This window comes from Trematomus bernacchii, unplaced genomic scaffold, assembly GCF_902827165.1.
Source record: "Trematomus bernacchii unplaced genomic scaffold, fTreBer1.1, whole genome shotgun sequence".
Lineage (NCBI taxonomy): Eukaryota > Metazoa > Chordata > Actinopteri > Perciformes > Nototheniidae > Trematomus > Trematomus bernacchii.
The window spans coordinates 7,714,716-7,958,931 of record NW_022987705.1 but is presented as its reverse complement, the minus strand read 5'-3'; the positions used below and the strand labels follow the sequence as shown (position 1 = coordinate 7,958,931).

Sequence of the window (244,216 nt, the reverse complement as noted above, 5' to 3'; positions counted from 1 at the left end):
AACGTTTGATAGTGTTGTCACGGGAATTTGTTTTGGTTTCATTGAAGTTTGGTCCAATGAGCATATGACTCAGAAAGCGAATATGTTGCCATGGCAATTCCTATGGCAGATGAGTGGACGTTTGAGTCTGACAAGCTGACACACACACGCACGCACGCACGCACACACACACACACACACACACACACACACACACACACACACACACACACACACACACACACACACACACACACACACACACACACACACACACACACACACACTCTCTCTCACACTCTCACTCTTTCCTCCTGGACCCTCATCCATGTTTGTTTGCTGTAACCTCTCTGCCGGCCCCCTCCCTGATTCACTCTTTCTCCTTTACCTCACCTTCTCCTTTCCACTCTTCTTCCTCACCTCTTCCTCTCCATGACCTGCCTTTCACCTTAAATCTACATAAAGTCTGTAGCTGCTCGTGCCTCCCACCTCTCTCCTGCCCTCCCTCGCCTCACTATCCCTGCACAACCCTTCCATCCTCTCGTCCCAAAGCTCCACAGTGACGTCTCATTTACTTTAATCTAATTTGATGTTATTTAATTTAGAGAGCCGTGGCTTGTGATGGCGCAGCCCGGATCCTGCATTGTTGTGTGTGTGTTTGTGTGTGTGTGTGCCTGTTTGTGTACAATCACGCGCTTGTACGTGCTTTTACAGGTCTGCAGGGTGCACACACACACGCAGATGTGCCCTTCGGCAAATCCGAAATGTTTGATTTTTGCCGCCTGAGTATGTGTCAGAGAAAACAAACTAACTCAGAATCATGCCAAGATGGTCATTATTTATTTACTCTGCTGACTAGGAGTTAGGGGATGGTATGAAGAGCTGCATTGAAAGGACCATGAGGGATAACGTTCAGATAACCATTGTGGGAAAGAAATGAAAGCTGCAAGATGAGAAATAGATGAGAAGAGGAAGAGGAGTGACCTTGGGGAGGCCAGATAAACAGACGTATTGTGATTTATATGACTTCATGCATTATTGACAAGAGAATTATTAACTGCAGGGAATGGGCTTCACTTACAATAATCTCCAGACTGTTTTGACACGCTGCTATGAAGACAAAAGTGTATTGCACATTTAAATTCAACCCAAGCGATAAGCTATAGAGGACAAAGCCTAAAGTCTGAGATAAAGTGCAACCATCTCCGAGCAGGGTTTCTGTGACATGCATCTGCAGAAAGATAATGCCTCGCCAAAGACACACTTTATCAATTTTGTTTAACATGTAGCTCCTGTCATATGAGATTATCCCTGTCAAATGAAATACAGAAGTTTAAATTGATTGGAAAAAAAACGTTTTCTTTAACATACTGTTCTACATATGATTGGAAAAGCATATTAGTAAAGTACAATGTCAAATGCAGGTAACTACCAAAAATGGCAATTGGTAAAATGGCCACTGCAGCATGGGATCTTTTGGCTTGGATTTCTGTTCTTGATATGATTCAGAATATCAATATTAAATGTTTTTGTGCATCGTTGAGTTGCTTTAAACATTTCTTTATCGAAATACATTCAAGAAACCAACGATAATTTGTTAAATTGATACGTTTTACTGTAAAATGTGTTACATTTCCTGCTTTTTCCGTTTACTGGGCAGTGTTTTTTAGGTCAAAAATCACCTTTTTTTCGCTGTGTTGGCCGAGTTGTTCTTCACTTGGTAAGTCGTAAAGTTTTGAGCTCAGATTAAAGTGAAATCCTATATATTGTATCACTCAGCAGAAGTGATATAGCAACATTTCCCTATAATGGATTGAAATGAATGTAATTGTGTTTTAATTTAACCTAATTTGCGTCTGAACCAGCGTGTGTGGGTTATTATTGCGTGTTCCTGTGTGTGTCTATGGAAGTGAGTCTGCACTTTTGTGTGCATGGTTCAGATGAGTGTCCCCAGAGTGATTTTTTTAATTAAGCCCACTTGTTCACATACTCATAATTCTGCTCAGACAGAGCCGGGCTACTCTGCTGCACTCTCAACTCTGTCTCATCTCATTGGTTCAGTATCCATTTTACCTTTAGCTTTCGTCTCCTGCTGTGGGCTTATGTTTACCTGGGGTGTGAATTAAATCGTGTTCAGATGTGAGCCTTAACTGTCTTTCCATACCTGTTGAACACAAAAATACACAAAGATTCAGCCACACTCACTCAAAAATGTGTCAGGTGCAATGTTGTTATTAGTTTGCTGACTCTGACCACGTACTCTCTCTCTTGTGTGTGTGTGTGTGTGTGTGTGTGTGTGTGTGTGTGTGTGTGTGTGTGTGTGTGTGTGTGTGTGGTGTGTGTGTGTGTGTGTGTGTGTGGTGTGTGTGTGTGTGTGTGTGTGTGTGTGTGTGTGTGTGTGTGTGTGTGTGTGTGTGTGTGTGTGTGTGTGTGTGTGTGTGTGTGTGTGTGTGTGTGTGTGTTGGCTGATCCAACCTCAAACCATTTAGAAACAGACAGGATCAGAAGGCTGAAGTTGGGCGTCTGCAGGGATGATGGACTGGCAGCTGCATGGCTCCTCAGAGGGGAAAGCGGACTAGATCAGCTTAAACCCACCAAGGTGTGAGATTTATTCATGCTGTGTGTGTATGTTTGCCAGGTTTCCGCTGATATGGGATTTTTTTAAGGCTGATTCTTGATATTTCTGGATTGAAGGTCCCTATAGATGATATTTTCGACATAAAGCATTTCCAAGCCAGATAGATAAGATTTCTATCTTTCGCATCCTTTTTTTTTCTTGGGTGGAAAAAGCTTCTAAAATTGCATTTAAACCACAATGTTGCACTTAAACTTCCCCTGGAACCCCATTAAAAATGTAATTGTTCCAGTGTTTAGCGGCTCTTGTTGAATGCCGTGGGAGACTGTGGGATCATTTGAGCTTTAATTCACCAAAACATTACTTCATAATTAAATAAGGATTAGTTCTGTACGAAGAATGGATCTGTGGAGAAGTCATGTTCACAATGAACAACACTGACTGACTGACAAGCAGGAGGATAACACTGAGATATATTTTATAAGGTTTGTGTGTATGTTTTGTCTGCATGCGCGTATGTGTGTATTTCTGAGTGTATACATCTATTTAAGGGAGATGATGAGTCACCCAGTAATCTCCAAATGGAAGCAGTGTTACATTTTGAGAAAACATCCATCATGTGTGCAGCAGGTCAGCGGTGTAGTCACAGTGCACCGCTAACCCGTTAGCACTTCTACCCGCCTCTCGCCGTGCCTGTCACTACCCCGGAGATGGCAGTAATTCCTAATTTTATGGTCTGTGGACAGCAAGGGCTACAAACTATTTAAAGTTGCTGTGGCTAATGTCATTACAGGCTGTCAAACATACTCTGCTTTAGTTATTTAGCTGACAGTTTACAAACACTGAGCAGGTGAAGCTTCGGTGACTTTCTTAAAGGCACTCTCTGTGACCTAGATGCATGCTAAAGCATATACTAATTCACACAGGTCTTATAGAAATTGCTCTCTTATGTGACCATGCAATCTAAAATTGCTCTATTTTTGAGTGGTGCTGATGGACACAATTTTACCCATAATTCAATCTGCAGTGGAGCTGCATACAGCAAATGTTTTTTGCAGTGGAGCTGCATACAGCAAATGTTGGTTGATGGTGGGATAGTTCTGATATCTACATTTACTATATCGTTTTTATATTATTCCATTTTCTATATTATATGAAATGGGGACAACTGACTGACAGAATAAGGTAACCTCCGTAAAAACAACAGTCTTGGTTTTATCCAGGTATCCTCCTCAGTAGTGTATTATATTTAGTCACCTTCAGACTCTCATATCTGAGTCATTAAAACACAGATAAAATACAGTCATATCTTTAATCCAGTTTTGTTTGCAAGTGCAATATTAATATTAGTATTAACTGAAATATCTGTTCAACATTCATTAGGTTTGCTACTGTTGATTCAGCCTTTCACTATTGTTGCTCTTGTTTTAGCGTACCAAAAAAGTCCCATTTTTCACACCAATCCATACTCATAATTATTTAAGTACCGTAACACATTTATGTTTATTTTTGGAATATGTAGTGCCTCAACACCTCACTCCCCAACCATGGACACTCTCTGCCTCCGGCTTAAGCCTAAGTGCCCGAAGCAAAACTATATATATATATATATATATATATTATTTTCTCTACTCACTCAGTCCACATTTTTCACAACCTAATGTCAGTCATGTTTAAGAGGTCTCTTAGTGTCCATTATCTTGTTTAATGTTTGTGTGCCACATCTGCCAGCAGTTGCTTCTGCAGACATTCTGTTCTGAAAAGGTCTGGATGTAAAATACAGTCAGTGTTGCATTATTTATGAGATGTTGCAGACGTAACCTCCCTGGGGGGAACTTTAAGTTTTACCTCCAGCTCCTGAATATATTGTATATTTACTTGGACATGCATTTATCTGTGTGTGTTTGGAAGCGGGATTTTATAAGTGCACATGATGGCCGAGCTTATGTTTGTCTGGATGACCTTTGCGGTGAAAAGTTGCGACTGAATTTGAAATGTATGTCAGGTCCAGATTTTACCTGTTTAGAATTGATGTCTGTGTCTCTCTGGTCATTCACCAAGCCTTTGCTAATTGGTGGTTGCTCACAAATGCACTATATCACACTTACCCGCTGATTGATTTACCATACCGCCCTGTTACCAATCCCAGGTACACAGGTGAATTTAAATGAACCTCCTTAGGGTTTCTTTAATTAATTTCCGATGATGTCTACGGCGCAAAACTCTGGCTGACAGGAAGCAGTTTTTTCTGCTTAGAAGGTCATCGTAGCTGCTGGACTTGGACAAAACATGGCAGGGATGTTGAGTGGAATGGATAATGGCAATATTTAAATGCAAATGAGGGGAGATTTGGAGAGATGTTGAATGTATTATACAGCAGGGTTGTGATCTGAAACCATAATCTCCTTTCTCATGTTGCCGGCGCTGCCAGGTTCCCACTTCATGCGGGAGCAGGAAACAAGATCAAGGTAGCTGCAACTTTACAAAGCAGACAGACTTTATATAAGAAGTATTTGAAGTACCAGGAGTGTACGTACAGAAGAGGTCTGTGTGTTCTTTCACGTTACTCTGCAGCATAAAGACAGAAAGGTGCAGTTCATTTTCCATTATTTCTAGTTCGAGCTTAATCATTATAAAACTCAACTAAAATCATAAACTTTAACGCCCTTCAAGAAATTACTTTAATTTAGATAAATACTGCAGTATGAAAGAGGCTCTTAAAGCAGCACATTATCGTCCGCTTTCACTGTCATGGAGAAAATAAATGGGTAAATCTGAACGGGAACTTTGAAATGCTAATGTTCTTGTTCAGCAGGCCGCTGTAGTGTGACCTCAAAAGAGACTCTTTCAGTCTATAAATTCAACCTTGCCAATTCTTCTTTTTTGATCAGCCTATGCCTAGTTTTTAAATCTTATTTTCTTCTTTTTGCTGATTTACTAAGTAGATTTGACCTGATTTAAGTCTTGAGGTTATCGCCTATGCACAAGATTCAAAATAAGCCCTTTTAAGACTTTTTACTGCATGTAGATCCCTTATATTACTTGAAACTCTCCACTGTCAACAATCTGATTTAAAAAAAAAGTGTAAAGTCTATCACTTCAGGGTATGCTTTAGTCATGGTCCCATTTAGTGATTACATCCTGCCGAAGGCTATAAGAGCACACTGTATCTCTATTAGTGAGCAATAAGTGGTCTGACAGAGCAAACATTACTGGAAGAAATAGGGCGGCCACTTTTGATTGGCGACATGACGCCTGTATTGATTTGCTGTGAGGTCAGAGTCCATGTTGGCGTGTCCCTGTGGTTCTATTTGATGGTGTAGACTTCCTCTCATGACTCCGCTCTTTGTATTTGTGAAGCCTGAGGTTTTGCCAATTGTCAATCCTCTCAGGTCACTTAGCAGGATACAGCAGTGAAAGTAAAATCCATGTCATACTCAGGGTGAAGTGTATTAGTCTGACAGCAGGGAACTGCTACACAGCTCAAAGTAGGTCCAGTTTTTGAATTCAATGAAGAGGTTTGAATTGATGGAAACTGACGGAGGAACTGTAATTATGTTATTTTGTAAGTATGTGAGTGTGAATGTATTCCAAATGTCCCATATTTGCTGGATAATGAACCAACTCACCCTCTACCTGAACTAAATTGGATTTCTTAACACCTGAGAAAATTGAGCCTAACTCACCATGAGATTTAAATTATCTGGCTGGAAATCCGCCACACAGCTGTGTCCTGTTTGGACAGCAGATGGACTCCCGTAACATTGCAGGAAATAGCAAAAAAAAGCACCTGCATGGGACCCAGTATTTAGATTGAACATTATAGTTTTAAATTACATTAGAGTATTCACCATTTTATATTTACTTTTACTTATACACTGAATTGTAATGTGTATAAGGGTCTTGTGAATGATGATCTTTAGCCTTTACAGTTACCAGATATCAACCCATATTAACACCTTTAAGTGACGCTTGTTCCATCATATTGGAATAATGACGCTCCTTTCAGTTGAGTTTAAAAAGACATGTTTCCTCTTACCTGTAGTGTTATTTATTACTTAAGATTGTTTTGTTTTGAGTTAAGTGTTGGAAAATGAACAGGCCCTTTTTTTCTATTATGATGTCACATGTAGTTTTGTGTTTTCACATCAACTATAATGGAAATAAGTAATTGACTTTTGTGTAGTTGTGTGGCATTCAATGTCTTACATTATTACAATGTCAACATTTTTTAGATTTCCTCTAAATTGTCCATCAATTAATGGTCAGGAGCTTTGGGCTGTTACAAAGTTAGTAAGTGAACATAAAGTGTTATTGTTGGGGTGGAGTTCATAATAATGAAATAAGGCTTCATCAATCCGCCAAGGAGGCGTGTGGCGGAGTTGGTTGTGCGTTGGTGTTCGGATCAGGGGGTCACAGGTTCAAACCCCACTGCAGTCAGCATGTCGTTGGGTGTTTCTCAATCGCGAGTAAAGCTGCTGCAGAGCCACTATTTCAAGCATACTACGTCATCGAGTGCCGCCGAAGTACTGTTCCTATCTCCAGCATACTTGGAAATCTACCGAGCCCGGCGTACTCCGTTTGGAGAAATATCGAGGCTGCACATGAGTAGATTCCGCTGTCTTAAAATCCCCACAATGCTTTGCGCACGGACCAATTTCCAATATCTGTGGCGGAAAATGTAAGGCGGGGCCTCTCATATGACGCACACCTGCACACTTGCTAGCCTGTTCCACTCTTTGTTTTCCAAATGTCAGGAAGTATTCTTGACTCGCTTCTGAAGCAAGATGCTCGGCAGACATGTGCTACCAAGCAAGCGTACTCGCGATTGAGAAATGGCCGTTGTGTCCCTGGGCAAGACACTTTACCCCAAATTGCTCCTGTGGGGATTGCCCACAGTATTGAGTATGTAAGTCGCTTTGGATAAAAGCGTCTAACAAGTAACATGTAATGTAATGTAATCAATCCTTAATGACATTTGTGTAGCTATACATGGATTTATTATATAATTAGTGATGATGTATGAAAAGGAAATAGCCTCTAACACTCTCTCAATTTAATCCTGGTTCCTTTGAACAAATGAATACAAAGTCGCAAAGAGTCGCAGTCATGCAGATTAGCTTGTCTGTAAATGCTGACATGAGGCGCTTCACTTCACCTTCATTCGTCCTGCCTCTGCTGGAGGAAGCTCTTCAGCACCATGGACAGAGCCAAAAACCAGCACCACAGATAAGCCTGTGTTCAGAGAAACTTCACCTCTTTAACATGATTTATATGAGAATTAAATTGTAAAAATGAATGACTTTGTGTTTCAGATTGGCCTAATTTCCCTATGAACCTAGAGAACATCCATTCAAACCTTTTTTTAAACTCATTAGATGTGCTGCAAAAGCACCAGAGTGAAACCTCCATATTTGTGTTATCTCCACTCTCACTGAAGCCTCTTCTCCCAGTGACTAACAGCAGTCTCTGGCCCATCACCCTATGGCAACACTATTGCAATAGGCAGAAGGGAGATAGAGGCTGGTTTAAGAAGTTGATATAACCACTTTTTTATTAAAACAGTGCAGCAGTGCAGTGCTGGAGACACCGTTTTCAATCTTGAGGCTATCACTGCAATTGAGCTGCTGCGGTCCCACTGGCAGGGGGGAAATAGAGGAGCCACACAGGCTATTACATAATTAGAATAGGGGATGTAGGCTAAATGGCATAGTGGTGGGGTTTTTCTAATCAGAGGCAGCGAGTGAAACACACAGACAGTCAGCACTGGAGATAACTGGAGGGGGAGGATGGTAAAAAAAGAAAACAATTGCGGGGTTTGGGAGGAGTAAAGTGCCTTTTATGTTGACGCTATGGCCTACAAAGAAGAAGATTTAGGATGGGTGGGTGGTTGGGGGGGAAAGAGGAGAAGGGGGGGGGGTGTAAGACACACACTGCATCATTTAAGTACTGCAGCTGATGTCATTTCCTAAGAACCATAATTGGTCATCAATGACAAAAAGCTGTGAAAAAAGGTTTAAATGAAAACACATACACACGGCCTCAGGGAAATGTTGGAGTTTACCGATCTATTGGAACCTTAATTGCTCGGACATCGACTCCCACCCTCCCTCGCCCTTTTTGGACTTTCTCTCTCTCTCTCTCTCTCTCCCGCTCTCTCCCGCTCTCTTTATCACTCTCTCTCTCTCTCTCTCTCTCTCTCTCTCTCTCTCTCTCTCTCTCTCTCTCTCTCTCTCTCTCTCTCTCTCTCACCCTCTCTCCCGCTCTCTTTATCACTCTCTCTCTCTCTCTTCCTGACTCTCCCTCTCACACCTGATCGCCACAGCGTCGCATATTCCCAGCTCACCTACACAGTCGCACCTCTGCTGCCGCGGCCCCTGTGGCCCCTCCCTTACCGGACTACATGTGTTAAGTCTGTCACCGGGATACATGCCACGGGAGATCCCTTCCCATCACTCCGCAGGTTTGACGATCTAACTGTTGACTGGTCTTCCTCCGGTTTTGATTTGACAGTTAATTAAATCGTGATTCTTTATTTTGGAATCCTTGTATAATAGTCCATCGGCAGCAGCAGCAGCAGCTCCGCTTGTCAGACCCAGACCCGTGGGCGTTCTGGGTGGCGTCCGTCTGGGCGAGCTGATAGGACGAGGATTTGGCTCTCTACCTACCAACTGCTTCATCCCAAATTCACAATATATGGCGATGAGAAGTGAGATGTAGAAAACGAATTGGAGGCCGTTCATGAGGGTCTGGGCTTCAGCTAAAATGGACTAAATCTCCAACATCACCACCATCCACCTCCTTCTCCTCATCTAACCAGTTGATATTTTTGGGAGAATAACTATCTGTAAAGTGGGGAGCACATGACACGCTGGTGAATCCCCGAGGCAGGTCCCACTCACAGACTGAATGAGTCCATCTTTGGCTGTCGGACGGACTCCTCAAGAGCACAGGACGGATGCAAACAGACTAAACACATATTTCCAAAGACCCTCAGCGTCTCCGCCAGCGGTGCTCTAACCGAGCGGGGGGGATCTCACACCGGGTGGAAGAGTCGTTTCACAGACAGGTACGCTTCACTTCACCGCTCTTTCGTGTGCCACCCCAGGGTGCATGTGTTAAAAGGTGATCAAGGTGATTACTGCCACTGACCGCCCATGCGTCGGTGCCGTTGATGGCAGCAGAGCCGCGCACGAGGCGACTGCACCTGTTGTGATCAGTGGAAATGTGTCTGTGTAAATAGACCTGTAGTGTTGACAGGCTCGATGAGCTGTGCTTTTGTAATGGCTGACAACGCAATGATGTCTGTGTCTATTTGCATTCAGTATCCTTCTATTGCAACTGCTACTGAAAACCTCTTTCCAGCTGTTTGCGTGCGTCGCGTCAGTGCGCGCTGTGTGGGTTTGATCGGTATGATTAGGTGATTATAGGTCCATCGCACACGCGGTACAACTGTAATTATAGTGTAATTGTCTGAACACGCAGTGGGAAGTAAAGCACTCCATCATATACATCATGCTTTATCAGCCGCTCCGCTGTTCACTCACATTGCTTCTGATAAATGGGGACAGGCTGCAGTCTAAAGCCCAATAGTATTCAGGTTCAATGCCATATGCTTTAAAACTCCAGAGTCATAAAGCGTGATGGTCAAATCTGTCACCTGCCTCACATTCATCACTATCTACCCTGGGGGACCCGCCTGTGGAGGATGTCACAGTATACATGCGTGGCATTATAGACGGTGTGTGTGCGAGCATTTTGGAGGGTAGCGCGCATGAGTGTTATTTTTATTTTATTTTTTTACTCAGACACCCAATTCTCGGTGCAGTGAGTGTAACATGTAGCTGTGAGTTTGTGTGAGTCCAGCTGCGCTCACTCTGCTGCAGATGCGCACAGTGTGGCAGACCATCGTGGGGGTCCAACTCTTTTCATGTGGGACTCTTTTAACATCCAAGCGTCGTGTCAGACCACCTGGCAGAAAACCCAGGGGTGCACAAGCCTCTTAACTTGGCTGGTGGTGGGTCAGAGAGTATTGGATGAGGTTGACCTATTGGAGAGATGGCTGGGGGACAAGATTGGCAGCCCCCCCCCCCCCTGTCTTTGCCCAAGGTGACTTCAGGAGGACAATGTGACATTGAGCAGTGACATTGAGCAGTGACATATGAGAGGCATAGACATTTGATTTCCATTGATTGTTTTTTAAAATTATTTATTCATCTATAAAATCTAATAAGAAGCCATTTTATTCTTGGTTGCCTGTTGATTTAACACATGTCTTTCTTTGATGTGTAAATGTGTCTGCTTTATCCATTTTGTGTGGCTTTGTGGTCTATTTGACAAAGCACAGAGTTGCATCCTTTATCCAACACTGTTGCTTCACTTGATCATCGGTGGTCTCGTTATATTTGGCAAGCGGCATCAGCCTTTTTCCCAAACTGTAGGAGACATGAGACGTTGTAGTGGCTTGAAGTGAAGAGAGAATAATTTGTTGATTTATCTTGAAGTCCTCCTGGCGGGCTAACACATCCCATTCACATCACAGTCAGTGGATGAAGTTAAATCACACAGTTTTGCATGTTTTGAATTAGTGGCTGCTGCAACTTGGTTTTTTTTATCTGCAGGATTCATTTAATAATGTTGTCTTGTCTGGGCTGCCTGCTTGTGATGGAAGCTCTCTCCATGTGCTTGTGGGGGAAAAACACTGTTGTGACCTCTCAGCTTTTTTCTGCCATTCTGCTAATGCATTCCTCTCCATGGGGACAGAGGGAGGTGAGGAAAAAACATGGTTCTCCTTTCTACATATTCCCAGTTTTTGGCTCAATCTCTTTTGCTCCTTTTTCCCTTCATCTGAGCGCCTTCCCTCCAATCTGAGCTTAAATTCGTTCCGATCACCACGCTGTAGACTTGAAACTGAGCTCCCTGGGGTGCAGATGACCCCACAGTTAAAAAACCGACAGCAAGCCCGCTTTCATTTGCTCCTTTCATCCCCTCTGCACCCCCCTTTCCCATCATTTTTTCTCACCTGTCTGTCTGTTTATCTGTCTTTCTGCCACTCCTCTTCCTGCTCTCAGCCAGGCGATGAGGCTTATCAGATGGAGGTTTTCTGCTAAAGATTGTCCTTGCCAGCTCTCATGCCCGTCTCTGTGACAACAGTCCGTGTTTTCAGGAGTAGAAAATAACGCAATCCAAAAATATATGAGTGAAAAATAGGGATTGAATGAGAGAGAGAGAGAGGTAGAAAAACAACTGAGAATCTGTGAGTGAGTTTGATGCATGTGTATGCGCTGCTGCTTTTTGCCACGAGTGAGTGGGTGTTTCTGTCAGTGGAGCAATTGTTAGAGCAGATGGACTGTTAAAATACATTCTCATATTAATTTCACATCATATGTCTTATTCATTTGTCCCCTGATTAAATAATTACTGGGTTCCTCTTAAACTTGAGCAGTTGAAGAATTTAGGGATTTCAGCTGGCTGTGGCGTATTTAACAGCCATTAATTGTTTTTCATTTTTCATTGTGACTTTTTTTTAATCTTGTGATCATTTCTGTAGTAATTTCCATATGAACTTGTAGTGCACGACAGATCACTTTGTCCCAGTGACAGACTTCTTACTTCACAATGTAAATACACACCACTCTCTTCACAGCTAAAGTGGAGGAATCAGATGTAGATACACTCTTTAACTTGTTTAACAGCCATGCATGCACTAATGTGCCCATAGGAAACGTGCAATTATCAATTAACAATTTCTGCAGAAACACACTCCAAAATAAACCTATTATATGTTTGGTTACATGTAAGTTAACAACATTCATAATGCACCATCTGCGCCAAATCTAACATCTCATTTGCTATCGGTGTGATTTAGCCTCTGGGATCAACAAATTATATTTTGTGCACCCCAGTGAAGCCTATGGATGTCTGGGGCAAGAGCTTCTCTTCTGTGCATCGGACATTGTTTACAGCCCGGTTAGCAACTTCAAAGTGAGTTAAAGTTTAGAGTCGTTTATCGCTAATCTCAATAAACAGATATTTGGATTGGATGTTGATCAGTTGATAGAGCCGGTCTTCATTTTATGAGAAGGACACTAAACCCCAGGGTGCTCCATGGCAGATCCTCGGGTGTATACATGTGTAGTGGATGTCTGTGTGAATGAGAGGCAAATAGTTTAAATATATCTGCAGTTACCGTATCTGCATTTACACTAAAACAACTTTCTTTTTATTCGCTTTTTTGACAGCTTTTGTCGCTTTTGCTGTACCCGATGGTTTCCCAGATTATTTTTTGCCCAATGCAGATGTATCCACACAGACGCTTGACCTAGATTCAACAAAAGTCCGATCAAATGTCATTGTTCAATATTACTCGGACTACAAACTGACACCAGAACGCTTCTCAAAAAAGATTTACCATTGCCTACATGTACATGCTATTATCTAAAGCGATATACAAATATTCCCAGCATGTTTTGTGTACTGACATCTGATGGCATAATCAGTCAACACTAAATACAAACTACAACTAATGTTAAAGGGGACCTATCATGCAAAATGCACTTTTGTACGTCTTTTACACATGAATATGTGTCCCCGGTTTTCCTCCATACCCAAATCTCTAAAAAAGGGGCTGCAACGGATCTGATAAAAACTGATCCAGATTTGAACACTGTCCTGACGTCAGGACAGTGGCGCTACGGCTATTGGGCCAACTCCACCAATCAGGAGGAGACAGCCACGGCCATTGCCATTCGAAAGCGCTGGAGACGCTGTAGTACATATGCCAGGCCTCTAGATGGTGCTGTTCTCACAGAATCAGCCCTTGCAAAAACAGGGCTAAAAAATGTCAAATTGAGCAAAATGAGGCATGGCTAAAATGCATGATCTGTTTGGTATTTTGAAAAAAAAAAAGTATAAATATGCCTTATATAGGTATGGTCCTACACTATATTATTCAAATATAGCATGATAGGTCCACTTTAAGTCAATTATGATGCAGCAGCTCTTAAAAGAAACACATCAATTTTTAAGACTTTTACACGAGCACTTCTAGGAAGCAGGGTTCGTTATAAACAGATGTTCCTTGTGTTTTTTTAACACACCGGCATTGGTGATTGTGGATCACTGGAAAGATTAACAAAGATGTTTTTGATGAGTTTTATATTGTTTCTTTCAAGTTTAATGAAGTGTGCACAATATGGTAATATACTGTAATGTTAATGCTGTTAATGGAGTCTAATGGGGTGGCTTTTAATAGAGCATATAAATAGTATGTTTTTGTACATTCGCAAATTATAAAAATAGTCCAAACCCCTTTTTTTATTTTAAATAATTATGGATGCATCACATATCATCATGCCAGAAATGTGTCTAAATTAGCGTTTCCACCCAGGTGTCGTCTTTTACTGCTGACATGAGCCAGAGCCGATAAATACCTGTGACTACTGCAGAGTCATTTGTCCCCCTGAATGAATGTCGAATGTGACCTTTACCGCTAAACTCAAAAGAGTGATGTTAGTGGGTGTCAGTGGGATTTTGTCCATGTTGAGACCCTCTAATCTGCAGGTGGAGAGTAAAGTAGAACTAGGAAAAGGATATATTTCCTGAGAGCTCACCATATGTGCACGTACACACCTTCCTGCAAACACACTGTGTCTGCTTTCTCTCTCTCTGCTGTCTCATGTGGCGTCCTCTACAGATCCCCAGAGCGGACTGACACCTTTCCCGCAGCTCTTAACCTTTTACATTGTCTTTGTCTTTACGCTCAGTCTTTGTCCGCTTCTCCCCCTTGGCTCTGATTCAAAAGATCCACAAAGGATATGAGTCTCAACTAATGGAGAGGAGAGGAGAGGAGAGGAGAAAGGAAAGGAGAAAGGAAAGGAAAGGAAAGGATAGGATAGGATAGGATAGGAGTTGTTTTTGCTTTGACCATATTTCCTGTGATAGAGACATCCCAACTTCTTCCTATCTCCATCTCTATCTCCCCTGTCTGGCAGCAGCATGCTCACAAAATACTCTCGGGATCTCTATCTCTTCCCATCTCTCTCGCTCTCTCACCGCGACAGTTCAGCATGTTCTATGGGCAGGAATATTGCATGAAGCATATCGCCAGTGTCAAAATATTACACAAGGAAAGCCCTCAGAGGGGCAACTCTCATGAATCAAAGCCGAGCCTCGCACTGATCGCAGGACAGCAGTGGCCGTGGCTGATTGATGCCCTGTCAAGCCCTGATGTCCCCTGTGAGCTGTTGGGTGGCAGTGGGGATTGTCTGACGGGACAAGAAGTCAAGAGATCTTACGAGGGGGGCTACGAGGACACGATAGCGAGTGACAGGACTTTAGTGCTTTTCCTGAACAAAGAACAAGCCGGAAAGAGACAGCGAGCGAATGATCGCTGGATAATACAGAGTTGCTGATGGTATTTACAAGAACAATAGCGGTGGATTTTTTTTGTGTGACACTGTTGAATTATAATGTGATTACATAACTTGTCACTATGATTCTGCCATGAGGAGACAGTGGTTTCTTCCAGAAGTGAGCATTAGCAGAGTGGAAGGAACACAGGAGAACATCAAAGTCAAAGTTTATTTATACAGCCCAACATCACAAAACACGTTTGTCTCAGTGGGCTTCACAGATTAACACACACAGATGACAGTGTTAATAGATACATTAAATTGCAAGAAAATAATAAAAACACAAGATAGAACGTGAAATACAATTAAATAGATACAAATACAATTAGATAAAATACAACAAAAACACAATAAAAATACAATAAAAACATTCAATGAAATACCATAAAATGTAGGACTCTGGGTAATCTAGAAACCAGATTTAACAATATGCTTTTTTTTGTAAAGGAAAGTCTTCGGCACAATCTTAAAAAATGTGGACACTGTCTGCCTCCCTAATAAAAGGGCTCACAACTGTGCTGGTAGTCAGGATTTACATCGAGGGTACACACACACTGATACTTAAATCCCTCTTACCTGTTGATTTTGTCCTTATACACACATGTGCCAAGTTTATTCAGACTGTGTGTGTGTGTGTGTGTGTGTGTGTGTGTGTGTGTGTGTGTGTGTGTGTGTGTGTGTGTGTGTGTGTGTGTGTGTGTGTGTGTGTGTGTGTGTGTGTGTGTGTGTGTGTGTGTGTGTGTGTGTGTGTGTGTGTGTGTGTGTGTGTGTGTGTGTGTGTGTGTGTGTGTGTGTGTGTGTGTGTGTGTGTGTGTGTGTGTGTGTGTGTGTGTGTGTGTGTGTGTGTGTGTGTGTGTGTGTGTGTGTGTGTGTGTGTGTGTGTTCCGCAGGGAGAAGATGCCATTCCACCATGTGCGGGCGGGCCTGCTCTATCCAGACAACTACCTGAGCAGCTCCCTGACGGAGGGCAACGAAGCCTTCCAGCTCAACAGCATCTCCACCGAGGAGCTGGGAGGTGAGTGGTCTCGCAGAGAGAGGGTGGGAGGTGGTGGGGGTGCGGAGCAAAGTGTGAGGTACTAGCAATTAATGTTTCACTGCTGGAACAATGCAGTTACAACGCCTCAATTCTCCCGGGGAATGGCTTTTCCATTTAGCCCCTTTGTCATAGCTTGACTGGATGCATTGGTTTCCAATTACTGTGATTATGAAATTAAAGCAGTCACAGGACTCAGAATGAAAGGGAATAAAATATAGACAGCCTGACGAACGACACCAATGTATTGATGTTGGTTTTCTAATTCAAGTTTTCAGTTAATCTTAGAAAAATTGGTGCCATCAGCTCTCACAAAAGCAAGCGTTGTAAATAATTAGAACATAAACTAATACAAAAGTAAAACTGCCCTTTGACAATTTGAGCGAAATCCACCTGTTGTGTTTCTCAACAACCGAAAATCAAAAATCAAAACACAAGTTTGTCAATTTACATTAAAAGCACCTAGACTTAGGTTAGGAGTGATGTTTTTGGTTAGAATGTGGCTCAATGCTTGAATGAATTTATTTAGTAATATTGAGTGTAATACGGCCAAAGAGTTTTCTTAAGAACACCCTTGGGATTCAAGGTAATTTAATACTGCTTTAATTTGTGTAGCTCTAGTCATTGGTTGTATCAGCAATGATAACATTGTACTCACCAAATGATTCCCGAAATGTAAGAATGCTTAAAAAAAGGACATGAAAGGTTAAATTATCTTAATTGACTTGTAAGAAAAGATGTAATCAAGGTTATCCAAATGTTTTCGTTGCAGAAATCAAAAGTGGATAATAAAAAGCGTGTTAAGTGAGTGCACCAATGACCACAGGCTGAAGGATCCTGGAGGATAATGAACGTCTTTACATGCACCTTTAAACTGCACCAAGTGCATATTTTTCTAACATGAACGAAACAGCTAATCTTGACACAGAGCTAGGACAGAGAGTGTGTCTCTGACTGCAGCTGTTTGTTTATACATATGGCGTATTGTAGTTGGCTCGAATGCGCTTTGGTAAGAAGCACTTTGTAGCATAAATCTTTTAATCCAGTGTCCCTTGTGCACAACTCAACTCAACCCAGTTCACTAAAACTGTTGCTTTGTTTGCTGAAAGCAGTACAGTGACTGAATCGTCTCACCATCATTAGACCGGTTGGCCTCTGTCTGGATTTGGTCGTCAAGAACAGCTAGGAGGACAAAAAAGTTTGGACCTATTGAGATGTGATATATATATATAATGTGTACACTTAGAGTCCAGACATCATGCTGAGGCATTATCTAAGCCCTGTCAGCCGCAGATCTAATGCAACCAATTGGCTTGTTTGATGTGGACAAAATATCTTTGGTGTTTGCTGCCAGCATCTGAAAACTCTTAATCCCACTTCAGAGAGCTGCTGAAGGTTCTTCTATCTGTTAGTGCAGAAAGAAGGCCAGTTAATCACTCCGGTGTGAGATTGCAGCTTTCCTTTTCTCTGGTTTTGAGGCATTTCATCAATCACAGAGAGAACATGTACTGTCCTGGAGGGTTGAATTCATAATACACAGCCACACACAGGCAGGGCTGCATGCTCATACAAATACACACACACACACACACACACACACACACACACACACACACACACACACACACACACACACACGCACACGCACACGCACACAGGCATTGTACGGTAATACATCAAGGACCAGCTCATTTGTACCCTATTGGAAATGTACTCTTCACTGTTGAGCTGCATACAAATTCACTTTGTTTTGGGAGGCTGCATGCTTGCCCGCATTCCCCAATCCCTCGCCTCTGATTCTCACTTTATTTAGTGAGCGAGAAAGTAAGGCAGTGGCTCGGCACTCCAGTCTAGTTATCAGCCGCTGGGGATATTTGCAGGCTTATAAGGGAGCTGCGAGTGAACTTTGGCTCTGACGCAGCTGACAGAGCAAAGACATTTATAGTAGACCGATCCGAGACAGACGTATTACACATACAGAGAAAAGAGCAGCTTGTCAATACAAGAATATGAATGACACACAGCCTGAGAGAGACGGAGAAAATTACTTCATGCAAATGTTGTTGTTATAAGTTGGAAAAAGGATACATCTCAGGGACATTTGTATTTAATATTTCACCTGGTAGACTCAGAGTGAATGCTTTTGTTTACTTCAGTGGAATAACTAACACAAGTGTGATTCTTGTGAAATTATGATCATCCTGGTCAAAGTTACAGAGGGGGTTGCCAGATCCGGCAGCCATAACACCGACTCTGCCAGATTTAGAAGCACCCCTTTCATTTTTCACCTGACAGGCTCAGAGTGAATTGCTTTTGTTTGCTTGAACTCCAGTGGAATAACTAACACAAGTGTACTTTTGGTGAGATTATGATCATCCTGGCCAAAGTTACAGGGGGGGTGCCATAACACTAGCTCGAAAGTAGACTAGAAAGCCCCCTCTTCTCCGTTGCATTTCTCCTGTAAAGATCTGCAGAAATGCCGAATGCCAGCTGCAATGACAAACTCTTACGTCTCTGAAGTGTCTGTCTCGGCTGTCTTTTGTCAAGTCGATCAATTGGATCACCTCCGCTCGGATAGTGCCGACAGATTGGCAGGTAATTAGTCAGATATTGACCAGGGTATTTTCTAAGGAAGTCCTCAGAGGTTTCAACAAGTCTGCTGCCTCGTGAGCTGGGTGCGTTTACTTGCAATTTCAAGTTAGAAGGAAGCATTTTATGTGGGAGGAGACAGTCGGAAATGCTCTTGGCATCGCTGGTGGAGATTGTGCTGTGTGGAAGGATTGGTACAGTCCCCTTAGGGTTTGTAAAATACAATAAGTATATCAAGATGTAAAAGAGACAAGGAAGAGACAGGTGGAGGAGGAGGGAGTGCGTGACTCTCACCTTCATTTGCCTGTGAGAAAGCTTGCAGCACATCCAGTTAATGGGAAAGCCTGTTATCAGCACCAGGGAAGCACCTTTCAGCACCGTCCACACACCTGCTCAAATCTGTTAATCATTCATTTCATCTACACACACTGTCTAATGGCTCCCTGTAACAGTGTGTAAGTCTATGAGCTGTTTCCGTTGTCACAACTCCAACAAGTCCTCAAAACTAAACAGCCAGTATAGGCTAGGTTTTTTGACTTGACACATATCAGGATTTTCTGATGCGATGCCCTTATTGTCGGTGAGTCAATCGAACCCCTTGTTCAGATTCATGAAATGGACCCGTTTAACTTGCAAGAGGACTTTTAATCCGTGGTTGTTATAAGATATTGATTATGAATCACTTCAGGGTTAGGGAAAGATTTCGGGGTTGATTAAAAGAAACCAAAAAGCAGATCAGAGGTAAGAGATGCAAAGTGCCAAAGTCACACAGCCAGCCCGACCTCCTCCCTAAGAGGTTTTACGTTGCTATGACAACATTACACTATTTCTGCCTTCACACAACCGCAAGAACTCCTTGCCAGAAAACATAAAAATAACATATGTCGTGTTTTTGTCAAGTGTTTGGACAAAGGAACATGTTCAGTCTTGTTCACAACCGCAGTGTTACAGCAGTATGGACAAGGAAATAATCTACTGCTGTGATGAGTCCCAATGTTTAAACACAAAACATTAACAAAACAAAGGTTATGTCAAATGTATATTCACTTCTTACCCCACCTCCCAACCCAGAAACCCTCACATCATTCAGCACCACACGACAAACACATTCAAGTTGACATACAAACTAAACGTATCCACCAGAATGTATCAAAGCATTGCATAAAAGGCACTTTATAGGTATTTCTTAAGAGATATAGTAGATCTCATGTAATACTCATAGGATGTACCGTGATATGTTGTGTATTTTGTCGTGCAGAGATCCGTGAAGCCTTTCGTATTTTGGACCGTGATGGGAATGGTTTCATCTCCAAACAGGAACTGGGCATGGCCATGCGCTCCCTGGGTTACATGCCCAGCGAAGTGGAGCTGGCCATCATCATGCAGAGACTGGACATGGATGGTGAGCCACTACATAAGGTCACACACTTGGGTGCATGCATGCAGACACACACACAGAGTTGACCTTTTCATGAAGTTGCTTTCAGGAATCTGCACGTGTGTGTATCAGTTGTTGTCTCTGAATTAAAATACGAAGAAGAATTGAAAGCAAGCTGTATGAATATCTGAGTGAACTGTGCAGTAAATAATACAAATAACTGTTAAAGATGCCAAAAACACTTCACTAAATGTTTATTTTACTTTCTTTAGGCTAAATGAACATTCGAGTTACAGCCACCTTAACAATGTTTTTGCTAAATTGTCTCTAAATTGCCTCGCAGATGGTGAACTGTCGAAAATAAATTACCCTGGAGACAATAAAGAGCGAATCTGTCTGCTCCTTCTCCTTAAACTCCGGCCCTCATTGTAAATCCGTAGACGATTGCAATTAATCCTAAGCAGTCCCTGAATCACAAACAAGCCAGTCAATCTTTCCTCTGGTTCTTATCTGCCTGCTCTTGATTCCACAGCATGCGGTAAATATCAAAGGTCAGAGCTAAAAGCTTTTTTGCTTTTGCCTCCATGAGTGTTACGAGCCTCTGAGAGCAGCGCTGCCATTTGTTCTGAGGGGAGACAGTATCTCCGCTCCCCTGACTTCTATCATCTCCACGTCGCCTCTAATAAGTCACTGAAAGCGGTCGCGGCCACATTTCATTTCAGAATGTCAATTATCATCAGGTGTTAGACAACCTGCACGCTCCTTCAGATGATTAATGTAATGTCATTAAATCCCAGCTTCGGTTATTTGAATCCACTGATCTCTGGCATTATATTTATATCTTTCCCTCAGGCTTTAGGCAAAGTAGTCTTTAAATACAAGATTATATTATGCTAATTAAAAGCTACATTTTTAGAAACTGCAGTTATGTTTTATAACAGAGAACTGATGCCTGCTTGGTGCTAATAATATTCTGTAATACAAGACAATGCTTTATTTCAAAGGTCGGCAATTTCCTAGTAATTTGCAAGAAGTTCGCTGAAAATAAATGTGTAATTTGAAACTTATCGTCGGGTAAAAATGAAATCTTCCTTGAGCTATCCATCAATCCATTCACACTGAAATAATTGAAACTTAACTACCCTTAAATGTTGAATTGCCTGTTGACAGATTTCACATTTGTGCTTGTTCGGCTCGCCTGCAGAGCACTGACTTAATACTTCCAAGGTTACGCAGCAATTAATTAGAATTCATTCATTACAAGAGTGTCACTTTAATATTGTCTCTATGTACCCAGTAATTAGCACTAAATCCCATTATTCAGAAATTACAGACCCATTAAATAAAGTGTTCTCCTACTTCCAGCAGCATGGAGACTTAAGCATCTTATTCCCTTCAATATGCGGCCTATTATAAAAAACAACAAATACAACATTAGAGAATTTTTTTACGGGTGATAATATCAATATTGTCTATATATATGTATAAAACTATTCATGCAGTGACTCTGTTAGTTATAGAACATGATATCGGGGAGATGTTCTCTGAGTATTAATGCTGTGGGACGCTGGCTGTTGATTGCTATCTCCAACATGATGCACCGGTAGAATTCGTAATGCAAACCCTCTCAAGCTGTGTCCCTTGAATTTAAAATGGCGAAATGTTCCCTGAATTGTCACATCAATGCAAGAACTATCCCACAATGGCTTGCACGCACTTGCACAGGTGCACACACCTTATTCAAAAGGTGAATGAGTGCTGATGTGGCATGGGTGTTTGTCACGGATGAGGGAACATCCATCTGTTGATCTATCTCAGGGAGATTTTCTTTGTTTCTGCAAGCGAATGAACTTCCGAACCAAAATGCATTATTCAGCTCCTGTCTACCAGCTTTCCTGACTGTGTATCTGATTGTCTATTCTCTGTGGTGTGTGTGGTGTGTGTGTGTGTGTGTGTGTGTGTGTGTGTGTGTTGTGTGTGTGTGGTGTGTGTGTGTGTGTGTGTGTGTGTGTGTGTGTGTGTGTGTGTGGGTGTGGGTGCAGGGGATGGCCAAGTGGACTTTGAGGAGTTCATGACGATACTGGGGCCCAAACTGCTGTCTTCTGACAACAGAGAAGGGTTCCTGGGCACCACCATCGACAACATCTTCTGGCAGGTGACAGACAAGACCTCCTCTTTCCTTCTGATGCTTGAATCTGCTTCTCATCACTATCCATCCTCATTACTTATCACTACTTATCACTACTCTTCCTCACCTCTCACTGTGTTTTTCAGCCGTCAGATAGAGTCTCACATCCTTAAGAATAAGCCATTCTTTATGCAGAGGCTCTGCACACACCTACTTAAGTGTACCACACACACACCACACACACACACACACACACACACACACACACACACACCACACACACACACACACACACACACACACACACACACACACACACACACACACACACACACACACACACACACACACACACACACACACACAGAGGCCCCACACTCGCTTCTTTAGAGACTTTCTTGCTTATGACTCAGGGCCTTGAAGGAAAAGAGACCTGCTGAGAATTAAGTATTTTCTTTATTTTTTTCTTTTCTTTATGTGAGTATGTTTTTGCGGTGATATCATTCCCAGTGTTGCAGAGGGTATTACCATACTCATTATTTGGAAAGTCTGAGCTTGTGTGCTTTCAAGTGTCCAAACTGGGCCCACTGGTGATTAAGGCTGCAGCTCATCTGCATACTTTTGAACGTGCTTGCTTTGTTTTTAGACATTTTTACGTGAGGAAAATGTGCTGCTCTCAGAATGCTTTTTTTGCAGGTAACACATGAGACAATAATGAAAAGTGCAGGTGTAGGAGCGGGGGGGGGGGGGGGGGGGGGGGCGGGGGGGCAGTGTGAAACCGATGTTGAAGCAGGCCATCAAATCTCAGGAAGCTGTTCTTTTTGCTTTTCTTGAGTCAAATGAAAGGAGAAACATTAAGAGGGTGACTCACTGAAATGAGGAGCTGTGCGTGTTTCAGGTTACAAACACACACTGGGCCACATTTACATAAACGTGCTTTATTCTTGATTTCATTGTGCAATCACTTGAGATGATATGGCTAAAAAAAACAAGGCTCTTTGCCATTCATACATCGGGATATTCTGAATTAAACATCAAAATCATTTAATTTTTAAAATGTGGGGAATGGAACGCTTCAATGAGACACATTGAAGGATGGAGCAAGACACACGAGTGTGGCTGAAAGAGAGAAGAGGATATACTGTAGAGAGGCAAGCTGGACAATACACCGTATGTGGAAGTGGAGGGGGGGTGATGGTTGTGCCCCACATAAGGATGCAGGAATATAAAAGGAAACCACAAAGGAGGAGAGTGGGAGAAAATGAAACGAGAGGTACGAGAGCCTGTGATTCATGAAGGTCGCAGACAGTGTTCGTCTCAGGGATGATTTAAAATGTTCACCTCTCACAAAGAGAAAGAAAGACTCAAAGAAAACAGGAAAAAGGGGAAATCAAAATTTGAGACGGAAGAGAGAAGCAGGAGAAATGAAAGCAGAGTGCAAAAGAATATAGGAAGAGAAAGGAGGAGGGGGGGGGATGCAATGGTGGGAGGAAGTTTGTCTCTGGGGACAGTGAGAGCGTTTTGTGTGTGTGTGTCTTGTGTGTGTTTGTGTGTCTGTTTATATTACACAGACCTCAGAGGGAGACAGGGAAAGTTATTGTATTGAAAAGAGAAAGAGGCACATCACAGTGGGCCATAATGACTCAGTTGAGCATGTGCGCATATTATCTCTGCACAGTGAGATGTTTCATGATTCTTCAAGGTGACCGGAGTCGGCGCGTTTTGTGTATGATTGCATTGTGTGTGCGAATGTGTTGAATACCTTTTTGTTCGTGCACGTGATCCTGCTCCTGTGAGTTAAATGTTTTCCACTGGAGCATGGTCTGAGTAAAAGCTCGAGGAAATTTGGATATCTGCTTTGAAAAAGTCCTGACTCAATTTGTATCCTTTCTGCTGACAGTCCGTAAATTAGATTTGGAATAGGGAGGGAAGCACCCAGTCTTCCATTGCTAATTAAGATACAGTCCCTAAAGATGTAAAAACCAAAACAAGCTTAAGCTATCACAACAATGTTTAAAGTCTATGCATTATTTTAGCACGGAGAGAGTGCAGGATAGATGTCTGCAGAATATTCTAAAAACCTAAAATACTTGACCCAGAAAAATATATTTTATAAATAAATTACTCACCAAAAAAGTATTTTTCTTACACATGCCTTAGAAGCAAACATAGAAAAATAACATAGCAAAGTCTTGATTATTCAAGTTTAAAGTCCTGCAGTGTTTGGTTAGCTAGATGTTTGATTTTATGCAACTACATGTTTAAAAATGTGATCAATATTTTGGGACATAAGCTTGAGATACAAGATTGATACGGTCTCAAGTCTGTACAGCAAATATTAAGCTTCCACCAGCAGCTTTAGTTAGACTGGAAACAGGTGTAATCTATCTAACAATAACACAACAGTCCACCCACCAACACCTCTAAAAGATCTCAACCATTCACCTTGAATTTTTCCAAGACACCCTGTAATGTTCAGTAACACCATTACTCTACTTCCACCTTTGTGAAAAAGACAGAAAAGTAATTTATTGTAAGACAGAAAGAGGTCACTTCCTAAAAAAAAAAGTAATTTTAATCACTTGAAAAACCTACTCTGTCATTTATTTTGGGTGAGTCTCTCCAGGCAGCTAATGATGTCCATTTATTTCCACAGTGTGAAATTCAAATGTCAGACTGTGAAACTTTTGAAACACCCAATCTGGACTCATTTGTGTCAAAAGTCACATTAAAAGTGATAAGTAAAAGTAATATACACTTTTTACTATTGTATTGAAGTTTTGTCTGTCAACCACCTGTTATTGTTAATGAAAACAGAGACTGACCAGCAGGATAAAGGAGAGAGAACCAAGTGACAGACTTATAGCTGCCATCTGCGTCTGTTGAGACCGGCTGCAGTGTTCATACTGATGCCAAATTAAAAATGTTACATAATTACTGCCATTTTATGGATGGTTTTATGGTTTTATCCAGTGCGCTACTGTGATTGTAATTATTTTACGGCTACATGCTAAAACATAATTTTGAATACACTGGTTTGTCTGGGAATTTTGGTCTATTTTGCTTCCATCACTTGTCATAAGATCACTTATTTCAGACAAGTGGAAGGAAAACATCAAAAATTCACATACATTTGTTTTGCTTAATTTATTTAGGTTTGTAGATAATGATAGAAATTAGCATTTAAACAAGTTAAGTGCTTTCCGAGTGATATCTATTAGGTAAATAGTTAACCCTATTCCTCTGCATGATATATATGGAATTTCACACTATACATGCCTATCCTTAAAGGTCTTCTCGCAGAATATGTTATTTCTCAGCACTCAGCTTAGCACTTATTTAATAAATAAAATGCCTAATATGCAAATTTGAACTTGCAATTTTAGAAAACTTGTTATAAAAAAGTGTTTATGTCAGTCATCAGCTCGGGACGTTTAATGGTGACATCTAGTTAAAATGTTGACCCCATTCACTTGTATTCTTTCCTCTACATTGGTGTTGAACAAAGGATTATGACAGGCTTTTTTGTGTCAGCACCTTCACTGGGGAATATTTTGCTTCAGACTGCATTTCATAAAATTCAATTGTGACATATTTGTCTTCTGTGGATTTAGTTCATCCATGATTCATCTGTGGTTGGCTGCTCTTTTTGTAACAAAAAAAGAAGTATCTTACCTGCAATTTTACACTAAAAAGTGTCCTCTTTATGTTTTAGTTTGCAATTGTGTGCACACAGTGTTGAGAACATATGTGCATCTTGGTATAGTCTTGTTAAATCACTTACGTACAAAGTGGGACAGAAACTTCCCTTGAACTTGGAGTCTCCACCTAACCCTGACGGCACTGCTGCTAGACAGAAGAATAGGACAGAACAAGTACAGAATAAAATAAACAATGCTTGCAGGTTGTCACTCTGGGTGACTTTTAAGAGAAGGGTCAGAAGACAAAGCAGGTGGACGACTGACAGAAAGCTTGTTCTGTCCGAGGGCAGGATTAGAAGAGAGGGGCGACGTCTGAGCACCTGTTCTTCTGATTGATGTGTCCTCGCTCCGTCACCGGTCACTGGGCACGACCCCTTGCTGTTTTCATGTCAAACACGAACATACCCAGACACAACTCAATAATTGAGTTTATTCATTGAAAGACAAAATACTCAAGACAGTCAAACTTTGGAATATTTACATCCCCTGCTCTGTGTGTGTGTGTGTGTGTGTGTGTGTGTGTGTGTGTGTGTGTGTGTGTGTGTGTGTGTGTGTGTGTGTGTGTGTGTGTGTGTGTGCTGTGTGGTGTCGTGTGTGTGTTGTTGTGTGTGTTGCTGTGTGTTTTCGTGTCGTGTGTGTGCTGTGTTAGCTGTGGTGTTTTGTGGTGTCTGTGTGTGTGGTGTGTGTAGGTGTAGTGTAGTGAGGTGTGGTGTCGTGTGTAGATGTGTGTGTTTGTGTGTTCGTGTGTGTGTGTGTGTGTGTGTGATGTATGTGTGTGTGTGTTTGCTGTAGGTGTGTGTTGTTGTGTGTGTACCGTTAAGTGACAGGAGGCGACGATCACTGTCACCTGGTTGCTAACAGGAAGAGGCGTGGGCTTTTCCCGCCCCTGCAGACAGACTGACAGGGAACATTGAAAATGCTCCTTGAGCTTGTCATTTTCTCTGTCCTGCGGCTGCAGTCTGAAAAGATGTGGCTCCATTCCCTTAAGGAGAGGACCTTTTGCAAGAAGGAGAGCCACACATGGGTCAGACGTCCGTTGAAACTCTAACTGTAAACGGCCATCTGTGTTTTATGATTGACCATAACAACCTATAATAATGATCACATAAACAGACCCTACTGAAAAGGTAGGGTTTCGAAGATAGATCTGAGATGAAGTCGCTCTGATAGCCCATAGACAACAGCTTGTTCTCTAACTCTCGTTTTTTGGATTGTGTTTTTTTATCTGAAGCCAACAATTTATGATGCCATAATTTAGAATCTTCTTCTTTGTGCGAGACCACCCATCTGTCTTTAACTTCTCCTGTCACTGTTGCCTGTTTGATATTCTAAAAGCCACCGAGTGAAACCAAACCTTTTCAAAAAGAAAGAAAATGTCATTTCACTTCGACCTTAGCTCCCAGATAGAGTATGAACATTTGAGAGGGTGAAGAGTAAATGTTAGGGACATAATGATTTATTGCATGAAATAAATCATTCTCGTGTGTGTGTGTGTGTGTGTGTGTGTGTGTGTGTGTGTGTGTGTGTGTGTGTGTGTGTGTGTGTGTGTGTGTGTGTGTGTGTGTGTGTGTGTGTGTGTGTGTGTGTGGTGTGTGTGTGTGTGTGTGTGTGTGTGTGTGTGTGTGTGTGTGTGTGTGTGTGTGTGTGTGTGTGTGTGTGTGTGTGTGTGTGTGTGTGTGTGTGTGTGTGTGTGTGCGTGTGTCTCTTCATGTTTGCCTGTTGATAGATGATATCATACCTCTAAAAGATTGCATTATATTGTGGTTATGTTCCACTGATTGCTTTGTTGCCGTGTTGTAATCTGACGGCAGAGAACATCCAAAAATAGAGCTGGGTTTAATTTGAATTTTTGTAAAACAAAAGGATGTCTGGGTTGTGTTACCAAACCCAAAATGAGGTCCTCTACAAAACCATGTTCAAATATTTGTCCCAATTATGCTTTAAATCATTATCAAAGGACGATCTTTTTTGCTGAGCATTAGACATCAAAAACATCGGATCCACTGTCACATCTGTTATTTAAATATAAACCATGAGACAGCTGGAAGCATCATGACTGTTGTCAAATGTAGAAACTCTTGCACCGAAGTCTCTCTAATAAGCATGTTATCTGGTTTGTTTTTTACTTATCTTAGTTGTGTAAACTGTTGGACGGTGCTGTGACTTGCTAGAGTCTCCGCTAGTTGCCTGGCAACCTAATAGGGACAACTTGACTCTAGAAAGTCACTGCTCATTTAAAAACAAAAGAAGTGATCTTTCTTTATTCTGGTTGGCAGATTTGTGTTACATTGAGAAGGAGCCAGGCCCCTGTTTCCAGCCTGAAGCAAATGTTACATATTTAAAGAACAGAAATGAGAGCGGTATCGATCTTCAAAGTAGTAGCAACATTTCTCCAATGTCAAACTCAGAGGTTCGAAACCACACCCTACTTGCAGTATAGATGTTATCCATCTCACTGTTCCACTACTTCTTTCATCTCAATTTTCTCTGACTTCACTTTACTTTCCTTTTTTTCCATCCTACAGTATGTCCCTTTCATTTTTCTCGAGAAATATACCCCCTATCTTCTTCCTCTTTGCCTCGCCTGCCTCAGTATGTCCATCTGTTGTGCTAAACCAAGCGACTGATTGTATTTGTGGCTGTCTGTGAGGTAAATAACCTCGACCTGGATGATAGTGGGTTTCAGGAGGGGGTGTGCAAGTGTGTGTATGTATTATAGAGAGGATCTGTGGGGGCAGGAAGGACGTGATGTTTAGGAAGGGCAGACAGGGAATGGGACAGAGGCTAAGATTCAGACTTTGAGCCCATTAATCATTGTAAACACAAACATGCACACACAACTGAGAAAACAACCACCTACAAGGACGTTAGTATGCTGGTATTTCCATTGTAATTGATACATCCATTAAACCAATTGCGCTTGCATCCCCCTTTATCAGAGCACACACAGGTTGCATACTGATTCTAGCACCCACAAATAGAACCAGTGATGCATAGGCAAACATGCTGCCAATACATTACAACACACACCATCCCTTCTTATAACGTGTACATACAAATAAACACATTTAAAAGCAATCCATGCATGCCATCATTTCATGCAGCTTGTACATTTCACACCTCAGTCGTATCTTCTATATTTATCTGCCCTCATATAGCCAGTTTGTGGGTGACAGTGTCTGCATTGATTGTCTTGTGCCCCTGCAGTTTGACATGCAGCAGCTGTCTCTGGATGAGCTGAAGCAGGTGCTGTTCCACGCCTTCAGGGACCACCTGACAATGAAGGACATCGAGAACATCATCATCACCGAGGAGGAAGGCCTCAACGAAAGCTCAGGGAACTGCCCTGAGTACGAGGGAGGTGAGGAAGCTGCTCTCTTGGAAACGTTGCTGTTATTAATACCTGTACTGTTGCTGCAAAGTCTTTTGTAATTCACTTGATGGGCTATTTTAGAAAGTTATGTTGAGTATATATGAGTTAATGTATCTATGACCAAAATATTCTCCATAAACGTAATCTGTGTTTAATGCCTGTAACTCAGGCAGTTACAGCGATTATCCAGCTCTATATTGGACGATGACTCAGCATGAGTTGTAGCAGCGTCACACAGATGCTATGGAAGCAATGCCTATTTATTTATTCATTCATTAACTTTGTGGATTGCTCATGTTAGTACTACTGGTTTTTAAATGTGCTTGGATGTGACTGTCTGTCTGTTGTCTGTGTTGTTTTAGGTCATAATGGATTCCTTGTCTTTTATCTCCAAACCAAATCTACCTACGTTTACAAATAAATGATCTGAACTTAATCCGTTCGTTTAAAGGTGGGGTAGGTAAGTTTGAGAAACCGGCTCGAGATACACTTTTTGTTATATTCCATGGAATGCTCTTAACATCCCGATAGCAATGAATATCTTAAGTGCTTTGACAAAAAATCCATTAAAAAATGTCATCTGTGGAAGCCGTAGTACTGTAAAAAGTACGACCAATCATTTTAGCCGGCCCGGCTAAAAGAACTGGATGGCCTACCTGCCTGTCAGCCTTCCATCTGTGCACAAACTTATCTCGTGCCCTCATTGGTCATGTGCGCGTTCGTGTGTGTTGGAGGAGGGGCTCTGTAAGGAAGTGGCAGATTTTTTCCGGCTGTGTATTTTCAAATTCTAGCACACTCGAGCTGGTTTCTCCAAAATGACCTACCCCACCTTTAAGTTCAACATTTTTGGAATAGCAATGTTTGTGTTTTCGCCAAAGTTAGCATAGCTTAGCATAAGTAAACAGGGTTGAACTAGCCTGTTTCCAGAACTCCAATTAATACCCACAATTCAAATTTCTTGAGCCTTTCCTATTGGTCTTGTGAGAGTAATTGACGGCCGTTTCAGCTGTTTATAAGAGATAATAAACCAATAAGCTTCGAGTATTTTTTTCATATAGCTAGCTAGTTGCTACCTAGCTACATCAATAAAAAGTGACAGATCTTGAGTGAATTATTTTCATTTTGTGGAAAAACATTATGTTTACTCAAAGCAACTGTTCAAAGGCTAAAACGTATGACTCACTACAATTGACATCCATGGGAATCCAAGATATATCACTCAATACTTATTGATTAACAAACATGCTTTTAAATGACTTTCTTGGCCTTACACCGAAAGATTCAAGGGAAAATTCCTCATTTCTGCTCTACCAAAATCATTACCCACCACAGATGTTTTATTTGTACCGAGGAGATCCTGAGGGCAAGGTCATGAATGCTGACGTATATTCAGGAAAACAGATGTGATATTTAAATGATGACATCTATTCATCTCGAGGTCATGCATTCATTTCTTTATTTTTCAAAGCCAAGAAGAGGACGGGTTTTTTAAATCTGAGTGCCCAACACAGAAGGCATTTTAGTTGAGAAATACTTTCAGACCAAGTTATGTTGCTTTAGGGAGATGAGAAGGAAGACAAAAAGGAAGTCTGACCTCTTCTTAGTTATGGTGCAGAACTATAAATTTGCCTTACTTCTGTGAACCATCCACAAGTCAGACTAGCACAAAGGTAAAGACAGATCAAACACGCTGTAAAACTGTGAAAGTCTTAATGAATCTATTGGGTACTGGCCTACAGTCTGGGGGAGGCCTAAAAGGAGACAGCTGGGAGGACATGGAGAAACTTAGCAGAGGGAGTAGGGACAGTGAAGGAGGAGATAAGAGGCTAAAAAAGGGATCAGGGAAGTGCTGGTTTGGCAGCCTCTTTCAAAAAGTCTTTGGGTGTTTAGGGAAGGAGTTAGGAAGAGGAAACGTTTGAAGAATTAAAAGAGATAAAGAGGTAAAAAGAGCCTCTCCTGAAGAGAACAGCTGTTTTACTTTCAATGAACCATCTTCCCATATCCTCAACTTCCCTCTTTCATGCGTCCTTCCCATCTTCTTCCTGTCCGTCGGGACTTCAACGCCTTGCACAGTCCCTCTTAGATCCTCGACTCAGAGCTCTGAATTGATTTATTGATGCAGTGTGTGATTCTAACGAACTAAGACAAGGGAGCTAAGAGAGGAGACTTTTGGTTGTTGCCTTTGCTGCAAGGCCTGTTGGAGGACACATCGGACTCTGCTCTTTTTTCCATCTCCTGAGATTATGTCTTTAGGGGAAAACTGTCTTTCAGCCCACAGAACAACCTTAAAGTTTGATGTTACTCCTCTTGTCTTTGTTTTTGCTGCATCATAGGGAGTATTAGATTGAGTTTGTGCCTCAAATCAAATCACTTGATAATGTTGGTCACATATAAAGTGTGAGAGAGAGTGGTATCAATCTTGAAGTGCATTGCCAAAAATGTCAACCAATCACGCATTATATATTTATTTTGTATAATTATTTTGAAGTCAATAAACCTGTTGATAAGTTAACCAATCATCATCAAACGAGAGGCCAACACTTGAGCTTCACAATCCAAAACTCTAAACCTGTCCCTCATTTCTTTTGTCTTCTTCACAGTCCATCCCAAGAAGAAGAATCGGCAGACGTGTGTCAGGAAGAGCCTGATCTGCGCCTTCGCCATGGCTTTCATTATCAGTGTCATGCTCATCGCAGCCAATCAGATGCTGCGGAACGGCATGGAGTAACCAATTGCACTGTGAGCATGGCAAGTGGACAGAACAGCCACGACCTCACATCTCGTCTTTGCAGCCAAAGCAGGACCAGCTACAACCCGAGCACTTCTCTAAACAATCAGTTGAGGTTTTTTTAGGTTAATTTGAACTTAGAAGTAGTAAATGTGAGTGAGGTGACGAGAAATATAAATTTGTTTTGCATTGAAGATGTCACCATGTATAGTTACTGGACTTACTGGTCACAAAGAACTGAAACAATTATGTTTTTATAAAAAAAAACGTGAGAATAAATAGAGGGTGTTATTTTGACAGAGACCACTCTTTAAACTTGATTTTCTAATTACCAGAAAAAGTTTATCAGGTGCTTTGAGCCATTCCTAATTTAAAAATAACAGTGGTTATTATGAACAACTGCATATTTACCTTAGAGAAGTAGCTGAATGTGAGTGAATGAGAGCACTGAATGTCAGGCACTGTATTTAAATGTATTGTAAATCCATCACATCTCAAATAGTCATGTTTAAACATCATCGACCAACTCAGTCCACTAAATGTCGGGGCATATGAAGTCTTTGTGTAAGGAGCACAACTCAATACTCAGTGAGGGGAAACTTGGGAATCATCTCTTTGTCTGTAGGTGTGTCAAAGATAGTAACTAATGTATCACAAAATATATTTGGTCTATACTAGAGCACATGGATTTAAAGCAAAAAGCAGAGTAGGTGTCAAAAGGTCTCTTTTTGCCTTAATTCTGTGCTTCAGATGGACCAAATATCTGAAGTCTCTCCTGATAAATTAACTTCCTACTCTGAGAGACAGTCCAAAAATGTATTTCTCAAGGGGGTTTGAAGCGGTTAACCTCTACCTTCACTAGACAGTACATAATAAGCTCAGGCCGTCTGAGAGGAAAATATATGAAGGTTTGTGATAATTAGTAGGAACAGATATAAATTCCCATGTTTTCAGTTATGCGTTGGTAAAAAAATCCTTCACCTCAACATCTCCTTGTAATAAGACCCAACTGTGGTAATTATAAACTGCACAAAAAGCATGCCAGTATGTACACTGCCATATCAAACATTTGTCTAGCTCCCATGAATCTCTCTGTATATATAGTAGTAATTATCTTGTGTAATGTAGTGTTTGTTCACAACAGCAGAATGTATGAAGGGTGGAAACTAGTGAGATAAATCAGGGATATACAGTTGAGCTGTGACACGCTGGAAGTACAGCAGCAGTTTCTTTTTGGAAAAGGTTGCATTCTAGTGGTTTAAATGAGAACTGCAGCTAAACACTTGAACTACCATGTTTACAAGGTGTTCAGAAGTGAAGAACAACGCCACTGAATTTGAGCTTAGATATTTGTTGTGTCGATGTCACATTTTGGTCTGATTTGGTTCACTGTTTCTTAAATGCAAAACCAAGTGTTTCCCCAAGAACCCAAATTGTGTTGTCGCACCAGCACACTGGCTGATGCAGGACCTTGGTTAGTTTCTGGAGTCATAGCTATGGTTTATGGTTCAGACCATCGACCTGATAGCACTACCATTTTAAAGAGCTTACTGGAGTCAGGGGGTTTGACAAGAACAGACAGTCATGCTCGTCTTTATAATGGAGCCCCCCGAGGATGAAAATCCCAGTGACTCCACAGATTACGTTTGAGGATTTTCTTTTTTCTTTCGGTGTAGAGCTCTGCGTTACAGAAATGTCATTGTTAATCAACTGTTAGAATAGTATCATACCAGTAATGATGTCCATTATTCTGTTGTCCAAGCAGAAGATTTAGATCAAATAGTCATTTCAAAACAAGACTACGACTGAGATTAAGTTATTTTAAAGGTCACCTATTATGCAAAATCCACTTTTTCATGTCTCTTCTACATCAACATGTGTCCCCTCTGTGTAAAGAGATTCTGAAAGTTTCAGGAAAAAAGATTCGCTCACTTTTTCTCCTGATCCATTTATATAAAAACCTGTCTGAAAATGAGCTGATCAGATTTTGGCCACTTTATGATGTCATAACGATTTGTTGGCTTGTGTAACCATTAGCCAATAACCAACCAAGGTGACACCCGCCCACCTTATCACCTGAATCTCCTCCTAGAGCACCATTGTGTTCTTTTCAACCAAATATCTCTCAGAGGGGCGTGGGGAGTGGCTCCTTATTTTCATCTAAAGTAACAGACAGAGAATCAGCACTTTTGAAACAGAGCTGAAACAGAGGGGATTATGGGATGCTGCAATGCATGATCTGTTTGGTGTTTCGAGCCAAACACTCCAGAGACATGTTTGTATATATCTGAGACCTATAATATATTGATGAAAAACAGTATAATAGGGGACCTTTAAAGTCATTATCCGCGTCAAAACAGTAAACCTAATGTCTATTATTTCAAAATTCCATACATTTTTGGTATTAACAGATAACATATTTTCATTTATATTGTGACTTATTATGTGTGAATTATTTAAACCAAATTGCCCAGCCCTATAGTGATGATCTTTGTCGTACATTTGTTGGTGATCATTTGTTGCAACATAATGTGCCATAACGGCGACATCCTGTTTGTGGATTCCTGAATTGCTCGGTGCTCCCCTTGGATCTTGAGGCAATTATATGTTTTGTTGTGTGCTGAAAACAATACCAGATATTTCCATCACCTTACGTGCAGCCATGTGAGTTTGCTGTCCAGGAAATAAAGGGAAGAGGGCTTTCTCTTAAAAAAAAAATTGCTTTGTAAGATCAAGTATCACAGCAAAAGTGTATTATACTGTAAATCAGTATGCATGTTGTTGTTTAGATTTTCATGTCTTTTTGAAAGACTGTGGAATCAGTTTAATCTTTCTTTGTGGTGGCATAGCCTTGGTTTAAATGTAGGTATGTATGTCCTACTTTCACATATTTGACTGTCCAGTTTATACTGTTATAGCCATTTTTTCTAGTTTCTACCAGCTATCAATCAAATCAGAGTGCAGGAGAGGGCATTTTCATAAATATGCAAAAACAAGGTCACATCTTCATCATCTGTTTCACGTCGTATAGGGTATAGAGCCTGTAGGCCTCACTGTGGATGGTTAAAATTGACATTGAATAAAATATAATGTGTGTTTTAGATTTTTATTAAATGTTCTCACTGCCTCATAGTCCTGTGAAAACTGCTGTATAATGTATGCTACACTTATCCTTGTGAGTCAGTCTTTGATATTCTCGGCACATTGAAATCTGACCAATGGACCATGTTCTCACTGTTGGCTATTAGCATCACGGTCCTTTTGAAACCAGCATAGACCACTCTATCTTAACAAAGTCCACGTCCATTCAGACATCCTTTCATGGTTTGGTAATGGGCACTCAACACAAACCTTTTATCAACACTTTTAAAGTTTACATTATTATACTGTACATCTGGGAATCAAATCATGATGTTCATGTTTTTCAGAGTTGCTTTTAAGATTTGTTTTTACCAACACATGTTTTTACCTTGTAGATTGTATAGAGATAAAACTAAACACAGATATGTAAACCTTGGCATGCTGCTTAGAAAAGGAGAAAGGAAACAGCAATAGTCGCCAACTGAGTGGATATTTAAAAATGCAAATAACAAGTTTAATATGTCTAATCTAAAAAAAATATATATCCATATATGTTTATGCAATAAAACCTTGTTTTGATAGAAATATAAGTCATCTGTGTTTACTTCAAGACCAACAACATACACATAAAATCATATATTTAGTTACTTAATGAACTGGTGAGCAGGATCATTTTCTCTGACTGTGACACTGACTACAAAGCAGGCTTGTTGCTTTACTTGTCATTTGTTATCATCCTCTGTGTCATTTCAAATACTAATCGTAAAAATAGAACACAGCATGGTTCATCCAGAGCGCCCTTTACTGCAGGTAGCAGAGCGTGCATAAAAGAGCCACGAGTCAGAAGAGCAACCTTTACAAGTGCAGAAAGCTCACTGCTCTGACATCCCCTTCACACATCACACATGCGGGTCATGTAGCGCTACAAACACAAGTGCTTTGAGTGAACTAACCTTGGCGGATGTGACATGCCATGCACACAAAGGTGACCCTTCCTCCATTGAGATGTGCATTTTAAAACTCGGTTTAGCCGGAGGCAGTACGTGAGGAGAGAGGTGAAATAACACCTTTGTCAACATGTGACAGAGAGGAGCGTCCTGTGGAGCGGTGCTGGCATCTGCACTCACTGTAAATCATGATAATTAGGTAGCATAGGTCAAACACAATAGAGAACAGCCTCATAATAGATGCTCTCAAACCCCATTAACCACCAGATAATGAACCATAACATGCCATTAAGTGGACCAACAATACATTACTCTAAGTGCAAAAGCCCAGGCAGGCATAAACATCTTGTCTTATTTGAAAAAACATAAATCTGGTTTCATATTTGTGGATTCATTTAGGGGTTTGACTTTGTACAGTACATTATCTGTCTATACTGCTTTTATCTAATTATTATATAATTACATCAGGAATGCAGTTATCAGGAGAGTCATTGATGACATCAGTGATTAGTTTCAAGTTATCCTGCAGAAAGGGGCACCTGTGAAAAGTCACTGTGATGGTCACTAAATGAAAAAGAAGACGACAATTCAATAAAGATGTCACACGAATACTTAAATGCATACAAATCATTTAATATTAGGTATTCATTGCATGACTGTTGATCTAACACATTCAGTTGATCTAACACATCCACTGCAGAGACAGCATGACATGGTACTTCTCCCAGCACACAGCAAACTGATCAAAATCATATTTAAAAAAACTACCTTAACAGATTAATCTGCGTACACTCTCATGTAAGTTGGTGTTGGATCCTTCATACGCAACACTGAATCTGATTTACAGGGGGGGAAATTATTTATCCTGGTAACACTGCTTATAAATTGTTTGAGTGGGATATGACTAACAAATACCTTAAAAAACACAAAAAAATGCTTGTTTCCAAAAGCTATAAAAAGGATAAAGGCACAAGTGTAACAATGTAACAAAGTCTTACAAAACACAACACTCACTTGATGACTTTATTCTACTTAACTGCAAAACCCTCCTGCCTTCTGAGTTGCGTTGTGTCTTCTGATGGCAAGTTTCTAACAATAAATAACAGCTAAGAGGACGTAAAGCCTCACAAAGATTAGTCTTTGTACAGTTTTCATACTTTTATGTCTTCTTGCCCCTGTTAAGGCAAACTATCATTCTATTAAAGTTTTGAGTGTAGCTGATGGATCTTGGAGGATTCAAGTAGTGTTTCCTAAAACATGTAAGAGAGAGGATGGATTGATCATTTGAAGTCATTGTAACCTGTTCCATGTAAAGACTTTGGGAAAATCGCCTGGAAATATGAAAGTCAAAGTTGATGGGAGGGATAAATTAGATAAGTTGCTGGTACTTTTTTATTCGGGACAGAGGTAGGAGAACGATGGTAAACAGATGGGACGATAGGAAGGGAGAAATAAGAAAAGTGAAGCTCAGAACTCTGTGTGGAGGTGGCTGTAGTCCCGGCTGCCCGTGGGGATCTCGCTGGGCTTCATGAAGACGCCCTCCATGGCCTTCCACAGGCTGTGCTGGCTGGGGTCTGCCATGGCGTGAACTTCCCTCTGACCGTTGATCGGCCGCCCGTACTGCTCCCCCGTCACTGACAGAAATGCATCGGTGGGTTTGTGACGGAAGCGGACGGCCTCCTCTCGCTTCCACACAGATCCCCCACACTGAACCGTCCACTCGTCCAGGTGGTCCCCCCTCCCCGTCGTCCCCAAACGCACTCACCTCCTGTGGACGGGTGAGAGAAACATTATTTGAAAAGGAAAATAAGAGAAGGTAATGTACCTTGTTTTGTGATAGCTTTTTGGGTCCGTTTTACTATCTCTCCACTTTCCAGACATAAGTGGTGTAGGATAAATATATATCGATGTCATGTTAATAATCCAGCGCTTCTTAAATAATGTTCTGTTCTAATTGTGTCTCCCTCGCCTAAAGCCAACATTTTCTTAATGTGTACACCTTGTACAGTTATGTTCACAGACTTTTTCTCCACCTACACACTTTTTGAGTGTATTTTAATACAGCCATAGATAATAAATGTGTTTATAATCTTTTACCTTGCTTTAATTGTCTCCTGCTGCTGAACTGAAACCATCAGCTGACTTCAATTGTGTACAGTATGAACAATGTTTGACTTAGAGTCTATGTATGAACTAAGTATGCCATGCCATTTTAGTATTGTGTGTTATTGTTAGACATTTTGATACTGTTCATAACAATCTAAATCTTCCTTTTAAAAAACTGAAAATATACAGGTCTGTGCAGTATAAAAATGTCTAACAATAACAAACATTTCTCAAATGGCACGGTACACATCTTCCAAGCCTGTAACACTTTGGCTTGACAGTGTTTTTACACTTCCTTAATTTTGGAGAGGTTTTTTCAGGCTCGCGGCTGTTTTCCCACAGAGTTTGGTGCGTTTCCTGAAGTGTAAAAGCTGCTGTCAGCTCAAATTAACCTCAACATTTTTTCTAGGGTTCCCTAAATGTGACCATTTTGCAACAGACTTTGTGTTAGTAATGCAATGAGCTGCAGTGAGTGGCTTTAACTTTGCATGATACTAATACATTCTAAATGTTTTAGTATTATATTAACATTTACACAAAAATCTTGAATAAGGCTCTACTACATTTTGGACATTGACATAAATGCGCCAATCTCTGCAGGTTGCTATGTCATGATGCTTCATATAAAACTAACCCTCGACCCTTTCCCCATATACTTTTCACCCCACCCACCTGGTTGGAGGACAGCGGGGAGGCGAAGTAGTGGCTGTGCAGGTTACGGCCTGTGTTGACATGGGTGAGACGGATATCTTGCCCACACTTGACCGGGGTGCCCCGATGGCACAAGGTGTCCAATGTCCCACGGACACTCCAGTAGCTGTTACTGTCCTCTATCGTCATCACCCCTGTTACAGACTGCTGCCCGCTACCTGTCTCACACACACAGAAGAGCACACGGTGAGCAGAGATACTCCAACCAGATACAGAACCAGGGATGTTGAAAGAAACAGCAAATGTGATTTATTAAGGAAAATCAAGACTGTCGAAAAATACAACTACTAATTTTATTTGCGGTGTGAAGGTTAGTTTAACCCCCACCAAGTTGAAATGATGATTGTTGCTTTAGGTCTGACTTTGAAACCAAGGACTCATGTTGGCAGCAGGTTGGCAGCAGATCAAGTGGTTCACTTTGAGGGCTTTAGCCTAGAATAACAACTATTTATTTGAAGAAATAAGATTGACGTTTGACAACCACCTTAGATTTGTAATATACATTTCTGTGTATACTTGGGCTAATTTGTTACTAGGCTTTAAAGAAAAGGGTGTGGTTTTCATAAAGGAAATCCAAACGCTGATCTTGTTCATATACTGTTTTTAGTCACCAGTTAATAGGTAATCATTTAATAGTGCTTTTATGTATCCAATCTTTTATATAGTATGTGCCACAGTTGGAATTGACACGTAATAGAGTTAACATAAATGATATATCAAATGAATGCTGTTAACCTTTGTATGAAGAAATAGGTATTTTCTCATTTCCTTTCAACAAAACAATATAATGACAAATGGTAAACAAATAAAATAATGTTTACATCATTATCCATGTAAGATTAGCAGATACGAAAAAGATGACATGATAATAACAGGTAAAAATGGGGTCTTTATCTCCCTTGATGTATCTTTGTGAATTTTAGGTAAATAAATGTGTTAACTATGCATTAAAGAGGTTTTAGGTTACACATCCTTTATATAAACACTGTGTGACTGTGAATAATACATAATGGGGTCAACATGAATAAGCTATGACACATTGAGAGTTAACCTTTGTACACATCAGTAATTTCCAATTTTCTTTAAACATTCGCTTTGATTACATAGCAGGGCAATAGTAGATTATGTCAAAGTAGAGAAACACAATGTTTATTAATGCTTAACAATCCCAGTAAAAAACTCACCGGAGCCGTAGCGTACGTCGTGCGAGTGAAGTCTCACATTGTGCTTTACATTTAACAGTTTAATGACAGATCCGCATGTTAAAAAACTCAGCTCAGTGCCGAGGGACGGTCCAAATATACAGCATAGATATAATAAAAAGGTTGGTAAAGTGTGTCGAGAAACAGCACAATCTAAAATACCCATTCCAACAAAAAAAGATCCCGAGCAAAATGCCGCTGATGCCTCTGAGGGAGATTTGTATTATTTTACGCTACGTCAGTGAAGAGGCAGTATGGCAGGAAGAGGCTCGAGGACAGCGCCCCTAGCGGCTGGGAGGAGTCACTGCTAATACCTTACTATGATTTTTGTACTTATTTTTTGTTTAATTGGTATTAATGAGCAATATATTGATGATGATGATGATGATGATGATGATGATGATGATGATGATGATGATGATGATGATGATGATGATGATGATGATGATGATGATGATGATGATATAAATAAATATAAATTTGTATAACACTTTTCATACACCAGGTGCAGCTCAAGGTGCTTTGACAACCACTTTTTATATAGTATTTTATTTTATTGTAGTTAGTGTCCATTATGTATTTGTTGTGTTAATATTGTATTTATTTCTAATGTGTTACAATAGTCTTTAATATAGTTTTTTAAATAGTTTTTACAATAGTATTATTTGTTGGTTCTTTCTTGTAAAAAACCTTACTGTTCTTCCTGTGTCTTTGTATGCATAATTTACAGCAAAGCAAATTCCTTCCATGTGTTAACCGACTGGGTAATAAAACCGCTTCTGATTCTGAATTTAAAACAAATTAAAACTACAAATAAGAAATTCCCCTTCAGGTCCTATCTTTTTTGCATACAGTATAAACGCATAATATAACAATTCAAGGGACACAAGGAGGTAAAATAGGTTTTATAACAACAATAAAATAAAAAATGATCCCTCTTGGTAAAATAAAGGAAGACATAAGACAAAATGAATAAATAAAATAAAATAAAATAAAATGAATAAGTAAATAAAACAATATTTATAAACTAATAATAATAAAATGAATACATAAATAATAACGCACAGTTTACATCATTTTTTTACATGGCTGGTTTATACAATACAAGTACAATTTGATGTGTAGTCTTTATAAGTTATTTAGCCTTGTGTAGAATCAAAGCGACCCAGCAGGGGGCGTCTCGTTTTCAGCGAACAGGATGGAAGTCCCCTCACTGCATACCGGAATTGCCTTTCACGCCGCTCGTTGTCGGCCATTTTTTACAAGTACAAGCTCCCCGACACACAAAACATAACACACTCCCGTTATAACTGTAAATATTATCGGAGTACACCACCGCAGTGAGACGTGTAAGTCCAGTTTCTCCGTGGTAATGTTGATCTTTACATTGTGCTGCCTAGCTAACAGTGGTTAACTAGCTAACGGGGATGCAGTTGGCTGTTGTTGTCGTTCCGGCTAATGCTAGGCTAACGTACTGATGTGCTAAAGCATAAACTAACGTTAGACTGCGAAGTTGGCTGAGATGGGCCTTGGTTAATTCCTACAGCGCGGAAATCGTCTCGGTTGCTGTTTTACTGTCAGTTTATATTTTGATACATACACTATGGTTTCAACTTGTGCTAGCTAACAGTACTTGGTAAAAGGTTGCACGCAAGCTAACATGCATCGTTAGCATCTGTGTTAGCCTAGTTGGTGGGTGCTAGCTCATAGGGATAATACCGTTAGCTAACGACATTAAACATCATTTCCAATACCAGATGAATGTTTGACGACCGACCGCTCATCAGATGGCTAAGATTCGGTTGCATTAGCTACAATCAGATTGAAAGAAAGGGGCTCATGTGCCTGGTTAGTGGTCTCCGTGGGAGTTCAGTGTGTGCGCAATGCGACATTGTTAGGTCTAGGGTTTCTTAAGGTCGCCAACTTAATGTAGTTTTCTTGTTACTGACTAACATTATGACAATGAGTTTAAAACCATAATCAGGTCAATTAGAAATACGAAAATAGAGTGTTAATTGACTGTAAATTGGTTTAACGTTGTTTGTCAATAACACCTCAAACATGTTTGCAAAACCCAATAATCCCGGGCTTTTTTGTATAGATGTTTACATAAATAAATCGCATATTCAGAAAACAATATAAAGTTTATGTGACACAAAACACAGATTATACATGGAACAGACGCGTATTGTTGATCTCTTCAGTACATATAAACTACCATGCCCTTCATTTCAAATTCTGAAGGAGATACTAAAAATACAAAAAGGTGTAAGGATGAATTTGGTCACATCGAAACAATTAGGGCATTTTATCATTTGGTGTAATATTGCAGCTTTTATATCTTGCGTTTATTATATTTTTTATGTAATTGTGTAATGAAGAGCTGGAAGAACCTGTTGAACAATGTAAATGCAATACTGTCAGACAGTGTGAAATACGATTTTTGTTCAATCTTGTAGCAGAAATGAAATGATATGGGTTGAATTCACAATTGCAGCATAACGCATGAAGGCGTGATGTTTGAGTTGTGTTGGTGTGGCTTTTGTATTTGTGTCTGTCTAGTCTCGAAGAACAAATCCTTGGATGAAGCTGAGAACATTTTCTAACAGCCTTTCTTGTACTGCTTCCAGGAACAGCCGTCATGTCCGACTTTATTGTCAGCGAGGCTGAGGAGTCAGAGGAGGAGGAGGAGGAGTTAGAAGAGAAAGACTTAAAACCTAAAAAGACCCAGCGGTTTGTGGAGGAAGATGGTAAGAATGAAATTGCATAGTTCTTGGCATGTGTTTGAGGGGGGTTGAATGATTTGTTGACCACTTATGTCTGATTACTTAACAGACGAGGAAGAAGAAGAGAACACAGAGGACCAGGATGAACGAGGAAATTTACGCGGACTCATTGATGATGCAGAAGAGGAGGAGGAGCCGGTGGCACCAGCACCTGCAAGTGCAGCGGGGAGTGACTCAGAAGAAGAAGTAGTAGGGAGGCATCGACGGAAAAAGCGCAGTAAGTGCATTCAATATTTGAAAGAGATCCAGCCATGATACAGTGTGTTGTTGCATGTTGTGGTTAGTTTCAGGAAGTCACCAAGGGACAAGCTGTATTGGATCTCTTCCCATTATTCTATGCATATTGACATTCTGCCCATTCCTATACCACCCTTCATAGCTCTTCTGCCTTTCTCTGTCCAGTTTTGATGGGTCACACAGTGAGGAAATCCTAAAAAATGTAAATAAAAAATATGACCATGTGTGATGCATATTCACTGAGGTCTTTTACTCAAGGTGTCAACATAACATTGTCTGTTTACCAGAGAGCCTTTATCATTTGATTTCTCCAACTGTGAAATGCCAATCATTTTGGAGACACAAACCCAGTTCTGAATTGATTTTTGGATCGGGTCATTATTGTAATTTATTGTTTTTGTCTGGCAGAAATGTTACCAATTACCTCATATCAGTATCTCGACAGGAATGTCAGCAGTGATATCCCAATATAATAGAGAAGTCATTGATTACGGTGTAAATACCAGATTTATGGCCATTCTGTAATACTGCAATTACATATAGTTAGTGTTATTAACAAGTTCTGGATATTACCTTTTTACTGGACTTTGCTGAACAGTAAATCAAATCAAGTTTTATTTATATAGCACATTTTAAAAACGATTTTTGTTCTAGCCAAAGTGCTGTACATGCAATAAAAACACTTTACTGCGATAGCAAACAGAAGACAATAAATTACAACAGCAAAAATCAAACACAGGGAAATATCAGGAGTCGTGCTCCGCTCTGACTAGAAGGCCAGGGAGAAGAAGTGAGTCTTTAGTGGCGATTTAAAAGCCCCTAGGGTCTGGGCCGACCTCACATGGAGGGGCAGAGTGTTCCAGAGCCTGGGGCCAGCTGCTGCGAAGGCTCGGTGACCGACAGTAAAGTTTAAAGAAAGATTATACTTGTATTATAAAAACGAGCCATGTAAAAATGGAGATAAGCTGTCACTTGTGGCTTCATGGTTGCAGCGTAAAGGATATGTATATATATATATATATATATATAAACCCAATGATTTATATTTGCAGATCGTGAAGACGACTACCTGGATGACGATGATTTGGACCTGATTGAGGAAAACTTGGGTGTTAAAGTGAAAAGAAGGGTAAGAATCTCATCACTTTTTTCTCCACAGTAATAGTGTAAAGTTAAAGCTAGCAGTGCTGATGCTCTACCTGTCTGGTTTAACAGAAGAAGAAATACGACCGTGTAAAAACACTCGATGATGATGAAGACGATGACGACGAGAAGGACTTGATCGCGGATGAGATCTTTCATGGAGATGCCGAGGGCGATCTGGAGGAAGGGGAGGCCGTCGATGAGCCCCTCCACCAAGCAGATGACGAGGAAGAAGGAGAAGACGAGGAGTCAGGTAGGCCAGGAATTTTAGATCGGTCTTTAAATAACTAAAGAGCAGAGAAATAATAGTTACGTCAACTGAGTCGCACACTTGGTCTCTAAATATTGTGCTGTATAATTGATTTGTTTTCTAAATGTGTTCTACAGATATAGACGATTTTATTGTGGATGATGACGGCCAACCCATCACCAAAAAGAGGGGCAAGAAGTTCTCAGGATACACAGATGCGTGAGTGTCAAAGATTATGCAACAAATCTATCATTAAAAAGGTTTATCATTTGTGGGGCAATACGCTCCATTGCTATATTTCTATATCTGGTAGAGTCTAAATTGCATTATCATTTTTCACATAAACAATATTATTATTTTTGGTAACAACAATACCATAAGCACATAATGTCTACTTTAAGTGAAACACATAATCACCCCACTGCGCTGCCCTTCCTGCCACAGAGCCCTCCAGGAGGCCCAGGAAATCTTCGGCGGAGACTTTGACTTCGCTGAATTTGACGCAGACGCATACGACCAGGGTGAGGAGGAGGAGGAGGACCAGGATGAAGAAGCTTGGGACCGACCCAAGAAGCAGACAAAGAGGAGGCAAGGCAGGAAGAGCATCTTTGAGATCTACGAGCCCAGCGAGCTGGAAAGTAGTCACATGACCGACCAAGACAACGAGATCCGTAACACAGACATGCCGGAGAGGTTCCAGGTTTGTGTGTTTGTCGTCAGTGATGCTAACAGTGTTGTTGATGCTAACACTGTTGTTGATGCTAACACTGTTGTTGATGCTAACACTGTTGTTGATGCTAACACTGTTGTTGATGCTAACAGTGTTGTTGATGCTAACAGTGTTGTTGATGCTAACAGTGTTGTTGATGCTAACACTGTTGTTGATGCTAACACTGTTGTTGATGCTAACACTGTTGTTGATGCTAACACTGTTGTTGATGCTAACACTGTTGTTGATGCTAACACTGTTGTTGATGCTAACACTGTGGTTGATGCTAACAGTGTGGTTGATGCTAACAGTGTGGTTGATGCTAACACTGTTGTTGATGCTAACACTGTTGTTGATGCTAACAGTGTTGTTGATGCTAACACTGTTGTTGATGCTAACACTGTGGTTGATGCTAACACTGTGGTTGATGCTAACACTGTGGTTGATGCTAACAGTGTTGTTGATGCTAACAGTGTTGATGCTCTGTTGTAACGATCTCATCTGGACCATAATGGATCATAGTGACTGCTTTCTCAGGTTTATTCATAATTAAGGCTTGTGGTCTTATTTATACCGTGTTTTCCTGATGTTTGTCATGTGCCTGTTGTCCTGACTCTCTTCTCCTTCTTATAGTTGCGATCCATCCCTGTTAAACCCGCTGAGGATGATGAGCTGGAAGAGGAAGCAGAGTGGATCTTCAGACACGGATTCTCCACTCTAACTATCTCCATGCAGGTATGCCCTTTGCCTCCACACTCACAAAATATGCACACAGAATAGAAAAAGATTGGATTTCCACTCATGATACCGTGTTAGATTCCCCTTTAGCACGATACACCATTATATTTTCCTTGCCTCTACATCTCATTAAAAAAGGTTCTGTTTTTTTGTGCCCTGAATAGGAGAGCACAGATTATCTGGACAGGGGGACGACTACAAACTTCAGCAGGAAGGGCCCCAGCACAATTGCCAAGATCAAAGAGGCCCTCAACTTCATGAGGAATCAACAATTTGAGGTACAGTGAGCCATCATTTGGTTTAACATTTCTCTAAAAAACAATAACATAAGTATTTTGAGAAAGAATGCCAAATACAAATTGTTTTCTTTTTTCCAGGTCCCATTCATAGCTTTCTACAGGAAAGAATATGTGGAGCCAGAACTAAACATAAACGACCTGTGGAAGGTTTGGCAGTGGGATGAAAAGGTACAGTTTAATCATTGCTTATGGAAAGACATTGTTGGGAGTAAGGATGAAAGGGTGGATATTCTGTGTGCTCAGCCAATCTTTATCCAGGGTGTCCGCGGGGTCTTAAAAAGTATGAAAAGTTGATAAAAATCTATTTAGCGAAAATGAAGGCTATTCAAAAGTATTAAACGGCATTTTCCAAGTTTGCGTCCAAATGGTTGGAAGATAAGGAGGAAGGACAATCAATACTGTATATAGTAAATGTGAGGTAAATTGTGTCGCCAATGTAACCGGTTAAAACTAGAAGTGGTGATGAGGTCTTAAAATGTATGGAAAGGGTCTTAAAAAAGGTCTTAAAAGGTATTACATTTGACTTCAGGATTCCTGCATATACCCTGTTATCAATGCTCTGCACTTCTGGTTTCTTCACTTCTACATTTTCCTCCACCAGTGGACTCAGCTGAAGAACCGGAAGCAGAACTTGACCCGTCTGTTCCAGAAGATGCAGGCCTACCAGTTTGAGCAGATCTCAGCTGACCCTGACAAACCTTTGGCTGACGGCGTCCGTCCTTTGGACACCTCCGACCTGGAGAGGTACGCCCTGATGGTTGATGCTCAGAAAGATAATCTCTTATGCATTCTATTTCTTTGTGACTGCACTAATCTATGAATATTAGCAGGAAATTCAAGTGATGGAGTTTATACTGTGATCAACAATAAAGAGCCTTTTCTGTCGCAATCAAACCTAATTTATCCTTTCTATAGATTGAAAGATGTGCAGACTCTTGAAGAGCTGGGGGATGTTTACAACCACTTTCTGCTCTACTACGGCCGAGACATCCCCAAGATGCAGAACACTGTAAAGACCAGTAAGAAGAGGCTCAAGAAGATCAAAGAAGTGAACGAAGATGGTAAGATGGACGCCTCTGAATTTACTAAATGATTTGAAATTGTTCAGTTCTATGGTGTGTTTGCCCTGTTGTTCCAATGTTCTTAATGACTGATTATAATTGTCCGCCTCCTCAGGTGAAGAAGAGGAATTGGAGGTAGAAGAAGAAGAAGAAGAACAGAAAGGACCTGACCTCAAGCTGGCGTCTCGTAGAGATATGTACAGCATCTGTCAGAGCGTAGGACTTGGTTAGTCTCCTTTTTTTACCTACCATATATACTGTGTATTAGGGCTGTGCAATTAATCGTATTTTAATCTCGATTACGATTTTGGCTTGCAACGATTACGAAAACAACGTAATCGAAATAAAACGATTATTATTTTTATTTAAATTTAAAAAAATGTAATTGTTTTTTTTAAATTATTTTTAAATTGTTTTTTCAGTTGAATTATACTTAAAGTTCAGGGTAATCAACTGTTAAAAACATACTGTTCACATTTTTCAATAAATGGATGTTTTCAAAGTAAATGGATAATCGTTTTTAATAATCGTGATATCAATTATTGACCAAAAATAATCGTGATTATGATTTTTGCCATAATCGCACAGCCCTACTGTGTATAATAGACGTGTCTTGGTATAGCGGCATTCCCGATATTGATAATTTGAAGTAACTCATTTTTCTGTTTCTTCCTTACTGCAGATGGCTTGGCTAAAAAGTTTGGGTTAACTCCAGAGCAGTTTGGAGAGAATTTGCGTGACAGTTACCAGCGTCACGAGACGGAGCAGTTCCCGGCCGAGCCCGTGGAGCTGGCCAAAGACTACGTGTGCAGTCAGTTCAGCTCTCCTGAGGCCGTGCTGGAAGGAACCAGGTACATGGTGGCCATGCAGATCGCCCGTGAACCTCTGGTCAGACATGTCCTCCGACAGACCTTTCAAGAGAGGGCCAAGATCAACATCAAGCCCACAAAGAAGGGGAAAAAGGTTTGGACACACTTAATCTCACGGATGTTACCATCTAACAGAAATGATTCTGACTCTTAACCTGCCTTGCCCTTTGCTTTCTTCCTCTAGGAGATAGACGAGGCTCATTTTGCCTACTCCTTCAAGTATCTTAAGAACAAGGCTGTAAAAGAGCTGAATGGGGATCAGTTCTTGAAGATGGGCCTGGCAGAGGAAGAGGGGCTGCTTACCATTAATATCTGCATTGACCTTTTAGGAGTCAAAGGGTAAGCACAGTGACAAAACTGAGAAATATCTGCATGTTTTGCAAAGGTTCGCCTACTCAATTCAGATATTTGTTAATACATGATTACAGGCTACAAGGATTAAGGAGGATCCCCACTCAAATGTTGTCAGTTTTTAGCCAGATGGAAGAAATTATAAATAACCAAACATCCCTAGGTCTTATAGCTCTTATCGGTTCTCTTTTTCATTCACATTCCGTCGCCTTAGGATATTTACAAAGCACAGGATCTGATGTGATGAACCGTCTGCTTTTCCAGCGCCTGTAAAGCTTGTCTGTTGAATGAAAGTAGAGTTGATAAGTAGGATAGGTCCCTGGAGTTTTTGTTTATTTTTAAGCTGCAGCTTATGTTTGTCTCCTTGTCAGTAGAGCAAGCATGGGGCTTTGGAATTATGACTCCAGCGATATTAAGGCGCTGCTTCTGACTGCGTCTTCCCTCTGCTTATCCTCAGCTTCGCCGGGGAGCAGACTTACTTTGACGAGATCAAACAGTTCTACTACAGAGATGAGTTCAGTCACCAGGTGCAGGAGTGGAACAGGCAGCGAACTCTTGCCATAGAGAGATCCCTCACTCAGTTCCTCTACCCTCAGATGGCCAAGGAGCTCAAGAGCAAACTGATCACTGAGGCCAAGGAGAGCATTGTCCGGGTAATGCCTCACTATATCTGTCACATTGTATCAGTATTGTATAAATATATATGAAATTATAGAGCAACATTGTTTAAAAATGTATGTTTGATGAGTGTGTTTTTATGAACCCTCTGTGTTTCTCCTCACAGTCCTGCTGCCGTCGGTTGTACAACTGGCTGAAAGTGGCTCCTTACCGACCAGATCAGCAGGTTGAGGAAGACGATGATCTGATGGATGAGAGTCAGGGCAAAGGCATTCGGGTGCTGGGAGTAGCATATGCGCCCAGCCGGTATTTACCCTACAGTATTTTCTGCATTCACAGTATATATTTGTCAGTTGCTACCCTTTTTGGTATGAAAGTGAAGGTTATCTCTCTGGGCTCCGGATAGTCGGTAGTAATCAGCAGCAAATATTCGGCCCGCGCGCGGGGGGGGGTGTGTAGTAATTAGCAGCAAACCGCTTCAACGCGTGTATTTCGGTTTATTCACGGCATTCATTTTGTTATTCTACAGTATTGTGGTTTTATAGTTATTTGTTAATGTATCTAACCCAATTTGTGTTCTTTGAAATTGAAAAGGATATCGCATTGTGTTTGTTACTTTCGTTGCAGTTGTATATGTCTTAAGTGTAATTTGGCTTGGCTTCCTATTTTGTATGGACATGCTTTTATTTTTGAAGGAGAGTTAGCGCTGTTGACAGGAAGTTGTTGTTGCTATGGAAACAACGTGACGGAGATTAACGGAGAAAAAGTCTTATCTACATATAAAGACGGAGAAAGTAAACGATAACGTTTATGGTTAAGTGTTGGCACCCCCCGAAGAGGCACAAGCTCTTACGTTGATATTGGAGTTTTCAATAAATTCAATTTGGCAGCCGAATAGGCCTATCCGAATAACGAAATTGAAACCCGAATAGTACTCCAACGAACGAATATTCGGGTACTGCGCACTTACTCAAGGGGCTCAGTCATAAGTTAGTGAAAGTGAGTAAGTGTGCAGGCTTTACACAGTCTAAACGGATACAATGACTTACTTTAAATGAACAACAAAGCAATGTTTACTGCATTTAAGACACACTTATTTGACAAAACAGTTTCTGACTTACCCACTTTGCTCCAACAGAGACACACCAGTGTTCTGTGCGCTGATCAACGGGGAAGGGGAGGTGGCCGACTTCCTGCGTCTGCCCTACTTCATGAAGAGGAGGAACGCCTTTAGGGAGGATGAGAGAGAGAAGAAGGTACCAGCTGAGAACAGTTAATAGTCAACAGTTGCTTTTGTTAAGGGATGCATCTTTGAGATGATCTCTCACATGTGTGTGTTATCTTCAGGCCCACGACATCGAAACTCTCAAAAAGTTTCTATCTGGGAAGAAACCTCATGTCGTGGCTGTCGCTGGGGAAAACAGGTGACATTAGTTTGGTTTTTTGAATGCGCTGAAAAGCTACATGTAAACAACATTTCCAAGTTATAATTGAGTTGCGGTTGTAACACTAAAAACCTGCCTTGTGTCGCAGAGATGCTCAAATGATCATGGAGGACATCAAGAGGGCCATCAGCGAGCTGGAACAAGAGTCCTCTGTCCCCGCTGTGGGAGTGGAGCTCGTTGACAATGAGTTGGCCACGCTGTACATGAACAGCAAGAAGTCTGAGGTAAACACTCAACACCTCACTGTAGTGTCTTTATTACACACTGGCTCAGAAACATGAGGTTTCACGCTTCACTATGGCGAGTAACCACAGCAAGTTCACACTAACTGGTGGATTGAAGACATGGCCCGAAGCTCCCTCTGCCGCTCACCTCGTCCTGGTCCTCTGCTTTCTCTCTGTGCAGGTTGACTTTAGGGATTACCCCCCCTTGCTGCGACAGGCTGTGTCAATAGCCAGGAAGATCCAGGACCCCCTGATAGAGTACGCTCAGGTTTGCAGCACTGATGATGATATTCTCTGCCTCAAACTCCACCCACTGCAGGTGAGACTGGCATCGATGAAATGGTGGTTATTATGTGTGCTATTATATCTATCTATATATTGTGCTTTGTATTTAGTTGTTATTGTTTCTTCCAAAAGTGTTCCAGCCATAATCACACCATTTCCTTCTTAACAGTCTAGTTTAAATATATCAGTGTGTGTTACTATTTTAAGAAAAATGGAATTGTGATGTTTGCCTTGTTCGTCTTTTGTTTGCTTTCTGGACATTTGGTAATAGGTCATGACAGTTTATTTTGTTTGTATTTGTATCAATAAATATAAGATCAAAAGATGTACTACTGAGCAAGCTACCTGGAACTTTTACCAAGATAAAGTGATGAACACATTAAAGCATAAATAATTATAATACAATAATATAACATAATATTATTCTGAAATTGCCAATGAGAACATTTTGTGTGTTTTAATGATTATACTCGCTCTTATACTACTATAACAATGCAGGACTTCCTTTAAACAGAGTATCTCTACACTGTGGTTTGAGTGTTTTCACTAAAGTCAAATATATGAGTACTTCCTCAACTACTGCCCATTCTCCAAACTCTAGAACAGGGGTGTCAAACTCAATTTCATCGTGGGCCACATTAGCATTATGGTTACACTCAAAGGGCCGGTTGTAACTATATAAATATACATATATAAATAAAATAATAATATATATGAAATAATGTATTATATTATATTATTGCCTGTGCATTGGATTTGTATTGGATAGGGTAATAACTTCGTAATTAACTACGTCTGAAAGCAGAAGTCTAGGGCAAATAATTGCAAGTCTCTTCAGTGCGCATGTCACAAAATGAGATGCATTGTGGGACATATAGTTTATGGGCAACATGCTTCTGTAAGATAAGATAAGATAAGATGGATCTTTATTAATCCCCGTGGGGAAATGCAGTAGTTTAACAGCAACAGGGTAAGATTGAAAAACAGGACAGCACAGATTCACACAGATTAATAAAATTAAGGATAAATCAAAGATAAACAAATAAAAATAAGAAATAACTATAAAATAAGAAATTAATTCAAATGAACATATATATATAGATATACTGTAAAGTAGCATGTAACCGTATAATAAACGTATTATATTCTTTCCAAGCTCTTGCGGGCCACATAAAATGAAGTCGCGGGCCGGATTTGGCCCCCGGGCCTTGAGTTTGACACCCCTGCTCTAGAACATCAGCAACATCTATTAAAACCAGATGCTGTAAACATACGGTTTGATTCTACAGATACTTACAAAGCCACTTTCTGAAACTGTATTTTTCTGTCTTTCTTTCTCAGGAACAAGTGGTGAAGGAAGATTTGCTCTGTGCTCTTTACTTTGAATTCATTAACCGTGTGAATGAGGTCGGAGTGGATGTGAACAAGTGCATCGCCCACCCTCACACCCAGAGCCTGGTGCAGTTTGTCTGTGGTCTGGGGCCGAGGAAGGGCTCCCAGCTGCTGAAGGTACGTCTTTGTGATGCTCTCATTCATTGTGTCGTATATATTAATGTACAGCGCCTTTTCCGCTAACCTGATCATCTTCATGGTCCTTGTATTTTTGCAGATTCTGAAGCAGAACAACACTCGTCTGGAAAACCGAACCCAGCTGGTCACAATGAGTCACATGGGACCCAAGGTGTTCATCAACTGTGCTGGTTTCATCAAGATCGACACGGCGTCGCTCGGAGACAGGTTGGCTTCTTTTTCAGGAGTCTTTTACACGCTCAGACTGATTATTATACCGATATCGGAAAAGGCTGTGAATGATCTACCTATGAGCCCGTTGTGAGGTTGTTCTAAATCATTTCTTCTATCAAACTTTCCACAGTACGGACTCCTACATCGAGGTCCTGGATGGGTCTCGTGTTCACCCTGAGACGTACGAGTGGGCTCGTAAGATGGCCGTGGACGCGCTCGAGTACGATGAATCGGCAGAAGATGCCAACCCAGCCGGAGCTCTGGAGGAGATCTTGGAAAACCCAGAACGTCTCAAAGATCTGGACCTGGACGCCTTCGCTGAAGAGCTTGAGAGACAGGTCAGTGTGGCTTTTACCCCGTCAATATTAAGTTATAAATAAAAAAGAAACAAGATGAAAGCTTCACACAAATAAATAATAACAGCTGTATACATGTAATCACTATGTATGCCTTTCACCTACACAAATATATGACATCATTCTTTTTTCTTTGTTTTTGCCCCTGTAGGGTTATGGCAACAAGGGCATTACTCTGTATGATATCCGTGCAGAGCTGAGCTGCAGGTACAAAGATCTGAGAGTCGCCTACAGGGTCCCCAACACTGAGGAGGTCTTCAACCTGCTCACCAAGGACACCCCAGAGACCTTTTATATTGGTAATACACACCACACTGAAACCCATTTATATCATGAATTAAATGTCACCAAAGATGAAAAAGACATTATATTCCTAACTATAAACACTCAGGCGAAGAACTCAGTGCCTAACACAGGACTTTTATAAAAGGAGTGATGTTGCTATGATACCAGTGGCTGTAGAATTGCAGCTCTGTCGGCCTGTGGTTGATGTTTTGCCTCCTTTTTCTTTCAGGTAAGCTGATCACCAGTATAGTAACTGGTATTGCTCACCGGCGGCCTCAGGGAGAGAGCTACGACCAGGCCATCAGAAACGACTCCACCGGGCTGTGGCAGTGTCCTTTCTGCCAGCAGGACAACTTCCCCGAACTCAGCGAGGTACCAGGCACAGGAGTGTTTCTTCTTTTGAGCAGTTAATGTTACAAACAGTCTGGCATCTAAACATCATCTTGTTATGTCCCCGCTTCAGGTTTGGAATCACTTTGATAGTGGTTCGTGTCCAGGTCAGGCCATCGGGGTGCGGTCCAGATTAGATAACGGCGTCCAGGGGTTCATTCCCACCAAGTTCCTCAGTGACAAAACGGTCAAACACCCCGAGGAGAGGGTCAAGGTGAGGCGTTGTTGGTTGTTGTTATTTGGTGTGCTTTGCTAATGCTTCAAACTATATTTCCGTATTCTTTTAAATAAATTCCCCCCAAGAAAATGTATATATTGCTTATGAGCCGCTTTCACACCAAGTACTTTGCCGTACTTAGTTCCCAGCACTTAGTACCCCAGCACTTAGTACCCCAGCACTTAGTACCCCCATGGAACTAAGAGCCGGTCGCGTTCACACCGGAATAAGTCCCTGAGGGAGGATTAGGCAAATGAAGCCGCTGACGTCACTTCTTCTTCTTCTTCTGCTTTGGGTTTACTGGCAGGCCGCAAACAACTTCACAGCGTATACTGCCACCCGAAGTCCCCGGCCGGAAGTCCCCGGAGTTGGGGACTGGCTTCAGTAGAAGCTGCTGGGACTCCCAGCAGCTTCTACTGAAGCCTTCCGAGTAAATCGCCAGAACACCGACACCTCCTCATCTCCACCGCTCATGTTTTTTTTGTGTTGCCATAAGTTAGTCTCTCTGCGTTGGTGCGCGGGGCTAATGCTAATGCTAATAATGCTAATGCCAGCAAATACAATGGCGGCTTCAAAAAACTTTTCCGAGTTTTACGGGGCGTGGTTTGCAATCCACCCAGCCAATCAGAAATTGGAACTTTTTTCTCCCCAGGAAAGTACCTGCTCTCTAGCAGGGACTGAAAAGGGGGGAAAAGTTCTCACGAACTAAGTTCTCTTTTTGGTGTGAACGCAAAATCCCAGGAACTATCGGAACTAAATGGGAAAAGTACTCCGGTGTGAAAGCGCCTATAGTTATCAGTTGGTGCCTGGCTATTTCTGTCCTTCCTGTATTGTTTCCATCTATCGTCGCACATATATAAAACTGAATGGCTCCTCTTCCCTTCTCCTCCTTCAGGTGGGTATGACGGTTCACTGCCGCATCATGAAAATCGACATTGAGAAATTCAGCGTGGACCTCACATGCCGCACCTCGGATCTGATGGACAAGGCCAATGAGTGGAAGCTTCCCAAGGACAGCTACTATGACTTTGACAAAGAGACTGAAGACCAAAAACAGGAAGAGGACCTCAAAAAGAAACAACAGCGAACACGTGAGTATAATAACAGAAGTAGTCAAAGTTGTTTGAATCAAAACAGCTAATAAAACAAACATTTACATCCACACCTCTCCCCTTATACGATTTTGCTTTTCCTCTGTCTCTGCAGCATATATAAAGCGCGTGATCGCCCATCCAAACTTCCACAATATCAGTTTCAACCAAGCGGAGAAAATGATGGAGACCCTGGACCAAGGAGACCTGATCATCAGACCCAGCAGCAAGGGAGAGAACCACCTCACTGTCACCTGGAAGGTAGGAAACACATCGAGAGGAACAGAAAAGGTGTCGGGGAAAACAACATGATCCGGGCTGACTCTGTGTGATGGTTTTTTGTTTTAGGTGGCTGATGGCATCTACCAGCATGTGGATGTGAGGGAAGAAGGCAAAGAGAACGCATTCAGCTTGGGACACACTCTCTGGATCAACTCTGAGGTAAGAGCTTTTCTCCTGTCATTTTTATAGCCTTCTCTTGTGCTTCATAATTAAACCTTATACACTGCGGGACATATATGTTGTTGTGGTTGCTGCATGTTTCTTTAAAGTATATTGCATTCTCTACAGGAGTTTGAAGATCTGGATGAAATCAGTGCTCGGTTCATTCAACCAATGGCGTCATTTGCCCGAGATCTCCTGGGGCATAAGTACTTTCAGGAATTGGGGAGCAAGGATGTATGTTATATACTGATTTACTTTGATATCATTTAAACTGTTCATAACATGAACAACTCAATTTAGTTTGCGTGTTATTGCCACCAGTTGCACCTCTTATATCTTCTTTTCTCTTTTTCTCTCTCTCCAATAGAAAATGGAGGAGTTGTTGGTCAAGACAAAGAGGGAGAAGCCTACTTTTATTCCATACTTTCTATCGGTATGTAAAGAGCTCCCGGGGAAATTCATCCTGGGCTACCAGCCTCGAGGAAAACCAAGGTGAGCAGATTATACTATATTTAGGTTTTCTGATTATACCCTGTATGAAGCCATGACAAGAGCATGTTGAATCAACAAGCTGTACTGATTTCAACATTATCCATTTTTTTTAAATAACGTATTTGGATGTCGCTTCCTTTTTCTCAAAGCAGCATAACCCGACAATAACATCAAAGAAATTATAAATGATATCTCAATAATACATATCAATAATATCTCAACAGATAGGTCCATAACTACTACATAAGCTCCCACTTGCACATCTAAATCTTTAATAAAGGGTTCCTAAACAGTATGAAAAGGCATAGAGTTTGCACTTTTTTCAAGGTCTGGATAAGTATAAAAATAATTGTGTTTGAAGACTAATGATCTGATTTTGTTCTCTAAATATAAAATTCTGGAAAAAGATGATGAAGCAAGCAGTGTATTTTTTTAATGCCGTTTTGAAATGTTATGTTGTTGAAAGCAAGGCAAGGGAGTATGGCGTGCGACATGTTTTTAAAAGATACTACTTTGATTAACAACAAGGTTTCCATACTAGGAGAACTAAAGGTCAACATGCTATCTGTTCCTCCTGTCCAGGGTTGAGTATGTGACCATCACCCCGGATGGCTTCCGGTACCGCTCGCAGGTTTTCCCCACAGTGAACGGGTTATTCCGCTGGTTTAAGGACCATTACCAAGAGCCTGTGCCAGGTATGGAAGCACTCCTCCTAATGTGTATTGTACCACAAATAAAGGATGTAGTTGGTTCCTATCTAACGTTTTCTTCTCCATCAAAGGCGTCACTCCCAGCAACAGCAGCAGAACAAGGACTCCTGCGTCCCTGAACGCCACCCCAGCAAATATCAACATCGCAGGTGAGTCCCGCTCTTCTCCACACACACACAGATATTCAGCATGAGTGGAGTTGTAGGACATTTTACCATCTCCTAATTGATTCCCTTCTCCCTAGACTTGACGCGAGCTGTCAACTCCCTCCCACGCAACATGACCTCTCAGATGTTCAATGCCATCGCCGCGGTTACAGGCCAGAACCAGAACCCCAACACCACCCCCGCTCAGTGGGGCTCCAGCCAGTACGGATACGGTGGCAGCACAGGGGGAGGAGGGGGGAGCTCCTCTGCGTACCATGTGAGTGCAGCTGCTAATATTCAACTACTGTGGAAGCAAACAAGCTGTTTCAGGGATTGTAATGGTATCCAGGGTCACACGATAATACAAAGTTCTTCTCTTGTTCAATTCTTTATAAACGCTAGGTGCCTACATGATACAAAATGTGGATACATAAGGACTTGCTGTTATGGTTAAGGGAGGATTAGTACAAATACATTTCAGAAAACACCAAACCATCTGTTAAATACCATTTTCTTTATTTTGATTTGATTTATTTAGAACGTGTAAAACAATAATACAAATAATAATAATAATGAACTGAAACAAGAGAATTATGATACTGTACAAACTTAAGCAGTGTCAAATGGATAAGCAAAAATATAATTGACTTACAAATTCTATATAATCAAATGATCTACCTAATTACATAATCCGAAAAGGGGTGGGAAGGAGTTTACACTTATTTAATCCCAACCCTTCTCCCCAAAACTAAATTATTAACATTTTCTTCTTTTTATCTTTATTTTTGTATTTTGTATTACATCTAATTACCTGATTCAAATCAATATGAGCAAGTTAAATACCAATATAATGTTTGAGAAAGCATTTGAAACTTCAACTGAATTTACATGACATGTTTTCCTAATACTGATTTCTAAAAGAAATCTTGAAATAAATAAAATGCATTTGTAACCCACACACTGCACATATTTTATATTTGATTGCATTCTATTTCACTGTGAATTACTGCTTTATACTATTTTATATTTTACTATATTTTGTCTTGTTTTTTTGTAAATTATTATGGTGTTCTTAAAATAGTTCGCTATCTGTGTTTTTAAAAAATATATATGTATGCACCACGACTCCAAGTCAAATTCCTCGTACGTGTCAACCTACCTGGTAATAAACCAGTTTCTGATTCTGATTCCCGCTCTCTCTCCTCTGCAGGTGTTTGCTACCCCTCAGCAGCCCATAGCGACGCCCCTGATGACGCCCAGCTACTCGTACACCACCCCCAGCCAGCAGGCTCTGGGCACGCCGCAGTACACCAGCACCACCCCCCAGTCCTCACACTCCCACGGGAGCCATCCACACGGGAGCCACGTGTCACAACCAAGCCACCAAAGCAGTCAACACGGCAACCCGTCCAGCACACCGACATCCTCCACCTCATCCAGAGGACGCACGCCACAGCAGCAGCAGCCGCCGCCGCCAAAGTGAGTAGAGGGGGAACAGGTGTGAGGGATGACAAAAAAAACAGACAATCGAAATATAAGAATGTTTATTTAAGAGAAGATAAGATAGGACTTTATTTATCCCGAAGGAAATTGTTGTGCCAGAGTTACAAAAATATAATAAACACAGGAGCATGATAATGAAACTGTACTCTAACAGTGCACAGAGCAATTCAATAACTACAAGACACATAGACGGTCAAATCATTAATGTAAAAACAACTTTATTTATTTATGTATTTGTTTATTCCACACATAGAAATACATATACACTTATACTGGTTGTTTTTTTTAAATCTTATTTTACCTGCCTCTGACACTAGATGGTGCTAGACCTTTATTCTGATTGATTTTAAGGCTAAGCAGCAGCCTCGCTCTCTGTCTTTTACTAAAACCCCTCCCTCTCTCTCCTCTCCCCTCCCTCTCGCAGGCCCAGCGGCAGCAACGCCTCCGCAGTGGACTGGGGCAAGATGGCGGAGCAGTGGCTGAAGGAGAAAGAGGCGGAGGGGCGGAAGAAGACCCCGAGGATGACGCCCCGCCCGTCCCCCAGCCCCATGATCGAGAGCACGCCCATGTCCATCGCCGGAGACGCCACACCCCTGCTGGACGAAATGGACCGATAGGACACGGAGGGGGGCGTCGCTACCCCCCCCCCCCCCCCCCCCCCTGCCCAACTCCATCCTTTGTACTGCTTCTTCATCTGGATAACCCTCAAACTGTTCAGCCCTGTCCATTCATCAGTCACCTCTCCCCCTCCTCATATTGTAGATGTAGTTTGTAAAGTCTGCCATCATGGTTAATCTCAACTCCTTCCTCCTCCTCCCCCTCCCCCATCTCCTCCCAGATGTTCCCCTCCTTACCTCCAGCCGTCTCCTCTGGCTGCTTAGTATTCTGTACAGTCAGAGTAACACTGTATACGTTACGCATAAAGTCAGTACAATGGCAAAAAAAAGAAACTTGAAATATCAGACAGCAGTTACACATAGGATATGGACCTACACAGACAATGTCACACAAGCTGCCCTACCTTCTTTACTTCAGCGATTGCTTTTAGTTTAATCTATGAATGGTTTTGACAGAGGCGCACAGTCTCATCTTCAAAAACCCACTTTCCCTCTATAAGTGGTTAGTGGATTTTTGCGAGCAGTTGCCAAAAGAGAGCTTTGCCAAGCCAATCAGGACATTTAATTTTTGTATGGAATGCGTCACAATGAATAAAAACAGTTTTTTTTCTGTTTGAATCTCAAGCCTCCGCTCTTCACATCTGTTAAAACAACCACACCTGTGACCACAAACACACATACACGTAGAATGTGAGTGTTGAGGCTGATTTAAAAATCTAAATCAAGGAGAAACCCTCATGTCCCCTGAGTTTATCTCTAACATGAAATACTGCTAGTTGTCTGTCTCCACCACATGCTGTATTCTGATCAACTGCCTATGTGTTTGGCTCCTGTAGATAGCCTCTATTGTATTGTTGACGCCTATTGACACTAACAACATGCACCTTTGGAGGTAACAGTGGTTGTTGAGAGGACTTCTATGTGAGAAAGTGAAGAAACAGTCATTTATTAAACAATTGATTTTTAGTAACAAGTGGAAGTCAGTATCATGTCTGTGTCAGAGCGTCATTTCTTTAAGTTGGCTCCAATTTGAATCCCTTGGGTTTTTAATGTTTAGTGAGTATTTCACGTGTGACACTGGGGTTTGAAGTGTGCCACCACCACAGGATGTGATACATTTCTGCTGTAATTCACTCCCAGCAGTAAAATTAAGTTGCGTCAGTGGATGAAATGTCTCTCAGCGTATTGGCTACCATCACACTGACTTGCCACTGCGTGTATATCTTTCTGTGTATAATAACACACGCAGCTATTTCAGTAAAAGGAATATATTGTCGTAAAAAAAAAACATTGAATCTCTCGTGGTCGTCGTGCGCAAGTTTTTCTCTGCATCCTCTTGACTTATGCATTTTAATGTCTTCTTGCCTCTGCCACAGTACAAACAGGCAGCGCTGGTATTCAATGGTGTGCTTCATATTGCTGTGTGCCGAGTATAAAGATCCCAGAATATGCATTTTGTTTGAAGTAATTATGGTTTTTGAGTACTTTTTGTACGTCTCCCGCCAGATTAAGATACTGCATCTTTCTCAGCGAGGCTGTGATTGGTTCCTGGCGGTAGTTCGTTAGAGAGGAGGAATGATGTCTTTGGCACTGCTGATGACCTTTTCTACCTGTGATCCCTTTAATAAAAGTGTTCATATTAAACCCTGAGTCTTGCCTATGCTACTTTCGGGAAAACACTTAGTCTGGTCATGTGATGTACATCTGTGTGTGTGTGGAAATGTGATTAGCTGGGAACAGAATGTGACACATTTTCCAAAACATTACCATTCGTTCGGCTATTTAGCTTTTCTACTTGAACAAAAAGACAAAACGGTGATAGAACCAATTTATTTACAAGTCATAATCCATGAGCTGTAATTAAAGACTGTCTGTTTCCAGATAAGAACAAATGCAGTCTGACAAAACTGAGCGAGCAAATCAATTATCTTCAGATGCAACTTCCTGTTTGCTTGCATTTATGAAAACAATCCCTCCATTTTCAAGATCATGAGAACCCTTATGTCAGAGGAGAGAGATGCGTTGTGGGTATGACTGCGGTCATGTGTGCTGGCGCAGGCTTCACATTAGCAACACAGACACATGACGGCGAGGAAACAAAATAAATGCACTCGAGTCTGGCACTGACATTCTCTCCAAAAAACATGTGGCCTGGTAAGGAGACACGTGTTTATAAAAGCAAGTGCAGTTAAACAAAAGAAGAGTAATCTTCAACAAGCATATTACAAAGCTTTCAAATGTGTAACTCCATCCAGCAGTACAAACATTCCTGAGAGGACTTCTTGTTGTCTTAACTTAGAAATCATTATATACAACCTCCTCTCAGGCCATCTGAGAGCAACACAAATACACGTTTTAGTTATTTCATCACTTTATATAAGGCGGTCTGTTCATTATATCCACAGTGTGCATGGTGAGTCCATATTTCAGTCTGATTTCCCCCTCCTCTGTGCCGTCATGTGTTGCTGTGTGCTCAGTACAGTGTATCCAGGCGGCCATTTTCTGATCAGCAGCAGTTGGATTTCCTCTTGGTTGGTGTCCGATCGGCCTCTGTGCCGTCTGTGAGTCCTGGGAGGAACACACATTCAAATTAAACAATTGATTTGGCTTGAAAGGGAACAATGTGAGATACAGCAGAAAGGGTTTGAATGATAGAGCTGTATAATACTGTACCAACAATGAATTCTAGAAACATAAAAGCCACACTGGTGCATTTAGGAGTATTGGGATACTTATTTTCACTATATTTCTGATGAAGTAGGTCACAAGATGATAAAAGGGATTAGAATGAAAGAATAGAAGTGTCTTTCTCTTGACTTTGTTCCCTTTGATCTAGGGATGTCCCGATCAGCTTTTTTTGCTCCCGATCCGATTCCGATCATTTGATTTTGACAATCTGCCGATACCGATTTTTCCCGATCCGATCTTTATGCAATGCATTAAGAGAAAAAAAAGGTAACAGATAACGGCTGGTCATCCAACGCGATGAATTCAGCTATCTTGGCTGTTATTTTTTTTGGCCTTTTCACTGTTCTGGGGTAGTTTCTCTTTCCTTTTAAAAGTCTCTGAAAATGTCGGTTGTTTCAGTGCCGTTACCTGAGTGGCCGCTGTGTACTCGTCGTGTTGTTGTTGGTGTTTGTATTAGATTGGTCGTGTTGAACGTAGCTCTGTTCTTTCCACCACGCGGAACCTCCGCCTTGCAAACATTGCATATGGCTGTTACACTGCCTTCGCTTTCAATTTTATAATACTTCCAAACTCTCTGTCCCGACTCCCGAGGCACCAGCTGAACGTAGCCTCTTGTTAGCTTATTAGACACTGCGCCCTGCCCACTCTGTTGCCAGATTTGAGAGAAATAAGCAACCAGGTCTATGAAAACAAGCCCAAAAGAAGCAACACATACATGATGTTGTGTAATTTTAAACCAAAACTAAGGCCTCAGGATGACTTTAAGACGTGAACATGGTCATTTTTGTTTTGTAACATTAAATAAAAAAATAAAAAGTTATAAAAAAAAAAAAAAAAAAATCCCGATCCCCGATTTTTTTCTCCCGATTCCGATCTTTTGAAAATCACGTGATCGGCTCCGATCCCCGATCACGTGATCGGATCGGGACATCTCTACTTTGATCTAAAGGCACATTTCATTAGGTTTCAGTAATAGTATGTGTAAAATATCTAAGAAGAAACATCCTTTTGTGGCTCAACTGCTGATAAGAGGGCACATGTAGTCATTTCATTACAAGCAGCACTCTCAGAAAGAACACAGTCTTCACAAGTGAGCCTCTGTTTCATGCAAACGATACACATTCCTGTCCCTGTTCACGCTGTTTCACTGACTGACAGTGTGAGGAACAGGAGGGAAAAATAAAACTGCTAGCAAGTGAACGTGGATGTCAACGACGTAAAGTTTGAAATATTTCAGCTTTGCAGTTTCTTCCTGAGAAAGGCATTTGACATTGTTTTAACCTCAAAGAAACACCCAATGTGAGTTGGTAGGAAGCACTGAATGAAAACAGAACTTTTTTTTTTTTTCAAAACAAACGCAGCTCACCTTTAACTTTACGAGTTTACAAACAAAACAAATTTGGCGGACACTTATTACTAAATTGATATTAATCTGCAGCTGGAAATAGCCCCAATAAATCCATGAACTACTGCTTTTTGAGTAGCCTCAAATGTAATACTCAATTTGTAGAAATACTGTATGCGTATGATTTTTTTTTTAATCAATTAACATCTACAAAACAAATGTGTATATGTAGATGGGGTAAGACATGGTTGGTTATGTTTTTATCATAGATTTGTTGTCTTAACATCTAAGAGGCACAGATGCCTGAGCAATGCCGGCAGTGGCTCAGTCAGTAGGGGCTTGGACTGGGAGCCGTAGGGTCGCTGGTTCAAGTCCCCGAACAGACTTAAAATATGGAGTGTGGACTTGCTACTTGGAGAGGTCCCAGTTCACCTCCTAGGCCCTGCCGTGGTGCCCTTGAGCAAGGCACCGGACAACCCCCTCACTCCCATTGCTCCCCGGGCGCTGTACAATAGCTGCCCACTGCTCCTACTAGACCCCTGGTACTAGGATGGGTTAAATGCAGAGAACAAATGTCTCTGGCCGTTTCTCAATGTCGAGTATACCTGCTGCAGAGCCACTATTTCAAGTATACTACGTCATCGAGTGGCGCCGAATGCTGGGCATTTAACATGCATTTAAACAGTCCTTCGGCCACTCGATGACGTAGTATACTTGAAATAGTGGCTCTGCAGCAGGCTTACTCGACATTGAGAAACCGCCACTATACTTGGTGTGAAAAGTACTTGGTGTGAACGCCCCTATGTGTGTGCTGTGTGCTCTGCATGTGTGACCATTAAAGAGGGTTTCATCCCTCCAATTCTATTCTATATAATAGAATCTATAATAATTGGGGAACTAGTTTGTAATTGAATAAAATAAAAAGTTGTTAGTATGATGCTGGCTTATTAATAATGAGACTTGATTGAGTAAACTGACTTACTGATAATGTCACCGTCGTTTCTCGCACCACTTTTCTCGAGCTCAGACAACACGTTAGCCTCGAAAGTCAGAGAGGCCACACGGAAGAAGAAATTCATGACACCATCTCCTGAGACGATGAAGAGACGGGGAAAGAGTTTAGTGAGAGAGAAAGACAGAAAATGAAAGCATGAAGGGATGAAGGGATGGAGGGGTGACAGATTATGGGATGTGTGACTGAATCCCACCTGACTTGGCAGACACAGCCCAGTACTCGGCTTTGATTTCCTCAGAGAGTCTGATGGCTTCCTGCTCAATCTGAGACAACTGTTCAGGAGACTGAGTAGAGAGAGACAGAGAGGAGGCAATGTAACAGGGAACAATAGACTGAAGGCACTATAGAATCAGGTTGATAATCTGCTTACATATTCAGAGCTAAACTGATGAGTTGATTCGATGGTTCGTCAATCAACAGAAACGTATTTGGCTGATTTTGATAGGAGTTGACAAAATGCCAAATCTTTAATTTATATTATAGGAAAAATCACACCAGCCATTAAAATAACATTAAAACATACCATTAACAAATCTTCAAATTTGTATTTCATTGTTGCCGTTTTTGTTGTTGTTGGCAATCCACTTATTAATTAACAGTCTTGTTTTTGGAATACTTGCACCCACACTAAGGTCCTTCTTGGTGCCGACAAGGAACAGTAAAACACTGGAGGGGTCATTTTCCTTCATGGCGTCCTCCAGCCACTGCCTGCACACACAAACACACACACATACACACTTGTGATTCAGCCTCAACTTGTATTTTAATGGTACAATAATTTGATCATTATTTCTTACCTGGCATGTGCTAAAGAGCTGACACTGCTCAAGTCAAACACCACTATAATGGCTGGAGAGACAAGCAGTACAAACAATGAAAAGGTGTTTGTGTGTGAGAGAATATACACAATACTCTATCATGAGATATGTAACAGTGTGCTGTAGAGCTTCATTCACCTTGTGCTCCTCTGTAATATGTTGAAGCGATGCATTTAAAGCGCTCCTGACCCGCTGTGTCCCACCTGAAATGGATCAGATGCAGCTTTGATTGTGGTGTTGGAATATTAAGCAACAAGTGAGTCCTTCACGTTGAGTTAAGAGTCATGAACAGGTTATAATGTCAAGGTCAAACTTGTTGAGAGCTTGTTGACCCTGATGCTCAGTCAGTGCAGTGAGGTAGTTGGTTTTTTAGTCTGTTTTGTAGTGACATACTTACAGCTGTAGACTGAAGGGAACACCGAGCACCTCGAAGCGCTCCATCTCAAAATCCACCCCTATAGTTGCTTTGTAGTTCTTATCAAACGCACCCTTACGAAACCTTAAAGGAGCGCAGAGGGAAAGAGAACCAACAATCATCAATGTCTTTTATTAGCAATTTATTTCTCCACTGTTAACTGTTTTTGATTAATCATTTGGTCTATAAATTGTCAGAAATTATGTGATATGTCTCAATTTGAAACTGATGCCTCGATAAAATCTACATAAGCAAACAAGAACATCAGCTACAATTGGCTACTTCTATAACGTTTTCTTTTCTAAAAGCTTGTCACTGGTTCAAATTCCTTCAAAAGGAAACAATTAATCGCACACAAAGACTGAAAGGGCCTTGGTTTATATTTTCATTGGCAAAGTTTTGTGGCAAGTAGTGCATAAGTAAAATGTATCAAAAAAAGTAAGTTTCTTTGTTTTAGCTGGCAGATTTCCAGCACTTCAATGATTAAGCAAAAAGGTCAAATAAGCATAATGAGATCACTCATCTATAACTTAGAAATGTAATAGGTCTATGAAATGATTTTTGTGTTTATCAAAAAGAGAACATCAACGTATAACTCAATTAGGGACAAGAGTAACGTTAGTAATAAACATTATGTGCCTCACATAAGTTTCATGCTCTGTTTTGGAACAATGTTAAATTGCATCATCTCTATCAAATCAGTTTAAATTTGATTAGGTTCAGCCATGTTTTTGTTGAAGACATTGTAATGATGCCCTTCAGCACTACTGAGGAGAGGCTTGAACAAGTAATGCTTTCATAATAAAAATCAGATCACATTTCAATAAAAAATGTAATACCACATAATCCTTTAATGGATCTTATTATTCATGACTTCTTCTCACCTGCTGATCAGACACGTTTTCCCAACTGCAACATCTCCCACTACGATGACCTTGGCAAGATTAAAGCTGGCAACAGAAAGACAAAACAGTCATTCATGACCCCACAACAGCATGAAACACACAGTAACAGCAACATGATTATTAACATGCGGACATCATTTTACCCCTTCAAAAAGGTTCCGCCCAGACCCCTTGATGCAAATCCAAAACAGCTTTATGAGTCAAATTTGTGATAAGTTTGTTAAGGTTTATGAGTGTAACAGCTGTAAAGTATTGAGAGATGCACTTATCAAATGTTTTATGTGATTCTTATGTAGGTAAGAATGGAGAAACCAGCTCGAGTGCGCCAGAATTTGAAAGTACGTAGCCGAAAAAAATCTGCCCCTTCCTTCAGACTTCCTTACAGAGCCCCTCCTCCAACACACACCAACGCGCACATGACCAATGAGGGCACGAGATAAGTTTGTGCCCCGATGGAAGGCTGACAGGCAGGTAGGCCATCCAGTTATTTTAGCAGGGCCAGCTCAGATGATTGGTCGTGCTTTTTACAGCGCCACGGCTTCCACAGATGAATTGTTTTAATGTATTTATTGTCAAAGCATTTCATGTATTCATTGCTATCGGGATGTTACCGTTTTTCTCGATTGCTAACACACTAAAATTATACATAAAGCTCAATTATTTTAACTGACACTCAAAGAGCAAAACATCGGCTCAAATCTCCAAAACACGTTTTCAGCTTTTCACACAATTTGCAAATCAACATGGCACTTTTTGCAAACCACTGCACACGTTTCTTAACGTAAGACACAAGAATCTGACATGAAGTCACGTGTTAGCTGGTTTAAAACACTGATATTCAAAATGCCTCACACATGGACCAATGATCAAGAAACACGTTCCACCTGACCAAACACCTGATAGCATAATTGTTGGCTCATCAATCAGGATGTTAGCACTATAAAAAGACCACAGGTGAGTACTTTCTTACAGCAACAATGGAAGCCAACATGGAAGCAAGAGGAAGAGGAAGAGCTGGGCTGAGAGTGAGAGGAGGAAGAATGAGAGGTAGAGCTGGAGGGAGAGGACATGGACAAAGAAGAATACTCTCTAATGAAATGAAATGTTATCAACCATGGTGTGACGATGAGAGAGGCTGGACAGAGGGTTCAGCCTAATCTATGCATACTATAACTGTACAGAAATCCTGCACAATGTACTGTGGTAAACTTACTTTTATGCAGCGCAGACACTGACCAACCACATAAGTATATCTTTGTTGTTTATCTGAAGGACTGAGAAAAAGATGTGCAGGTGGAAGGCTAAGGATTTTCAATGAGGCACAGGAAGCAGCAGTTACAAACTGGGTTTTGGCAAACAATGCATCACACTTAGAGAGATCCGAAGCATAGTAACTCTGTGCTGAGATGCATGTTGCACAATGTTATTTTTGAATAAAATGTGATTTTTTTCAACAACTAATTTGTATTTCTTCATTTACTGTATTTCTGTATATAAAGCAATCTTTCTCTGCAGAAACCTCTATGTACAGAGCATAGCCCATACAGGATGAAAGCGCTTTAGATTATGCTCAGCAGTGTGTAGTTGGGTGGTCAAATTTGGTGTGTTATATTTGGTGCAAAAGTTTGCATTTGGTAAGTGTTTATGTAGTTTTGAGTGCAGTTCTTCATTTAGCAGTAGAAATGAGGTGTTTTGCACTTTGGGTGTGGGGTTTTGTGAATTGTGTTTAGTGTTCTGAGAAACTGAGCAATTAAAAAAACAATGTGTGTTAGCAATCGAGAAAAACTGTAAGAGCATTCCATGGAATATAACAAAAGTGTTTCTGAAGAGAATTACCTACCCCACCTTTAAGAAATATCACCGGCTTTATCTATTACAGAGACACTCCAGATCAATAGAGTTAGAAGTCAGGCTCGTGGTCAGCAGACATAGCGTGACTTAAAGTGCCCTGCCCTTACTAACTCATTTACTTTAAACAGTGTGTAGTTGCAGGATGGGGGAACTTGTGTCTTCTTCTGATCTCACCTCACTGAGTCCGTCCTCTGAACCTGGCAGGCAGCCTTCACCTGAGGGTGGAAGCCATCTTTGGTGTGCAGCGCTGCATTTGTACTGAAACACTGTGAAGAAAAGCGACTTATGGAAGTGAGCACATTGGACAGTGAAAGACAAAGTGGATTTTTAAAAAGAAGCAGCCAGAATATCACAAAGTGAAATCGTCTCTGCCTTTCTCTACATTGTTGCCATCCAGAGAAAACCTTAATTACCATGAATAAGCCTTAAAAGAGCCATGAAAACAGTCCTTGTTTATTTCTTAAATATAACTTAAATATAACTAAAGGTAATAAGATTTTCTGAGGACAGCAGCATTTTCAAAATGTGCAGCCTAATCTCAGAGAAACAAAGAGATGCATTTAGGCCAAAATAACCTCATCACTAATATTAACACGGTTAGAGGTGTGTGTGTGTGTGTGTGTGTGTGTGTGTGTGTGTGTGTGTGTGTGTGTGTGTGTGTGTGTGTGTGTGTGTGTGTGTGTGTGTGTGTGTGTGTGTGTGTGTGTGTGTGTGTGTGTGTGTGTGTGTGTGTGTGTGTGTGTGTGTGTGTGTGTGTGTGTGTGTGTGTGTGTGTGTGTGGGGTAGGTACTAACATGTGGAAGGTGAGAAATGACCCGGTCCTTCTTCACAGGTGGTAACATGCTGCTGCAGTTGATCAATGAACACAGACACACACACACACAAACACGCCTTCAGGTTATCAAGCTCACTGACAGCAAGCCCACTTTTCATTCACTTCAAGACACACACACAAACCAGGGAAGATTGATAAGGTCTTCCAAGTTTTCCTGGAATAAAGCAAATATCAAAAAGTTGGCATTAATATATGCAGACTGTGCATTAAATCAGAAACATTTTAAAGTGAACTAACATTAACATAACATAGCGGAAAAGTGCACAAGTTTCATATAAAATAAAGGTATTTTGTTTTTGCATTTGTATTAACGCTACATGTTCTCGTATTGATAAGTCACTGTTTAAGGGAGGATGTGGTAGAAGCAAAGTGTGTTTGAACAAACAGGATGGAGCATCAGCAGAGAAGGAAAAATAGGCATTTATAAAAAATTAAAAGCAGAAAAATCAGAAGAGTTTTAGTAAGTTTAACAACTTTACCTGAAACTGGAAGCTTAAACTGCTGGAGGTAATGTGTTCTGGGCCTGGAGATGTGATGTTATATCCAAGGGTAGCTGAGAAAATAAATCCAGAACAAAGCAAAATGAGTCTCACAGCACCGAACTGAATCTGCTGACTGACAGCAGACAGACAAACATTCAATTCATGAGATTCTCCCTGTATGAGTGAATACCTGAGAAACAGCTCTACCCTGTGGCCACAGGGTGTTCCTACACAATTCACTGATGATTAACAACATCAGTGTATCTCCAAAAATCAAGTGTCTTCTCATTTGAATGTGTAATTATGGCCAGCGGAGGTCCTTCTCCAACAGACTGCTGCAGCTCCGCTGTCACAAGGATAGATACAGGAAAACATTCCTGCCCACTGCAATAACTCTCTAACAAATCACCTCTGGCTGGCAGAGAACTCTCTGCTCCATAGCTTCTCTTCATAACTGGACTTGAACTCCCACTGTACATTTTACATTCATATTCTATTTAATATTGAATAATCCATTCTTGCAAAATAATATCCTGCTTTATATTTGTTACTGGAAATTTGTATTTCCACATGTATATCTTTTTTTTTAATTTTTAACATAACTTTTTTATGCTATTTTATTTCTATTTCTGAAATATTTTGGACTGTTTATTTCTGTGTCTTCATTTTTCTTATGTACATTGCCTTGTGGTTTTTATGCTGCTGCAACGCAAACATTTCCCAAATTGGGATCAATAAAGTAACTATCTATCTATCTATCTATCTATCTACCTACCTATCTATCTATCTATCTATCTATCTTTCAGAGTTAAATCATGCACTCCATTACATTTATTTAGTACCTTTAGTACATTTTCAGAATTGGATTAATGATGTGAAATACAGTCAACACACAAAAAAAATTAAACCTGGAGTAAAATCACAAGCTTCAGCCTACAAAGTAATAAAAACTAGCTACACATTACAAGCTTTGATAAACATTACAATCAAAACATATACTATATTATTCTGAAATCTGCATAATGAGTACTTTTACTTTTTTATGTATATTTTGATGCTAATACGTTTATTTTTGTGATTGAGTAACATTATGCAGGGACTTGTAACAGAGTATTCCTACACTTCGGTACTTCTACCCGAGTACATCATACTCTAGTTCTGGCAGAATAATCATGGATCCCAACGCCTCTTTCCTTCTCTTGTTCTCTTTTCTTTACGGGAGAGTTTAGCCTTCAAGAATCCAACGTTTGGTGCTCTCCACAAATATAAAAATGAATATTAAAAAAGTATTCCACTGTGTTTTCTGACGAAGCAATCTAATGTTTGTTGTCCACAGCTGACGTTATACCGGCCGGACTTCTTTCTGCGGATTGATAGGACTGCACGTAGTCCCTTTATCCTTCTTAGCACACCTCTGCTAAGGGTCACTAGATCCTTAGCAGAGTTGTGTTAGCGAGTATTAACCTCTGAAATGTCCAAATTTACCAATCAGAATTGAGTATTCAAACAAAATCATGTTTGATAAATGTTTATTTATTTATTCAAGATGTCATTCAAAGTAATATTTCCTTCTTGTTTCCTGAGCACAGATGTGGAGGTGGTGAAAGCTTCCTGTGTGTGTGAGGAGCTTCCCGATCCCACCAACACAGAAGAAGAAGAAGAAGATGTAACAACGTCCTCTGTGCTGGTCGGGCTGGGGAGCTCCTCGTCCTCTCGGCTGGTGGGTAGAGCGGGGGTTGTCGGGGGCTGGGGTGAAGGGCATGGAGGTCCTTACTGTACTCACAGGGTCTGGGACTAAGCTGAGAGCGCTCTGCTGTGGTGCTGGGTCTTTCTGGGATCATCGGTTGGTGATCCACTCTCAGCAAGAGGAGTCCTGCCCTGTGAGACAGAAACACAAACAATAAATACTCAAATATACAACCTCTGAACTGTTGCAAGCTGTTAAATGTAACCTCCAATGATGGACAAATATGATAAAACTCCAATAATAAATACAATCCTTGTGAGGGGATCACTTACTACGCCCCAAAAGACGACCCCGCTCTTAATCAGTTGTCATCCTTTCTTTTGGTGTGGTCTGCTCATCTTCTTCGTCCGAACATCCTTGAGTTTCAATATTCCACGGAGTTGCTTTTTGTAGGAAGGTTGATGCAGCGTGGGTAATGCTGGAGACCTGTTAGAAAACCTGCAAGAGACTTGGAGACTTTTCGTGATAGTCACTGCTTTAGCACTATATGTTGCACCTAGAAAAAACTGAGCAGTACTTGAGTAAATGTGCTTGAATTAGTTGAACCACTCACTGTCTTAAACGATTTACTTACCTGTCTTGCAAAGCCATCTATACTTTAAAAAGAAAGAATACACAACCATACCATGTTAACTTACCTCTGGTATCAGCATCGACCATCATCACATTTGATCCAAAAGTAAAAACGATATAAAAAATTAAGTAATATATTAATAAAAGCCCTGGTGCAACATTTGACCTATCGACCCAGCAAGACGTGTTTGAAGATGCCTGGGGCTTCATCAGTCCTGATAGAGGCAAGAGTTATGTTAGCGAGTATAGCAAATACTTGCAGGTGGGAGCATGCTGGACGAGAGGGGAGAGATACACCATCGTCTACAACGTCCTCTTCATCCTCTTCCTCTTCCCTCTGCTATCAGCATTGACCATTATCAAATAATATTAAAAAGACAGTAATATATCAATAAAAAGCCCCAATGCAATTTTTGACCTATCACAAAACCTGGTATGAGCATCGACCATCATCAATTATTATCCAAAAGAAAAAAATATCGAAATGAAAAATGACATATTAATACAATTAAGCCCTGGTGCAAGATCTGACCTATTGCCAACCCAGAAAGATGTGTTTGAAGCTGCCTGGGGCTTCATCAGTCCTGCCAGACGCAAAGGTTTTCAAATCCTGCAGCAGATGTCCGTCTCAGTCCGAGTCGCTGTCTTCAGGGAGCCTGTGGTCCTCTGGACGGTATCTCTTGTCCAGGGGGGGGCAGGGGCCTGAGCTGGAGGGTGTCAAGTCCCTAAAGTCTTCTTCCCTGGTCCTTTTGGTGGAGAGGCCGAGGCCTGAAGTGGGGGTTGGCGAGTCCATAAAGTCCTCTTCCCTGCATGCCTCTTCCCAGGTCCTCTTGGTGGAGAAGCCGAGGCCTGATGTCGATGGAGGGGCTGAGGATGGAGCTTCTTCAGGACGTTCCACTTGCGGCGCAGAATCCTCCGGAGGGGCAACAGGGCAAAATGTCTGCCAAAAGGTCACGGGTGGGCGCTGCTGGACAGAAAGGGGCACCATGGGGCAGCAGAGGCCTAAGGTGGAGGGTGCCGAGTCCCTGGAGTCATCTTCCCTGAACCTCTTGGTAGAGAAGCCGGGGCCCGATGTGGATAGTGCCGAGTCGATGGAGTCCTCTTCCCTGATCCTCTTCGTGGAGAAGATGAAGCCTGATCTCGGAGGGGCTGAGGGTGGAGCTTCTTCAGGACGTTCCAGTCGCGGTGCAGAAACCTCTAGGGGGGCAACATCCAAAGGGAGGGAGCAGGGATGTGCAGGGAGGAAGCTTGGAGTGAAGGTCCCACGCAATACCTCCCAAACTTTTACCGGCGGGAATTGCTGAGTGAGAGGGGGGAGACGTCCGATATCGGCATCACCGTCATCACCGTCATCACTGTCATCACTGTCATCACTGTCATCACAATAATCTTCAGTGTCCTCTTCTTCCTCCTCTTCTTCTTCCTCCTCCTCTTCCTCCTCTTCGTCTTCGACAGCAAACTCACCTTCATCCCCGACAGCGTTCCTGACCTCACCTACCTCTTCCTCATCAGAAGCGTTGTAGACAGGGAGATTACCGTCATCACCGTCATCACTGTCATCACTGTCATCACTGTCATCACTGTCACCACAATAATCTTCAGTGTCCTCTTCTTCCTCCTCCTCTTCTTCCTGCTCCTCTTCCTCTTCCAAATCCTCTTCCTCCTCCTCCTCTTCCCTCAGTCCATGACCTCCACCTAAAAAACCGACAGCAAACTCACCTTCATCCTTGACAGCGTTCCTGACCTCACCTACCTCTTCCTCATCAGGAGCGTTGTAGACAGGGAGATTACCTTCATCGCCTGCAGGAGGATCCATGATGAAGTTCACAGAGCCTGTAGAGGGGGGGGGGGGGGGAATTCAGAGTGTAAGGATTTCTAGTCACAGGTAATATGTGGGATTATTTAGCAATAATCGATGATAGGAAAGAAATAGCACATGCATATCCTAACTATGACTTTAATTTACAAGACATGACAGGAGAACCTGTTAAAAGCCTGCTAAAACATAATTGTGGTTAGAATAACACTGGGGATAATACATTATATTATTGTTCTGATAAACAGTGACGACAAGAAATATGCTAATTGGGATTTTTGTTATTGGCAATATTATTTTCGTTATTTTAATATCTCCAAACTGGTTTTTTTATAAAACAGAAGTGCACATAAACAGCGCTCTATATTTGTTGGACAAGTAAAGGAGAAGCTTGCTCTGCGCATTTTACGCACCGCTTCTTCCGCAGCAGCAAAGCCTTCTTTAAACCAAAATGCAACATTACAAAATGTGCAAACAAATAAATGCTGACTGTGGGGAATGCAAGACCCAGATCCCGAGAAAAAACTGTGTAGGCTATGTGTGGACAAACTATAATTGGTTCCAAAAAAGAGGGTGCATTCAATTATATATGCAGCATTCATATCCATGGGACCATTGCGCAGAGTAACTATGTAAAATGACCACAGTATTTGCAGACTTTCCTTTAGTTTATAAGTAATTATTTTTCCTATAGTTTAAGTAGGAGTTAGTCATCTTGGACGCAGACCGCGCACAAATCTCCCCCCTCTAAAACTAAACAAGAAAATCCATTTCAATATGTAATGTTAAAAGGAAAGTGTAATGAATATGATATATTAGAAGGAGTAGCCATTTCTCCAATAAATAAAGCTTCAACAATCAGAACGAACGACACTCAGGGAGGCAGCTGCACAGAAGAACGTGCCCTGCAGGGAATTGTGCTTCGTTGCCATGGTGCATAACTTGGACATATTTTTTAGCATTCTATGAAATTAGGCCCAATCGCCATTTTGTTTTTGTAATTTTTTGGTCGTTTTTCGACGATATCTCGCAATTAAATCAAAAATAACGGTGTTTTCAAATTACTGCACTCTTTATAAATACATTACACACATCTAGTGCTAAAAAAAAGTAGGTCTTATCCACAAATATTAATTTTACACGGAAAAAACGTGAGTGAGTTTCTGCTTTCTCCAAATTGGATTTTGAGCAAAAGAAATGCCAACATTCTATGAACTTTTCACCTCTAAACTAAAAATATTGCACTAATTTCCACACAGAAACAGCTTTGTAAGATGTTAAGGGGATATATGAACAATTAAAAGGCAAAAAATGTGTATTTTTTAACGTTTTTTTTTTTTTTTACTTTGAATGTAGTTTCCCATCACGGCCTTTGGCCAGCGGCAGGTGCTGCTCCTCCTCTGGGGGCCCGGGGGTCTAGTTCAGCCTCTCCGGTTTTCCACAGCAGATCAGGGATACAGTACTTTTGTTTTATAGTAGTTTCGTTTCTCAGAAGTTTTGTTTTCCAGCAGGTTGAATCTCAAAGAGTTTTCTCTCCACAGGTGAGTTTTGCAAAAGGTGTGCTCTGGTCAGAGTCCAAGTGCAAAGTGAGCTCAGAGCGGTCAGCAGCTGCAGCCCCAACGTTCGGTTTCCATGACAATGACGCACGTACGTGACCAAGAGAGGCCTTTTACCAAATCTCATACTTGTTAAATATGGTTTTGTTTAATTAAAGGCTAGAATTTATTTTTCCTTTTATGCATGTGCAGTAGTTTATTTTCCTATAGTGGGCTACAGCAGCTTCATCCCGTGTTTTATTTTTCTCTCGTTAGGATAAATTGCTCCTTTTTGTGTGTTTCTGCCGCTTTCGTTAATTTTGGAAACGAATACAATCTCTAATAATCTCAGTTTGTGTGTGATTGCCTTTTTTTTTTTAATATTTCACCTTAACCAACCCGTTTCTGCAGTAGCCTACAACGCATCTAAAGTTGAAATCGAACAGATGATGTAAATAAAACTATTTTTTGTCTTTGTTATGATGTGCAGTGATTCTTCATTGTATGATCAGATATTTTACAAATGATAATGTATTTTCTACCTTTACCTGCATCCTCCATGGTGATAAAATTATGGAGGATTTCCTGAGCGTCAGTCAGTAAATGGTACAGGCTCACAGATACAGTAATGCCTGCTGTTTGCCTTCAACACATTCTGGATTCTGCTATCTGAAACAGACATGCAATTTAAACACAGAGAGACTAGCTGAAAATTGGTCCTTCAATAGTGTTTAATCTGTCAGATAGTTTACAGATTGTTATCTTTACGGTCAACTTGTATATTTTCTACTCTTTAGTTCTGTTTTTATTTTTGAAGTGTTTCTATTTTATAATTGTTTATTTTCTACTCTTTAGTTTCTAATTATGTGCAATGCCTTGTTTTTGTATGCTGCTGTAACGAAAAAATCTCCCAATTTGAGATCAATAAATATACCTTATCGTAGACTTACTGCGTGTAGGCTATTTACAATTGGACACGCGGTTGTTACATGGGTAACGTGTAGGCAAAGTGTTTCAAGAATAATTTAGGATTAAGATCAACCTTTTTGTAACTCACGACGTCACGAGGGGATATTCCGTTTTTCACTCAGGTGTTATTTTACAATAAAGAAATAGCCTACACACACCATACTAAATTGTAATACTTCTCCGTTGTAACTAAAAGTCCTGCAATTAAATATTACTTAACTAAAAGTCCTGCAATTAAATATTACTTAAGTAAAAGTACGCGTATGATGTATCTCAAAATTGTACTTAGGCTAAGTACAGTCTACTTGAGAATGTAGTTTAGTTGCTTACACCACTGGATTTCTAACGTTTTTTTTAAGAGACAGCTGTGAAGTCGGCAACGTCAGAACTAAGGCACCAGTAACTCATGGAAGCACTCAATAGCATCCTTGCAAAACATACAAAATGGTACATGGATACTGAGATAGGATTTAAGTGAGGGATAACGACCGATAACGACTAGTACTTACTTCTTCCACCTCTGCTCTGGACATTTATTGTTCACATTCCGATACAGCAGGTGGCAGGAGAGCTCGAGGGATTGTAGCGCGCGAAAACTAAAGAACAAGTGACGTGTAATTCCTGCGACTCTCAAGGTATAAATACTGCGCCATCGCGACTTTACTGTCTCTTTTGAAATCGTCAGAAGGTCCAAGAAGTGTCCAGGTCCCTGGTTCCTGGTTGTTTTTGCTTAAATGTGTTGAGAGTGAGTAAATAGAAACATTACTAAGTGTTTCGACAACACGTAAGTGTAGCTTTAGTTTGTGATTCTGGTTAAGTCGTAGAGTTTAAAGCTGAAGAGTCACGTTAGCATTTCCGCGATGGGCCCCAAGCAGCCACGTGGAGATCACTGTGCGATGGACAATATGAAAGACAAAGTTAAACATGGTAATTTATCTCACCCTCGCTAGTTAAGATTTATAATTTAACTGCAAACATGTAAATGTTACTTCCTTTGATCTCGATGTATTTCCACAAGTCGTGAAGACAACTAAAAAGTCATGCTCACGGATGTGGTTGCCAAAAATGAAATGGAATTTATAGTTAAATATGTACCCTTTTTTTTATATATCAATGATAAACTTGCCATTTGTTCATTTTATCATTATAGTTTAGAAAGTAGAATTGCAAGTGATTTGCGATACTCCAACCTTTAAACTTTGATTCAGTCTACACCAAAGTTACCAGCTGGTTCTCTATCAGCCTGTATTTGCTTAATTGAAACTATATTTGGATGGCATGTTTTTAGTATACCCATCTTTAATGTCAGACTAGTGATGGAAACTAAAGACAAATATCTCCTTTTCATCCAAAATGAGTGATTAAGTTTATTCATTTTTGTAAACTTGCCATTTTACTGTACGCTTAACTAATATCTATTTTAACTTGCACAAGATCACACTTACATTTTGCCTGTACACCTGAGAAGTCATGATTGATTACTAATTTTAACTATAAATGTCTTGTTATTTCTCCAGGTGGCCCTCACTCTGGTGGCTCTTTGAACTCAATGATTGAAAAGTCGAGACTGAGGTTGGTTTAATGTTCAGTTTAATTTGCCTTGCCCGTAAAATGTGATATCTTAATCTGAAATAGCTGGAATTACCGGCAGATTGTTTAGTGGTGACCATCGGTTTTCTGAACATTTGATCATAAATAATGTACCTATTTGGTCTTAATGTCACTTGACTAATTACTACCTTGTTCCATTATGTAGATGAAAACCTTATGAGCTGCCTGTGATGTCATGGATTGTTCCTCGTCTTCCCAACTAAACCAGCTGACTGGACACGACTCATTCCTTGCAGGTGAATATACTTTCATCATAAAACAAACTGTCTGCTTCTGTTGTGATGAATCTAAAACTGAAATAGCTGGAATTACCGTCAGATTGTTAGTGGTGATACTCGGTTTTCTGAACATTGATGATGCAGATATATTTCAGAACAAGACTGAATAATATCATAACGCATTTCAACCTAATTTCTCTCCGTAGCAAAAAGCCTGAGCTGCCATAAGATGTGCTGTAGTCATGCAGTGCTGCGCATACTTCCAACTGAACCGACTGACTGGAGAACATACATTTTTGTGCAGGTAAAATTGCGTTGTTTATAAATATAAACTGGTTGCTTTTGTTGTGATGAATCTAAAACTGAAATAGCTGGAATTACCGGCAGATTGTTAGTGGTGATACTCGGTTTTCTGAACATTGAAGATGCATTTATGTAACTTGATGGAGACTGGATTAATGGCATTTAACTCATTTCAAACTTGTTTTCCTCTGTAGGAAAAAACCTGTGAGGTTCCATAAGATGTGCTGTAGTCATGCAGTGCTGTGCATACTTCCATCCAAACCAGCTGACGAAGAACATCAATTTTTGCAGGTAAAAGTCCATTGTCTGTCTGTCATAAAATCAGACTGGCTGCTTCTGTTGTGATGAATCTAAAACTGAAATAGCTGGAATTACCGGCAGATTGTTAGTGGTGATAATCGGTTTTCTGAACATTAATGATGCAGTTATGAAACTTCATGAAAAAAAAAAAAGACTGGATTAATAACATTTAACCCATTTCCACCATGTTTCCTTAAGAAAAAGGCCTGTGAGCTGCCATAAGATGTGCTGTAGTCGTGCAGTGCTGTGCATACTTCCAACTGAACCAGCTGACAGAAGAACACTCACTTTGTGCAGGTAAAAGTGCATTGTCTGCCATAAAAACCAACCACTGTCTGCTTCTGTTGTGATGAATCTAAAACTGAAATAGCTGGAATTACCGTCAGATTGTTAGTGGTGATGATCGGTTTTCTGAACATTGAAGATGCATTTATGTAACTTGATGAACTGGATTAATGGCATTTAACTCATTTCAACCTCGTTTCCCTCTAGGAAAAACCTGTGAGCTGCCTAAGATGTGCTGTAGTCATGCAGTGCTGCGCATACTTCCAGCTGACGAAGAACATCCATTTTTTTTTGGAGGTAAAAGTCCATTGTCGGTCATAAAAACAACTTGCTTTTTCTGTTGTGATGAATCTAAAACTGAAATAGCTGGAATTACCGTCAGATTGTTAGTGGTGATAATCGGTTTTCTGAACATTGATGATGCAGATATAAAACATGATTTGAAAAAGGCTTGACTAATGACATTCAACCTAATTTCCCTCTGTAGCAAAACACCTGAGCTGCCCTAAGATGTGCTGTAGTCATGCAGTGCTGCATAAACATCCAACCCAACCAGCTGACAGAAGAACACTCACTTTGTGCAGGTAAAAGTGCATTGTCTGTCATAAAAAACAACCCGTCTGCTTCTGTTGTGATGAATCTAAAACTGAAATAGCTGGAATTACCGTCAGATTGTTAGTGGTGATAATCGGTTTTCTGAACATTGATGATGCGCATATATTTCAGAACAAGACTGAATAATATCATAACGCATTTCAACCTAATTTCTCTCCGTAGCAAAAAGCCTGAGCTGCCATAAGATGTGCTGTAGTCATGCAGTGCTGCGCATACTTCCAACTGAACCGACTGACTGAAGAACATACATTTTTTTTTTGCAGGTAAAATTGCGTTGTTTATAAATATAAAATGGCTGCTTCTGTTGTGATGAATCTAAAACTGAAATAGCTGGAATTACCGTCAGATTGTTAGTGGTGATGATCGGTTTTCTGAACATTGAAGATGCATTTATGTAACTTGATGGACTGGATTAATGGCATTTAACTCAATTCAAACTTGTTTTCCTCTGTAGGAAAAAACCTGTGAGCTGCCATAAGATGTGCTGTAGTCATGCAGTGCTGTGAATACTTCCATCCAAACCAGCTGACAGAAGAACATCCCTTTTTTTTTTTTGGAGGTAAAAGTCCATTGTCGGTCATAAAAACAACTTGCTTTTTCTGTTGTGATGAATCTAAAACTGAAATAGCTGGAATTACCGTCAGATTGTTAGTGGTGATGATCGGTTTTCTGAACATTGAAGATGCATTTATGTAACTTGATGAACTGGATTAATGGCATTTAACTCATTTCAACCTCGTTTCCCGCTGTAGGAAAAACCTGTGAGCTGCCTAAGATGTGCTGTAGTCATGCAGTGCTGCGCATACTTCCAGCTGACGAAGAACATCCATTTTCTTTGGAGGTAAAGGTCCATTGTGGGTCATAAAAACAACTTGCTTTTTCTGTTGTGATGAATCTAAAACTGAAATAGCTGGAATTACCGTCAGATTGTTAGTGGTGATGATCGGTTTTCTGAACATTGATGATGCAGATATATTTCAGAACAAGACTGAATAATAGCATAACACATTCCAACCTAATTTCCCTCCGTAGCAAAACGCCTGAGCTGCCCTAAGCTGTGTCGAGTCATGCAGTGCTGCGCATACTTCCAACCAAACCAGCTGACAGAAGAACACTCACTTTATGCAGGTAAAAGTGCATTGTCTGTCATAAAATCAAACTAGCTGCTTCTGTTGTGATGAATCTAAAACTGAAATAGCTGGAATTACCGTCAGATTGTTAGTGGTGATGATCGGTTTTCTGAACATTGAAGATGCATTTATGCAACTTGATGAACTGGATTAATGGCATTTAACTCAATTCAAACTTGGTTTCCTCTGTAGGAAAAAAAACCTGTGAGCTGCCATAAGATGTGCTGTAGTCAAGCAGTGCTGCGCATACTTCCATCCAAACCAGCTGACAGAAGAACATCCCTTTTTTTTTTTTGAGGTAAAAGTCCATTGTCGGTCATAAAAACAACTTGCTTTTTCTGTTGTGATGAATCTAAAACTGAAATAGCTGGAATTACCGGCAGATTGTTAGTGGTGATACTCGGTTTTCTGAACATTGATGATGCAGATATAAAACATGATTTGAAAAAGGCGCGACTAATGACATTTAACAGATTTCAACCTAATTTCCCTCTATAGCGAAAGGCCTGTGAGCTGCCATAAGATGTGCTGTAGTCATGCAGTGCTGCATAAACATCCAACCAAACCAGCTGACGGAAGAACACTCACTTTGTGCAGGTAAAATTGCATTGTCTGTCAAAACGAACCACTGACTGCTTCTGTTGTGATGAATCTAAAACTGGAATTACTGGCAGATTGTTGAGTGGATCAGGATCTGCTCATGACACAAACCTGTTTGTCAAGTGTCCTGTAGAGAAGCTTTGTGTGAAATATGATGTAGAAATGTGTTATATCTTGCTGGGTTTGTTCAGAATCCAAGATTGATTCCCCTGACTTAATTTATAGACTCATTACATGTATCATTTAAGGGCTTGACTAGACTTGCTGGGATGTACAAAGACACAGATAATAAACAGAGTTAAGTTGATTGCTGACAAAGTAGTAACTATAGCTGTGCTAAGCTGTTACAACCACAGTATTTGCTTTTCTTTGCACTTATCGAATGTCCTCTCTTTCAGATGATCGTGGGACTCATGGACACTGATCTGAAGAAGGAGAACTTGTTTGTTCAAAAAACATTTCACATTGTAAAAAGACACTGATCCATTGAAATAAAGTCCTATCTGCCTGATAACTGGAACTAGTGGTGTCTTTTGTTGGGCCTGTATCACATCAAAGCAATATCTAAACAACTTTTATATAATGCACTAAACTAAAACCACTTGCCGATCTCTTTCAACCTTGAGAAATGCACTATAGACTCATAATATGTAAGCGTCTTTGAGCATTAGGAAAAACGTTATTTTAAAAACCCATTTATTATATGTACAGCAAGTTGTGCCAAACAAGACTGCTCCCGGCTTCCTCTAAACGTTCAAATGTTCACCTTTGTTACTGGGCTGTTCTCAATTGTCTTGGTCTGATTTTACACACTAGCTTTTGAGGGATTCAAATAAATGTAAAACTGAATTCAAACTAATGATGTGGGGACACTGGATGTTTAAGGGATGAAAATACCAGTGCAGATATTTGCTTCAAACATGGCAGTCCTTTCATAGATGAGCCTCGTGTTGGGCTGGTGTTTACATGTTTCTTAGTTTTATGTAAACCTAATCCTGCGAACAGGTCACATAATGGTAATAAGCAACACAAAGGTACCAACAAATCTATACTTGGTCTGTTAGCATGTAGGTGGGTGAATTAGACTGTCTTTTGATCCCACTGTCATACATTTTTTACTGCAAGGAATTCCTTGCAGTAAACCTTGAGGCGTAAGAACATATTTGACGGTAAAGCAGTGAGATTTATGGTCATAACTTGTGATTACAGTGCTTCAGCACAATATGCAAATTCTGAACAACTTTCATTGTAGCTGTCATGTACAGTATTTATCGGTGACAGGTTTATTGTCTTAAAACAGGACATGCTGGCTCAGTTCCATGTTCCTGCAGCAGGTGTGATTTTATGCAGAGACATTTGTATTTATATATTAACTGTCTGGTCTGGTTAAATGAGCATGAAATGATCGATACACATCAAAACATTAAGTGGCATTTGTTGCTTACAATCTGAAACCTTAAAAGTTGTAATTTTGACTTTATTTTCATCCTTACTATAAATATTTCTGACTTTCTTTTGCTGGAGAATATCAAGAAATACCACATAAAATAGTTTTGAAGATGACACGCATTTATCAACTAAATTAAAATATGCCCTTTTATTGATGTGTGTTTTTGTTTGTTTTGACTCTTGTGAGTATAAATGTTACGGATGTTTCTGGATGTGTTTTCTGCAATGGAAGTATTGTTAAGAGATGTTTATTTCTGCAATTATGATTTTAAATCAATTCTGGTTATGTTGTGTTGCCTTTGCTTTAACAACATTCCAGTTGGTCTGTACTTCACACATTAGGCTTGTTTGAGACGAGCTGCGGTTCGCCTCGAAAGTAGACGAGAATAGCCGATCGCAGCCGGGGGAGGTCTCAAAAAGCTCGCCTGAAGTCGGACAGCTCGGAGTCGGCTTCTTCTTCTTCTTCTCTCGGTTTTTTGGCGGATTTCAAACAACTTTAAGGTGCATACCGCCACCTCCGGAGTCGGCTTGACTCGGTTTGCATTTATAAATGCACACGGCATCTATTGCACGTCTGTCCGTCCTGGGAGAGGGATCCCTCCTCTGTTGCTCTCCCTGAGGTTTCTCCCATTTCCCCTTTAAACTGTGGGTTTTTCTCTGGAAGTTTTTCCTTGTATGATGTGAAACGTAAGGACAGAGGGTGTCGTTTTGTCATACTGATATTCTGTACAAACTGTGAAGTCCACTGAGACAAATGTAACATTTGTGACATTGGGCTATATAAATAAACATTGATTGATTGATTGATTGATTGATTAAGAATGGACAAATGTGTTTAATCGTTAATGTCAGATATGTACTAAGTAAATACATTTGTTCCTGCTCAAGATTAGATTCAACTTTATTGTTATTGCACAGATTACAGGTACTGAGACAACGAAATGCAGTTTAGCTTCTAACCAGGAGTGCATAAAGCAGTAAAGTGAAAAGTAATGTACACAATCTACAGAATAAAATATAGAATAAATTGAATGATGAATAAACAGTGAGGGGTATGAATACACTATATACACAGTAGCCTAGCCTAGTATTAACAGTGTGTTGTATGAATATGCTAAGATATATAAAGTATGACAACGGTAAGCAGTGCAAGTGTAGTATACAAATATATAGATATTAATTTAATGATGATAAACATTGTGGAACAATGATGAAAAATGTGAATGGAAGTGGCGACGTAAAACTGACACAAAACAACACACTTTTGCCGAGCCAATGGAGAGTTTCATCACCAGCACGGGGTAAAACCTTATATATACAGTCTATGGGTAAAACCCACCAATGAGCGCTCAGCTCGAGATACCAGCAAGTCGTTTCCCATCAAGCATTTCGCTTCCGCAGCCCGTGGAGAGAAACTGCGCCGCCTCGCCGCGCCTCGCTCTCAAGTCTGCGGGCGTCTTTGTCCCGCGAGATTTCAACGTCTCATGTAGGCGAGCCTCCAGAGCAAGTCGGACAAAATGACTAACCATCATGCAACGCACTAGCAAGACGTTGATCGCAATTGCGCAGGTCTGCGCAGGTCTCGCTTGTCTCAAACAAGCCTAGGTTGCGTTCGAATACTCCAAAAAAACAGCTCCTAAGTTCTAACCCTATCGTCTATTCCTTGACCTCGGAGTGAAACGTCATGGGGTTAAGGGATAGTGGATAGGAGAATTCAAAAGGATTTAGGAGAAGAGACTGCGGCACTTTAGAGAATCCGACTGCACTTTCACTATCCGACGTGTTTATGATGCGCCAGCAGAGGTCATAAATGTGCGCCTGCTGCTGTGGGGAAACTATGGAAACTACAGTTTTCTATACAGCGGACTACAACATGGATGTTCAATAAGAACGAGGGACTACTGTAAACTCATCTAGAGACTCTGCACCGTGCTCTGATGCTGTTGTTTTATGCTTTATGAACGGGGACAACAGAGAAACATATTCTTCATGACCAAAGTTGGAATTGAAATAAAAAAGGAAAGTGAAACTGTCACCCTCTCCCTCCGGTCCACATTAATACAAATGATCCCAATACGTATGATTGTATGAAAAGATCTTAAAATCAATACAAATGTATTTATTATAACGGTTAGTCCTTAACATCTATCACTGTGTATATCACCATTCAAACATCTTTTAAAAGTTGAACAAACCCCACACAGCTCAGTAAAGACTGTGAAATGTTGACTTTATTTGATCATTTCAGTAAAAACTAACGTTCATATTTCTCTTTTTGATTATAATACTGATGAACGTTCAAAACAAAGCACTTTGGCAACTTACCACATACGTTTTAAAATGCTTAATAAGCACCGTAACTTTCATGATATCATTTCTCGTTCATAATCGGTTGTTTCCGTGAACGGCCGACTGTTGTGTGACGGCAAATGCTGCGGCCGCAAGGCATTGTGGGGCAGCATTTTCTCCTCTCCTTTCGGTTAGGGAGGTCCAGTGGTTCCTAAGCTAAAGGAGGTTATAAAGGAAGTTTGAAACCTCCTTTCCTTTTAATTTAGAGAATTCGAACGGCACTTATCATGGCTGCCACTGAGGGACTTCCGGGTCATTTCACTCCGTTAGGAAGGTTCCTAAGCTAAATGGACTATTCGAATGCAACCCTATTGTCTTGTTCTCTCAGACAAATGATTGATGATCTCTGAAGCAAGTCAGCTAGTAAGTGAGACTGACAGAATTGCATGGGAAGCAGATTTCAGGACCATGTGCTTTTGGAATGTTCATAAAGGTGTTTGTTATGTTGAAATTATTAGATTCCTATAGGCCTCCAGAAAGCCCCAGGGTTTACTGTGTTTGAGTAGATGTGGGTTAGTTTGATGAACTGCGCTGTATTCAATAGAGTGGCGAAGTCCCTCCCACTTACTTCCGGGGTATGGGACCTTATTTCGGAAAAATTATGCATTGAAGTCAATGGGGAGAGAAAACTTATCTTTCGATCCCGTTTGAATTGTGCCATGAATTACACATATGATGTTTGTCAATCTTAAAAAATCATTTCCATGTCAAAAAAGTCACAGTTTGTCGTAAAACTGTTGAAATATAAGACTATGAAAAATACGCAACTAGAAAGACTACAAATCCCAGAGTCGCGTAAGTGATGTCACAATTGAGACACTACGATATACGTATAATACCGTATATATACGATCAGCGCCATATAGATATAATCTATCTATATGGCGCTGGCTAAGATAAGATAACTTTAACAAGATGCCTGTGTGCTTAGTACCAGGTTGTTATTATACCAGCAATGGGTCTTGCTCGTTCTTTCGCTTCCCGTCTGATGAAAGAGGAGTGTGTGGATCAAGTTAGCTACCTAGCTAGCACGTTAGTTAGTATTACAGCCTTGTCATTTTTATTAGCCTTAACATGAAGTAACATTAAGTAACCCAAAATGTTAAACAGTAAGAGTAGTAGTCATATTTCGTGAACCCTTTGAATAGTACTGTCACCGGTGTGATCATTCTATAATACACCATTTAAGCCCGGGGGAGAAATGCTAACGCTAACGTTAGCATCGGCGATCTTCTCTACTTCATGCTATCTGCACAAATGGTTGACATTAAACATTAAAACGACCAGGCAGTTCAGAGAGAATCAAAGGAAGGCAGGCAGGCAGCTTTGCATGACATTCTTCAGGACGTGTTTCATTGTGGTGATAGTGAAGGTCGTTGTGTTGACAAGACAGTAGTGACGGCCATCTTGGTGACGTCACGTGTGTTGTTGACCAGAGATGTAGTTCATTTAGCGTTTCACACAAACAAATGTGTTACTTCACAGTTTTACGACACTTTTTTTTTTTTTTTACTTGCAAAATTATCTTTTAAATTGACAAACATCATATGTGTAATTCGTGGCACAATTCAAACGGGATCGAAAGATAATCTTTCTCTCTCCATTGACTTCAATGCATAACTTTTCCGAAATAAGGTCCCATGGGGCTCCACCGGAAGGGGAGGGACTTCGCCACTCTATTCAAAGGGCATGGGGCGACACCTTTTTCCATTTGAAAATTATCCTTCTTTTCCCTTGATTTGCTACCTCGTAAAGTAGTCAAAAAGGTTCAAATGACTTTGTTGACCAGTTGCTATTATGGCGTGTCAAGGTTGGGAGTTGTCTGTGTGTTGGTCTTATAATTGTAACCCTTTCACAATGGGTTGTCCACTCATAAAAGGCTGAGAATGTGTTGTTCAGCATTCATGTGTACTTTACCCCACGTTTGAACCTTTTTGTGTCACTTCCTGTTTTAAAAACCAAGATGGTGACAGCCAAAATGCCAAATCCTAGTCCACAAACCATTTGACGACGCCACAGTAAAGCTACTTTTCAGATTACGTCATCTCTAAAGCTTGTTCCGCGAGTCAAATTAATTAATTGAGTTTGACAGATTGTATGATTATTCCCTGCAGACATGAATCCGATATTACTACAGTATCATTAATATGACAGATGATTAGAGAGATGTTAAACCTGTTTGCAAGGATTTGCCAGTTCAGCCTGGAGGCGTTAGATAATAGAATAGAATTGGGAGGGATAAAACCCTCTTTTAATGGTCACACATGCAGAGCACACAGCACACACAGTGAAATTTGGCCTCTGCATTTAACCCATCCTAGTACCATGAGTCTAGTACTAGGAGCAGTGGGCAGCTATTGTACAGCGCCCGGGGAGCAATGGGAGTGAGGGGGGAAGGGGGAAGGGGGGTGTCCGGTGCCTTGCTCAAGGGCACCACGGAAGGGCAGGAGGTGAACTGGGACCTCTCCAAGGTTGAAGTAATGACTCTGCGCCCCTCTGTGAAGTTATTTCACAATTAAATCAGAAAGCGATTTCCCACTCATCACTTAAGACAGCTTCTTTCAGCATGAGGGTACAGTCATGCTTCCCCAAACTGCTCCGATAAAGTTGAAAGCACTCTATAACCTAAAATATCATTGTGAGTTGTAGCATTAAGAACAACCTTTATTAAAACTAAGACGCATAGATGTTTGTTGATGACTCAAATTACAGTGAAAAGTAACTGAGGGGCTCGCAAAATAGCTTAATTCATGGTTAATTTCAGTATGTCATTGGGCAGGGTTTTTGGACCGTCAATTTAGATGAAAGTAAAAGAATGTGCTGTCTGTAAACGGTATACGTCAGTCAGGTGTTAGTAAATGGCAATTTTGTGTTTTAAGTTAGAAAGTTAAGACAGGGAAAGTCATGAAAAGTGGCTTTGTTTTCAGGACTCTTTAACAAATTGGCTTTAAATGCATGATTTTTTTTCAATTCATGTATTTTCATTGCCTCTATCATTGTCAACTCTCCTTTGTTAGACTAGAGTCGACTGTCGACAGTGGAACCACATCAGTATCAGTATCAGCACTGTTATTCACTGGTTTTTTGAATGCCTTGGACTATGATTATTCTGGATAATAGTAGATCCTATCCCATATTATCTCCATCCATGTACCATTTTGCACTACCCAGTGATGATTCAGATATTTAAAGTATGCCGCAGCAAACATGGCATGCTTTTATGTGAACAGGATATCAGTAGGCTATTGTAAAGCAATGTGAGATTACAATCTAATATTGCTTTACAACACATCAATTCCACACTCCTGCTTTTTGCTATTAAAGGCTTGTTGTTTATATAGAAACAGGGACTTGGCAAAAACTCAAGTTAGCAGCACACCTAGGAAGTGAAGCTGGCATACCTTGTGGGCACAAAGCCTACTACTACTACTTATTACCATAAATTACAATGTCATTACACAGAAAGCTTCACATTAATGCCTAGAATCAAAAGCATGCTTTAAAATGTGTTTAATTGATGCAAATGCTTTTACTTGCACTAATAATATTTACTTTGCTTTAAAGTATTCCATTTTATATTTCAGCACATCCCTTGAATGATAACGTGCTAGAATGTTTTAGAAGAATTTGTCCAGAGGGCAACTTTAAAAAAATAATTGCAGACGCAGACTTACTCTAAGCCCATACATGTCAGCAAAGAATGTACAGAATCAACGACTGACATGTCAAAACCTTTTTTTTTAACTTACATAATTGAGAATCAGTATTTTGTTTTTCCGTTTCATGACTCTGAACATGGCAAACATGCTTATAAAGTTTAAAGACCTTTCACAAAAAAGCTTGTTTTTTTACAGCAAGGTACCACCCACTAGATTCATACTGCAAGCATATGGCATTACAAACGCAACATCTTTGGTCAATTTATATTTTACTACTAGAGTGTGTATAAAACAGATTCAAGCAATAAAAGGTATACATTAATACATAATTCCTATTTTCTATAGTTTGCACTGAAAGTAATGACCAATTCTGCCTTTTACTAAAGTAACTTTGGATTATCTAATCTTGTATCTGTTTTTCATAGGGTTGTTGGTCATGTTTGGTTTGTAAAACCTTTACTTCTTGTGACATACAGTACTGTCTTTTTTATTCTCGTAAATTGTTCTTTAGGTGACAGTTCTCAGGAACACTCTTTGCCGGGAGGAAGTCTCACTTATCCTACTATCAAAATGGGTGGATAAAGCATAACCAGAGCATTGTTCTTGTAAAATCCGCTTTTAGACAAATAAACTTAAATCTATTATACATAAATTAAGAATGCATTGACATAAAATTAATATGCTTCTTACTAGTATTAGATTTGACCAAAAAGCACTGCCTAAAATACACTTGAGTTTTCAGATATCCCAGCAGACAATGACCTTTTTTTCTGCACTTTGTTGGTTTAAAAAAACAACGCATTCATAGCAAAATATATTAGTAGGCAAGTAGTCTTAGTAGTATTTTACATTTAAGTTTCGCCAAAGTTCACCACTGTGTAAACAAGTTCCTGCAAATCTACAGTAAACACAGTTAGAACAAATAAATGAAAAAGAGAAAGAACACATGTAACAGGATACAAAGAGAATGTGTCAGGTGATATTTCCTTGGAGGTGTTGAGACAAGATTTTTTTTGTCTGTCACAAGCCTCCCAGCCCCCTGTCATTTTGGCTTTTCTATACATGCTATACATTCTGGGGGGCAGGTCTGGTTGTAGCCTTGGGCAATACAGAGAGAATATAAGAACAGTTCATTCTGCTGCAGAAACCAGGTCTGGAACCTCCAAGTCTCTCATCTTGAAAGAAGCAGCAGTCGGTTACAGCCATCTCACAGGTAACTATCTCCAACCATCTTTTAAACACAACACAGCTTTGCCATTTTAAACAAGACTAGCAATTATCTTATTTTGTCTTTTTTTTGTATGTCTTTCTGAAGCCTCTTGTCAACATGCCTGCATCTGGATCATGCACCTCTATCATCAACCTGCGCTTCCAAGAAGGCAGCGAGGGAAGTCCTTCCAACCCTGCCAAGTTCAAGAACCAAGACTTTGCGCAGCTTAAAGATAACCACCTCCGCAGAGGCCGGCAGTTTGTGGACCGCACCTTCCCACCTGACAGCAGCTCTCTGGGAGACCTGCCGGAGCTCAGCAGTCGGCAGGAAGCCCAAGTGAAATGGCTTCGACCAGCAGTAAAATACTTTAAAATATATTATATCATAGTACACATATTTAAGGTTTTTCTTATGCAAATGTTTTTCTTACATGCTAAGTCTTATCTGATTCACTTCCTCTTTGTTGTGTCCAGGACATCCTGAAACTTCAAAACGACCCAAAGGAAGCTATTTTCTGTACCAAAGGAGCCTCACGCTTTGACTTTGGTCAAGGCGCTGTAGGTAAGCAAGGAGACAACACAAAAAGAATACCTATTTACTATGTATATAGACTTTTTGCACTACTTTTTTTTTTGTATTTTTGTATTTTATTATATATATTGGATTGTTGAAGGAGCTCAGGTCATAAGATTTTCATTGCCATTTCTATACTGTAGCTTTGTGCATATGACAATAACATCTTTGAATCTTTGAAAAAAACCTTGTTAAGGAAAACATTTCGCTTAATTTGTTGACTTCATTCACCAGGTAACTGCTGGTTTCTGGCTGCGATTAACTCACTGACCTTCCGCAAAGCCCTGATGATGCAAGTCGTGCCTATGGATCAGAACTTCAACAACCATGCAGGGATATTTCACTTCAGGGTAAGGAATACTTTTCTGTAAGTGTCTTTAAACAATGTCTTCACAACTAGTCATCAGCTAACTTGTCATTTTTTACTCGTCCTTTCTGTGTCAGTTCTGGAGGTTTGGCAAGTGGGTGGATGTTGTCATTGATGACTACCTGCCAGTAATGAACAATCAGCTGCTGTCTGTGCGCTCCAAAAATGGAAATGAGTTCTGGGCTCCTCTGATGGAGAAAGCTTATGCCAAGTATGAAACCCTCTCACAACACATGAAATACTACCTTAGCTAAATGGAGGCAACACACTAGAGGCAAACATGTGTCTTAATTAAAAAAATTCAGAAAGTTTAATGGTGATATCTATTAGTTCAATACATATATTTTTTAAATAATTTTAAACTTCTCATCCAACTTCTATTGCTGGAATACATATACAAGATATTTTTATTAAAGACATCTTTTTTGAATTGCATATTTTTCTCCGCTTTAGTACTACTTACATACACCATACATTCACGTTGCATTCCTTTCTGTATCCTAAAGCTTTTACTTTTATCACTTATAGTCAGATTTACAATTTTTAAGATGTTGAAAATGTAAAAACAGATGTAATAGCTGTTGACACTCTTTTTATAGTATAGTAGATACACAATATACTGTATATCCTAAATTCCCTCTCTAAAAGCTTTTGACTATTATGTCAATGAAACAAACATTTTTAACCTGGCTTTATCAGTGTTCAGATTTATTTTCCAGAAATGTATACCTATTATTACTTATTAAATTAGATAGTGCCTTATTGGCAGATTTAAACATACAATTTAAGAAAGTGTGTTATAAAAGAATGAAAAAGTAATCAAGTGGTGAAGTTACCTTTCATACCTTATCCCTTTCATAGACCTTTTGTGTCCCCTAATCTCACCATGGATTATAGATGTCTTTTTTTATGTCTCCCTCAGGGTGTGCGGATCGTACACAGACATGAATGCTGGTTTGCCATCAGAGGCCTGCAAGGATTTCTGTGGAGGCGTGAACGTGGATTACAAACTCCAGGAAGTCCACCGTGCAGGCCATGATGACGAGCTGTGGAGCTCACTGTCCAACGCCAGCAGCTGCAACTCCATGATCTGCTGCGGAACAGCCCAGAAAGGGGTAAGAACTCATTGCTTTAGGGCAGAGAAGGGGTGGGGGGGCAATAAACCTTCAGGTCACTGGTGTGATTTAACTTGTTTGTCTCTTTCAGGGTGTGTTGGTGAACACTGTATCCAACTCTGGTATTGTTGATGCACATGCCTATTCTGTCACAGCAGTCACTGAGGTAAGGTGAACATAGAGAATATTTTAAAATAAAAGATTTTGGAGTTGCCTGCAATGTTTTGTTTCGATTGTGTCAATTTCTCATTTCCCATTAAGATTGACTATTACGGCTCCAAAGTGAGGCTGGTGCGACTCTTCAACCCTTGGGGCAGAAAAGAGTGGACCGGAAACTGGAGTGACAAGTACGTTCATTAATCATACATATGTACATCTTAAAGCAACAAATATAGCCTATACACTGAACTACAACTAATGACTTTGTATTTCTCAGGTCCAACATGTGGCAAAGAGTTAGCCCAAGTGATCGGGCAAAGTGTGAGGACCGCGACGATGGAGAGTTCTGGTAAATTTGCCCTATCAATGGAGTTTTCACACTTTTTTTAGTGGGAATGCTGATACAGCATTCCAACTATATGTTATTCAAAATCTTGATTCCGCCCGTTATTTTGCCGGTCTTCTTCTCCCACATTCCACATCGCAGAAACTCCGTTCAAACATCCAAACGTTCAGCTCGGTCGGGAATCGATGGCTATCACTTTTCTCATTCATAACTTTCATAATTCCCGAGATATATCCCATAATTCATCACATTTTTAACCATTGAAGTCAATGGAGAAAATCTTCAGACTTGAACAATCTTCATGCAACTTCAACTGCTAACTGTTCCTTCATACTTTCACTCAGAAACCTCATTCCAACTTTAAAATGTTACACATCTTTCTGACATTATTCATATTAAACAACTTTTAAATCAGATTCATACTTTTATAAATATTAAACATTGTTCAGACCTTGGTAAAGAGGCCTTCTTCAGCTTTAACATTACGCAGCTCGTTAAGGCAGAGTGTGTGATGTCAGAGTTAGAGTGGAGGACAGTTTGAAATTCCAAAAAAAACAAACGTTCACATGTAAGAGGTTTATCTCTCATTCAGAACAATGGAAACCTTTGATCTATGGACACCTCGTTAGCTCAAATATAAACACCTGTGTCATGGAACACGATTATGTCATAACTCCAACTGACATGCTCAGAGCAGCAGACTTCAGATAATGGTTAATGGTCCTGCCCTCAACAGCTCCACGTCAATTATGGGGTGTCATCATATGCCGTTTCCATGGAAACGCATCCCTCGCCATAAAAGACGATGTCGCTATACATTAACTCCTATGAAAATGTTCAAAAAGTGCTCAAACTTCACATGTGTGCTAACAGTACAGCCGTGAAGACATCTACGGGACAGTTTTGAGATTTCTTCAAATGCCGTTGCCATGGCAACACAATGCTCGCCATTAAACACGGTTTTCTCATAACTTCAGTGAAAATGCTCCCAACGGCCCAAAACTTCACAGGTTTGGTAACGATACAGCCATCAACGCATCTAAGCGTATTATGAAGTGTCATCAAATGCCGTTGCCATGGCGACACAATGCTCGCCATGAAACATGATTTTCTCATAACTTCAGTGAAAATGCTCCAAATGGCCCAAAACTGCACAGGTTTGGTAACGATGCAGCCATCAACGCATCTAAGCGTATTATGGGATGTCATCAAATGCCGTTGGCATGGCGACAGATCATTCACCATCAAGTTAGTTCAAAAGTTTGCAGTTCAAATATTCTGCTGCTTTTCCAAGCCTTTTTATTTTATTTTCTTTACTCATCACACATTCAAGCCCCCAGTGTTCATGTATCATTTCAATCAAAATTCTTCACTTTCTTCTTACACATTATATTTCAGCATAGCAGTTTAGCGTCAGCTTTTCAGCATAAAGCATTCCCACTAGCAATTTCTTCAGGAATTGCATTCTCTAGTTTAGTTTGTTACCACCTGTACAGTAATAATCCTTTTCTTTTGCATATCTTTCTCTTTCCAGGATGGAGTTAGAGGACTTCTGTCGTCATTTCTCCATGTTGTTCATCTGCTGTGAGAACCCCAACTTTATCGATGGCGACGTCAACTGCCAGTGGCAAAGCCAGATTTACGATGGCAAATGGACAGCTGGGAGATCTGCAGGCGGTAGCTTGTCTAACCGTGAGATCAGATTTTTTTCCTTTGTGCAAGTGCAAAAAACCACCACACTGTCTCTGGAGTGTCATGTGACATCTTTCATGTTTTTCATCGCCCGTAGGTTCCTTTGAAACAAACCCTCAGTATCGCATGAAGGTGAATATCATTGACAAGTCAGAGAAAAAAGACAAAAACATCGTCCTTACTCTGATGCAGAAACCTAGACAGGAGAATCGCAAAAGGCAATCAACTTACCCAATTGGGATCAGCGTCTTTAAGGTTTGCATCCTGTTTTCTTTGGTTTATTAAATATTAAATAATGATTAAGTAGTACTCTGCATTTATGACTCATTTTAAAACTTGCATCTTTCCTCCCTTTTCACATCCAACAGATTCCACCAGGGGTAAGAACAAATATCACACTTTGCCTGTGCACTAAAAGCTAATTTCCACATTTCAATAACCTTTAGTTAGGAGTTTTATACAACTAAATAAGGTTTATATTCTTCCCAGACAACATCGGGCCGCCTGAGTATCGACCAACTTTACCAATTGCAAAGACAGAAGGATACACAGATGTACACCTATGCGAGGGAGCTGGTTGAGATGCACAGCATGGAGCCTGGAGAGTATTTGATCGTCCCCTCCACCGTGGATCCCTACCAGAGTGCAGATTTCATTCTAACCATCTTCTCCAAGACCGATGCTCAGATCACGTAAGGACTTGCTCATATTTCAGGAGACCTTTATACCAAAGCAAGAACTTCTCATTTCAATATCTGACCCATTCTTTGCTGAAATGATTGAAAGCAATACACCGTGCATATGACATGGTGCTCAAGTCACATCCATGGGGTACATTTTGGGGTAATTTGAGAATATAGTAAGCTGAGGATAAGTTTACTTTCTACTTATTTTTTTTTAAATTTGATTTATTTATTTATTTGACAGGGACAGTGCACATTGATTGACATTTCTGTAAATGCGCCAGAGTTAGCCAACAGGCTATTTTTCATCTGCAGTCCCTGGACAGATGTTGAAAGTCATCCTAAAAAAATAATTGTTATTTTACTAACCCACACAGTGTGTAGAAGTAGCTGATATCTGATACTAAATTAGCACTTAAAACAACTTTAAAGTATGCTAGTCAAAAGTCAAAAGTTTATTTTCGAAACATTTTATTATTATAGATTTGTATTAACATATTCTCCTATGCATCCAGTCCCCATGATGAAGATGATGATGAGGACGAGCATGACCACGAGGACGAGAAGAAGGAGGAGGGGGGGGACCTAGTTCTTCCTGAGGTATAGGAAACAAAAATAAATAGTGAATACTTTAGCTGCGAGTTAGAGAGGGCAAGTTTAGTTTGCCGATTTGTTGTCTGATTCATTAACTTGTCGTCTTTAGGTACCAACCGACAACAAAAAGCCTGAGGAGGAAACCTCTGACAACAAGGCGATCCGTGATCTCTTCAACCGATACGCTGATCAGGTGGGTCATTTTTCTCACACGTCCACCCGCTTGTCCATTTAAACCTTTTCTGATCTCAAACAATCATACTTTTTTCATCTTAGTTTGGTGAGCTGAAGGACAGGCAGCTCAGGATGCTCCTGAATGACAACTTCCCGCATGGTGAGTTGCTATCACATGTGCATTGAAAAACATTCAAAATCCTAATTCATTTCTTGTGCATCACAGATTTTTCAGACCTGTTACTTTGGGGATTTGAGTGTGTCTGTGTCTGTCATTCACAGGCACCTGGAATGGCTTTGGTTACGATACCTGCAGTAGCATGATCGCTATGTTTGATGTATCCTTTAAAGACAAAAATGTTTATCTTGTAAATCACAACACTAGAAAGTCAAGATTTAAATACCGATATGTAAGCAGCAATTTTTTTAATGTCATCTTTCATCCGTTTATGATGAGACATCCTTAACGTGCAAAGGTCGACAAAAAAATGACAATGACCCTCGTCGAGTTCACATCTCTCTGGAAGAAAATAAATGAATACAAGGTAATGCAGCAGAAATGGGCACTAAACAGACAAATTTAACCTCATATTTATCAATCAGAATCAATATACTTGGAATGTATAATGTTATATTCATTATTTCCCCAAGATTCTTCTTTCAAAACAGTAGACTCAGCTTATTTCAATAAACCTAACATGCATGTTTAAGGTTCTAATTAAATTAAACATTGTTCTTGCAGCAACACTTTCATCGTGCAGATGTGAATAAGAATGGATCCCTGACTGACACAGAGCTCAACGTGGCAATAAAGGCTGCAGGTAACACTAGTTTCCAATTTAAATACTGTTAAAACATGTTGATAAGCTTCTACCGACACAAAACAGGGAAACAGACTTCATATTCCGGACATTAACAGCAGTACTTGTCCTTCTTTCCTTGTCTCAGAACCAGAGATTGACCTTAACAGCGGTATGGTGAGGCTGATGACCTTCCGTTACTCAGCCTTTGAAGCCACCACCATGGAGGGCTTCATCTCACTCATGTTACGCCTGGGCAAAACAACAAGTGAGTGAGATTGCAACAATCAATCTAATCATTGTTAACAGTTTTGATACATTTGAATTCTATTTGTTCAGAATGAAGCGGGCACTAGGTCTAAATGCTGCAAACTGAACAGCACACCGCTTTATGACAAATGTGTGCACAGTATCATATCTTATAGGATATTTCTCTATATTATTATATATAATATGATATATTAGGGTTGGCTTTGGCACAGTGGGTTAGAGCGTTGATCATCAGATCAAGGGGCGTTGGGGAACATCTTTTCGAAACCCGCCTCGGCTGCCACTGTGTCAGGCCGTTGTGACACTTCACCCTAATTTGCTCCCGTGGGTATTGTCCACAGTAATAACTGTTACATGTCTAATATGTGTAATATGTCGTGGAAAGCGCTTTGAGCACCTGGAAAAACGCTTGAATAAAAATGTAATGAATTATTATTATTATATTAAAATGTGTTTTAATCTTATGTATGTCTGATCATCTTTACAGGTACCTTCAAGGACAAATCAACAGATGGAGTTATCAACTTGTCTTGGGAGGAGGCAAGTCTGTTTCCACTTAATGCCATTTATTATTTTTCTTTCTCAAGACAACAAAACACAAAAAGATAAGCATACATAATGACATAATCTGATAAAGATGTTAAGGAGTAACAAGTAAATATTTTACTTTTTAATAAAGTGTTTTAGTATATTAAAGTAGCATAAAAGGGAAAAAGCTCAGTACAGTTCCTGAGTAAATAGTTCCACCACTGTAGTTTGTGGCTAACTATGTGCAGATAAAAGTAATGTATTAAGGATAACGATTAAAGATACTAACATTTCTAGAAACTGCCTTTCTTCTGTTTCAGTGGACCGAGTTCTCCATGTACAACTAGACTCAAGAGTACACAGAAGACACGAGAGAAGATTCCTACAAGCAAACGCTGCTTTAAGAGAATAAATGTCTTCCTGTGCAAAACCTGTAACATGTTTCTCTGATCAAATTGTGAAATAAACATTGTTGCCTTCTGAATCATGAGCTGAAGTCTGAATTTTTGATCAAACTTTAACCGTGCAATACAAATAAAGGCGACAGAAGAAGATGGACCAGAAATCATTTTATTAACTCATCACCGACTACATTGGAAAGATACAAAAACTCAACAAGTGTTCAAACCATGGGAGGCGTGTGGTGCAGTGGGTTGAGCGTTGGTGTTCAGATCACAGGTCACAGGTTCAAACCCCACTGCAGTCAGCATATCCAAGTGTCCCTGGGCAAGACACTTCATCCCAAATTGCTCCTGTGGGAATTGCCCACAGTATTGAGTATGTAAGTCGCTTTGGATAAAAGCGTCTAACAAGTGTAATGTAATGGCTCACATGTTGTTCTACATTTCCAACCAGCTGACAGAAGAACACTCACTTTGTGCAGGTAAAAGTGCATTGTCTGTCATAAAAACCAACTGGTCTGCTTCTGTTGTGATGAATCTAAAACTGAAATAGCTGGAATTACCGGCAGATTGTTAGTGGTGATAATCAGTTTTCTGAACATTAATGATGTAGTTATGAAACTTCATGGGGAAAAAAATACCCATTTTCCACATTGTTTCCTTTAGAAAAAGGCCTGTGAGCTGCCATAAGGTGTGCTGTAGTTGTGCAGTGCTGCGCATACTTCCAACTGAACCAGCTGACTCAAGAACATCAATTTTGTGCAGGTAAAATTGTGTTGTTTATCATAAACTGTCTGCTTCTGTTGTGATGAATCTAAAACTGAAATAGCTGGAATTACCGGCAGATTGTTAGTGGTGATAATCGGTTTTCTGAACATTTGATGATGCACATATGTTTCAGAAAAAGACTGAATAATAGCATAACACATTTCAACCTAATTTCCCTCCGTAGCAAAACACCTGAGCTGCCCTAAGCTGTGTCGAGTCATGCAGTGCTGCGCATACTTCCAACCAAACCAGCTGACAGAAGAACACTCACTTTGTGCAGGTAAAAGTGCATTGTCTGTCATAAAATTAAACTAGCTTCTGTGTGAAATATGATGTAGAAATGTGTCATATCTTGCTGGGTTTGTTCAGAATCCAATATTGATTCCCCTGACTTAATTTATAGACTCATGACATGTATCATTTAAGGGCTTGACTAGACTTGCTAGGATGTACAAAGACAAACGGTTAATGCACACAGATAATAAACAGAGTTAAGCTGATTGCTGACAAAGTAGTAACTATAGCTGTGCTAAGCTGTTACAACCACAGTATTTGCTTTTCTTTGCACTTATCAAATGTCCTCTCTTTCAGATGATCGTGGGACTCATGGACACTGATCTGAAGGAGAACTTGTTTGTTCGAAAAACATTTCACATTGTAAAAAGACACTGATCCATTGAAATAAAGTCCCAACTGCCTGATAACTGGAACTAGTGGTGTCTTTTGTTGGGCCTGTATCACATCAAAGCAATATCTAAACACAACTTTATTTTATATAATGTACTAAACTAAAACCACTTGCCGATCTCTTTCAACCTTGAGAAATGCACTATAGACCCATAATATTTAAGCGTCTTTGAGCATTAGGAAAAACGCTATTTTAAAACCCATTTATTATATGTACAGCAAGTTGTGCCAAACAAGACTGCACCCGGCTTCCTCTAAACGTTCAAATGTTCACCTTTTGTTACTGGGCTGTTCTCAATTGTCTTGGTCTGATTTTACACACTAGCTTTTGAGGAATTCAAATAAATGTAAAACTGAATTCAAACTAATGATGTGGGGACACTGGATGTTTAAGGGATGAAAATACCAGTGCAGATATTTGCTTCAAACATGGCAGTCCTTTCATAGATGAGCCTCGTGTTGGGCTGGTGTTTACATGTTTCTTGGTTTTATGTAAACCTAATCCTGCGAACAGGTCACATAATGGTAATAAGCAACACAAAGGTACCAACAAATCTATACTTGGTCTGTTAGCATGTAGGTGGGCGAATTAGACTGTCTTTTGATCCCACAGTCATACTTTTTTCACTAATGTTCCCCTGACCATGAGTGGATTATGAGATTAGGCCCCACCACCTCTCCTACCTATGGGCAGAGCTATAGTTGTGTAGCTATTGAATGTTGCTCTAGTCTAGTAGTTATGTGCTCAAAGGCTGAAGTAGCATATCAGCCACAGACTTTTACAGAGGCAGGCTGTAAGTCTATCTCTCAACAAATAATGTGTGGTAAGCCTTGAGGGGTTGCTGAAAGAAAGGGGCTTTTGATACTTCCTTTTACTGTGTGCACCACTATATGCAAATTATGAACCACTTTCAAGATGTCAAGTGCAAGCTTTCTGGACAGGACTTGCCTACAGTAAACCTTGAGGTGCAAGAACATATTTGACAGTAAAGCAGTGAGATTCATGGTCATAACTTGTGCTTCAGCATAATATGCAAATTCTGAACCACTTTCATTGAAGCTGTCATGTACAGTATTTCAGTCAGACAACTCACGTGTTTCTTTAACATGTTTATTAGAAGCGGCATATAGTTGAGTTTGGCGACTAGGCTCGGGCCTCATCACTCCATAGATATACATAGCATGATGAGTGATGATTAAATAACTAACCCCCGAGCCTACAGGTGGAAGCTGGGGTGGAAGCTGGGTGGTGGTGGGGCAGGCAAGCAGCAGTGACGTAGAGGTAGCTGCAGCAAAGCAGCAGCAAGCAATGCATAGAGAGAGATCTGGCAGGTTAAATAGAGCGGCATATTAAGAAGACTCTGTTTGGTTGGTTGTAACGCAAGGGGCGTTATGTATGAATGCAGCATAAGTGCTCGAGTTGACTGCCTGAACTAGCTCACAGGCTTCGCCCCATTTCAGTCAGACAACTCACGTGTTTCTTTAACATGTTTATTAGAAGCAGCATATAGTTGAGTTTGGCGACTAGGCTCGGGCCTCATCACTCCATAGATATACATAGCATGATGAGTGATGATTAAATAACTAACCCCCAAAACTGCGTGGAGATTAGATACTATCCCCCAAAACTGCGTAGCCCGAGCCTGACGCTGGTGATGTAAATCTGATAAGTAGAGGGCCTGGCGAGCTGCCACGTGGCCATTTCCCCTAAGCACAGCGGCTTTAAGGGGAATATACTTAGTGAGACTGCTATGTGTAGGCCTGAGGAATAGCCCAGAGCCGATTCTTCCCCGAGCACAGCAGCTTTGAGAGGAATATACTACCTATATATGCTACCTAATGAAACTGCTATGTGAAGGCCCGGGAACAGCCCGAAAAGCCATCCCCCTTAAGTACCACGGCTTTGAGGGGAATATACTAGAGAGACTGCTATGTGTAGGCCTGGAAGTGACCAGTGCCGACCCCCCCCCCCCCCCAGCACCGCGGCTTTGAGGGGAATATACTACCTATCGAGACTGCTGTGTCTAGGTCTAGAGGCAGCGACAATGAGCTTTCCCCCCCCAAGCATGCAGCTGGGGAATATACTATAATGAAATAAATATAATCTAACCCAGCAACCACCTGGTATGCAATAACAGAATTCCACAGATATACATCTTTGAACCTTTACTCATTCATCGAGTAATACAAGAGTTCATGGTTGTTTGTGCTGAAAGGATCTCATTCCTGTGAAGCATGATAGCGCTGGTGGGCAGAAGATGACCGACGGCCCAGGATACTCAGGGTTGAGGTAGGCTGATATAGAGCTGCAGTTGTAGCTGCGCAGATTCTTAAACAGTGGGAATAGCGATCTGGGGGCAGATCGCAGCTTAGGCAGAGATCACGCAGTTTGGAGGAGAACCCTCGTCGTTGGGTTTGCAGCCATCGAATAAACATGGGTGCCGACCCATGTGTCAGAAGGCAATGATGCGAGAAGTTCAGCATGGAAGATAAAGGACAAAGAAAACAGTGTTAGTTTTAGCAATGATTATTCGGGGTTCCTTGACTCCCCAAACAGAACTGTCAGACATTGAATGTTTCAAAACAGTGTGTATATTTGATCTACAAAGTTAATTCAGTAAGGGTCAGATTATGCTGAGGATTAAAAGGTGAGAGGTCTGTGTATATTCGCCACCTGAGAAACCAATAGAAAGCTGTAACAACTGCATCTGACGTTTATCAATGTATAGTGAAAGCCCTTTGCCTGAATTTATACATTAACCTTTGCACGGGTGCAAAGTTAAGAGGCAGTCTTTATCATTGCGTGGAGGACGTGCCTTCTTAAGGCCCTTGAGGAGCAAATGAATGAACTCTAGCGTGGCTTAATACTTAGCACTTGAAGATGCAGGATTCGAATGAAAATACAATTAATGCATGAACAACTATTATATCTATTGCATAAGTACACAGAGGAGGTTGGGACAGAAGAAGATAAAAGTACCAAGCTGAATTGTATGCTTTGAATCATGCTCTTGGTTGGAGGCAGAATATGGGAAATCCTTGAGGGGCTTGACGTGTAGATCCAGAGTCATTTGATGGAACGAAGGGCATGGCAAGCTGGTGGGGCAAACCACTCATTGTGAAATCCCCCAAACCAGCAGAAGGCGCAGCATCTGTAAGTAACTAGAGGATCTGAAGACACTGCAAGGTCATTATAAAAGAATGAACATAATGTGACCGGATGTCTCCTCCCTCTGTGACGCTGCTTGGCACCATGCCAGCGCACCTGCTATTTAAGTGGAGGTGACAAATCTGCTCCCTCCCCTCCGCTTCTCCTTTGTGGCTGCAGCCTGGTGTGGCAGCTCGCGCATCACACTCTCTACCAGACAGGTAAAGCATCTTGCATTCTGTCATTTATTCATGGGCACAAGCAACACCCGGCTTGACACTATACTCTGTTTTAGCGCAGCTGACGCCCGATGCTTTTGAGGAGGATTTGTTCATTGTGTGATTTTGTTTATTTTCTTTTGTTAACGTTTGGTTGAATTAGTTTACTCATGTTTGTTGTTTACGTTTATTTAGATTTGGTTTATTTTGAGTTGTTTTCCTTTTGTTTATCTTTCTCCAACCGAGTTTTATAATCTTGCTGATTTTTAACTGTTTCTCTTGTGCCGGACAGGTGCTGTGGGCTCGAGGCGGCAAACCCAATCCCTGGTGGTGGTGTTCTTCACGTGTCCGTTTTGTTTGGTGTGCAGTGTCACGGGTGATTTTGATTTTACCCCTTCCTCCCCGTTTAGTTAATTGCCGCCTTGGTAAACCCCAGCACTGTCCTGTCCTGATTATTCTGGATTCAAAGAAAGTAGATCCTATTCCATATTATCTCCATCCATGTACCATTTTGCACTGCCCAGTGATGATTCAGCTATTTAAAGTATGACGCAGCAAACATGGCATGCTTTTATGTGAACAGGATATCAGTAGGCTATTGTAAAGCAATGTGATATTACAATCTAATATTGCTTTACAACACATCAATTCCACATTCCTGCTTTTTGCTATTAAAGGCTTGTTGTTGAAACAAGCCTTGGGGGGCAGGTCTGGTTGTAGCCTTGGGCAATACAGTGAGAATTTAAGAAAAGTTCATTCTGCTGCAGAAACCAGACCTGGAAACTCCAAGTCTCTCATCTTGAAAGAAGCAGCAGTCGGTTACAGCCATCTCACAGGTAACTATCTCTATCTTCTAAATAATATTTTCTTGTACTTTGCTTTAAAGTACTCCATTTTATATTTCAGCACATCCCTTGAATGATAGTGTGCCAGAATGTTTTAGAAGAATTAAAAAAAAAAAAAATGTTGCAGGCGCAGACTTGTACATGTCTCTCAGTAAAGAATGTACCGAATCATGTACTGACGTGTCAAAACCCACTAGATTTATACTGCAAGCATATGGCATTACAAACGCAACATCTTTGGTCAATTTATATGTTACTACTAGAGTGTGTATAAGACAGATTCAAGCAATAAAAGGTATGCATTAAGACATAATTCCTATTTTCTATAGTTTGCACTGAAAGGAATGACCTATTCTGCCTTTTACTAAAGTAATTTTGGATTATTTAATCTTGTATCTGTTTTTCATATAACACATGTAAGAGGATACAAAGAGAATGTGTCAGGTGATATTTCCTTGGAGGTGTTGACCTAGACAAGATAACCAGTTTTTTTTTCTGTCACAAGCCTCCCAGCCCCCTGTCATTTTGGCTTTTCTATACATGCTATACATTCTGGGGGGCAGGTCTGGTTGTAGCCTTGGGCAATACAGTGAGAATATAAGAAAAGTTCATTCTGCTGCAGAAACCAGACCTGGAACCTCCATGTCTCTCATCTTGAAAGAAGCAGCAGTCGGTTACAGCCATCTCACAGGTCACTATCTCCAACCATCTTTTAAACACAACACAGCTTTGCCATTTTAAACAAGACTAGCAATTATCTTATTTTGTCTTTTTTTGTGTGTCTTTCTGAAGCCTCTTGTCAACATGCCTGCATCTGGATCATGCACCTCTATCATCAACCTGCGCTTCCAAGAAGGCAGCGAGGGAAGTCCTTCCAACCCTGCCAAGTTCAAGAACCAAGACTTTGCGCAGCTGAAAGATAACCACCTCCGCAGAGGCCGGCAGTTTGTGGACCGCACCTTCCCACCTGACAGCAGCTCTCTGGGAGACCTGCTGGAGCTCAGCAGTCGGCTGGAAGCCCAAGTGAAATGGCTTCGACCAGCAGTAAAATACTTTAAAATATATGATATCATAGTACACATATTTAAGGTTTTTCTTATGCAAATGTTTTTCTTACATGCTAGCTCTTATCTGATTCACTTCCTCTTTGTTGTGTCCAGGACATGCTTTTACTTGCACTAATAATATTTACTTGTACTTTGCTTTAAAGTACTCCATTTTATGTTTCAGCACATCCCTTGAATGATAGCGTGCTAGAATGTTTTAGAAGAATTAAAAAAAAAAAAAAAATGTTGCAGGCGCAGACTTGTACATGTCTCTTAGTAAAGAATGTACCGAATCATGTACTGACGCGTCAAAACCCACTAGATTTATACTGCAAGCATATGGCATTACAAACGCAACATCTTTGGTCAATTTATATTTTACTACTAGAGTGTGTATAAGACAGATTCAAGCAATAAAATGTATGCATTAAGACATAATTCCTATTTTCTATAGTTTGCACTGAAAGTAATGACCAATTCTGCCTTTTACTAAAGTAATTTTGGATTATTTAATCTCGTATCTGTTTTTCATAATGATGTTTTGTTGCTTTAAAAAAAAATCTCACTTTGTAAGAAATATTTTCATGTTTGGTTTGTAAAACCTGTACTTCTCGTGACATGTCTTTATTGTCCTCTTAAATTGTTCTTTAGGTGACAGAGGAACACTCTTTGCCGGTGGGAAGTCTCACTTATCCTACTTTCAAAATGGGTGGAGAAAGCATAACCAGAGCATTGTTCTTGTAAAATCCACTTTTAGAGAAATAAACTTAAATCTATTATACATAAATTAAGAATGTATTGACATAACATGAATATGCTTCTGACTATTCTTAGATTTGACCAAAAAGCACTGCTTAAAATACATTTGAGTTTTCAGATATCCCAGCAGACAATGACCTTTTTTTGCACTTTGTTGGTTTAAAAAAAACAAAGCATTCATAGCAAAAGATATTAGTAGTAGTCTTAATAGTATTTTACATTTAAGTTTCTCCACAGTTCACAACTATGTAAACAAGTTCCTGCACATCTAAAGTAAAGACAGTGAGAACAAATACATGAAAATAAGAGAAATAACACATGTAAGAGGATACAAAGAGTATGTGTCAAGTGATATTTCCTTGGAGGTGTTGACCTAGACAAGATAACCAGTTTTTTTGTCTGTCACAAGCCTCCCAGCCCCCTGTCATTTTGGCTTTTCTATACATGCTATACATTCTGGGGGGCAGGTCTGGTTGTAGCCTTGGGCAATACAGTGAGAATATAAGAAAAGTTCATTCTGCTGCAGAAACCAGACCTGGAACCTCCATGTCTCTCATCTTGAAAGAAGCAGCAGTCGGTTACAGCCATCTCACAGGTAACTATCTCCAACCATCTTTTAAACACAACACAGCTTTGCCATTTTAAACAAGACTAGCAATTCTCTTATTTTGTCTTTTTTTGTGTGTCTTTCTGAAGCCTCTTGTCAACATGCCTGCATCTGGATCATGCACCTCTATCATCAACCTGCGCTTCCAAGAAGGCAGCGAGGGAAGTCCTTCCAACCCTGCCAAGTTCAAGAACCAAGACTTTGCGCAGCTGAAAGATAACCACCTCCGCAGAGGCCGGCAGTTTGTGGACCGCACCTTCCCACCTGACAGCAGCTCTCTGGGAGACCTGCCGGAGCTCAGCAGTCGGCTGGAAGCCCAAGTGAAATGGCTTCGACCAGCAGTAAAATACTTTAAATAATATTATATCATAGTACACATATTTAAGGTTTTTCTTATGCAAATGTTTTTCTTACATGCTAGGTCTTATCTGATTCACTTCCTCTTTGTTGTGTCCTGGACATGCTTTTACTTGCACTAATAATATTTACTTGTACTTTGCTTTAAAGTACTCCATTTTATGTTTCAGCACATCCCTTGAATGATAGTGTGCCAGAATGTTTTAGAAGAATTAAAAAAAAAAAAAATGTTGCAGGCGCAGACTTATACATGTCTCTCAGCAAAGAATGTACCGAATCATGTACTGACGTGTCAAAACCCACTAGATTTATACTGCAAGCATATGGCATTACAAACGCAACATCTTTGGTCAATTTATATTTTACTACTAGAGTGTGTATAAGACAGATTCAAGCAATAAAAGGTATGCATTAAGACATCATTCCTATTTTCTATAGTTTGCACTGAAAGGAATGACCAATTCTGCCTTTTACTAAAGTAATTTTGGATTATCTAATCTCGTATCTGTTTTTCATAATGATGTTTTGTTGCTTTAAAAAAAAAAATCTCACTTTGTAAGAAATATTTTCATGTTTGGTTTGTAAAACCTGTACTTCTCGTGACATGTCTTTTTTGTCCTCTTAAATTGTTCTTTAGGTGACAGAGGAACACTCTTTGCCGGTGGGAAGTCTCACTTATCCTACTTTCAAAATGGGTGGAGAAAGCATAACCAGAGCATTGTTCTTGTAAAATCCACTTTTAGAGAAATAAACTTAAATCTATTATACATAAATTAAGAATGTATTGACATAACATGAATATGCTTCTGACTATTCTTAGATTTGACCAAAAAGCACTGCTTAAAATACATTTGGGTTTTCAGATATCCCAGCAGACAATGACCTTTTTTCTGCACTTTGTTGGTTTAAAAAAACAAAGCATTCATAGCAAAAGATATTAGTAGTCTTAATAGTATTTTACATTTAAGTTTCTCCACAGTTCACAACTATGTAAACAAGTTCCTGCACATCTACAGTAAACACAGTGAGAACAAATACATGAAAATAAGAGAAAGAACACATGTAACATATTGCCATATTTTATCCAATATGCTCCTTTAGATAACTTTTTACTTATTGTTCCTTATAGCTTTGTGAAGCACCTTGAGATTACGTTGTTTTTAAAGTGTGCTATATAAATCAAATGTATTATTATGTAAGAGGATACAAAGAGAATGTGTCAGGTGATATTTCCTTGGAGGTGTTGACCTAGACAAGATAACCAGTTTTTTTTTCTGTCACAAGCCTCCCAGCCCCCTGTCATTTTGGCTTTTCTATACATGCTATACATTCTGGGGGGCAGGTCTGGTTGTAGCCTTGGGCAATACAGTGAGAATATAAGAAAAGTTCATTCTGCTGCAGAAACCAGACCTGGAACCTCCAAGTCTCTCATCTTGAAAGAAGCAGCAGTCGGTTACAGCCATCTCACAGGTAACTATCTCCAACCATCTTTTAAACACAACACAGCTTTGCCATTTTAAACAAGACTAGCAATTCTCTTTTGTCTTTTTTTTGTGTGTCTTTCTGAAGCCTCTTGTCAACATGCCTGCATCTGGATCATGCACCTCTATCATCAACCTGCGCTTCCAAGAAGGCAGCGAGGGAAGTCCTTCCAACCCTGCCAAGTTCAAGAACCAAGACTTTGCGCAGCTGAAAGATAACCACCTCCGCAGAGGCCGGCAGTTTGTGGACTGCACCTTCCCACCTGACAGCAGCTCTCTGGGAGACCTGCTGGAGCTCAGCAGTCGGCTGGAAGCCCAAGTGAAATGGCTTCGACCAGCAGTAAAATACTTTAAAATATATGATATCATAGTACACACATTTAAGGTTTTTCTTATGCAAATGTTTTTCTTACATGCTAGCTCTTATCTGATTCACTTCCTCTTTGTTGTGTCCAGGACATGCTTTTACTTGCACTAATAATGTTTACTTGTACTTTGCTTTAAAGTATATTTCAGCACATCGCTTGAATGATAGTGTGCCAGAATGTTTTAGAAGAATTTAAAAAGAAAAATGTTGCAGGCGCAGACTTATACATGTCTCTCAGCAAAGAATGTACCGAATCATGTACTGACGTGTCAAAACCCACTAGATTTATACTGCAAGCATATTGCATTACAAACGCAACATCTTTGGTCAATTTATATTTTACTACTAGAGTGTGTATAAGACAGATTCAAGCAATAAAATGTATGCATTAAGACATCATTCCTATTGTCTATAGTTTGCACTGAAAGGAATGACCAATTCTGCCTTTTACTAAAGTAATTTTGGATTATTTAATCTCGTATCTGTTTTTCATAATGATGTTTTGTTGCTTTAAAAAAAAAAATCTCACTTTGTAAGAAATATTTTCATGTTTGGTTTGTAAAACCTGTACTTCTCGTGACATGTCTTTTTTGCCCTCTTACATTGTTCTTTAGGTGACAGAGGAACACTCTTTGCCGGTGGGAAGTCTCACTTATCCTACTTTCAAAATGGGTGGAGAAAGCATAACCAGAGCATTGTTCTTGTAAAATCCACTTTTAGAGAAATAAACTTAAATCTATTATACATAAATTAAGAATGTATTGACATAACATGAATATGCTTCTTACTATTCTTAGATTTGACCAAAAAGCACTGCTTAAAATACATTTGGGTTTTCAGATATCCCAGCAGACAATGACCTTTTTTCTGCACTTTGTTGGTTTAAAAAAACAAAGCATTCATAGCAAAAGATATTAGTAGTAGTCTTAATAGTATTTTACATTTAAGTTTCTCCACAGTTTACAACTATGTAAACAAGTTCCTGCACATCTACAGTAAAGTGAGAACAAATTAATTAATAAATTATGCGGGGCAGGTCTGGTTGTAGCCTTGGGCAATACAGAGAGAATATAAGAACAGTTCATTCTGCTGCAGAAACCAGACCTGGAACCTCCAAGTCTCTCATCTTGAAAGAAGCAGCAGTCGGTTACAGCCATCTCACAGGTAACTATCTCCAACCATCTTTTAAACACAACACAGCTTTGCCATTTTAAACAAGACTAGCAATTCTCTTATTTTGTCTTTTTTTTGTGTGTCTTTCTGAAGCCTCTTGTCAACATGCCTGGATCTAGATCATGCACCTCTATCATCAACCTGCGCTTCCAAGAAGGCAGCGAGGGAAGTCCTTCCAACCCTGCCAAGTTCAAGAACCAAGACTTTGCGCAGCTGAAAGATAACCACCTCCGCAGAGGCCGGCAGTTTGTGGACCAGGCCTTCCCACCTGACAGCAGCTCTCTGGGAGACCTGCTGGAGCTCAGCAGTCTGATTAAGCTCAGCGGTCGGCAGGAGGCCCAAGTGAAATGGTTTCGACCAGCAGTAAAATACTTTAAAATATATTATATCATAGTACACATATTTAAGGTTTTTCTTATGCAAATGTTTTTCTTACATGCTAGCTCTTATCTGATTCACTTCTTCTTTGTTGTGTCCAGGAAATCCTGAAACTTCAAAACAACCCCAGTGAAGCTATTTTCTGTACCAAAGGAGCCTCCCGCTTTGACTTTGGTCAAGGCGCTGTAGGTAAGCAAGGAGACAACACAAAAAGAATACCTATTTATTATGTATATAGACTTTTTGCACTACTTTTTACTTTGTATTTTTGTATTTTATTATATATGTTGGATTGTTGAAGGAGCTCAGGTCATAAGATTTTCATTGCCATTTCTACAATGTGGCTTTGTGCATATGACAATAACATCTTTGAATCTTTGAAAAAAACCTTGTTAAGGAAAACATTTCGCTTAATTTGTTGACTTCATTCACCAGGTAACTGCTGGTTTCTGGCTGCGATTTCCTCACTGACCTTCTGTAAAGACCTGATGTGGCAAGTCGTGCCTATGGATCAGAACTTCAACAACCATGCAGGGATATTTCACTTCAAGGTAAGGAATACATTTCTGTAAGTGTCTTTAAACAATGTCTTCACAACTAGTCATCAGCTAACTTGTCATTTTTTACTCGTCCTTTCTGTGTCAGTTCTGGAGGTTTGGCAAGTGGGAGGATGTTGTCATTGATGACTTACTGCCAGTAATGAACAATCAGCTGCTGTTTGTGCACTCCAAAGATGGAAATGAGTTCTGGGCTCCTCTGATGGAGAAAGCTTATGCCAAGTATGAAACCCTCTCACAACACATGAAATACTACATATTTTTTGAATAGCATCTTTTTCTCCGCTTTAGTACTACTTACATAGACCATACATTCACGTTGCATTCCTTTCTGTATCCTAAAGCTTTTACATTTATCACTTATAGTCAGATTTACATAAAATTCAATTTTTAAGATGTTGAAAATGTAAAAACAGATGTAATAGCTGTTGACACTCTTTCTATAGTATAGTAGATACACAATATACTGTATATCCTAAATTCCCTCTCTAAAAGCTTTTGACTATTATGTCAATGAAACAAACATTTTTAACCTGGCTTTATCAGTGTTCAGATTTATTTTCCAGAAATGTATACCTATTATTACTTATTAAATTAGATAGTGCCTTATTGGCAGATTTAAACATACAATTTAAGAAAGTGTGTTATAAAAGAATGAAAAAGTAATCAAGTGGTGAAGTTACCTTTCATACCTTATCCCTTTCATAGACCTATTGTGTCCCCTAATCTCACCATGGATTATAGATGTCTTTTTTTATGTCTCCATCAGGGTGTGCGGATCGTACACAGACATGAATGCTGGTTCTCCATCAGAGGCCTGCAAGGATTTCTGTGGAGGCGTGAACATGTATTACCAACTCCAGGAAGTCCACCGTGCAGGCCATGATGACAAGCTGTGGAGCTCACTGTCCAACGCCAGCAGCTGCAACTCCATGATCTGCTGCGGAACAGCCCAGAAAGGGGTAAGAACTCATTGCTTTAGGGCAGAGAAGGGGTGGGGGGGCAATAAACCTTCAGGTCACTGGTGTGATTTAACTTGTTTGTCTCTTTCAGAGTGTGTTGGTGAACACTGTATCCAAATCTGGTATTGTTGATGCACATGCCTATTCTGTCACAGCAGTCACTGAGGTAAGGTGAACATAGAGAATATTTTAAAATAAAAGATTTTGGAGTTGCCTGCAATGTTTTGTTTCGATTGTGTCAATTTCTCATTTCCCATTAAGATTGACTATCACGGCTCCAAAGTGAGGCTGGTGCGACTCTTCAACCCTTGGGGCGGAGAAGAGTGGACCGGAAACTGGAGTGACAAGTACGTTCATTAATCATACATATGTACATCTTAAAGCAAGACATATAGCCTATACACTAAACTACAACTAATGACTTTGTATTTCTCAGGTCCGACATGTGGCAAAGAGTTAGCCCAAGTGTGAGGGCAAAGTGTGAGGACCGCGACGATGGAGAGTTCTGGTAAATTTGCCGTATCATGGAGTTTTCACACTGTTTTAGTTTGTTACCACCTGTACAGTAATAATGCAGAACCATGTGCTTTCCTGGTCATAAAAAAACAGCTCAGGGCCACTAGTGATCAAACACTTCAGAAGGTCTCTATATAGTGAAGCCTGACAATGAATCAGCAAGAACAACATGTACTTTATTGATGAAGATAAGCACACAGTAGAAATAAAGGCAATCTTGTCGTTTCAGTCCTTTAGTTGGATATGGACTGCCATTTTTGTTTTGTTTATGACTCCCAATGGTTGACATCTGGCCTTTTCTTTTGCATATCTTTCTCTTTCCAGGATGGAGTTAGAGGACTTCTGTCGTCATTTCTACATGTTGTTCATCTGCTGTGAGAACCCCAACTTTATCGATGGCGACCTCAACTGCCAGTGGCAAAGCCAGATTTACGATGGCAAATGGACAGCTGGGATATCTGCAGGCGGCAGCTGGTCTAACCGTGAGATCAGATTGTTTTCCTTTGTGCAAGTGCAAAAAACCACCACACTGTCTCTGGAGTGTCATGTGACATTGTTCATGTTTTTCATCGCCCGTAGGTTCCTTTGACATAAACCCTCAGTATCGCATGAAGGTGAATATCATTGACAAGTCAGAGAAGGAAGACATGAACATCGTCCTTACTCTGATGCAGAAATCTAGACAGCAGAATCGCAATAGGCAATCAACTTACCCAATTGGGATCAACGTCTTTAAGGTTTGCATCCTGTTTTCTTTGGTTTATTAAATATTAAATAATGATTAAGTAGTACTCTGCATTTATAACTCATTTTAAAACTTGCATCTTTCCTCCCTTTTCACATCCAACAGATTCCACCAGGGGTAAGAACAAATATCACACTTTGCCTGTGCACTAAAAGCTCATTTCCACATTTAAATAACCTTTAGTTAGGAGTTTTATACAACTAAATAAGGTTTATATTCTTCCCAGACAACATCGGGCCGCCTGCGTATCGACCAACTTTACCAATTGCAAAGACAGAGGGAACCGAGGTACACCAATGCGAGGGAGCTGGTTGAGATGTACAGCATGGAGCCTGGAGAGTATTTGATCGTCCCCTCCACCGTGGATCCCTACCAGAGTGCAGATTTCATTCTAACCATCTTCTCCAAGACCGATGCTCAGATCACGTAAGGACTTGCTCATATTTCAGGAGACCTTTATACCAAAGCAAGAACTGCTCATTTCAATATCTGACCCATTCTTTGCTGAAATGATTGAAAGCAATACACCGTGCATATGACATGGTGATGCTCAAGTCACATCCATGGGGTACATTTTGGGGTAATTTGAGAATATAGTAAGCTGAGGATAAGTTTACTTTCTACTTATTTAGAGGCTGTTATTTTACTAACCCACACAGTGTGTAGAAGTAGCTGATATCTGATACTAAATTAGCACTTAAAACAACTTTAAAGTATGCTAGTCAAAAGTCAAACATTTATTTTCGAAACATTTTATTATTATAGATTTGTATTAACATATTCTCCTATGCATCCAGTCCCCATGATGAAGATGATGAGGACGAGCATGACCACGAGGAGGGGGGGGACCTAGTTCTTCCTGAGGTATAGGAAACAAAAATAAATAGTGAATACTTTAGCTGCGAGTTAGAGGGGGCAAGTTTAGTTTGCCGATTTGTTGTCTGATTCATTAACTTGTCGTCTTTAGGTACCAACCGACAACAAAAAGCCTGAGGAGGAAACCTATGACAACAAGGCGATCCGTGATCTCTTCAACCGATACGCTGATCAGGTGGGTCATTTTTCTCACACGTCCACCCGCTTGTCCATTTAAACCTTCTCTGAGCTCAAACAATCATACTTTTTTCATCTTAGTTTGGTGAGCTGAAGGACAGGCAGCTCAGGATGCTCCTGAATGACAACTTCCCGCATGGTGAGTTGCTATCACATGTGCATTGAAAAACATTCAAAATCCTAATTCATTTCTTGTGCATCACAGATTTTTCAGACCTGTTACTTTGGGGATTTGAGTGTGTCTGTGTCTGTCATTCACAGGCACCTGGAATGGCTTTGGTTACGATACCTGCAGTAGCATGATCGCTATGTTTGATGTATCCTTTAAAGAAAAAATGTTTTATCTTGTAAATCACAACACTAGAAAGTCAAGATTTAAATACCGATATGTAAGCAGCAATTTTTTAAATGTCATCTTTCATCCGTTTATGATGAGACATCCTTAACGTGCAAAGGTCGACAAAAAAATGACAATGACCCTCGTCAAGTTCACATCTCTCTGGAAGAAAATAAATGAATACAAGGTAATGCAGAAAAAATGGGCACTAAACAGACAAATGTAACCTCATATTTATCAATCAGAATCAATATACTTGGAATGTATAATGTTATATTCATTATTTCCCCAAGATTCTTCTTTCAAAACAGTAGACTCAACTTATTTCAATAAACCTAACATGCATATTTAAGGTTCTAATTAAATTAAACATTGTTCTTGCAGCAACACTTTCATCGTGCAGATGTGAATAAGAATGGATCCCTGAGTGACACAGAGTTCAATGTGGCAATAAAGGCTGCAGGTAACACTAGTTTCCTATTTAAATACTGTTAAAACATGTTGATAAGCTTCTACCGACACAAAACAGGGAAACAGACTTCATATTCCGGACATTAACAGCAGTACTTGTCCTTCTTTCCTTGTCTCAGAACCAGAGATTGACCTTAACAGCGGTATGGTGAGGCTGATGACCTTCCGTTACTCAGCCTTTGAAGCCACCACCATGGAGGGCTTCATCTCACTCATGTTACGCCTGGGCAAAACAACAAGTGAGTGAGATTGCAACAACCAATCTAATCATTGTTAACAGTTTTGATACATTTTATTTGTTCAGAATGAAGCGGGCACTAGGTCTAAATGCTGCAAACTGAACAGCACACCGCTTTATGACAAATGTGTGCACAGTATCATATCTTATAGGATATTTCTCTATATTATTATATATTAGGGTTGGCTTTGGCACAGTGGGTTAGAGCGTTGATCATCAGATCAAGGGGCGTCGGGGAACATCTTTTTTCGAAACCGCCTCGGCTGCCACTGTGTCAGGTCGTTGTGACACTTCACCCTAATTTGCTCCTGTGGGTATTGTCCACAGTAATAACTGTTACATGTCTAATATGTGTAATATGTCGTGGAAAGCGCTTTGAGCACCTGGAAAAGTGCTCGAATAAAAATGTAATGAATTATTATTATTATATTAAAATGTGTTTTAATCTTATGTATGTCTGATCATCTTTACAGGTACCTTCAAGGACAAATCAACAGATGGAGTTATCCACATGTCTTGGGAGGAGGCAAGTCTGTTTCCACTTAATGCCATTTATTTTTCTTTCTCAAGACAACAAAACACAAAAAGTTAAGCATACATAATGACATAATCTGATAAAGATGTTAAGGAGTAACAAGTAAATATTTTACTTTTTAATAAAGTGTTTTAGTATATTAAAGTAGCATAAAAGGGAAAAAGCTCAGTACAGTTCCTGAGTAAATAGTTCCACCACTGTAGTTTGTGGCTAACTATGTGCAGATAAAAGTAATGTATTAAGGATAACGATTAAAGATACTAACATTTCTAGAAACTGCCTTTCTTCTGTTTCAGTGGACCGAGTTCTCCATGTACAACTAGACTCAAGAGTACACAGAAGACACGAGAGAAGATTCCTACAAGCAAACGCTGCTTTAAGAGAATAAATGTCTTCCTGTGCAAAACCTGTAACATGTTTCTCTGATCAAATTGTGAAATAAACATTGTTGCCTTCTGAATCATGAGCTGAAATCTGAATTTTTGATCACATTTTAACGCCAAACTTTAACCGTGCAATACAAATAAAGGCGACACAGAAGAAGGTGGACCAGAAATCATTTTATTAACTCATCACCGACTACATTGGAAAGATACAAAAACTCAACAAGTGTTCAAACCAGTGGCTCACATGTTGTTCTACATTTCCTCCATATTATAATGTTTCTTATATACATTCTCCTCATTCCTGTGTGTCATGTTACGAGGGGCTCTCCGTCAAAACTCATACTTACAAGTCAGTGTCCTTATTTCACAATTATAAATCAGAACTCCACAAATGTAAGTCCCAAAGAAAGAAAGATATTACTGCCCAGTTCTCTCTCGTCACTAGAGGCCATCAACACTCAGCTGTTTGAATCAACCCTCTGCAGCGTAGTGGAGAGGCAATATATAAAAAAAGAAATCGTCAACAAATCCAATGAAAGATTCAAATCAATCCTACTAACAATTCTGCATAGCCAAAGCCTGGCATAACTTTATTGTCACAGCTACTTCTATTCTTATCCAAAGCTTCTTTTACATCAATAAGAAAAAATGTTCTACTCATTTTTAATTGCTTTAAGTGCTGTTAATACCCAATAGTATACCAAATGTACTGCAAATAGTTCTCAAAAATGCCCTTTTTACTCATGTTTGAGGAACATTTGCTAACAATGTAGGGCTGCAACTAATAATAATTGTCTTTATATATATATCGATCATTTTCTAAATTAATAAAATAATCCTTTGGTCTATAAAATGTCAGGAAACTGTGAAAAAAGTCCTTCAGATTCTCTTAAAGTCAAAGGGAATGTCTTTAAATGTCTTACTATATGTCGGTCCAACACCCAAAAACAAGTTGTTTAATATTATTTAAAAACAGAGAAATACAAGAAATCTCCATATCTTAGAAAATCACAAGTTTTTTCCTGACATTTTTATATGAAAAACTACTTTATGATTCTCAAAATAGTAGTTAATGATCTTTCTGTTGATGGACTTATGGATAAGTTGACGTATCTTTGCAGCTCTACTACAGTAACCAATAACATTAGGAAATCATTGAGCCTTGAAAAGAAAATCTGTTTTTGGTAAACAGGGCAAAAGTATTGACAAAAGAGGAAACTAACTTATGTAGGTTTTGATCTTTTCATTTGATTTGTTGAGAAATAAATGACATTTCATTCGCCTCATCCTAGTTATTGAGATAGAGTTTATTTGAAACTCTTTGCTGCACAGCTATCAATCCTCCTCCTTCTCGATATACGTCTTACAGGCTGACCGTTCCATCTGTCTGGCCAGGTATCTCTCTCTGGCCGTACTCACAGCCTGATCCGTGCTGCGCTTTGCAAACTTGTTTCCCTTCTCCTCCGTTGTTTCCTCTTTCCCCTCACCTTCCTGATTCTGGTCATCGTCTTTTTCCCCTGTGTCCTCTCTGACTGCTTCATTCTTTTCTGGATCTTTTTCTTCCCCCCTCACTTCTTTCTCCTTTTCTGCTTCCTTATTTTCTGGATCTTTTTCTTCCCTCTTCACTTCTTTCTCCTTTTCTGGTTCCTTCTTTTCTGGATCTTTTTCTTCCCCCCTCACTTCTTTCTCCTTTTCTGGTTCCTTCTTTTCTGGATCTTTTTCTTCCCTCTTCACTTCTTTCTCCTTTTCTGGTTCCTTCTTTCTCTCCTTCTCTTCTTCCTGAACTTTGTCCTTTCGCTTGTCTTCATCTGGATTCCTCCTCATCTCTCTTTCCCCATTCCTATCCCTCTCTCTCTCCCTAGGGCTCCTATCCCTCTTCCTGTGCCTGTCTTCCCTCTCTGTATCCTTTCCTCTGCTTCTGTCATCATCTCGGCCTCTGTCTCTGTCTCTCCTTCCGTCCCTGTCGTCTCTTCTTCCTCCATGCCTGTCATCCCTTTCTCTTCCCCTGTCTCTGTTTCTGTCTCTATCTCTGTCCCGTGCTCGGTCTCTGTCTTGATCTCTGTGGCTCTTCTTATGTCTTTCTTTTTCCTTCTCTCTCTCCTTCTCATCTGCGCTCCCCGATGAAGGTGACCTCTGTCTGTATTGACGTTTTGAGTGTGCGAGGCCTGCCCCAGGCTTGCTAAACCCAGCTTTCTGCTCATGTCCCTCCTCACTGTCGCTGCAGGAACTTGGGATATTGTCATGGGATGTAGATGAGGGAACAGGTGACATCCTCTCCGTGTCTTTTGAAACCTTGGAGTTTTCAGTTCTGGGGAAGTACAGAGAGATGCAAATAAAGGTTCAGACATTTTCTTTTTAAATAATGTGTGTGCTTGTCGTGTTTATGGAGGATCAAGTAATGTGGATTAATGACTGACTTGATTTCCGAGCGATCAGGTATCGCCTCTTCTCCTACTGTCTGATTCAGCAGGTGCCGGTAGAAGCCGCTCAGGTCTTTTTGTTTCTTCACGTCCAAAGCCGCTAAACAAACAAAAATAATTCAACAGATTATTTAAATTGTTCCTAAAAGTGGCCTCTTTTCAACAACGTTTTAATCCTGTTTTAGTTGTGTTGTTGTGCTCTAAAGTAGGAGATTGTTTTTTTGGCAGCACAAATCTTTTTACAATATCCAGATAACAAAACGTTGCTATGCGCAAATCCAATTTAACATACATGCTGATGTTGTTTTGAAAGTTTTACCATATCATTAACAACAAAATCTTCTCTGCCTGCATCCACTAAACAGTAATGAAGGATCAGTCTAACCTTCCATCGCCGCCACTCTTTTCTCTTTCTCCAGCTCCTCCTTCTGCTCCAGCAGTTTTTGCTTGTAGGCGGATGTAACGTAAGCATCTTTATCAGCAAACTCTTCTCCCTCTGCCTCTCTTTCCTTCTGGATCTTCCGCTCATCCCTTCGTTCTTGTTCTTTCTTTCGGTCCTCGACTGCTCTCAATAACTGGTGGATGTATTTTGGCTGTAATAAAGACACACAGGCAAAGTTGTTGATGTTCAGGAAGAAGGTTAAAGGTAGGGTAGGTAAGAATGGAGAAACCAGCTCGAGTGCGCTAGAATTTGAAAGTACGCAGCCGAAAATAATCTGCCCCTTCCTTCAGACTTCCTTACAGAGCCCCTCCTCCAACACACACAAACGCGCACATGACCAATGAGGGCACGAGATAAGTTTGTGCACAGATGGAAGCCTGACAGGCAGGTAGGCCATCCAGTTATTTTAGCCGGGCCGGCTAAAATGATTGGTTGTGCTTTTTACAGTACTACGGCTTCCACAGATGAAATGTTTTAATGTATTTATTGTCAAAGCATTTCATGTATTCATTGCTATCGGGATGTTAAGATCATTCCATGGAATATAACAAAAAGTATTTCTGAAGTTAATTACATACCCTACCTTTAAGTTCACATTTTGGCTTTTTTATTCACCAGTAGGTGTCACAATTGTTTTAGCAAAGTGTATGCTGGGCTGTCTATCTGACCATTACATCAGAAATCTCAGACTTGACAAATGCAGCTATGAATGAAATGAAATATGAATGAAATAAAATGCTGTTGAAGATAAATGAAATTACCTTTTTGTCAACACCTCCCAACATTTTTTTTTTGTTGTCAATTCTCTGTTTTTGAATGTCATCGTACACAGCATCGTAGTCATATACAGTGCTGTCCTCTTCCAGGGCTTTATGCATCTCCAAACGTGTCTTTGGACAGAGAGGGAGAGAAAAAGAACAGGGAAATGTAAATCGCAACAAGGGAATAACGGTTTGTTGAAAAATCACATCAAGCTTGGAAATTCCTCCTTTTACCTGCTTCATCATTTTCTTTTTGACAGCTTCTTTCTGAAGACTCTCCCCAACAGTGGTCTAGGGAACAAAACATATTTAGTATATTTGGACATACGTCAGCTGGAAAGCCAATGTTTTAATTTTTTATACATTTCTATTGTCCTGCTTATAAAAATGCAAAAGTGTATCTACCTCATCATCGGAGTCATCCTCGAACACTGAGTGTTTCTGCACAGTCTTTGACAATCCTTTCCTCTGTGACAAGACGAGTCCATACCTGTGTCAGGAAACAAAGCTTTTTAAACCCTTTCATACCAAAGTAATCTGTACGTTTATTCCACATGCAAGTTGTATTTCCATTACTGCTACACTGCATACCTAGGATTAGAATTGTTCTAAATATTGTTATTTTTACTGCACCTCAGAGTTAGTTACTTTGCAGATTCAGTTTTTATTAGGGATTAAACTATCCAGCAGTGTAGAACATTTTGAAAAGGAGCTCCACCTTTACTAGTTAAAAGATTAAAGTGATGAACACACAATACAATAATATTATAGATGTATTTATTATTCTCAAAGGTGTCATCCATTATAAATATAATGAGGACTACTTGTCCTGTTTAAGAGACAGGTGACTTTATGCAAACATACGGTTACACGACTATAACATATGCGGAGTCTCCCAAACTAGATAGTTTTAATTATGTTAGCTATGAAACTCTTCTTGACAGTTTTTGAATTGGTTCGGCATAAACCATATTTTATCAGCTCTTTATACTGGCGTGGCTGCTTTATTAGCGAGGTTAGCATAACGTTAGCATATCGGTAACTAGCTTCAGGAGCAGCAGGGGACAAACCACTGTTTTCATCAATAATCCTCCACTGTACACCTAGAGCTGCTACATAAATTAAAGCTCTTTATCAAAACTATATCTACAACCCTGACAAAGTGAACTACTCGTCTCTTAATGTTAATCACACAGTAGCTAATCAAGTTAGCTTGGTCTTTACTCACTGTTTTGTAGGGAACGCCATCTTGCTCTGCTGACTGTGAACGGGTACGACAGATTCGACACAATATTTTAGATCAGTCAATTATGTCAACTTTTGCTATGTTTGATTTCAGTAGCCTTTCAAATGTAGACCGTATACATTACCGATATTTTTATGTATACATTTATATACAGTAATTGCTTCGATTATGTTTTCGTCAGGTCTTGGGAATGTGCAAACATCTATAGATTGAAGCAAAATTGATGAACAAAATATGAATAATCTTTTATCTGTGATTTGTACAATATGAGAATACATTTAATATACCGTGATATTAAAACCATAACACATATCACTGTGCCACCTGAAAAAACATTACAATGATAAATGTATTGTTATTTCAATGCCAACAGATGGCGTTATTGCTTCAAATTATAGCTACCAATCATTGATCAGTCTCTTTCAAATAACATCATATTTCTTTGGGGTAAAGCTCGGGTCTACACACAGAGAAAACTGTCGTGATCACATGCAGAGAAGCTAAAGTGAACTTAGTTTAATTGTTTTTTATATTTTGGGTGTTGCTGTCTTTTTGGGGTGCTTTTGTTCATTGAGAACATTTGCACAACTCAAATAAATATATCCATTTCAAAACAAATATTCTAGGATAATATTTAGTTGATTTTGCCTATATTCTTTGCTTTACAGCAACATTGAATTAGATCTGGTTTCCAAACCTGTAAGTGAGTATTTTATTCTCATTGGAAAAGAATAACTGCAATCATTTCGAATAATTGCTCATGTCATTTGTACTTTTGTTAATGCTGTCAGCTGCTTTGTGCTTAACCTGTGGTAAGTCATTCTCTTAAATCAGCTCAGAGAGCATGTGGCTCACCTGTGATTAAAGCTGCAGCTTTGAATTTCCACTGCTTCCCATGAGTGACTCTAAATCCAAACACAATTATCTCTGTCGTAATCTCCATCTCATCTCATCTCTGGCCTCACTGCTAATCCCTTTGGTTCAAACCGAATGGCCAAAGCTGCCTGATGGGTGAATAGATGAAGTGGTAATAACATGTAATTGTTGTGTTATGGATAAAAAACATAAATGGCAAAGTTAAGGGGAAATTGTAAAGGGCCTGAATAACCACCTTTTTAATTCTGCACAACTAATAAGCTCATTCTTCCCATTTTAGTTTAATGATAAATATAAAACACTGCTGAGGACAACAAATCTAAACAGTACATGTTTTGAGTTATATGGTGATGTTTACGCATGGCTCAAGAGTTCTGAATCACTGACCACATCTGTCTTTTTTGGCAATTCAGGCTGATACTGTTTTTTACGTGAAGTAGAAAGGGGGAGATAAATCATGTTTTACCACCAGCTGTAACAAATGAGGAATTCTAGTGCATCTGCACATACCTGCAAACATTGAGATCTGGGTTGTGTAACGTGATGATAGCAAACACACTTCACATTTTGAGTGTGTGGTTTTGTGGCAGGCTATGATTGTTGCTATCCCTGATCTGTTCCTCGAGGCAGTAAAGAATGAACACTTCAGGTTTAGACAGGCAGGCTTCACCTCAGTGCTCATAAAATATCATCTGATGTTTCCCGCTTGGACTAATTCTTTAAATCACAAAAGAGTCAAATTATTTAAATATTTTACAAAAAGTCCATCAAAACTTCTTTTGTCTAACCCAGTAAAATGCTACTTGATGCAACAATATTATCTCGAAATGTCACATGAATAATATTAATGCTATTTTCTGCACAATGATTACTTTTACTTGTTAAACTTTAAGAACATTTTGATGATAATACTTTTATGGGCAGAATTTATTGTTTGACCGGTGGTGTAAAGTAATTAAGTAGATTTACTCAAGTACATTTGTACAAATGTCCTCTTAAGTACAAATTTGAGGGACTATTTACTTGAGTATTTCCATTTTTGTTAACTTTTTACTTCTACTCCTGTACAATTCAGAGGTAAATTGTGTACTTTTACTTCACTACATTTATTTAATATCTTTAGTTACTTTGCAAGTTTTGATTAATGATGTGAAATATAATATAGGCCTACTATAATCTAATTTTTACTAACATTGTGAATGCAGGATTTTGACTTGTAACATAGTATTCCTACACTCTGGTACTTCTACTAAGTACAAGTACAAGATCTCAGTTCTTCTCTCACGTCTGCTAATTTTTAACATATTTCGCCACTAAATGATGCTGGCAGGATTTATAGTTTGACTGACACACCACTCCTCTTTGTTTACGTCCGGGACACAAACGGTTAATCGGGATTGACAAACTAAGGACAGTTGCGCATGCGCAGTAGGCGCTGAGAGAGGAAACAGCCGGGGAGTAGTCAAACAGTCCGCGGTTAGAGAGAAAGAGCGGAGAAAAACCAGAGAAGACCGACAACCCGTGTTCAGCTGGGGTTTCTGCTTCTCAAATCAACTATGCTCGTCTCTCCGCCGTCGCTTCATCTCAGGTGTCCGCTTCCCGGTCGCTGAATGGCGCTGGTTACCGTGCAGCGATCACCGACCCCCAGCACCAGCTCCAGCCCTTGTGTTTCGGTAAGAGTCGCGTTTATTGAACCCTCCTAACTTCCCGTTGCCTCTCTAACACTAAACCGCAATTCCATTTCGCTATCAAAGGCGATTTCATGCCACATTTCCGCTGTCTTTTTGTCGGCTGCTGACTGTCATAAAGTGCCTTGCCTTTGTACTCCTGCGCATGCGTGAATTATAGCTTCTCATCATTTCAGTTAAATTATCCGCGTCGTTACTTGCAACTAAATTAACCTGTCCGGAAATGTTTTGTTTTGCTGCTATTTGATTGCACCGTGCAGTTAGCAACGTTAGCTTGAAGACCACTTCCTGTTCAGTTTTTTTTTATTGTACTCTATTGTTGACATGGTTCCTGTAACGTTATGCACACATCCGCCAGTTCAAAGGTTCAGCTGGCTACTACTGCCCACAATAAGAGAACCTAAACTCACTATTATCGATAGTATTTGTTGAAAATGGTTAGGTTTTGCTGTTCATAAAATTGTACCGCTTGCTAACTAATGGTTTCAGTTCCAGAGTTGTAGTTTAGCTATCTACAAAGAAAACTGTCGTGCACTTCCGCTCGTAATAAGCGCCCTGTGACACGCATGAATACGGGTATTTACTCTTCCATAATTGTTGTGTGCTTTCAAGGTATGTAAACACGGTTGTGGACGTGTGTCTTTCTCTTTTGTCTCAGTTTGTCTGTCTCCACCTCAGACTCTTGATCCTTGTCTGCACGTTTCTCCACCCGCCTCTTTCCACCCGCCTCTTTGTGTGTGTGTGTGTGTGTGTGTGTGTGTGTGTGTGTGTGTGTGTGTGTGTGTGTGTGTGTGTGTGTGTGTGTGTGTGTGTGTGTGTGTGTGTGTGTGTGTGTGTGTGTGTGTGTGTGTGTGTGTGTGTGTGTGTGTGTGGTGTGTGTGTGTGTGTGTGTGTGTGTGTGTGTGTGTGTGTGTGTGTGTGTGTGTGTGTGTGTGTGTGTGTGTGTGTGTGTGTGTGTGTGTGTGTGCAAAGCAGAGGAGCAGGTGGTTTTCCTGTTGCTATTCTCCCTGCTCGTCTTTATTTCTACTGAAGAAAGAAACCCATTCAGAAAGTCGGGGAGTACTAGACAGGCATACACTCTGTTTCCTATTTCGTTCTTTCTCTGTTTTACACAACTCCATACACTTCCTGTGTCAGTTCTGCTGAGTGTATTGTTGACAGACAGCATGTCTTGTGACATCAATAGATATTGTGATATAGTGTTCATGGATAGAGTTGCAGGGGATGGTTTATTAAGGTTCAACAGCAGTACCAATAACCGTGAAATCGATACCAATAGAGTACTTTTGATACCATCCATATTATATGCACTCAGCTTTAACATACACGTTTTTGGTAAAGCCATATACTTTCAGTTATTTTTGTGTCATCTTGGCATTTTATTTGAAACATTGTCCACAGTAACATTAAACACCAAATAGCTATCATGGCATTGATGATTTATTCAGTATACTAAAATCTTCGACAAATTCATTTAGTTTTACAGTTTATTTTGGCTAAATGCCAAGTAAGTAAAATTGAACTTATTTTTGTTTTCTCAGTATTATATAAAAATGTGTGGGTAAAATCGTGTTAGTTTCTACACCCCAACTACATATTGGGGTTGCAGTCAAGTTATTTTTCACCAAGAATGTCAGTCACAAACAATCTGTGAGCACTGTGGCCGTGAAAGAGACCCTCTCTTCACACCTTTTCTATCCTCGGAGCAAAACTGGTTCTGTGAGTGAGAAGGCATAATCATAACTGTCAAGCTTTGTACACACACATGTAGTAATTTGTTCTGTCATCCAGAGTGACTCAAAAATATATACAAGATTAGATGAAACAATCAGCCGTCAGTGTCAAGGAACACAAAGTCAATATTCCTGAAGATCGTGTGTGTTGAGCCGGACAGTCTTCCATCACCACAGAGCTGTAAAAGTAGAGTAGGAAGATATGCATATCTGTAATTTAGCAAGGTGAGGCAGACAGGAAGTGTTGAAGGATGGAAAGCATTTTCTTGTGGAAATATGCTTTCAAGTTGCAACCCGTACACACATAGAGTGATAACACATCGCACAGACATGTCTGGTTCACTGTGTCCTGCTGTCATGTGATGTATGTCTCAGTGTGCGAGAAGTCTTGTGTAAAGTCTCTCGTGAGATGCCTGCCTGCTGTTTTTTTTCTCAACCCTCTTTACTTGAACCTTATGTTGAGCCTGTCCAGCCTCATAATAAGGGTTTTTGTATGGAAAACACACAGGGAGTACACATTTTGCCTTTAGGGTATAAGCATTTACTAGGTTTAACGTGGTGACTCTATGCTGTAACTTGTGACTCCCAGTGCAGTACAGACATGTCTCCTGTCTTGCAGATCCCTGCCCAGCCTGCACAGTCAGGCAACACATTTCCATAAGTTTTGGAAAAATCCTCTCACATTTTCATACATGCAAAAGGTGTTTTCCCATCTAAACAAAGTTTGGTTGTTCTGTCACAATCTAGGACACAACCGCTGAAACTCTGTTCCATCAAGTAATCTAAAATATAAACTCAAATTCTGTTTAGTTTTCCCGACAAACTAATTACTACATTGTTGCAAAGATATTCCATTACTCATTATCAAACCTTTTTGGATACATTGGTTAGAGCAACTTAAATGCTTTACACAAGGTGATCAAGAATCCACACGTTTTGTTTTAAATATCTCTTGAAATCATTCTGAGAGCCCACAATGGAAACCTGCTTTACATAATGTTGCTCATAGATGTTCTGCAACAGTGTCACAAGATCCGGCCTAAAGACTGGTATCCAGACCCTTCCCTGCTGTGTTGTTGCTCTCACAACCTAAACATTGCACACAATTGGCATTTGCTATACCAAACATTGCTGTGCATTCGCAGAACACACACATTTAATCAGCCTTGCACAAGTTGATATTTTTCTTTGTAATCCATTATTACCTCTTATGAAGCTATTAATGTTGCTGTGATTTAGTTAATGCTAGTAAAGCCGAAAGTGTAAACAAGATTCCAGGTCCTCAAGGTAATGTGATAATCTGCCACAAATATTTAAACCTCATTTGGCAAAGCTTTATATTTTATTAGTCATTTGAATTTGTTTTTTATTCTCTCCTCCTCATCTTGCTGCTCGTTTTGTGTGTGAATGTGTTGTTTTTTGAACGGCCACACCTTAAAAACAGACTGAGGTCATTTTCCTGGAGGGTGCGTAAATTGAGTTGAAGCTGAAATCTGCTTTTCCTCCCGTCCCACTGCACCGCTGCTCTCTGATCAGGCCGTCCTGAATGCTGTGTTTTATGATACTTGTACTTTCATTCAGTTTGTGTACATGTGAGTTTTGAAGTACACATGCTTCTCTTTTTGTACATAGAACATTGTGATTTTACCCATTTACAATTTTGTCCAACTACTTTTTTGGTTCAAGAGGAAGCTTATTTAATGTTGCCAAAACATTTGTTATTATGATTTTTTCTGATTTGAGGGTGTACTTTTCTAATAGAGTGACAGCTTTGTTAAACAGTTATTTTGCAGAGTTTAAAATTATGTTTCTCAGAATTTTCCATTTATACATTACTGAGTTATAAAACAAATAAGTTATAGAGAAATGTTTTTACAATGCCCACATTTTGTTTAATTTTAAATGGTAACATCATTATATTATGACATGAAGAGATTGCTACAAAATTAGATGATTTAAGTTAATTATTCAAAATGAATTTAATTCAATAAAATGTTTAAATGGTATCTGTATATAGATGCTACTTTTGTAATGCTTCTACATCCAATATGTTGTGTCTCTATTTCCAACCTTAGTGTTTAAAAGTGCAAGATTCTACTTTATATCACATTATTAAATGTCATTTTCTCACTTTATCTCTTTAGGAGTCCGGTAGTGGGGAGGATGACCGCCGCTCTCAGCCGAGGAGGTAAGATATGTTTAGATATTCTGCACCCTCACCTACTTTGTCACAAACAATGCTTGATCATATTACCCCTCTGGGACGTCAGCACAATACAAACTTCTTCCTGTTTCTCTATAAAGATGAAGTGCAGTGTGATTTTCATAAACAAGGAGTTTGGATCACAGTGACATTTTACTGAAATGTCGTGCCGGGCCGAGTAGTTTAAGACACAACGAGTATCTACTGAAGTGTATGAACAGAGGGCCTGTTATGTTGCTACCCCTGCCCTTAAAGGGTACCTATCATGCAAAATGCACTTTTTGATGTCTTTTATACATACATTTGTGTCCTCGGTCTGTCAGGGAACTCGCAAAGTGTCAGGAAACTAAACCCTCTCTCTTTTCCTCTGTACCCAAATCTCTAAAAACGGAGGTACAACGGAGCTGATCCAGACATGCGTTTGAAATGGGGACCCACGGCACTATCAGAAACGTTGCTATCAGAAACAATGCCCGACGTATTATGGTCTTTGTTTACATTAGCAAGCATCGCTAACACTCAGAGCTAACCTGTACTGGAGAGAGTATGTATAAAAAAGCAGGAAATATAAAAAGGAACTCACCTTGTGGTAAACCCGCCAAAGAAAAAGCATTTGAGCTCCATACTGTTTCAGAAATAATCCTTGATGTGGTTTGGAACATGATATGGTATTTAATCACGGCAGCATTTAGCTGTATCTCGTAGAATTCTGAGCTAAGGACCCAAAATAAGCGTTTCTCTAACAGGGCTGGAATAGAGGGATATGAGAAATGTCTAAAATGCATGATCTGTTTGGTATTTTGAGCAAAATACATCATAGACATGTTTTTAATATATTTGTATATATCTGAGACCCATAATATATGCCTACAAATAGCATAATAGGAGACCTTTAAAATGGCTCGACCTACACTTTTGGGGGAGAGAAAAAGACATTACCTGAAGAAGCACTTGAAAATTAATCATTAAATGAGTCTGGCCCTGCAAGACTTCCTTCCTTTACTGGTACAAAGAGCTTCTGTGCTATTGTGGTGCTTTTGTGGTCTCACAATCGTGTGCTGTCCCTTGTTGCCTCTGGCATTGAACTGGAGCTGGAATCTGGTTTATCCTGTTTCACTCAACCACACTTGCAACTAGTTTGAGTCCACCACCAGCCATCAGCAATTTCCTCCTACTGCCACTATGTTTATTTGTTCAAGATACACATGATACCAGTGAACCTTAGCTTAAGTAACTTTCATTATCCATCTTTGTTTTATTTGGCCCTTGCAATAATGGATAAGATCCCAAAATCCTCTCATGTATGAGATAATTAACAGTGGTTTGCTTGTTTTCCATTAGAGGGCAGTCGGTTCTCTGTGAGTCAGGTCTGTGTATGTGGGTCAGGGGAGCAGCACTGCTGATCCAGGAGCAGATTGGGAGCCCCTCCCAAAGTCAGAGCGCCTCTGAGTCTGTCTGGTCATTGGAGCTCTGTGCCATCAAACTGAGAAGGCTTTCTGTATTTGTGCAGCTGGGAGTGAAATCTATATTCACATAGTCAGGCCGTGTATGTGTGTTTGCACAGAATAGGTATTGGATCTGATTTATTTTTGATTTACTGTATTTTTTACAACATCTTGTTTTTAATTCCTGAATTATTTGACTATTGACCCTGGTGCCCCGATTTCATACAGTAATTCCTTTTGAAGGAACATATGAATACAAGGAGCTGGGCCCGGTCTTGAGTTCATAATAGCCTCTTTGAATCGCTTTATACCAACAAGGAGCCGTGTATTCTATACCAGATGATTTTATTATTCCAGGCTACACAGGCCAGTATATATTGTAATTTGTTTGCCATCTAAACCGTTGAGATTTGTTAGACATTTTGATTAGTTAATTTACCATCATTTGAACTTGCTGTTTATAAGCTGATAGTCAGTGTTATGGCTCTAAGTAGTGGCTCACTCCTTCTATAGTTATTTCAACACATTACATTGGGGGGGGTAACTGACTTTTTCCTTCACCTATCTAGATAGCTGTTAACACACAGTTATTAGGTTTTATTACTCAAGACAATAAGGATCATTTAATCCATTCAGAAGTTTCTCTAGGGTCAAAGGAACAACATAGGAAATGAGTGCTTGTCTCTTTTCAAAATTCTTGTCAGGCAATTGTGAACAACAAACACCGGATTCCACTTAAAGAGGCAATAACGATTCAGGAAAAGTAAACCTCCATGGACTGAAATACTGTATTAATGTTCCCAACTGCTGACGTCTGTGCCTATCTCTCCGTAGCAGCCAGCAGCTGCAGCAGAGCTCATCTCTGACACAGGTAGTGACATTTATTTAGACTGTAATGAGGCTTCAGTGATTCAGTGTGTCTGTCTGCATGCGCTGGGCCCACTGCAGTGCTGCTGATTAAAGGCTGTGACATCAGCAGAGTAGTGACGTCAGCTAAAGCAGCAACGTCAGAGGAATGCATTATCACGCTGTTTCTGGGCTATTATTACATACATGATTCTTTTGTCAGATGCAAAATAAAAAGTGTTATCATGATATATTTGTGCGAATAGTAAGGATTTAATATTGTTTGGTTTTTTACTCATTTATATTATGCTTGAAATTATGAATGTGTTCCCCCAAGACTCTCCAATTAATATTTTTTGTTTGTTGTCCAGCAGATTGATTATGCTGTAAACATTGAGCGTAATTCATGCTAGAATTCCCTGCTCATAAAGCAAAGTGCTGAATAGCTGTGTGTCTACTGTACTACACAGGTAATGTTGTAATCACTAAGGTTACTGCCTGTGTGTTTGTATACGTGGAGACGTAAGAGCAACAGAGGAGTGTCCGGTGTCTGTCTGCCTTTCACAACCACATCCTGCCCTTCACTGTTTGTCATTGGACGGTGTGAATTTCAGGAGATAAAATTAGAGAACAGTAAGATGGAACTTCAGAGACGGGTCGAACATCACAAACATGAAAATGTCGTTTGATGACTGTTCGTCCGACACCTATAGTGCGCTACAACCAATGTAACAGATATTTTTTACATTAATGGGACTAACGCTGTACCGAACATTTTTTTAAGTTAATATTTTCTATTAACGTTTTCTCGATTTAAGAAATTAACCTGCTGTGTTTTAAAGGCAAGTCGAGGCATATTTTTGTAGATGTTCTGTCTTTTAATGCATTTTGACATTTGGACTTAACAAACCTCTGCTGTTAAAATAAATGTTTTAGATCACGCGAGTCAAGAAACAATCCTGCGCAACCACAACTGTAATCGAATCCATCAAATAGTGTTATATACTTATTATAGCCTAGTTATAATATTCTACTGTGCGGAAATATCGGGTTTAAATCTAATGACTTGACTTGCCATTCATTAAATGATGACATAATTAATGAAGCTACTAACCATTCAATACACACAAGACTAATTAAAGATGGAGATTAGGGGCATGGAAGTGATTTTGTGAGACGGAAGTCAGTCAGAAAAGGAAGTTAAATAAAATCATGACAAGAAAAATGGAGCCTGTAGTGGAACTTTGAGAGTTAAACAGGATTGGTTGATTTGGTACCTTTCAGATTAGGCAGCTGTTATCAGGGAGTAATGAAGGCCTCCTGATGCGTCCGTCTAACATGCACTTTGACACTGAACGTCCACTTAATGCTTGACATTATTGCTTCTTCATCTTGCTACTGAATCACATCCCCTGGCTGATTAATCATGGAGGGTCAAGGCTCATGCACACTTATGCAATATTACACCAGCCATAGAAGGATCTAACAGAAAAACAGCAGTGCAGTTGTTGTTTATCCTGTGATATAATTGGGCCATCAGGTGGTTGCCACGCTTCTACCTCCAGTACTTTGTAATCAATCCCATTTTAAATTGAAACCACGAGGCATCAACAAGCAGCGTAACCAGGTCTAGTTTCTCCTCAGTCCTCTGATGTCTCCTTTTTGATTTCTCAATCTTTTTTCCGTTGTTGTTGTTTTGCTGTTGCGGGAAGCATCAGCACATTAAGGTGTCAGGTGTTCCTGATTTTCCGTAAAGGCTACAGACCTAGAGTTGGTTACACAACTTGGCCAGCTACTACACATGTGTGATCAGTGTATGACCAACACTCTCCAGAAGATGCCTTTCTAGGTATGGAGAGTAAGTAATGCTTAATCAGGGGTTTGGTTCAAGTGTTGTCATAGATGCTAAGTGTGTTGCTGTGTAAACTAGTGTTGTTGCCATGAGAAAAGGGAAAACTTGACTCGATGTTATACAAAAATGGCACTAGCCTACAACTAGTGAATATGTATTTTATAACTGCTGAGATAATGAAAACCATGCCATGTTATGCCCCTGGTTCAATCCTGTCCAGGGACTTTTGTTCCCCTCTCTCTCTACCACCTGTTTCTCTACTGTGACCCTTCAAATAAAGCCACAAAACACTTTACAAATGGACAGTCAAGTAAATAATGTTAACATTATATCAGAAGTTCTATATAGTGCCATAACACATGCTGAACCATACCTAAATTCAGTGTAGTGCCAGAATGATGTGTCATAGGAAGGTATTCTGGTTTTTCTGGTGTTAAACATCTGCGCTGTTCACTAAGCTTAATGCAAGGGGCATTTTTGAGCTGCCACTTCCGGTATGCGGTAGTATTTTCTCCTATGTCAGGAACTTTTGGGACTTAATGTTCACGGAACCAGGAAAATCTGTTATTATTTGAGCATTTCCAGGTTCCCTCGTCTTGAGGTCGACAGTTTCGAAAGAGATTCTGGTTTGATGCCTGAAATAAGATCTGTGGATAATACAAGCTTAGGAAATGTTCAGGTTTTATTTATTATAGTCATGTGACTGTGATGTAGCTTGTTTATAGCATTTTGTTAGCTATTTACTTTTGTCGATTGGATTTTCCTGCTGAAAAATACCTGTTAGTATCATAAACCTGTGTTTGCCACATATCTTATTTTCAGCAATATTACAGTACAGCCAAATAAGCCAGTGGGAAAACCCTTTAGTTTTTTGGTCCAGTGAGCCCTTGCAATCATCACTGCACCACTTCATAGTTGGTAACATTATCTAATGAAATAGGCCGTAATTGAAGAGTTGTCTGTCTCGATTAAAGGCTTGTTTTTGTCATGACTATAATGTTTTCCCCGCTTTTCACTGTGGCACTAACTCTGTCATACAGCCTTCGAAGGACGGCTGTTTTCCAGCGAATGGACCATGTGTGTCTCCTCCCCTTTTACCGCAGCCTGCTGCAGACCATGCTGCAGACCACAGTCAGTAGGCCTAACACGAGCAGATGTTAGGAGACACCTGCTCTGCAACAGCATGTGCTAAACATGTAAACATTGTCGCCGTTTTTGAATATTATATCACCGCGCTTTTTAAAAAAATCTCCTGTTTCACGGATAAAATTGACTCAGTCCGGGGTGTCCTTTACATTCGAGACCTCAAGTTATCCACAGTTTTTGCGTTTTAGCAAATATCCTGGCAGTGCGGAGTGCCCGCCTGCCTCCACAGCCACACCATAACGGCAGCTATCGATAGAAACAGCCCGCTTCTGTGCGCCCTTCCTCCGCCACCAGAGCAGCGATGCCTCCGGGTGTTGTGTCCGCTCCACGGAGCTCTACTGCCGGCTGCTTCTGCGCCTGCTGCGGCGGGGAGATGAGACCTTATTTCACCGAGAACTCCGTGATCTCTCAGGGGGACATTTATCAGCTGTAAGTTTACACTGTGCTCAGAGCCCCAGGTTTTCTGTGGAAAATAATATGAATTGCAGTAACATATTATTGTATTCTTATTAGTGAGATGCTGTATGAGAGTCTGATTTAGTATTTATAATATCAATAAGTGATGGAACATTATTTTTGCTGACTTGAAACCCTAGTTGAACAGAGGGGGGGGGGGGGGCAGGGGCATATTCTCATTCTCCCTGCTTTCCAATATTTTGTCACGGAGATCTGGTATGACAAAGGTTTGTGGTTTTCCCATGATGAGTTAAAGGGAAGGATATGACAGCAGTCAGGGGCTGAAGAAAGAGGTTTCCTTCCTCTGAAATGTCAGCCAGATGCCAAACTCATCTGCTCACACGCACTCTCCTTCACCCAGCTTTTATTTTTATTTTAGATGTGAATAAGACTGGTCCTTTTTAAGTAATATAATTTCCTTAGTTGATGACCACATTCATGATATATAGACTCTTTAAAATGTGAGTGGGAAGTGGTTTAAGGCTGTTCTTTGAAATGTTTGTGACAACAAATATGTGGATGTTGCAAATGTCTCTTTTATAACGGTGAAATGTAATAGGATACTTTTTGAAGCTGCTGTTCTAAAGGCATAGATTGCCTCATTGTGACTTTTGTAATTACTGCTGATCCTCTTCTCCTTGATCCTCATGGCATTCATGACAGAATGCGACTTCCTGTTTTTTTTATAGTTCTCTCTTAGCTTTCTGACTCAGTGTATCATTGCCTTCCGTTTGGAGTGACGCATATGCACTCAATCGTTTCATAACAAATTTAGGCTACCACTTTGTTCTAAATTCAAGGACCAAAAGCTCTTGTTAATCATTGCTTGCAATTGTTGCTTGATTACATCTGTGATTGAAGAACAAATGGAGCAATTTTAAAATCAAAGGGATACATTGGGCATCTTAAGTCTGTTACATTACTAGATTGTTTAGAGAGCAGTAGCACCAAGTAGCTTTGCTGGAAAGGCCAATTTCATGCCAGGTAGTTGTTCAATTATGAGCTTTAAAGTCTCAGCCACAGCCAGTTAAGTTGTAATTGCTTAAAGATTACAATGATAACAACTGTGTGTGAAGAACAGAATTTAACGGTTTAATTGGGGGACAGTTTTTTGTTATTTTTACTCTACGACATATGGGCCTCCTGATGTTTTTAACATGTCCAGGCCAGTTAAGCCAGCATGTTATTGGAATTGGTTGTAAACTGCACAGTGAAAGATCTTGAACTCGATAAGGTGCATACATCTCTCCAATAATTGTTTTATATATGTTGTTTGTACAGGATTTTATGTGCATTTTCTAAGGAAGCACAAGATGAAATTACCATTATTAAAACACAATCCATTTTTCAACAATAAAAATCCTACTGAATATTCAGCTGGCTTTTTTTCTCCCTGACTAATAGTCCTAAATATGGAGTTTATGATAATGTAAGATGGAAAAAAAAAGTCATCACTATTGAAAAGCTGAGAATGGGGACATGTGTGATTTAACTGGATTAAAAAGGTTTACATTGTCAATTTCTTATAAAAATATGTGCTGTTGCTATTAGCTTTTTCGTTGATGACTAAATGAATTATTTCCACTAAGCGTTTCATCTCCCTAAACCAACTCCCTCTTAAAAAAGGAAAAAAATCAAACTATTTTGGGTGGTTCTCATCACTTTATTTGTTTTTCTCTATCTGTCTAGCATTAGTGAAAGTTTCCTGACAGTTAAAGGGGCTGCTCTCTTCTTACCTCGAGGAAATGGCTCCTCTCCTTCGTCTGCCTCTCGCTTCTCACAGCTGCGCAGCAAACATGCAGGTGAGGTTAAATGTTCTGTCAAGACAATTGACTGTTTGACTCTCAATAGAGCTGTTGGTTAAAATGCTGCCATTTATGGATAACTGCACTTCTTGATACTGATCAAAGATTTGTTTTATTACTCGCATCTTACCAGGGGACATCCAACAGCATCTGCAAACCATGTTCACTCTCCTCAGACCAGAGGACAACATCAAACTGGTGGGTACACTCAGTAGTTAAAACAAAAAGTAATGTCCTGAGATGTCAATCACCTGTAAAGACTTCACAAATTGTTCCTTTCCTGCTCTAGGCGGTGCGTTTGGAGAGCGCACACACTCAGATCACCCGCTACATGGTGGTGGTCTCAACCAATGGTCGTCAAGACACAGAGGAGAGTGTGGTGCTGGGAATGGATTTCAGTCCTGTAGATAGGTGAGACAGGAACACAAACACATTCATATTTACCTCCATGTGTGTGCATTAAGTTATAACCTGACATATTTATTTTCCTCCAGTTCATGTTCTGTAGGGATGGTTTTGCCCTTGTGGAGCGACACATTAATACATCTGGATGGAGATGGGTAAGGAAACATCCAACCTGTTTAATCACATAGATAACACACAATTACAACTAGGCTGCTAAGATGGTTGACCGCCTTTTTTGATGTTTGATCCTTCTTCTCTTCTTTCTCCCAGGGGTTTCAGTGTGTCAACTGATAACACAGTGCACGTGTTCAAGCCGGTTTCTGTGCAGGCCATGTGGTGAGTCATACAACTTAGTAGACATGTGTTATTGTGATTGTAGTAATGTGTTTTTATTACATGTACAGCACTTTGGCTCGACCAAAAATCGCTTTTAAATGTGCTTTATAAATAAAATTTGATTTGATTTGACATCAATATCATATCTGCTCTTTTATTTTTGCAAGTATTCATCTTGGTATTTTAAGCCTGTCCCTTCTATTTATTTGAAAGTGTAATTTGTCTCTCTCCCCTTCATCTCCTGTCTCTAAATATGCATTTTCCCTCTCAATTACTTAATCGCAGGTCGGCCCTCCAGTCCCTCCATAAGGCCTGCGAGGTGGCTCGTTGTCACAACTACTTCCCAGGCAGCTTGTTCCTCACCTGGGTCTGCTACTATCAAAGCAGGGTGTACTCGGACCAGGCCCGCATCAACGAGTGGAACGCCATGCAGGATGTGCAGTCGCACCGTGCAGATTCACCCGTGCTCTTCTCCGACGCGTAAGTATCCAGATCATATGGAATATATTTTTTCTGCACATTACTATAAAGTGGTTCAGCAAGACAAACCTTCATATACCAGGCTGTATGTGTGCAGCAACACTTCATAAATGAAAAAGACTTACTCCATTTATTCATGTATTTTAATGTCATGGTGTTTCTGCAGACCCACGGAAAGAGAGCTGACTGAGCGTCAGATCAAAAACAGTTTGAGGGAGATCATGATGCAGAAAGATCTTGAGAATGTCACAAGCAAAGAGGTGAGTCAGCGCCTTAGATGCTGGATTTGAAGATGTTCCAAACAGATAGAATGTCACTGATATCTGGTGAAATGTCACTGAGTTACGAAGTCCCTCTTTTTAAGGAATTGCATAGAAAAGAAAATGTTGGAGTTCCTTTTTTGTCACTCTTTTAGTAAATGCCTGTATTTGAGGCTTGGATTTGCTGTTTTAAAATACATGTGTGTTTGTCTGGTTGTGTTCCATAGATCCGAACAGAGCTGGAGATGCACATGACATGCAACCTGCGAGAGTTCAAGGAGTACATCGACAATGAGATGATCGTCATTCTGGGCCAGATGGACAGTCCTACGGAGATCTTTGATCACGTCTTCTTGGTAGGTTCCTCATTACACCTCCAGGCAACCATTGCTGCATTTATGATTTATTTTGATCTGATTACGTACATATAAGAACACTTAAAAATAAAGTATCAGTTGATTTTAAGTAAGATATATGAGTATTAGTTGTAAATCATGCTCTAAGCAATGTGAGGGACCCCGGTTAAATCTGAGATCTTCTTGTGTTAGTCAAAGTTTCTCCCAATTTTAGGGTACTTTGTTATTTGTTTGGTTTGGAGTGCACAGTGGATGTCGGGCATGCCTCGCAACAGGATTTAAGCATTATGAAAAGCTCAGTTGAAGGCTCTGAGCTAGTCTTGAGGATTGCTTTTGTTTCCTACAGGGATCTGAGTGGAATGCATCCAATTTGGAGGAGCTGCAGAAGAGCGGGTAAGCAAGGGGACACACACAACAACACAGAACAAATAACAAGCTGTACTGAAGTCAATGAAGACATAATGTATCATATGATAGGACCCTAACAATATTTCCTTATAAACTGAATGTTTTTTAACTAAAGTATTCTATATCTGTTATTCAAGCGGACTGCACATTCAATCATCTCTCTTTTTCTGATCTACCCTCTTATTCTCATGCAGGGTTCAGTACATCTTGAATGTAACCAGGGAGATTGATAACTTCTTCCCCGGTGTGTTTGAGTACCACAACATCCGTGTGTATGATGAGGAGGCCACTGACCTTCTTGCCTATTGGAATGAAACCTTCAAGTTTATAACTAGAGCCAAGTGAGTTCCTGACAACTGCATGATTTGTTTATATCTTCTCATCTTGGGACTTTACAGAAATGTTGACAATGGTATGCTGAAACCTTCTTAATGTATTCTTATTAACTCCAGGAAAGCCGGTTCCAAGTGTTTGGTGCACTGTAAGATGGGCGTCAGTCGCTCTGCAGCTACAGTGATCGCGTACGCCATGAAGGAGCACGGATGGGACCTGAAGAAAGCTTTTGATTTCGTCAAGGAGCGTCGAACTGTGACCAAACCTAACCCTTCCTTTATGAGACAGCTGGAGGAGTATCAGGGCATACTGCTGGCCAGGTACTCATAAAAACACTCACAAGTACATTTAATGTGATCTGTATATGTAGCATGATGCCAATACTGCATGGACTGCCTGATTTGCTAAGGCTAATAATACCATGTGGATGAAGCAGAAAGGTCAAACGCAGCTAAACTTTCAACTGTTTAATTATGTGCACAGGCTATTCATGTATCAATGCATACTCTGTAGATGAATACTCTGAACCAGAAAGGAAAGGTTTCTTTGAGTTTGCGAACAGTTTAGTAGTTACTATGGCAGAGTTTATAATTTTGCCTTCAGCATATCAGCAATGTGATATGTAATCAAAACTGCATTCTGTGATGTATTACATTTTTCTGCAGAACAAGCTGTACATGCAACTGTCATTACCTCACATGGCTGACATATTAGCAAACAGCTGCTGATTTACACATCAAGCAGACATGGCGCAATATTAGCTGAAAGAAATGTTATGATTATTTTCTATATTTAAATGTATTTATTTGAATATTGATCTGTGCATTAGTGTGCTTTCCAGCCGCGGCGCCAGGATTTCAATTGTGGGTGGGCCAATGTAATTTCGGCTGGGCCCGTTCAAATGTTTTCTAGCGATTTTTGTTAATAATCTAATAAAAATAGGCTATGCCAAGAATGACATTCGTGTTTACTGAGAGCATAGTCGATGTGTTTCCAGTCCCTGTAACCATGGCGACTGAATGTATCTTCTCCGCCGGCCCCGCCTCTCTCTCTAAAATGCCGGCACATTTTTAGAAAACACACTGTCCTTGCTAATGCTATACTCCAAGAATGTGTACTTGTCATACCATTGGGCAGCGAAGCTCCTTTTCTTTTGTCCGAAAAGTGTCTGAGGGTACTTTATGAGCTTTGGCTGTGTAGCCGCCGGGTCATCTATGGCTGATAGGTCCGGCACTGGGATGCTATTTTCTGTTATCCTGCAACGGGTGCTACGTCCCGCAGAGGGACTGAGCTCAGCGGGGCACAACATTAAACACACTCTCGTCTCTCTGAGGCGGCACCTGCTGTGAGGATGATGAGTGTGGTGGTTCTGGCGGCGGCGCCTCTGCACTCTGACTGTTCTTACTCTTTTAAAAAAAACTGAACATCGATTGTTGTGACATCGTTAGTGAGCACGGTATATTTTTTGTGTCTGTCCAGTCCACTGTCCTCCTTCGTCTGCGCGCGGCCGCAAGACGTTCTACGATGTGTTTGCTCCCACGCTTCGACTATGAGTTCGGCCTGATTACGTTAATTAATGTTGCTTTTAATTTAATTTTTTTTTGAAAGGGAAACACATGTTTGCTCTTATTTTATTATTTAATTGTTAATTTTAATCAAAAATGTTGGAAACTATATTTTCGCCCAGTAATTTTTGATCAATGAATGGGTGGGCTCAGTGCCAGAGTGGGTGGGCCTAGGCCCAGTAGGCCCACCCATAACACTGCGGCTGGTGCTTTCATATCAGTTTAGTATCTGTGACCTAAAATGTACATGTTTATACTGTGTGTTTGCATAAAGATTATAGGAGTGACATGAGAAGACTCTACTAATCGTATCCTTTTGGTTTCCCCCTACAGTAAGCAGAGGCACAACAAACTGTGGCGTTCTCACTCTGACAGCGACCTGTCTGATAACCATGAGCCGCTCTCTAAATCTCACGCACAACCGCTCAGCCTGGGCCGCTTAGGCCCCCACAACCAGGCCGGCAGCGAGCCTGGCCCCTCTGTGAGAGAACTGCTGGATTCACTGGGAACCTCGGCTAAGACTGGCAAAGCAACACACTCCACCAGCCAGCCTGACACTGGCATCCACTCCAAGCTCAGCTCCTCATCCTTTGGGGGGATGGCAGCTATAAAAGGCAATGCTGAAGCTCAAAGGCTGGAGGCTCCTTCTCATTCTGCTGTTATCCAAATCAGCCAATCAGACCCCCCCTGTCCCGAACCCACAGCTGGCTCTGTGTCTCCGTTATCTCCTCCGCTCTCCAACGGTGTGTCTGACTCTGAGGAGCAGCCCTCATCGCCTCCTCTCTCCGAGCCAAGGGCCGCCACGGTGGTGCCGGAGCCTCTCAAGACTGACATGGTGGCAGAGACTGTTTTAGCTGGCCAGCCTCACCCACCTCCCTCCTTCCAAGACCTCCCCCTCTCCCCTGCTCCATCTCCAACTCCAGTCTGCATGGATGAGGTTATCAAACCGCAGCTGTTGTCCTGCTCTCTGCCTGTGGTAAAACCCATGCTAGTGTCCGTGCCTGAGCCCATGACAACACAAACACCGAGCACACAACAGGCTGAACCCCAGAGTCTGCCTGCACCAGTGCCTGTCCCAAAAACAGACTGTGACCAACAGATGTGTAGCTTGTCTTTGGACAGTTTACCAGCACATCCTCCCTCCACTAGTCATTTAATCAGCTACCACGGTGCCATTCCACAAGACGGCGAGTTGCTGTTCGGCCACAGCGCAGATCACATTAACTTTTTCAGTGCCAGAGAAAAGTTCAAGGGAATGAGTCAAGATGATAAAACTCAGTGTGCCGCAGTGCAGCAGTTGCCCCAGCAGAAGAGTTGTGGCAAGGAACAACAACCACTGCCTGGTGAGGGGAAGATTGAAGAGAAAAGAAAGGTAAGAGGGAGTGTTTGTAGAAAAGAAATCAAAATCAATGGACTTATTTCCATTGTAAACATAGCAGTATGTCTAAGCTTAGGGTCACTGACTTTTATCAGAGCTACTCTCAGGCTCTGACAAAGATCTCAGTTTGGTTGTTTTTGGAGATAAGTGTGCAGATGTAGTGATCTTTTTCAAGTCTATGCTTGTGTGAAATGCCCGATTTGGAAGTGTAATAATGTCATAGTGGTGAAATGTAAGTATCAAATCATTAATTAGTTTGTTTAGCCTTTGTATTCTTGAGTCCATGGCGCCACCTGGTGCCTATGTATGGTATGTCCCATGCAGTATATCTGTCACATTACTCTCCATTTGACTTGAATGTTATTTGAACACCTTTTTATAGATATATTAAAACTATTGTTTGGCATTTAAACTGAGTTATGATTTATGTTTTCTTTTTCTTTTCTCTGTAGGAAATGTCCGTCCCTGTGCACACGGTCACAGATCTGAAGCCTGCAGAGCACTCAGAGTCTGAGGGCCCCCAGGACCAGGATGTGAAGAAGTCTGAGCCGGAAATTAAGGATGAAGATGTTTCATCACAAAAGGAAGCTGAGCATGTTAAAGAGGAAGTGAAAAACAAAGAAGAAGAGGAGGAGGCGGCCCCTGCTCGTCTGTACAGTGATTGGACGAGGGGCTCCGTGCGGCGCGTCACACGACAGCTGGAGCAAAGAATGAAACAGGATCATGAGACTTCGTCGCCCTCCTCATCTCCTCCGTCCCTCTCTGGCAGCTCCTCCTGCTCTCAGCAGCGTCCACACAGTGTCCATAATGTGACAATGTCCAATACCCAGGATGCATCAGCTGGCTCACAGCTGTCAAGCCGGGTGCAAGGAGATGAGGATGCATTTAGACCAGTTAAAAGGGACAGTGGTAATTTAGTTGAAATGAGGGCACTAGGAAATAATGACGTAAGCACAAAAGGACACAAACTCCACCCTTCTGAAAGATTGCTCTCTACCTCTTCTTCTTTCCACCGCTCTGCCCACTCTCCCTTCGCCTCTGTCAACTTCCTGTGTTTGGAGGGCGTGACAGAGTTGGAGTCAGCCACAGACTGGGACTGTTTTACAGAGGGACCTCATTGTGACATTATCATGAGGGAGACTTGGGAGACTCTGTGTGAGCTGGGTGCCTTCCTGCAGCAGGTGAGCAAGGAGGGAGGCTGCAAGACCCGCTGCGTGGACCAGCTGTTCGGCCTCAGCGCCGGAACCACCCAGAAACGAGGTGTAGGCAACCAGAAGAGGGTCAAAGAGGTGGAGGCAAGGATTCGCCAGGCGGGACTGACCCCTCCATCCCTGATGAAGCGCTCGGCCTCTCTGGCCAAACTGGGTTGTCTAGAGCTGCTGGCCAACGACCTGAGTGAGTGGGAGATCAGCCGCTCGTCCGTAGCCCCGTCCTCCGCAGAGCCCGAGACCCACACAACCAGCGATGAGTCCAAGAAGCAGCGTGTCCACAACTCGTCTTCCTCAGCCGAACAGCAGACGGAAGACATTGAGACTGGAGAGGAGAGGCTTTCTGAAGCTGGAGAAACCTCACCAGGAGTCTCTCCACAATCCAGTCCGCAGAAAGGAGAACTGCCTAACGCTGACCAAGTCTCTCCCGACTCACATGGGCTGTCACTCACGGCAACAAGGCAGCAGTATGGAAGGACTCACCCCCTGAATCAGCTCAAGAAAAGAACTAGTACTGTTTACCATACCATGTAACCCTCACTGTGTCCGTCTCTGTGTGTGTGTTTGTATGTGTGTGTGTTTGTGTGTGCGAGAGCGAGAGGGATTATGCACACCTGTGAGAAATAGTAATCAAGTGCATAAATGTTGGATTTATTCAGTAAAACAAACCAATGCCTCTTGCCTTAAAGGATATGATCACATTTGTCTGTACATTTTTCTCTGCAGATCTGCTGAGGGCCTCTGTGATATCTGACATATGAGACTTTTCTCAGTGCAAGAACAGTGACAAGGCTATGAAGGGTCCGGTCAATTGGTAATAAAACTTGAGTCAAATTGGAAGAAGCGCTTTGATGTGTAAACACGTTCAAAAACAGTCATCAAAATAAATATCTTGTTTCAATTGTTATATACCTGAGCCTGCACATATTCACTCCCTTCACCATTGCTGGTTCCTGATCGCTGTTGTTTTTTTGGATTGTCCGACCTGGTGTTAGGTGGAATGTAGTTTATTTTCTTTCCTCTTTCCTTGTGCTTCTCTGCATCAGTTTTTGCTATTTGTGCTGGGTAACTGCCAAACAAATGATACAGCCAGTACAATCTGACGGTAAATAATGTACTCTACATCAATCTAAGGCTATAACACACTTCTCAAGTTTGGCAGAAAAACTGTTTTAATGACAATACCAAGCAAGGTCAATTCTGCTCTCTAGGGACTGATTATTAACATGGGTTGTGCTAACAGCTGCACATCTAAGCACAAAGAGCTCAAGTCGACCCAAAGACACAGGAACATCAACAGAAAATGACTGCATAGTTGTTTTTATGAAAAAAAGAGGCATGCTTTTTTTTTTTATATATATTTATATTTGTTTTGACTATAGAATACCTCAGTAAGTCTGAACCATATCTCACCTTAATGAACGTCAGACTCTGGATTCCTGGAATGTTTCCGACTCAGAAACAATTTCCACTTCACTGCTCGAGGTGAAGTACTCTCGTCTCTCTTACGTCCTTTCTCAGTTCTGATGCCACTCAAACAAGACATGTTATGTATGTGTTACTGTGTGGGAGAAGGGTAGTTTAGGGGCTGGGGGCTGAAAGCAGAGTGTATATTTGTGAGGTTTCTGCGATGTTCTCTTTGGGATGTAAAGGTCTATATTGTGAGTGTTGACAATTGTAGGAACTGTACATGTTTTTATATCTGGTTTGTGACTGTGTATGAGTGCGACTGTGCAGCACAATTTGACTATGTGGGTGTGTACTTTATTTGTTTTTAATTCATCTCTTTTGTACACATTTTAGGAGTGTGCCTGTGACTGGCAAATGAGGCTTCTCTGCAGTCTATCAAAATGTCTGTACAGGGAGGTCTGTCATACATGCACTTTACTCCCTTTTTCTTTTTAATGTGGCTTTTTTTTTTTTAAATGTATGGTTGCTACTTTTGGGGAGCATGCTTAGGTAGTAGCAGCTGTTGGGTATGGGTGTCTATTGTCAAAAACTGAGTTTTTCATTTGTTTTATTTTAAACTATCAGTGTAAATATTCTTTTATATCATGTGCTCCAACTGTGACCATTAAACAATGGAAAGTATTGAGTCTATGTTGCTGTGTGAGTGTTTTTACAGTAATGTAAGTCAAGACAAGATGTGTTTTTTTAATAAGCAAAGACTTATAGATTTTAATTGTTTAGTCTATGAAATGTCCAAAAACGGTGAAGAAATTATACACATTCCAAACCTTGGGACACATCTTTAACTTGCTTATTTGTTTTGACTGACAGTTCAAAGCTGAAGATATTCAATGTACTATTATATAACATGGATTATAGCAGAACATCTCTACATTTATGTAGTTAGGGCCAGTTCTGCTCTGCTTTATGGACCAATGTCAGAGCACATTCACTGTGAATGTGTTAACACTCATTTATTTCGCCTATGGTTAACTTCTCAATGTTTTGTACAGCATCGGGAGTGTTTTTCATTATAAGAGGTGAGTATGATCTATTTTACTTAAGTTTAGTATTTGTTTTAAAATAGGAAGTAGTTTCACTGGAAACTGTTATCCTTAACACTTTATTGGGGGAAACTGCAGGTTAAGCCAGCAGGAAAATCGTTTGCATGTATTTAAATCCAAACCCAAATGTAGTTTTAGTGAAACAAATATCCAGTCAGGGGTTAATTTAAATACTATACAAATGTACTCAAAACAAGTAGCTGCCGCAGTATGAGCTACAAAAGGGAAAATGGAAACCTCAAGATTATTGTTTAATAAATGGATTGTTTGGAAACGTCTTATCACTGAAAACTCATATAAAGTACAGTACGGTTGATCATGTGACAAACAGTGGTGTAAAGTAACTAAGTAGATTTACTCAAGTACTGTACTTAAGTACAATTTTGAGGGACTTGTACTTTACATGAGTATTTCAATGTGTTTCTACTTTGTCCCTTTACTCCTCTGCAATTCAGAGTTCAATAGTGTGCTTTTACTATATATTTAATACCTTTAGTTACTTTGCATATTTGGATTGATGATATGAAATACAATCAACACTAAAATAAAGGTTTTTTCTAAACCTGAGTAAATTCACAAGCTAACCTGAGGTATACAAAGAAATCAAAATTAGCTGCGACTTAGCTATGATAAAAACTTGAAAGCATCAATCATGATTAAAATATATAATGTATATATAATTCAGAAATGGGCCATTCTGCATAATGAGTACTTTGCTGCTAATACTTTTGTACTTTTACTTAAGTATCATTTTGAATGCAGGACTTTTACTTATAACAGAGTATTCCTACACTCTGGTAGCCTCCTTCTACTTTTACTTAAATACAACAACACCTGAGTACTTCTTCCACCTCTGGTGACAAACATGAACTCATGACATCTTGCAAACAAACTATTCGATTCATTTGGTTTGTGACAATATCAGGGTTAATGTCCTTTAAGTCACTATTAGACTTTAGAGACCTCCACAGTTGTGACACTGACCCCCGGGCCTGGGCCCCTGTAACCGGCGCGAGTCACGTTTCCCGCACTGACAGAGCCTGTTCCAAAATAGACAGCGGCACCCACCCACCCTACACCCACCTTCTCTCCCTCCCTCCCACACCCTCCTCTCCCCCTGCACTGCCCCGGTACCGTTTCTTTCCTGTCGAGGAGCGTCACGTAGTTGTCCAGTGCGTCTCCTCAGAAACTCCACCGGTTCGCAGGGACTATCATTCAAAGGAATACCAGCAGTGGAGCAGCAGGAGTGAGACCACACAACAGAAACCGGGAACCAGGGACAAGGGGTCTCCCCAAAAACCTGAGGTGAGCTGTGTGGGCTATCTTTCCTAGTATGAGTGTCGGTGCTGCAGTGGGGTGGGGGGGGGGGGAGAGGTGCGTCAGCTTCTCCACTGCACTGCTGGGGAGGACTGAGTGCCACCCCACCAAAAAAAACATAAAAATACAGAGTCGGACATGGTGATAATGCACTTTCCCTCTGAAGGAGCAGATCTTGAGTCCTGCATGGCAGCTGCACTTTAAGAAGCACGTTGCACATTAACCTCCCCCCTCTCCCTCCCTCACACCTCCCACGCACCTGCCAGCCTATGTTGCTGTGTTTATGTGTGTTTGTGTAGTTTATATTTACGATCCGGTTTATTAACGATAAAGCGACACACAGAGAGGCTTCATTCTGGGACTATTTAGGAGAGGCTGTGGGGGGGGAGGAGCGGCCCGGGTGGGACAGTGCAGTTTGTCATGTCTATATTAGGAAAGTGGCAGTGTCATTCTTTCGCTCTGTGTCGACTCTCCAGAGCCATGGAGGGCTATCTCATTAACCTGAGGCAGAATTAAAGGAGCAGGTCTGAGGTTCTCAAGATTTCATTTACTTTAACTTCCATCACGTATTTTTGTTTCTATCTTTTTATTTAAGTGCGACTATCTCCACTCGGGGGTGAATTTATAAGTCTATTTTAGCTTCTATATCTCTTGCACAATGTTCAAACTTTTACTTTGAATTCGTTCTGGCTTTCAACTGCCAATATCTGTGTATATACAAATACAGAAATGTTACAGATTTCCCAAAGCATTTACCCTTATCCAATACCAGTGGAAGCTTCAGGGATATATTTTATCAAATGTTTTATGTAAGATCTTGACTTTTCAAGGATTTTTTCTAACTAGACCACAATAAAGCCATTTAAATGTTTAAATCAGATGTCAAGGCAAATAGGGAATCCTTTGTCAAGTTCAAAATACATTTGGTTTGTAAGAGAAGTATAGTTTTGATTAATGCTCTTGAGCATCTCATTTATGTGGGGGAGAAAGCACAGGATTAACATATTGTTGATACAAGTATCTCATCTGACATAGTATGAATGATATTGTGCTCTCCCTGATAATCCCCACAGCAGGGGACTGAAGTGGTCTCTGGAATGTAAATCTCTCGATAACAGAGAGCTTCCAGGAAAGAAACGAGAGCTTCTGACCTCTCATCAGACTGGTTGAGTCATGTATCCCACAGTCTTTGGGTTTAGATTGAGGCTACATAATGTATATTCCATTGTGAAGTTAGATTTTTTAATTTTTTACCTTATGTTAGGCAGAGCGGGACTGTAAGTCGAATCTTTTAATATTCTCCTTGGGAATGTATCAAATGTGTGTTATTGAATGTAACTGCTGCCTTGTGTTGTGCGCTGCCATATTTTAAGTTCTCTCCCTCTTCAACCTGCTCTGTGTCTCACTGCTCTCTCTGTTGTTTGGCCATCACATAGTGTTCAGTGGGACAATCATCTATAAATATCTGCAGTGGTGGCAGGCACTGTTATAGAATATCCCCCCTGTTTTTTCTGTGAGGATTACTGTCTCTCTGGCCGGTCCCTGGACAGCCGCAGGACAGCAAGTAGTCGGTCAACAAACACATTGCTAAGTTCATTATTCAGAGAAATGCAGGGGGTTATTTAAAGCACCTGAAACCTTGGCTTCGATTCAAAGTATATCCATACAGCATCAAATATTCAAGGCTAAATATGCAACATCAAGGGTAAACAACATCTTCAAGTATTATTTATTGTGAGTTTAGCATTTCAAATCTCAGTTTACCAGGGCTATGTGTGTGTGACTTTTATCTGACTGACAATTACATTAACAACCCATTGATGGACATTGATTCTGATTGAATGTTGATAAATCCTTATTGGTGCATTGATGTAAGTGAAATCACATTTACAGACTGAGTCCTGTGTCAAGTTAATGACAATAAGTAGTATCTCTGATTAATGATTGCAACTTTGACAGATAATAGTGTGTTCATATCGACCTCTTCCTTCATCGTAACAAACTTAATGATCTAAAAGAGCCTTTAAAGTGTATTGATGGTTATACAGTATGAATTGTATCCTGTATTAGTCAGTTGGTTTAACAGTGTTTCTGAAGTGAATGTAATTATGAGTCAAGTAGAACTATACAAGAAATAAAGTCCTTACTAGCATCATATAGATCATCTTGTATCTATTTTATATTCATTCCAATATGAATGAAATAAATACCAAAGAAGTGTGAACTGCCCTTGCAAAATAAAAGCCTTCAAAGCACCACAGAGTAACAGAGTCAATCTTCACCCCTAAAAAACGAATGAAAACAAAACCAACTTGCTCATAACAACGCATCAGGTGAGAGTTGCTGCTCAGAGAGAACACACTTATAAACATTTTACCCCAGCCTGCCTCAATAACAAAGAACGTGGCATCCTACATACTGTATAAGTGAACGTAAAACATGAAAAGTACAGGTTGTGTGTACACAATGTGTAATAGTGTCACAACAAGCTCTTCTGGGCGACTGTGGCTGCGAGGGAGTGCGGTCGTCTTTCAACCAGAAGGTTGTGGGTTCGATCCTAGCCCATGCAGTCAACATGTCGATGTATCCTTGGGCAAGATACTTAACCCTGAGTTGCTCCCGATGGCATGGCCAACGGTGTGTGAATGTGTATGAATGTTAGTTCCTAGAGTAAGGTACACTGCTCTGTATGAATGGGTGTGAATGGGTGAATGACATGTAGTATGTAAAGTGCTTTGAGGGGTCTTAAGGACTGGATAAAGCGCTATATAAGTACAGTCCATTTACCATTTCTGCTTTAACCATTTATTTGGTCTTGGGCAGCATTTGTTTGGTAAATCTGATTAAATGCTTTTTCTGAAGTTTTTTTTTTCCCCTATTGAGATATTCTTTTCAACGAAACACAGATCGATTCATTCAAAATCAAACATTCATAGCCATATTTGCCCAACATGAATAAATAGTATGTCATTCTCTGCTGGTGATTTGCAGTGTTAGTTATATTTGGTTTAACAGTTTGGTTGCTGACATTTTTTATGAATGTTAAACATTATACCGTCTCCTATGCCATTGTTTTTTATTTGTCTTACTTTCAAGTCCTACCCACTCATCCTCTCCCTTCTCTTGTTTCTTCCTCTTCTCTTCCTCCTCCTCTCCTCCACTTGCCACAGCCATGAGTCGCAGCATAGTGCGGCAGAGTAAGTTTCGCCACGTCTTTGGCCAGACGGTCAAAGCTGAGCAGGGTTACGATGACATCCGTGTTTCCAAGGTGACGTGGGACAGCTCCTTCTGCGCCGTCAACCCAAAGTTCCTGGCGGTCATCGTGGAGTCGAGCGGTGGAGGAGCGTTCCTGGTGCTGCCCCTCGTTAAGGTCAGTGAGGTCAAATAAGGAATCATTTCAGTGTCTATGATTCAGTGTCACTTTGAAATCTGAACGTGTACATGCTTTGATAAATGTTGCAAATGCTCACTTACAGTCATATGAAAATCAATCCTATGCCTTTGCTTATACTTGTTGTTTGGATTACTTCATGTGCTCAATAGGCAAGGATGTTGGTGCTACAATAAGGTATACCAAAAATGAAATGTGGCTCATCATCATAGATTAAGAAAAACATTTCAAACTTGTGATGCTGCAGAGTGAATGTGGAAAAGATTATAGACAAAACTCCTAGTATTAAGATATTGTTTTGAGTAATATAATATATTTCTGCCCTACTGTCTCTATAGATGGCATGTCGGTCTGACTGTCAGTGGATCACTCAAACATCTTACTTAAAGGGGACCTATCATGCAAAATGCACTTTTGTACGTCTTTTATACATGAATATGTGTCCCCGGTGTTCCAGGGAACTCACCAAGTGTCAGAAAACACAACCCTCTCTATTTTCCTCCATACCCAAATCTCTACAAACGGGGCTGCAACGGATCTGATAAAAACTGATCCAGATTTGAACACTGTCCTGACGTCAGGACAGTGGCGCTACGGCTATTGGGCCAACTCCACCAATCAGGAGGAGACAGCCACGGCCATTGCCATTCGAAAGCGCTGGAGACGCTGTAGTACATATGCCAGGCCTGTAGATGGTGCTGTTCTCACAGAATCAGCCCTTGCAAAAACAGAGCTAACATTTTTCAAATTGAGCGAAATGAGGCATGGCTAAAATGCATGATCTGTTTGGTATTTTGAAGAAAAAAAAGTATAAATATGCCTTATACTGTATAGGTATGGTCCTACACTATATTATTCAAATATAGCATGATAGGTCCACTTTAATAATGGATGTATTGACATAAACATTTCATATAGCTATTCATGGTCTCCATAGGATACATCCTATAAACTTAATCCTCTAACTTTCCCTCTAGAACTAACATCCCGTCACTTCAAAATGGTTGTTTTCAGTGTTGTGGTTGATGAAGCAAATACCTGCAAAACTATTGACAATCCATCAGTTATAGATGTACTTGTTAGCTTGGTGCTCATTAGATAAGATGTTAAACATGGTTAACATTAAACCTGCTAAACATTGGCATGTTAGCATTACCATTGTGAGAATGTTAGCATGTTAGTATTTAGCTCAGAACATCACTGTGGCTAAATACTCACAGTCACTAACATATCTGTAGACTAGAAGGAGATGAACAATAAGACATTAAGATCATAATTGTGCATTCTTTCAACACAACAACAGAAAAGTGTGTTTTCTATGTATTTGACTGTATGTTGAAATAAAATGTAGTCCATCTTTCGTGCTCATCTTTGCCAATCCCAGCTATCTTTGTCATGCAAGAGACAGGGTTAACAAGGACATAAAATAAGAGAGGGAGAACTATACAGGGAAAGATAAAGAAAAGTAAACATAGTTTGCTTTTCTCTTGTATAGCACAGTATATAACTTGCTAGCTTTATTGCTTAGTTTCCGAAGCTCATGCAAGGTAAAGCAAAGAGGAAAACTGAAATCTGTGCAGCCACTTCAGATCGTTGTACTTTTGTGTGACGGATATTAAAATAAATGATACATCCTTGACATTTTACAGTACAGTGCATCTTCTAAACTGCAAACACCTCACAGTCGTTTCACTATGCTGCCAGATCTTGCATCAGATTCCTAGACTAAGCTCCAGTGGTGTTTGAAGGCTCGTCTCAGTAACCAAACGTTCTCTGATGTTTAGCTATAAGTAGATACAAGAGGATCGATGTTGCATGACATAATCAGCTGTAATGAGGAGGGTGAAGAGAAGGACTCCCAACGCTTTGGCAGACAGCTCTGTACTGAGGTCACATTTTCTCATGCAACCCCAGATACAAAGAAAAGGCTGTGTCATCCTTATAAAACTTCTTGGAAGAGAGAAAAAAGGTGCTTTGGTTAATTCAATGCAATCCTTTTTTTTAAACTTGATTTTGTTTTCCTTTCTTGGCAGAGACTAAAATATTAGTTTCTAGCTGTAATGTTGGGAAAGACTTGCAAAGGACATTCTTTCTATAAGGAAAAGCAACAGATCAGATATTTAAAGATGTGATGCTTCATTGTGGCTCGGAGACTCAACATCGCCTTAAAACAAACCATGGAGATCCTAAAGAAAAAAATTAATTTGTCTTAATATTTTATGGTTAAGGGAGATAATATTTTAATCTATTACCAGGTTAGATATGCAGCTCCAGTGACCCTATCTAAGTAAAAGAGATTTCCAGTGTTGTATGTCACGTTTGATGCATTTATGCAAAGCTAAAATTGCTTTGAGTTTTGTTTTGATATGATGAAAATAGTGATCTAAAAATCAATACTTAAAGGTAGGGTAGGTAAGTTTGAGAAACCGGCTCGAGATACACTTTTTGTTATATTCCATGGAATGCTCTTAACATCCGATAGCAATGAATATCTTAAAGGTGGGGTAGGTAAGTTTGAGAAACCGGCTCGAGATCGCTAGAATTTGAAAATACACAACCGGAGAAAATCTGCCACTTCCTTATAGAGCCCCTCCTCCAACACACACGAACGCGCACATGACCAATGAGGGCACGAGATAAGTTTGTGCACAGATGGAAGGCTGACAGGCAGGTAGGCCATCCAGTTATTTTAGCCGGGCCGGCTAAAATGATTGGTCGTACTTTTTACAGTATTACGGCTTCCACAGATGACATTTTTTTATGGATTTTTTGTCAAAGCACTTAAGATATTCATTGCTATCGGGATGTTAAGAGCATTCCATGGAATATAACAAAAAGTGTATCTCGATCCGGTTTCTCAACTTACCTACCCCACCTTTAAGTGCTTTGACACAAAATCCATAAAAAAATGTCATCTGTGGAAGCCGTAATACTGTAAAAAGCACGACCAATCATTTTAGCCGGCCCGGCTAAAATAACTGGATGGCCTACCTGCCTGTCAGCCTTCCATCTGTGCACAAACTTATCTCGTGCCCTCATTGGTCATGTGCGCGTTCGTGTGTGTTGGAGGAGGGGCTCTGTAAGGAAGTGGCAGATTTTCTCCGGTTGTGTATTTTCAAATTCTAGCGATCTCGAGCCGGTTTCTCAAATTTACCTACCCTACCTTTAACTGCTGAAGTTGATTTAATCCCTCATCCTCTCAGCCTTACACTTTTGTTCTGAAATTGATGATTTACCTATTTAGTTTTCTGATTGTGAGACGAAAGCTCCACCTCCTTCTTCTAATTTATAGTTCTATGGGTTAAGTTGATGTGATAAGATTTCAGTAAGATTTGTTAAGTGTTTATAAACCCTGCTTCTTTTTGGGTAGCAGCTTCACACTCCGTCCAGTTAGCTGCAGATCACAGCTCATGGTGTTACTCTCCAAATAACCTCTGACGCTGTCACGCTGCTATAATCAGACAAGTCTGTAGCAATTTAGTTGCCCAGTGAGTAGCCTGCACACAGCAGGCATCAGTGCTGCTAACACCACCAGCCAATCACAGTCCAGCATTATGAGAAGTAAAAAGTTAATTGACTCCAGTCGGAAGAATACTGCTGTTTGCGTAATAACAATATTGGAAGAATGTTCATATTTTAAAATCCACAAGAGTTATGGTAGAGTTATATTTAGACTAGAGGTAGGAATGATCAGAATTTTGTTCCCTTTTTGAGATTAATCGTTTGAATTTTCATGGCTATAACAAGGACATCACTGCTGAGTGTCATCAACATGCCAGCAGTGATAATTAGTCACAATGAGCTTTTTGGAGATGGTTTGGATGTGATTATAAACTGTAGTCATGGTGAACAGACATGCTATTAATACACACCAACGTGCTCTCGCCCTCCATCAGCCCCCCCCCCCCCTTCAAGTCCCCAACAGGCCAGAAGAAAAACTCCCCTTTCAGTGCCCCGTTGCTCAGCTATAAATACACTCTCCTGGGGTGTGTGTTGTATGTGTGCGGAGGGAATTATATCTCAAAAGTTGAAACACATGTTCACACTATAGGAACAGGAAAACATGGAATAACTTGGACCTGACATCGTTTTTTTTGTTTAGTTTTTTAGTATACACCATATTGAAAGAAAAATATTCCCTTGAAGTCCACCATAATGCGTCAAGTGTTTTGTGGTTTCAGGAGAGAGTGGCCATCGACAGATCTTAAGATTTGTGGGTCAATCAGCTGCCGGTCAACAGCAACAGTCTCTGTGCCTGAATGTTGTTTTCATCCCTTAAAGTTATACCGTCCTGACACGATGCATATTTCCTATAAACAAACCTTCCATGTATAGTCAGTGTGGGCAAGAAAGTGTGGGTCAAAAGAGCCAAACAGAAAAGATTTGCCCCGCCATGACCCACTAACAGGATAAATCCTTTGTAGACTTAACAGAATGTATAGCATGTACGAAAAACTCATTGCAAGGACCAGTTTTCTTGTATCATATGATTTCAATCAGCAGATGTAGTTATTAAGGTGTTGAAGCTGCTCAAATGATCATTTTTCCTGAGCACTTTAAGGACTTTTTTTCCATGTTGGCTTAACATTTTTGAAATTGAAAAAAGAAATATTTGATCATAGGAATAGTACTAAACCACTGTAAGGTCCATTTGGAAAAACAAGTACAAATCTAACATAAAACAAGGATATTCAAACATCCACATTTTCACTAAGCAAACTATTTGCTGTGTGATGCAATAAAATCCAGGAAATAGTTACCGAAATACTCTTACATATAACTTTACATGTAAAAAAACCTTCTCTTTTAGCTTTTAACCTACATTTTTTGATGTTTCTTGACCTGCAAATCACCAAATCAACGGCTTTTCACTGTTTCCCCCTTAGTTATGACAAAAGGATGCTGGTAAGTTGTTGTATATTTACATCTAGTCCTAACTCAGTCCTGTGTCTCTGCTGCTGTGTGTTGCAGTCGGGTCGAGTGGATAAGAACTACCCGCTGGTGAACGGCCACTCTGGACCCGTCCTCGATATCGACTGGTGCCCTCATGACGACAATATCCTGGCTAGCTGCTCAGAGGACACTACTGCTATGGTAATATCAGTGTGTCTGTGTGTGTGTGAAGAAAAAAGTTCTAAGTGGGAGCGAGAATCTGCAAATGCATGTGGAGGAGTTTGTTGTTCGGTGACTCAGATAGCTGCCGTAGAGGTCATCTCAGTCTGCTTGTTAAGTGAGTGAAGTGAGTCATCAGTGTGTCTACCTGTCTGTCTACCTGTCTGTCTGTCCACCCACCTGTTCCGTCTCACCTCTTCATAAGTCTGTTTGTCATATATTTTATTTCATGACAAGTTGGTCTGCAACAAACTTTTCTCGGTACAGCACTGCTGCTTCACCTGCTGCCCAAACCTGTCCATGTTTTTTTGTATTCGTGTGTAGGTGTTTGACATGGCAGGACTTCTTTTTACATTATAAATCCTCCTGAAACTCTCTGTTCAATGATATTTTCCTGTGCATAGGTTAAGTGATTTGATGATGTTTCAGCATTATCTTTTAAGGCCGGACAACATCAGGATGTTAAAACATGTAGGTCATGTAAACACACACACACACACACACACACACACACACACACACACACACACACACACACACACACACACACACACACACACACACACACACACACACACACACACACACACACACACACAGTTATTTTAAACCTGGTTGAAATAAACTGCAGAACTCTGTAGCTCTGAATCTCATCACATAGATCAGTCAGCAGGGGTCACCGTGAGGCCTGGATTACAGGAGGTGATAGAGAAAGATGAAATATTTTAACTCTGCATTAGTATTCATGCATATAACGTGTAGAGAGACACTTTAGCTGATTGTAAAATCCTGCAAAATCCGTTTTTTTCTGATAAACAATCGAGAACAAGACAAATCAATATAAGATATTCAGTACGCTATGATGTTAAACCCAAAATCCTTGCATTGGCGACCGAGAACAAGCTGACATTATGCATTTTCGCTTTAGAAATGACTTGTCAAATAGTTGTGTGTGTTTCAGCATGTGTCAATAATAAAAAATGCATAATGACATGTCTGTTGATTCAGCACAGTTGTCACTGTGGACACATTTGCCCACATTTGTTCAACGACATCGCAGGAATCTTTGTGCGATGCATGATTGAATCGCTTCTCCTCCCAAGGCAACAGCTGCTTGGATGCTGTTAGAGTTCTTTGTGTGTGTGTGTGTGTGTGTGTGTGTGTGTGTGTGTGTGTGTGTGTGTGTGTGTGTGTGTGTGTGTGTGTGTGTGTGTGTGTGTGTGTGTGTGTGTGTGTGTGTGTGTGTGTGTGTGTGTGTGTGTGTGTGTGTGTGTGTGTGTGTGTGTGTGCTTTGTTTATGTCCAGCACACAGACAGACAGTTGCAGCTGTCCAGTTTTGGCAGTGTTGCCGCTGTGGAGCAGAAAGGTCATAACGGTGATGTCATTCTCCTCAGTTCACTGATACGGATCATTGTGTCATCTGCAAAGGCTCATAAGAGTTCAGTGTGCATGTGTTAGCATATAGGGATCAATCAATGATCTACTGTATGGCTGTATAATTAAAGAGGCAACATTTCAACAAACTGTACTGACATTAATTGGGAAAGAGTCTCTTATGTCAGCTGTGTTGTTTGTGTGTTTGTATTATACACAGTGCTTGAATTGGGCCGGTACTCACCGGTACGCAATACCGGGACTTCTGATTTTTACCCATCTGCGTACCGTTACTTCTTACAGCGTACCGGCACCTCATGACACATCTAGGTAGCATATTTGTTGCGTTTATTCCCCTGTGTCCTCCCTGGCAGCTCCATTGATTCCCTCTCTCCTTTCCTGCTGAAAGATGCATGAGTGTACTTTCATTTAACCAGCCGCCATGAGTCAGGCTTTAGCCATATCCGCTGCCTTTCATACGTACAGTGAGCCTGTCTAAAATATACAGTAAAGACTAAGAGACAAACCCACCAGCATTATAGGATATACTATATGACCTGATGCAGGCACATGTATAGGCTACGTCATGTTCTCTATGAGAGCCCCGGACACCTCCCTGATTAGTCCTGGAAAAACATGCAATTTCTGAACGTTACAGTAAATATTCTGTTTAAAAAAAAAAAACTTTTCCTTGTCTGTTAAAGTTTTTTTGTGTTTCTTTTGAATTACTGAATCAAAGATATGAGGATAAGGATAGAGGGAGTCGTATGTTGTACAGATTGTATAAATAAAATTGACTTGAAACAGTTGCTCATTTAGAGTACTGGCACCTTTTTTATTCCAATTCAAGCACTGATTATACAATTACATATACATTACACAGTATCATTTTAAAGGGCTTTTCAGGTATCTCTTAGACACAATATCATTACATTAGACCTTTCCAGATAGAAATTGGAGATTGCAGACCTCCGCCAATGCCTTTTCCATAAAGGACACTTAATGCTTGTATCTTTTCCAACATGGGACCAAACCAAATCAGAAACGTTGTCTCCTTGGATAAAGGGACGTTCTTTTGTTGTTTTATTACATAATTTTATGTGTGAAATGTTCCACATAGTGTGGGCTGGGACTGGCATTTCAAACCGTTTCGAAAATAAATAAATTGGAATGGAGGGAAATCTGTTAAATATGAAAAAAAGGAAGTCATGCAATTGTTTTCAAAAAAATACTAAATGTATAATTATGAGCTAGTGTTGTTGGCAGCTTTAGATGAAACGCCTTAGTAGGCCTGTTGGAGTTGCACACAGTTGTGGACATTAGTAGGTGGGTGTCATTGGTTGTCACCTTGACTACGAAGAAACAGAAATGTATCTCTGCAACAGTCACCGCCAGTAAATCTATGAACCAATCGTAATGAAGCAGTAAATCTGTAGTGTGCTGAGGGTCATGTAAAATGAAAGACGGGCCTTTTTAACTATCATATGTAGTCATCAAGTAGTTGTGAAGTTTACATTTAAATTTCAACAAAAGTCGAAAAAAACATAGTATATATGTTGGAAAAAAGGCCAAAGGACAAGTATAGTACGTTTGAGTATACTATGTTGGAAAAAATAAAAGTGTCATAATTTAGTTGTATAGAGTATAGTTTGTTGAAAAAAGTCATAGCATATACGTTTTAAAATTGGATGAATAATAAAAGTAAGCTGACACAGAATCAGATTTTTCTTCGTCCCTCCTCTCTAGGTGTGGCAGATCCCAGATCACTCGCTGACCCGCCCCCTCTCCGACCCCGTGGTGGTGCTGGAGGGTCACTCCAAACGAGTGGGCATCATCACCTGGCACCCCACTGCACGCAACATACTACTCACTGCGGGTAGGACACACACACATTGTTGTCTTCCAAGTCTTTTGTCTTATGTAAAAGTGTGTGAATACATTCAGATCTTTTTCTGTAACTCCAGGCAGTGATAACCTGGTTATAATCTGGAACGTGGGGACGGGCGAGCCCCTCATCACCATGGACGACCACCCAGACCTCATCTACAGCATCAGCTGGAACCGAAACGGCAGCTTGTTTTGCACCACCTGTAAGGACCGGCGTCTGCGTGTCTGCGACCCCCGCAAGAGGGACGTGGTTGCGGTGCGTGAGCAGAAAATATTGATATATACACGCTTCACAATATAGTTAATTCTAACACCACTATCAGAGTTCTTAAAAAATATGAGTATATTATATTTAATATGTATATTTACTGATATAGTAAAGGAACAATTAAGATAACAGATAATGACATTTGGGGAAATACACTAACATTGGCTTTCTGTAGAGAATTGATGAGGCAAATCCCTCCCCTTTTAAAGGCCTTGAGAACAAATATTTACAGTAATCAATGGCAAGAGACTACTTTTTTATCTTGTTTAAATTGAGGCATAAATAACACATAAATATTATAATTTTGCAAGTCAAGAGGCTTGCAGTAAGTTTTTCGTAGTAACATTAAGTTTGTGTAAAAGTTTTCAGTGAACCACATCTCTTGTCTCGATTCTTTAATTTAAAGTTGAATTGAATAAATCGTCAGGACCTCCAGACACAGTGAGACACAAAACCATTCAACAACATTGAAACTTACTTTACCCGTGATTCTAAACACATACATCAATGCTGTCGGCTGAGTTTAAATGAATCCCTAAAAATCCTGAAAAAAGGTTGCTCATAGTTTCACTTGTAGTGACGTCTGACCCTGTGCCGACCAACAGGAACGTATGGCTCCACATGAGGGGATCCGGCCAATGAGAGCCATCTTCACCAAAGACGGAAACATCTTCACCACAGGGTTCACCAGGATGAGCCAGAGAGAGCTCGGACTCTGGGACCCGGTAACAAACAAATACATCTAACATAAGCTCATCTATATCATAAGGAGAAGACATGTACAATCACTTACATGCATTTACACAACACTTTTTCTTCATTGTTTTTACTCTCCACAGACAAACTTTGAGGAGCCAATCGCACTGTTGGAGTTGGACACAAGTAATGGAGTGTTGTTACCGTATTATGATGCAGATGCGAGCATGGTCTACCTCTGTGGAAAGGTACAGACGCATTTGATTTACTTGTCCATAAATGCTTCATAAATGCAGATTGATTGTACTTGCAGCCCTATCAATGATACAGTTTTGACTAGGTGTGTTTTCTGTGTTTGTGTGTAGGGGGACAGCAGTATCCGTTACTTTGAGATCACAGATGAGCCCCCATTTGTTCACTACCTCAGCACCTTCAGTAGTAAGGAGCCCCAGAGAGGGATGGGCTTCATGCCTAAGAGAGGTGTGGACGTCACCAAATGTGAGATCGCTAGGTAAGACACTGATGGTTCACTCCAATACAGATGTTGCATGAGAGAGGTGAAGCTTAAAGTGCTCACTATCTTTCCTCTTAACAGTAAATGTTTACATTATTGCAGTGTGTATGATAAGTTAGAGCGTTTGACTATCAAGTGCCTTACACTCTCATCATCACTGAACTGAGACCATGTTCTCACAGTGCATGATACCATCTTAAACGTTTCACATTAAAAGTATCAATTGAAATCATGTGTGACAACGACTGATGCGTCTCTTTTCTCTCATCTCTTAGGTTATTCAAGCTCCTGGACAAGAAGTGTGAGCCCATCACAATGACAGTGCCCAGAAAAGTAAGCCTGATCATTCTCTACAAGTTTCTGACTTGAAAGGAACTTAGTACATACAATTAAGTAAAATGTTTGAGGTGCTTTTACTAACCACTGTATATACTGTACATTGAAAAACAGAAAAACACATCTGTCTTTTATTTATTCACCTCTGCACCTCTCTTCCAGTCGGACCTCTTCCAGGACGACCTGTACCCGGACACAGCGGGGCCCGAGCCCGCCATGGAGCCTGAGGAGTGGCTGAACGGCCGCGACGAAGACCCCATCCTAGTGTCTCTAAGGGGGGGGTATGTGGCGCACAAGACCCGGGAGTTCAAAGTGTCAAAGAAGAACGTGCTGGACTCCAGACCAACCACCCGACGCAGCGTGTCCACTTTGGACACCAACAATCTGCCGGTAAGTTGTGGCATTCGCTAAAGTACCACATAGAGAATAACCTGTGTATGTATATAGAATATTACATTAATGTATTGTTGCATACAAGGGCCAATTTGGGATTTTAATGCGACATTTTTCATGTTATTGTTGACATACTATACTACTGTATGACTTATTTTCTTATTTTTTGAAATACCATTATGATTTTTGTTTTATATTTTTCGACATACTATACTATGACTTATTTTTCAGATATACTGTACTTTTACTTTTTTTATATTTTTCGACATACTATAAAAATACTTTTTCCATTATATTTTTTGACAAATTTGGAGCGCCACCTTCACCAAGGCGATCAAATATATATACACTGCATATATATACAATTGTACATTACTTGTGTATTCTAATCTGTGTTCATTTAAGTTGCCACCTAAGCTTTACTGCTTTTGATCTGATTATGTTGCACAGTTTTGCGATTCACTCTAGCTTTGCAACCGTTACCTGAATGCACCATTCCTCCTGAACATCTGCCTCTCTGTTTAACATGTTTTCTGTTTATCTCTCCTCTATTCATACCTGCCCACAACCTTTTTCCCTAAAGCTCCCTTCTTTGTTTTGGTTTATTTCTCCTAGTTGCTCACTGTCCTTGACCTATTTTTCCTCTCTTTTTCTTTGTCCCAAATTCTCCGCTCCCCGTCACTGTCTTTATTCCTTCCTTCTTCCCTTTTTTCTTCTCTTCTTTCTCTGGCGGTCCAGCCTGAGTTGCTTGGGAGGTTGTTGGAGGAGCTGCAGAATCTGAAGGCCACAGTTTTGTCTCAGGAGAAGAGAATCTCTGACTTGGAGAATAAGCTTTCCCAGTTCACTAATGGCACTGACTGACGTGAAACATGCGTCTGAAGAACTGGTCTACATCTCAAAAATATGTATCTATACAACTATTATAGAAATACATTTCCCTTGTTTTTTTTTCAAGGAACCAGTCTCCTAAATACTCCAACAGTGTAGCTCCTTTAAAAAAGGTACCATTTTGTAAAAATATGAATGTGGACATTGTCCATGCAAATAGACAGTCAAACTAATTTGAACAAATAACATCCATAATGTGTAATTGTTTGGCAGTTTTTCTACATAATCCTCATTCCAGCTCTAACACAATATACCTTTACTGCTATGGCAAACATATTTGTAATATATAAGTCAAGAATGAGAAGAGTACAAAAGTGGAGTGAGGGAGCTGCAGGTTAGAGGGACGTGTGCACGTTGGGTTGAAGGTCTGAATGAAGTCAGCATTGTGAACACTTTTAAACAATACTGTCACACCGTAGTAAAAATCAAAAATACTTTCTGCTTGGAATGGTTTGGCTTTTGGTAAGTTGCATTGACAAACTAACATCACGCTAAACAAATCTAAATGCTTCAGTAAGAGACAATCACCGACCAGTTTATTTAGACTCTTTGAAAACTCTTCAAAATGTAAATAGTGATAAAAGGAAACAGGAGAAAAAATGTTGAACTTGTAGCAAATTGTGAAAAGCCAAATGTTGTGTGTTCTGTAAAGCAATAGACACATTATGACAACAATAAAAATCAGTGTTTTTTAAATAGTTCTGCCTCTTCAGTTTGTTGTTACAACATTTTCAATCAAACAATCCTGATAAGAAATGACAACCTGCCATTCAGAGGTGGGGACACTTTCCAGTCCATCTTTATATGACAGTCTGCATGTAGACTGTTTTTTCCAGTGAGCCTCTCTCTTCAGTTGTAGTGTTATGATTGGGTCATAAACAGAAAGACATGCATTCACTGTACAGAAGGCAGAAAATAGGCCCCAGGATTTACAACAGCAGTCATAAGCCTCAGCAACCAGCGAAACACAGCATGATATATCCACAAAATCAGTTTGAGGGAAGCTTCATTACTTTTTTTTGCCACAAGGGGGCAGATCAAATCCAAAAAAGATAGGGAATTATGAATTATGTTATACTGAAGCACATTATTTCTGAATGCAGCCCAAAAAGAATCAAGAATGAAACAAATGTATGTATGCAGACACTCAATATTGTAAGTAAGTGTTAACAACATCTAGCCTTTAACACATCAATCTGAAACAAGGTCATCAAACCACCTGAAAACCACCATGTTTTTCTTTTGTCTCTTTTTTGGTCTTCACAAACTCCTAAATAAATGTGTGTTTGCTACATATTTCACTGTATCACTTACTTTGTGTTGCTACACTAAGCTAACAGTTAGCTTCTGGTATCCGGTTTGGGTAAGTTTGCAACTTTAGGGAACACTGGGTTTAACTTTGATAACCAAAACCAGTTTATTGCTGCAAACTCTGATGATGAAAATAAACCAGACTGCAGGATAATATAGTCAATTGATTGAGTGTTTGTAGAAGTAGAAACCTAGATTATTGCAGCTTTCATTATTTGCCCTAACACCACTACGATTAGACAAAGAGACCCCTGAGTCACTTTGGTGGACAGAGAATTAGCGTAAAAACAGATGTCGACATTTCCCACTCTGTCCACAACCACCAGCTCCACATTAGGCGAACAACAAGAAGCATTGTAGGAAACCAGTGTTATTTGTTCATTTCCAGCAGCCAGGCTAGTGTTCAAAGTCCCGTTGCCCTGTCTGAGAGTAACACTGTCAACACCTGAGCCTCCTTCCCCATCAGTCACCTGGACAGAGAGCTCCCACATTGACGAGCTGCAGGAATCAGAGCAGGTGGACTGCAGGCTCAGCAGCGTACACACCGGCGGAGCGAAATCAGTCACCTATGGGAAGAAAATGATTTACATCAGCGAGTTCATCAAGAAGGGGAAGAAGGTAACGATGTAATTCATTCAGTTTTCTAGCAATGGAATATAAGTAAGTACATTTTCTCAAGTATAGTATACATTTGTATCTGTACCTAACGCAAGTATTTACATTTGCTAAGTCAAGAGGAGGTCGGCTGATTATTATTCAACAAATGGTTGAAGTGATCAGTGCTTTTTGTGCCATAGGCTTCCATACAATGACTATGGATGACATTTGTATGGCATAGTATAACATGACATTTGACATGAAATCCTACCTTTGTAAATGAAGATCAGGTCAGCTGAACATGCAAACATTTAAATATGCCTACAGGCATTCAGCGAAGGAAAAAGCTCAAATAATAAATAAATATTTACACAGGTTTAAAATATTTCAAGAAATTCATGTTTTTCCAGTAATAAGATACGGAGGTTCTCTCCCGATAATCACAGACCACAAATATTTGTATGAGTAAAAGTGACTCTTCAGTGGGAGTTTTACCGTGTTAAAGACAGAGAAACGCATCACCACATAGTTTGTGTCTTGGCCCCCCGGAGCCTCGGCCTCGATGGTCAGGGTGACGTCGGTCCCAGAGGGGGTGTTCAGAGGAGCGGAGAGGGTCACCGTGTCGTTGGCTCTGTTTCCAGCTTCCAGGAACAAACTGGTTGGAGACGCTAAGTCAAAAACCTCGGTTGTTAGTGGCTCGGATGGAAATGTTTCCCTCTATTTCGTGGCTCATCACTGAGAAGGGCACAGAGAAAGGGGTTCCTGGTTCCAGGATGCTACTTGAATCAGCCTAAAGACAGAGGGAGTCAGACAACAGTCAGGTTCTGTAGCAATGATTCAAGTGGACATTTACATGCAGGCTTGGGGAGTAACAAGATTAAGTAATCAGGATACAAAGAGTAGGAACTGTATTCAATTACAAAAAAATCAAGTAAACAGATGACTGTTACATTTTTTTTAATTGAGATTACTAGCAGAATTACAGTGTGACATTAAGAAATAAAGATACATATATAATAGGTAGACAAACTGAGTGAATTTTCTTTTTGGCTACTTTCATTCTTTTAATATATTATGTTTTTAAATGCAGTAGACAAAAAAACTGTGTATACTTTTAATTAAAGTTTTAAACTAAAACAGCATTTGTTAACTTAAGTATAATGTAGGCCTTGCCTTAATTTAAGATGACACATTGATCTGTTGTCTTACATTATACACTACATAAACATCTGACTGATATTTTTTTACTTTTGTTTTGATTTGCTTTGCATTTCATATTAAGGTCATCCAAAAGTTACAGGTTACATTACTTTTATATTATGCAACTTAGATTAGGTTACTCATAAAACATGTTGACATGTAACTAGTTATTGTAATGGTTTACAGTTTTAGAGTAACCCTCCCAACCCTGTTTACATGTTTAGTTCCACCTCCTCTCATGTGTGGTGTTTGTGTGTCACAGTGTTGGTCTGGGATGGGTACTCACAGTGATCATCAGATTAGAGGCTCTGAAGTTGGTTGATGACTGCCTTATGAATACTATTGGTCCATTATTCCCCTTCACCCGCACCACAAACTCCTCTGATGGGATCCTGTCGACGAGAACTAAGAAGTTCCCGCTCCCCTGCGACTCCACGACGCCTTTAATCTCTCCTGACCCCGACGATTCAACCAGAGCAACTTCTGTCACCGTGGCAGAGTCACTCCCCGTTAAAGACACCAACAAGCTACCGTTGACACCTTTTTTAAAACAAAAATGATCATGTTTGAATTGACAATGTTATTTTATATCTGCATATCTTCAAAGTAACATCCTAACAGTTTCCTTTACCCGCTCTGGGACGTGTGTCAAGAGCATCATATCCTGGGAACGGGCCCTGAGAGACCTCCACAAAGTCAAACAGGAAGTCAAAAGGACTCTGACCTGCAAATCAAAAGTTGTGAGAAAAAAGGATTAGTGTACATATACAGAGTTTCTTTAAAAAAAAACTTTCGACAAAGCTAAAGCATGATACTTGAGTTTTCAATCTGTATTCCAAATTATATGGATTACCACTACCACAAAATCATCTTAAAGGTGGGGTAGGTAATTTTGGAGAAACCAGCTCGAGTGCGCTAGAATTTGAAAATACACAACCGGAAAAAATCTGCCACTTCCTTACAGAGCCCCTCCTCCAACACACACGAACGCGCACATGACCAATGAGGGCACGAGATAAGTTTGTGCACAGATGGAAGGCTGACAGGCAGGTAGGCCATCCAGTTATTTTAGCCGGGCCGGCTAAAATGATTGGTCGTGCTTTTTACAGTATTACGGCTTCCACAGATGACATTTTTTTATGGATTTGTTGTCAAAGCACTTAAGATATTCATTGCTATCGGGATGTTAAGAGCATTCCATGGAATATAACAAAAAGTGTATCTCGAGCCGGTTTCTCAAACTTACCTACCCCACCTTTAAGTACTTTGCCAATAATTGACAGATAACATTTAGGATGATTTTGTCCTCATGTATGAACTCAAAGCTTTGTGTTGAGCTACTGTATACTTTAATATTCTGCCTTTAATCTTTGTTCATTTGACAAGGGGTTCAAATATAAACCGGAAATTAGAATATGGATGGGAAACCCAATTATTATGCTTTGGCTTTATGAGAGTCTAAAGTGATGCCAGCTGTTCTGTGAAGCTGTACTTAGGCAGGTGTTTTGATCTAAATGCTAACCTCAGCATGCTAACATGCTCACATTGACAATGATAAAATGTTTGTCCTTTAAATTAAGGTACTAATTGAATAGCACTTAAAACATGCAGCTGAGCTGCCAGGCTTAAGGTAATGTGTTTAGTTAACACATAAAATATTGCTGGTAGTCTCACCTATGACCTTCAGAGTGTACGGATTAGTCGACACCATATTCATTGTCCACAGTCCGACTTGTTTATCAAGCTGCAGAGTCTGGAAGTTTCCGACTGACCGGGATGTAATGATCAATGATCCTTTTGAGTTTGTGCTTTGCTCAGATTCACCTTCAAAGAAAAAACACCAACAAGCAGGAAGGAAACAGTTACAATCATTTTCAATTTTTGTTGCTTTTATTGCAACATTTTTGCAAAGACCAATTTCTCTTTTTTTGTACATCATTTGGATTTTGACTGCAAACACATGGTTTATTAAGCTACTTTACAGCATGTTTGCATGATCTCCTCAGGTCATACTATAATATGACTTTTTAATGTAAAAAAGTACATAAAGTAATGAATCAAAATACATCTAAACCAGCAGGTTTTGTTAAACTGGATAGCGGATGGTAGTCTGTGGTTGTTCTGAAATTACATCCCAATGACTTAAAATGCACTATGACTTACTGATGATGAAATGATGCACATAATGTGTTGAGTGTTATCATACAGAGTGTGACAGTTATTACCTGTGGGGCTGGTGAGAGTGAAATTGATGGAGCGTCCAGTAATGTAAACTATAGGGTTCATTATTGTTTCATCAACCATAAAGGAGAACGTATCGTTGCTGCCTGGGCTCCTGGCTGCCTGCAGTAGGGTCACCTGAGAAATACCATTACCTTGGTTGGTTATTAGCTAATGGTTACACAACCCAAACAATCGTTATGACATCATAAAGTGTCCACAATCTGATCAGCTCATTTTCAGACAGGTTTTTATATAAATGGATCAGGACAAAAAGAGAGCGAATCTTTTTTCCTGAAACTCTTTACACAGAGGGGACACATGTTGATGTATAACATACATGAAAAAGTGGATTTTGCATAATAGGTGACTTTTAAAAGATCTTTGTGAGATTACCAGAGAGGAGCTGGAGGACTGTGTGATGATGCTGGTGGCCACAGGGAGCTCACTCTTTGTGACTTCTATAGCCAGACCTCCTGAGTCAGCCTCTGACTCCGAGATCCTGTTCAGTTCCCCGTCACTACGTGTCTTACGGTTGAGCACTGTTGAGCCAGAAATCATGAAGTTCACCTGATAGGAAACAAATCAGGGGAAGTAAAACAAATCAGAATGTCCAAAAGCAGCCATTAACCTGAAGAAAAAGGACTACAACATAATGAATATCTGCCAATTGACCTATCATTGATGAGTCTATAAGATGCCATTACAGTGATTGTCCATTTCTTCCCGGACCAGAGCCTATTAAAAATGTTCAGTTTGCAATCTTAACAGGGAAACCAGTTAAATACTTAGATCTGCAAAGCTGGGACCAGATGATTTTCTCTTAAAATACTGAACACAATTGATAAATGATCAGAATCACAACTACTGCACGAGTTCTCTGTTGATCAACTAATTGTTGCAGCTCTGCAATGTGTCATTGATATAGTGCTATTGCCACTCTTGCCACATTAAATCAGTGCACACCTCCAAGCGTTGTATACTGTATTTAGATAATCATCGTTAACACAAGACAAAAAATCATTCAAGAAAATATGTAAGGACATTTTCACAAGATCGCAATTCTTTAATGACCAAACATGAGTTAACACTCACCACTGTTTGTGTCCGCTCTATGAGTGCGATCACTGTGCTTTTCAGATGTTTGTCTTTGGCAGGTGCATCGGTGAAGAGGAAGATCTCAGAATTTGAAGGAGCGCTAGTTAAAGCCAGCTGTAAGAGGAAGACAGTATTGAACAACATGGATTGTTTTTGTTAAACATAACATGTGAAGTTATTTAGGTCATAGCCACACATCTCAGCACCTGAAGCCCTGAAAGACTCAGTTCCTCATCATCTCCTCCTCCGGATGCTGATAGGGAATTAATAGCCTTCTTGAAGACATTTGGGTCTGTAGTCTTTACGAGCGGCCCAAAATCTGGAGTTCATGTGGAGACAGGAGAAGGAAAACACCTCAATGATGCTTGTTCTTTTTACATCAACACAATGTGAAGCATACTGTGATTTTACCTGGATCGTTGAAAGGAACAAGAATGTAGAGTGAGGGCGCGTCTTCTGTTCCCACTCCACTGTTGATTATAGAGGAAGTGACAGCCTGCACTGCATCGATGTCATCGCTCATGCTTTTTGTCGTGTCGATCACGAAACAAAGAGCTTTACTGGATCCTTTGGAGATTCCCATCATTCTGAGTGATGAAGAAACAAAGAGATAAGAGAAGATCCCATTGGCAGTTTTACACATAACTGCAACATGCAGAATGGGGTTCTTACTGGAGGAAGGGTCTGATCCCAGCAGCCCCCCGAATGTCCTCCAGTAGCTCACTGGTGGCAGCTACAGCCATATTTGCTGCTGTCATGTGGAGGTGTCCATGGCTGGAGTCTAATGTGTCTTTGTTGATCCCACCTTTAGGTTCGGTGTTGCTTGTTTGATCAACTGGTCCTCCATGACTGCATTTTCCTTTTGAACATCAAGAAAGGAATAAATGCAGTGCTGCACGATGCACAAGCATTACTAAAATATGATGCAAAATGTGTTTTAGGTTAAGAAATGTGTATCCAAAACATTTTTTTAAGGACATTACTGAACTGCTCTCCTGATACTAAGACATTTAACTAAGTCTTTGAAATGTTGTTGACATAACCTTTGTTGAAGAGTCAACTACTCACCATCAAAAATATAGATCTTACATTGAGGTGGAAACTTTGGGAAGGCGATACAACTTCTCAAATGTAATAAACTAGTAATAATTCTGAGGGTATAATGTTGATTGAAATGAATCACCTTTTGGTTTGGTTGACACGATAGGCACTAAACCAAAATATCCAGAGGTCAGTATCCCCTCCTCTATGATATCCTCCAAGATGTTGTTCCTGCAGTCGTCTCCGTCACAGTTTCGGCATGTTGCCCTGCTTTCCTCTGAGGAAAAGTTAATCAAGAAAGATTTTTTTGATAACGTTTTTTCATGCTAAATAACTTCACAATAATCACACCCAAGCTGCATTCTTTGTCAGTGCTGCACAGATAAACCGCTCATACCATCTCTTTACCTGCTATGTTTCCAATGCTGGTGTCAGATCTGATCAGATTAGGGTTTGGAAATATGTTGCCCAGTTCCACCCAGTTACTGTGACTGTAGAAGTCCTTCAAGATGGCAGAAGGTGATCAGGGTTACTAAAATGTTCTCTTCTTTTAAAAGTGAATTTGTAGTGTTTTTAAAGTGATGATAAATACCTGTAAAGGATGTAAAATCTCTCCCACTTTCTGCCTTGCTGCCTCAAAGTTGTCTTGCTTGTTGTTTGCTTTGATGACCCTTATTCCCTCAGTGATAATTTTCCTTCCTTGAACAAACATTTCCTCATCAAAGTGGAAGCTGGCATTTAAGGCATGACGGATGTCCACCCGTATATTCCTCAGTATGATGAATGTAATGGCTTGGCGGAAACTCTTGGAGGACTTTGGTGTTCTGCAGGCTTCAGCAACAGTCATTGCAGTGAAAGGCTGTGTCTAAACACAGTGTCAACAATTATTACAATAAATTACATAATATAACAAATAATTTCTAAAAAACCAACTTCAGCTGAGGGTATTCTTACAGGTAACGTGAAGTCCGCCCCCTCAGCTTTGGCCAGCTCACGGCACGCCTGCACGGTGGCATTTAAGATGGCTCTCTCTGTGATTTCCAGGTGATTCAGAGACTCTCCTGGCAATATGGCAAACCCCAGAGCTCCAGGTATCAGGAGCAGGAGACCAAACGCAGCCAACCATGGAGACATGCCTCCTTAACCTATCAAAGAGCCTGAGGACAAAAGAAACGCATCTATTTAACTCAACCTTCCTCTGTCGTTTCCCCTGTGGGACTGTAACAGCCCTTTTTTTTTCTTCTTTAAAGTGGACCTATCATGCTATATTTGAATAATATAGTGTAGGACCATACCTATATAAGGCATATTTATACTTTTTTTTTTTCAAAATACCAAACAGATCATGCATTTTAGCCATGCCTCATTTTGCTCAATTTGACAATTTCTAGCTCTGTTTTAGCAAGGGCAGATTCAGTGAGAACAGCACCACCTACAGGCCTGGCATATGTACTACAGCGTCTCCAGCGCTTTCGAACGGCAATGGCCGTGGCTGTCTCCTCCTGATTGGTGGAGTTGGCCCAATAGCCGTAGCGCCACCGTCCTGACGTCAGGACAGTGTTCAAATCTGGATCAGTTTTTATCAGATCCGTTGCAGCCCCTTTTTTAGAGATTTGGGTATGGAGGAAAATAGAGAGGGTTGTGTTTTCTGACACTTGGTGAGTTCCCTGGAACACCGGGGACACATATTCATGTATAAAAGACGTACAAAAGTGCATTTTGCATGATAGGTCCCCTTTAATTCAACCAAATCAGCTCTCCATAATTCCTAAAGTCACCAGTCAAATGAATGTAAATGTTTTTATTTATTTTTAAACTGAGAGTGTTATGTTTACATGGATTGCTGATTTACTTGACATCAATTGTCAGCATTGATTAGTACACTATACTATCAGCACCTCTGTGAGGGCACACACCCCCTTACTAACATCTGGCTAAACCCTTTGTTTGTAAAGATAGGATAGTGGTGGTCTAACTAGGTGGGCTGAAGATCGGAAGGTTGTGAGTTCAAATCCTGCCAGGAACACCACCACTAGTGCGCCCTTGAGTAAGGCACTTAGCCCTTAGTTACTCCAGGGAGAATGTCCCTGTAATTGGTAATTGTAAGTCGCTTTGGATAAAAGCGTCAGCTAAATGAAATGTAATGTAATGTAATGTAAAGAAAGGTAGGCATTTTAAATGAATTATACTTCTTAAAAATATGTCTAGAAGACACACAATCATGATATTAATCACCATTTCCTGCGTTCAGTCCTGGGAGCAGTGCTCAAAGGGCGATCACGCCTCCAAAGTACTCCTTATATATGTTGTATGAGTAGGTGGAGTCTCAAATGTCATTGGTCAAGTAATGTAATGCTGGCCAATTACCTTAAAAACTATCAGTTGTGTGCAGATATTGTTTGTTTTTGAAGGTACAATATGTTTGTAGATAAGATAATGAATTGACTCCTTGAGGATGTTGTTAGATGTAGAAACAATGTTTATTTCTCTGTTTAACTGTTCCCTCTCTTTCCAGAGTCATGACCTGATTGGCCAGATTGATTTTTAGCCTTGAACAAAAACATTATTTTACAGAAAGATAAAACTGCCTCTTCACAACAGGCCAGGTGCTGCTCTTTCACCTACAAAAGGAAACATCCCCCCCGGCCTGTTTTGAAGAGGCAGTTTTATCTTTCTGTAAAATAATGTTTTTGTTTAAGGCTAAAAATAAAATGCCTATTTTTTTTCCAAGAAAACCCTCTCCCCTGCACCTCACATTACATCAACCTCAAACTTAAAACTGTTCAATTATAAAGGACACTTGGATGTTTTTAGCTTTCAATCCATGCGACACGGTGATTCTGAATGAGAACATAATTAGACTACACAAATAGGACACGCCTCTTTTAAAATGATTTTCTGTTTTATTACTGTTATGAACATTTAACGGTTGCTTCATCGTCTAAATTATTCTAATGGCTTCCATTTCATGTGACCAAGACTTCACATGAATGCAGCATTGTATTACTACTCTGATAAAACCCTGAAAAAAATCCTCTATAAATGCTTTTTTGGGGAAAAGTTTTACACCATGAGGATCATTTCTTATAATTTCTTAAACATAATTATCACTTAAATGGGTAGGTCAGCAGCACAGAGGTGGAATAACATTGGTGCTGTTTTATTCAAACCATCATTTATTGATGGTTCCTAAATGTCCAAAGTAAAGAATCAGATGTAACTCGTTGTATTTTTGAATTACCCCCAACATTATAAATGAAAAATGTATGGGCTAATTTGCCTGCTTGTAAATATTAAGGTCATTTTGTGCTTCACAAGCCATCTGTCCATCTCCCCTTAAAGAAATGTTTGGTCAGTTTTATGATTAAGATGTACCTTAGTAGCCTAATAGAATATGTATCCACCACAGTAGTTTAAAAAGGACAAGGCCACAGCATACATTTTAAATTCCTCCCAAAAGTGCAAAGGATTACTCAGTAGGTCGCAGACTAAGTAAATAACAACCTTAAATGTTTTTTTGTTTGATCCAGCTTATTCCATAACTTCCCATGCATGTTAGTAGAAAAGATGACAAAGCAGCTTCGGAGCACTGCATGCTGGCTGTAAAACGTTATCAGATGTTGTTCTTGTGTTACAATGCATTGTGCTTTTACAAGAATACATACATTGTAATATGTACTAGCATATTGTAGGAAAAAGTCAAGTAAGTTTTTTTGAATTATGAGTTAAAAGAGTTCTTACCTGGTCTTGATGCTGTCCTGTGGACTTGAAGATGTTATAATGTCAGTCTCTTGGTGCTGCACTGAAAGGGTGGAGTCATGCAGAACTTGTTGAACGGGTGAATAGGTGTGGTAAAAATACTTTTGGAACTCTTTCATTTTAAGGTTTAGGTTTTTTTTATCTTATGACAAAGGTCGTTTTTGAATATGACGTCTAGATATGACTTTTTCATTTCCAGTTATCTTTGCAGAATCATCAACAGTAATTAAAGATTGAATTTCTAATGAACTTTATAAAACCTTTACAAGTCAATACCTGGCAGAAAATGGCAACTGGAATCCATTTGAAATGAAAACACACAATAGTTCCCTGATACAGTGATAGTCAAACCTTTAAAGTCAAGAGCTCTTTCCTTCATTCATCACATTAATATATATTTTTAAATGGTCTCATTTACTGTAATGTTAAAAACTACTATAAACACACATATAAAGCATGTTTTGTTGCATTGACCAAAACAAGTCTTTAAATGTGTTTCTTTGGAAGACAACCTGCACTCTTCTTATCATAAAACGATCTAAACCGTGATGGACCGCTAAACGGTCCATCACAGCGGGTGGAGCTGTGATCCGGAAGAGCTGCGTGTTCTCCGTCAGCAGCAGCTGATCTGATCTCTGATCTCTCTCTCGCGTCCGGTTATACTTCACTCGCGTTTATGTCCAAATCTATCAGATCTAGCTAGTTCTAGTTAATTATATGACTGCCTGCGTGTCAAAGGACCTAAACAATAAGCGTTGCTTGGCAACTTATTAAAAAGATCAGTTCAATGCAACTAATGTCGTCTTAGCGTTATTGCATGATGTTAAAATTGGTTTGCCATGAATTTAGTGATGGATTGTAAACATTTAAGTGTTTCTCAGTTACAATGTTGTTTTAATAAATCAGACACTGATGGGGCAAGGCTCAGGCTGTACTGTACCTCTTTATATAGGCATTTTTTCCCAAACAAATAGTTTTTGCGCTGATCAGGGGGTACTTAGCTGCATTTTTTTTCCAAAGGGGGTAGGCCTACATTATTGAAAAAAGTTTGAGAACCACTGGTTTGGATGACTTGGGTGGGGCATACAATCAAATATTTCTCAGTACATTAACTTCCTCTAGAGCAGGGGTCTCCAACCTTTCTTCATCTGAGAGCTACTTTCAAAAAATGAAAGTGGCCAAGAGCTACTTGCATCACATCGCTTACATTTATTCACATAGCCCTCATCAGTTGAATTAAGCTATACTTTTGTACACGTGTGAAATTGCAATACCTAAAGCTTATCAAAAATCTTAACTTCACATCACCACCTTACAAGCATTTCACTCTTTTGTTAGTGAGATGAATGGCACTGCATGGAGTCCACCATACAGGTGTACTGTATGCTGGAGTGTACCCACTTCGGTTCACTCTAATAGAGTCATTTAAATGTTCATCAGTCAGTATTGTTCTGTATTTAGATTTCATTCATGTCAGAAAAAGCTGCTTCACAAAGGTATGTATAACAGAACCAAATAAAGCAGACATTTTCAGTGCTGCTTGGTGAATGTTCTATAGTTTTCAGGGTCTACAAGGCTCCAGAAATGTTGTGAGTTTTGCTGAGACTTAAGCTGAACATTATTTTGGAGATCTCCACAGGATTGACACTGAACAGTTGTTCAGCCATCTTTTTCTTCTTCTTCTTCGTCTTGACATTAAATTATAAACCATAATAAATCAATTGTATAGGTCTAGCCTCCCTATATCTGTGTGTGAAAATGGTTCCATCCTCAAAAACAAAAAACTAATACTTCAGCAGTCTAGCTGCAGCTTCTAGCAACGGTCTTCTGTTAAAAAAAAAAAGACACTGAATGTCTTGAATGTGGCATCACACACGTGACTTAAGTCTGAACACAGCAGACAACAGGAGTATTTACAACAGCATTATAAAAACAAAAATAGTGCATGTGGGTGCACACTTACATTCTCTGTCTTACTGTTACATAAATCCCATGAATGTATGAGATTAAGTTAGCTTCAACATATCTCAATCAGTGATTAAGTGAATAATAAAGTTTCTATCGGGTCACTATCAGCCTGTCACTCATTATTTTCAGGGAGGGGGCGGGGTTTGGAGGAACGGAGAGGAGACGGTGATCGCGGAAGCTTTCCTCCTGCCTTCACAAACTTTACACAAGTATTTATCAACTGAAAATAGCAAGAGGACATTCATACTCTGCAATCCAAGACTTGATTAAATCCACCAAAAACCTGACATGACGATAACGAGTGTTTTTCAAAAAACACAAATCCCTGCCTGTGTGTCTCTGAGCCGCAGCGACAGGGCCTGATTCAGAGCGGGTCATTCTGCTGTTGGTTCTGGACTGGTGCTGGTGGAGAAAGCAGACTGCTCCGTGTGTGTTGTCGCTGTGCTGCTGTCACGTCTGTTCCTTGAGCTCTGCGTCACCGACCATTTGATATTCGTGTGACAGAAAAAATTCTAAAATAAAAAAACCTTATTGTCCAGCCGCGGCCGAAAAATCAATAAGCAACCTTACTACACTACTATAATCGATAATCGAGCGGCGAGCTACTGAAAAGCTGCCCGCGAGCTACCGGTAGCTCGCGATCGACGTGTTGGAGAGCCCTGCTCTAGAGTCTAGAATAGATCTATTCTCTTCCAACATTTCTTTCACTTTTGTTCTGTCCAAAGTTGGCAGGGAAATGCAGGCGAACAGGCTTCAAATACCAATGACTCGTCAAAAGACTTTTTTGTTGTTGTCCCTCCCCTATCACTAGCAGAAGTTAAATACATTTAGGGCCATGGTACGCTGAGTTTAAACACATTCCTTATTTGAAGTGTTCCTCCACTGGAGGGAGCTCTAGTGAATGATTTTATACTTCTATGTTTATTCCCTGCTGCAGTTTACGACGTGTGTTTTAGATTTTTTACATTCACCATTGATGATATTTAATGGATGTATTGTAAATAATCAGAAGATGCTGCATTCTTAAGATTGATGCTGGACCCACAGGTAGTTAATACATGCAGAACTACATTGTGACTGACTTGACCAACCCCTTAGGTCTTTTGGTTGTTACCTGTTTTCCTTTTTGTCCCTGAAGGTAACACAGATTGTGAGTGTGCCTGATTAAGAGCCCTGTTCCAGAGCCTCTCTCTCTTTGGCCTGACCCCTTTCCTGAGAGCAGCTACCGGTTTTAAGTTTCATTTGGTATTGCATTTGAGTTTTGCATCCAACACCTCACAGTATATGATCCACACACATTCACAGCTACGCAACTGATGTTACTGACTCACACACATTTCTTATGGTAGCTTTATCTTTAGTATTAGTTTGCTTTATTTATTGTTATAAATACTTTGATTTACTCTTTACACTGTATCCTTTCCCGTTTTTGTCATGACAGTACCAGATCACATTTCTTTCCTCTGACTGTTTCCACTATCCAGTAATATTTCTCCCAAAATGATCACAGTGGTCAACATCACTTTTTTTGTTTTATTGTATCATCCTTGATATTTTTTAATCAGCTGTTTAAAAGCAACACTTTACTTATATAATATATATATATATAAAACTGATGTTATTAATCAAATAAAAGCAATCATTAAATCAACAATACCATACTAAATCTCAATATCAGCAGTAGTACTCACATTATAAACAAATTCTCCTTGATTTAGGTAAAATAATAACATTTACATGTTCATATGGCTGAATCATTCACAACCCCATTAAGCTTTTAAAGAAGGTTTTTGACACCAAGATCCTATAATACATACAGCACATGCGTTATGTAGTTTAATTTTCATAAAGTAGTTTTACAGCACATCACCCAAGTTTATAGTTGATTTTTCGAAGCCAGAAGAACATTTTAAAGTAAGACCCTTCCCCCTCGAAACAAGTTAATGATCAGTTGATCCCCATTTAAAATGGCAAATTAAGCCCCAGGATGGTGATGCAAAAGCAAAGCAGGAAAGAGGGCACCGCTCTGGAGGACAAAGACACAACAGGGGCTGCTGTCGGAACCTTTGGGCTTTGGGTGGTTGCTGTGACGACCACGGTTCTTGTGATGCTGTAGAAACAGGTGGCCACATTACCCACTTCATCCACAACCACTAGCTCCACATCCGGCGAACAGCAAGAAGCATCGTATGAAACCATCGTTATGTTTCCAGCAGCCAGGCTGGTGTTCAAAGTCCCGTTGCCCTGTCTGAGACTAACGCGGTCAACGCCGGACCCTCCTTCCCCATCAGTCACCTGGACAGAGAGCTCCCACATCGACAAGCTGCAGGAATCGGAGCAGTTGGCCTGCAGGCTGACATTCTGACACACCGGCGGAGCGAAATCAGTCACCTGTGAGGAGAAAAAGTGGATAAAGACAGATGATTTATTTCAACAAATAAACCCAATAGTGAAATGATATTTTCATACGTGCTGTATAAATCCTGCAAAAGTATAAACATGCTCAATTCAGGACTAATAATATGAGGTTTTGGTGTCACAACTATACAATATATAAATAGAAATGCTGCTGCTGTGTTACAGCCAGCCCTCCGCTGCAATGATTGTGAAGATATTCACAGATTAGTAAGGAAGGAAAAGGAAGAACTGACCAATCAGAGCAGACTGAGCTTTTTCAGGAGGGTTAAAGAGACAGAGATTAAACATGAGATGTTCTTTTAAAATGTAGCTATTAAACATCTTCAAGGAGAGAAAAAAATACATGTATGACCCTGGAAATAGCATGATAATTTAGTGCCTTTGCATTTATTGTAATGTGATGTGTTACCGGTGTGAGGACGGTGAAACGCAGCACAACATAATTGGCGCCGGCGCCTCCTGGAGCCTCGGCCTCAATGGTCAGAGTGACGTCGGTGCCAGAGGGGGTGTTGGAGGGGGCCGTGATGTTCACTGCCCCGTTAGCAGTGCTTCCAGTTTCCACGATTAAACTGGACGAGAAAGATGAATCGAAATTTTGGTCGTTCGTAGCTTGGATGCTGAAGGTTCCTCCTGCTCCGCTTGTCGCCACAGAGAAGGAAACAGAGAGCGGCGTTCCTGGTTCCAAGACACCAGCTGTATCAGGCTAAAAACAGAAGTAAAACAGTCAGTAGCAGAAGTAGCCTATGTATTTAAAAAAATGAAGCAATAAAAGGCATAGGTTTTTCGTTGGATGCATTGAACTTACAGATCTAACGGTGACAGTAGAGGCTCTGATGCTGGTGGTGGACTGCCTCTGGAAGCCCACTAAAATCGCTCTGGAGGAACCATTGTTGTTCTGCCCCTTGACGAGCACCACAAACTCCTCTGCTGGTATCCTATCGAACCGAGCCAAGTAGTTTCCTCCACCCTTAGCCTCCACGCTGCCAATAACCTGCCTTAACCCGGACGATTCGACCAATATGACTTCTGTCACCACGGCGGTGTCGCTCCCTGTTACTGTCACCAGGAGGCTACCATTGACACCTTCATAACAAGAAGAAAATCCATTGAGATGTATAACGTTAGGGGAAGGGATTACTTTGGCATATCACAAAACTGTGTTTCCTTTACCAGCTCTTGGACGATTGTCTATAATCTCAAGACCTCCAAGTGGACCCTGCGATACCTCCAAAAAGTCAAACAGGAAGTCAATGGCACTCACACCTGCAAATGAATAGTTACAAAATAAAAGAGAATCAATCAAAGACGCCTGTGACGAAGGTAACTTCGTCACTGTGGACTGACGGCTTCGGGGCCTTGTAACTCAGCACTTTAGTGAACAGTTTGCACTTTATTAGCGTGATTGCACAGTACCGTTTGGCATTGCATATTTGCACATTTTATATAATTTATACTAATTATTGAGATAGTATTTATTAACTGATTAAACCGTATTAATTGAAATGTCGTCTGGCAGATGCTGGTCGGGTCCTCGGCCCCGCCTTGAAAACATAGGGGAGTTACCGAGAGCGCCGAAAGTGTTTGCTGGTGTAGAATGACAGCGGTTGAGAGTAATTAGGGTGCAAATAATATGTGAGGGTGTGGAAATCATAGCGTTAAGTGGCATTAATTGTACCAGTGCTGACTGTGTTTAGTTGGGTTTGTATGTGTGTTATTCTGTTCAGTTATATGTTTGTGTTTGGAAAGTGTTCCCCCTCCCGTTTTGTCTGTTGCTCCTGATTATGTTCACCTGGTGCCCTGTGTTGTCTCCTCCCCCCTCACCTGTGTCTTGTTGGCTTGATTGCACATGTGGTTATTTAGGCTCTGTGTTTCCTGTTTGGTGTGGGAGATCTTTGTGGCTGGTGACTGTGCTCACAGAAACAGCAGATTGAGGCTGTGTGTCATGTGTTCATGATTTTTAATAAAGGCCCACACCGGGTTATATTTGGGATTCCTGCCTCTGCCTCCTTACTTGGTCGGGCCGCTCAACGGTCAGCTTCACAACGCCACAAGGATAGTTATACCTAAAAAGATGAGTATTTATTCACAATTCAACCACAGTGAAAGAGTTCTTATCTACAACCTTCAGAATGTATGGATTTGTTGACACAAACTTTATTTCCCAAAGTCCAGTTTCAGCTTCTAGCTGCAGAGTCTGGAAGTTTCCCACTGACTGGGAGGCAGTGATCAACGGTCCTCTGTTGTTTGTGCTTTCCTGAGACACACCTAAAGGAAAAATTCATTACGAGAAATGAAGGACATGTGTTAAAAAGCAAAAGAAAAGTGAACCAAGCCTTTCCATTTTTCAAAAGTAGTGTGCATCATTGTCTACTGCAGTTCCATATTTATTACTACCACCAGATTGTGCTGAACCCCATTATCATTGACTTGTTACCTCGTCCGAAAAGGGTCACGGTACCAACTTTTTTTAAAAGTGGCTCACGTTTACGCATTGGGTCTGAAAACTAAATCCTGGAGAAGTTTTTCATATCTTCTGAATATAAGATATAATACAATTGTATTTTTCCAGAGTGAAACTGCTCTACAGCGATTGCAAAACGTACTTGGACGAGTGCAAATCTGAAAATCGAATCTACCAAAAGACGTGAGGTAGTCTGATGAAGAGATATGCAAAGGGTTGGCTAGTTGTTGGGACTTCTGTGCTAAGCACGGATTGGCCATTACAAATATCGTTTAGTTTCGGAATGCACCTATTGAAAAATTCTCTGGCAATACCAATTTTGAGATGAACAATTTGTCCAATACCAATATGGATGCTGAAGCTTCTTTGCTTTGTTGTTGTTGATGAAAGCAAAAAGGAAAGATTCATCATGCCGTGTAAACTAGTTATATCACTTGGCAGCATAACCTTAGGTCAAAGAACAATGATCGACTCGATGTTATCATCAGATCTGCGGTCTGGCTGGTTGGATCAGAGAGAGGTGGTTTATCAAGTTGAGGAGGGGTTCGGTTGGCACAGATAGTATGGTGCGTCTGTAGTTCTTGGAATTCTTTTCTATTATTTGTTTTTGCAATTAAAAATCCTGGCAGCAAACAGAGTTTTTGTTGTTTTGACGTGACCATTTGATAGTTTCATTTTCAGTTCTGATAACAGGTTGTGTGAGAAACCTACGTTTGCAGTGCATGTCCCTGTCAGCCCAGTTTTGTACATCCGGACAAAATGAACAATGTTCTCTTTCAATCAAATTCGAGATGAGAGAGCAGTGGCAACTTCAAGACCTCTTTAAATAGATTGAGATAGATTAAAACAGGTAAAGATCATTGTCTACTGCAGTTCCATATTTATTACTACCACCAGATTGTGCCGAAGTCAGGAAATTACGTTTTGTATGCCAAGACACAGATTCTGCTTAACACCATGTTTTGTGCAACTTTAAAATAATTTGCTTATGATCTGTAACAGTATCACCTGAGGGATTTGTGAGAGTAAAGGTGGTGGAGGTCCCGGTGATGTAAACTGTGACGTTTCGTACTGACTCATCAACTGAGAAGGTGAAATTGTCTGCCTTCCCTGGATTTCTGTTTGCTTGTAGAAGAGTCACCTAGAAAGGGAAAGGAAACTGAAGACACAACTGAATCTTTATAGACTAGAAAGCAGTGTTTGTGACGGCGAGTGAGAGTGTTGGTACCAGAGAGGAGGTGGAGGACTGTGTGATGATGCTGGTGGCCGCAGGGAGCTCAGCCTTGGTCACTTCTATAGCCAGACCCCCTGACACCTGAGCCAGGTCTCTGTACAGCGCGGCGTCTGAGACCCTGCTGTCACCGACGGGATCGCAGTACTTTAGTTGTCATGAAGTTCACCTAAACAGAGACAGAAATATCAAGGAAAGTTGGAGGTGTAAAGCCAACTGGGAGGAGCTTAGAGTTCAAGGAAACCAAATCGCAAAAACCTCATAGGTTTATTATTGCGATGCATTTTATTTCAGCAGGCCTATCTTATAATTTCGCCCACAATGTTACAGCCTTATTTGGACCAAATAATTCATTTCTATATGTAAAATGTAATACATTTAATCCACTGTAGAAGTATTTGAAAGTTGTGATATTGTGTACTTATCATATCCATACCTGCATAGTATAACCGGCATTAATATCAAACATTACCTACGGCTAATCCTGTTAACATGCTGACTCTAGCATTTAACCTAATGCACTGTTGAGCCTAACTACGACCTTACTTGTATCTAAACTTTTATGTTTTTCTAGTGTATGTGTCTCTTTTTAAATATTTTTTCTTTTTATCTACCAACATGTTTTGGGTTGGTCAGGGGTTACATTATTGAAACGTTTGAAAACCACTGTTCTCAAGCGTTTCTTTGCCCTCAATAGTAGATATACTTACCACAGACTTGGTGCGCTCTATGAGTGCGATCACTGTGCTTTTCAGGTGTGTGTCTTTAGCAGGAGCATCCGTGAAGAGGAAGATCTCAGACTCAGGAGGAGCCCCAGTTAAAGCCAGCTGTAGGAGCATACAGAAGTTTTCTTAAAATGTTTTATCTTATTATGAAAAGTTGACCATATATGAAGTAGTCTCATAAACATCTCAGCACCTGAAGCCCTGAAAGACTCATTTCTGGACTATCTCCTCCTCCTTCTGCTCTTAGTGAATTAATCGCATTCTTGAAGACATTTGGGTCTGTAGTCTTCAGCAGTGGCCCAAAATCTGGGGTTCAGGTGAAAAAAGGATTAATACATGATTTTAATATTCCTCTTCTGCTTGTTTGTTGGATACTTTCTGGTTTACAGATATATGTTCTTTCTTTATTATTGACATATTATGTGAACAACACTCCAACATTAAAGTATGTCCAGTACATGAGCCACCAGCTCAACCAGGTGAGCTATGCCGCAGTCCCACACGTTATAATTTAATGGTACAAATAACCCTTTTCTCAAAACAAACTACTAGACAAGATTGAAAAGTCTGGGGCATAACAATACCTGGATCGTTGAAAGGAACAAGAATGTAGAGTGAGGGCTCATCTTTTGTTCCCACTTTACTGTTGATTATAGAGGAAGTGACGGCCCGCACTGCATCGATGTCATCGCTCATGCTTCCTGTCGTGTCGATCACAAAACAAAGAGCTTTACTGGATCCTTTGTTGATTCCCATCAACCTGAGGGAAGAAGGAACAAAGAGATAAGAGAAAATGCCATTTGCAGTTTTACACTAACTGCAACATGCAGAATGGGTTTCTTACTGGAGGAAGGTTTTGTCCCCAGCAGCCCATCGAATGTCCTCCAGTAGCTCACTGGTGGCAGCTACAGCCATATTTGCTGCTGTCATGTGGAGGTGTCCATGGTCGGAGCCAACTTTGTCTTTGTTAATCCCACCTTTAGGTTCAGTCTTGCGTGTTTTATCCCAATAACCTCCATGGCTGCACTTTCCTGTTCAGTAATAGAAACAGATAAGAGAACACTTCTTCTATCTTCTTTGGAAAATAACCAGGATGGAGGCAGGTGTTACATCCTTTACCTTCTGGTTTGGAAGAACTAATTAAAGGCAAGTTTAAAGCAAAATATCCCGAAATAAGTATTTTTTCCTGTAGGATATCTTCCAAAATGTTGTTCCTGCAGTCCTTGCCGTCACAGTTGCGACAGGTTGCTCTGTCTTTGGCTTTGAGAAAGAACAATCTGTCAGTTTTCTTTTTTCTTGTCACTTATCTGTTTCTTTTCTTGTGGAGACAAACGCTGACATGATATTTTTTACCTGCTATGTTTCCGATGCTGGTCCCTTCCCTGAACAGGTTAGAGTTTGGGAGTTTGTTTCCCATTTCCACCCAGTTACTATGACTGTAGAAATCCTATTATTTAAAAAGGAAAGAAGTTAAATATTGCATCTATTATCTAAAGTCTATATCTTTAAATACCAAGATGATTTTTTTCAGAAGTCTTCATTAATGTACTTTAAAGATGTCCCCTTTAAAACGTTGCAGGTTTAAATAGGTGTCAGTTTATATGATTTTAAAAGGAAATTAGCTGATGGAAATTGATTAAATTGATTGAAAATGTCAAAAACTGTAATGGGAAACAAACAAATAAAGAAATGACCTGTAAAGTGTGTAAGATTCTCCCCAGTTTCTCTCTTGCTGCCTCAAAGTTTTCACGCTTGTTGCTGGCCTTCACAACGGACAATCCTTCTGTGATGAGTCTCCTCCCCTCCAAGAACTGTTCATCGTCAAAGTGATGAGGTGCTGAATAGAAATAACGTTCATCTGTTTGTCGATTCTTTTTTTGGATTAATTTGATAGCTTTGCTGAAGCTCTTGGATGATTTTGACGCTTCACAGGCAACAACAGACTCGGCAGTCAAAGGCTGTGGACAAACACACACAATTAATAAGGCATAATGATAATGAACAATACAGGCAATGGTCAACATTCAAATTAAAATGTATTTAGGTAGAATTTATTCCTTACAGGGAAAGTGAAGTCTTTGCCCTCCGCCCGGGCCAGAGCGCGACACGCCTGCACGGTGGCATTGAGGATGGCTCTCTGAGTGATGTCCTCATGAGTTTCTGAAGAGCTGGACCAAAGGCCTACACCGAAAAAGTATATATCAAACCCGAAAGCTCCAGTCTGCAGAAGCAGGAACCACAAAGCTGCCAATCCAAACATCACTACGCAAAAAAAAAGCACATGTATTGTATTGTTTATTATATAGATAAACACAAAAAACATGTTAAATCAGAAAATAAACCAAATACATAATTTGTTCCTGTTTTTTAAACACAACCAAACAGGAGTTCCCTGCAGCACTAAAAGAATAGCAGCTAACACATCATTATTTCACTTTCAACAAAAACTTCACATAAAATGGATTCAACATTTGTTTTTTTCTAGTCAATTGACACAAAAGTGTGGTCCTTATTTAACAAACATGTATGATGTTACTGTACCTTAGGTCTTGAGGTCCTCTTGTAAACTAGCAGTTGTGAAACTTAATTTATAATGGTTGTTATCCGGGGAGGAGTCCATCACTGCATGACTGGTCTGACCTGTTGCTTCAGAAACATAACACCACTGTTATGTTTTGATTAAGTAGAAGTTTTCCACAGAGAATTGAGTTGTGGCACTGGGTGTACCCGGCAGCAGGGTATGTGCTGCCGTGGAATGACTGATAGAGGATGATACTGCCTTTCCTCTGACCTCATCACTTAACAGTTGAAAACACTTTAAATTACTTTTTAAATGCTATTTTTCAAATGCTAAGAAAAGTAGCTTGAGTCTCTGCCTTTTTTCTATTCATTTTTGCAGTGGCATCATTTTAAATGCAACTCACAAACAGTTTAACAAAGAACAACTTGTCATATGGCGTGCTGAACCCCATTATCATTGACTTGTTACAAGGATGGGGACATCTCCTCATGCGAAGAGGGTCGCGGTACCAACTTTTTTTTAAAGTGGCTCACGTTTACGCATTGGGTCTGAAAACTAAATCCTGGAGAAGTTTTTCATATCTTCTTCTTATAAGATATAATACAATTGTATTTTTCCAGAGTGAAACTGCTGTACAGCGATTGCAAAACGTACTTGGAAGAGAGCAAATCTGAAAATCGAATCTACCAAAAGACGTGAGGTAGTCTGATGAAGAGATATGTAAAGGGTTGGCTAGTTAACCTTAGGTCAAAGAACAATGATCGACTCAATGTTGTTATCATCAGATCTGCGGTCTGGCTGGTTGGAGAGGTGGTTTATCAAGTTGAGGAGGGGTTCGGTTGGCACAGATAGTATGGTGCGTCTGTAGTTCTTGGAATTATTTTCTATTATTATTTGTTTTTGCAATTAAAAATCCTGGCAGCAAACAGAGTTTTTGTTGTTTTGATGTGACCATTTGATAGTTTCATTTTCAGTTCTGATAACAGGTTGTGTGAGAAACCTACGTTTGCAGTACATGTCCCTGTCAGCCCAGTTTTGTACATCTAAAATGAAACAATGTTCTCTTTCAATCAAATTCAAAATGAGATGAGAGTGCAGTGGCAACTTCAAGACCTCTTTAAATAGATTGAGATAGATTAAAACAGTCTAAAGATAAAATAACAAGGACTGTTGTATCAACAATCCAAAACATAATCACAGTTGAACTGGGGTAATGATGCCAAAGAATTCAGATAAGGCAAGGTCAAATAAATCCTGTTAGCATTAATGGAACAGATTTATGTGGCGTGTGTTTGCTCAGTCTGAACTTGTGCTTTCAGTAAATGATTTATGGAGGGAGGTGGAGCAGCAGCAGGAGTTGAGAGGCTACAATTTACATTACCCCAGTTCTCTTTTTTGTGTTTGCAAAAACTGTAGAAAGAAGACAACCTTTCTGAACTTCAGCCAGCCTACAGGGCATGAATGTCCCACTGATTTGTGGCGCAACAAGTCAGGATTGTAAATATGGGGGTCAGATGTTACTGAGGAGATCACAGTAACACTCAACGAAGAAAACACAGGACTTGTATGATAAACTGCGATCTCTCTATTTACCAATGGCATCATTCGTATGGGATTATTTGTTCTGTTTGTTTCCTTCACTGCTGCTCCTGCTGCTGTCTCTGGGTCTCCGCTGGCCCAGGGTATGTTGTTGGACGAGGCTGGCTGTCTCTGCTGCAGGGTGGAGACTCTGGGTCCTTATTTGCCTGATCCTGGAGCTGCCACTAGACAGGAACATAAGAACAGGGACTGAGGATATTCTGTCAGGCTCCGGTCCGGCCTCAGACGCTCCGCAGCTCATCTGCAAACCCTCTGCTCTCGCCACATATCTGCTGCGGCACTGTGGCTCTCTGGCCAGGCCAAGACTAGCCTCCTGGCCCAGAGGAGACCCCCACCTGCAGACCCTGTCCAGCCTGCTGTTGGGACAACATGGAGACACATTACAGTTCATTAGAGATAATCTGTTACTGAGGGACGGGGGTATCGTTGCTCTGGACTGGGCTGTGGGGACAAGACTGGCTGAGTTTGGAGGGAGGAGGAGGTGGGAGGGGAGGAAGGAGCCGGGGTCCGGGGGGAACGCGCTAGGCTGCTTCACCACAACGCCTCCTGTCCTCCTCCTCATCCCTGAGTCCTGGGGAGGGATGACCCCCCACCTGAAGGTGCTGTGCCACCAGGCCGTGCGTCAGGGCTTCTACGTGGTGGTGTTTCACGCTCGAGGCACCGCGGGCTGTCCGCTGACCTCAGCACGGCTCACTGAGTTTGGAGACCCAGCTGATCTTGAGCAGGTACAGAAAGAAGTACAGGGTTTTTTTTAAATCAAGTTTTGGGTCATTATGTTTTTCGATAATTATGTTCATAAGACTTTTGGGATGAAACGATTTGTTAGATAGATGGATCGATATAAAAAAAGTCAACAATAATAATCGAATTCATATTATTTTAGTTGCAGGCCTATTTTCAATCCAATTGACAACGCACACACTACAGTGTTAAAAAATGGTCATGCTTCTCTGCTAATTATCAGTAAACATAAATATTACAGCTGGGCTGGAAGTTTTGTTATTCGGTCATAAACCAGTGTTAAAACTGAAATGCTGTTGCCAACATGATTATTAGGATTCGTCTTCTGGGAATCATTCATGTCCATACATTTGTTTTAATTGCAATCCATCAAATTGCCACACAGTTGCTCTTAGCATGGCTAAAATTAACATTGTGTTCATCCAATTGTTTTACAGTATTTTACCCTTCAGTAACGACTTCCTGGATATCTTCTTCTTTCAGGTGGTGGCCTATGTCCACAGCCGCCACCCGTCCTCTGTGATGGTTGCAGTGAGTGAGGGATCCGGCTCAGGGACTCTTCTCTCCTACCTGGGGGAGAGTGGGTCCAGTTCCTGTCTGAAGGCGGCTGCAGCCATCTCTCCTGTACTCAGGGGACAGCTGTGGTTCGAAACAGCCATGCCTCCTGTTTATCGCTGGGGGGCGTTGATTCACCGGAAACTGCAGCTCAGTAGGTGAGAGAAAAAAAATTAACAGATGTATTAAAGGTCACCTATTATGCAAAATCCACTTTTTCATGTCTTTTACACATAAACATGTGTCCCCTCTGTTTAAAGACATTCTGAAAGTTTCAGGAAAAAAGATTTGCTCACTTTTTGTCCTGATCCATTTATATAAAAACCTGTCTGAAAATGAGCTGATCAGATTTTGGCCACTTTATGTCATAACGATTTTTTGGCTTGTGTAACCATTAGCCAATCACCAACCAAGGTAACCCCCCCCACCCCTTATCACCTGAATCTCCTCCTAGAGCACCATTGTGTTCTTTGTAACCAAATATCTCTCAGAGGGGCGTGGGGAGGGGCTCCTTATTTTCATCTAAAGTAACAGACAGAGAATCAGCACTTTGGAAACAGGGCTGAAACAGAGGGGATTATGGGATGCTGCAATGATCTGTTTGGTATTTGGAGCCAAACACTTCAGAGGCATGTTTTGTATATATCTGAGACCTATAATATATTGATGAAAAACAGTATAATAGGCGACCTTTAATAGCAGTTTAAATGTAATATGGACACTATCATTTTTCCCCTTTACATGGCGTCATGGTCGTAAGATATGAGAGTTCCTTAAGAGGAGTCCTGGATGTGGATCGGGCCCTCAGCTGTTCCTCCCTCAGAGACTTTGAGGAAACTCTGTCCTGCTCTAGACCTCCAAAAACCTCTCTGAATTCGGGACCTGATTCTCCGAGGGTCCTGGCCCCCTCAGTGGCCTGGGCCCTGGGCGAGAGGGCCTACCCAGCCAAGGACTGGGACAACTACTGGGAGAGAAACGAACCTCTGAGGGATGCAGATGAGGTGGGGGTCCCTGTGCTCTGTATCTGCAGCCAGGACGATCCTCTCCTCCCACCGGCCTCCACTTTGCCCCTTCCCCTTTTCCAGAGCAATCCATATTTCCTTTTAGTGCTGACAGACAGAGGCGGTCACTGTGGGTTCACTCTGGAGGGCCCAGAGGAGACAGAGGGGGGGAGGACTGGGAATGAGGAGGAGGAGGGAGGTAACTGGAGTCATATTGCAGTTCTGGAGTACTTTAGAGTAGTCGCTGATTTCCTGAAAGGGGAGGAGAAGGATGGGGAATATATTCAGGCTGGGCCGAGGAGCAGGACCAGCAACATGGCCCCCCCCCGCAGGAGGAGAGCCAACGTGATGAGGAGACAGAGACTACAGCCGACTGAAGAGAGGAGTGGGGATGAAGAGGAAGGAAACTTCACCTGGAAGAGGTCTTACACCCGCTGAGGAGGAAGAGAAAGGGAAGGAGGGGATCTGCAGAGAGACCCTTGGGTTTTATCCTTGTTATTCTGAAGTTATTTCTTAAGCTGCAGTTTTATGATGATACAAGATTTAAAAACAAATGAAAAAGTAAATCATCCAAAATACAATAAGGACAGCAGATTAACATTACATTACCATTGTATAACATATAATGACTGAATGAAAAAAATGCAATATATTGAAGCTACGTTTTTCAAAAGCTTTAAATACTTCCCTCACACAAAACAACCATGGCACAAATAAATATTAAAATTACTTTATTACAGATGATTCTTTATCCAGTAGCCCTCTTCAAACAAAAAAAGAAGTAATTACAAACAAAATATTACATTTATCCCCTAAACTTCTTTGTTTCTGAATTTATTTTATACATTTGAAATCACTTTGTCATCTGTAAGGAATAGCTCTTCACTTCTGCGACATTCAGCTTTTTGCACAATCTATACAATTTAATACAGTTTAATACAGGTCTCTGGACTACGGAGAATAAAACAGCAAGATCCACCAAATGACAGGAGAGATAAAGGGAATACTGATACAGACTGTACAGAGACGTAGCCCCGCCTCCCGCCTACTTTCAGCCAATGGCAGCCGTCCCTCTGCCACACTGAGGGGATCACAGTAGACACTTTAATCTGGACAATCACTTGTGCAATCAGTGCAACTGATCCAGTTCAGAGGGCCGAGGTCTAAAACTAGACTCTGCCCGGCTGCCTCCAAAACACCTGGGAGCTCCAGTAAAACATAAGAGAAGGTTTTAAAATCTGCAACGGCCCTCTGCAGACGTCACCTCAAACATAACATGACCTTTTCTGGCATAAAAGGAAATAAAACACTTGTTGTGGTGTAATCGCATATTTGTTCATGGGGAAAACTGGGACAACCACAATCTGTTTTCAAGTGTCTATTCATTCTGAGTGCTGGGAGGTTCGCTTTGAGGAAAATAATAATACTGAAGTGTAATGTGAAAATGCTTTTTTTCAAACAACGTAAGAGTGCCCATGTTGAGAAATCCAGGCATAATTATGATCACTTTAGAGTGACCCTTTGTAGATATCCAACAACAGATATATTTACCATCTTGTGCAACAATGTGGGTTTTGCAGCACATACACATTTTGTTTTATGCAACCAAATGTTGTAGAATTCAGCACGTTTCCAGGTTCAGAGATCTTTAAAAGACAGTTCTTTCTTTTTGTCTATGTTATTATACCTTTGACTTTCAGCTAGTCTTCAAAGAAAAATCAGGAAAACCTAAATATACAGGGTGAGTGAGTCTTCTATAATGGGTTAGTCAAATATAACTAGATCTCAAATGATGTGCAAAATCATCCTCATTCAGCATGAAACTAAATGTTGCCATTTACTCGAGGCAACCTGACCTACAGTAGAGTCGTGTTGTTATCATTCTCAACAGAATATCTGTAACAGCTTTGAGTACTCGCAGTAAGACAGTGATCTGAACACCGCGGGTCTAAAACCACATCACTGTGTCTGCATCACAACTAGTGCATGTGTCTTTGATTTGTCCGTTAGATTTCCATATTTTCAACTCAAAATATACAATATTAACAGGTTTCCTGTACATTCCACCTCTGAAAATCATACAATGCATAATGTCTGCATTTTACAATAAGACTTCCACCTCTATCTGTATTTCTCTATAATCCTTTTTTATAGATTTTTATAATAAAACATGTATTTTTTTCTTCTTCTTTTCTTCCTTCACTTAAAGCGCTCTTTCCAAATAGATCAGGGAGGGGGTGAAGCCAACACCAGGCACTGGGGGGGGGGGGGGGGGGGTGGGAATCAGGAGGTTGAAGGTCAGAATATACCGTTGGGGGTCTCGGGGGGGTGAGACAGAGCGGGACGTCAGACCAGGGAGAGGAGCAGGGGCATAGCAGCGGAGATCACAGCATCACCGCTAAACCTCCAACGACATTCAGCACCGACCAACTCTCTGTAAGTCTAGTCCTTTTTCTATTTTCTAAAAACCCTTAAAGACATTTGAAGGCAACTGAGATGGATGTCGTTGCTCATTTACAGCCATTTTTAAGTGCCTTAAAGATCTTTTATGTCCCATTGCATTTTCTCAAATGTTACCCCGTACATGCATCTAACAACAAGTGTGCAAAGGGACATACTGTTGGATTCAAAAACACTATTGTATGTATGCATGTGTGTGTGTGTCAATCTGATTATCAAGTGTGGGTGAAGGCCTGCGCAAAAAGTGCAAGTCATTGTTGAAGTCACGACCCCCTGTGGTTAAGCCCTGCTCGAGTGTTCTTGAGGTAGACCAACAGGCATGGTTACATTTGTCAGAGACGTTTTTTTTTACTGCGTAGTGCATCGCTTTTAATCACCCACACAGGGCGCAGAACCGGAACATTGACTGCTGAAAATGAAGGATTAAACACTAATATTGATTATTTTGAAATAGAGGTTAGGCGCTGCTGAAAACCCAACCCCCGTCATGAGAGTCCCTCAGACAGGCCTGAGTGAGGAGTGGGCAGAGGACTGTGGAAACCCAGGAGCCGAGATGAAGAGGCCGAGCATGCACAGGAAATGGCTTCCTTCTCTCCTCTAAGCCAGCAACGCATGCATCTAACTTGGCCTAATATTACGCATAGTATTTCAGAACCTCCTAAAACATCTCTGGCACAATCTCATTAAATACATAACAGTATGTTGGAATTAAAATGACAAATCTGACTCTGAACGCTTACCATTGGCATCTCTGCAGCCCTACACATTCACTCCTAAATACTAATTCCACTCAAACACTGCACATGGGGATTTCCCTGGTTAGGTTCCTCTCTATTTGAGGATAAGCTTATCACTCAGGCTGGAATGAAATATTGCATACTTTTAGCTTTTCGTGACTCCTTGGACGTCCCTGTGCTGCTACCATAAAGTCAGAGATACCCTCAGGTACTCACTTTCAACAACCTTTGTTCTCTTTGCATATCCCTTCCAGAGCTGTCCAACGTCAGACCCTACTCTGCCTCCTGCCTTCTCATTCGTCTGTAACTGCACATAAACAATCATCTCAGTAAACCTTATCAGACCGACGTGATGACATCTCGAGCTGTGAGTGATTTAAGGGAACATATTTTTAAAACGGTATTCTAAAAACTGCAACACTGAATGCACCATAATGTGCTAAAGCAACATCTGAAAACATCAGACTTAAAAAAACAACCATACAGCAAACTACATCCTGAATTTAAAAACTCCATGGCAGATAAAAGTAAAATACTACTTTGGGTCTATGGCAACAGAGACTAACATGGCAACACATCCCTGCAGGCTATCGTCAAAGTGACACTGTTGCACTGTGGCAAACTGGACATGCCCGTCAGCCATCTTGGATTATTCTCAAGACTTTTGGGTTTCCACAGACTGCTGCTAGCAGAGCGCTGATGTTAGACAGCAGTGGGGATGGGAGAGGAACTGCAAGTGTGTGTGAAGCATGTGTGGTGCATGCATGTGTGTGTGTGTGTGTAGTGTCAGAAGAGGAATCAAACTGTGTGTGTGTGCAGATGTGTTTGTGTGTGTGTTCTAGGTGTATGACAGGTGGGATCCGTTTGAAATCTGAGAGGTGATGCTGGCGCTCCTGCTCATGCCCTGTTCATTTCTCCCCCCTGATGACGTCCTCCTCATAGCCTGTGGGCTGTTCCTCACCCCCCCCGCGCCCCCCGAGCTCCCCCTCTGATTCCCCCCCCCCGGGGTGGTGGAGGCTCCAGGGTGGCGGGCCCCCGGCCAGCATGGGGTGACCCCAGGGCTGCTGGGAGCTGGAGCCCCCCTGGTGGGGATGACTGTGGTTGCCTCCTGATCCACCTCCGCCTGGCCATTGGCTGCCCCCCTGAGCCCCCGGGCCACCTGCTCCCCCCCCCCAGCCCCCCGGGCAGTCAGGAGCCAGGTTAGTGAGCACCATGTTGCTGAAGCCCAGCCGCATGGACTCAGAGTCAAACGCCTCGATCTCTCGGGCCTGGCGCTCCAGCAGCGAGCGGATTCTCTCCAGACGCTCGTTCTGCAACGCAAGCATTTCCTCCTCGATCTGCGGAGACACACACAGCGAACAAATTCATTCAAATAAATGCCAAGTAAGAGTGCAGAAAGAAGAGTCTGTGTGTCTGCTTTGGAAGGACAGTCAACTCTAGAGTGACGACTGCTCGATTTGTTTGTTAAATGAACCAAAACACCAATATATATCATATATTCTATTTACATGTATATAGACTTCTTGCACTATTTTTTTATTTTATTTTTGTATTGTATTATATATGTTGCATTGTTGGACAGGAGCTCGGGTCATAAGAATGTCATTGCCATTTTCTACACTGTAGCTCATGTGCATATGACAATAAAACCTTTGAAACTTGAATAATAAGGAACATAATCTAGATTTTGAACAGAACAATAACAAAAACAACTTGGACGATGAAATAATATGTGCAACCCTCTTAAAATGAACTAAATGATTAACCTCAAAAGAAGGGTCCTTTAACTTACAGACACAGTTCATGAGACACAGAATGTCAACAAAAGGTTCGTCTAATAACTCACTTTTGAATCACAGCTTAATTGTCTACTGTCACTCCTAAATGACCACGTTTCTTACTTTCTGCTCCAGCAGAGCCCTCCGCAGAGAGACCCTCTGCTCCAGCTCCCTCCTCTCTTTGTCATGCTGCGCGTCTGTTTGCATCTTGATCTTGCTCTGGTAGGCGTTGAGCAGCTCCAGCTCCTGCTGCAGCTGCATCCTCAGAACCTGACACTCCCCCTCCTGAGCCTCGTCTAACCGCAGCTGAGGGCGGGCAAGGGAAAGAGTAAGAAAGACGAGAAGAGAGAAATATACAAAGTCATTCTCAGTAAGCATCAATGTGTTTGTTTCTGGTCCAATGTCAGGGACATATAGGGTATATTTGAGATCCTGAGGGGTCTTTCAGGAAGCCATTAAAACAGATTTCATTCATTCTCCTCCCTCACTGACGTGGCATGGGACTCAATATTAGTTTATAATTAAGTATGATCATGTACTAATAATTGGTCGGATTTATGTGGGACGTACTGACAATAGCAAAAAGAAACAAGTTAATAAATTGTAACATTTACTTAATAGAAATACATAATGTTGATAACAGGCTTTAGACCTATTTTGATACATTTAATGACTTGTTGGGGGGAGAACAGGACAAATATTACCGTACATATAGACCAGTGTGTCTCAAATGCGTTATTTGAATAATTTCAATATGAAGCTAGTTTCAATATGTATCATGTTCTTGTACCGCTGCTTTGTGCCAAGAGAAAATTAAACATTGAGACATTTGAGAAGTTTAGCTTCCGTGCTAAAAAGGGTCATTTAGAATAACATGTCGTCCACTGGTTCTGGGAATTTCAATCAAATGTGAGTTTTAAACTAAATAAATAAATTAAGACAATAAATGTTTTTGGTTTCCTAGACTCTCTTGCTCTTTACTACTCACAGCCTGCGTAGAGAGCATTTCGTTGATGGAGTGGTCGTACTGCTCGGCCAGGATGGCCAGCTTCCTGGTCTGCTCCTCCTTCAGCCTCTTGAGCACCGCCTTGTGATCAGACTTGGGCGTGGTCTCCAGCAGATGGTTCCTGAGGGCCTTGTACTGCCTGGTCTGGGTTTTACAAGTGTCTTGGAACTGCTTCTTAATCTGAAGCTCCTTAGACTGCAGGAAACAGGGAGAAAAAAGTAAAGATTTGGAGTAAGGGACTGAGTTTGTGTAGTAGGGTCGGTAAAGGGGAATGTATCCAATAAATAATCTTCCATGAGTCGCCGCACCTTGAGGCTCTTGGGCTGCTGCCGGACCTCCATCACATGTTTGCGCCTCAGCTCCCTCTCCCTCCTCTTGTTGTACTCCAGCTGGTTGGTGAGCTCCGTCTGGTGCTGGGTCCGGATCAGGTCCGCCCGCGCCCTCTGGATCGTCCCCAGGTGCCTGAACTCCAGCTCTTGCATCGACTCGTGGTGTCTGAGCAGCATGGCGTGCTCCAGGTCCTTCTGTGTCTGCCGTTTGTTCAGCTCCTGGACCAGAGGAGATAATGCTGAGTGACAGCAGTGGAATAAGTCAAATCAATCAAAAGAAACAGAGTGGCTGTGTCCTTTCTGTGTGACTGCGTACCTCTCGGGCCAGATCCTGCTCCACATTGTGTCTGGCGATGAGGATCCTGCGTTTAAACCGCCGACACTCCAGCTCCAGGTATTGCCTCTGTCTCCTCAGCAGGTTGGCCTCCTCCTCTGCCTGGAAAGAACGTTTTGTTTATATTGTATTTTCAGTGGGTTTTCCATCTTATGCAATCTATATATTCTCATTTCATCAATATGTATATGTGATTTTTTGCATTCTCTGTATTCTCGAGTGAGCTTAAAGGGAAATTATATATAACAATAACCCCTCGATTCCACCGGGTCCGTCTGCGTCGCGGTTTTGATCCGGCCTCCTCCGGCGTCATACCCTACTGGGCGCGTTTCAGAAGCATTTCAGAAGCATTTCAGAAGCATTTCAGAAGCGGAGCGTCTTGCCTGCCGGCTCGCAGTTTTTGTTGATTTGGGCATATTTCCTGGACAGGCTACTTTGTACAGACAAAGTTAATAATAACTGTAATATTCCAGTTATAAACGACAGGAATCAAAGATGTGTTGCTGTATTTTAGTGGTAAATTAAATTATTATCATAATTATTCAATATATATAATTTACACAGTGCCTCGGAGGAGAACGCTGGCATTACTGGCCTCCTACTTGAAAGACTACGGAGGGATAGGGTCTGCAAAACTAGTTTATTTTGGGGATGGGCCGGATGCTCTGACTGGTCCACTTCCTGCCCGGCGCCTCTGCAATGCCTCGCGTCGCGTCGAAAAATAGACTCGAATCCTATTTTGAGCGGAGCCCAGCGCCGACACGCTTCTGGGACGCTTCTGAGCCGTAACGCGGCGCGTCTGGTGGAATAGCACCCATTGACTAGAGTGGCCGCGATCTTTGCGAACGCCGCCGCGTGGCCGTAACGCGGCGGCCGTAACGCGGCGGCCGTATCGCGGCCGTAACGCGACGCAGACGGACCCGGTGGAATCTAGGGGTAAGAAGCCAACACAGATAAGTTACACTCTAAGGAAGATGTTCTGTGGTAGCTGATATATGCATATTTCATTGTCTGCCAGGAAAAGTAGGTTCTAAGGTGTTTATATATAGCCTCATGGACCTAGGCAGTGATTGGTGCAGAGTGCGTTCGAGGTTAAACACTTTCTGAGTTTTTCATCTTCAAAGATTCTCCATCACTTATGAGGAAAATGAAAAGAGTACAAGAGAATGGAGACCTTGTGACGCTACTGTCGTGTTCGTATGATTTTAATATGGGCATCTGTATTCATATGAGTTTTTGCTCCGTGAGTTTTATTTTCATCTAATAAATTGTTTATCTTATTTTCTGAAGTTACGTCTGTCCCTGTTTTTATGTTGAATCTGAGTTTTTTCCCTCGTTTTAAATCACTTAGTTTGGCATTTCCCGAATGAATACCATATATTATTATTATTATTCATAATGGCAGAGATTCTACAGACTTGCCATGTGTTCATATTGTCTGAGAGATCCTGACCTGGAAGTGCTGGATGTTTTCTTTCTGCTTCGACAGCCACTCCTGCTTCTCTTTCTTGGGAGTCGACTGGTTCTCGCTCAGTTCCTGCCACACAGGTGTAAACACGGGTGTTATGTTGTTTTCCTAGTGTTTCAGCGCGGTGGCATTACTGGTCTTTATGGATGTTATAGTTTGTAAACCTATAAAATAATTAGCAACAGTTCAAACGAAGACCCATACATTTCAATCTCTGCACAGTATCATTTATATTAACTAGAGTTGAAACAATGAATAGATAGGTAGATAGAACAATAATCAGCAACTAATTCATCATGTTTCAAGAATAAATATCTTGTTCCAGATGTTTACTAAGTACAAACATATATTACATTACATCATTTTAGTTGTTTAGGACAAAGGGTTCATAGGTTGTGTTGGAGCTGTGTGTTTCAGGTGTGTAACCTCTTTGAGCTGCTCCTTGCGTAGTTTATACTCTCGCTTCTGTGACTCCAGGAAGCTGCTGAGCTCTTTCTTCTGCTGCACCTGGATGTGCTGCTGGAACTTCTTCTCATCGTTGGTAAACGTCTTCAGCTAAACCAAAAGTTGGAGGAACATTCTTTGAAAACAGTAGTAGTTAAATATCAGTGTCAGTCTACCACTGTGTATTTCACATGTCTACATACGTCTTTGTCCAGAGCCGCCTGGTGTTTTTTAAGCAGCTTCTCCATCTCCTGGTTGAAGTTGTTCCTCAGACTCTCCAGCTCTTTGTCCAGCCTCAGCCGGTGCTCATCCATCTCCCCTTTCAGTTTGTTCTCCATGCCCATCAGGAGCTTCTGGTGTTGCCGTCTCATGCGTTTGTATCCTGACATCTGCTCCCGCAGCTCCGAGTCCTGCTCGTGTTCCTGCATCTCACGGGTCACCTGCAGGATGGTGACACAGCAGAGAATCAGCACAGACCATCTACATTCAGAGTATTTGAAAACGTGTGCTAAAATATTGTTTGTACAGGGGGGAAAATACGCCTTGCTTAAATGCGAAGGTATAACAAAAATACTGAATGTAGAACATTTCGAATTGTCTCACAGCGTTTTGTCAAACAAATCTTGTCGTCTCGGTTAAGCTGCCACATTTAAAAGAAACAGTGATTTAAGTATATGCATGGAGGAGTGTCCTTACGAGTGATGCTGTGCGTATGGTGGCGAAGTGCTCTCTGTTGCGATAGTACTTCCTGGGGGCCGGAGCTGATGCTGGCTGGGGCTCAGAGGGTTCACTGGGGGCTGCCTGATCCACAGACAAACTCTCCTCCTCTTCCTGGAGAGATAGAATACAAACATAAAACTAAATATAGCACATTATCTTGATACAGTAGTTAACAAACAAAAGGTTTGGGATAGACAAACAAACTCAAACATTACAGCAACAAAGTGTTTAGTCTAACTTTAAGTTGGTGTCTCAGACTCCTGGGAAAAGCTCTAACTTTACACCCTGCCCTAACGTCTTACCAAAAGGCAGCAAAATCAATTCATCAAGAAACATCATTGTTTATAAAGGAATCGGTCATTTGTGTTTAGAGCCTTACAAGAGATAATTGATAGTCAAAATGAATGCAGCAGAGCCGAGCTATCCTGACTTTTAGTCCATAATATGGGTCAAACTCAAAAAACGCTGGACCCTATATTTCATTACATCTTCTCTGAATGGTGTATATCCATGTCTTTCAAACTTGAAGTCCCAGCTGTGTTATTCATATGTTATATATAACATAGTTTTCTTAAAAAACGCACGTGTGTCGGTGTCACTCCACCCACCGGTTTGAGGTGTATGACGGAGCTGTTGGACATGACGGTGTGGTCTCCCTCCATCAGGTCCAGCTCGCTGCGGCTGTCCTGCGCCGCCTCGTTCAGGCTGTTGACGGAGCTGCTCTGAGAGCTGGCGCTGATGGACATGCTGGGGATGGACTGGTTGCTGCCGACACTGTTCACTGTTCCCGTCCGACCCCCCCCCGGCTCCAGCTCCTGGAGGCAGAGAGGAAGAAGCCCAGAGAGAGAGAGATGAGAGGAGCATGAGATATATAAGAGATAGAGAGATAGAGAGAGAGAGAGAGGATAGAAGCTAAGATACTATATAGAGATAGAGAGAGAGAGAGAGAGAGAGAGAGAGAGGACACGAGAAGGACCAAGAGACACAGACAGACATGCATAGAGACCAAAGCATGCTTGGTTATCTTGTCAAAACACTCATAAAAAGGCGCAATATATTATATACTGTATTTCTGAGCTTTAAAAAACGACATCTTGAATCGTTTGATTTCAATATGCAAACATCCACACACCTCATCTCCATCCTGGACCTCTGCAGCGGGTCCGTTGTGGGTCTCCTGAAGGAGGATCTTCTTCATCTTGCGGTACTGCAGGTTGTCCAGCTCTCGCACTGCATCCTTGGTCCTCATGATGAGATCCATGAGCACCGAGTCCGGACGCTCACGCTGCAGAAACGCATGCTGTAGACGTAGGTGAAGAAAAACAAAAAGGATTAACTGAGAGCTACGGAGGAGATCATGTTGTGTTTCTTTAAAATAAATTCCTCAAATGTAACGGGTAGAAACGGTTCAATATCTCAATAAAGAGCGCTCTTGTTAAATTAACAGTGCTCAGAGACCGGGATTCAATGAGCAGTCAATTGATTTGCAGGGAAACTAAAGAAAGGAAGGGCCTGTATTAGGAGAAGACACTGTTACAATGTGTTTGTGGCTGTTTATCCAACATTCCTAATCCATTAGTCATGCTGTACGATCATTGCTAACTGTCTAATCATGCAGAAGATGGCACTTTTTTTCAAATTGACAATTAAATGACACAAATGTAATATTGAAATCCAGGAATTTCTTATTAAGATTAGCCTAACTCTCCATGTACTCTGCTAAAAGGTACAGTTGGGCCAGATATCCGAACGTAGAGCATTACATTAAGAAGCAGCAAAATGCTTACATAGTTCATTTACAAGAACTGTTTTGGAACTTAATATTTAAGAAAAACAGTGTGTAAGCTTCTGTACACAAAGGACGAATTCCATTAAGAATAGTGAGTCCATTAGTGGGCTAAGTGACAGCTGCCCAGTTACTTAACCATGGACGTAAAAGCCTCTTCAGTAATTACATCCGTGTTTTTTCTACCAAATCAAACTCGCTGTGTGTTTGTGTGTGTCGTGTGTGTTGTGTCGTGTATATGTCCGGAAGAAGAGGATTAGTGAATTAAAATAGAAGCTTATGTGGACCAGAACAGAGCGAGGACATCAGAGAGAGATGTATCACCAGGGGGCTTTGTCAATCTCCCATCTTAACACTCTGACCCTGCTTTCTGTGTGTGTGTGTGTGTGTGTGTGTGTGTGTGTGTGTGTGTGTGTGTGTGTGTGTGTGTGTGTGTGTGTGTGTGTGTGTGTGTGTGTCTGGTCTACAGTGTGTGTTTGTGCACTTACACCCAGCATGTCGTCAGAGTGTGGTCTGTCCTGGGGGATTTTCTGAAGGCAAGAATCGATAAAGTTTCTAAAGTAATCCGTCCTGGAAGAAAGGTCACGAGAGAGAGAGAGAGAGAGAGAGAGAGAGAGAGAGAGAGAGAGAGAGAGAGAGAGAGAGAGAGAGAGAGAGGAGAGAGAGAGGAGAGAGAGAGAGAGAGAGAGAGAGAGAGAGAGAGAGAGAGGAGAGAGAGAGAGAGAAAAACGCAAAAGTCATTTTTTTAAATGAAATACTTCATCTGATTCACATGTATTGACATTAAAACTGACCTCTCCGTCACCTTTTAAATGCATAATCTATAAGCTAGTTGTGTATGCGAATTATTACAAAAAAAAGAAAAAGAATTCTGTAAAATATGTGTTACTAACTAACATGGAAAAATGTTTGCGAAAGATCATTTAATTACTCTGTCATTGACCCACTTTTACAAAAGTAAACATCATGTTTGGGGCAACAAAAAAAACCCACAAGAACATACATATGCATGTGTGTGTGTGTGTGTGTGTGTGTGTGTGTGCGCGTGTGTGTGCGCGTGTGTGTGTGTGTGTGTGTGTGTGTGTGTGTGTGTGTGGCATCTTACCATTCACTGGATTGCAGTGTGGGGCTCTCATTCTGCGCTATGTGGTATAAGGCACTCATTGCATTCATGTTAAACAAGGGAGGCTTCCTCTCCGCTGAAAAGGAAATGAAATCAATCGGTGTGTATTCCTACCTATTCAATTAAATGTCTATCTACTTAGGTAACTAAAGGTTTCAGATATATGTTTTGCCTTTTTCTACTGATACAATATAGACCTGTAATTCTGCTGAGTGCATAAATGTTACTGATTTTACCAACATTTAAATCAAACCAATCCATCAAACAAATATTGGTCAGATAACATTACTTTATTTTATGTTGAGAATCCGAGCAAAGCGTTAAGATCGGATGGTAGGCCATGCCATAGTAACAATTGGAATTTAATTAAAACCGTTGAAATATATTTCTTCCACCGTAATTCCATTTTAAAAGATAAAAGGGAAATTGTTGCCACCTACCTAACTCTATACAGGTGATCCCTAAGGACCAGATATCAATCTTCCCATCATACTGGCCTTCATCCATCGCTAGAATCACCTCCGGGGCCATCCTGCAGCATAAACAAAAACAAAAAACATTTTCTTTAAATAAAGGTTATAATATTGAGCATATATCGTCTCAAAATCACAGGAACAGATCATTTGAATTCATCAGCAGGACGGTTTTTACTATGCAAATAAAGGTAGATTTGACCAATCCATTTCCTGAATTAGTGCTTCTTTGAGCTGAAGCCTAAAGTAGTAGTAGTAGTAATAGAGTAAACATTTTGGTAAGGTTCACATTTAAACCATAGACATAAAAAACCTTCAGTTTTCACTTACCAATATGGCGTTCCCACAAAGGAGTTTGCAGGTGAGGCGATGGAGGCGGAGCCAAAGTCGGCCAGTTTGACCAGCCCAGGCTCAGTCAGCAGAATGTTTCCTGCCTTCACATCCCTACGAGAGAAAAACACATACATGTGAGAGAGCAGGACATTTGGTGTTGCACAATTCTTAAAAACAATATAGGTCAAAACCACTCACCTGTGGATCATATTGTGGGAATGAAGGTAGGCCAGCCCCTGCAGAGCACCGTGTGTGATGGCAGCGATCTCTACTTCTTCTAAAGGTTTTTTATGAACTGAAGGAGAAACAACAGTTTCAGCAGGAATAAACACCAGCTGAAGAAGACACGTCAATTCCCATAATCCTTTTCTGTGAGCAACGTGCAGCAGCTACTTACCCTCCAGCAGATCGGAGGCTGAGCCTAGGCAGTACTCCATCACCAGCTAGAAGAAGAGACAAGGTGAAGAAGAGCCATGTGCTGACACATTGCACACTATATGTGTCCAGAAGAGTGCGCTCAGTAGAGGACACATCTCCCCTTCCCCACCAAACAAAGAAAAGTTGAATCTCACTTAATTGTCCCTCCCAAGAGTCAAGACTGTGGCAAACACAACAAAAACCAGGATTTATTTATCTGTATGTTGCCTTGCTTTAGTTTATCATAACATATCAGGTGTAGAACTGATATGGAGATGTTCTGGTACAAAAGTGTGCCAAATATACACCTGTCTAATCTTCTCGTAGTAAATAATGATAAACCAATTACTCACCCATGCCGTGTGCTCTCGGAGGTAGCAACCTTTGTATTCTATACTGTTCGGGTGCCGGATCCTCTGGAGGAACTTCACCTCCTTTATAATGTCCTGCCATTTCTGTTGAAAGAAAGAAGGGACTTAATAATAAAACAAGCAATGCACTGCTCGGCTTAATACTGTAGAGGTGCTTGCATGCGCCCTTGTAGAAGATTGTCTTTCAGTAGAAATAGGTGTAAAGTGGTTCTCGTCATAGATTATGTGTAATCTGATTACAGGTCATCTGAAATCATGAGCAGGGTGAACTGTGTCTGAGACAACAGTGAAAGTGAGCGCACAAGGGTGACCTTTCCCCATCTGACATGAATATTCATGGGGGATATCAGCACTCCCGTTTGTTGCAATCATTCATTATGAGGATATATATTAAGATCTTGTACTGTTTGAATGTAGCACAGAGAGCAGCCACATTGATCTGACGTGTGTTCAAGTGCACAGAAGTCATGGTTTGACACATTTAGAAAATATGAATAATAAAATAATGATTTATTTAATGAAGGCCACTTTATTAAGAGAACTACTAAGTAAAGAATAGCGAGTTCATGCTGATTGACTCCCATACTGTGTGAAAGCGTTTATACTAAGGGTCTAGAGTTATATATAAATATAATCAATCTGGTCTCACCTCATTAGACTGCTTGCCATTGTAGGACATCTTTTTAATTGCCACCACTTCATTTGTGCGTATATCCCGTGCCTGGGAAACACAAAGAACATTGTCAGTACACATTTCAACCGTAACATAATATACTTTGAATCTGTTTAAATGTTCCTGTCATCAAGGATGTGCATTATCAAGACCTCCTGTACTTTTTCAACCGTATTGTGTGCAGTGTTAAAGAACTAAAGTCAGATCAGAACGCTATGGTAAGACACATTACTCTGAACATGTGTGATATTTAACTCCATTATAAACATTTTCAAATCCCTTCAGTTCTCAATTGAGAATTAAATTATAAACCCCACTGCAGTCAGCATGTCGTTGTGTCCCTGGGCAAGACACTTCACCCCAAAATTGCTCCTGTGGGGATTGCCCACAGTATTGAGTATGTAAGTCGCTTTGGATAAAAGCGTCTAACAAGTGACATGTAATGTAATGTAATAATTGTGAAAAGATCTCTAGTGAAGAAACTGCATTTACTATAATTTACCCATTTATATCCCTGATAATCTATAATCGGTAATAACCCTATAAAGGATATTTCTCCGTGTATGAGTCAGTGTGAAGATGTGGTTTCCGTACAAAGTAGACCGCGCCAAAGCTGCCATGGCCAATCTCTCGGAGGTCAGAGTAAAGCTTCTCTGGATCTTCTTTGAAGAAAAGCTCAGCCACATCTGGGTCCTTCAGGCTCCCTGCCCGTACAGAGGCAGGCATCATGGGTAATGTAGTCCCTTCTCACCCACGGGGAGGGGATGGGACTATCTGGGTGCTGAGCTACACCAAAGCAGCTGAGGATTCATCTGCCGTAATGGGTGGGCCTGAGGAACCAGCACATGGGCAGCTGCAGGGACAGAAGGGGAGACAAAGAGAGAAAAAAAAGAGTTTAAGAGATAAAATAGCCTGATCCAGCACAGCATGAATGATGCATTCGCTCGACTGATGCGAGTTTAAGGAAATAAGTCAAAAGACAGGAATTGAATGGAGAGGAAGAAAGTCCAAATCCAAATCTACAACAGAATAGACTCTAGGTCAAATGTGTATCAAAGACGTTTTGATCCATTTGACCACATCACAGAACAAATATACTTTACAAAAACCAAAACATAAAAGGTTGTGATAGATAGTCTTGAAATAGGCCGTTGAGGCTGCAAGGCTCCAGAACAACTCTGGCCACAGTGAAGCCAGTCTATAATGTTCTACTTCAGTGATTTCATAGGTTCATTTTTGCCTACATAATGTTCCCCATTTTCAGTAAACCCCTTCTGGGTTGTATTGTGTTTGAGAAGATTTTTGTTTTAAGAATGAGTACAAAAATGCATTAAACTTAAGGGTGACCCCAGTCCTGTGAGTAATGACTGACATCACACTGGCTAAAGAAATGTAAAGGTTTTCTTTCATAGTCACACCTTCAAGTGCTGACCCTAATATAATCACCTCAATGCAGAGTCATCACAAGTGTACGGGTACAGAGTGCTTCAGCAATTATTGCAGGACTGTAAGGAACTGGAATGACTGGGCAATGCAAATATTCCAGCTCAGGGATCGATTTCATGTCCGCTGCGATGAGGTGGCCTACAGTAATGAGGTTTGAGCTGCATTGGATGATCAATTAGGGGACCTGGGGTCAGATCCTACTGTGTACTCTAAAGTGGTTCCATCAATTTTCTTCCAGTTAATTCATAGAACACGCAATTGTGTATGTGCGCACAAACATGCAACTATTTGGACAACATACTCATAATGCTGAGTGTATGTATTTCCCACATTGTAACTTTGTACCTTATAATTTCCAAAGATATATTTTCTTGGAATATACATTTGTAACACACAAAACAAAGACAGCTATACCAATGGGGACCATATTATATTTCATACAAATTAACATGTCATTGCTCGATGTCCTACATTGTAGAAGGGACACAGCAAGGACATGCATGTGCTCTTTTACAAGTATACATTCTGCTTGTATTTTTTTGGTAGCATTACATTTTTTAAGTTTAATAACTGAACTGTCAAGGTTGTAGCTTTCACTCTCGATCTTCTATAACTGATTGAGTTATTTAACCATGCTTGCAGATCCATTTTCTACATTTCAACACATTGAAATGTATAAAGCATTTTCATTTAGTGCTATTCATATTTTATCTTTTTTTTAAAACACCGATATGCAGCCTTGGATAATTATTCCACTTTTTATAACCAAAGCTCTATCTTGTCTTCAGTTCAGGCAGCCACCCCCCTCCACACCTAAACACCACACCAATACCATTACAGAAAGACTCTGTGGAGAAACGTTATCTTCGGGTCTGCAGCCTGCTCTAAAACCACACTCCTGGTTTCTGTCACAAGGTTTGTCCTGCCAGAAAAAGCCATCCAGCTGACCGAGAAAAAAATGAATGCAAGAGCACAAAAGTGAAACTTGGATACCAAGATGCAGCCCTCAAGGACCCCAAATGTCTTAGTGAAGAGAAGATAAAAACTGCTGCTGGGAGCAAACTTTAGTAACATGAGCATAGATCCAGTGTTTGTGTTGGACAGTGAACTGAAAGTCTTTCACATTGTTGTCAAATTCTGGAGCTATATAATAAGCATTGTAGGTTAATACATATTATTTGTCTGCTGAATTTGTGAGAACGACGTAAAACTTTGACATTTAAAGTTTGAAAGAATTCTTTTAAATCAAACTAAATATTCAGACACAGGAGTAGGGAGGTTTTTGTAATCTTTAGTTGATGATGTGGACAGTGATGTAATGCAAGCGTCATCTTATTCTGTAAAGACACGCCATCCAATATGATTTAGTCGTTGTAAAAAGTTTAAAAGCAAGCAGGCTTGCATAGCTTACCATTTGCATTTTATAGGCTACAAAAAACATTCAACAACAAAAAAAGTGAAATAAGGAAAATTATTGTTTTAAAAATCTAAAGGCACACAGACAACATATAAGAAATATATGTTTAACTACATTATGGGTTCAAGCTATAATGCAAACATGGAGACATTTCACTTTATTATATGAACAGACAGACATCTCTGCGCGCTTCTTTGTTTTGAAAAGCAGAAATCAGACTAATAAACACAGCATGAACATCAGCAGCAATAGAACAAGATTATTTATACTCATATTTTCTGTACTTATTTTAGATTTGTTTTACCACCTACCATGTGATTGTACTTCCTCGTAAACATTAGGCTGACTCGGCACACACTCACTTATGGCTACAATGTGCGGCCATGAAATCATTTTTGTTGTCCTTCAAAGAGCCCGCCAGCTTGTTTAAAATCGTGTGAGCTTTTCTGGTAAATGTGCCATTTCAGCAGCAGTTACCAAACTTTAAACACTCCAAGACATGTGGATGAATGAACTTCTATTAATAATATGGAGGTAACTAGATACAATAGGATGCAGAAGAATTTCATGGGAGTTGCATTTTGCCTGAAGTAAGCCACATTTTCTATTTATTTGTCAAGCCTTCGATATGGTTAAGTTTTCAAATCTTAAATATATTTTCAGCATTAAAGCACTAGTTTCTTTAATGTTCTCATGTAAATAATACAATCTCTAGACATTTTTCCTTATATAAAGAGTCCACAGTGATTCAGTGGATTGAAGTGCGTGCAGCACTTTTGTAGCATTATAATAAAACATGTTCTAAGAGATGGAGGGCTTATTATTGACAAGAGACTGAATTTAAGAGCATCTTCCATCTTGGTTTCCTAATTTGATTTCCTAGTGAAACTGGATAATTGAATTGGTAAAACAAGGTGCGGGAGAGATAACTCAAAAGCAAAACCAAATAAGACAAATTATTGAAGGAAAGAACGTCGTATTTCTTGACAGGAAAAAAGAAAGTTTGTCAAAAACTCAGAAGGTTTTATTGTTTGGTAATAATGAGATAATAGTTAAACTGCTTTATGACACAGAACACTGTGTTCTAAAAATGCAATGAAAGTTGTATTGCTTTACCGCGCAAGAAAATGGATCCCCTCCTTGTGTATTATGTGAATTGATTTTCTCTGCACTGTAAACTCACCAAGAGGCCTAATGAAGAGGCAGCCAATACTCCAAGCTGAGTAGCAGAGAGTGATAAAGGCAGGAAGAGAGAGAGAGAAATGGAGAGGGATGATAAATAATCAAATACTTTATTGATCCCTATTGTGAAATACTCCTAGCTCCACTGGGTCAGCTACAGAGGAGCAGAATAGGAAAAGCTTGTTAGCCATCCATCCCAGTTGCTTTACGTTTTTGCTGTTAAAATTTCATAACCAGAAGCATTTATGAACACATTTCTGTTGCCATCAATAATCTGAATCCGATGGAACACTTTTTTTTGGCCAAATTCAACCAGGTCCTACTTCAACTGGCTGTAATGAGGTTTTTATTTTGTACTTATTGTCGTTGATTTTGCCTCCTCTCTGCATACTGTACCTAACTATCACCTTCCTGACTCTCCTGGTTGTGCTGCACCTGCAGGACAACTTGCCACGCTATGATTATTTTAGGTACATGGAGTTGACCTCAGCAAAGCTTCAACCTTAAACGTGAACTTGAGAAGAAATCTCATCAACCAGAATCACCTGTGTGGGAGTGTGCAGTGCCTTTAAATAAACTGTTTTTACAGAACTGTAGAAGCTCTATTAGTAGCCATTTTGATTCGCTTCATCTCACACACAAATACCCATCTGAACAGAAAATATATGCTACATAATATACTTCTCATAATTTTCAAAATGTACATCAGCAACATTGTAAACTGCTGTATTGCTAAATAATTCAAAGTATGAATGCAGTGAGCGGAAACATCTTATTAAATGACCGTGCATCAGCCAGATGTTACTGATCCACATGAAATACTTTAAATCTGAAATGTTCACAAGCATCAAAATCAGCTGATATTCTGAATTTTGGCATTTAATTACCATATCAGAAAATAAATGATGGGTTAGGTGGATTAAAGATCTGCTTTCAAAAGTCCATTTAAAAAAGCACTGCGACATCACAGCTGTTTGTTCAGTGACAATGTTCATTTCATGACCTAAATGTGCACTGTTGTTCTACTGGCTAACACACTGCATGTCTATCCCCAAAGATGGAGGGTGGGGTGTCCTGCTCCTGTTCCCCAGCTGATTACAGACTGTGGCTTCTGCTGAGTGGAGGAAGTGAAAGCTCTGTAGCTACCCAACGTCAACAACAACACATCTCGGTTGTGGTACTTTAAAGATGATGGTGACAGGGAAGAGGAACAGGGGGGAACAAACACTAAAAGGATTTGACCCGTCCCATTTCACTCACAGAGCTCCATTTACACACTTCCTGTTCAGATAAATGTTGTGAACAAACTCTGAACAACAGACACTTGAGTAAAAAAAGACACCCTTGCTGTGGCAACTTAAACAACAAGACATACAGTACAGACATCCAAACATACAAGTTTACAAAGTCGTCTCAGTGAATGACAGAATAATTTAGAAATGTTGCAGCTTAAATTAATCTAAAACAATTCGAAACAAATTGAAGACTGAACCTGATGAAGATCAAGATATTCAAACTTATATTTGCATCCTTACATTTCAGAAAACAGCAGAACCTCAATATTGTGGAGTTTTGTTATAGTTTGTACAGTATGTGTGCTCTGTTGTATCACCTTACAAATATGTTTGCTTTGCCAATTCTCCGCATTGTTGTTCTTGCTCTGTCTGACTCATCAATTATAAGATTGGTTTCCATCTGTTCAGCTGTAAGAATTGAAAAAATAATTTGAAGGAAAACTTTCTAAGTTCAATATTTGCAATTGCCATTTCACTGAATGGTCACTGTCAGCTGGGTCTGTCAACACAGCTGGATGCTGTCATTTGCTTAGCCATTAGTTTTGACAGCTGTAAAGGTGCTTAAATACAATAAAGTCACTGTTGCATTTTAATCAGTAAGCTAAATAAGGTTCCTTCTTTATCACTCACAGCTACAATACATATATCAATTATCAAATAACTAACAAACAAGGTTATGGTAGCATTACTGCATTGGATCATATTATGGAAAAACACCTCTTCTGCCGAGTGACTGTCACTGATTTGGATCTGGATTCAAACAACCAGGGCTTCGCTTCAGTATCTAATCCATTTGTCTTTTTAGAGACACTTAAATCCATTATGCAGTGTTCCCATATTCAGCACCCCCTGGTTTAACAGTGACACACAAGTAATCCCAATTTTGCATAGCCTTCTTGTGCATCGAGATTTTCTGCACAGCGGCATGCCTCTTATCATTTGCTAACAGTAAGTCCTTGAAAGTAAAAAAGGGCAGCTGCTCCTGCATGTTAGTGCACCGTTGTTTTGACAAGCCTGCAGAGGCACACATGAACAATTGAAAGGTGTGCAGATCAGGCACAGGTTAGAGAGAACATAGGACAACAAGGACAGGCATCCTGGCAACGATCTGTGATAACAGGGTAATAGGACAAGTCGTACATGCCATAGGCTGTAATAATCAATTGGACAATCTGTTCATCGCGGTCTAAAGACACCAACAATAATAGGTCGACTGTTCATACTGCGGTGATTATTTAACAATCAAAACCCGTATATGGCATATCAACAATAAAGCATGAGTAGGTGTCAACCATCAAACCTTAGACATCACATTTGACAGACCACCACTCCAACAGACTGCAACGTGTTTTGTGAATAGTAACGTGTTTTTAACCTTGTTCAAAGTGTTATGGTAAATCCTATTGTAGCTGATACACTGTGTTACAAGAAGCGAAGTCACAGATAAGCCAAGCAGAAGAGTAGCCTGCCGAGCGATAGCTAGTGTTACGCAATATCAACACAGAAAACTGAGGAATGCGACTCACGTCAATGCACAAAAACAGCTATCAGCGGCAGATGGATGCGAGCACTCCTCCTCGCTTACACAAAGATAACCACAATGACTTGTCAGACTCTCCTCAGCTTGTAAACACAATGCCAGGATGTGTACGTGCGACAGACATAGTAAGAGTATTGACCAATGTCACCTACCGTCACAGAGCTAGCTATCCAGACAGTATGTGACTCACTCACTTACAGATAAGAAAACTTCCAAAACAGACACCTCGAAAGCAGAGTTTCACTTAACGATCAGCCACACTGGACAACAACAAAAACGAGGGAGTGGCACTGCTTGCAACGATAGTTGCATAAAGCGGATTAGCAAGCTAACATTGATAGCTAACGCTTCTTAGGCAAAGCAATCCGTTACCATTATTAACAACAAACCACTCTCAATTTAGCTCGCTAGCCCTGCTCTCTGAGCGAGACTATTTACTGATGTGTTACACAGGCATTCAAAACAAACACCTTTATGCTAAAGGGGGTCTCCGATTAATCCAGTAAGGCAAACTAAGAGCTGTCAATGCTGCAGACCATACAAGTTGTGACAGCAACTTTTGGTTAGCTGAGGAGCAACAAATACAGTTAGCGGGCTAGCTTATGAGCTAACCTATGTTAAAATCCACTGCAGCATGTTTCAGAACAAAATCTACCCATCGTATGTTAGCAGGAAGCTTTAGTTAACGACCCACTCACCTTGTTAAAATGAATCCACACAGGTTGACATGTGGGGTGTGAATGGCTGATTAACACGGCAGAGTGAGAGGATGAAATCACAGACGAGGCAATGCAGTCCAGAGAAATCAAAGTGTGAACTCGTTAGCTATTAAGTTAGCAATGCTAACCTAACCACACGAGTGCCCTGCCCAATTTAGACGTTAACGCTGACTTCGAGTCTAGCTTACTTGTTTGAGCAATAACCGTTATCTTTTTCATTTATGCTGGTCGGCCACAGGAGTCTTATATCTACGTGAAGCAGGCTGCCCTGGCTAACGACTGTCTGTCAAGCAATAACTGTCACAACGAACTGGTAGGCAGGCAAGCTACTGGCCAGATAGGCTAGCTGCTAACGTCAGGCAGCAGCCAGTAGCTAGCAAAGTTTCTCTCTTCAATAGGCAGTTCCACAAAAAATGGCGGCGAAGAGATTCACCTCCCTTCAATCGTGAAGGAGTCAAGAAGCAAATTAATCGAAAAATGAACAGCGTCGGAGCGGTACAGTCAGCTTAAAGTGAGGCGAGAGTACACGTGTGACAGTTTTCTGAGTCTTGTTGTTGCTGCCCAGCTGTACCCTTCAGGGTAAATGTTGCCCCCTCCCCAATCTCAGTGTGCCACTGCTGTGCCACAACTGCAAGCACAAGTGAATGTATGGAGAGAGCATACTGGACTCAAGAGCAGGGGATAACCAAGTATTGGACATTACTCTCTCTCACTACATGTGTTTGTTTTTGCACTTTCTGCCACTGAGCTCTTAACGTGATTAACAGTTTCAATCTTAATCGGGTGTCTACTATAAATAGCCTGTCGTTTACTCCTAAACGACATTTAAAACTGTTCAGATGTGTCCTTGTACAATAACAGATGCAGGGATGGCTGTTTAGGGACCACACTGTGCAGTGCATCAGTCCTTGATCCTAGTGTGATGAGAAGAGTTGGTTTTCATCAGAACACCATCATGCATTCTACTAAACAGTAATAGTGTGGACCATGTGTGCTGGCATATCATTTCAATACCTGACAACATCCTCTAATGTTGCACTCTTTTAACCCTATGTAAGCAAAATATGTGTAGGATACTTTAATAATCCATGACCTGGCATGATTTACATGGTTACATGATTTTAAAATATAAAGTATGATTAAACAGTGAAGTGGACTTACACCAGGTGATGCCATACATCCTTTTAGGGGGACTCAACCCCCCAGTCCCAAAAACAGGTAAGAGATTGACATGAGTCAATTGATGCACTACACATGTTATCATTTATAAGACTGTCAGCTTCCTACCATTATGTGTTAACATCAGGGAAGCATAGATTTGAGTAGCTGAAGCCTATATTGTTTAGTCTGCACTCAGAGATATATTTCATAATAGTTTCTAGTTCTAGCTTGAAAACAACCTTTTACGTCAGTATACATGTGACACCGCATCCCAGAGGATTACTCATGTAGCTGTAATCTGCATCCAGAAAATATAGGATATGTGCAATGTGCATGGCAGCAGAGAGGTTGAAAATGGGCATTCCACAACAGGCTGCAGGCTGAGAAACCAATCAGCTCGCAGAACAGAGCTCAGTGGGCTTTCATTGGTTGCTTGGTAGCCCTGTTGTCATGATGATGGGAATCGGGTCCTGCCTGTGTGGTCTGTATCCAGGCACTGAAGCAAATGATATGGATGGATAGGCTGCAGAACTTCCTGTTCCTGGCATGCACACATATTTATATATATATATGTGTGTGTGTGTGTCTATATAATGTCTATTTTATTTGTTTATTCAAACTAGAACTGAACATATGTGGGATGAGTTCACTTGTTAACACATACCAAATAATAATCTGTCCCACTCATGCTCTCTAAAGATGCACATTCATAAATAGTTGCTTGTTAAGAAAAATAGTGATAGCATGTATTAGTAAATAGTTAGAATCCCCCAAGCACTTATCTTGTGCAATTGCTACTCCTAGTACATTGAGGACTTTCATTAACACTTAAAATGTACAATTTTATTATGATATCAGGACTGAACCAGATCAGTTCAGTTGTCTTATTTACAATATTCCTATAACCCTTACATTACCTCATGTTTGTCTGTTTTATTAACACATTGTCCACTGACTTTTTACACTAAAAGCCCTTGACTAGCTTTAGTTCCATCACCATCTGTGCCATCCTCCAATACCACATGAAGGCACTCGTGTAAAGGCTTTGGTTTGTTAGTCATTTCAATTCAATTTTCTGCAGGTCATGTTTGTTTGATTTTTGTCTTTTGTTTATTTTAATACATTTGAATATTACGAAACCTATCTATATGTACAACAAATGTGAAATGTAAGGATGCATTTTGTGTGCAAAACTTTCTTCAAAGCTGACATTTTGAGATATCACAGATGGAAAGCTGATGATAAAATTAAAGATTGTTGAATTTCATTTAGTTGCCTCAGTTTCAAGGTCCTGGTACTGTGCATACTGTCTCACTATGATGACTTACTTGAATATAACAAGCCTTGTTAGTGTTACTTATGACATTTCAACATTTCTAGTGTACATTACAATATTTCATGCACATCAATAAGAAAATAACAAAGTGCCATCAAAAGATTTTTAATGATGATAAATGAAAACGTAATGTGTTAAATTAACCATGTATTTACTACATTTGCTCCTACACTAAAACACTGCAGCAGAGCCACTTAACACAAAAGATTGGACTGAAAATTAATTAGCAACAGAAAATATTGGCTGAAAAAGCTAATAAACCTCTAAACAGGTTCTCACAAATACTGAAACATCAACTGCTGATAGAAACTGTACGAGCCAAGCTGAAAAAAAGGTACAAGGAACAAAGTGGACAAGCCACTACAGTATTATTTTTAAATTAATATTATGAAACTGTGGCAAGTGAATGTATTGTGTATGATGAAACATAACAAGATAACATAGGTGTAAAATACTATTACTACTCTATTAAGAGCCTCCAGACACTGTCTCAAATGCAGACAGAAACACAGACCATAACTCAGTATCTCCTCAAACTGTCCCAAAAACAGAAATAGTTCCTATGTGTTGAATGTTTTAGACGGTGTATCAGCAATGTATTGCTTAAAGTTGAGGTGACTTTTACAGGCTGTAATTTGTGGCGGTATACTGCATGTATACAAAAGAGAAATACATAGGACCTAAACAAAAAAGAAAAACCAGACAGAGGAAAACTGCAATTGGTGATTAATCACATTTTAAAGGTTAACTGTTGTGGTGGTATTAACTGAAAAGATAAAAGAAAGACTGAAGGTAAAGATGAATTAGAAAATAAAGCGAAAAATGCACTAATGGCACTCGATAATAAAGTATCCGACAGTCAACGTAAAGGAGCTAACATCCTAACATCTAAAGCACACCTGGGTCGAACAGTATAAACTACAAAAAATGAAGGGATAGATGATAGAACAACTGAGTAGTCTTGACATCAAATACCTGTGAATTGGTATACTGCTCAATTCACCAATATGTAAAGAAAAAAAACATGAACATTTCACAAAGGCTTTTTGTCAAATTTTCCAAGTGGAGAAAATTAATCTATGCAGGAAACAAAAGCTCCAAAGCTAAATAAATAAATAAATAATGTGTTTTGTTGTTTTAAATAGTTTTCTTACATCAGCCAAACTCAATATTAGTATGCAGCTGGAGGGGAAACCAAGGTTACCTATCAGGCAACACAAACTTCCTGGGTAAGCAGGAAATGCCATAACCGGCATGAGATTCCTTGGATGTGCCGAGGGTTGCTTTAGGGCCAAATTACCCTCACTACAATCAGCCACTTTTTACAGCACTGACAAAGACCCTCCAGCTGTGCCCACCCTCTCAGCTCTGCTGTAGGAACACAGCAGTCTATGGGCCCTAAGAGAAGTGTGGAAGCGCCAGGTTTGGCCTTCAATACAGTTGTCTTTAATCAACTAAATGACCATTAACACTCTCTTTCTCACTGTCTCATTTTGTCATCAGCCTCAAATGTAATGCCACTTGCAGAGTACACACTCACCAACTAGGCGCAGAGACTCAAGGCTCCAGCCTTTCTGAGACTTCTCAAGTCTCCCTGTCTCTTTCCAGGGGAAGCTCTCTGATCTTAACACATGCATACACACACACTTCATCACAAGAGGGAAAAGGCTAATTTAACCCACCCTGCTCTCACTACATTTGCTTGATTTTCATAAGAAGTGGTTCTACTCTTTCTTGATCATTTCCTCCTCCCTGCCATCTCCTTTTCTTTCTCTGCTCAAGTGTGTCTTCTCTCGTGGCTGGCTGGCAAGCAGGCTTCCACAGTTGGGTTCCTTTGATTCCAGCTTAGCCTGGTTCAGCCCACTTTGGCCCAGCTGAGGAAAGCAGGGATGTCTCGCACTGGGACGTTGCGGGTCAATGCTTTGACGCGCAGGTTACGGTCATCTGTAAGGAGCACCACTTCCCTTTGGAGCTTCACTGTCCCGTCTGTGTGGGGGACAAGACAAAGATTAGTATCAAACACACCTAGATGGCTTTACTCAAATCAAATAACATGTTTTCATATGTGAGGAAATGTGAAAACAAATGACAGTCAATGTTACATACTTCTCTGATCAGGCATGAAATCTTTGGCCTTGTCTTTGCAGTAGTTGAGGCAGCAGGACAGAATCACATCGTCATTGGTACCCTGAGGAAAGAAAACAAACAAAGTCACCCAAAAACTCAATTACCAAAAGTTTTCAAACAAAATACAATGGTCCAAACATTTTGAGCTACATTTCTGTGGGCTCTCACCTGCTGTCCAGAGGTGTCTTCACTGCGGAAGGAGATAGACTCGAGCTGGTTCCCTCTGCTGGTCAGAGCTCTGAGACACGGCTCCCTGGCTTCGAAACCTTTCTCTAGGAAACTCACCGCCAGCCGGGCCTTCTCCTGCACGGCCCGCACATGGGCTGTATTAACATTATAGTTGCCACGGCCACCAGTGGTGCGCCCTCCTGGTCCCATTCCTCCAGCAAAGTTGTCCTGGCCTTTAGCCAAGCCATCTAATTCTGTAATCACTGAGAGAAAACACATCACAGCATACATGAAGTATACATGAACAAATATGTTTACCGTTTCAAAATTAGACACATGGTGCATTCTTATAATATCAACATCTTAATTACATTTTCCCTAACCCTCTTACTAAAGAGCATTCTTATTCATTGATTTGTTTCCCCTTTCTGTATTTCAGCCTTACCGATGAGTGGCACAACTATAATGTATGTTCCACACTGAAGGACTTTCTTCAAGCCTCCTAAGTGATCAATGAATCCGTTGGTATCTGGAACCAAAAACCGAGGCCTCACTTCCAGCTCCAACTGCCCGCCTGTCTGCAGCACCGCCTGGAAAACACAGAAATTACATTATATAACATTTAACACTGCCAGCTCTCACTGTTTCTCATTACATTCACTAATTATCCATCACAATTCATTTGGTTATCTGATATCTATTGTTATGAAGGGTTAAGTACCTGTATTTTATCCCTGCGCTTCTGTTGCTGTGCCAGTTTGTTGGTGAGAACATGGCGTCGCGCCTTCAGTTCTCTGATGTCATTCTCACTGTCTCCCACATCTTCGGCATCCTCCTCTCCCTCTGATGCCGAGAGAGACGACTCTGCCTCAATTATGACATCATCAGCCTGCCACAGTTAAGACACATTATAAGCAAATTGCCTTCCAATACGTACAACAGCCTATGCTGACCTGAAATCAAGCTTCTATTTACATCATTTTGTATTGTGTAACATTTTGGAAGAAAGTAGTGCGATGAAAGAAAAATAAAGAGAGCTACTGAAGAAGACATGTTATTAGAGGGTTAGCAGGGTAAAGACAGTCACCTCTTTCTCTGTCAGAGAGTCCTGCCTGCTCTTTGTATTCTTGGAGTGGTTAAGTGGAGGAGAAGTTGCCACAGAGATGTATTTGCCTCCCTTGAAGGCCAACAGAGGCTCTTCCTGTCCACACAAAGCCTCCAGAAAGTACTTCAGCACCGTCACTCTCTTACAATCTGCTGCTATTGCCTGAGGAAAGAGGAGGTGGGATTATGTGCATGAGAACAGGAAGAGAACATTTAAGAATAGTTGTTCAATCTAGACGGTGAAAGGATTATACTCAGTGAGGTCACATAAGTATGAGTAATGTGCCAGGGCTGCTGTGTTTCAAAATACACCTGTATTCTCCACTTACCACGTCAGTGTGTCTGTCTGTGTAACAAGGCTCCTGTGGTGCAGCGAGCAGCGGTACAAAGCCAGCCAGCAGCCGGTCCTCCTTCAACTGCAGCACGGTCAGCTCCTCATCGCCCTCAACTTCTTCAGTGTCGGCTTTGTACAGCGGCACCTCCTCATGGTCCACACGGGCTAGCATGTTACACAGGTCAGCCAGGCCCTGCCACACATCAGGGCTGCCACTGATAGAGAGGGAAAGCATTTAGTATGTTATTATTTCAACTAGGGATGCTCCGATCGAGATCTGCCGATACTCACTCTCTACCGATCGATCGGTGCTCTCTAAACATGCCGATCGCGAGAGCCGATCACATGACGTAAAATACATGACACTTTTCTCTGTGTGCGGCAAAACAAGCTCGCCAAAATGGCTTCACCAGTCTGGCATTATTTTAAGGTGTCCGAAAAAGACAGTAAAATAGCGGTATGCAACGTGTGTGTGAAGCAGAAATCCTGCAGCTCCACCCGCTGTGACGGAGCGGTGAGCGGAGCGAAACACACAAGAGTTAGACCTAACACACTTAGCTATTTTATCTACCTCTGGAACAAGCTAAACTAGTTATAAATATATTTATTCTTCACTGTCGGGTCACTCATTACTGGATCAGTGAGCTGCATGAGATACTGACGGGCTGTCAGGAGAGAGAGAGAGAGAGGGAGAGAGAGGAAAAGAGAGCGCTTCCGCTCATTTCTCCCGTGTTATTATCCAAAGTTAATGTAAACTTGAATAATGTACATCATTTGAATGTAATAATTAAGTTGATTGTTGTTTGTGGAAGCTCCAGTGAATGAGCCCCATTAACTGAGTTTTAAACATCACTTTAAATGGAAGATCGGTATCGGCCGATACTGATTCCGGCGATCGGCCCCAAAATTGGCGATCGGAGCATCCCTAATTTCAACAACCCACTGAAGAGACTTAGGGCGAGTGTAGTTTGTGTACCAGCAGAGCACACACACAAAGAAATAAACACATAGTAATATAAAGGGGCCAAAAAGAGTTACTGAAGGGATAAGGGTTACTTGATTTGCAAGTACTCACTCTATGCTGCACGGTGGTGGGTTCCACTGGTCTGGCTGTCCCAACATCCAGTCAGACCACACCTTGATACTTGGCAGCAGCTCTCTGAGGTCCAATGAGAAGGCAGAGACCCTCATCATACCCTCAAGCTCCTCCCCTTTACCCTCTTCCTCTCCATCTGCCATGGGGACTGGTTCTTAAAGAGAGAAAGAGACATTTTTAAAATACAACTGTTGAAGTCATATTTTGATCTCCTCCACAGACTGATGAACAGTGCTGTTATATAGACACTACATACAAGAGGGCTGATGGTGGAAGATAGCATGACAGGATCATAAGTTACCTTTTTGGTCATATTGTTCATAGTTTTAGGGTTTTATTTAATGTCTTTGACTGAGAAATTGTAGTTCATATAAGACGTGGGTTTGTAAGAGGTCGCAGTACAATTGCAGATTTGCAATGAATTGGCAGATCAATTGAGTCAATCAACATTTGGTTGGTCTAGGGAAGGAGCTTAATCCTCTAGTCACCAAGGATTTGGGAGTTAGTCTCTGAGGTTGATTTAAACCAGACAGGTGACTAAAATAACTCTTTGCAAACTGTAAATATACAGTAGATAACTCATAATATTAAGTTTCGCTTTGGAACATTTAATGCTGTAGGAAATGTGTCAGTTGGCCCAATAATGTCCGCCAATGTTCTGTGGTGTTGTACTCTTGTAATTCTTGATTCATTATTTAACTGTTTTTCCTATATAGATCACCAACATATTATTATATAGATGATCATATTATATATGTGGCATTTTATATAGCATATTATTATATGTCATTATTATATATGAGTGTAGAGCCACAATTCCAGAACATGCTGCAGATCATTCAGGTGTTGGGCGTACTGTGTGCGTACCTGTAGGAGTTTCCTTCAGCAGCTCGGTGCAGCGCTGCACCAGCAGAGCAAACATGCCCAGACCCAGGGCGGTGCTCTGCTCTTGTAAAACAGACCGCACCTCCTTGTCTTCAGCTGGAAAACAAGGGACAGGAACTTGAAACAATCCTTCCTCAACACTCTTTTTATCAATATTACAAATTACTTGTGTAAAGCCCTAGCATGACAGTTAATTTGGATATTGTATTTAAAGGGGACCTATCATGCTATATTTGAATAATATAGTGTAGGACCATACCTATATAAGGCATATTTATACTTTTTTTTTTAAATACCAAACAGATCATGCATTTTAGCCATGCCTCATTTCGCTCAATTTGAAAAAATGTAGCTCTGTTTTTGCAAGGGCTGATTCTGTGAGAACAGCACCATCTACAGGCCTGGCATATGCACTACAGCGTCTCCAGCGCTTTCGAACGGCAATGGCCGTGGCTGTCTCCTCCTGATTGGTGGAGAGTTGGCCCAATAGCCGTAGCGCCACTGTCCTGACGTCAGGAAAGTGTTCAAATCTGGATCAGTTTTTATTAGATCCGTTCCCTGGAACACCGGGGACACATATTCATGTATAAAAGACGTACAAAAGTGCATTTTGCATGATAGGTCCCCTTTAAGTTGGAGAACTGCATGCTCATAATGAACTGCATGTGAGAAAATGAGATTACAACCCAAAAACATGAAAAAAAAAGACACATTTCCAACTAAATAAATCTTTGTCAATCACTCATGTAAGTATAGAAAAAAATAATAAACTAAATGTGTTAAAGCATTGAAGCAATACATGGTTTGTGTGTGTGGCATCACCTCTGCTGTGGGCGTTGTGTATTGTGAACATGTTGATGGTGATGATCTGCAGCATGTGCGTGCTGCCCAGTAGTGAAGGGCTGTGCTGAAGCAGCGTCTTAAACTCCAGCAGAACACGGGTGGCCATTCCGGGGAAGGACTCCATTCTGTAAAGACACAGACATTTATAACACATACCGGAAAAATAGACACAAAAAATGCGAACAAAAATAAACGATTCCTTCAAGCTCATTCAGTTAGTGAATTTAAGAGCTGAATACATGAGACGTCACTCACCCCACTTTGGTGAAGAGCTTTCCATGTGCATGCAGGAAGCTCAGAATGACTCTCTTATTTAGCTGGAGGAGAAAAAGAGAAGGCCAGAAGGGAAAGAAAGAAAAGTATTAATAATCTTTTAGCAACAGTTATATTTAGGTACAACCCGTACAGCACATGAAACATGAAAACACATGTGTTCATCCAGTGCATCCGAGAATTGGAACAATGGGGACAGGAGGAAATTGACTGAAAGGCTACTGAGGTTGGAAAGAGCAGAGAGGACACACATACAGATGCCTCTTCCAACAGAATACACGGACAAATAGTGAACAGAAGCGCAAACACAAAATGAAAATGGTTAAAATAAGAAGATAATAGATTGGAAGAGGCACACAGCTGTTTTTTTTTGGTAAAATGAATAGGTGTGTTATATAGCATGGATGTCAAATGACTATATTGTATTTACTTGTGTCTAAAAAATATGTGTCTATCAATACCTTGAAGAAGACTGGTATGATGAAACACTGTTGTTAAATGATTTCAAGTGTGCTACTGTATTCTTCACACAATGACTCCATTTAAACACTTGAGAGAAACCATCCAGTCTACTTATTAACAGTACGTTGTAAATGAGTGCAGGCAAAAATAAAAACAAACTAAAAAGCATATGAAATAACCAAGGTGAATGACGAGGTTAAGAGAGTCTAAAATATATTTGAACAAAGGAGCGGAAATGAAAACTAAAGACGAGTAAACAGAAATGAAAGCCACAGGAAATATTGAAAATAAAAATATGGGGGATATTAAATCATCTATGAAACATTGGAGACGTCTGCAGGCCCTTGTGACTTGGGAAAATACCCGTCAGAAATATGCTCAAAGAGACCAGTGTCTCACATGAAGAAGCACATGAGACTGTGTCTGTGTCTGTGTGTGTGTGTGTGTGTGTGTGTGTGTGTGTGTGTGTGTGTGTGTGTGTGAGTGCGTGAGAGAGAGCAAAAGAAAGAAAGGGATCTTACATCACTAGCGCTGAGACTGCCCAGCTCTCCGTCCTGTTCCGAGTCTCTGCTGGATTCACTGCCGCCTCTCTGAGAGGACGGGGTCGCCGCCTGTCCGCTGGGGCGAATCCAGATCTCCACGCGGGCTCCATCCTCCCCTCGCCCTCTTCCTTTAACTGCCGGGCCCCTGGAGCCTCCTTCGTGCTCCTGTCTCCTCCTTCGCTCAAGCTGCTCGATCTGCAGAAACAAAAATCTGTAAACAAGAAGCGCTTGCGCTGCCTGCATTTTTTTGGCCCAAAAGGAATACCATATGGTTCAAGTTAATGACTTCATTTTGAGTCTAACCTTGCGCTTAGCTTCTTCAAACAGACTCATCAGGCTCTCCTTTGCAGTCAGGATGGGGTTGGAAACTGCCAAGCTGCGCATGTAATAATACACAGCATCCAACTTCCTATTCTGTATGTGAGAGAGATGGAAGGAGAGTCAGAGGAGGGAGGTATCCTTCAGGAAGGACACATAGTTGGAGGGTGCGAGAGGATCATCACGTATTTTTCAATTATGCTTTAAGAAAGACACAGAGTTACACATAAGTAAGAAGCCTAATGTATTTGATTAAAGCAGCAAATAAGTGTTTGCTCAAATATTCAATATTTTCTTTCCTTCGTTCTTAAACTACATCACTTACTGTATAAACGGCCAGCAGGGCCAGCTGGTTATATGGTCGTCCATTTTTGGGGGCGATCTGCTGGGCTTTCAGGTACCAGCTATACAGAAAATGGAAAGGTGTAGTCATGAGATACCATCAAAGAAACGTTATGGAAGATTTAGCCTTTTAAAAATATTCTGCGTCCACTTTAAATCATAAGGTTCTCTTTTAAGCAAGTTTACAAAGCTGTCAGAGATAGAGATTTATACAAAGTCTGTCAAAAATAATCAGGACTGAATACAATAGGTGTAAAAAAAATTGCCCCACAGCAAAAAAAAACATAATCCTAACCAACCAATACACATCAAATGTTTAAAGCCATTACCTGCGAGCCTTGCCGTAGTTGGCCGAGTCACTGGCCTGTTCCCGGTAACGCGCTATATCTCCCTGACAAATCATGCAGCGCTGAGCACTGATAAGTGCATACTTCACCTGAAAAAGACAGAAACACATATTGACAAGATGCAATGTTCAGTTAGGGCATAATTGTAGACACAATTCACAACTAGCAAGCAGCTTATTGTGCAATCACATAATGAGTAAAAAGAGTATAGCCGTACCGTTTTACGCAATGGCCGAGCCCTGATAGCTATCCCATCCATGTAATCCTGTAACTTAAACTGGTACACCGTCTGCAGCTTCTGTAGCAGCGCGTCAAAGAAAAGAGCCCCCTGGAAAACAGACAGTGAACACAAGGATGTAAAAACAGTTTTGGATACAAATGTTTCAAATGCACTGTGTATATTTCATCTTAAAAATAATACAGTACTAGTTCTGGGTTTACTGATCTAGTTTCTACCAATCAATACCCAATGAAGTGCCCAAAGACACTATGAGCATTTGTATTGACTTCCTCTCAAGCAGGGTAATGAATCCTGCAAACAGGTGTTCAATGCAAGACACACACATCCAAACTGCCCCCCCTTGCAATAACCTCTTCATTTTCCCCTGACTGATTTCCCCACATAATTCTTACCTCATCGAGCAGTGTGAGCAGCATGTTCTTTACATGAGGTGTGTTGTCATAGGCGGGGTCTTTGAGGAGCTGCCGGAAGCGCTCTATGACCTGGTAAAAGACATTCTTCCACAGAGCTTGATCCACGTTCTGCGAGTCAGAGTAGTCGATGTCTGTCAGGAGGACCTGCTCATAGAGCCCCAAAATGTCAGCTCTAGAAAAACAGGAGGGCATATCAGGACAGTGCTCTTTCAATAAGTCTACTACTAATAATTAGGGACAATAACCTGAAAGCCTAACAAGTAGTGTAAGCGAAAACTAAAATATAGAAAAATACACAGCTGTTACTCAAAATCCTCACCTGAGCTGGGCCATGCGTTCCAGTCCCTCAGCACTCACTCTGTCCCGGGACAGCAGGTTGCTGAGCTGAAGCTCCTGTGCGTCCGCAGCCCTCAGCATCCTCCCCAGCTCCCCTCTGGCTTGTTGCTCCACCTCTTCCGATGTCAAACTACCTCCTGCAACAGGCTGGGGATAACCTGCTCCCCTGTAACTCCCACAGAATTGACCCACAGGGTACATACCATTAGCGGGAGCCATTTGGTAGGGTCCCATTTGATAAGGGTATGCATAGCGCGGGCTGGCGGTGCTGCCAGGACTGTGTGAGTTGCTGGCTGGCACGGGGTGGCCGTAAGGGTTGTCAGAGTTTTGGAATTTGTAAAAGGCCATGGCAGCGACCTGCTGGGCTCGAAAGTGATCACCCTGCGCGACCGGAGGACTTCCTGCCACCTCATCGTCTGTGTCCAGGAAGTGAAGTTGACCAATTCCAGCCCCTGTCTGAAGATATACAGGCTGCTGGCGAGATGAATGCTGCGAGGACTGGGTGCTGGTGAGAGCTGGCTTCTGGTCGGGGTTGTTTGGATCCCAGAGACGCCTCGCTCCTCCTCCTCGGCCTCCTCTACTTCTGGCGGCTCCCCCTCCCCTGATACCACCAAAAAGAAGCCTCTGCCCGACCTCAGGAGAATTAGAGATGTCTGTGCGAGCAGGAAGTATCAGGATACCCCCCCCTCTGCCCCGGGGAACCAAGCCTGGCGTGCGATGTTGTGATACGGCAACATGTGATGGGGTACCTGGCAGTTTTTCTAGAGAGACCCTAAGGATTCCCCTATCTCCCCCTCTGGTTCCCTTTGGTTTGCTCCTCTCTACCCTCCGCCTCTCAGCACTTAGTTCTTCCCTGCCACCTCTTCTTTTCCTCTCTTCTGCTTTGTCACTCATCTCACTCCCTTCCATTGACTCTGTGGATGATTCCCCATTGGTTGTCCAGCTTTTTAAATGACTTCTCCGTCCTGCTCCGCTTGTAGCAACCCCCTCTTTGTGCTTAGGCTCAGAGCGAGGCCACTTGGTACGCTCCACATCCATCCTTACTCGAGGGCCATCCAGGCTGGTCACGCTGCTGGCTGAGCTGCTGCTGTAAGTGCGATTCCGTGAGCGGCGAATATCTGACTTGGAATAGCGTTTTGAGGTTGGCGTCGTGCTGTTTGCATTGGATTTGTTTCTATCGCCTCCTTCCACTGCCCTGTCTGTGTTTCTTTCGGTTTTAGCATCGTTTTCAGCATCTCTTGACCGGTTGTTGTTGTTGTTGTCTCCTCTTTTGCTTTCTCTGCGATTCTCTCTTCCTTTGCTTTGGTGCGACTCTCCTGTGTTACCTGGTTTATTATCCTTGTCTGCGTCTGGTGCTCTCTTGTCTCTTTCCTTCTCAGCTTTCCCCCGGTCAACCTTTCCTCGACTGCCTGCTTCCTCTTTCCCTCGTCTGGAATCTGGATTACTCTCCCTTTCCTTATCTTCTCCCCTTCTGTTGCGGTTTCCTTTTTCCCTTTTCATTTCTACCTTTTCCTCCTCCTCTTTTGTTCCTCTACCTTGGCCTCTCTTTTCCTTGGAAGATGTTTCCCCTCTCTCGCAACTTAACTCGTCAATGACTTGGCTGTCACATCCCACCTTTTCTTTCATGCCAAGTTTGTCAAGTTTGCTAGTCATTTCGTCCACCGTAGCATTGGAGGGTAATGCTTTTTTTTCCACATCTCGGCCTCCTTGCTTTCGGTTTGTCTCAGTGGATTTAGGCAATTTTATGTTGTCCGGTTTAACCTTTACTTCTTTATTTCCCCCTTCCTGCTCCTGTAAACAAGTTTTTTGGTTCCCCTCTTTTTCTCCTGTACTTATCTGGGACTCTGGCTCACTTTTCTGCCCGTTATTGCTAGCTGGAGGCTTATCCTGCTCTTTTCCAACTCCACAGTCTTTTCCCTGGATGCTTCTTCGGCTCCCAGGTTGATACAATTCTCGGTCTGGTTTTCGAGCTTTTCGTGTTGCCCTAGCAGCTCCAACGGGTTCCTGGTGGTCTTTGTCATCTTCAACAGAAACTTTCTCTTGATTTACTTCTGCTTTAGACTGGGAGCTGTTGCCTTTTCTACCGTTCTGAGTGTTACTACCATCACCTCTCTTCCTGTCTTCTTCCCTTTTGTCGGTGACCGCCCCACTGTCTGTGCACCCATGTCTCTCTAAAGCTTTTTCAACCTTTTTCTCACTCTGTGGTGGTTCATCATGGGAATCAGCGGACAGAGGGCCACTCGTTTCTCCCTCCTCATCGTCACGGTGACACCTTCCATTTCCAGCTACTGGCTGGTAGCGCTGCAGTTCAGGGCGAGGGTGCTTTCCTTCTCGCTTCCTTTGCTGCTTGTGTACGTGATACTCTTGTTGCTCCTCTACAGAAAAAAAAACACAGAAAATAAAGTAGCTTGAGTATGGGTATTAAAATACAAAGTTGATATATTTTTGTATTTTGTCAACAAATCCTGTTGACAAAATAAACTTTCAGTTTAGTTAACAAAATCAGCAGTACACTTTTTTGATGTTGTTTGTTAGCACCTTACCTAAGACACAATTATATCATTATGTTATTAGACTAACGTTTTTGTTTAGTTTTTTAACCTTAAATATTGTAGTGGCACAATATCACCACCAATTTAACATCGAATGTATTAAACATGATGAACTGTTTTCTTTTCACAGCGTTTTACCAACAATAAATACCAGAAAGCATTCCCTGGGTGGACAAGTGAAAAAAGTGGACATGGGAAATGCATAGTAACAAATAAACGTACCTCAACATTAGAAACAAATATCACTGTTTTAACTACTATTAGGTTTACAAATACAACTTTTGTTCGCTTTTGCGAAAAAACGTAACAGTAAAGATTGGATGACGTCAGCTAAATCCCTAACGTTTAAAAAACAGAATAGTTGAGCTTATCTGTGGTTGCACCATTTAACGTTTATGTTACATTCAAATATTACCGTAACATCCCTTTGACTAGTGTTCTTAAAGTATACATTATTTAATGTAAAAACAGTACGAATAAATAAAAGAAACGTGGTTAAATCGTGACAACAGTCGCACATAAATTATCCGCTGTTGGAGGGGGCGTTTAAAACGGACCAAAGAACGGAGAGGCATACAGCTAGCTAGCTAACAACATTAGCTGGTTACAAACTTAGCAACTCCGTAGGCTACTTCCAGCTAACTCGGGATACTTTTTCGGTTAAATCTATTGACTTTTCCAGGAGTGTGTTCCTTCAAAGTATCAAGTTCACTGCCTCTCACCTTTCTGACAGTCATCAATATTGATTGAATTCGACGCTTCAGCTCGGAGTTCCGCAGCTGAGATTCGCACTCTGTCCAGTTCGTTCGCCATCTTTGCTTTCACTGAAACAAAAACACAACAAGTACGGTGGCCCCGCCAGACCAAACATATCCACCGGGTGACGTTACAGCCAAGGGCAGCTGGGTAATGTAGTACTTTGGATCGCGCGTACTGTTTATGGATCATTTTCTGTAATCTGTATACAAGTCAAGGATCAAGTGTTTACCATTACTAATAATATAATTAAATGTCAAATCAATTCAATTTGCTTCCTGTTACATTTTTTTCAACGGCAATCCTTTAACATATAGATATTTTTTCCACCAAATCTCTTTATGCATACATAGATAACATATTTGATAAAATGGTGGTTAGTGATTGTGGATCTTGGGTTTTAATCTTGCACAAGGCTTATTTGGTTGTATTGTAGCAGTTCTTATTGCTTGCCCTAATAGCATCATATTTAAGTCTATAACTTTAAATAAATTGTTTTGTTGAAATTTGACAATATACGTTAGTTATGTAATTGTTATGTATGCCTTGACCTACATGAGGACTGGGGGAAGGGGGCTTAAATATCTTATATAAAGAAACAGACAGACAGATATCCTACATACACATACAGTACACCCTCAATTTCACACAGAGCCACTAGATGTCAGGATTGATTACTAATCTCTTTTTTAGGTAAACTATAACTCTCTGTATTGGCCCAGCAACAAACTTTCTCCCAATTTATTTTCCATCAAAGTTATGTATATGACTGAACTGCAACATATCCATTTTATCACATCTCCTCTCATCTTCTACACCTGACTTGGATGTCAACTGACACATTTAATGAGAAAGGGAATTGTGGGGACTGCAGAAAAAAATGACAGAAACATACAGAAAGACTCAGTAGTGTGTGTGCGTGTGTGTGTGTGTGTGTGTGTGTGTGTGTGTGTGTGTGTGTGTTTGTGCGTGCGTGTGTGTGTGTGCGTGTGTGCGTGTGTGCGCATATGAGGGGGCTGCGTGGAGAGTTCAGGCAGACATCATCGGTGTGGCTGATGCTAGAGTAAACACCTTCATTTCCCTAGCAACACAAAATTAAAGGGGCAGAGTCTTGTGTCCTTCGTATAAATCTCCAACAAATGATTCTTCTTCCAGAGCCAAACCTCCTCTTTTTCCTTACACATCCGTTCATCATGTCACTAAATTATTCATTCAAGGTGCTGGATGGCTCACTTCTTTGGCATAATCAGATATGTCTACATATGTGTGTGTGGATGACTTGTTACAGTAATATAAGTTACTTCCGTCTAACTTGCACAATACACAAATCACAAAGCAGGCAGTCAACCGAGAAAGTAAAATGTGGCTATTCAGACAATTGTATAGCCAATCTATTAAATACATATTTGGTTTTGATTTTACTCTGGTATTGTCTCATTTTATTGCTGTTGTCTATTACTTGAATTTCATATTTTATGTAAAACACTTGCCATATAAACTTATACCAAGATGACATGTTGTTCATAATTATCATCAATAATTTAATTATTACCGATATGAACCTCTTATTCCAATCATTAACTCTTTCTCTGTATTTCCATTTATACATGTTATCGGATTGTTATTATGAAGCCACATTGTGTTTAAATGCAGTGTACTGTTTTGAAGTAGTGCCAGCAGTGTCTCTTGATGAAGCACTGGCACACCAGGGGTTGTAGAATATTTCGTGTCTGCAGTGGAGAGGTGTGAGAGAGAGAGAGGGAGGGAGGGGAGGGAGGGGGGGGCTGCCGGAAGTGGTGGGTGTGTGTCTCCCTGTGTGTGCGCAAGTCTGTAAGAGTGTGTGTGTGTGTGTGTGTGTGTGTGTGTGTGTGTGTGTGTGTGTGTGTGTGTGTGTGTGTGTGTGTGCCTCTGTGTGTGTGTGTGTGTGCCTCTGTGTATGTGTGTAGAGTTCTGATTGTCAGTGCTGCACCACAGTGCAGGTGGAGCCATACAGGATGATAAGAGACACAGAAGGACAGAGAGGTAGTTAGGAAGGGATACAGAGAGAAAGAGGAAGTGAGGGAGAGAGGTGAGGAAGCAAGGGAGAGAGGTGAGGAAGCATGATGCAGGGGGAGAGAAGAGGAGGAGGAGAGACTGTGAATACAGATGAGGAAAGCGGGGGAAGCAGGGACTTTTTGCAGGTGAATTTCTGACACCAGGGGGTTTCTCCAGCCCAATCATATCTCCAAGTCTCCGGCCTCCATCTCATCTCCTCTTGTTCCCTCTCTGTCTCTCCCTGGCTCCCCCCCACGGGGACACTGGGAGGTGGGAGGAGATTACTTTTAGAGATGACTGGAGTAGTGGAGGAGGAGGAGGACAGATGGGGGAATACAGTCAGCAGAGATAGGTGGGACATTGTGGACGAGGATGGAGCAGAATGAAATTGCTGGGGTTGAAAACCGGGTAACAAATAAAAGAGAATGAAAATGGTAGGGAGATAAAAGTGAGATGACTGAAATGGGATCCACATAACAAGTGGTGAGACAGACAGAGAAGAAAGGAGGCGTGAGTGTAGGAGAGACAGACTGAGGCCAGAGGCTTGTGTGACGCATATTTGCTGCCACTAGATGTTTGGAGTATATCAATTTCGAATGGTTTTTAATGTATAATTCACAAAAAGAGAAGGGGGAGTGACAGGGGAGCATCGAACAAAAAGACAATGTGAGTATGTGGAGTGATGTGTCAGTGAAGAGGAGCCCAACAGAAACAGAGGAAGAAGGCACAATGTAACAGATTGCAGCAGTGAAGAAGAAGATATCAACTGCCCTCATTAAATAAAAGTTAGATTAAAGACCATTTTTAAAGACCAAAACTATATGACATTACTCCCACTCATTCATTATTATATTGTTCACTAACATCATCACTGGATATCTTAAGTAGCTTCAGGGTTGTTTGAACCATCTGTTTTACACTGTCTGACACGATCACATGCAGTTAATTGTCTAGACAAACTTGTTCCAAATGTTAATTGATGTTTAATAAAGTGTTTAAACCCTGAATGTTTTAAATGACTCCTCTGTTTGATCAAATAGAAATGTCCTGTATTTCTTGGGCTGCAAATTCAGCCAGTAACGTTAAGTACTTGGTATCTTTTTACATTTTCGGTTTGGACCCTTGCTATAAAGTTCTGAGCATCTGAACAAACTTTACTCCAAGAATGGTGCATTCAAAGGTAGCCTCCACTGATATGGGGCCAAATTCTTAAACCAGTTAGACAGGCCTTTATGAGAGGGGCTACATGCTTTAAAGGGGACCTATCATGCAAAATGCACTTTTGTACGTCTTTTATACATGAATATGTGTCCCCGGTGTTCCAGGGAACTCACCAAGTGTCAGAAAACACAACCCTCTCTATTTTCCTCCATACCCAAATCTCTAAAAAAGGGGCTGCAACGGATCTGATAAAAACTGATCCAGATTTGAACACTGTCCTGACGTCAGGACAGTGGCGCTACGGCTATTGGGCCAACTCCACCAATCAGAAGGAGACAACCACGGCCATTGCTGTTCGAAAGCGCTGGAGACGCTGTAGTACATATGCCAGGCCTGTAGGTGGTGCTGTTGCTCACAGAATCTGCCCTTGCAAAAACAGAGCTAAAAAATGTCAAATTGAGCAAAATGAGGCATGGCTAAAATGCATGATCTGTTTGGTATTTTGAAAAAAAAAAAGTATAAATATGCCTTGTATAGGTATGGTCCTACACCATATTATTCAAATATAGCATGATAGGTCCACTTTAACTGAGTGTTTGTAATATAGGAGACGAGGCTTGGAACACAGTGAAATGAAAGTGATTGCACAACACGAGTCTGTAATGACTGGCTCACAGTGAGCAGTAGTGAGCTGTATTGTCTTATAGCTGAATTCAAGACACACGTGGAGATTCCTGCTTCTTTTTTAAATGGGAAATGTATAAACAGTTGACACAATATTAGGACATGGTGTACGACACATAAATATAGACACATATGCTACTGAAAATATTCCTGGTGATGTGCAATGAAAAACGGTCCTCATACTGAACTCAAAAAGAGGAACCCTCTAACACTGACATCCCCCAGCAACACACTCACACACACACACAGCTGGCATTGCCCGCTAATTACATTCACCATATGACTTTGGCATAATGTTGTGAAGTTTTTGTATGAGTCACTGTTGGAGTTACAGCGGATTAGACGAGACGACGTGACTGAGCAAAATGACAGCCTGTGTATAGGCATCTTTCCTTTGCCACAGATGCTCTGTTAATGTGATCATGGGAATCATGTTGTCATGTATATCTCAGGTATAAGTCCATTTATCTGGAGCTATTTCATTGGCTGCAGAGGCAGAGGAACACATGTCACTGAGGGAGTACAAGCGCCATTACACACATATTTAAAGTTTCTGAGTAGATATGAGTTCACAGTGTCTGTCTCTGCTTGGGTGCGCGTGTGTGTGTGTGTGTGTGTGTGTGTGTGTGTGTGTGTGTGTGTGTGTGTGTGTGTGTGTGCGTGTGTGTGTGTGTGTGTGTGTGTGTGTGTGTGTGTGTGTGTGTGGGTGGATGTGGAGTTGCTGATGTGTGTGCAGTGTGGGTTTGGTATATCACATATCTTGCAGGAGAGAAGAGCACGGAGACGTAACGACGCGGGGGCGAGAGGGGTTTCACTAATAACCACCCACTCTTTCCAAACATCCATCTAACTCCGACACACACCCCCACCACCACCACACTCACGCACTCCTCCTCCCCTCCTTTGACGGAATCCTCATTATGGGCACGTTTTTCCCTCCTTCCCCTCCTCCTCCTCCTCCTCCTCCTCCTCCTCCGCTGTCTCCATCCCTCCGCTACTCTCTCCCTCTCTATCTTTTTTTTCTTCATTTGCTCGTTCTCTCTTGCCCTGTTCATTGCATTCGTGCCAGCTTGGCAATCAAAGGGAGAGAAAACACAAATGAGAGTGGAGGGATGGGGTGGAGGGGGGAGACAGAGGAGGCTCACTGGGATTTCAGTATGAGTCAGAATGGGAGAAAGGGAGGTGGGAAGGCGAGGTAGGCGGTTGTGAGGAGAGAGGAGAGAGGAGAGTTTATGGGAGGGATGCATTTGTGTTTCTTTCTCTCTCATCTGACTGCAATCTCTGTTTGGAATACAGATGAGGAGATACAGAGCGAGCCAACAACTGGGCATGACAGATAAAAGATTTGAACAGGAAATAATCTGCATCCTAATGTATTGTTGAGGGCGGGCTTACTGAGGGCTGATCACTCGGTGTCAAAACAAGTCGCACACGGGTTACGCTAACAAATGATAAGATATAGAAGAGATCGAGTCAAACTGTGATCCTGTTAGAGAGTGTGTGTGAATGTGTGTTTTTACGGCAACATGAGGCCAGTAATGAGAGGGACTGTAAGATTGGGGAGGGAGTAAGTGAGCAACTTCTTCATTCACACATTTTCCGTCATTCATCCCTCCTGCTTGCATATTCATGTGGGGTGTAGTGTGAGGGAATTGGATTGCTTGTGTACACACACTTGCACACTGCTTACCCTCCACCACACGTCAGCACATTTATGTCACTCTTTGGATGCAGTCATTGGAGATTCTACAGTTCTGTCAAGTTCACTTGGAAGAAAAGTAGAGCACAAGCCACTGACCAAAATCTAACAACAGAGTGTTAGAAAAAGTTGCACTTGTGGGTGTTTTGTTGATTTCTTATCCTGCTCGGAGCAGCAAGGATTTTTTTTCTCTGATGAGTGTAAAAACGTACCCCAGTGGGTTTCCTCTAGGGGGGATATGAATGTAGATTGAGCAACAATCAATACATCATTTTGAGTCATCTTTCTGACATCCATGCAAGCAAATATGTAATCCCTTGAAAACAATATGCTGCATTTGTAAGGTTATGAATATATCTGCAAACCAACCAATGCTTTCAAAAAGTTGATCATATTTAAACAAACATCTGTATTATTAACCCTTTTATTTTAATTTCTTGTTAACAATGTTTGAGTCGTGTGAAAAAATGACTAATTCTCAAGTGTTGAAATATCTAAACTGCTCATAATCTATATATCAAAGAAAATAACCCCTTAAAATGGAAATGTCTGTTCACATATGGCCATGTGTTTGTATGTTATACAGACAGGGAAGAATGGAACAACCATGGTGATAATTAAACAGGGGATGTTAGGGTATATGCAGATTACAGAATGTATGGTAATGAATAAAAGGAGATTGTAACCCCTGTGCTGCACAGATAACCCTCAAGGTTAAAAACAAAATCAAGCTCAGGAAATTCTGGATTCTTATTTTCTGGAGTCCTGGCAGCCTCTTCACGGATGACGTGAACACTCAGCGGGGGTGACCTTGATAACCTTGAGAAACAGAAGGGGGAGGAAGAAGTAGTAGTGGTGATGAATAAAGAGGATCTCAAGCAGCGCATCACATCAGTGTTCCCTGCTGTTTATTTTAATGAGGTGGTCATTCATTCATTCACAAACTGAAACAATGTACCACTGAAATGTTGTTCAACTTAATAAATTACATTATACTCGTACACATTATTAATCATAACTTCTCACATCCCACCTTGGAGATTGAACTTGCTCTTGATAACATTTAAGTTATGTTTGATTCTGCATTCTGTGGCACATTCAAATCATAAAGCCTCAAGAAGTATTGGAAATGTTGAGTTTTACTTAAAATTGTTATTTGAATTACAACTTACATTTATTTTGAAAATCCACGGTCAGTAAGAGGGAATTCACCTCTGATGTACAGTATTCAGTGTGTGTGTGTGTGTGTGTGTGTGTGTGTGTGTGTGTGTGTGTGTGTGTGTGTGTGTGTGTGTGCGTGTGCGTGTGTGTGTGTTGGAGCCGGATCATAATCCTCACCTGGCGAGTGTTAGGAGGAACGCAGGGCCATCAAGGGTTTATTTCCACTTCCACTCTAGCATGTGACTCTGGGCTTCTTCAACTCAAAAGGACATTTTGAAAAAGAAATATTTGAAGTTCTGCGTCCAAAGTGCGTCTAACTTACAGGAGACTCTCAGTGCTCACGCCTACGTCCGTCTGACACACTTCTTTACGCACAAGGGTCTCCCCCAATTGTTTCCTCTGAGTGAACATTGTGAGCTCAACGGTGTCGGGGGTTGATTTACGCAACAGTCCTGTCATGTCCCTGCCGAAGTTTCTACAGCTTATTTGGAATCTGGGTTGGCTATTTGGACTGAAATTACATCAGTATAAAAAAACTGTGCACTGCACCAAACATTTTCTGTCACTCTGAGCAGGCAGCTGCTGTGAATCACCTCTACATCTAAACATCACGATTTACTCATCGCTATCATTAGTTGGTTAACACATTTGGAACATACTCGACTGTGTCAGCTTTAGGAATACATTAAAAAATATATATATAATCTCCAATACAACGAGAGAGAATTGAGTCTGTAAAATGGTTGCAAAAATGATCTGCTTGACTGATTTTCAAATATTTTAACAAATGATCAACGTGAACTGATAATAATATCATCGCCAAAGCAACACCTATCCTCTGAGTGAAGCACAGCATGTCTTCTTGGCAGAAAAATGTGACAACAATGTGAAATGCATCCTCTGCGAATTTAATACCTATGTGATAAATAGGCTGTTATAAGGAGATCGTGGAAATACGATTCAAGTCACTAACGAGTACCCCAGAGACTCCAAATGTCTTTGAGAGAAACATTCTCAGAAGAGCTTTTAATATTAGACACCTCAAATATAGCCAAAAAGCCATAAACACAACACAACTATTTTCATCATTATTTTTAAAAACAGTGATTCAGGATATACTTTTTCCTCCCCCTAGCTGCACTCCGCTCAATGACGTGAGATACGCGCGTACATGTGTAGGTGAATCTTTGAATGAGCTCTCCCTCTCTCCCTCCCTCCCTCCCCCGTTCCCTCTACTAGTTACTACGGGATCTCTATAAAAAGCCTAGGGTTGATGGGAGAGCCCGGTCTGTATGGGAAGAGACTTTGGAGAAGAGGGACGGCAGCATCAGTGCAAAGACAGCGTGGCTCAGATTCATGTGGAGGAAGACAGCGAGTTAAGAGAGACAAACATTTTTCTCCAGCAAGGAGCCGCAGCCACACAGGGAACTTTGTCTGAGGTAAGTTACATTTATTCTTCTACAGACCAGATGTTGCATCCCATTCATGGGAGGGGAGATATATCATTTCTTATATTAAGTTCAAATGGGGTGTTTTGGACATCCCTTTAAGAAGCCCCTCTGCTTTGACTGACTCTATCCCCATCTTTCCTCTCCGGTTAGAAGTTGCTGCAGTGTGACTCATTTTCTCTCCCATGTGGGCAGCATTGAGCCTGCAAGCTGAACAAATACAATCTCATAAAAGACACACAAAATTCGCCTAAAATATATATATTTTTTTATCTTCGAATCAAAAACGTCATATTTATACATCTATAAATCATCCAATATGTTTGTTCACCTGTCAAACAGGTTGCATCTGGTTCACAGTTGATAATGTAGACTCTGTTTTGGTGGTCACGATAGGCAGCACTGGACCCTCTGTAGTCTGTTCGCTTTTAACTTGTGCAAATGCCACTGTGCAATGTACACGGACATGTGCTCAGATAGAGACACACACACGTCTTCTGGGCTCTAATGTGTGTGTGTGTGTGTGTGTGTGTGCAGGTTTCTGTATGAGCAGGTTGGGGGGGAGTCAGGGGAGTGTGGAGGTCGGGGTGTTCCTCAACAACCCCTCTAAATCCTCGGGAGCGCGTGGCACCGGGAGGTTTCCGGTGATAGTGATGACATTATAGCCAACTCTTTCTTCCGGTGGCGGTACACCCCCCCCCCCCTTCTCCCCTCCCTCCCTCCCCTTCACTCGCTTCCGGTCGGCGTTTCCTTTAACTTTTTTCAGCCTCAGTTCTATGACGTCGTCAGGCAGTGAAGTCAGCCCTGCGTCATTCTTGCGCACTTTGCAGATGATACGCAGTCACCTACTATAACCCATTTAAAGTCATAGCATGCACGCACGCACGCACGCGCACACTGCAGTGTGATCCTCTGGCGTGCGTGGGTGTGAATGCGCAATGTGAGAGGCTCGTGCGCGGACAACATGAGGGAGGAGTGGGTGGAGCGAGTCAATGAAAGCCCTTGTTCATTCACAACTCGTTGTTGTTGCTACTGTTGCACTGACTTTGATCAGGCAATGTTAAGAAAGAGACCTGAGATACTGTAGTAGTACAGTAAATGATCTAGACTCTAGATTCTAGAGAATATATTGTTGAACACCTGTTATGATACAATATTGTGTATTCATCCAGAGCAGCCTTTGTATAAACCTTGTTCATCATTTTAACTGATTGCTTAATATCAGCTTAATGCTGGGTCTTAAGAAATTATAGTTTTTTCTTTTCTTATTATGAGCCTTTTTTATTAATAAAATACAAAGAAAAGAGTGAAAATCCACCAGGGTCCAGGCACAGGTTCACAGCTCACTTTTTCTCATTACTTGCTTATTTCACTGGACGCTCATCAAGCCAAGCAGTTTCTCCCGGTGCCATAGAAACCGAACCAGACCAAGCCACTGCCCACGCGCTCTGATAAGCCAGGCGGAAGAATGGGAATAGCGCCGATTGGATGGCTCAGATGTGACGTCATATACTCGTGCCCCTCTTGCAGAGCAGTGAGAGCGTGACGGTGCTCGTCACCTGACACACATCTATTCTATAATGAGAGACTGCAGAGCCTGTTCCAGTTAAGAAACCAAGGCTACACTTTGTAGTGAGAGAAAAACTTTGAGAGTTGTATTACATAGATGTAATATATAGTTATGGCTACTTGTATTTGAAAGAGATTCGAATCGTTCTCCGCTTCAGCACCGCGGACAGCGCCGAGCCACAGAGCCGCTGTGTGGCTGTCCCAGTGCTGCGGTGCTGAAACACAGATGAGAGGGAACATGTTGCAGAAACACCCGTATTAACAAGAGACATCGAGCTTATTCAAGGATATAACTGTGGTTTAAAAATATATGTGCTTGTTGAGATGACGTTTAGCTTTGTTTGTGAAATATCCTTTGAATGGTTAAAGTGTTCTGGTGGTAGACATACGTGATTTGCTGTTGTAAGTTAATGTCCTGTCCTGAGTTAGCGGTTGGACAGTTTCACATGATATAGCTTTGAAATGCCCCCTGTACTTGACCAGTGATTTGAAATGAGTAATCAGCAAATAAAATCAGCTATTTTCAAGTTAAAGGGGCAATTATAAAAAAAAAGAAAAAAAAATTCCTCTTCTTGCATAACTCAAAGTTAGTTCTCTCTCTCCCTCTCCCTTTTTGTCCCATTGACACACACTTGCATACATCAACACTAAATAGGTCAGGGCAGACAGGAAAACAGTGGGCGGATGATGCCTTATGCAATAGCTTTTTAAAATGCATGTTTCTAAATTATATTAGTTTAAAAATTAGCTAAAACAATTTTTTTAATTTGTTGACATTTTATAAATGTTAACACATTACATGTTTAACCTTTGCTTGACAGGCCGATCAGTGAGAGTAAGAGGATTCATTGATTGTTTGAAACATTATTTCTGATTGCCTGCTCAGTTCGTCATCTGTAAAAAAAAAAAAACATAACCATGGTTAAATACATTGTTTTTAGACTTAGTCTTACATAACTACAGCCATGTTTTTTCCCCTCACATTATTCTTTGGTAAGAGACCAGGATTGAGACTTTAAGTTACATAAGATATTTGATATAAAAACAAAAATATATATATATAAAAGAAATTCTCATTTTGCATTCTGTCCCAGTTCAGAGCATAGCAGTTAAAGCCAATTTAGGATAGTCTTCACCTCACGTTTTAGTAAGCAACAGGTTTTGTTGTAAAGTTACTGCACATGGATGCAGACATGGACCAAAAACAAATACATTTTATTTAAGAAAATAATAAAATTATTCATCATCTTACTCAGTGCAGTCTGCCTGTGATTACTATGTAGGTCACTGGGATACCCCTGGTCACTGAGGGCTGTATTGATCAGCTTTCACCTCTTGGGAATTGTGTGAGGTGTTATTCAAGACTGTTTTACCAATATCCTCTCCTGTTTTTGCTGATGCAGGTTTCGTGAAGCGTTTGCTCATCTCGTCCCGTCCTCCTGACTTGGCCAGAGCATCAGCACCTTGGCTTTAGACTGCTTACTGCCTATACAGCGTTGCAGTACAGTAACAGTCTACAGTCATGGCTACTGAAGCCTGGCAATGAATGCACCAAACGCCAAGCTCAAGACAACATGAACATGCAGCCATGCCGTAGTGACGTCAACCTAAAGGGAATGAAATCACCATGGAAAACTGTTCAGTACACTTTGTATGTTAGAGATTCTCTCCCTCTCTCCCCTGCTGAGGAAGGAAACCTGTGTGGGCTTGCATTGGGGGAGTCCTACACCATGTAAGTGCGTAATGTTCACACTCAAACCAATGAGACCTTGCAGTTTCCAGTTACCATGCCAACACCAGCTCCTCCTCCACCCTGCTGTCTCCATGGCGACCGTGGCTTTAGATTGTTACTCTAGCAACAGCACCATGGTAACAGTCTACAGCCATGGTCGTTAGGGGCAGGTGACACCCGGAAGGAAAAAGGAAATAAAATAAGTTAAGTAACAGTTAAAAATTACGTTTGCATTTCATTTTAATGTTGAAATTCACCTCTCATTTAGAAAGGTCAGAGATCACTCACCCATTCATGTACAGTTGTCAAACTGACTTTTCTGCACAATTCCTATGATAGAAAAAACAAACAAGTGTTGTATTTCTATGTAATATCAAAATGATAAACATGATGGATGCACTTTGATAGAAAGTTGACCAAATAAGCACGCAATGACACATATGCTTTTCACTCTTACTTTATTAGGTATAAATGTGTTGTAAGTGTTTCTTTATGGTTTAAACATTGAGAACAGTAATTACTGCAAAGAGCACACACTGAAACCTCCAAACTATGTATCCTGCATACAGAGATAAACCACACATTAGGCTTCAATCAGATGCATAAACACATGCAGATACACACCTACACCATACTCACAACAAACAATCACATACAAAGAATGCACTAGTCCTTGGCCCACTCACTTTCAAGCACTACTCTATGATATCCAGAGCTAGTCTGCCCTCTGCAGGTCAAGATGTGTCTCTGCCAACTGCTCACAGAAAATAGCTACTCAACTTTATTCTAGCTGAAACATGTTAGAGCAAAACCTGTGCCTGATTAAATACAAATACAATACAATAAAAAAAATAACATTTTCTCAGTGTTTTTTGAATATTTGCTGCCTTTCAATAATGAGTTGTGTTGGTGTTCAGTCATTGATGCAACAGATGGTGGTGTTATTTAAGGTCTGAACAACACGTTTACATTTGAGCTTTCTAAACTTTCAGATGTCCTATACAGTTTGAGATTAAGTACAACTAAAGGTTCATGTTGTGGGCTTATTATGGTGACGCAGGAAGACAATTAGCACATAGAGAATGGTTCCAAACAAGTTTTTCATGACATAACAATATGCCAATTGACACCTTTAGAGTGATACATTCAAATGAGGCATATCAAGTTATCACTACGGATAACAAAGCATATTACCTACAAAGTTCATGCACAAAATACTTGAATCCACACTGCATCCTCTGCCATCACTTATCTGTGATATTTAGAAGTGGTAAGATATTGCTGTGTGCTGAGGGACTAAAGACAAGGAAAGACAAGATAAACAAAGATGTTGGTCCTCTGCTTCCCTGCACCGTAAAAGCTCATGTGCTGACAGATTAACAACAGCACATAAACTCTTACTGTTCAGGGCTGAGAAGTCAAGTTATCTGACGCAAGAAGACACACACACGCAATCTCTGATGGTCATGGTTAAGTAGGAATTCTGATTCGATGGTATTCTTGTTTAACTTTTTTAGGTCTGCATCGTGATCCTCTGGTAATATTGTGCTACACAAACAGAGCAAAGGCTCTTGATAGCACATTTACAACATCCCTTTTTCTGAAACCAAACATGATTGTGCAACAGCATTCACATATTCTGGGGGATATGAGAGCCAAGACATGCCTCTTTCTCTCTCTCCCTCTAATCTAGACTCTACCACAGTCCTCCTCCATGGTCACAGTGACTAATATTTACCCCAGTAGTGTCCATAAGGCAACTTTAAGTACAGCCAAACCACAGCTGTCCTCGCCAGGGCCCGGGCCACGGCCTCTAAAAAAAGTCCTAAAAGCACACAAGCAGAAAAAAGACTACAGATGACATCATATATCAAACGGTCGCTGCCCTAACTTCAGACAGCCTGAGCTGTGTCCTCAGGTCACCTCTTCACCTCCTCAGGCAACCTGGACACCGCTCCTGAGCAAAGTTATATATTGTATAAAAAGTTTGACCGGACACACCCACATTGAACTGGTTCAGATCACATGCAGGATGTTGCACGATATCAAAAAGATGACTTAACAGGACATTTTTCCAGGTGGAAGGACCTTCCAATAAGTTGTCTGTCTTAAATCAGTAGGAAAGACAGAAAGAGATAACGTTACATTTGATGACTGGACGGAGACCATCGCCAGACAAGTTTTGGCACAAACTAAAGTACTTTTTGTCCACATGAACACAAGAAAACCACCAAGCAGAGCGAAACAAGATGTGTGTCAGTGTACAAGTATGAAATAACAAATCACACCCATATGGAGATACACAGCCACGCATGAACACACACTCACACCCCCTCTACCCACTGTCTGGGCAAAGATATCACATTAACACTGCAGCATAGATTTATTCACTGTGTAGTTTCATGTCATTAGCTACCATCAGCTGACTTTCATGCCTTTGAGCGTTCTTTAAATAGCGATTAGACTGACAACGCTAAATATACTCCCCTTGTTCCCTCTTTAATATGTCAACACACGTCAAACACGCTGCATATCTTACCAGCTTTCACATGAATTTTTCTATGCAGGAGCCCATGCACTCCTAGTCGCAGACAAACACACCATCCCACACACACAGGAAAAAGAGAGGCCTGCCTTAACCCATGTGATACTGGACACAAGCCATACCTCTGGAAAACCTCCAACATGATGTTACATCACATCCATCTGCAACAGCATAACAATTTAACTCCACAAGAACACACACATGCAGACATGCGTTGATTCAATTTGTACAGGTGTGAAATAGCGGGTTAAAACTCCAAATGACACAACAGTCATGTCTTCATCAGGTCCATGGTATCAGAAGATGGTAGATTACCGGACGACATACACAAGAAAAAGGTGAAAATGCAGGTAAATCCAAAAATGGTAGGCCAGGTGATCTCAAATCCACTGATGAATGTCAGAGATTATTCCAGTGGGAGCTGTCAGTAGTGGAAGCGATAGTCACAAGTTGGTCAACTTTGTCTGGATGAGTCTGGGCCGTGGGATGACCAGGCTCTTCGGAGTTTGAGTGCAAGTCTTATATAGACACACTCAACTCGTGGCCCCTCCCCTCCTTCCGTCTCCCATAACAACAAATGCTCCATAATCAAAATAAAGCCCATCTGTGCTCTGACACACCCCCTTTGCCCTCTGCTCCATCCCCTGTACTCCAGCGGGGGAAGAGGGGAAAAAAGTGATCCTTTTAATCGCAGGCGAAAGTACCCTTACTCTCACTTTTTAACCACAACAGCCAGAGGGGGAGAGAGGGAGGCAGAGAGGATAACTCCACCCTCATCTGTCTCTGTCTCCCATTCCATTATTTCCCGGTTGTTGTGCAACAGGGGGATGGATTCCTGAGAAGGGAGTCACGTCTCTGTTGTAAAACTTACTGGCAAGAGTGACCCTCTGTGTTTTTCTTTCACTGTTTCCCTCGTTCGCTCACTCTCTCCATTCGTGTCTACTTGTTATCAAAACCATGTGTTTGAGTGTTTCTGCTGTGAGGTCTTGGAGGGACACAAGGGCCACAGGGGAGCGCAGGAGACAACGAGTGAGAGCTGTGACGGTGAAACGAGACCACATAGGTAGATCCTGACTATAAGTTGTTAGAGTGGAATGTGATCTCAGCAAGGCAAATAACAAACCACCGTTTTGTAATTTTTGGAACATTTTGAAATGTCTGGACAAATATTCGTGTCCATGTCATAATAGCAGACATGAAATAAGGTATTTCGCTTAAAGCTGATGACATACAAGATGTGAAAAGGAGGCGGATGTCGAGGAGAGTTCAAATTGAGGTATGCCAATGCAGGAGATGCAAGTGAAAAAGGGAAGGAGGGATAGAAAGAGGTAGGAAGGAGAGCGCACACATCTGGAAACAATCGGATGAGTGCAGTCTGACGTGCACATGCTTCAGCTATAAAAGAACAGCATGTCCCTGAACTCTGTGCATTTGAGTGAGTGCATAAACCTGTAACTCCCAGATGAGTGAACACCTTCATGCATCCCTGTAAGCAAAACAGCTAAACCAATCATTGAGATGCTTCACCACAGCTGATAGATATGTAATGCTTATATGTCACTTCAACATGGGGGGGGGGGGGATGACTCAGTAACCACATTGATATGTTTAAGAATCCAACATTTTCATTTGGTTAAATTGTCCAAGGAATGTTACAGTACTACACAAGTAGAGCAGCGTGCAAGGATCTGTTATGCAACACGTTACTGCAACTTGATTCAAGGTTTCCACTGTGGCTCTGATATAAAATTCCTGTCATAACTTTTCTCAATCACGATGTTCCCAGAACATAAATATTTCAGCCCTCTTCTGGTGTGGTGTTGTTTTTCTAAAAGGGGAGAATGTGTGGAGAATGTGTGGAGAATATGGAATATGCAGAATGGCAAAAACTAATGGAAAATACATTTGTGTATATTCCTGTGAAGTGAGTCATTTTATCAATACGCTGATATGTCTAGTTCCCAAAATACATTACTGAACTTACCGGATTGGTCACATAGCACTTTACTGGAACAAAGTCACTATAAATGTTCTTAGTTACACTTCTGTTTTCCGCCATCACAAATTGATGTCATGCATTAGTAACAACTCAAGCAATAAAGTTTCAATAAATGTGTCTGTAAATTAATTACACCACCCACAAAGGAGACAGAGACCAGAATACAATAAATAAACAATTGTCACTTAATTTATTTGTCTGTTACAAGACATTTTACCTGAGAAAGACAGCAGAAATGATTAGATCAGAAGTACTTCCAAAGTATCGTGGTCATGAGTTTGAACTTGGCATTAATACCCAGCGCGCATCTGGAATAAATGATAGTATCACAAGACTTTTCTGATCATTAAATAATCAACATTCTTGAGTTGAATTCAAAGCCATTCATTTATTCAGCACCTGGGTTTCTGTGACGTCGTTGCTCACTGGAACCTCTTGAAAAAGTCCTGGTAGGCTTGTCTGTGGGCGGACGCAGCAGGAACAAAATGACCCCCAGGATGAGTGAGGACCTGAGGGTCTTGGAAGGAGGGAAGGAGCTCCCTGCTCATGCAGTCAGGGATGACTCGGTCTTCCAGTCCAAACACATGCAGGGAGGGGATCTGGAGGGGAGGGTTGTAGAATTGTTGGTGTTCCTTACATGCACTTGGGAAACCAGCGACAAGGATGGCAAAGTGGAAGCTGAAATCTGGCTCCAGTTTTTGCCCCTGAAGAGAGCACAACATGGCTACAAAAGCTGCTCCCTGACTGAAGCCCAGGATGCCGTCAAATGGACCCTGGACCCTCACAGCTTCCCTCACAGCCGCCACGCTCTCATCCAGCCCCAGGCTCTCCTCACACTGCTGCTGAGCGCTGAAACTCCGAGCCTGGACGTCAGAAAACCACCAACCCCTGGAGTCCTCGTCCCCTCCGGGTCCAGGACCAGTACCATTTTCCTTCTCTGGAGCTTTTGATAGTAGATAAGAAGAAAGTGGTTATTCTGCTGCGTTAAATTATTATAATTCAAAAAAATTGGACCAAGTGTGGACAGGAATTGTATTTATCCTCTGTAAATGAATCTTGGAATTTAAATTCAAACTTGTGCAGCTCATGAAACAAGTAAAATATGTTTTAATATTCTGTAATTTTAATACTTTTTGAATCTGTATATTTCTGAGTACCAAATGCAGTTAAAATTTGCAAAACTTTACAATGGTTTGCATAAAAGCCAGATGATTTAAGCCGAGGTGGAGGTCGATGCATTAAAGAATTGTCTTGTAATAGACCAGATGTTCCTACTTGTAGTATCTAATAATGTATTTATAATGGTTGAAACATATAGCAATGTTCACTGTATATCACTTACTTTATTCATAAAGTAATTCATCTGCTTTTTATTTGGCTCTCCCTTTGCATTATTATCATTATGCCTCATGTATAACTATGTCCATGTAGCTCCTTTAGGGTTCTTTGTAGAACACACTTTAACAATAAGTGAAGACATGCTCCTCGTCATGTAAACCTCTGAACTTTAACACAACTCAACTAGCTTCTTCTACCAACACCTACACGTTGTTTTGGTTGAGGCAGATGATAACTCACCTTCACTGCTGGCTTGCTGCACACTGTGCGGTGCACTCATGTAAACGAGCTCCACGTGTTTCTTCAGCAGCTTCCGCAGAGCTCCCGTCTTCTCCCGGAACGAGCTGCCGTTCTGCCGGTAACCGTGAATACATAGGACCCGGAGAGGGGCCATGGAGAGGTCTGCTAACTTAGCTAACGCTAGCCCGAGAAGTTAGTTTCAATTACAGGAAGTAGGATATTAAGGTTAATATATAAGATTAACACGTTGTTGTAAAATAGCCCACAGGTCAGATACAATGCGCAGCGTAATGTTTTTACGACAAAAAAGAGTTACTTCGCTATTTAAAGAAAGAAAGTTGAGCGAATTTGGGAGCCGGTTGACAGCAAGTCGGAAAAAGCTAAATGTACCTCCGGTTGTGCTTTTCAGAGTAAAACTCATTTGTCTAGACATCACTACTAATGTAAAACATGTAATCGATATAATAAAGGATAAATTATAAACAATGAAAAAACGTAAAACCTGAATAGAAAAACGTTACATTTATATTTCTTTATGAAAGGGTACACAACACCAACATTGAAAAACGTAGGCTACTGGACATGCGATTCGTTTGACCAAAACAAGAAAAACGATTAAATGTAACAGTTTATTAAATGTATAATATTTTGAGTCAGTTAAAAAGTTATTTTCTGTTATTTCAGTTAATTTGTAAACGTAGGGCTGTTCTAAAAGTGCCAAATGTATAACAGCCTAAATTATAAAAAGTAAAATAAGGTTATAAAATGTAAATAATATAAAGTAGGCCTATACCCATTCGGTTTTACAGTGGGCTAAATGTATTGACATGTCTGTTAGCATGTCTATGGGCTGTGCAATTCTTCAGTATTTAAACATGTCAAATGTACATAATGTCACAATTGTAAGAAAGGCCCTATAATGACATTTTGTTCACACTTGAGTCCAAAAATGCAAATCATTAAGCAGGGTGGACGGAGGATTTACAGGAGATCATTTACCTACACAAGGCCAAGGATGTACAGAGGTCAGAGTTTACCCTAATGACCTGGGAAGCTCTTTCCTAGTCCCTCCATGTTGGACTACATAGGTGTTTTCCAGATCATAGGGGTATTTATCATTTGGTGTATCTCATGATGATCATAATACATATGCCCAAGCACATATAACATCTAGTTATAAAAAAGTATTACAGCGATATTTAATCAGAGTATGTAATCAGTGTCTGAATTTTTGACAGCCTTTTAACATCAAACGTTTTATTTGTAAATTACTGCTTGGCTGCTCTGCTTTTCTTCAGCGGCAGCTCTGATTAACAGCCTGCTAAACATATGGCTCATGCTGATGATGCTGCTACCATCAACAGCAGCGACATACTGCAATGTTGTGATGACTTCTTGACACTATAGGCCTCATTATATGTTAATTATATAGGCCTCATTATATGTTAACATTAAAACAACTATAATAGTGTGTGTCCATAATATGCCATTCAGATCCCATTTTATATATAAAAAAGAAAAAGCTTGTCAAGTAGTGCTGCAGAGTTTAACTTCTGAGAGTAGAAAGTTAAATCAATGAGAGAAGAAAGTCTGTTTTCTTTGGGCATTTCAGTACTGGTGAGATTTTTTTCTGCACTGGATATTCTACTTTTGTTTACTTCTCAAATGATTGATTTACAAAAAGATGACTGAAAGAAGTTAATAATAAATTAAATAAATGGTGTGTCTATTGCAAGGTAGAGCTTAGCACATTTTTGTAGAGAAATGCACATTTTTGGATTAGTTGAAGACATTGTAAGGCTTATTGAATATCCCTTTCATGGCCTTGAGCAACTTTCAGGCTAAATACTGGTGAAAAATGTATGAATATAACCAAGGACTTATAATAACACCAAGGGTTCACAGTATGACTAAATCTTATATTGGCTATATATAAATAAATCCACCTCCTTACATTGATAGCGGAAGAACTGATCTACTTAATGAAACAGTGAGCACTCTCATTTCTTGTGCAGCAGAATAAAGTAAACCGTTGGGAGGCTGACCCCTAAAGATAAAGATGAGAATGCTTGTGCTACAAATTCTCAGAAGAAACAGGTGTTACAATCGGCTATTGAAAAGAAAATCTTTCATCTCTCTGCACAACACAAAAAAGCCGAAATGGAACTTTATTTTCAACACAGTAAAAATGCTAATTCTAGGCCACAGACACAGTTATCAGACTCTCTTTCAACCCTAGTGGCGGTGCAGTTCTCCCAAAGGACTCAGTCGAAAATACAGACATTATCTTTGATTCAGATTCCCTTTTGACAAACGTATGAAGGCAATATTCCAAACACCGTATTCTCTCTTCAGAGTTGGCATTTAGCTATAGACCTCCTAAGGGTTTGGGGATGGTCCAAATCAGTGACAGCCATAAAAGAAAAATAAAGTATGGGGAGAAAATGTTTCCCTTATGGATGCATCATACTGTGGCCAACCTTTTCCTAAAATCCCGTTGCATCCGACAAACAAACAATGTTGGTTTGGATGCAGTGTCGGTGTGTCATTTCTGTCGACTCATATTTATCATAGTTTGCTTTTCACTGACAAATCTAAAAATAATACTGACAACCTACACAGATGTTTACTGAGATATTTTGTGAATATTTGTGTGTCATGAGAGAGCTCAGGCTCATGATAATAGAGCAGGTAGGATGCTGTTTTGTGGATAAAGCCTCAAAGCATTATCATTTTCTAATTCAGGGAGACTGAGATGGACTGCATGCAATTGTTTTCTTTGATGATGTTTTTGAAGTGATCTCACATGCAGTTCCTGTCAATTAGCTTTAGGTCTTTTGTTGCTGTGAGAGCACATGTGTTGCCTTGCCATGACGCACATGCTAATTAGGGAAAGAGAAAGGCAAGGAAACAACCATCAAGGGACACAACTGTTGATGTTCTCCAACACTGGTGAGGAGGCAGAAAGCGAGGGACAGAGAGACTTATGGTGGTGAAGACAAACTGAGCCCCTGTTTAATTGTTCTGTTTAATTCCTTCCAGAGTCTGCTGCTGTGACATATTACTCCCTGGCTGTCCCAGCTCCACACAAAGACATTTCCTGTTTTTCAAAACTCAGCATCCT

General features: G+C 40.7%; 15 protein-coding genes, 1 long non-coding RNA gene and 14 other non-coding genes across 49 annotated transcripts; 22 read left to right on the top strand and 8 right to left on the bottom strand.

Annotated features, from left to right (window-relative positions):
- Positions 1-9,443: 9,443 nt before the first annotated feature.
- On the top strand, positions 9,444-33,819 carry caln2 (calneuron 2). Its single transcript, XM_034139818.1, has 6 exons — positions 9,444-9,623; positions 15,858-15,982; positions 19,848-19,991; positions 22,010-22,122; positions 29,004-29,157; positions 31,770-33,819. Exons 2-6 carry the CDS (start codon positions 15,865-15,867, stop codon positions 31,895-31,897), a joined length of 657 nt encoding a protein of 218 aa, XP_033995709.1. The 5' UTR covers positions 9,444-9,623; positions 15,858-15,864; the 3' UTR covers positions 31,898-33,819.
- Positions 33,820-36,537: 2,718 nt separating this feature from the next.
- sdf2 (stromal cell-derived factor 2) lies at positions 36,538-40,161 on the bottom strand. The gene is given in 4 exon segments (XM_034139817.1): positions 36,538-37,662; positions 37,664-37,693; positions 38,704-38,900; positions 39,927-40,161. Coding segments are annotated over 4 exon segments (681 nt in total). The 5' UTR covers positions 40,111-40,161; the 3' UTR covers positions 36,538-37,392.
- Positions 40,162-41,189: 1,028 nt separating this feature from the next.
- Positions 41,190-59,000, top strand: supt6h (SPT6 homolog, histone chaperone and transcription elongation factor). 2 transcript variants are annotated; one of them, XM_034139815.1, is made up of 37 exons: positions 41,190-41,293; positions 42,575-42,694; positions 42,780-42,947; positions 44,020-44,096; positions 44,183-44,363; positions 44,498-44,579; positions 44,805-45,060; positions 45,703-45,804; positions 45,972-46,085; positions 46,185-46,274; positions 46,708-46,850; positions 47,022-47,167; positions 47,283-47,393; positions 47,850-48,130; positions 48,221-48,375; positions 48,845-49,040; positions 49,172-49,311; positions 50,144-50,261; positions 50,353-50,429; positions 50,539-50,674; positions 50,856-50,993; positions 52,301-52,468; positions 52,569-52,696; positions 52,833-53,040; positions 53,210-53,357; positions 53,573-53,715; positions 53,807-53,947; positions 54,846-55,041; positions 55,157-55,302; positions 55,390-55,482; positions 55,612-55,719; positions 55,853-55,977; positions 56,560-56,672; positions 56,759-56,836; positions 56,932-57,110; positions 58,044-58,312; positions 58,761-58,953. In XM_034139815.1, the coding sequence occupies exons 2-37, from the start codon at positions 42,586-42,588 to the stop codon at positions 58,951-58,953; spliced, it is 5,256 nt and encodes a 1,751-aa protein (XP_033995706.1). In that variant the 5' UTR covers positions 41,190-41,293; positions 42,575-42,585. The 2 variants fall into 2 exon arrangements, with proteins under 2 accessions (XP_033995706.1, XP_033995707.1); XM_034139816.1 differs by lacking the exon at positions 41,190-41,293 and having other exon boundaries at positions 42,586-42,694; positions 58,761-59,000.
- Positions 59,001-60,816: 1,816 nt separating this feature from the next.
- Positions 60,817-68,832, bottom strand: rab34b (RAB34, member RAS oncogene family b). Its single transcript, XM_034140256.1, has 10 exons — positions 68,785-68,832; positions 68,165-68,256; positions 66,119-66,184; positions 65,217-65,318; positions 64,958-65,022; positions 64,799-64,850; positions 64,628-64,709; positions 64,195-64,285; positions 63,969-64,076; positions 60,817-61,521 (listed from the first exon to the last, which is right to left on the bottom strand). Exons 1-10 carry the CDS (start codon positions 68,830-68,832, stop codon positions 61,460-61,462), a joined length of 768 nt encoding a protein of 255 aa, XP_033996147.1. The 3' UTR covers positions 60,817-61,459.
- A 7,777-nt stretch (positions 68,833-76,609) lies between these two features.
- On the top strand, positions 76,610-98,850 carry LOC117490145. Of its 5 annotated transcripts, none has more exons than XR_004556655.1 (15): positions 76,610-76,874; positions 77,465-77,519; positions 77,704-77,794; positions 77,983-78,080; positions 78,274-78,370; positions 78,578-78,676; positions 78,872-78,961; positions 79,152-79,248; positions 79,442-79,542; positions 79,734-79,838; positions 80,032-80,120; positions 80,312-80,407; positions 80,602-80,707; positions 80,908-81,006; positions 98,738-98,850. It is a non-coding gene; the product is annotated as an uncharacterized LOC117490145 (long non-coding RNA). The 5 variants fall into 5 exon arrangements; XR_004556653.1 differs by lacking the exon at positions 98,738-98,850 and adding an exon at positions 81,408-81,523; XR_004556654.1 differs by lacking the exon at positions 98,738-98,850 and adding an exon at positions 81,408-81,523 and having other exon boundaries at positions 76,615-76,692.
- On the top strand, positions 77,559-77,630 carry LOC117490836. The gene has a single exon (XR_004556710.1). It is a non-coding gene; the product is annotated as a small nucleolar RNA SNORD65 (small nucleolar RNA).
- On the top strand, positions 77,835-77,907 carry LOC117490826. The gene has a single exon (XR_004556700.1). It is a non-coding gene; the product is annotated as a small nucleolar RNA SNORD65 (small nucleolar RNA).
- On the top strand, positions 78,122-78,194 carry LOC117490838. Its single transcript, XR_004556712.1, has one exon. It is a non-coding gene; the product is annotated as a small nucleolar RNA SNORD65 (small nucleolar RNA).
- On the top strand, positions 78,419-78,491 carry LOC117490825. The gene has a single exon (XR_004556699.1). It is a non-coding gene; the product is annotated as a small nucleolar RNA SNORD65 (small nucleolar RNA).
- On the top strand, positions 78,724-78,796 carry LOC117490835. Its single transcript, XR_004556709.1, has one exon. It is a non-coding gene; the product is annotated as a small nucleolar RNA SNORD65 (small nucleolar RNA).
- LOC117490829 lies at positions 79,005-79,077 on the top strand. Its single transcript, XR_004556703.1, has one exon. It is a non-coding gene; the product is annotated as a small nucleolar RNA SNORD65 (small nucleolar RNA).
- LOC117490828 lies at positions 79,294-79,366 on the top strand. Its single transcript, XR_004556702.1, has one exon. It is a non-coding gene; the product is annotated as a small nucleolar RNA SNORD65 (small nucleolar RNA).
- On the top strand, positions 79,584-79,656 carry LOC117490833. Its single transcript, XR_004556707.1, has one exon. It is a non-coding gene; the product is annotated as a small nucleolar RNA SNORD65 (small nucleolar RNA).
- LOC117490832 lies at positions 79,882-79,954 on the top strand. The gene has a single exon (XR_004556706.1). It is a non-coding gene; the product is annotated as a small nucleolar RNA SNORD65 (small nucleolar RNA).
- Positions 80,164-80,236, top strand: LOC117490831. Its single transcript, XR_004556705.1, has one exon. It is a non-coding gene; the product is annotated as a small nucleolar RNA SNORD65 (small nucleolar RNA).
- LOC117490830 lies at positions 80,452-80,524 on the top strand. Its single transcript, XR_004556704.1, has one exon. It is a non-coding gene; the product is annotated as a small nucleolar RNA SNORD65 (small nucleolar RNA).
- On the top strand, positions 80,751-80,823 carry LOC117490837. Its single transcript, XR_004556711.1, has one exon. It is a non-coding gene; the product is annotated as a small nucleolar RNA SNORD65 (small nucleolar RNA).
- Positions 84,967-97,461, top strand: LOC117490139 (calpain-1 catalytic subunit-like). Its single transcript, XM_034139722.1, has 23 exons — positions 84,967-85,170; positions 89,611-89,679; positions 89,782-90,033; positions 90,150-90,237; positions 90,484-90,599; positions 90,694-90,827; positions 91,539-91,731; positions 91,823-91,897; positions 91,993-92,078; positions 92,168-92,239; positions 93,771-93,928; positions 94,026-94,183; positions 94,297-94,308; positions 94,418-94,620; positions 95,127-95,211; positions 95,315-95,398; positions 95,482-95,539; positions 95,662-95,717; positions 95,856-95,924; positions 96,122-96,200; positions 96,328-96,447; positions 96,937-96,989; positions 97,298-97,461. Exons 3-23 carry the CDS (start codon positions 89,794-89,796, stop codon positions 97,322-97,324), a joined length of 2,166 nt encoding a protein of 721 aa, XP_033995613.1. The 5' UTR covers positions 84,967-85,170; positions 89,611-89,679; positions 89,782-89,793; the 3' UTR covers positions 97,325-97,461.
- Positions 97,906-97,978, top strand: LOC117490827. The gene has a single exon (XR_004556701.1). It is a non-coding gene; the product is annotated as a small nucleolar RNA SNORD65 (small nucleolar RNA).
- On the top strand, positions 98,182-98,254 carry LOC117490824. Its single transcript, XR_004556698.1, has one exon. It is a non-coding gene; the product is annotated as a small nucleolar RNA SNORD65 (small nucleolar RNA).
- Positions 98,851-102,122: 3,272 nt separating the features above from the next.
- Positions 102,123-115,086, top strand: LOC117490140 (calpain-1 catalytic subunit-like). Of its 15 annotated transcripts, none has more exons than XM_034139727.1 (30): positions 102,123-102,202; positions 102,492-103,035; positions 103,667-103,735; positions 103,837-104,088; positions 105,376-105,444; positions 105,546-105,797; positions 106,451-106,474; positions 107,215-107,283; positions 108,757-108,825; positions 108,928-109,197; positions 109,314-109,401; positions 109,648-109,763; positions 109,858-109,991; positions 110,539-110,731; positions 110,823-110,897; positions 110,993-111,078; positions 111,168-111,239; positions 111,572-111,729; positions 111,827-111,984; positions 112,098-112,109; positions 112,219-112,418; positions 112,790-112,856; positions 112,960-113,043; positions 113,127-113,184; positions 113,307-113,362; positions 113,501-113,569; positions 113,767-113,845; positions 113,973-114,092; positions 114,565-114,617; positions 114,923-115,086. In XM_034139727.1, the coding sequence occupies exons 10-30, from the start codon at positions 108,940-108,942 to the stop codon at positions 114,947-114,949; spliced, it is 2,163 nt and encodes a 720-aa protein (XP_033995618.1). In that variant the 5' UTR covers positions 102,123-102,202; positions 102,492-103,035; positions 103,667-103,735; positions 103,837-104,088; positions 105,376-105,444; positions 105,546-105,797; positions 106,451-106,474; positions 107,215-107,283; positions 108,757-108,825; positions 108,928-108,939; the 3' UTR covers positions 114,950-115,086. The 15 variants fall into 15 exon arrangements, with proteins under 15 accessions (XP_033995618.1, XP_033995615.1, XP_033995617.1 ...); XM_034139724.1 differs by having other exon boundaries at positions 106,451-106,539; XM_034139726.1 differs by lacking the exon at positions 106,451-106,474.
- Positions 115,087-115,167: 81 nt separating this feature from the next.
- On the bottom strand, positions 115,168-119,926 carry nsrp1 (nuclear speckle splicing regulatory protein 1). Its single transcript, XM_034139741.1, has 7 exons — positions 119,864-119,926; positions 119,041-119,125; positions 118,870-118,926; positions 118,636-118,764; positions 117,818-118,025; positions 117,430-117,532; positions 115,168-117,320 (listed from the first exon to the last, which is right to left on the bottom strand). Exons 1-7 carry the CDS (start codon positions 119,881-119,883, stop codon positions 116,348-116,350), a joined length of 1,575 nt encoding a protein of 524 aa, XP_033995632.1. The 5' UTR covers positions 119,884-119,926; the 3' UTR covers positions 115,168-116,347.
- Positions 119,927-122,196: 2,270 nt separating this feature from the next.
- On the top strand, positions 122,197-142,756 carry ssh2b (slingshot protein phosphatase 2b). The gene is made up of 15 exons (XM_034139718.1): positions 122,197-122,430; positions 126,323-126,366; positions 133,816-133,928; positions 134,065-134,129; positions 134,221-134,342; positions 134,426-134,491; positions 134,607-134,672; positions 134,958-135,152; positions 135,319-135,412; positions 135,640-135,768; positions 136,115-136,161; positions 136,371-136,517; positions 136,629-136,829; positions 138,408-139,446; positions 139,905-142,756. Exons 1-15 carry the CDS (start codon positions 122,368-122,370, stop codon positions 141,192-141,194), a joined length of 3,681 nt encoding a protein of 1,226 aa, XP_033995609.1. The 5' UTR covers positions 122,197-122,367; the 3' UTR covers positions 141,195-142,756.
- Positions 142,757-144,318: 1,562 nt separating this feature from the next.
- coro6 (coronin 6) lies at positions 144,319-160,047 on the top strand. Its single transcript, XM_034139742.1, has 11 exons — positions 144,319-144,478; positions 147,661-147,860; positions 152,853-152,975; positions 156,114-156,243; positions 156,332-156,510; positions 157,128-157,247; positions 157,362-157,466; positions 157,584-157,729; positions 158,008-158,065; positions 158,231-158,458; positions 159,200-160,047. Exons 2-11 carry the CDS (start codon positions 147,663-147,665, stop codon positions 159,320-159,322), a joined length of 1,410 nt encoding a protein of 469 aa, XP_033995633.1. The 5' UTR covers positions 144,319-144,478; positions 147,661-147,662; the 3' UTR covers positions 159,323-160,047.
- Positions 159,869-170,655, bottom strand: LOC117490138 (von Willebrand factor A domain-containing protein 7-like). The gene is given in 17 exon segments (XM_034139721.1): positions 159,869-161,226; positions 161,753-161,944; positions 161,946-162,047; positions 162,744-162,997; positions 163,089-163,181; positions 164,132-164,281; positions 164,683-164,815; positions 165,074-165,247; positions 165,773-165,889; positions 165,982-166,094; positions 166,187-166,362; positions 166,448-166,634; positions 166,959-167,093; positions 167,225-167,318; positions 167,409-167,681; positions 167,771-167,973; positions 170,558-170,655. Coding segments are annotated over 16 exon segments (2,748 nt in total). The 5' UTR covers positions 167,951-167,973; positions 170,558-170,655; the 3' UTR covers positions 159,869-160,851.
- Positions 170,656-174,056: 3,401 nt separating this feature from the next.
- On the bottom strand, positions 174,057-182,023 carry LOC117490137 (von Willebrand factor A domain-containing protein 7-like). The gene is given in 17 exon segments (XM_034139720.1): positions 174,057-174,934; positions 175,371-175,664; positions 175,767-176,044; positions 176,132-176,224; positions 177,077-177,226; positions 178,431-178,563; positions 178,651-178,782; positions 178,784-178,822; positions 179,364-179,480; positions 179,572-179,684; positions 179,963-180,138; positions 180,223-180,409; positions 180,498-180,638; positions 180,732-180,825; positions 181,073-181,336; positions 181,441-181,640; positions 181,920-182,023. Coding segments are annotated over 16 exon segments (2,838 nt in total). The 5' UTR covers positions 181,639-181,640; positions 181,920-182,023; the 3' UTR covers positions 174,057-174,505.
- A 1,302-nt stretch (positions 182,024-183,325) lies between these two features.
- LOC117490142 (protein ABHD15) lies at positions 183,326-186,351 on the top strand. The gene is made up of 3 exons (XM_034139739.1): positions 183,326-184,223; positions 184,723-184,952; positions 185,555-186,351. The coding sequence occupies exons 1-3, from the start codon at positions 183,495-183,497 to the stop codon at positions 186,231-186,233; spliced, it is 1,638 nt and encodes a 545-aa protein (XP_033995630.1). The 5' UTR covers positions 183,326-183,494; the 3' UTR covers positions 186,234-186,351.
- Positions 186,352-186,509: 158 nt separating this feature from the next.
- On the bottom strand, positions 186,510-208,416 carry LOC117490136 (serine/threonine-protein kinase TAO1-like). The gene is given in 22 exon segments (XM_034139719.1): positions 186,510-189,990; positions 189,992-190,329; positions 190,894-191,076; positions 191,759-191,971; positions 192,085-192,324; positions 192,422-192,541; positions 193,893-193,976; positions 194,334-194,462; positions 194,555-194,791; positions 195,048-195,182; positions 195,680-195,886; positions 196,204-196,371; positions 197,346-197,427; positions 197,963-198,056; positions 198,421-198,512; positions 198,784-198,897; positions 198,985-199,081; positions 199,184-199,229; positions 199,557-199,658; positions 200,224-200,295; positions 200,842-201,100; positions 207,826-208,416. Coding segments are annotated over 21 exon segments (3,048 nt in total). The 5' UTR covers positions 200,977-201,100; positions 207,826-208,416; the 3' UTR covers positions 186,510-189,830.
- Positions 208,417-210,432: 2,016 nt separating this feature from the next.
- Positions 210,433-223,557, bottom strand: smg6 (SMG6 nonsense mediated mRNA decay factor). Its single transcript, XM_034139716.1, has 19 exons — positions 223,449-223,557; positions 220,158-222,549; positions 219,818-220,010; positions 219,402-219,512; positions 219,167-219,273; positions 218,821-218,899; positions 218,481-218,591; positions 218,157-218,372; positions 217,156-217,217; positions 216,880-217,025; positions 216,040-216,153; positions 215,152-215,326; positions 214,072-214,291; positions 213,726-213,905; positions 213,360-213,527; positions 213,084-213,228; positions 212,639-212,901; positions 212,450-212,531; positions 210,433-212,329 (listed from the first exon to the last, which is right to left on the bottom strand). The coding sequence occupies exons 1-19, from the start codon at positions 223,537-223,539 to the stop codon at positions 212,199-212,201; spliced, it is 4,986 nt and encodes a 1,661-aa protein (XP_033995607.1). The 5' UTR covers positions 223,540-223,557; the 3' UTR covers positions 210,433-212,198.
- Positions 223,558-239,676: 16,119 nt separating this feature from the next.
- Positions 239,677-241,483, bottom strand: ovca2 (OVCA2 serine hydrolase domain containing). Its single transcript, XM_034140171.1, has 2 exons — positions 241,093-241,483; positions 239,677-240,457 (listed from the first exon to the last, which is right to left on the bottom strand). Exons 1-2 carry the CDS (start codon positions 241,244-241,246, stop codon positions 239,937-239,939), a joined length of 675 nt encoding a protein of 224 aa, XP_033996062.1. The 5' UTR covers positions 241,247-241,483; the 3' UTR covers positions 239,677-239,936.
- Positions 241,484-244,216: the final 2,733 nt, after the last annotated feature.

Excerpts from the sequence above, each read along its gene's own strand:
- caln2 (XM_034139818.1), top strand. The coding sequence starts at position 15,865 with ATGCCATTCCACCATGTGCGGGCGGGCCTGCTCTATCCAGACAACTAC. Across the intron at positions 15,983-19,847 it reads CTCCACCGAGGAGCTGGGAG|AGATCCGTGAAGCCTTTCGT; the intron begins GTGAGTGGTCTC and ends TTTGTCGTGCAG. Across the intron at positions 29,158-31,769 it reads CTGCCCTGAGTACGAGGGAG|TCCATCCCAAGAAGAAGAAT; the intron begins GTGAGGAAGCTG and ends TCTTCTTCACAG.
- supt6h (XM_034139816.1), top strand. The coding sequence starts at position 42,586 with ATGTCCGACTTTATTGTCAGCGAGGCTGAGGAGTCAGAGGAGGAGGAG. Across the intron at positions 53,358-53,572 it reads CCCAGAGACCTTTTATATTG|GTAAGCTGATCACCAGTATA; the intron begins GTAATACACACC and ends TTTTTCTTTCAG. Across the intron at positions 53,716-53,806 it reads ACTTCCCCGAACTCAGCGAG|GTTTGGAATCACTTTGATAG; the intron begins GTACCAGGCACA and ends TCCCCGCTTCAG.
- rab34b (XM_034140256.1), bottom strand. The coding sequence starts at position 68,832 with ATGTTACCACCTGTGAAGAAGGACCGGGTCATTTCTCACCTTCCACAT. Across the intron at positions 68,257-68,784 it reads TCATTTCTCACCTTCCACAT|TGTTTCAGTACAAATGCAGC; the intron begins GTTAGTACCTAC and ends TTTTCTTCACAG. Across the intron at positions 64,710-64,798 it reads AGCTCTTTAGCACATGCCAG|GCAGTGGCTGGAGGACGCCA; the intron begins GTAAGAAATAAT and ends TTGTGTGTGCAG.
- LOC117490139 (XM_034139722.1), top strand. The coding sequence starts at position 89,794 with ATGCCTGCATCTGGATCATGCACCTCTATCATCAACCTGCGCTTCCAA. Across the intron at positions 90,238-90,483 it reads CTTTGGTCAAGGCGCTGTAG|GTAACTGCTGGTTTCTGGCT; the intron begins GTAAGCAAGGAG and ends TTCATTCACCAG. Across the intron at positions 92,240-93,770 it reads CGCGACGATGGAGAGTTCTG|GATGGAGTTAGAGGACTTCT; the intron begins GTAAATTTGCCC and ends TTCTCTTTCCAG.
- LOC117490140 (XM_034139730.1), top strand. The coding sequence starts at position 108,940 with ATGCCTGGATCTAGATCATGCACCTCTATCATCAACCTGCGCTTCCAA. Across the intron at positions 109,402-109,647 it reads CTTTGGTCAAGGCGCTGTAG|GTAACTGCTGGTTTCTGGCT; the intron begins GTAAGCAAGGAG and ends TTCATTCACCAG. Across the intron at positions 114,093-114,564 it reads ACGCCTGGGCAAAACAACAA|GTACCTTCAAGGACAAATCA; the intron begins GTGAGTGAGATT and ends TCATCTTTACAG.
- nsrp1 (XM_034139741.1), bottom strand. The coding sequence starts at position 119,883 with ATGGCGTTCCCTACAAAACA. Across the intron at positions 118,765-118,869 it reads AAAAGAAAATGATGAAGCAG|ACACGTTTGGAGATGCATAA; the intron begins GTAAAAGGAGGA and ends CTCTGTCCAAAG. Across the intron at positions 117,321-117,429 it reads CCTGATCGCTCGGAAATCAA|AACTGAAAACTCCAAGGTTT; the intron begins GTCAGTCATTAA and ends GTACTTCCCCAG.
- ssh2b (XM_034139718.1), top strand. The coding sequence starts at position 122,368 with ATGGCGCTGGTTACCGTGCAGCGATCACCGACCCCCAGCACCAGCTCC. Across the intron at positions 126,367-133,815 it reads CGCCGCTCTCAGCCGAGGAG|CATTAGTGAAAGTTTCCTGA; the intron begins GTAAGATATGTT and ends CTATCTGTCTAG. Across the intron at positions 134,673-134,957 it reads GTTTCTGTGCAGGCCATGTG|GTCGGCCCTCCAGTCCCTCC; the intron begins GTGAGTCATACA and ends ACTTAATCGCAG.
- coro6 (XM_034139742.1), top strand. The coding sequence starts at position 147,663 with ATGAGTCGCAGCATAGTGCGGCAGAGTAAGTTTCGCCACGTCTTTGGC. Across the intron at positions 152,976-156,113 it reads CAGAGGACACTACTGCTATG|GTGTGGCAGATCCCAGATCA; the intron begins GTAATATCAGTG and ends CCTCCTCTCTAG. Across the intron at positions 157,248-157,361 it reads AGCTCGGACTCTGGGACCCG|ACAAACTTTGAGGAGCCAAT; the intron begins GTAACAAACAAA and ends TACTCTCCACAG.
- LOC117490142 (XM_034139739.1), top strand. The coding sequence starts at position 183,495 with ATGGCATCATTCGTATGGGATTATTTGTTCTGTTTGTTTCCTTCACTG. Across the intron at positions 184,224-184,722 it reads ACCCAGCTGATCTTGAGCAG|GTGGTGGCCTATGTCCACAG; the intron begins GTACAGAAAGAA and ends TTCTTCTTTCAG. Across the intron at positions 184,953-185,554 it reads CGGAAACTGCAGCTCAGTAG|ATATGAGAGTTCCTTAAGAG; the intron begins GTGAGAGAAAAA and ends CATGGTCGTAAG.
- smg6 (XM_034139716.1), bottom strand. The coding sequence starts at position 223,539 with ATGGCGAACGAACTGGACAGAGTGCGAATCTCAGCTGCGGAACTCCGA. Across the intron at positions 216,154-216,879 it reads ACACAACGCCCACAGCAGAG|CTGAAGACAAGGAGGTGCGG; the intron begins GTGATGCCACAC and ends CTTGTTTTCCAG. Across the intron at positions 213,229-213,359 it reads AGCGCAGGGATAAAATACAG|GCGGTGCTGCAGACAGGCGG; the intron begins GTACTTAACCCT and ends TGTGTTTTCCAG.
- ovca2 (XM_034140171.1), bottom strand. The coding sequence starts at position 241,246 with ATGGCCCCTCTCCGGGTCCTATGTATTCACGGTTACCGGCAGAACGGC. Across the intron at positions 240,458-241,092 it reads GCAGCAAGCCAGCAGTGAAG|CTCCAGAGAAGGAAAATGGT; the intron begins GTGAGTTATCAT and ends TACTATCAAAAG.